This window comes from Myotis nattereri, assembly GCF_964212035.1.
Source record: "Myotis nattereri genome assembly, chromosome: 12".
In the NCBI taxonomy this organism is placed as follows: Eukaryota; Metazoa; Chordata; class Mammalia; order Chiroptera; family Vespertilionidae; genus Myotis; species Myotis nattereri.
Window position 1 is genome coordinate 79,770,116 of NC_138087.1, and position 213,267 is coordinate 79,983,382.

Consider the following 213,267-nt stretch of genomic DNA (forward strand, 5'->3'; position numbering starts at 1 on the left):
GGGGCAGTGGGGCGGGGAGACCGAGGGGGGGGTGTGTGGAGCCCGCCCCCCTCCTACCAGAGCAGCCCTTACAGCAGTGGTTCTCAACCTTCTGGCCCTTTAAATACAATTCCTCATGTTGTGACCCAACCATACAATTATTTTCGTTGCTACTTCATACCTGTCATGTTGCTACTGTTATGAATCGTCATGTAAATATCTGATCTGCAGGATGGTCTTAGGCGACCCCTGTGAAAGGGTCGTTGGACTGCCAAAGGGGTCGTGACCCACAGGTTGAGAACCGCTGCCTTACAGGCTTTGCCGGGGTCCAGCCCCAGCAGGTCCAGGGATCCCCAAAGGCGTAGACGGAGTCGGCGAAGAAGGAAGGACACGGAGACAGCGTTCAGTTGATCAGCAGCCTAGCCAGGATCTCCAGCCAAGTTCTGGTCTCGATCTCCAGAGAGGTTCTGCTGTTTATTGTCTTGTTACATCCTTATTTATCCCAGTTGATTTTAATCCTGTCAATTTCTATTACAAAGGTTAGGGCGTTTCTTATCTCCATTCCAGGGAGTAAAGATTATGTAGCTTAAGCATGATTGTTTGTAGTTAAAATGATTAACTACCCGCCTGGCACTTAGTTAAGGAGTTTCATCCCCTCCCTGACTTCAGGGAAAAATCCCTACCTGGGGAAACAACCTTTCTCGGAGAGGTGACCTTGGTTAAAACACACAGCACTAAGGGGAGCAAACATATTAAGAACAGTATGCTATATACGCCAGGTCCCTTGAAACATATGCTGTGCAGATGTTTCTTTCCTGCAGCGACTGTGTCAAGCAGCAAGGATGGACCGGCTTCCGGCAAGGCTTAGTGCATTTTATTCATTGAAAAAAGAGCTCTGATGCTAAAACGAACCCAGAAGATATTTGGAACACTCGACTAGAGAACTCCCGAGGCCCTGCCTCCTCCTAGATCCTGTCTAATAAAGGGTGATATGCAAATCAACTGAAGGGGGAACTGGTCGCTATGACACACATTGACCACCAGGGGCAGACACTCCCCAGTGGAGAACAGGCCTAAGCCGTCAGTGGGACACCCTCCCCCCCACCCCCCCCAGGCTCCTGGACTGCGAAAGGGCGCAGGCCAGGCTAAGGGACCCCCCCGCCCCCCGCCAGTGCACGAATGTCACGCACTGGGCCTCCAGTATTTTATGAAAACCTTCATTGAACCTGTTCACATCTTTAGCTACTAAGTTCAAACGACCTTTTCCCTCCCGCAGACTTCCTTTTCCCTTGGGCGTTTCAATCTTACGATTTTCTTTCTGGAGTTCCAGGCACCCAGCCTGCCACCAGCTCTGGCCCCAGCTTCGCTCTGGTGTCTCTGTTCTCCCGTTTCTGGCTCCGGCTGGTGACGGCTCCCTCCATAGCCTCCCTCGCTTTCCTCTGTCTGGGTTAGCTTCCTAGTCTTTCCCTCGGGCTCCCGCGCCCGCTGTTCCATCGCCGTTTCCTGCCTCGCTTCCAAGCTTCCCTTCCGAATGCAGAGGTGAACCCGCTGCCTTGGGATACACCCCGCATTTTAAGCAGTTCCCAAGGCGTCTGAGAAAGAAGGAGAGTTTAGGCCCCGCACACCCGAGGCATTTTTAACGCCCCGCCTGCTGGGATAAGGGTGCAGGACGCAGATCCTGCCTGTGGGTGAGCTCTGCCCTGCACCCTCGCGGCCGGCTCCCGGGGGCAGTCTCCCTGTTTCCCGGGGGAACTTTTACGATGTTGCCATCCCCTCAAGGTTGCAGTGCCCTTCACCACCAGTGCCTTTCCCAGCAGAGGAAGGGGATGCGGGTCCGCACCAGCTGCCAATCCACCCAGAAATGCTCACTGTCTGCCTGGCTCAGACCCTGTAGCGTCAGGAGCACTGGGGGCAGGGGGAGGGGAAGAAAACTCAGCTTTGCCCGGCCAGTGTGGCTCAGTGGTTGAGCGTCGACTGATGAACCAGGAGGTCAGGGTTCGATTCCCGGTCAGGGCACATGCCCAGGTTGTGGGCTCGGTCCCCAGTAGGGGGCATGCAGGAGGCAGCTGATCCATGATTCTCTCTGATCATTGATTGATGTGTCTCTCTCCCTCTCTCTTCCTCTCTGCAATCAATAAAATATATTGGGGGGAAAAAACACTACGATTCTTGACACCCCAACACGAATGGCGGCTTGAGAACAATGCGGCCTTGGCTTCGGGAGCTGCTGAGAAAAGCAGCAGGAACGACGAGCGAATGGGTCTGGAGTGAGACCCACATCTTTGCCCTGGCCTCGCGGCCATGCCCCTGCTCCGGGCCTCCCCGATGCCCCTCGCTGCGCCCACTCCCTGGGGAAACGCTGGGGACAAAATGCACAGGCTTGCGGGGGGCAGGAGCGGCCGCCTGGTGGGCCTGGGAGTTGGGTTGGGACTGGCTGCTGGGATATTTTTGGAGGGGGAGGATTCTGAGGTGGGAGGGGCCGGTGGGAAGGAGGCTGTGACCCCCCTAGTGACGGTGGCCTCAAGGAGGGCACCCGGGCTCCCCGTGGCTCAGGACAGCCCTGGCCGGTGGCTGGCATTTCCTATTTCCTTGAGAGCGCTCTGGTGGGAGGTGGGCGGGGAGACCGAGTCCCAGGCCCCTCAGCTCAGGAGATCCTGTAAAATGCAACGCCCCAGGCAGAGCCCTGAAGGCCTAAACCCTTCCTGTTCACTCCGGTCCTGAGAGCAGTCACTGCCCGTAGACTTTTCTAGACTCAGAGGGTCACTGTGTTGATTGTATTATTATATATATATATATATTTTTTTTTTTTTTAAATATATTTTATTGATTTTTTACAGAGAGGAAGGGAGAGAGATAGAGAGTCAGAAACATCGATGAGAGAGAAACATCGATCAGCTGCCTCCTGCACATCTCCCACTGGGGATGTGCCCGCAACCCAGGTACATGCCCTTGACCGGAATCGAACCTGGGACCCCTCAGTCTGCAGGCCGACGCTCTATCCACTGAGCCAAACCGGTCTCGGCTATATATATATATATTTTTAGATCACGATTTGGAGATGTGCGTCTCGGGGGAAAGAAACCCCAGTGAATTACAAACTGGGGACGTCATCTTGAAGAGGGTGTCGCGGGGCAGGAGTTATGAACTACATCGAGGGACCGGGGCAAAGGCAGAGGAGAGGATGTACAGCAAGTGTTTGATTTATCGCATCTTTTAAAATACTAACATTTGTTGCTCTTAAAAAATTGATCACCCGCTTTGTTCCAGACCCTGCGCTGGGTACATGAGCTCCACATGTAATTCTCTCCACGTCCTCCATGCAGGTGTTTTTTATCGAAGGGGAGTCCGGCCCTAGCCGGTTTGGCTCACTGCATAGAGCGTGGGCCTGCAGACCGAAGGGTCCCGGGTTCGATTCCCGTCAAGGGCACGTACTTTGGTTGTGGGCTCCTCCCCAGCCCGGGCCCTGGTCGGGGTGCGTGCAGAAGGCAACCAATGGATGTGCTTCTCTCACGTTGATGTTTCTCTCTGTCTCTTCCTCTCTCTTCCACGCTCTCTAAAAATCAATGGGAAAATATCCTCGGGTGAGGATAAAAAAACAAAAAGAGGGGGGCAGGAAGTGGGGGAGTGGGGATCTGAACCGGTTTGCCAGGCCCGGGAGGCCCATTTTCCCTGTGGGGAGGCGGCCCCGTGGGAACAGACGCTCTTCCCGGGGAGCAGCTCACCTCCCGGGAAACGCAGGTGAGTCTGTCGCCCCTCGTCAGGGACTTGCTTTTTCTGTCCTCACCCGAGGGTGTGTTTGTCCGGTGGGTCCAGCTCCTCCCTTCCGCCTGCAGGGACCCTGCACAAAGGCCTGGAGCCCTCCTGGCCCTGCTGTGCCCCGAGAAAGACCCCCATCGCTGGGGGTCCCCCAGGGTCCTGCCTTTCTCCCCTGCCCTTCTCCGTGGCCAGGAGCCCCCTGGGGGCCGGGGATGGGTGACCCCGGCTGCCTGTGGGAGGGCTGTCCGAGCAAAGGCCCGGCTGGACCACAGGAACAGCAGGCAGCGCGGGCCCAGAGGCGCTCGCAGGGCAGTGGCCCGAGGCCAGCGGGAGTGGCCGTGGGAGGCTCTGTGCCCCTTCTCCACGGGGATGGTGAGGCTGGTGCCGCTGGCTCGGATCCTCGATGGAAACCGGATGGAAACCTGCCCTCTGGGATCTGGGCACAAAAGAGCTCTGCGGCCCGGGCCTGTCCCCCCCGGCCTCTCCCCCCGGCCTGTCCCCTCGGCCTGTCCCACCCAGCCTGTCCCCCCCCAACCCCGGCCTGTCCCCCTCGGCCTGTCCCCCTTGGCCTATTCCCCTCGGCCTGTCCCCCGCCCCGGTCTGTCCCCCCAAGCCTGTCCCCCTTGGCCTGTCCTCTCCCAGGCCTATCCCCCTCGGCCTGTCCCCCTTGGGCCTGCCCCCCTCGGCCTCAGAGAGGAGGAGACTCCTTCCACATCCAGAGTCTGGCTCCACCCGTGCGGCCCTGGAAGAGGCCTTGCCACCTGCCCACCAGCTCGGCTCCTGGCAGCAGGGCCCGCTGAGCCACATGGCTCCCCTGGCAGTCCGCTGGGAGCAGGCGTGGTCCAGGGGTGGCTGGAGACAGGGCCCCGAAGGCACTCACTCCCCAACCCCTGGGCCCTGTGAGGGCAACCTCAGGGCGGAAGGCGAATCTTACATGTGGAAAAGGGTCTTTGCAGGAGTGATTAAGGGAAGGGTCCTCCTTGCCCTCACCCTCTCCTCGTGCTCACCCCCCTCCTCACCCTCACCCCCTCCTCGTGCTCACCCCCTCCCTCTGCTGGAGCAAACGCCTTTTAAGGGGATGGATGCGGCAGAGGGATTTTTCCGAAGGATCACGAGGTTCTTTAATGAAACCCTCCATAAGCTCTTAAATCCAGGCAGCTTTGCTGGCTCATCGGAAAGTTGGGCCTGACAGTGAGACAGGGATGACCTTTGCTCTGGGGCCTGGCGCTGTCTTCCCGCCACCCCCTCCCCTCGTGGTGGGTGGCATGGAGGTCTCTGCCATCCCAGAGCAGCCACGGCCCCCTCCCCACATGAAGCTCCGCCTACGTCCACCCCCTGGTCCTGAAAGGGGCTCCCTGAGCCCGCTGGTGCAGCTCAGTGGCTGAGCGCCAACCTATGAACCAGGAGGTCATAGCTCGATTCCTGGTCAGGGCACAGGCCCAGGTTGTGGGCTTGATCCCCAGCGTGGGGCCTGCAGGAGGCAGCCGATCAGTGATTCTCTCTCATCATTGATGTTTCTCTCTCTCCCTGCCTGTTCCTTCCTCTCTGAAATCAATGTAAATATATATATTTTTTGAAAGGGGGGCTCCCTGTGTGCTGGGCCAGGGAGCAGGCGGTCGTGGCCTCCCAGGGGCTGGGTCAGAGCTGGAAGGGGGGCAGCAGGAGGGGCACAGCTGGTACCGGGCACAGCGTGTGAGCTGACAGGGTCTCTTCCCGGCTCCTCCAGGGAGGGGCTTCCCCAGGCCGGGAGTGAGCCGGCAGACGGTCCGTTAAACCGGCTAACGTGTACCGTTTATTTATTGAGCTCCGACTACACCCTAACACCCGTGGACCCTCTCACCTCATTTAGCCCCACAGCGACGCGGAGAGGGGGGGCCCTGTTGCAGATGAGACACGGGAGCTATGGGGGGCCATGCACTGGCCCAAGGTCACTGGTTCGCGAGAAGCATGTTTGTGGGGGGTGAGAACAAAAAGCCAGGCCCAGGCCCTTCAAGGACCGAGTGGAGGTGCCAGGCCAGCTCTCTCCGCCTGTGCAGGGACGGCAAGTCCGCGGCTCCCCACGGGGAGGGGCTGGCACTGGGCTGTGGGGTGCCGGCCGCTGGGGCTGCAGCCACGGGGTCGGTGCCAGCTCAGTGCCAGCCTCACCGAGGCCGGCCGTGGTGCCCGGCTCCCTGCTGCAGCCCGCAGGCTGCTGGTGCCAGCGCTCCTGTGGGCAGCCACTCGCGGGGATGCCCGGTCCAGGAGGAGAGCGGGGAACACGAGGTCCCTTTTGGAGCACAGCTGTGGCTCCCAGGCTGGGCGCGGCCTGCACACTGTTTTCGAGGTAAGAACGAGTTGCCAATGTTTGAAAACTGGGAAATCTCATCTTAAAACCCTATGCCCGCCTTCCTTTGAAGAGTGGGGAGATCTGACAACAGGAGGCCCAACTCCTCCATCACCAGGGGGCCCAGAGCGCAGTGACAGCTGCCTGTTCAAGACGAGGCCTGTGGTCCCCAGCTCGCCACAGCCGCCACCACTCCCTACGCCCCGGCCCCTCCTGTGTCTTCATTTCGATGACCTGGCTGCTCCCACAAGGGCAGGACCCTGTGGGACAGCTGTCGGGTCACCACAGACAGGCCTCGCCCAGGCGTGTGGCTCCTCCGTGGCCTGAGGCAGTGTGGGACCCCTCCCCCTCCCTCCCCAGGCCTGGCCATTGATCCCTGGCCCAGGAAAACGCACCGAAAAGAAACTGCCTGGGACAGGTGGGCGGGATGCAGTGCAGGATGTGGGACAGGTGGGTGGGACGCAGTGCGGGATGCGGGACAGGTGGGCGGGACGCAGTGCGGGATGCGGGACAGGTGGGCGGGATGCAGTGCGGGGTGCGGGACAGGTGGGCGGCGTGCAGTGCGCAGGTGCGCCTGTGGCCGCTCCCCTGGGAGGGGAACGGAAGTGTGTCCCTTTGAACGCGGATTAGCAGCTCTCTCCCCAGCTCCCTTCCTTAGAAAGAGAACTTGCCAAGGTTTCCATCAATAATAAATAGCGGTGATCGCGGCGGCAGCTCCAGCCGGAGGCTGTTTTGATATTTTCTAGAGAATTTGTCAGCAAGCGTGCCGTCCAGGAAAAGCGGGGCGGCGGGGCGGGGGCGCCTTCATTAATGTCTCCTCATTTGCATTCTCGCTGTTAAATAATGTATCGATCGCCCTCTGCGTCTGTGACCCCCCCTCCTCCCCAGCCGGTCTGGGTCCTCCCGCGATGAGATGAGGTCGGCACAGACCCTGACAGCCAGAGGCGGGGGCAGGCCGGGGCGATGTCTGGGTGAGGCCCCCGGAGCCCCACTGAGCCTGAAGTCCTTACCGGGAGCCGGTCCCAGCTAACCGGTCGCACCGTGAGGTTGGCGCGGTCATTACACCCATTGACAGCCGAGCAAGTGGAGCGCAGGCGGCTCAGGGCCAGGGAGGGGGGGGGGGGGGCCCGGATGCAGCCCAGGTCTGTCTGGCTCAGAAGCCAGGGCTCCCGACCTCTGAACTTCCCAACCTCACGCCCACCCGGGAGACGGGGAAAGGAGCCTTCTCACCCTGGGCCAGCGCCAGGGCAGAGGTGCCGTGGGCGAGGAACGCCGCTGGCTTTGGGGTGGGGACGAGGAGGCCAAGGCTGGGGGGACACCCCGTGTCACCCAGGGCAGAGTTGACACCAAACGGAGGCCTACGCAGCCGGGACAAGGGCCGGGGGCACGGGCATAAAAGCCTGTGACAGTCATGGCCCGTGCACAGCGGGCCGGAAGCCAGGCTGCAGCCGCTCTCATTTCTGTGAAATGGCGCCCATGGGGGCTCATGCGAACCCGAACCTGCGGGGAAGGACACCTAGGGGTGCGTCGCACCGAGGTGGCGTCAGCGGCGGGGTTTGGGGTGATGTTTCTCTCTCCGTGAGCGGCGGGATTTGGGGTGATGTTTCTCTCTCCCGTCAGCGGCGGGGTTTGGGGTGATGTTTCTCTCTCCGTGAGCGGCGGGGTTTGGGGTGATGTTTCTCTCCCGTCAGCGGCGGGGTTTGGGGTGATGTTTCTCTCTCCGTCAGCGGCGGGGTTTGGGGTGATGTTTCTCTCCTGTCAGCGGCGGGGTTTGGGGTGATGTTTCTCTCTCCGTCAGCGGCGGGATTTGGGGTGATGTTTCTCTCTCCCGTCAGCGGCGGGGTTTGGGGTGATGTTTCTCTCTCCGTCAGCGGCGGGATTTGGGGTGATGTTTCTCTCTCCCGTCAGCGGCGGGGTTTGGGGTGATGTTTCTCTCTCCGTCAGCGGCGGGGTTTGGGGTGATGTTTCTCTCTATTTCCCGTGTTGCCTCATTTGCTCTGAACAGGTCCTTCTGTGAGGTTCTTAGGCGGGGGAGCAGGCCTGGTGTGGGGGGGCTTCGGAGAGGATGCGGGAGGGAAGGCCAGTGCCCCCGGGGACTCCGCATGGAGCATCTGGGCCCTTCCTCTTACCCAACGCCCCTCAGCAACCCCTCCGTGCCTCGGTTTCCCCACTCTCCCTGTCAGTGCGGAGCGCGGTCCAGGGGGACTGTCCTTCCTGCTGTGTCATGTCTGTGTCAAGCATCCCGCTGGTGCCGGCCCAGGGAGGGACCTGGGTTCCAAACAGACAGACCCTTCAGAGGTGCTAGTGACTCCGCCCAGGGCACACAGCTGAGTAAGGGGCGAGCCTGGCCAGCAAACCAGGTCCCTGCGCTGTGGGCTGATCACGCCATCAGCCCCTCTGTCCCTCCCGGGGCCAGGAGCGCCTGGGCCGGGCCTGGCTGAGGCCCTGGCACAGTGACGGTGCCTTCAGGCTGTCCCCACGGGGAGAGTGGGGTGAGCTCTGCTGCGGCCAGGGCGCCGCGCCCCCCCTGCCCCCCCGCATTCCCAGGACCGACTGTCACCTGCACGGGGCCATTTCCTTTCCATGTTCCCCTCACCGCCGCCTCTTCTGCAGTCAGCGGGGTTTCTGCATTCTCTCACCTGCTTGCTTGCTTTTTTTTCTGAAATGTAAATCTTTTTTAAAATGTAAATAATTGCCTTTTATGAAGGAATTATGTCCTAACTTTTCTACTAAAATCTTTCCCAGCTTTATCGAGATGTAATTGGTAGATATAAATTGTGTAAATTCAAGGTGTCCAAGTGTTGACTCGATAGACGTATAAACTGCAAAATGATTATCACCGTAGCTTAGTTAGCACCTCTACCTGTCACATAATTACCGTTTCTTCTTTGTGGTGAGAACATTAAAGATGTGCACTTAGCAACTTTCCAGGATATAACAGTATTATTAACTGCAGTTGCCGTGCTGCCCATAGACCCTCAGAGCCTATTCATCTCACAGTGGAAACCTTTTGCCCTTGACCGACATCTCCCCTCACCTGGGGGCTGGGAGACCCACTCAGCTCACAGGACCCTGGAGGTGTGCAGGGCTGCCTGGCTATGCCGTTCCCCACAAGCACCCAGCTCAGGGCATTACAAGCAAAACGTCGCCTGGTCCCCCTGGCAGCCTAAGGAGGCAGGTGCTATTACCCCATTTCACAGATGAGTACACTGAGGCCTGGAGAGAATATGCGACTTGCTCAAGGTCACACAGCGGAGCCAGAAACCAAACCCAACTCAGTCCAGTTCAGAGCCCGACCTCAGGCCCCTGAGCTCCATGCACGGCCTCAAAGCAGGCGGTGGAGAGCAGGCGGCAGGGGCCTTTGGGCGTGGGCAAGCCTGCGGCGAGGCCTGGCAGAGGCTGCTGACCTGTAGGCCCCGGGGACGCTGAGAGCCAGAGCGTTGGCCGGTGCCTACCCCTTCCCGGAGCTCAGGACGATCACAGAGTTAGTGACACGTGCACTGCAAACGGAGTTTATGGATCTGTATGGATTTAACAGATCAGCCTAAATAGGAGGTACACACGTAGTAGACTGTAGCTACAGCCACACGTACGAAGGCGGCAATCATTTCCTGTGTGTCTGCTCAGCCCCCAGGGGCATCGGGGGTGATGCTGGGCCCCTGGGCCGGTGAGAAGGTGCAGCACCACCTGTGTCCACAAGGGGGCGCCCGAGGGCCGGTGCTGAGCTGCGGGACAGGAGGCTCCTGGCAGCAAACGCAGAGATGCTGCCTGGGGGCCTGAAGACGGTGCCCCTGGCTCCGCTGGGAAGTGGGCTGGACACCGGGAAGGGGAGGAGTCCCAGGTGGGGTAAGGCCTGAGGGGCTCTTTACACATGCACACGCATGCACACGCATGCACACGCATGCACATGAATGCATGCAAACGCACAGATGCATACATACACATACAGGTGTCCCCCAAAATTGTATACACACCTTAACAGCTGATAGGTTAATTTTGAAAATGAAATGTATTTTAATAAGCACTGCCTTTGTAATTATTCAAAGTGTGTGTATACATTTTTTGGTTGATTAAGGTACAATCCAGTGCCAGGTCTTACATGCCCACCTCAGCAAGCTTTATGCGCCCACAGGCCCACCTCCCAGGACAAGACGGAGCAGCTCTCCATCGCCCTTTCTGGCCGCCCCCCTCCGCTGAATGTTTTTGTTTTTTTAAAAAAAATATATTTTATTGATTTTTTACAGAGAGGAAGGGAGAGGGATAGAGAGCCAGAAACATCGATGAGAGAGAAACATCGATCAGCTGCCTCCTGCACACCCCCTACCGGTGATGTGCCCGCAACCAAGGTACATGCCCTTGACCGGAACCAAACCTGGGACCTTTCAGTCCGCAGGCTGACGCTCTATCCGTTGAGCCAAACCGGTCAGGGCCACTGAATGGTTTTTAACACCACGGTTCTTGCTGTTCTCGGGTTGCACGGGCACGGACCCCGCACTCACTGGCCTGCCCCCCCGCCATCCCCGCTGTGTGTGAGCTGCGCGCATCCCTCATCCAGAGCGATCGCCCATCATGAGGAGGAACCACGATTTGTTCACCCCCCCTCCCCGTTGGTGGGCATTTGGGGTTGCTCCCCGTCCTGGCCGCTATAAACAACGCTGCCTTGGGCACCCCCAAGCGAGTCTTGCTGTGAACACGCACTGTCGTTTCTCTCGGGTGAGTGCCCAGGCGTGGGGATGGGGCTCCCGGACAGGCGAGCGCTGAACTTTAAAGGAAATGGCCACACCCCGAGGGAGCGCCCCAGTCCCCAGGTGCCCCATCCTCGCCAGCATTTGGGGTTGCTAGCCTTCTGGCTGTTAGCCACTCCAGCGGCAGCGAACGGAGGTGTAAAGCCGGTGTGGTGTTATCCGGGGCTCGGTGGGGCGGGGGCGGCTCTCAGTGGGCACCCTGGGTTCCCCCAGAAGGTCCTGGCTGCAGGTGTCTGAGATCGATGGGGGAGGAGGGGAAGGCGGCGGGGGGGGGGGGACGGGGGGCACCGGAGTGAGGGGATGGTGGCCACGCGGAGGCCCTGGGGATAATGAGCGGAGACGAGAGACACGCGGGGGAGGGGGAAAGGGCAGAGCGGGAAGAAAGGCAGAGATGAGACGGGCTGGAAGCACCGAGTTAATGGAACTACTAAGTGGTTCATATTTCCCCGCTAATGAGGCCCCTCTGCGGGGGGAGGGGCTCGGACGACTCCAGGCACCGGCGCTAATGAAGTCACCGGAGACTCGAATTCCTGGGGCACCTCTGACAGGGCCATGGCGATGCCATTTTAATTCAGTCCGAGGATGATCAAAGGAGGAAAGTCCCTGTAACACGCCGAGAGCGTGGGGAACGGGAATGTGGAGGGAGGTGGCAGGACGGGGTGGGGTGTGTGTGTGTGTGTGTGTGTGTGTGTGTCTAACGGACAAAGGACCCGGGATGGATGCAGGGATCGGAGGGGCCTCCCGGCAGCGCGCCTGACAGGGGACAAGGCCGCAGCCACAGGCTTGGGAGCAGGTGGGACCCCTGTCCTGGGAGGGGCAGGCACACTGCAGGCACGGCCACGGCCGCCGCACTCCCCAAGCACACGCACCACACAGCCCAGCGCCTGACATTTACCCAGAAGCCCCTGCATGCGGAGGGCAGAGACCAGGCTGCAGCTGGAAGCGCCTCGGGCCTCCTCTGCCCACCTCTCCACACGCACCTGGGCCTCCCCGCTCCGGGTCCCTCCCTCAGGCCCTCCTTCCTGGCTCCGGGCCTTTGCACCTGCCACTCCCAAGCTGGGACTCCCTGTGCTGCTAACTCCTGTGCAAACGCCTGGCGTCATCGCCTCCAGGACTGCCCCTGACCTTCTAGACCGGACGGGCCTGGATACCGCCGTGCTTTCTCGGGGCGGCTGCGACAGGCCGACACACACCGGTGGCTGCAACAGCAGAAGCGGATCCCTAGTTCTGAAGGCTAATGTCCGAAACCCAGGCCCCCGCAGGGCTGGCCCCTGGAACTCTGCGGTCACTTGCCCCACGCCTCCTCGCCCAGTTTCTGGCCTCCCGCCTCCCGTGGCCGTGGCTGAGAATCCCACCTCTGCCTCCATGGCCACACCCGCTCCTCTGTGCCGTCTTCTCTTCGTGTCTGATGAGGACGCTGTCACTGATCGAGGGCCGCCCTCATCCAGGACGGTCTCATCTCGGATCCTCACCCTTATTCCAAATAAGGTCACGTTCTGGGGTGCAGGTAAACATGAAATGGGGGACCCTCTTCAACCCACAGCCTGCCTGCTCAGCATTCGTCACAGTGACTGACGGGGTGACGTGTCTGAGGCCTGTCTCTCTGGCTCCCCCCCGCGGCGTCCAGTGGGGCTGGTGCACTGCAGCCGTCTGTAGCGTGGGTGCTGGCTGGCAGGTGCCTGGAAAGGCGGAGAGGAACTGGGGGATCTCGGGCGAGTTCCTTCTCCTCTCCGAGTTTTAACACCCCCTGCTCCCCCCCGCACACCCCCCCGAAGGTCAGAACGACAGTGTCACCTCCTGAAATGCATTGTCAGGATGTGCTGGGAGCACAGCGCTGCCCAGGCACAGAGTAAGGGCTCAATACATGACGATGCTCAACACATGGAGCTGGGGAGACCGCGAACCCGGGAAGCAGTGAACGGTCCAGAAGCCGTGAGCCCGATCGCAGACGGCTGTGCAACTTAGTGCTTGAAGGCGGGATCGGGCCTGTCCAGTCACTATTGCTACAGTCCCTGCCCAGGTTCCGGCAAATGGAGGACCTCCAGGAATACAGATCGACTGACAGAAGGCTGAATGAATGAATGAACGAATGAATGGATGAATGAATGGATGCCAGCCAGCACCCCTCCTTGTCCCCAGCTGCAGAGGCCGACGGGCTATCCGAACATGCCTCTCTCAGCCGGCCTGGCCTGTCCTGCATGCTGCGTCCTCGTCAGGCCTCCCACCGAGTTTGGGCATCGACATTCCCAGAATTACTTCCAGCGTTGGTTGCTGAGATGGGACCCCCCACCCGAACCCCACCATCCTGCTCATCCCTCCCTGGCGCTGGCGACTCTCTGAGCCTCATGATTAATTCCCTCCAGACACGTTCTCAGGAGGCCGTGTGCTCATGCCAGGAGCCTCCAGACCAAGGACCCTTCACGGAACTGCCTTCCCGATGACCCCTGCTCATTAGCCGCCGCTGGGGTCACCGCCTGGCTGGATCAGGGGCCCCGCAGAGCAGGCAGCTCCCGCAGGGGGACGCTCTCCCCAGCTGCCCAGGGCGGGAGGTCGCTGCGGCCAGACCCCGCGGCGGGGAACCTGGAGAAGGGATGCTGGCAAAGGAGAAACTACCAAGACAAGCCGTTTGCTGTTTGTGACACTCAGCCATGGCCGACCTGAGAGGAGCAGCTGAGGCCGGCGCTCTGAGAGGGTCACAGGCAGGCACCTGGGCCCGGCGCTCTGCCGCATGTCGGCTGCGCTGTGGGGGCGTGGCCTCCTCTCTCTGGGCTGCTTGTCGCGTGGATGTCACAGCAACGCTTCCAGGTGGGCCCGCCGATTCCGTGTAACCGCGAGCCTGGGTGCCCGCCTGCGGCCGTTGCAGAGCCAGGCGCACTCGGCAGCCGGGTAACCAGCAGCGCCATGTGTGAGCATCACTGTGGCCGCTCGGGGCGCGGGGAGCCTGCGACTGCCCACCCGGCTTCCCCCGCCTCCGATTCCTTGGAGTTGCTTCTCTGCAGAAGGTGCCGGGGGCTCTGGGGACCCAGGGGATGCAGCCAGCGGATGCCGAGGGCCCTCTGCGCCCACCGCCCTCAGCCTAGACCTGAGGTCCGCGCTGCCTGGCACCGTGGGGACACTCGGGACACTCGGAAACCTTTGGGGAGTGAACGAGGCAGAAGACCCCATGGGAGACGGAGACCAGGCTTTGAGGGCATGAGACACCGAAGGGGAAAAAGCCAGGAGTGGGTCTGAGCGTGGGCACAGCAGAGCCGTGACCAGCTTCCAGAGGGGCCTGTGGGAGACCAGGAATCACTGGCATTTTGAGCCCAAAGGCGTGGCAGGGGGGGCCCGGGCGCTCTCCGTGGTGCTGAACCGACACCCAGGCTGGAGGCCAGCGGTCTCGCCTCTGCCCGGGCCAAGGGCCAAAGAAAGCGGTGATGGCAGGGGCAGAGGACGCGGAGACACCAGACAAGGGCTGCTGGCCAGACACTCCCAGTGCCCGGGAGGGGGACTTTCTTTTCGCATCACTGCATCTCCAAGCAACAGTCCTCCCCTGGGGACCTTGGGCACCGCCCCGACCCCCCGCAGTGCTCCTGACGCCCCCTTGATGGCGACGGCCAAACCCACCCCATGTCTCTGACCAGAGGTCTGTGCTCACACTCCCTCCTCTTGTCTGGAGCTCTTTGCACACTCGGGTCCTTTCAGCCCAGGCCTTCGCCCCCTCGTCCCCTTCAAGGCCCGTCCTCAGTGTCTCCTCCTCCAGGGACCCCCTCTTGGCCACTTCTCCCGCTGTGCCCTCTGGCTCCGCGGACACCGAGAGCCACGCCCAGCAAGCAGCGCTCCCCGGCTGCTCCCACCAGCCTTCTCTGTCCCCACCCCACGGAGGGACCTTGAAGGGCCTGGTCCTTGCTTTCCTGCACCTCCGTCCAGAAGCACCGAGCCCGGACCGTGCGTGAACGCCGGCCCAGCAGCGCCGCCGACCGCCCTGAGCGAGCGCCCAGCCCGGGCTGCGCGGCACCGTCCGTGCTCTGCCTCACGGAAAACACGGCAACGCTCAGAAGCAGGGCCCGTTACAGTCATCCTGACGAGGGAGGCCCGGAGGACTCGAGCAACTCGCCCAAAGCCACGCACACACCAGAGCCAGGCTTCAAACGAAGGTCTCTCTGACCCTCGCGTCCAGCTTATAACTGCCCGCCCGTCTGACTCATAGAAATGACCCACAACCGAAACACAGGCTAAAACCAGCCCAGCTCTGCTGTTCAGCGGCCGGGAAAACAGACCCCCAAAGAAGCGATGCCGGGAGCATCAGGGTGGAGCAGGGAGCAGCGCCACTCCCGCCGCCGCCAATTCCCGTCACCTGGAAGCACACGTGTCTACACGCACTCACTGAGCACCCGCTGCACGAAACACGCTCGCATTCTGCTGAGACTGGCTCAGCCGGCCACGGATCAGCGCGTGCCGACTGCCAGCCCAGGCGCTTTCACAGGGAGACGCAGGGAGGCTCTGGCCTCGCCCGGCCGCTCCCGGGAGCCCAGCCCATGGGTGGGATTCGACTCCTCTGCTTTCAGGAACATGGAGCACCCTGAAAACGCACTGGCTCCTGGGGAGACGAGAGGGACATTGGGGGCTGGAGTGTCCAGCAGCCGGCGAGGCGTAGACACCCCTTATCGGGTGGGTGCTCTGCTTTGTCATCACACCACCCAGGGAGCCACGCCGGCCCATCAGGAGGGGTTTCTGCACGTGCGTGTGCGTGTGCATGTGCGTGTGTGCGTGAGAGAGAGAGAGAGAGAGAGAGAGAGAGAGAGAGAGAGAGAGAGAAAACTACAGCCAACTAGAGAACGTTGCTTCCTCTGCTCTCGGTGATGGCGGAGCAGAGCAGGGCTCCCTGGGGAGCTCCTGGGGCTGCAGGGCTGGGGTGGGCAGGACGCGGTGAAGGGGCCTGGTCAAGCTCCTCTCCCTGCACACTGCTCCCTCCCCCCGAGGTGTCCCTCTGGGTGGCTCCCTGGCCTCAGCTGGTCTCACCGAGGCCTGAACCACCCGGCAGCCTCCCGCTCCCGCCTCCCCTGTCCCCGGCCTCCTCTTCCCCACCTCTTTCCCAAAGGGGCTGTCATCTTATCAAAAGCCCAGAGCTTTTTAAAGAACCCCGCTCCCCTCGTCCTTTGATTCCGGCCCGGTCTCCCCTGGGCCTGCGGGAGAGCAGAGTGCCTGCCTGAGTGGGAATGTGTCCCTGTTGGCCTGGCTTCGGCTCCTGCGATGGGGTTTGACTGCTGGCTCAGAGGCCCCGCTCCCTGCTGGAGGGAGTCAGGCCCATGAGCTTCCCGAGAGCAGGAAGGGCCTCCCGGTCGCTGCCACTCAAAGCGGGAACCTTCCACTCACTCCGCAAACACTGGCACCTGCTCCACCTGCTCTGCACCATCCGGCTGCGGGGAGCGAGCGGCCTTCAGACAGAAGCTGAGGCTCTGGGGGGCCTGTGCTTCAGCGGCGAGTGGATAGGGGCTGACCCAGGCCCTGCCATTTACCAGCAGTGAGACTTTGAGCAAAGTACTTAACAGCTCCTGGCCTCAGCTTTTCCATCTTCAAAATGGACACAATGATGCCCGAGCTGGTTTGGCTCCGTGGATAGAGCATTAGCCCTTGGACTGCACAGTCTCAGGTTTGATCCCGGTCAAAGGGATCAAAGTCTTGGTTGCAGACTTGATCCCCAGCCTGGTCGGGTCATGTGCAGGAGGCAACCAACCGATATGTCTCTCTCACATCAGTGTTTCTGTCTCTCCCCCTTCGTTCCACTCTCTGAAAATCAATAGAAAAATATCCCCAGGTGAGGATCAACAACAACAAAATGGACACAATGAGCACGTACCAAATACACATCGCTTCCAGTGCTGCGTAACGAACAACCCCCAGCCTCAGCGGCACGCACCACGCCCAGGCCTGGGCTGGGCTGACCCCGTGTCTGGGACCAGCTTGCTGTTGGCTGTGCTAACGCGTATTACATGTTTTCCTCTCTCCATCAGGTCAGCCCGTGCACGTTCTCGTGGCAACGACAGGGCAAAAGGGAGCACAACGCCCATCCCATGAGTGACTCTGGGGCTCTGCTGGCATGGCTGGCACCTCCCTTGGCTGAAGGGAGCCCCCAGGGACACCTGAGTGAGTGGGGGAGAGCTGCAGCCGCTGGCAGAGGCAGAGGTGAGGCCTCAGTCCAGAGTCACCACCGACCACAGACTCCTTGCAGGCCGCTGGGAGGCAGGAGAGGAGGGCGCGAAGCCCTTCGCCCAGCGCTCATCCATACAGGAGCTGCGTCGTAGGAAAGGGCAGAGGTGTTTGGGTGAGTGAGCGTCCAGGCAGGTCCTGCTGATGGTCCTGTCCCCACGGCCCCATCGAGCCTGTTGAATGTATGAGCCGCTGCCCGCCTCGAGGCGAGGGCAGCAGAGGCCGTGGCTGGTGTAGCCTCCTGGGCAGGCGAACCTGCTGCAGGCGAATGGCTTCCCGGAGGCGCGCAGAGGGACCCGCCATCCACCTGGGATTCCAGTCCTCCCGGGACTGGCCTGCAAACCAGAGGGGCAGTCCCAGGGTGTGCCGGCAACAGCCCTGCTGCCAACACTTCCAAAGACGGAGGCAGGAGGCCTCCTGTCAGGGTGACCCTAGCATGGACCAGGGGCAGGAGGGAACAGGTGACCCTGAAGGAAGGCCTCTTCCTGCCCATGTTTTGCCTGGACACAGAACTACAGTTCCCAGCACTCCTTGCAGTGGAAGGAGCCTGGTTCCCTGGGTGGCCGCATGGAGCTTGGTCTGCCCTTTCCCAGTAACCTCCACTGGACGGGGACATAAGCAAGAGAGACACGCGCACTGCCTGAGCCCCTGAGGCCTGGGGTCATTTGCTGTAGGGGTCAGCCTGCCCCATATGCAGCCCCGGAGCTGCAGCCCCGCAGGAACACGGCCACCAGTCCGCCTGCCCGCGGGTGCCCTGCGGCCCGGGAGGCTGGCCATCTCCAGGCTGGGGCTCCTGCAGGGCCAGCCGCTCAGACCTGGGGACCCTGGACGGGGACAGGGAGGGGTTACTTTTAGAGCGGCGGGCCCTCTCTCCGCAGGGAGGACAAAGCAATGAGAAGGCAGCGGGGAGAGGGGAGCCGCCTGGTGCCAGCCTGCCGGTCCCCGGGCAGCCTTGCTGTCAGGACGGTCACAGGGAGTCTGACCTTGAGGGTTTGCCAATTACTCCCGTGCGACGCTGGATAACTTCCTTGACTCTCCCTCGCCGGCTGGAGTTTTCTGATTGGAAACGTGATCGAGAGCACCGTGTCCGAGCTGCTGCGAGACAGGCTCTCCCGCGGAGGCACGTCCGCCTGGAGTGGGGCGCAGCTCATCACGCACCCCACCACGCCTCTCACTCATCCTCCCCGCTCCGGCCCTGGGAGCCACATTCCTTCTGAGGAAGCCGCCTGCGCCCCCCGCTCCCCCCGGCCACCCCCCCCCCCCGGGCCCTGTGCTTGCCTGCAGACCCGGCGAGCCAGCCACGGTCTCTCCTGGGTGGGGGCCGGCTGAGAGGGCAGAGGAAGGGCTGCTGGGGCCAGGCTGGGCCACGTGCCAGAGGGTCAAACAGAAGGTCTGGCCGAGAGGGGAGAGAGAAGCAGCCTGGGAGGAAAGCCACGTCCCTGTGGATGGCTGCCTGACGGGGCTTGGGGTCTGGGTTTGTCCATGGCCGGGTGGCGGCTCAGCCTTGGTTTGTCACATGTGGCTCCGGAGCTTGAAATGTGGCTCATGCACTGAGGAGCCGGGTATTAAACTGCAGGGCATTGAAATAAATTTAAATCGGACTCAAAGTGTGTAGTTGATTCACATGTGGCTGGTGGCCGTCGTCCTGGACAGCGCAGCTCCGGGGCTTTGCTGCCATCCCCCAGGCCTAGGTGCCCCGGGCCTTCGGTGCCAGGGGCCCCCCACTCCCATGCAGTCTGTCCTGAGTGGGGTTTCTCCTGCCACCCGCGGCTTTAGGGCTGAGGTCAGCCCAGCGTGGGTGTGGGGCCTGCAGGCTATAGCTGCCCGTGCACGCGTGTGCTCGCGTGTGCATGTGTGCACTTGTGTGTGTGCATGTGTGAGCTCGCGTGTGTGCATGTGTGTTCTCGCGTGTGTGCGCGCTTGCAGGAAGGCAGATCATGACAGATGGAGGGGCAGGCGGTGCAGAAGCCGAGGCCTGTTTGTTTTCCTGGCTGTGGCCCTGCGCCTGTCTTCACCCTCGTCTCCGAGGCGGAGCTCTTAGCGGCAGAGCTGCGGAGCCGAACTGCTCTGGGGATGGGTTCCCAGACCACGGATTCCTTCACCTGCTTCATTTGCCCCCTGCCTCCCAGCCCAGCTTCTCCCTCTGCCCCTGACGTGGCGGCTGTGGGGCGGCGCAGGGCACGGTGGCAGAGGGGCTTTCCCGGGGCAGCGCGCCCGGGCCCTTGTCGGTTTGCTGGGTGACCTGGGCAAGCTGGTGAGCCTCTCGGAGGGGTGAGTGTGGCGCTGGGAAGGTCTCAGAGGGCGTCTGGGTCTGTGCCACACGCTGCCTGCTGAGCCCAGACACAGACTAAGCCCCAAGGGCCAGGAACCCAGGGCCTCACACCGACAGTGAAGGACTTGCACCGTCAGAGTCCTGCCCCCCAAGCTGACCTGCAATGTAGGAGAGCGGTAGCAGGTGCTGGGGGCTGAGGGGTGCAGAGCCAGGGGCAGCCCGGGGCACCTCAGAACACACAGGGGCTGGGGTTCCCGGACCCTGGGCCTGTGTGTCCGGCGGGCCCCCCTGAAGTATTGGCAGACTCCACGATCCTGACTGAGCCTTGGTTTCCTCGCCTGTAAAAGGGGGGAAACCACAGCAACGAGGCTCTCTGGAGGCGCTGAGGGCAGCGTGCTGCTGCATGGAAGCTGGCGCGCAGTAGGTTTGCAATCAGCGGTGCAGGGAGGGCCGGTGAGGGCCAGGACCAGGCACGAGCCGGTCTGCACCTGTCACCAGCAGCCCTCCTGAGCAAGGCGAGAGGAGCAACTCCCTGGGTCTTGCTGACTCGTCTATTGAGGGGATAGTGTGGCCGTGACCTTGGGGGACCCTTCCATCTCTAAAAGGCGGGGTGGGACTAGCTGACCTTGAGGTCCCCCAGTCTGAAGGTTTAACCCCGCCCCCTCCCCACTGCTGAGGGGGAGCGATGGCGGGGGGGGGGGGGGCAGGGGAGGGCGGACGACTTTTGATGCCTCTCCACCCGGGCGTGCCCTGGGGCCCTGGAGAACCTTGATTCATTAGCAGCTGCAGCTGATTGTTGATTAAAAAGATGCTGACCCCCCCCTTTCTCTTGGTTCTTTCCTGAGCCGTGATTTCAATTTGCAGCCGCTCTCTCTGGGGTGGAGGAAGGTGGGCTGGGAGCTCAGCCCCTCCCTTCCTCCTACCCCTCTCCCCCCTCCCTTCCCTCCGCCCTCAGTCCCAGGCCAGAATTGAACACACCTGCCGGTGTGCATCGATTGCCTGATTAAGGGGAGATTGATTGGTCCCTGCTGTCATTAGCATATAGTTAGCTGTGACCCCTCTGCTTGGCCTCGGGCTGCGGGCTGCGCTGGGAAATGGAGCCCAGCGGGAGGAGGGGCTCAGCGGGGAGCCCAGGCTGCCTGGGCCCCGGGCGGGCGGGAGGCCCCTCACTGGCTTGGCCCGGGACCTTCCTCGGGAACCACTGGACCTGTTTTCCTCTCTTCTAAATGGGGAGATCGAACGCCATGCTTCCTAGAAAGGCTTTACCCCACTCAGAAGAGGGGGCTCCTACCTCCCCAAACTGCTCACCATCTCCACTCCCTCCCAGCCCAGGCCCGGCTGGACCGTAAGCTGAGCGCGCCTGGGGGGGCTCCTCCTTTCGCCGCGCGGGCGCGGGCGTGGGGAGCAGGTGGCACCGGGGTCTCCAGAGGACAGCGGGCCTGGAGCGCAGTGCGGGCCTGGCGGACGGCATGCCCAGGCCACATGCTGGGACAGGCGGGAAGTGGTGATACTGGCGGCCTTGCGGGTGGGTAAGGTCATGTGTGAGTTTGCGAGGGGTGCTGGAATCAAGTTCCACCTCCGGGTGGGGGTGCGGGGTGGGCGCTCAGGGAGACATCCCCTCCGGGGGTCAGAAGAGTTGTCTACGCCCCCAGGAGGCAGCACAGACAAGCTTCACAGCCTTTCTCACACTGTCTCTCCAAGGACAGCAGCTGCAAATAGTTCGGACGCCCGCCATGGCAGGCTGAGGCCAGAACGAGGGAGCCCAGTGTCCAGAGGGTGTTTCTGGACCCAGCTCTGGGCTCGATGTCCACTCTGCCACTGACGGGCTTAGCGGTGGCCGTGGGTAAGCCACGGAGCCTCTCCGAGCAGGTGTTCTCGCCTGTCCTTGTACAGGGCGGGGGGGGGGGGCGGTACAGGCAAGGACCCCTCTGCACAGAGCCTGCACGTGGCTCCCAGGCTCTGCCAGCTCTGCAGGCCCGGGGGGGGGGGGGGCGGGAGGGAACTGGATGTCCTAGAGCGGCCCGTCCGCAGCAGCTGCCCCCGCTGGCAGGGTGGCGAGCCTGTGGGGATCTGGCAGGCAGCTGCCGGGCACAGCTGGTGGCAGTGGCTCCGCTCCAGCCCGATGGCCCTGGAGGAGCTGCCATCATGCCCACTGGCCGGTCCTCGTCCACGGCCGGCAGAGCCTCAGGGAGAACCCGGGGCCAGGGCACCAACCCTCCCTGTGCGTGGTCTCCGGGGCGTCCCAAACGCTGCTCTGCTCCCATCAGACCCGGTCACCGGCAGCGCGATCTCCAGAGGCTCACGTGACCACGGAGACTCCGGTCCCTCCTCTGCACATGGAGGTGGCAATCCGTGGTGAACATGGGATGCCCTGGAGAGTGCCCGGCACCAGCTAGGTCCTCCATCGCCGCAGGTCCCTGTCCCTCACCCCTTGCCTGTCACCCCCTGCCCGCCACCCCCCTCCTGAAGCAGAAGCCTGCGCTCCAGTCAGGAAAGGACCCCAACCCTGTGCACCTGCAGTCAGGGCCCAGAATGGCCTCCCCAGCAGGGGGCAGTGCTGAGCAGACAGAGGCCACGGCCAGAGCAAAGGGCGCCCAGAGTCACGCGCTGCTGATCTTACTTCCTTCACCAGGGCCGGCCGTCTGTTCGACAAACGCATAAGCCCCAAACCCCTGGCTCCCCAGCAGCACGGCCGAGGGAGCCTGGCTCGATGCCTGGTGCGTTTCCCCATCCCACCCGCCCGTCTGTGAGAACACACTGAGGTTTGCCTAGGACTGGCTCCCGCGCTCACGGCCGGACTGGCTCCCGCGCTCATGGCCGACTGGCTTGCAGAGGGAGCGAATGCCCAGTGAGGCCAGGGCCCTGCAAGGACGCAGGTCCCAGCCCATGAGCTGGCCCACATCCTTGCCCCAGGGGCATGGCCAGAGAACAAACGTGCGGAAGCGACCAGGCTCGATTAGCGATGTCTGCCAGGGGAGTGGCAGCCTGGCCCCACATGCCACCCGCTCCATCACACCCGCTGCCAGGGCTGGTAGAGCCTCCTGCCCACCAGGTAAGAAGTCCGTTTAATGTCCCCCCGGGTCCGGGAGCTGCAGTAGGGGGGTCCCCTGAGGGGCCCAGGGCACGATGACAGCCTCTGAGGACCTGAGGGGGAGAGTCCACCGGGCATTCGTGGCGACGCCCCGGCTCAAGGCTTCCTGCACGCGGGTGAGCCTGAGCCGCAGCAGGCGGTGCTGGGTTTTGCTAGGCCTCCAGGCACCGTCCTTCGGAGCTGCTCTCTGCCATGCTGGGATCCGGATCCGGGGGTCAGGGGGGCTGTTCGGAGTCAGGAATCACTGCCCCGTTTTCACGAGAGCCAGTGAAATGCAAGCCCCCGCTGCCTCTGGCTCCCAGACCCCAACCTCGGACGGCAGCCCGTGTCCAGGCTGCAGCGGTCACTTCCGGCCGTGCGGCCTGCAGGGCTTCTCGGGGCTGCGCTGGGGGTGCTGGCGGGTGGGAGGCAGCCCGGCCTGCGGCAGGGAGTGTGTGTGCGGAGCGGGAGAGGAAGGCCCGCGGGAGCCCGCCCGCGCTGTGCCTGGCCGGCCGGGGGAGCAGCTGCTGCAGCCAGCGCATCTCAGGGCGGGTGCCCACCTTTGCTGGTGCCCCTCACGTGTCCTGTCCAGAGGGGGAAACCGACACGTGGACAGAAGAGGAAGACGCCGCTGACGGCACCACAGTGACAACGCTCGGCCCACGGCCGGGCTGACCCGGGGCCAGGCGCTGTGCTAAGTGCTTCCAGGTAATTTCTGCGCCGGCCCATCCGGGCCTGCTCCGAGTCCCCGCTGCAGAGGAGGGAAGGGAGGCCCAGAGAGGGAACGGAACGGGCCCGAGGCCACACAGCCAGCAAGAGGCAGCGCTGGGGCTCGCACCTCTGGCTTCTGAAGCCTCTGCTCTGACCCGTCGCGGTGGGTCCGGGCTGCCTCGTCGGAGCCGGAGGCTACCCTGCCAGCGCCGGGCCAGGAGGGACCTGTGGAGTGAGCCGTGTCTGGCCGGACTGTGGCCACTTGGGCTGAGATCCGAAGCACTTAGCCAAAGCGAGCGGCCGTGGGTGGGTGGGTGGCGGTGGGCACGGCTGCCCGGGAGCGGCTGGAAGGTGGGAGATGGGCCTCGGGAGGCAGCGTATGAGTGTCCTGTGGCTGCCACAACCAGTGGCCACACAGAGTGGCCTGAGACCACAGAGATGTCCTCTCACGGCAGGAGGCCCGAGTCTGGGTGCGGCGTGAGGTCCCTCCTGGGGTCTGTGCCTGGGAATGGCTCCAGGCCCCTCTCCTGCGCTCGGAGGGCAGCAACCCTGGTGGCCCTGCCTGTAGCCCGTCCCTCCAGGCTCCGCCTTCCCGTGGCCTTCCCTCCATTGCGCCCCACCTGTCATTGGCTTAGGGCCCTCCCTCGTTCAAGATGATCCCGGTCCTGCCTTAACCACATCTGCAAAGACCCTCATTCCCAGTGAGGTCGGTCTGAGGTTCTGGGTAGACCCTTTTAGGGGCCACGTCTCGCACACGTGTTGGTGGGACTGAGGACCCCGCTGAGCGAGAGCCGTCCCCTGGGAAGAGGTCAGGTGGCCAGCCTGACTCAGCATCACACCCCTGGCCTCGGGCAGAGGTACCATTCTGAGTTGGACGGTCACCCTCAAAGATTCACCCACGTCCAGAGGACAGAGAGGACACTGGAGCTGAGAGAGCAGTTCCCGGAAGCTCTGAAACCTCCCAGGGGTGATGAGACTCCGCTGGGGGCTCTCGCAGAACGGAACCAGGAGGCGGAGAGCCTCGGAGAGCCGGGAGGGGGAGACCTCGGGGAGTCCCACCAAGGAGCCCACCTGACAATGCTGCTCCGCCAGGTTCCGAGACCCTCCCTTCTGCTGGGAAGACGTGATCGCCAACTCCGCCCGCTCCATGGGTCTCAGCACCGGCTCCGCCAGCAGGGCCATCCATCACGGCGCGGGCGGCCTGCCTCCGAAAGGCTGCGCGATGAGATGCCAATAAGCGCGCTCGCCGCGCTCCACCGGGGCCGCCGCGCAGAAGCTTCTGCTGAGTCCGGACTTTCCCCCCCGCGGGCCCGTCCGCTCCTCGATCCCTCCTCATCGATCGCAGTTGCGTCCATCCAGGGTGACCACTCGCCAGTGGGTGGTAGGCATTTTTTTCCTTTTAATTTTCTGTATCGGCTTTAATTAAACCAAGGTGTGCCTGACCCTGTCAAATTGTATCAAAACAGGACTCCCTGCAGCATGAGGGAAAACATCAGCATAAATTATTGATTAATCTTCATTCACACTAATCTATCAACGACTTCCTCTGGCTGAGTGGACCCGGACAGTCCTCGATGCTTCGCTGCAAACGGCACGGGAAAGCTTTGTGTCAAAGAGATGTGAGACTCGTTCGTTAGCGGGCGGTCACTTCAGCGGCCAGCGAGGGCGGCCTCTGTGCCCGAGCGTCAACCATCCACTGTCCCAGGGCGGCGTCCTCCCGGGTGTCCTGTCCGGTCAGTGAGTTCCATCTGGTCTCTGCTCAGTGTGGGGAGGTGACCATGACGGGCACATGCGCAGATGCGGGTATAACCTGCCAAGTGCTACGACACAGGTGTCATGAAGTAACACTGAGAGTCGTACAGAAACCTACGTGGTCCGATGGAGGCTAATGTGTGAACTGAACTGGGGAAGACATCAGGAAGAGCTTTATGCTGATGTGTTTGAAAGTTAAATGACATCTTAAAATATTTTAAAACCACAACTGACCAAAACCCTCATAAGAGAAAAAAATGCTTACCTATTAAAGAAACTGACTCCAAAATGAAAACTATCTGACAAAAAAAAAAAAAAAAGTCCAGATGGCTTCACTGGCAAATTCGACTAACCATTTAAGAAAGAAATAACCCCTCATTTACACAAAATCGCCAACAGAATAGAGAAAGAAGGGACACTTCCCAACTCACTGCGTGAGGCTAGCAGAACCTAATGCTAAATCCCAGCAAGGACATCAGTCATGGACCAACGGTTCTCATGGAAACGCATGCAGACACCCTTAACAAAGTATCAGTGAATCCAATCAAACAGTATCACAGCCAAGGGGGCTTGTTTCAGGAATGCAAGGCTGGCTTCACATTCAGCAGTAAATCGTCATGTAACAAAAAAACATAATCTGATCAACTCCATGGATGCAGATAAATTATTTGATGGAATTCAGTGTCATCCATGAAAAGAGAAAGCTCTTAGAAAACTAGAATGAGAAGCGAACATCCCCGGCTTGAACTGGAAGTCTTTGTCACAATCATAGTTAATTTGGCACAATCACAGGTTAGAGGGCCCTCCACTCCCTACCCCTCCTCTCCCCTCCCCTCCCCTCAGTCCTGAGACAGGAAGTGAAACCAGGTTTCACACCATCATCATTTTTATTCCACATGGTACTGGCACTTCTAACCAATGCAATCGAGCAAGAAAAAAGTGTAAGGCTTGAAGGGAAAAGAGACTCTTTAGTTATAGATATCATCGTAAACATTGGAATTCCAATAGCATCTAAAACAAACTAACGGAATTAATAAGTGAATTTAGCAAGATTGCTGGAAACAAGGCCAGTACACTCAGTTTCCTTATTCCGGAAGCAAAGTAGAAAATAATATTTGCAATAGCATAAGAAAATCAAATCCTGAGGAATTAATCTATGGAAAGATATACAAAACCTACCATCATTCTGGATAAAGCCTGCAGTCCATTTTATATAATTGTACCAATGCCGAGTTCCTGGTTTGGATATTGTGCTATATTCACGTAAGATGTCACCTTTGGGGGAAGCTGGCAGAAGGCTACATGGGACTCTGTACTAATTCTGCAACTTCCTGTGAGTAAATCACCATCTATATATATATAAAAGCCTAAATGAGCATTAAGATGGGAAGATTGGCTGGTAGCTATAACATGCACTGATCACCAGGGGGCAGACGCTCAACGTAGGAGCTGCCCTCTGGTGGTCAGTGCGCTCCCACAGCCAACCTCCCCCAGGGCCGGCCAACCTCCTGCAGTCCCTCCCCCTGGCCGGCTGGCCCAGATTGACCCCGATCGCCAGCCAGGCTGAGAGACCCCACCTGTGCATGAATTCATGCACCAGGTCTCTAATTTCTAAATTAAAATCTTTAAAAAGTGCATACCCTTTGATGAAGCAACCCCTTTTTTTGTGATTCTAGCTTGAGAAAAACTTGAAAATGTACTCAAAGGTTTAGATACAGCTGCCATAATAAATACCACACACCGGGTGGCTTTAACAACAGACATTAATGTTGTCATAGTCCTGGAGGCCAGAAGTCCAAGACCTATCCTTGGCTTGCAGATGGCCGCCTTCTTGCTCTCCTTACACGGCCCTCCTTCAGTCTGTATTGTTTATGTCCCAATCTCCTCCTTATAAGGACACCAGTCATATTGGATTAGGGACCACCCATGTGACCTCACATAAATTTAATCATATTTTTAAAATTAAAGTATGTTTTTATTGATTTTAGAGAGAAGGATGGAGAGAGAGAGAGACAGAGAAACATTGATCCAGCATGCACCCCAACAGGGTCATATTCCCAGCCCTGCAACCTGAGCATGTGCCCTTGACCGGGAATGTGGCTTAGTTGATTGGGCGTCAACCAGTGCTGGTTCTGACTCCCCCACTGGGCCTGCCGAGGCCCCAGAGGTGACGCGGTTTAGCCACCCACTCTGCCCAATCCTGCTTCCTCCTGCTCCCCCTTCACAGGTGTTGATCAATAATAACTATCTCACAGTCCATTTCAGCATCTCCTTCCAGAGAACCCAACCTGCAGCAAGGCTTCGCACAGTGCTGGGCACACAGCAAGCCCCCCATGAGTGTCCTGTTACCCCACCCCCATCATCATCTCCATCACTTCCATCATCATGATCAGCACCATCATCATCATCACTTCCATCATCTCCATTATTTCCATAATCATTATCACCATCTCCATCACTATCATCAACATCATCACAATCATCACCATCACCACTATCATCACCACCACCATTATCATCACCACCTCCATCATCTCCATAATCTTCGTCACCATCTCCATCACTATCATCTCCATTATTTCCATAATCATCATCACCATCTCCATCACTATCATCAACATCATCACAATCATCACCATCACCACTATCATCACCACCTCCATCATCATCACCACCTCCATCATCTCCATCATTTCCATAATCATCATCACCATCTCCATCACCATCATCACAATCATCACCATCACCACCATCATCACCACCTCCATCATCACCACCTCCATCATCTCCATCATTTCCATAGTCATCATCACCATCTCCATCACTATCATCATCATCATCATCATCATCATCATCATCACAATCACCACCATCACCACCATCATCATCATTAAGCCGATCTCAACTCATATATTAGCTGGAAGGCAAGTAGGTGAATTCAAAATTAGGTGGAAATGAAAACCAGAGATCAGAACAAGGTGAGATGTTCAAAGACCAGGTTAAAGAAGTCTGAGAGAGAGGGGCCTTGGGGCATCTGCCCTCAAAATGGCCCAGACTCTCATAGCTCAGGAGCCAGACGGGCAGTTAGAAATACACATAAATTGAGATAAGAAAAAAAATTGTTTTTAAAGTGCTTTAAATGGGAGGTGATGTCATTGGTCACATGTGTGGCTTCTGATGGTTTAACTTGGGCGCTGGCGATGTTTGCAGAGCCAAGTTGTTCTCGAGCTCAAATGCCAGCTTCTGGCCTGATGCTCTCGTCAATGTCACCGCCCATCCAAGTTCACGGTGGCGATGTCTCATACTCCCCGGCATGTGCAGCGGCGTGAATCAGGGCTTGGGGGAGTTGGAACTGGGACCAGAATATCTTGGTATTTAGTGATGGTGAGAAAGCATGTGGATAGGAAATCAAAGAACTTTGCTGCTAAGTGCCTGGTGGAAGCTATTTTAAGTGGAGCTGGGGCTTTAAGTAAATTCCACTCAGCCCTCCCATTAACCCCTTGAACTTGGCCATGAACCTTCCTGCCGGGTGATGGTGGAGATCCAGCAGTGGTTCCTCGGGAGCTGGAGGACAGCTCTGGCCGCACCTGGGCGGGTGGGTGTGAGGGGCACGTGCTCCAGACAGAGGTGCGGTCTGGGGCACATCCACGTGGCTTTGGGGAAACCACCTGAGGGAAGAGATGGTTCCAGCGAGAACCTGGGAACAGCAGCTGACCGTGGGCAAGTCAATGGCATGGCCGCTCCATTCCTGTCTTCCTCTAGGACAGCGGTTCTCAACCTGTGGGCCGCGACCCCTTTGGGGGTCGAACGACCCTTTCACAGGAGTCGCCTAAGACCATCAGAAAACACATATATAATTACATATTGTTTTTGTGATGAATCACTATGCTTTATGTTCAATTTGTAACAATGAAAATACATCCTGCATATCAGATATTTACATGACGATTCATAACAGTAGCAACATTACAGTTATGAAGTAGCAACGAAAATAATGTTATGGTTGGGGTCACCACAACATGAGGAGCTGTATTAAGGGGCTGCGGCATCAGGAAGGTTGAGAACCACTGGGCTAGGACGACGCAGTCCTTGGCATGCGGCCGCCCGGCTGAACATAGCAGCCTGCCGTGAGCCCTCCCTGCCCTCCCTGTGCCTGCACCCCTGGGAGAGGCGCTCGCTCCCCTCCTGCCTCGGATGCGCAGAGGGGCCTCCGGAGGGAAGTGGCCACGTTGCTGGGCCGTCCCTGGGGCTGGGAGCCAGAGAAATCCACCGGGACCCACGCCTCCGGCAGCACAGGTGCCTGCCTTCCGTCCCGAATCTGAACGCAGGCGGAGCTGGTGGCCCCTGTGGGCGCACAGGGCCTCGGACCCGGGTGTTAGATGGAGGCCTGAGAAGCCGTAGGCACATACGGGGACTTGACTGTAGGAAGTGGCCATTGCTGCTACAGGAGCCACCAGACAACGTAGCTCTTCACAGCGGCCTCACGAAAGCAGCCGCACAGAGCAGCCCAGCACCGCGGGTCAGGGGCAACTTACACACACGCTCGAACGGAAGGGGCCTCCGGGCCATCAGCGACGCGCGTGCTACATGAACTCAACAGGTTACGTCTCGCCTGCACGCATGCGCCTGGAGATGGGCCTCGATCATCCGGCGAACTCGGATTAGGGCTCCCACACCCCCGCTGTGCCCTCCAGGGAGCGGGGAAGCACCTGGGGAACAGGTGTGGTCCGCCCACTGGACCCCATCACTCCAGGGCACACTCAGGAGCAAGCGGAGACGGAGGCGGGGGTGAGGATACTCAGTGCGTCCATCTGTGTCCAGAGGGCAGAGCGCGATCATCTGAATACGTCCACCAGGCTCCGGTGTGCCCTTCCCGCGGGGGCCTGACGCCCTCCCCTGGACCTAGTGGCACGTTTCTAACGAAGCGAAGAAGAGGAAGAGCTGGTGTGTGAGCCTCGGCTGTAAAAGGCTCTCGGTCCCCTCACCCTGGGGGGCACAGGGCCGTGCCAGGGACACCCAAGGAGCCCCTGAGGTGCCCATCTGGTGAGGAACTGAAGGCACAGCCTGGCCCAGTCACCTTCTGACAGCATCTGCCACGCGCCCACGACTCCCAACGAGACTCTGAGGTGGGCCCCTCGGGGAAGGAAGCCACTCCCGAGTCTGACCCACGGAAACTGGGGGACAGTAAGACTGTTCCTTCCGTCGCTGAGTGTGGGGTCGTTTGTTACGCAGCACAGGTAACTGACACAGAGGGCGGGTAAACCGGCCCTTGGGAGAGGCGCCCGGGGCTTGATTAAAGAAAAAGCCTCAGGTGTATCAGACGACAGGTGGACTGGCATCTAAGCCAAGGACCTGGTGTCTTGTAAGTTCATCTTCTGATGACCCAGCACCCCCAGATGAGGGCAGGGATGTGGTGGTTGGAGGCGGGTTGGGCCTGGGGAACCCTCTGCCGTCCTCTGTAACATGGGCGGCAGGTGGGGGAAGATGGGAGCGAGGGCCTGGACTTCGAAAATTAAAGGTGTTTGCTGTGACTTGATGGCTCAATCAGCGATCGATGCCGTTTGCAGGGCAGGATTTCGGGAGTGGTGAGTGGAGATGAAAAAGGCATGAGGGGACAGGGAGGCTGGGAGGAGGAGATGAGAAAGCCGCTGGTCTATTTGCACGGGCCAGAAACAGCACGGGGTGTGTGTGTGTGTGTCTGCCTGCAGCTCAGAACACGCGTGCAGCCCTTCTCCTCATGAGGCAGGAACATGCTAATTAAATTCTTTTCTTGACTAGAGATGGATTCAATAACCTTTAGCAGTGTTAAACACCAGCAGAAACCGAAATCGTGTGGGTCGCAATGGAGGCCGGCGGAACGGGGGTGTTAATGATGGTGGGGGAGGCGGCCAGCACTGCCTGGGCCTGGGGTGTAGCTGCCACAAACCCCACATTCGAGAACAGAAAAACAGCAATTAAATGGGATTCTCAATTAACTCCTCGGAAGGTGAGAAAGAGAACCAGGAAAAGAAGCTCGCATTGAGGATTTTGTAAAAACCCAACTTCCACTGGAGATCCTGTGTCAACAAGGGGCCAATTCAGCTAATTTACAGAAAACTCACAACCTGAGTGTCCTATGACACCTGCTAGACCAGGGGTCCTCAAACTACGGCCCGCGGGCCACATGCAAATACAAATATTGTATTTGTTCCCGTTTTGTTTTTTTACTTCAAAATAAGATATGTGCTTAAAATAAGATATTTACTTCAAAATAAGATAGTTTTTTTTTAAACTACAGTCCGGCCCTCCAATGGTCTGAGGGACAGTGAACTGGCCCCCCGTTTAAAAAGTTTGAGGACCCCTGTGCTAAACAGACGGCCTTGTTCTCTTCCCATAAACCCCCGAGGGTGGCACAGCTGCCTGAGAGACAGGCTTTTTCTCGCCACATCAGCTTGTGGCTCTACCTCCTGGCCCCGGAGGGCTGCTCGGAGCCGGCCCTCATGGCCGTGCCTTGGCCGGCAGAACAGACCTCTCTCCTCTCCCTCCACTCAGCTGCCCCCTAAGAACACCGCCAGCAGCTGTACACAACCCGAGGCCGCCCCAACGGCCACCCCTAACCGCAAGGAGCTGGGAGACCACGTCTTCACCCCAGGCTCATGGTGGCGGCTCTCTTAGGGCGAAGCATGCACGTGTGGCCGTTGGAAAGGCAGCTAGCAGACTCTGCCAGGTCCTGGGGTCACAATACACTCAAAACGACGTCTCGGGTCCCCCTTGAGGGCGGCCCCGGGCGGCGGAGCCTGGCAGGGAGGGAGCGCGACAGGAGGGAAGGACGCGGAATGAGTCACTAAACCGTGACATTAAGTCACCACGTACTCATGCGACACCGTGCAAACGGTAAACGTTACCGGACAGAGAACAAAACCTCACCGCGGCCACATCCGTCTCCGCTCCGGCTGGCCCTCCAGTATCTCCGCCACTCGTGCTTCGCCGTGCAAGGTCCGTGTCCGGGCCCTGGGCGCCACGGCTTGGAAAGACGTGTCGAGTGAAACCCTTACTCCCCAGTTAACCAGGGAACAAGCTGTAAAAACCCTTGGTTCCTAATACAGACCTCCTGGTGCTCAAACCCTGCCGGGGACAGACGGTCGGACACTGACCACACAGAGCATTCCCCACGCAGGGCCAGTCCCAGGTGCACGCTGGGACGGACTGGGCTGCAAGGGACGAGACACAAAACAAGCGACCCCCCCCCCACGGCAGTGCCCCCTGTGGGTCTGCTGGGCCTGGAGGGGCGGAGGCTGGGGCGTGGCTGTGGGCCCCAGACCCCGAGCCCGTTCCCCTGGTTCTGCGCGAGTGGCCTGTGTCCCCAGGTCAGAGTTCCTCGTCCCTCAGCGTGAAGGGAGGAGAGGGCTGGTCCGTTCTGTTTTTTGTTTTGTTAATAGTTTCTTTTCTTTTTTTTTTTTAAATATTGATTTCAGAGAGGAAGGGAGAGGGAGAGATAAGAACATCAATGATGAGAATCATTGATCGGCTGCCCCCTGCATGCCCCACACTGGGGACTGAGCCCACAACCCTGGGCATGTGCCCTTGACTGGCATCGAACCCGGGACCCTTTTGTCCGCAGGCCGACGCTCTACCCAATGAGCCACACCAGCCAGGGCTCATTTCTGGTGTAAAACAAGTTCGCACACTCTTGGAAATTCTCTTTTCTGGAGGCGGGGCTGGGGGCCACAGTGAGGCTGGAAGGGGTGGGAAGGTTACAGGAAGGAGGGAGGGGGACCCCTGTTCCGCGGTGGAGGTGGGGCGCCACTCACGAGGAAACGGAGCCAGGAAACCGCCCAGTGGACCGAGGCTTAGGGAGCCCCAGGCTCAGGGCGAGGAAGCGGCCTGCTGCTCCGGGGCTCCGAAGGAAACGTTCCCGTTTCTCAGGGAGGTTTAGAGAGCGTCGCGGAGCCACACGCCTGGGCTTGGGAAGGCTTCCCGTTCAGGCTCTCAGATGGCAAAGCCCCTCCAGTTACAGAGCGGCCTCCGGGCACAGCAAGCCCGGGCGGACGGGGGTCTTCCCTCGGAAACGCCTGACCGTCCAGCCCGCCCCGGCCTTCAGCCCGTCCACCCTCAGGGCCTGGTCCGCAGGGCGTGGCCGCCACACGCGGCAGGCTAAGTGCGCGCAAGACAGCGCTGTGTGTCTTTGGCTGGGTTAGAGCACGTGCCCACCCGACCGGTCAGTGTGTGAGTGTGACTGTGTGTGTGTGTGTGCGTGGCTGTGTGAGTGCATGTCTGTGCGGCTGTGTGACTGTGAGTGTATGTATGAGTGTATGAGTGTGTGCATGTGTCAGTGTGTGTGAATGTGAGTGTATGTATGAGTGTATGAGTGTGTGCATGTGTCAGTGTGTGTGAATGTGAGTGTATGTATGAGTGTATGAGTGTGTGCATGTGTCAGTGTGTGTGAATGTGAGTGTATGACTGTGCAAGTGTGTGTGTCAGTGTGAGTGTGTGTGTCTGTGTGAGTGTGTGTGTCTGTGTGAGTGTGTGTGTCTGTGTGTCTGTGTGTGTCAGTGTGAGTGTGTGTGTCTGTGTGAGTGTGCCATGTGGGCAAGGTCCTGCTTCATCCCAAAAGGGTGACACCACCAGTGTCTGGATTCTTGTGATCACGTGTCCCCAGGGGGCGGGCAGCACTCACGAACACAGCTCACGGTGGGCCGGCGTGGCAGGCTGGGGCGCTGGCCCTCCGCTGGGCTCGAGGCCCCACAACCTTTGTGCAGTGAGGGCCGTTCCACTTATTTCGTGGCTCAGCGGGGAAACGCGCCGGTCCACGTGGCTTAGCGGAAACGCTCAGGCCCACGCGCGAGGTTCACCGAGGCCGCTGCAGCCTGGACAGGGCTTTGCGTTCTGAGACAGGAGCAGCAGGCAGGCCGCTCTGGACCCTCAGCCCTCCCTGTGGCCTGAGAGGGCACCCCCAGGCCGTGGCCCCTCACTCCGGGCTGGAGGCAAGGTGACCAGGACCCCTGCCCCCCGAGGCTGTCCAGGCCTGTGCGTGTCGGCCCACGGCTGCGACTTGCCAGCTATCTCACAGCCACCTGGAGCTGGGGAGCGACCTGCCTGCTTCCTAATTAGAGGCCTGCCCTTCAGGGCGTGACGTCTTCTTGAACTTTGCGGTTTGCAAACGAATGGGAAGGAACGGGAAGGAGAGCAAATTAGCTCTGGCCTTTGGCCACCTGCCCTTTGGGAACGAAAGGCGGCTCCTATTGGCTTTAGGGGGTCGAGTGCAAAGTCAAATATCAAAAGGTCATGACTAGAAAGGGCCGCGTTCTAACCACCGCAATGCAGGTCGGATGGGGGCCAGGACGGCACCTGCGACTGCGGTCCCTTCGGAGCACGGCCGCCCCGAAGACGGGGCTTGAATCCCTGCGCCTGAGATGGTCTGGATGCGCAGCTGAGGCTGCTCGGACGCCTGCCGAGCTCCCACTCAGTGCTCGGAACCTTCTCTTCGGAGCGAACAAGGAGAGGTGGGTGGGTGGCACAGAGGCCACGTGGAAAAGGAACCACGTCCACACTGTGACCACGTCCCCGAGCATCCGTGCGCGTGTGCCTGCAAGGGATGCCACCGAGCCCGCACTGTCGCCCTCTCTCATGTGATCCTGACTGTATGCTGGCACTAGCACCTGCACACAGTAGGTGCACAGGAAGGATTTGTGATGTGAGAATTTGGAGTCATCTCTCACAGGACTTCGCCGCTGGATGCCCAGGCGGAGGCTGCACGCTGAGAGGGATCGAGCGACCAGCCCAGTCACCTGTTTGGGAGCAGAGCAGAGACCTGAGCCTGGCTTCCTTATTCCAGTCAACATTCGGCAAATGTTTATTGAGCACCTACTGTGTGCAAGGGGCAGAGCAACGCCCAAGACAGCCCCAGTTCCTGCCCTCACGGAGCTGGCCCTCTCGTGGCGGGGATGGCCATGACAAGTAAACAAATGACTAACATCCAATGCGATGGGTGGTCTGAAGGGCAGCCAGGGGGCAGCAGGGGCAGGACGTGGACAGCGAGTGGTCAGGGGGGCCTGTCCCACAGGTTGTTCTGCCTGCGAGAACACGTGTGCACACAACAATGTTCATAAGATGAGAATACTGCTTACCTACAACCAACGTTAGGTTCAACACCTAAAGAATGATCGGTAAGTGAAAACATGCTGAGGAGCCCATAAAGAGGATGCAGGGACAGACAAGCCACAGGTGGGCCAAATATGTACAAATCACACGCCTGACAAAGGAATCGTATGCAGAGAACTCCCAAAACTCGGTATTAAAGAAACGATCGAGCCCAGCTGGTGTGGCTCAGTGGTTGAGCATCGACCCATGAACCAAGAGGTCACCAGTTCAATTCCCGGTCAGAGCGCATGCCTGGGTTGTGGGCTTGATCCCCAATGTGGGGCGTGCAGGAGGAGCCGATTGATGTTCCTCTCTCATCAATGTTTCTATCTCTTTATCCCTCTCTCTTCCTTTCTAAAAAAAAAAAAAAAAAAATCAATAAAAACACATTTTAAAAAACAACAAAAAAGATCCAATTAGAAAATGGGCAAAAGACATGCACAGATATTTCACCCGAGACAACATACAGATGGCGCAGAAGCACATGAAGAGATGGGCCACATCGTTAGCCCGCAGAGAAATGGAAATAAAAACCAAAATGAGATGTCACTCCACACCCATCAGGACGGCCGAAATAAAGAGCGACAATACCAAATGCTGGTGAAGACACTGCTGGTGTGAATGTGAAATGCCAGGCTGGTATTTCCTTTTAAAACTAAAAATGGACTTACTCTGTGACCCAGCGCGTGTATGCTGGGCATGTACGCCCCACAGAAACGAAGACTGCCTTTCACGCAACCTGCACATGTGTGCTCACGACGGCTTTGTTGTTCCCCGTTTGCAGGCTCAGAAGGTGCCCGTGACTCAGTCCCACCCTGCAGACCCTGTCCCCGGCCACAGGCGGTGCAACGGGGCGGGAGGACAGGGCCCTGTGTGACTGTGTGGAACCGAGCGGCCATTTGATCTGAACCGCTCCTCTGGGCTCTAAGAGAAGAAGTGAGTGTGCACATAGGATCTTTTTTACAAGTACACACACAAACGTGTCCATATGAAGGTCTGGAAAGCCAGCCACCAAAGTGCCTGGTAATTCTCTCTTGCTGGTGGGGACTATGAATATTATATTTTTTTCTGTGTTTATCCACATTACCTGATTTCCTTTTTAAAAAAATATATTTTTATTGATTTCAGAGAAGAAGGGAAAGGGATAAGGAGACAGAAACATCAGTGATGAGAGAATCACTGATCAGATGCCTGCTGCATGCCCCCTACTGGGGATCAAGCTTGCAACCCAGGCATGTGCCGACGGGGAATTGAACCATGACCTCCTGGTTCAAAGGTTGACGCTCAACTACTGAGCCATGCCGGCCGGGCCACGTTACCTAATTTTCTATAAAAGGAACATACGTATTCCTTTTGTAATTAACACCTTTCCTGCCGCTCACGAGCTTTCTCGTGTTTCACGCACCATCTGTTAAGGACCTTAGATGCCAACACCCTGTCTTGTCCACATCGAATGAAGCGATCTCATTGGTGGAAACCGTGCAGGTCAATCTACGAAAAACTATATAATTGCACGAACCCATAAAGCATTGCAGTTACATTGCATTTTGGTCATTCGAATAGTCTTCGTCTTCAAGTTCCTGGCGCTTTTAGAAAATGTTTTACGCAGTACCATACGTTAAAAAAGTACTAGGAACTTTAATCGTTTAATTGTTTTTGTAAATAAAAATGTTACAATTATTGAAAAACAACACCTAAAGTGCATTATGATCTGTAGTTATGATGATTTAAATAACGTGCAGTTTGCCCAAAAACATGCGGTCCCTGGCGTATGTCTTAGAGATTTCTATGTGGTCCGAAAGGTGTTAAGAAAGCAAGCCTATGGTTGAGGCGAGAGCCAGGCGTTCGATGACAGCGAGCACTGCATTCAGTAACAATCCACTCCGCAGCGGGCTGGTGAAGCCTGCGGGGTCCCAGGCCGGCTCCCCAGCTCCCGCCTCTCCTCGTCCTCCCGCCCCCTTCTCCCCAGGGACGCCTGCCTCCCTGTGGCGTCTCTGTGGACACGGGAAGCAGCTGCAGCCGAGGCCGAGCCCCGCACACCGTCCCCCAGGAGGCCCCTCTCCAGCTGGAGTTTCAGACTCAATTAGCACAGAGACAGGCCGGAGCGGCTCCGGAGCAACTAATCACCCACCGCCGCCGCCGCGTACCTGGGCTGAGCGTGAACTTTCCGGTTTCCCGCTTCACGTCCTAATAACAGGAAGCAGCTGACCTGCAATTTAAAATCCAACTGGAAAGTCACTTTTTGAGGTTCCTTTCCACTAATTTAAGGAGCGGGGGTGGGGATGGGAGGGGAGGGTGGCAGAGATGGGAGAGAGGCCTGCTGTCCTGGAGTGAAACCTCATTATTCCCGAGCAGGCGAGCCGAGGCTGGCGGCAGGCGGCTGTGCACGGCCCGGAAGGGGCAGCTGCACCTCGCGGGGCGGGGGTGGGGGGTATGGGGGTGGCAGGGGGGAGGACCGGCACACCCTCTCCTGTCAAGTGCAGGACAAGGAAGGCCCGAGTTGCCCTCACGCTGGCGGGGACGCGGGAGCTGGGTGAGCGGACTCTTACACTCTGCCCTCCATCCTTAGACCCTGACGCTCCCATGCCTCCCGCCCCTGATGCTGGCGGCTGAAGCTGCCGTCCCTTTAAGGGTGACCTTCAAAGGCTCTGGATTTAGCAGCAGGCCCCCACTCTGACACTCGGAGCGCGGAGCCTGTGTGCGTTCACACGGAAAGATCACCCCTCGGCCGGCGTGCGTCAGCGGGTGAGGTGTGAGCGCCACCCGCCCGCTGAAGGCCGGCTCCCAGTTTAGTGCAGGAGGAAACCTGGGCAGACTTCAGCAGCCCCGCTCGCTGTCTGTCCTGGTGGGTGCCTGCCGACTCGGTCGCCTGGGCGCCCCAGCTTGGGCGGCACAGCGCGGGCAGAGATCTCCGCGCGGCCCAGGGCACCGGTGGGACCTCAGCCGGGCCGCCTGCACGCCCGGGGCAACGCCGGCACCCACCTGGGTGACAGTGAGAGATCCCGGCATGGAGCCGATGCGGAGCTGGCGGGTGATAATGAAGTCACATGCAGTGCCGTGCGGGTCCTTTTATATTCTCGGGCCGCAGCTGACCGCGGGAACTGAAACTGCGGAAAGCGAAACCTCGGGTGAGGGGGAATGGGGACGACGCACTCCCCCAATGTCCTTCCTGCGAGGCCGCACACAAGCGCCTCAGGGGAAAGAAGGGACCATGCCCAGGTCAGGGAGCTGCGTGCGCTGCTGCTGGAACCCTGTGGAGGGACTGCCTGTCACGTGACGGACGGTAAGCCAGGAGACGGGAGAAATCGCCAAGCCCCTTGGAACAGATGAAGGACATTCCCAATTCATGTCCGCTGAGTGCAGGGCCCCTCCTCCCGGAGCCCGTCAGCCCCTGGGGGCTCCTGACCCAGCTGCGGGGCCCACCCAGGGCTTCCGCTCAGCCGCTCCGGGCTCCGCTGGGGCTGGGAGTGTGTTTCCGCTGAGCTCCCAGGACCACGCTGCTGGGCCCCACCGGCCCTCCCTGTTGTCTCCATCATCAAGTCCTTCACCCTCGGCCCGTGGGGGAGTGGGAGTGCCTGGGCACACACACGGGACCGCCCAGTCCCTTGGCCACCTCCGAAGGCGGCGTCTCTGGCATCGTCCGCTGCAGAGAAGGTGACCTGCAGCGGGGCCGGCGCGAAGGCCCGGGAGACGCCGCTCTCCTCGAGAACTCACCCACTCGGGGGACGAGCCCAGCAGACGGGGCTGGAATCTGTTCACAGCAGACACGCCAGGCCCGGCGGGCGCCTCCCTTCGCTCGGGGTGTGTGTTACTGGTTTAGTAAAAAGAAGCACCATGCACTTTTTTCTCAAAAAGGATGAAGGTTCTCCAGTGGCCAAGTGTCCGAAAGGGAGGGCGCCAACACCCTCTCTGAGAGCAGCTAGCAGAGGCGAGTCCTCCCCACGGAGATCCGCTCTCGACGCAGACGCGCCTGGGCTTTCGCCAAAGGCCAGGTCTGCCCACTCCTCTGCCCGATCGTAAAGGGGCGTCAGAGACAGGAAACAGCGTGTGCTGGGACAGGTTTATTGTCATAAAAATAAGTTACAAAACGCAACGCCAGCGTGACTGCATGAACACAGGCTCATGGAAACACTGGGAACGCAACCCCGGGGCGATTCCCCGGGCGGCAGAGCGACCACCGAGCGCGCCGGTACCTCATCCCGGGTCTAAGGTTGCTGTGCCGCCCGCAAGGTGTCCCGTCCACCGGGATGGAGTCTGTCCTTCGGAGGCTCTGCCTCAGGGCCAGGCTGTCCTTGGGGGGGGGGTGGGGGTGGTGGGGGCGCCATGGGCGGTCTGACTCCTGACCCGCTGGGGGGTAGGGGCGGTCACTGCCGGCAGGTGTCGTGGAAGGCTTCGAGGGTGCGGAAGTCCCTCCAGGTGGGGGGCAGGCCGTCCTGCAGGAACCTCCCGCAGCGCTGGCAGGGCGCCTGGAACAGCTTCATGTAACTTCTCAGCCAGGTCTAGAGAGAGCACGGAGAGAACCAAAGACAGGAATCGGTGCCTCCAAGGTCACCCTTCCTCTCAAGCCTAGTAACCTCTCGGCCAGAGGGCCAAGGTGGCCGAGTCGTCACTGGGCTGCAGCGGGACCCACAGGCCCCACTGGCCCCCACTGGGCCCCACAGGTCACACTGGGCCCCACAGGCCACACTGGACCCCACAGGTCACACGGCCCATCTTCATTTCTGTACCGGCCGCCCCTAAACTGAGGGAGCTTTTAAATGGAAGTTCCTCCTCTCAGGCAGGTCACGCTCCGGGGGGACGGGCAGGAACGGCCCACAGCCGGGGGCGGGCGCACGTGGGCACGTTCCCCAGGCGACGGGCAGTGTCTGCTGACACCAGCATGGGCCCCTCCTGTTCCCACCAGTGGTTGAGGACATGTGTGGAGGGAGGACGCATCGCTGATACTTCAGAATTCCCCGAGGCCAACACGCCTCTGCCTAACCGGATTCCGGGTCATCGCTTACGGTCACGGTGCGGCCAGCACACCTGCGGGGAAGGCGAGGGGGGCGGGGACAACCCGGTGCCACCGATAACGTCATAAGCGGCGGAGTCCCGCTCGGGGTTCAGAGGGCAGCCCCCTCGGCATCACGCAGAAGCATGAGACTCACAGAGCTCCATCCCCAGCTCGGGGAGGGCTGCTGCAGACCAACCCCCCCACATCCTCCCACACCCCACCCACCCCTCGCTGTGAGAGCTCCTGCACCCCGCCATTCCCTGTCCTCCGAGTTACGTTGGTAAGGGACGCTGCTTGCTGAAGAGGGCGGCCGACTTACTGATACGGACCGTCTCTCGTCATCACAGCCGCCTTCAGGGCAGCCTGTGCCCGTCACCACCGCCTCCCAAGGCCCCGGGTTGGAGGTGTCGCGTGTGTGCGTGTGTCTGTGTGCGTGCGTGTGTGCGTGTGTCTGTGCGCGTGCGTGCGTGTGTGTGTGTGTTAATTCAGTCTCCATAGAGACTGTCAAAAGGTGCCAAGGTTTCAAGTGGTCATGGCGGAGTATGGGGAGAAGTTTTCAATTAGCAATAATCGCCCCTTAGACAAGCCTCATTGGCTGCGGTACTACCACTGTGCAGAGCCTGCTGGAGGTTTTGGCAATAACCGTGAGGTCAATGGGTCATTCAGTTAAACTATTTATCCTTCGGTGCTGATCAGATTCAAATGCTCCCCGAGCCTCCAGGTAAGCCGCCACAGAAAGCGGGCGTTAGGCCCCTTGGGGTGAACCAAGCCCTTGTGTGCACCCAGAGATGAAGGCCCACGGAGGGCGGGCCCAGAGGGAGCCGTGCATCTGGAACACAGGGCTGATCTGAGGTCCATGCAGGCCTGACGCTCGATGACGCCACACTGCTAATGCCCGCCATCCGCCAGCAAGTTAATAAGTCACATCGGATTTGACGCTTATGTCCACACGAGTGACCCTGGACCCATGAGCGAGCCCCTGCGTGGACGGCGCTGAGCACCGAGGAGCCAGGGTGTGTCCCCTCAGAAACGAACTGCAGGCTCCCAGCAGCTTCACGTGAGGCAAACCCGATCAGAAAAAGGGCACGAGCAACGCCCCACCCGCTGCCAACGCTGTGGACTGTGGACAGGAAAGTCCTCCCGTGGCTCCCTGCCCGGCAGCCTTGCTGGCACGGACTGGAGGGGCCGCAGCCGTGGTGAAGGACAGGCCCGCTGGTGGGAGAGCGTGGAGCAAGGTGCCACCGTGGGTGGTGCTGCCAGGCTGTGCAGAGCCAGCGGCCGGCCCAGCTTAGTGACTGGCAGTCACGTGATAAACGGGGCAGCGGCGTGCGATGACCTGGCTTTGGGGGGGGGGGGCGGGGGCGGGGGCGGAGCGGTCCTGATTTCAGTGCTTGCTGATCTCCGTGGTGCAAACACCCAGCTCCGACCCAACCGGTGAGCAGCAGCTCGCTAAACTGATCGGTGAAGAGGAGCGGCAGGAGCTGAGCCGCTCCCCACGGGGCCCTTCCCCATCCCGGGCCAGCTCCAGTCGGAGGGTGAAATGTCGGGGAGAAGCGCAGGCTTGTCTTAGCCACTGCAACCCACTCAGCGCCAAGCACACCAGGAGCTCAGGGACCTCTGCCTGAGTGAAGCTGGGAACGGCGGGAAGGTCCCTTCCCAAGCACCGGTTGTCCCGCAAGGACAGAAAACACCCTCGCTAATCAGCCGTCGCTCCTCCCGGACCTCTTCCCAGCATAAAGCAAGTATCATTACCCTGGCCACCTCCCGAGAGGCCCTCACTGTGTGCGGATGGAACACCCACCTGCCCCTGAGGTTCCCACCTGCTCCCGAGGTTCCCACCTGTCCCTGCGGTTCCCACCTGCCCCTGCGGTTCCCACCTGTCCCTGCGGTTCCCATCTGCCCCTGCGGTTCCCACCTGCCCCTGCAATTCCCACCTGCCCCTTCTGGTCCCACCTGCCCCTGCGGTTCCCACCTGCCCCTGCAATTCCCACCTGCCCCTAAGGTTCCCACCTGCCTCTGCAATTCCCACCTGCCCCTGCGGTTCCCACCTGCCCCTGCAATTCCCACCTGCCCCTAAGGTTCCCACCTGCCTCTGCAATTCCCACCTGCCCCTGAGGTTCCCACCTGCCCTGCAATTCCCACCTGCCCCTGAGGTTCCCACCTGCCCCTGAGGTTCCCACCTGCCCCTGCAATTCCCACCTGCCCCTGAGGTTCCCACCTGCCCCTGCAATTCCCACCTGCCCTGTAATTCCCACCTGCCCCTGAGGTTCCCACCTGCTCCCGAGGTTCCCACCTGCCCCTGCGGTTCCCACCTGCCCCTGAGGTTCCCACCTGCTCCCGAGGTTCCCACCTTCCCCTGCGAGCTTTACTCAGGGGATTCGGGTTTAAATGAGCCTTAGCTCTTAGCCACTTACCATGAAGGACCGGACCACGACGTCTGGCATCTGGGGCAGCTGGTAGTGCAGCAGGGCCGTGGTGGCGTGGTCTGTCACCTGGGGACCAAGGACAGTGACCGAGTTAGAGGCCATTCCAAATCCGCAGAGAAAACAAGACCCACACACTCCTTTCAGTGCAAACAAGTCTGCTTTTGCCTGCGCTGGAGGGAAGGCGTCGGCAATGAAATCTCAAGTGCCAGGTCAGTCTGCAAAGTGGGGGTGGGGGCAGAAAGGAAGGTGTCCAGGCCTGAAGGTGAGCGCAGCGCGGAACATTCCAGCAACCTTAGGATCAGGAATGTGGCCACTTCTGAGGACCTTTCCCTGGGCCTCACTATAACTATCTTTCTGAGGCACCTTGTCCCGAAAGTATGGTCTCTCGCCAGCCCTCCTACGGGAGTTGTCCGTCTCAGCTCCTGGAGCCGCAGCCACCCCCCACCCCCCACTCCAAGCAGCACCCCCACTCCAAGCAGCTCCCCCACTCCAAGCAGCTCCCCACTCCAAGCAGCCCCCAGTCTAGCCCTGCCCTGTCTCAGTGGTGCTTCTGGAACACAGGGCCGATCTTGCAGGCCTGATGCTTGATGACGCCACCACTGCTAATGCCCGCCATCCGCCAGCAAGTTAATAGGTGACATTGAACTTGACCGTTATGCCCACACATGGTTTATGCGACTGTCCTCATTGGGGGTGCTTGCATTACAGACGCTGCGACACTCGGTGCATAAGAAAGACAATGGTCCCCCTCGTGCCGACTCCCCGGCTCCCCCCACCCGCAGCGCACGTGTGATGCACTGAGGGCCTGAGAGCCGTTATGCACACCAGCCAGGTGGCAGCCAGACAGCTGGCCTGGCCCCACTCGCTGAGTTGCCAACGATCCAGAAAGGAGTCCAGCTGTGGGCCCGCACCCAAGGCCAGAGGCCACGCCCAAAGCGTGAGGACCAGGCTCCCCAGCTCACAGAATGCTCATAGACCCTCTCCAGGCCTCAGTTTCCCTGATACAATGGCCATGCACGCAAAGCCCGCCTCCCGCCCCCCTGCTGCCCTGGACCCGTGACTTGGCCTCTGCCCACTGACCGTCATGGCTGCTTGGAGGCCGGTGAGCCCCACTAGGTGGACACTCCGGGGGCACGGATCACGCCCATCTGGTTTGTGCTGCGTCCCCCAGGCCCAGACATCACCTGGCATCTAGCAGGTGCTCAGTACGTATTTGCTGAATAAGAAATAAGCTTAAAAGTGCCCACTCACCAAAGGCCACGCACCAGAAACACCTGCCTGGCTTTCCTGCAAACGCAGTGACGTCGGGGTAACCGGCGCTGCTTCTTCAAGTGCAAAGACTGATTTTAGTTTAAGCCTCCTGACAGACAGCTTTCTAAAACCTTTTACACAGCAGCGACGGTAACTGTAAAGGGTGGTGGTGAGTGGTGTGGTGGAGGTAATCGCTGCAAAACTGCAAAGCTCACTCACTCGGCCCAGTGGTACCTGAGCCCGAAAGCTCGCTTCCTCCCCATCCCGATGCCTCGCTCTAAACCTCGCAGGTGCCACTTTATAGGCTGAGGAGACAGTCTTCACAACCACAGGATTTCTGGAGAATTCTTTCTCCTGCACCTTCCATTCAGTTCATAAAGCACCCCTAATAAAGCCCCGCCCCCTCACCACCACGGTCACAGCAGGGGACCCGGCCTGCTGTCCCCTAGCCTGGGTGTCCTCCTTCCCGGCCGTGGAAGGTCCCCTCCAGCCCCGGAGCCCCCAGGGGGGAGCCTGGATCTGCACTTCAGCAGCCTGAGCACCTGGCCTGGGCCCAACTCCCAGTCAGACTGCCCCCCAGAGGCCGCGGCCATGGCCATGGCCAGGATGCTTTGTTCAGATGCACAGTATCTTCGCTTTCCTGTTGACAATTTTTAACACAAATGCCAAATTTAAGTTCAGGAAACTTCACCCAACTCAGATCCCCGGCTTCTCCTGCAGTATCAGATCTGGGGGAAGCAACCCGTGCCTGCCCCGAGGATCAGCAGAAGCGAGTCCCGCCATGTGACATGCTGGCCCCCACACAGCCACGTGGCCACCCTCAGTGTGAGTCCAGGTGGGGCGGGCCTTGGGGCGGGGCCCTGTGCCAGCCCCAGGGTGTATACCAGCCTGCTTCACCACGCTGTGCGCCTGGCCCCCGTGGCCTTCGGAATTTAGGGCATTTCCCCAAGATCCTGCCAAGAATCTCTGCCCAGAATCCTCTGCTCATGGAGTGCCTGGCCTGCGCCCACCTCCTCCTCCTTTCCTTGGCTGACCTCCGGACTTGCCCGCTCCTGGCTGTTTGATAACTGCCTTCCGGAAACATCTAAAGCGCTCTCGCCGACCTGCTTCTCCTCCGGCTGCTCAGTGACGGTAACACCACCTGCCCAGGGGTCTAAGCCGACACCTGGGCTTGTCCATGGCACATACTCAAGTCTCTGGGTGCTGGGGTGACACATCCTCTACCTCGATTCTCCCTGCTTCTCCCACACCCGCCTAAGCCCTGCTGTTCCTCCCAGCCCTGCCTCAGCGAGGCACTAGCAGGACCTGCGGCCCCGGGGTGGAGGCTGTGGGCTCTGGAGGGCTGAACGGGCCTCCACCTCCCAGCAGTGCCCCCTGGGGCAGGCATGCAGCTTTTCTGGCTGCAGTCTTTCCCATCTGGAAAATGGGATAACTGACAACACCTGCCACGTGGGCTACCTGTGAGCACTCAATCAAACAGTTCGCGCAGGGCAGGCTGTTTGATCAACATTAGTGGCTATTCAGCCAGATCTAAACATGCCCTCACTGTGAAGACCCTCTCAGGGTATGAGTGCACACAGAACAGAATCCTCCTCTCCTCCCCCCTCTGCTGAAAACGCCGTGGGTCCTCGAGTGCCCCCCCAGCTCCCATCCCCCTTTCGGGCCAGTTCAGATCCATGTGCTCAGGGAAGCCTCCCAGAATCCCGAGGGGACATACCTCAGGCTCAGATCATTTCTGCCACGGCATTCCTCGGGACCGAATGTGTATGATTACTCTTTGCGACTTTTGTTTACTGTTTGCGACTGAATTGACGTGAATTCTGAGAGGCAGAGCCTGTCGCGCCCGACCGGGAGGTTCCTGGCCCGCGTGCCGACTGGATGGTGCACTCCGTGGCTGAGCCATCAGGGAGACTGGCTCATGTGAAGTGTGTGGGGGGCAGAGAGTGAGGCCTCCACAGGCTGGGAAGGATCGGAGCCAAGGACTCTGGGCCCCGGCCCACCGGGCCGCCTGGGAATCCTGCACACTCTCGGCTGGGAGCGCGGGGCTCACCCTTCAGGCTCTGAACTTCCCAGTTCGGTCGGGCCACGGGGCTGGCCCAGCAGACGCACCGGGACAGGGACGGGTGTTACTTCCCTTGGAGCCGGAGAAGGCGAGTGTGGATCCCTGCCCTCCCCCTGCCGGTCGGGGCCACGCTCAGGTGGACTCACAGGTGGTGGTGCCTCGCTGAGCCTGGGTCCCGAGTGATGGAAGCCCAGCTCTCGGGCGACTCGGGGTGTGCAGTGTGAGCAAGCAGTAAAGTGGTTGTTGGAGTGACAGGCTGAGAGGCTCATCTGTCGCAGCAGCACTACCGTCCCCTTCTCCCGGCTCTTCCTCCGGACACTGCTCGCCCACCCGCCAGGGGAGCCAGGCGCCGGTCAGGCCTGCAAGGTTGCCCTGTGCCGAGGACGTTCCCTCCAGGAACGGCTGCCTGAGATGGGGTTCGAGGACCATGCACTGGCCTTGCGAGCTCTGGGCCCTGCCGGAACCGGGACCAGGGTCTCCGGGCTGGGCCCAGCACTCAGCCAGCCTCTGCAGCTATTCTTAGGGATCAAAATGCAGGAGGTGCAAACGGCAACGAGCACAAGTCCCCGGGGCCTGCTCCCTGGCCGATGCTGACTAAGGGCGGGGTGGGGCTCCCCCAGACTGGACTTTCCTACAGACTCTCAATCGCCCCTTGTCAGGGAGGGGCGGGCCTCCAGCAGCCAGGAGGTGGGGTCCAGGCACTGGGGTGGCGGGGGGTGGGGGTGTGCCCTTGGCATTTGAGTCTGTGCACAAAACCAAGGAGGGCAAATCTGAAGGGGAGTGTGTTGTTTTTAAGAATCAAGGTAAACGTGGCTGCTGAAATGTCACAGGGTGCTGTGGAGTGGGGTGCCGTGGAAGGGGGTGCCGTGGAGTGGGTGCTGGCGGCGTGCGGGGTCCTCCTACTCCCAAAGGTGCCTTTTCAGGACCTCGCGGGGTTACTTACTAACCAAGTCACTGCATTCATGGGGCCTGTATGCTCGTGCCCCTCGCACTTTGTCCCCATGGCAACTAGCTGGGTGCTCTCTTTATTTTCATTTTATAGAAGAGGAAACAGACTTACAGCGGGAAGGGCGATGGCTGTCTGAGCCTGTGGCCTCCCTCCCTGCAGATGCCCCTGGCACGTGCCCAGGTGCCCAAGATGCCATCTGCCACCCCTCCCTCCCCCCAGCCCCTGGCGTCTTCGGGCAGCCAGAGTCCCAGCTGAGGCGCAGGTTAGGAGCTCTGTCACGTGGCCACTACTCAAGAGCGGGAGAGAGTTAACTGGGGAGTGTTCTCCAGACTCGGAGTCATGCTCCCAGCTCTGCTCTGGCAGGCGGCTCCCAGGCAGGCGCCTACCTCGTCTTCCCATCACTGGGTCGTTTTCCAACCCAGGTTGCAGGCTCGCTTCCAAAAGGCCCAGCGAGACGTAGTCCTTCAACTGCCAAACGGTCACGGTTTCTCTGTGCGCACAGGAGTATTTAATCTCTCCAGCCTCCCCATCAGCAGTTACAGGAGTAAGTTAATAGAAGGAAGCGAAGCGGACTCTGGCGGTTTCCCCTCCCTTCCTCCCAAACTCCTCCATGGCCGGTTCCTGGTGCTCATGACCGAACTTCAAAGCACCAGGTAAGACAGGGCTGCCGAAAGCTGGAGAAATTCACCGGAAGGAGCGTCCTTCTTGTCAAAGCCGTCCGTCCGCCTGCAATATGTTTTTGTTTTACGCTTTTCAACAACAAAGATTTTTTTTTGCTCAGCATCCAAGACAGAAAAAGGGGGCCTGGGGCAACATCAACAACAAAAACTTGCCATGAAGTAATTTAAATCGACTCCAGCCCAGCGAGGACAGGCGCCAGGTGCATGGAAAGCTAATGAGACTCCCTGGGAGATGAAAGCCGCCGCAGAGGCTGAGGAAGGGCGCCTGCTCCGAGAATGGAGCCATTCACAAGCCAGCGGGCGGGGCTGAAAGGGCGAAAAGACCTGCTGCTCAGCCTGGGTGACGTCCGTCCGTCGCCGCCAGCAGACGCGCTTTGTCTTTTCTCCCTCCGCCACCAGGGCTCACAGATCCCCCCCAGGCGCAGGGAACCCAGCTCAGAGAAGAAATCTTTCAGGAGACCTTGAAACAGCTGCCAGTCAACACACTGGAGGAGCCAGCAGTCAAAACAAGTGTCCCAAAGCGCCGCCACCATACTGTGCGCAAGGAGTGGCGACACCTTCACGCTGGGGATCTGAGCGCTGGAGGGCACCCCGGAGATGACAAGCTATTTTAGCTGCACCCCCAGCGGAGCTGCCTGCTCACTGAGCACCTGCCCCGGGCAAGGGCTGGTCCCCACCCACCGCCCGAGGAGGGGGAGGGCACAGGCTCTGGGGCCGACTGCACCAGCTGGGGTCCGGCCTGTCACTGAAAGCCAGTGACCTTGGGCAGGGTTACATGTACTGGAAGGGAAGGCACTTGAACAGGGTCTGACAAAGAGCAAGCACCCCAGGTGGGAGGGGTCCCACAAGGACCTCGTGATGGCCTGTGAGAATTTCCATTTCCCAGTCACAGGGAGGGGGACTGGCCTGCCCGAGCCCAGCAGCTCCTGAGCAGCTGGCAGGACTGTGCCTCAGGGGGTGCAGGGGGAGGGGCAATGGCCACTCCAGGCTTTCCCTGCGCCAGGGCAGGACTGTGTGTGTGTGTGTGTGTGTCTGTGTGGGTGTGTCCACTCCAGGCCGTCCCTGCACCAGGGCAGGACTGTGCGTGTGCGTGTGTGTGTGTGTGTATGTGTCCACTCCATGACGTCCCCGCACCAGGGCAGGACTGTGTGTGTGTGTGTGTGTGTGTCCACTCCAGGCCGTCCCTGCACCAGGGCAGGACTGTGCGTGTGCGTGTGCGTGTGTGTGTGTGTCCACTCCATGACGTCCCCGCACCAGGGCAGGACTGTGCGTGTGCATGTGTGTGTGTGTGTGTGTGTCCACTCCAGGCCGTCCCTGCACCAGGGCAGGACTGTGCGTGTGCGTGTGTGTGTGTGTATGTGTCCACTCCATGACGTCCCCGCACCAGGGCAGGACTGTGTGTGTGTGTGTGTGTCCACTCCAGGCCGTCCCCGCACCAGGGCAGGACTGTGCATGTGTGTGTGTGTGTGTGTGTGTGTGTGTGTGTGTATGTGTCCATTCCATGACGTCCCCACACCAGGGCAGGACTGTGCCCGCAGTGCCGAGTGGCCCTGAGCCTGACCAGGCTCCAGAGTTCCACATGCTCTCCCTGTGCAGCGGGCCAATGGCATGACTCCATTGTCTGTCCACACACGCCCCACCCCTGCTAAGCTAGGAGAGATGGGGCCTCGGGTTAGAAGTACGTCCTGCAAGATTAGTAAACAGGGAAAGTGAAGCCCCGAGTGTTTAGAAAGTTGCGTATTGAAAAGAGGAGCCTGCTAGAGAGCCGACTGTGGCGTCCCGCCAGCCGACACCTGCTGCTGCCCACTGTGAGGAGCGGCTGGCAGCAACGAGCACAGAGGCAGCAGGCAGGCAGCAGGGACAGAGCTGCCGGAGACGGGCTCCGGCCACATCCTCACTCTCTGCTGACCCGGCTGCATCGCCACTCCCCGCAGAGGCCCTTGGGATGAGAGCGGCTGGGGTCAGGTGGCTGCAGGGCCTGACCGCTCACCCTGAGGTGCCACCTGTGCCACCTGTGCCAGCAACTCCACCCTCGCCAGCCAGTGACATAAAGTCCTTCTCTCCAAAAGAGCAAGCCCATCCCCGCAGGCAGCAGAGGTGCGGGGCCCATTCTAGGAGCCCATTCCCGCAGGCAGCAGAGGTGCGGGGCCCATTCTAGGAGCCCATTCCTGCAGGCAGCAGAGGTGCGGGGACCATTCTAGGAGCTACCTGCCGCGCAGATGAGTCCTCCCCGTCCTGCCCCCACCCTGCCCCTCAGCAGCACCTGTGGACGCCCCGGCTGTGCGTGTCTGGCCGGTGACAGGAGCCCTGGCTCGCCCAGGCCGTGCACTGCGTGGGGAGGAGGCTCAGGGCCTGTGCGGCGAGGCGGGTGCTCAGCAGGGCCCGCACGGCAGCCCTAGCCTTGCTCCAAGGGCGGGCCTGTCCTCTGGGAGCTCCCCTGCTGGGATCTGGAATTAGTGACCAGTCAGGTCTGTCACACACTCTCCGGGGACAACCGATGCTGGTGCCCGGCGCGACCAGTGTCAGAGAAGGCCTCCATAGGGGTGACCCCGTCTCCGACTGACAGCGCCTGGTAGCTACTCGGCAACACCCCGAGAGTCTACCCAGAGGCCATCCCTGCACGGGACCGTGAGTGCATGTGTGAACGTGTGAGTGCGTGAACATGTGTGTGGACGAAGCTGCAGTGCAGCCTGCCCCGGCATCACCCCCACCGGGCCCCACCTGGCACAGCTGGCGGGCGGGCTGGGGGCGCCTCTGCCTCCTGGGCTGCAGCCTTTGTGCTGACACAGCGGGGCAGGCTATGAAGCTGTGCCTGTCGCTGACACTGCCTCTGCGCCACCTGCTACCTGGGCTGCACGCCCCCGTCCTTGCCCTCCCTGCCAAGACTAACGCAGGGAGTAGCTGCGTGCTGCCCTCCCGCATCCTAAGTTACTGGGTGGAAACACAGTTTTGAAACGAGAAGGTTAAAGATCCCACCAGTGACTGCCCCTGCGGAGCTTAAATGCCAGAGAAACATGGACACGCCGAAGCCTTTCTGGCTCTTTGTCCTCCTGCCCTGTGCCCCCCCCCCCCCCCACGCCTTTCTCTGGATCCGCTGCTGGAGGCTGGCTGGCTGGGAAGAGCCTCCTGGCCCCGAGCGAAGTGCAGGGAGCCTCTGATGAGACTGCCGGGGGAGAGACACGGACTAGTGAGGAGGAAGGAAAGGGCTGCCACTGCTTCACGCAGAGGAAACGGGACAGGACCTGGTGTGCGGGGCTTTAGCCAGGAGAGGCTCGGCCCCAGGAGGAATGGACAGGGGTGCGCTCCTCAGCCCCTGGCACTGTTTTCCAGGAAGAAGGTGGCGAGGTGAGCGGACACACTGTTACTTCAGTGGGAATAACATGGGCACAACTTTCAAAATTGCATCCCTCGCCCTAGCTAGTGTGGCTCATCGGCCTGCAGACTGAAAGATCCTGGGTTCGATTCCAGTCAAGGGCACATGTCTGGATTGCGGGCTGGATCCCCAGCTGGGGGGCGTGCAAAAGGCAGTCAACCAATGATCCTCTCTCATCTCTGATGTTTCTATCTCTTCCTCCCTCTCCTTTCCTCTCTGAAATCAATATAAATATATTTAAAAAAACAAAACAAAATCGCATCCCTCCTCCGCTTCCATCCCTTCAGTGTTCCTCACTGGATCGAGAAGGAAATCCAAGTTCCGCACCAGGACCTCGGAAACATGCTGCGCCCCCACCCCCCCTCCACCCTTCCCCGCCCGCCACACGCTCAGCCCGCAGGCTCCCGGCCCTCCAGGCTCCCAGCACCAGGCTCTGGGCTGCTGCTTCCATCCTGGGACCTCTTCCCAGGCCGTCCATGTGGCTGCTCCTTCTCACCTTCCTGCCTCAGGTGAGTGTCTGCCCCGAAAGGCCTCCCTCCTGTGACGGCCCCAAGGTGAAGGGGCCCTCCCTGCTGCTCTTGATAGCAGCCCCCAGTGACACCCTGAGTTATGTCACTGCGCTTCCCTGTCTGTCCCCCCAGATTCCTAGCAGCTGGCACGGTGCCTGGCACATGGCAAAGGAGCCCAATTCATAGCTGTGGCTGAACTGGAAGCAATGAATGAAATGACAACAACTTTGCTGTCTGCATGGCTGGATGGAAGCAGAGGATGGACGAGGACAGAGGAAGCGGCAGTGCCCCGTGGGGGGCGGCCCGAGGGCCGGGGAGGTGGGAGGACCCTCCCACGCCCAGGGGTGGAGCTGGTTCAGACACGGCCCTCCCACCAGCCGGAGCTGGAACGTGGACTTTCCTGTAATATTTCCCAAACAGTACTTCACGGGAAGCCCAGCCTCTGAAAAAGATGGCACCAGGGGAAAGGGAACGAACGGGTAGGTGCGGGCGGGCCGCCTGCCTCCTGGGGCCCCTAAGGGAACCCATGGGCCACAGGCTCGGAGAAGCTGAGCACAGGAACCATGGCTGAGCCCGAGAACTCAAAAGACTTTGACTTTTTTAAAAAGGAATCATTTACAATACGAAGCTCGCCCTTTGCAGGTTCTAGTCCACCAGCTTTGATGCACACATCGTGTCATCACCGCAACGACACAGGATGTTCCCCTCGGGGCCTGGGACCAGCTCCTGCCCTGGGAACGCGGATCTGCTCTCTCCTCAAGGTTTTGTCTTTTCCCGTCACGTAAACGGCACCGCACAGTGGGCAGCGTTTTGCCTCTGGCTTGTGGTTGTTCCGAGAGGCTGGGATGAAAGACCAGCGTTGACACCTCAGAGCACCCATACTCCCCTCAGTCCTCCTGAGCAAGAAGCCGAGAGCACAGCTTACCTTCTGGAACACTTGGTAGTTGGACTTGGACCATATATCCAGCTGTGGGGAAAGGGATAAAAGTATCGTCAGTGTCAATTTTAGAATCCAGACTTCAAAACACGATGCTCTAGCTACTGCTGCTAAGCTTGAAAAAATAAGACATGATTATAGAGTAACGACCCCGGGTTGGAAGGATTTAGGATTTAAACGTCCCGCCTGAGGGTCTGCTTTACAGCGTGCTGGTGACTTGAGGAGCCTGTTGAGTGGATCCCGAGTAACCGTGACGGCTGCTCAGGTCAGAGCCTGTGACTAGGGTGCCCGGCTTCGAACCCGGGGAACGTGGAGGTCCAAGACGAAACGTGGGCAGGGCTCGGCGTGAACCCAGGCCAGTCCTCCTCTGGCCACACTGGGTCCTACACGGGGCACTTCACGGCAGTCTCACCAAACCTCCCTGGTCTTACAGGTTGCGTGAATCAAATTGATGCCCCTCACTATTTCAAGAACAAGTGAAGTCTGGCGAACAGAAGCACCCAGAGCAGACGGGAGCGCTCAGGACGGTGCAGCTTAGCGGCGCCGCCAGTACGTTCCGTGGCACTAAAGAGACAACTTTAATACACAAGGTCAAGAGGTGAGCAAATTGAAACACCTGGTCGATGGGCTCCTGCAACCTGCTTCTGGGGTTGGCCGGTGGTCAAGGGGGACCTGAGACACAGCTGTCTGAGCCTGTGCTGTGGCATTGATTCCGGAGAGGGTGGGAGCAGGAGCAGCAGCCAGCCGGAAGATTGCTCTAAGACAGGAAGTGAAGGGTTGCATTTGACAGTGAACACGCAACACTTGGCCTTCTGAAGGTAGTCCTTGGAAATTAACCGCTGGGCTGTGGCCCTGGCTGGTGTGGCTCAGTTGGTTGGAGCATTGTCCCATGTGCCGAAAGGCTGCGGGTTAGATCCCCAGTCAGGGCACATACCTGGGTTGTGGGCTCAGTCCCCGGGCTGTGTGGCAGGCAAACAATTAATGTTCTCTCTCACGTACGGAAGGCAACTAACTGATGTTCTCGCTCACGTCGATGTTCCTCTTTTCCCCCCTCTCTCTCTCTTTCTCTCTCTCTCTCCCTCCCCCTCTCTCTAAAATCAGTAAGCATGTCCTCGGGTAAGGATTAAAAAGGAAGGTTGGGCTGTGAAGACAGGCACCGCTCTCCTGGCTCCTTCCGGCGCGGTCAGCTTTATGTAACTTTCATGTCGGAACCCTTTTGGGGCAGCGGAAGGTCCAGGACCTCTGACCCCTGCAGGGCTCCTGCTGGGCAGGGTGGAGGTTTCGCTGACCCAAGTCCAGGAAACGTCATGGAAGAATCTGATCGACTGAACATCCGTTCAAACCCCTTTCCCTCGCCCTGCGGTCCCGTCCCTTCCTGGACTCCCACATAACCCGGCACCTCTCCTTCTGTCTGGCTAACCGACTCTCACAAGGGCGCTGACAATTTCCAAACCCCACCCCCAGTTAAACCAGTTGATGGGGCAACACTTTAAAAAGTCTCTTGGCTTCGACTTTTAATTTGACAGGTTTGCAAGTTCTAGGCCAGTGGTCGGCAAACTCATTAGTCAACAGAGCCAAATATCCACAGGACAACAACTGAAATTTCTTTTGAAAGCCAAACTTTTTAAACTTAAACTATATAGGTAGGTACATTGTTATTAACCTAATTAGGGTCCTCCTAAGGCTTAGGAAGAGCCATACTCAAGGGGCCAAAGAGCTGCATGTGGCTCGCGAGCCGCAGTTTGCTGACCACTGTTCTAGGGGAAAGTGACATGCTACTTCCAGGTAAGTCTGAAGGAAACCCTGAAGAAACATGGATTCCCTACATAACCACTCCCGAGGCAGGGCGGCCCGCTGGGCGGCTGGTCGCCTCGGGGGGAGTCGGGTCAGTTCTATTCCTAGGGAAGCAGTGCAGCACAGGTCTTAGAACACGTTAAAGACCATCAGCCGAGTGAACGACGTTTTGTGTCTTTAGTTCTAACAAATCACCGCCAAGATGACAGGAAGATGACAAAGATCCCAAATCTAAATTCCAGGAAGAGTAACCTCCATGTCTGGGCTTGGAGCTGATCGATCCTCCTGCCGTTCTCGCCTGTCCCTCCTGCCTGCCCCCACCGCACAGGGCGCAGCAGGACAGAGACGGGCCAGGGAGAAAAGGAGGAGTCTGCACACAGATGGAAGGGTTGTAGTTTTAATTTAAAAGATGAAATTAAAAAACACACACACACACAAAACTTCAGCAAAATGTTTCAACGGAGAAATCCGAGGGGAACCGGCTGACGGAAGAGCCCACTGGCCGGCCTCATGGGCCTGAGAACACACGTGCTTATGGGCCGGGCGCTGCTCTTCTGAGCGGGGCCTACGCGCATCCAGGCCCCGGGGAGCGCGGGACCATCTGCGGCAGGAGACGCTGGACAATGGCCCCGTTCACCAGGCGCACGGTAAGAAAAGGACGGTAACAATGGGTCCGGTTCTGCCAGGAAGGCCAGCAGGCGGCTGCACTTGATTTTCTGCTAGATTTACGCCAAAGAAAGCATCTCATCAGCGCCTGGGGTCCGTGCGCCTCTCCTCGGGGCCAGAAGATTTCGGAAATTCATTTCCGGGAGCCACGTCTGACCCAAATGAATATTCATTAGCTCCAGCTTCTAGGCTGCAAGGCAGGACTATGGACTTGGCTTGCTATGCATTCAATGGGAGCTTCTGGAGGCTGCAAACTCCTAGCTGATGTCGAGAAACTCCCTCAGTGCCCTGAGAAGGCGCGAAGCCCGCAGCAACGGGGCCCAGAAAGGCCCTGCGGGGAAAGCCAGCCTCCTGCGACCTGAAGGGGCTGGACATGCAGCCTCGAGCAGCCTGTGGCTCTGGGGCTGGATGAGCACTTCAGGGAGGGGTAGCGAGTTCCCAGGGAGATTACACCAGATCCCGGGGGACCACCTGCTTCACACACATCTGCCCCAGGAAGAACTAGTGAAAACAGTGACAGAAACTTACTTACGGAAGAGACATCAGCATCACCCAACATGGGCAGGCCAGGGAGTCTAACTACCGTGATGGCCACCGCCAATGACCTCCGCCACCGCCAATGACCTCCGCCACCGCCAATGACCTCCGCCACCGCCAATGACCTCCGTCACCCCGTGGCAGGTGCCTCTTATGACAGCTCTGCACTCAGCCGCAAGGCACCCTCGCACAAGGATGATAAGACACTGAGGCGCAGGGAGTTGAGCCACTTGCTTAACATCACCAAGCGGATGTGTGATGGAGGATCAGAAACCGGGCCCATCTCCAGAGTCCCAGCTCCGGCCCGCGCAGGAAGACGGCCTGCAGTGGAATTCAGAGGGGGCGGCTCAGAGCCCCGCGCTGTCCCCGGCCTTCAGCGAGCGCCCTTGCGAAGTGCCACCTGACAGATCTGCTTCAGGACCGCAGATGGGACAGTCGTCAGCACAACAACCCACTTAGCAGCCAGGGGGGATGTTGGCAGCTCACCAGAAAGTTATCAATTCTTCATTTCAAAAAATAGTGCAGAGAACTAAAAATTACCTAAAACTGACACTTTCAAATAAAACTGGCAAGCCTCCGGGACTTCAGCTTTTAAAGCTTTTATTTATCAGCAGCTTCATCTCGCGAGGTCAAGAGGTGGGCGTCAGGAGGGGTGGGATGCCACAGACCAGCAATGGTGAGGGTTTCTCCGTGGTTTCCGAAACCAGGAACCTCCCTTTGGTGGTCTCTGTATGCCCGCCCACCGCCCTGGGGAATGAAAGAGGGACCCAGCCTCACCAGACGCGGTGACAGGTCTGCTACTTGAGAACTTCTCACTTCCAATCAGGGCGCACGCACATCTGTTACTAAAGTTGCAGCGAGCACAGTCGCAGGGCCTCCTCTGCACGGATCCGTCCCCGCCCAGCGGTGCCCGCCCCAGCGGTGCCCTTCCCCCACCAGGAACAAGAGGCCCCTGTTCTGAAGGTCGTCTGAACAGTTTCAAAGGCTCTAACAAATCAAAACGTTCCCTGCATCTAATATCAAACGGGGCTGATGCCAACTCTTATTAGAGGAATCAGATTCAGCTTCCCCGGCCCAAACACACACACCTCCCACTTTGAAGTAGGAGAAGGCAGGGATCAGCGTCACCCTGGGGACAGCGCGGGCTGTCTTTGAAGGCTCCCTTTGATACCCCCCTTTCCCTCTTCGCTGGGAGGCTAACGGCAGCCTTAAAAAGTGGCTAAGGGGTAATTCATGAAGCTATAGCACGAACATAACCTCAATCCCCTAATAAGATAGACTCGACCGAGACGTTTGCACTTTCCCAGGTAAGTCTGACGGGTGTAAAACGAGGACAATGCCTGGAACGTGCCGAGTCAGGCTCTGGGCGCCTCCCAGATGACACCGAACTCCAGGTCAGTGAGTCTGAGAGCATTTTCCTATTTTATGGGAGGAATTAGCCACGGTGCTTGGTATCAAAAGTGTGCACTGCAGGTGAGGGGACAGGGTGACTGGGGCAGTGGAGGTGGGTGTTACTGCGAAGTGACAGCCCGGTGGCCCTGTGGTGGGGAAAGCCGCGGGCGTGGCAGTGGGTGGGGCTGGGCCACTGCTGCCTGCAGCTGTGGAGGGAGCAGGGCCTCCTGCATCCCCGTGGTGATAGGGAGCCCGGTACGGTGCTGGTTTCCGGACACACATTCTCTCTGATGAACGGAGAGCCCATGCCAACCACTCATTAGGAAAACCCGTGTGCGCACCTGTGCGTGTCCTTTATTCTCAACCCACACTCCACTCCCTGCTGCTTCCTTTAGTTCCCACCTCTAATTGTTCACTCTCCCCTTTCACTCCAGGGAAAGCACTTTCACACCCCAGGTGGGCTTTCTCATCCCCGTCCTGCCCCCCCTATCCCCCCCCATGTCACTGGGCTGTGCGCCAGGCCCTGGGGTCTATCCTTGGGACACTCAAGGACAGCTTGTGTCCTCAGGAGCCACGGACAGGGGGAGGGCTGAGCTCTGGCTCAATGTGACAGTAGGTCTCAGTTTCCTGATCTGGAAAATGGGTCTAGGATTCAGTAACCACTGTAGGCAAAGCTTGCTTCAGCACAGTGCCTACCAGACCAACATACGGGTACTGTTAGTATTTTTGTTACCTGCAAGATAGACGTGGAAATAAATTACCACGATGTACTAATTCTAGTTAGAGGAAAAGGGGGCTCCCACACTGTGGATGGAGTCGTGATGGCACTGCGCCGTGAGCGAGGCAAACCCAGGCTGCCGTCGCCACAGCTGTGCTCGCGAGAGGCCCCTGGGAAACGGGACAGAGTGAGAAGGAAGATGGCACTGAGCCGGGTACCAGGAAGAGGGGAAGTTCATCAGGTGGACGGGGAGGGCATGCACCCTGGGCTAAGGGCACAGAGGGTGCCAATGAGTGAGAGAGCGCCAATAACACCAAGGCTGAGAGGAGGACAGAAGGCGTGTGGCGAAGGAGGCAGACGAGGTCAGAAAGGATGATGGGCCAGCTCGCTAGATGCCTGGCTGAGGAGTTTGGATTTTATTCCACGCCAGAGTTTTCTGCAAACTGCCGGTGTCACGATGTGCTTTCCGAGTAAAGGGGGAAAGCGCTTGGTGGTCACATAGGTAGAATCCTGCACACTGCACGCCCCTCGGGAGACGCCCGAGCACAGAGCGGCCCAGGCTCTACGAGCTCCTGCAGCGAAGAACCCGCCGAGCCCTCTCAAACTCCCTGACCGCAGGCTGCTCGGTGCCCAGCAGCCACCTCCCTGGTTCCTGCTCTGGGCGATGGGGAGATGGCGAAAAGCAACCGCACTCTGGGAAGACAGCTCTGGGAGCCAGGGAAGACAGACTGGGGAAGGGACCTGGAGACTAGACGTGAGCGGCTAGTGCGGGGACTCAGCTGAGAGGCAACGAGCTGGAAAGGAGTGGAGGCCAGGAGGGGCCCACTGGAGGGACATGTAAGGAGGAGGACCCGCCGACAAACTAGATGGGGGGCGGGAGGCTGAGCAGGTAGACGGTGGCACCACTGACCAAGTGACGGAGCCGCGGACGGAGCCTGAGTTTAGGGGGGATGATGCGCTGAGTTTGGGTCCATTTGGAGAGAAGAGGGGTGACACAAGTCAGTCCAGGAGTGACTGGTGTGGGTGCCACGTGGGACCTCCGGGGGGATGAGAGGCCAAGGCACGAGCAAGGAGAAGAGGCCCGGAACCCGGGCGTGCGGAGTAGAGGCGTGAGCGGTAGCAACTGATGCAGTCAGTTTTTTTTTTTTTTTGCTAATCCTCACCAGAAGGTATTTTTCCCGTTGATTTTTAGAGAGAGTGGAAGGAAGAGAGGGAGAGACACAGAGAGAAACATACATGTGAGAGAGACACATCGATTGGTTGCCTCCTGCACGCCCCCTCGACCAGGGCAGAGGATCGAGCCTGCAACCGAGGTACGGGCCCTTGACTGGAATCAAACCCGGGACCTTCAGTCTGCGGGCCGATGCACTACCCACTGAGTAACCCGCCTAGGGCTGTCACCTCTTTTTAAGAAAAACGTTTTCTCCTCATCATAACATGGCTGTTGGGTGTGAGTGCTGGAGTGACCACACGTAGGTTTACGTGGGACTCATGGAGAGAAAGGGCAGCCCCGAGGGGCCAACGGCCCGGGTGCTGAGGGGCACAGGGTGCATCGGGGTGGTGTCTTGGGCAGAGCACCCATTCCGATCTGGGAGCAGGCACAGTGCAGGCTGCCAGCGCCCATCAGCGTCTCTCACGCTCGCCACAGAGCCATGTGGACAGTGCGGTGACGGGAAACTAGGAGCTCACGAGGGTGAACTTTCCATGAAGCAAGTCACCCACAGAGGAACCCGCCTTGGGTCAGGCGCATGGCTCAATGGAGCCGCTGCGGACAAGCTGCTTCCTGCGCTCCCTGTTAGTGTCCCGGAAAGACGGGTGGCAGCTTGTATGGCGAATTGGATTTTCCTCATGGTTTTGGGAAAAGCTAAATGCTGGGCCACGGGCTACTATGCTGCGAGACGAGGCAAAAAAAAAAAAAAAAAAAAAGGAAGAAAGGAAGAAAAAGGAAAAAATCCCTTTTCTCAGAAGACACATTTAATGAGGCACCTGGGGTCTAAGGCGATAAATCAGAAATTCAACTGAGGGCGTCGGCTGAGAGGAGAGCGGGGCCTGCGGAGACGGGGAGAGGGTGTGCTGCGAGCTCTTCTCCACGCAGACACGGCCATGTCGCCCGTCACCTCGGCCTCATCACGCTGCTTAAGCCGCTCGGCGGGGGCTCCGCCACGGGGGCTCCGGGACACGGACAAGAACGGAAAACCAACGAGAGGCCGCCCGCCTACCTTGCCGTCTTCCGTGTAGACGTTCTCGTTGTAGCCCTTCACGATCGTTCGGTCAATGAACAGGCTCCGCATGACGACAATCACTTTCAGCACCTTCCCCAAGGTCACCTGCCAAAACACGTGTGCAAACATGAGCACCAGCCTGAACATGCAAATCACACACAGCTGGGCAAGATGATGAGGAGGCGACGCTGGGCTCGCCTTCCTGTGTCAGAGGCACCGGGGGCCACGAGGGAGGGTGTGCTGGCTGTCCCGCGCGCTAGCGTCCCAAAGCATTTAGTCCCACACTCCCAGCAACACAAGTTCTTCCTTCACCACTTAAAGATGGTGCGGGCCCCTCATCTCACCACCTGAGTGATTTCTACTGGCTCATAGCTGTCAGGACGAGCCCCAGGTGCTTGCTATCTGCGGGGTAAGGTGACCCCACCCCAACCCTCATTTTCTCTGCCCTGAGGTGGTCCCCTCCCAGGCTGGCCCTGACTCTGGTGCTCTCCACGAGTCAGCGAGCCGGGTTCTCAGGGCCATCGTGGCCCGTGCACCCCCGGAGTCCAGGGAGCACAAGAGAGATGACAGGCAGGCCCGGGTGCCCCCGGGGCAATCTGTGTACAGTGGCTGGTCAGAGTGGACGACGATTCCCAATAAGTTCTGACCGTAAACGGAAAGTGGCTGAATTTTATCTCCAAAAAGGAACAGAATCCTGGAAATATATTTAAGTGCTTTTTCTCTTTTAGAATTTTCAGGAAGTATATGGATTAAAATATACAAAAATAGTGCAGTGTCATATATGCCAGGGAAGAGTGCCCGGCTGTGCCGGCTGGAGCCCCAGCACTCAGAATGGAAACGGCGCCTCCCTTTCCTGGGGCTCCTGTAACTCGTCTGACACCTGGGTGAGACCCTGGAGCGAGTCCCGCAGAGGCCAACCCCACAGAATTGGCCAAAGGTCCCCGTTGGTCTGAGTGAGGACAAGAACCCCGCCCCCCCCAGCAGCGGACCCCCTGCGGCTCCAGGGTGCAGTCAGTTCTGGGGGCCGCCCCCCTTTCCTTATTCCCCAGTCCTAGCGGTGGTCCAACTGCCTGTCTGCGTAACAGCCTTCCTCTTCCCTGAACGTCCCTGATACCCTGTTCCTTCAATAGCTTTCAGTTCTGAGAGGGTGTCTCCGTTCTTGCCCAAAATGGCACAGAATGTAAATCTGGCAAGAAAAAGGTGATGCACATATTTACATTTCAGAGAAAGTTAATAAAAACACCTTATTAAGTGTACAGTACTTCTCGTTACTGCTACACCACGTAACATTTAAAGGGTCATTTCTTACACAATTGGACACCACTGGCTAAGATGCCAATTAACCAGAGGCAGGAACAGCCGCTCTGTCCCCAGTTCAAGGCAGCTCACTGGCAGGAAGGGGGGTGGAGACGGGGGGGGGGGGGGGGGAGAAGGGGGAGGGGAGGAGGAGGCACCAAGTTGAGTTGTAACTTTGTAACTCTAAGCACTGAAATGAGCCTCCCAGAGGGTCCAGTGGCGGAGACGCTGGACCTCCTCCCGCAGGGCTGCTCTCAGCACATGCGAACTCCCCTGCGACGCCCAAGGGTAACCAAGCCACTGTCTCCGTAAAAGCACCTGAGTCAGGCTGACTTTAACTCCCTGGTACACTGCCTTGGAAATGGCTCAAGCTTAAGAGGGAATTCAGGGAAACATACACACCACAGGTACTAGACATTTTACATTTAACTTTTTTTGCTTTGAAGAGTGACCTTTGGTATTTCAAAGTTACGACGACGTGAGCATTGCTCCGTCGCGGTGCAGGCCGCGGAGGCGGCATTCCGCGCGGCCTGGTTCTTCCCGTGGCTACACTGTGACTGCCCAGCCATCCTGCTGGACATTAGCTGCTCCCACGGTTTCCCTAATACAAATACGGCCGCAACACACTTCCATTCACGAAGCCTTCAAGACATTTGGGATTACTTCTTGAGGACAGATTTGCAGAACTATAATTATTGAGGCAAATGGTACAAATATTTTAAGGTTTTTGATACAATCTGCCCATGTGCTAAGCACAGGGTTATGCCAACCAGAAAGGCACAAATACACCCATCTCAGTTTGCTCTCGCTAGCAACAGGTGCTATTAAAATAAAATAACACAAACTCACCCCTCCTGGAAGCACCAACTTAAATGATTTAAGTCTTTTATTATAGAAGATTTAAAATAACATACAAATAAACGAAATGGTATAGAGAACTCTAGGAACCCGTCCCAACATCAACAATTGCAACTCTTCCCCCTCCCCCACCTACTTTCCCCTTTCTTCGTGCTTAGTTAGTTCGTTCCCCTTTCTGTATTATTTTGAAACGAACAGCACAGAATAATTTTCACGTGTAAATATTTCAGTCTGCATCTCCAAAAGATACGGGCTCTGAAACAGCAAAGCCTCACCGTGATGCCATCCCATGTCTACAAACCAGAAATTTCCGTTATCCACGCTCAGTGCAGTGAGCGTCTAATCCCCACAGCCTCCCACAGCACGTTCGTGAGAGTCTGCTGGTCCCAGGACCTGAACCCGGACACACTGTGACTGCCAACGCGTCTCCTAAGCCTCCCCTGAATGAAAGGCATCCTCTCTCTACCTCCCCCCCCCCCCCCCCGCAACCCGATTTGCTGACGAAACCGGTCATTCCCGCCAGTTTCCCCACAGCCTGGATTCTGCTGACGGCCTCCCGGGTGTGCTCGACATGTTCCTCTCACTCTGCACTTGCCGTAAATTGGCGATTAGATGGCATTCAAGGCTGACTCTGTGTGTCCAGGCTGCTTCCCAGGCGTGTTCTACTCCCCCCACAGGAGGCGTGCGCGGTTGGGTCTCAGTGGGGACCCGCTGACCCAGCACTGACCCAGCAGGTTCCACACGGCGGATTCCATGCGATCCCCCCTTCCACTCACTAGCGGGAACACTTTATACGAAAGCGTCCCCTCCCCTCCTGCTTGGCTATGGAGCGGTAGGGCGCACTATACAGGAAGAGCAGGGAAGGGCTCAATCCTTTTTCGTTACTTTCCAGTCTTTAAAACAGTGCCTCGGCTCACTGGTTTCCTTCCACTGCACACGAGTTCATTTTCCTCCCTGACATTACCCTATGCCAGGGGTGGGCAACCTTTGTGTGAGTGCGTGCCAAAACCAGCAAAATCTCTGACTCAAAATTCTTCTGCGTGCCAACCCTAATTTTTTGAGAACATGTTACGCCTACTTGATATCTCTTAAGGTGTACGTATGTGAAGAACCTTGAAGAAATAATAAAATTCATTCGAGTGACAAAAACACAGTATATGATGATGAAAGATACATTTATTTTTTAATGTATACATGTACACTGATAGTCTGACAGAAAACTTTATGACTCCGTTTGATATTATCTGTAGGACTTTTGCTGCTGCATCACTGATGACAGAGATTTGACATCAGGGTTATATTTCGTGACCTTCAGAGATATGCACGAGCTACTGCTTTCATCCGTCAGGCTACTCCTATTACGAGACTTAACAAAATTCATCACTGAGAACAAAGATTCACAAGCGGATGTGGATGAAACCAAAACACTGGTCGGATCTAGGAAGGCAGGAGAGTTAAGGCAGAGGCATAGAAATTGCCCTTCCCCTCTCTAGTCCATCCATGTCTATGGTCTTTAAGATCACTTGTTATGTAAAATTATTTATTTATCTAAGATGCACCTACACTAAATTTATCTGAAAAATAAAAAAGTCGATATTAAGAAAAAAACTGTAAATGGAAGATTATAAGAGAAGGTTTCGCGTGCCAGCAAAAGTTATTGGCGTGCTGTGTTTGGCACGCGTGCCAGGGTTGCCTACCCCTGCCCTACGCGCTCAGATTTAAACGTATCTGCTGTGATTTTGTCTGGTGCGATTATTATTTATGTTGATGCTCAACCTGTCCCGTCTGCGGCTGGAGGGGCACCTGCTCGACGTGGAGTCCCTCACAACCTGGTCCCTGGTGCCTCCTGCCGTGGGGCGCCTGCTGCTCGAGGCTGCCGAGGCCCCGTCCTCAGAGGCCCTGGTTCTCGTCCTGGGAAATGGACTGCAAGACCACAACCGGGGCAAGAGCTGCAAATGACTCTGACGGGTCCAATTCTTGTTAATTTCATGAACCTGCATCAGGGTGCGTGACTCCTTCCCGCCTTTTTCTTGTCCTGGATTCACCTACACATGGAGCACCGCCATGCTGTGCCTGGACTGGGCTGCGCAGGTGGCGGACAACCAGTGCATGAGCCGTGCTCTGGTTCAGCCCCGCAGAGCTCCACGGCACGTGTCAGTTCTCAGGTGTGGGAGCCGGAGAGGACCTGGCGCTCAGCCAGGTGAAAATGCGTAGAACGAGAGCTTCTAAATGTTGAACACGGTCAACATGCAGCTCTGCACACAATTTTGAAGCTGGCGGTTTGAGGCCTTGGAGTCGGAGTCTCCGAGCATCGCTTCCCTCCTGACTAGTGGAGGTGAGGAGAGCTCCGTCGCAGAGTGGCCACCAGGCGTCCACGAGGAGATGCGTTGGTGAGGGTGTGCACAGGGCCTGCACGGAGGATGCCCCTGGTGGCTGCCCACACCCGCCAGCACTTCACAGAGGTGAGGTGACTGGAAGCCAGTTAACCTCAAAGCTGGAGCGAACTTGCCCTGATGTTGTCTTTCTGCCCACACCTGCGGCCAAGGGATGCTGCAGAGCGTGGCTGCAGTGGTGCTGGGCCGCGAGGTGCGGACATGACGCCCCTCGGTCAAGGGCACTGGGCTGCAGTCCTTCCTCTGCCACTTCGGGTGGTGTGACCCAGGGCAAGTCAGACAGCCCTCGTGCCTGTACTCAGCCGGGAACGCATCGGGCCTGCTGGAGGGTCAAGTGAGATGATACAGGAGACGCGGCTGTGGTGGGTGTGACGCACAACTGGGCACACGGCCTCCCGCCTCGTCCCCGCGAGCGCAGTGTGCGGAGGCGGCGCCCTCTCCCGCGCCCTCTGCAGCGCGCACAACCCTCTACCTGCCGCAGACTCTCGTGGGTCTGACTGTGTTAGTTTAACGAATCTGCGTGCACCAGGTTGTAGTGACCTTGAGTTCCAGGAGAAGATGGCAGTGCGTCACACACAGGCCAATGGACGCCACCTGCAAACTAGCCAGCGCCGGCCCGGGTCACAGGCAAGACGCCCAGCGATGGGGTGCAGGTGGGCTCTTGGCAACTGCTCTGGGATACCACAGATAAAGCTAATGCCATCTGCTAATGAAGCAGGCTTGCCGTTGCCACGGTAACCCTTCTTCTATGCTAAGCAGCACATTTCCAAAGAGCTCCCTCCATACCCCTCCTGCGTCTGTCTCCGCGTGTTCGATGGCAAGTTGCGGAGTCAAAGGAAGCCAGGGGGCCTGCCGGCAGGTCAGACCCTCCAGGAAGGTGCAGGAGAAACGCTGTCCCTGCCTCGCTCTGCATCGGCCTGGCTGACGCTGGGCAACTGGGCTGACACCGCTGGTCCTCCGCCTGCTCTCCATGAAGAGCATTCCTAGTTCACTACGGCAAGGCAGGTCCCAGGCAGGAAAGGCAGAGTGGGAGCGAGGCTGAGGATAACAGCAAAAATCCTTACCTCCACTCTGCCACCAAATGCCACCAAATGCCACCCAACACACACTGAGCAAATACAGCACTGGATCCACCCGCAGGCATGAGCGACACCGCGCGCTCAAACCTTCCCTCCGGGGCTTGCGCAGGGGAAAGGCACCGTGAACCTGAGCAGCGTCTGTGTCTAGGACACAGGGGAGGCAAGATGACTGAAAGCACATTTGCATCAGAAACCCAGGACCAGATGCGCATGCGTGACCCGGAACAAAGCCACACGAGGGTGGCGAGGGGGGCACAGCGCCTGTCGTTTGGACAAGGGCAGCACAGTGACCTCGGCTTCGGGGGCAGGGGTCTGTTACAAAAGAGAAGCCAACCATACGGCCACTCACAGCCATACAGCCACTCACAGCCACCAGCCACTCACAGCCACCAGCCACTCACAGCCACCAGCCACTCACAGCCACCAGCCACTCACAACCACCAGCCACTCACAGCCTTACAGCCACTCACAACCACCAGCCACTCACAGCCTTACAGCCACTCACAACCACCAGCCACTCACAGCCTTACAGCCACTCACAACCACCAGCCACTCACAGCCACCAGCCACTCACAGCCATACAGCCACTCACAGCCACCAGCCACACACAGCCATACAGCCACTCACAGCCATACAGCCACTCACAGCCACCAGCCACACACAGCCATACAGCCACTCACAGCCATACAATCACTCACAACCACCAGCCACACACAGCCACCAGCCCTCACAACCACCAGCCACTCACAACCTTACAGCCACTCACAACCACCAGCCACTCACAGCCTTACAGCCACTCACAACCTTACAGCCACTCACAGCCACACAGCCACTCACAGATGTCATTTTCCAGGACGTAAGAGGCCTGCGGTTCTGTAGGTGTTGTTTTTCCAGGTGTAGTTAGGAAGGTGGGGGAAGGGGAGGCAGCCAGGCATAGCTACCCCACAGCACTAAGAACCTACATATTTGTACTAATTCCTGAGAAAGAAAAGATAAAGCGAGTGACCCCAATAAGCACTTATTTATTGAGTAGATAAGTGTTTGTAGCATGGGACACACTGGGCGCCGACACGGATTCAGAGGATCATGTGACGTTAGAGCTGTAAAGAATTACAAAAATCACTTGTCCAAGTGCCCCATCTTAAAGGTGTCAGCAGAAGCCTCGAGAGGTTTAGGAGAGTCCAATACGGCTCCTCCCGGAAGAGGTGATAAAGCAATGTGTGACCGAGTAGCTAGAGGACACCCTCGGGCCCGGTGTCCCCAAGGAACCCCGGGGGGGGGGGGTGCTGCCTCGTCACCCTGCTGCGTGGCACCATCAAAAGGCACTTGGTTCCGCGCCTGTCGGTCATCAGAGGCTCTGAAAGGTGGAGGTGGCTGGACAGGTGAGCCCTCCCACCTGGTGACTCCTCCAAGAGGCGCCCTTAGATGTGGTGAAAATGTTCAGTGCCATCCAGGCTTCCCCTGACTCCTGGGGGCTTCCCCCGAAAAATGCAGACTTGCCCTGGGCTCCAGGACAGGGGCTGGGCATGCCTGTGAGGCCGCATACAGATGTCGAGGTGTCTGGCTTGAGCAGCAGGTAGATGGTCTTGCTGTTGACTGAGAGGAGTTGGAGAGAGGAGGGAAGAGCAGAGGCCGGGCTGGGGGGTCACTTCCCTTTATGGAGTTTGGAGAATGCTGATGCCCACGCGGAGAGACGGTAAATGGGAAGCTTGGAGACGGGACTCATGGATGAGGTCCTGGCCAGACGGTCGAGTTCATGGATGACCTTTCCCAAGGTGGCGGGTGCGAGTTCAGACGAGCTGAGACCTCACCCTGAAGACACCCAAGGAGCAGCATCTGGGCTCGGGGCTCAGGGGCGGGAGGCAGACCCAGCCCAGGCGAGGGTGGTCCCCGCGCTGACGCGCCACCTGCCCAACTCCATTGCAAAGGCTCAGGGTGTCCTCTGTGCAGTCGCCCCCCCCCCCAGCCCCCCCCTCCTGTCGGCAGCGCTTGGCTTTTTACCATCTCGACTGTCGGACGCGCGCCAGCTTGACCTTGATGTAGAAAATTTTCATTCGAATCAATACATAGACAAGGTCACTTTAAAATCCAATTAATATGAACAGGAAGAAGTGCCCCACAGCTCTGTGAGCTGGAAAGGACCAGTTGCGAGTTAGCGACAACAAAGAGGCGGCTTTTTGAGGACGCAGCGGCGGGGCCCCTTACACACGGGCTGTAGTCAGAACACCAAGAACTTTCTGGCTTCTATTTAGGGCACCTTAACATTAATCTAGTTTGTTTGAACAAATGTACTGAAAACTGTGAATTCCTGCAGCCCCATTCAAATAAATTAAACCTGGACTTCGGCTCACCCAGGAGGCCCTAGAGGAATCTAGGTGTTACCGCAGTGTGAGCGGAGCAATCTGCATTGATACAGAACAGTCACAAAAGTGCTGGCAACCATAACCAGAACCTGGGGGAAACTGAGGCACTGGTATTTACGAGGCTTGTTCCCACCAGCTTCCCACCCAGGACTCAGGGCGCGTCCTCCTCGCGTTTGCCACCGCGACCCTCCACTCTGCTCCCTGCGAATGAGAACGTGTGCTGTACCGCAGGGACGGGAGAACCACACAGGTGACAGGGACGTATCGCTATCCTGGGCTCTTTCCTGTCTGCTCATCGCTTTCCCACTGGGAGCTCAGCTCCTCTGCCCTTGAACCAGGTGAGCACAGGCTATAAATGACCAAGCAGCCAGTGGAAGAAGATGAACTTGCTCTGTAACTTCAAGGAACGACGGCAAATTATGTAAAGTTGGAATGCGGTGTTAGGGATGCCACTGAGACATCATGAACCTCTTCCTCAATCTGCTTTACGCTGGGAGCTCCTAAGGGGCTGGGGCTGAGCTGCGCGAGGGAGCCCCCCACCTGCGGCTGGCCCGCCTCTAGGGGACCCTCATGGGTTTGAAGCGCAGAGGCTCTGCAGTGCAGGGCCGTAAAGAAAGCATCCCGCACCCCGACCCAGGCAGCTGTGAGTGCTGCAACTTCGAGGTGACACTGCAGCAGCGAGTTAAAGCAGCCCGACTCTGCAGCAACGGGCAAGCTGCCGCCTGGCATGCTGTCGCCCTGCCGTCTTCATTCGAAAGCGACACAAAGCCAGCAGACTCCCGCCCGCCCCTCCCCCAGCCTCCAGTCCCCCATCGGCGGCAGCAGCAATGCTCCTCACACTCATGATTCCGGAATGACGCCTGTTTGTAAATAGCAAGACGAGATGCAATTAAACCACGAGAGGCTAAATAAACACACATGCTAATTAGGACCTTTCCAAGAGATTTGTTTTCACGTAAAGACTGGAATTTACCTTTCATTAATCTAACTTAATTGCAGTATGCACCAATAAACATTCAACGCGAATTAAGTGCTCTAAATAGCTTCCCCCTATGCAGGGCGGCGAGGGATCCTGGCTTTGGGTAATAAGCCACCTTCTGCGGAAGGCGGGGACTGACTGGGAAGAGCCTGCTGAGCATCAGGGAAGGATTTTGGCAGTAAGACAGGTACCGCACCGTTACCATGACGCCTGAAGTTAATGAGGTCAAGGTCACGGTTCAAACGGCAGCCTGGCCCCTCTTGTGAGTCAGCGAGCTTTGCTCAATCCCATGGTAGCAGACATCACCTGTTTCACGTGCCAGCTTCCTGTCACTGGTTCCAGGGGAGACGGAGTCACGGTCTGGATCAATCAGTTCACATCCAGTCCCAGGCCCAGAATAATAATGCCCGGAACAGCTGCCCGGTGGCTGTGTCTGAGAGAGGACAGCCGGTATTGGCAGGAAGAGAAAAGCTGGCGCTTTAACCTTTGATTCCAGGTGTGAAAGATTACATACATTTGACGATGAAACTGAAACAGAACGTGATGGAGTATCCACATTGGGCATCTTTTGTGCAAAGGCCTCGGAGCACCGAACGGTTTACTCCTTCAGCAAATGAGCCCACGTAGCAGCAGGCGCTGGATGAGGCCAGAAACCACTTCAGGAAACGCTGGTTGTTCTGGACACTTTCCTCCTACAGGTTTGACTGGTCCTCCCCTGCTCGCTGCTGCTCAGTCACCTGCCACCTTCCTCTCCGTCAAGTCCAGGCCGCCGAGGCCCCACCCCCCTCCTGCCCCCGCGGAGCCAGTGGCACCAGTGGCTGGAACCTGAACCTGGAAGAAGCCCGGTCCTGCAGGGCTCAAAGTGGCGCAATGCGATGCGTAGGCAGCCCCCCGAGGAGCTGGGACTCCACGTTACACTGCGCAACTGCATCCATTAGGCTCCTCAGCTCCTAGTTACAGAGTAAGTACTTAGGAAGTTCTCCACGGGAGTGTGTCCCTCAGTGCACTCCACGGAGAGGAAAAGGTGTCCCTGGTCAAGCAAGTCGGGGACACCACATACATAACCCTCCTCTTAAAGAGTCACGGTGCACACTGGCATGTTAAAGGCTCTGAAAAGGACTGCAATAAAGGTGCCTGCTTAGCTGTGTTTAACCACCGAGTGCTTCCTGTGCATATCAATCTCCTTAACAATTAGTGCAGCAGGAATCCCACCCCGGAAACTGATACATTAGTATTAGGAGAGAACTCGCCTGTTCCACCAGTCTCCAGCCTGGATGGTATTTCTCCATCCGACACCTCCCCTCGCTCACTCCACCCCACAGCTGCCGGTAGGAAGAGCCAGCCATGCTGCTGCTCTCCCCTCGCTCCAAGAGCCTGGGACCTGTGCAGGGGCTCGCTGTGAGCGGACCCATAGTGGCTCCAAGATCAGAGAAGGCTCCCTGACACTGGATGAAAACTATCCACTCTGAGATGGGGAACGGCTCCCAGTTCTAGAACTCTCAAGATTCCCTCTTACATTCATTTTTATGGTTACACTGTAAGTCTCTGAGAATCCTAGCCTTGTAACAGCATCACCGCCAGCCCTCACTTCATCACTCTGGTAGATCATATATAACAACAAAACAGCTAAAAAAAATCGCTCCGTGTTAGCGAGCAGATGTCTAGCCCATTTGCAATTAATACGACCCACTTCCATACAGTCAGACTGCTTAAAATTCCTGGAACAAGATGCAAAAGTTAAGATGCAAATGCTCTGATTTTAATGAGAATGAATGGAAACGATAAATCCTCTCTCCCTTTGAGAGGAGGTTACAATCTACATATAAGTCCCAACTGCACCCTAAATTTATCAACAAAACAATCATTTGATAAAGCCCGTGGGAAAGAAGGAAATAGAACGGGGAGAGTCAGAAATACATTCAGAAAGTATTTCCTACCCACATCAAATGCTATCAAAACCATCCTCTTTCAAGAAGCCTTTAAAGAAACCTGATTCACTGCGACAGTCCCCACAGCTCACATACGAGGAGCTTCCTGCATTTGTGTGACCCAGTGACCTTGCCACGGACAGCGCAGAGGGTGACGCCCTGGACCTCACGTCAAACCCCAGCTCCTGTACTCAGTGTGACCTGAATCTCTCTGTTCTCTTCCATGAAGCAGTGCTAACATCTTGCATGGAGGGGCTGGTGTGAAAAATCAAATCGATAAGCATATATTACAGTTCCCACCACACAGCAGGCAGAGTCACAGGGAGCAATTATTAGGATTCTACTCGTGATGGCAGGGGCAGACTTTTCTAGAATCCGGACAAGTCTCACCCTTCGTTTTCATTTCTCCCTGCGTGGAAGGCCTGTCGGCTTCCTGAAATCCCACCCCTTCCGTGAGGGTGTGGTTGTGAGGTCCCTCTTGGATGGCACTGTCACTGTGTGAACTTCCCCCCCCCCCCGCCCTCCCGAACCAGGTCCCCCACCCCTCACTCCGCTCGCTCTGCTCTGGGCTGAGACTGGCCTCGGTAACCAGCCCAGAGTCTAGCAGTCCCTGCACGCTGGCACGGCCCGACCCACCCGGGCAGTGGGCAGCGGGCAGCGGGAGCCGGTCCTTGTTGACTCTAACAACAGGGAACTTGGCTGCCATTGCACTGTTTGTGCCCCGGCTTCATCCACTCAGTGGAGGCCTCCTCTGTGCCAGGCACAGTTCTACGCCCTGCAAACATGACAAGGAACAGGAAGAATTTGGTAAAATTCTATTTTTCTGGGGCTCCCAGTCGTGCAAGACATTGGCTCAAGGCTGAGTAGAAGGGCAGGACCAGGCTCCCGTGATGCCTGGGAAACCAGGCACTCAAAAAGGAGTCAATGACCGCAACCAACAGAAGCCAGACAGCAGGTCTTCACAGGCACAGTGCGTTCTGGAGGTTTGGTGGTGGCTCAGAAACCTCCAGAAGCGGGGGAGGGGGCCAGGAACTGAGAAAGAACATGCACCCTGGCATCAAGCTGACAGAGGTTAGCCCTCAGCCTGGCGACTCACAGGGCCCCCCAGCCTGGCGACTACGGGGCCCCTCAGCCTGGAGGCTCACCGGGCCCAGAGAGTGCATTCTTTTTCAAAGGAAATATATTTGTATTGATTTCAGAGAGGGAGGGAGGGAGAGGGAGAGAGAGAGAAACATCAATGATGAGAGCGAATCACTGATCGGCTGCCTCTTGCACATCTCCTACCAGAGATCGAGCCCACAACCCAGGCATGTGCCCTGACCTGGAATCGAACGGTGATCTCCTGGTTCATAGGTTGACACTCAACCACTGAGCCATGCTGGCCGGGCCAGCGCCTACATTCTCACTAGTTTGCTCCTGAAGGGGGTTGACAGTGATGACAACGATGTAATGCCCACCACCACTCCTGCAGCTACATACAGCCCAATTAGTTCAATTAACTTTAATAAAATTCGTTATAATATAACTTATAAAACTAATAATGCCATGGGTCAGGACAGTGTATACGCATACTCATCTTTTAATTCAGCTGGCGACCGAAATGGATTGTGTGTGTCACTTTTATTAAAACAACAACTGTTTTATCTCAACACATAGGCACAATGAAACGATGAACTGGAGGAAAAATCAACTGTGTGGACCGGGATAAGGGAATAACGTAAAATAAAGAGATAAACTGCTTTTAAAATCAGCCGAAGATTTAATGCAGTCCCGGAAGGTTTCAATTATTTACACGCTTGGTCCATGCAGTGTAAATCCGGGCTAATGAGATTCAATTGCCGGGCATAAATCTGCAGAAGACAGCCGCGTCTACGGAAAACAGCAGCCGGGCTCCGTGTTAGTAACTCTTCAAACAAAGATCATGCCTCGGAAAGAGGAATGACATTCTGCTCCACATCACTGACTGCAGTGGGTGTGGGGAGAATGGCTCCGTTTGGTCAAACACAAACTGAGACAAGTTACAAGGGATTCAAAGGACCTATTGATCAATAGGGTTGTCTTCTAATAACAAGATCAGCGCCGATAATTTACCCGGTCTCTTTGTCCTACGGAAGCTGTGCAGTCCCGGAGAAGCCCTCTCTGTAAAGTGCCCTGTCTCCACCCAGGTGGCGGGAGGCAACGCACGAGGCGGAATGGACGTCACTGGGCAACTGGCCGGGCCACACTCCTTCAGAAGCCTCATCGCGGCTCTGTCTGTGCGTGTGGTATGTGATACTGTAGGAGCTGTCAAATGGCATTTTATTTTAAATAATATCTTTACTGATTTCAGAGAGGAAGGGAAAGAGAGAGATGGAAACATCAATGATGAGAGAATCATTGACCGGCTGCCTCCTGCATGCCCCCTACTGGGGACTGAGCTCGCAACCTGGGCATGTGCCCTTGACCGGAATCGAACCAGGGACCTTTCAGTTCACAGGCTGACGCTCTATCCACTGAGCCAAACCAGCTAGGGCCCAACTGGCATTTTAAAGCGAAGTGACCCCCTTGACATCCACCTGCGGCCCTCCGTGCGCCCCAGACTCTGAGAGACAGGCCTGTGCAGTGCTTTGGGGGCCACGGAAGAGACTCTCCGCCCGAAGAAGCAGGGCTGGGCCTCTCGAAAAGGAGCGCAGACCCAGCCCCGAGAACGCACAGCAGCTTTGCCGGAAGGCAGGAGGGGGACGAGCCGTCCCAGGCAGAGGGGTCAGCAGGCCCAGGCCCAGCAGCGGACACGGAGCGAGCCACGCCCCCTTCCCGGTGCAGTTTTCGCGTGTGGTCCGTTTTCGGTGCCTCCTTCTCTGGGGGATGTTCTCCTTGCTCGCAGGCTTGTTCGCTGATTGACGGCTTTCAGGAAGGTGTAGATTTTGTTCTCGTTCTTACCTCCTGTCCACACTCCTGTCCTCAGACCTCCCTTTTCTTAGATGCCACTTCAGCGTCTCGTGTGTCAATCTGTGATGGTCCTGTTAAGTCTCCTCTATCACACACACTAAAGCCAGCGAGCTCATCCACTGCATCTGCACCTACCTCCTCCCATCCTGGTTGAGATGATTGCTGCTGTGCTAGGACGTCAGCACTTCCCCCTCGTCACACCCTTTGTTTTAGCCTCACACCGACAACGAAATACAGGGATGCCCACTCTCCGTGGGAGGCTGACGTCTCCCGGCCTGTCCCGTGGCTGGGCGAGGCTCGTCCTGAGATTCCGCGAGCTGGGCGAGCGGGCGCCGGCTTGTGTTTGAGATGGTTTTTCTCTGGCCTGGATGCTTGAAAGGCACACGTACCCTTGACTCACGCCTTTGAAAGCGCTGTCCATCACTGCCTTGAGCTTTATGTATTGATTTCGAGACGTCTGATGCCAGTCTGATTCTCTTGCCTTGTAAGCTATTGGCTTCTTTTGCTTGGGAGCTGTGGGGAATTTTTCTTGGTCTTTGATGTCTAATAGCATCACTAGACTACATCTTAGACCTGACCGGCGCTGGCCAATGTCCCAGGCACCAGCGAGGCCTGCCGACGTGCAGATCCAGACCTCCATTAGCTTCCACGTTCCTTCTGCTCCACGCGCTTCGCGGGCTCCCACTGCAGTCACGGCTTTTCTTCCCTGTCTCTCTGCTTCCCTCCCACCACCTGCTCTCTGACCCTTCCTTCTTTCTTTGCTTATTTGCATCCCTTGGTTGTTTCCCGGCATCTCTTCAATGCCCTTATTATATTTCATGTGAGTCTATGTTTTTTCCTTGAGCATGTTGAAATTTAGTCAATTTCTGAGATGATTTTAGCATTTCATCCATTTTTGACTGAGTACAAGTTCTTTTCACTTTTTCACATTTTTACCTGTTTCTGAATTTCTGACTCAAGAGTATTTTTCATCTCTGCACACACCTGAGGGTGTGAAAGTCAGCGGAGGGTGATGTTAAACAGTGCTCTTCTGCTCCGTGGCGTGTGTTTCCTCAGGTGGGAGGTGGGGTGGTTCCTTACGCCCCGGTGTTTAGACCTTCAACATTTTTCCGATGAAAAATTTCAAACATCTAAGAAGTTGAAAGAGTTGTACGGTGAACACCCATATTCCCATGAGCTAGAATCTGTAGTTATCATTTTGTCCCGCCTAATTGTCACATATATCTCCATCTACCCAGCCACCGGGCCATCTTCATTTTTTTCCAGGCATTAGTAGACTTCATCCCTAAACACTTAGGCAAGCACACCATTGGTAGAGTTTAAGGTTTAAACATTTTTTAAGGTTAAACTTGTCTACAGTAAAATGTACACCTTAGTGTACCCTTCTCTGGATGTTGAGAAATGCGCACAGGCACATAAACCACACCTCAAAGGGCTGACATTTCCCCCGCCACCAAAGCTCCCGGCGCTCCCTGTCCACGCCTGCTCCCCCAGGGCAAGCTCGGCCCTGCCTGCCCTCCACGTGGAGAATCCATGCAGGGAGTCACACGGAGGCAGCTCCCGGAGCCAGGCTGGAGGGATGCATGCGGGCTCTTCTTGTCTCCTCACGCACAGTTTGGAGTGTGGGCATTCCTGGTCTTCTAGTCGTGTCTACGGTTTTTTTGTAGTTTTATTTGTTCGTGTTTTTCTGTATTTTTTGAGAAATACTATCTATCTTGGATTTAGATAGTCACCATAATATTTGATTGCCAACATTTTCAAACATAAAGGAACAGATTACTTAACAACCACCCAAGTTAGAAAACGACCAAGATTTAGATTTTGCCACACCTGCTTTATAAAGCCCTCTCTCTCTCTCTTGAAATATTTTAAAGCAAAGCTCATACAACACGTTATTTCCACTTTAGTCTCCTCCTCTAAAGACAGACCTCGGCTTCAGCCCGAGGCCACGGTTACAGCTGACGACCACCAGCAACCGCGGTGCGGGGTGCGGGCGAAAGGCAGCCCCCAGCCCACGCGCACATCCTCCGGCAGCCGCGGTGCGGGTGAAAGGCAGCCCCCAGACCCCGCGCACATCCTCCGGCAGCCGTGGTGCGGGCGAAAGGCAGCCCCCAGACCCCGCGCACATCCTCCGGCAGCTGCGGTGCGGGGTGCGGGCGAAAGGCAGCCCCCAGACCCCGCGCACATCCTCCGGCTGCTGCAGGAATGCTCTTCCGAGGAAGCCGGGAGCTGGTCTGGAGAATGGCCAACATTCTTTTAACTTTTACTCTTTTTTTAGACCTTAAAGTTTTTAATCAATAATAAACTTCCATTCATTTCACTGCCATTGCAACACACATTTCTGGAAGCACTTTTGTGAAATTTAGTTTGATATTTTGTTGGAATATTCGTACGTTAGACACATTCCTCCTTAGAAAGCAGTTCTAACATTTTGGCCTTAGGGTCTCGCTGTGATCCTGTAAGCGACCGAGGCCCTAGGAGCTTTTGTTTCTGTGGGAAGCTATCAATATTTACCACATTAGAAACAAAACAGAAATGTTTAAAGCACAAGACGCAAGCCAACAGGCATTAGGGTGACGACGGCACCTCACGCTAGGCAGCCCCGGACGACACGGCGAGCCTGAACGGAGAGCGAGGAGGAAGGCGATGTCTGCCCGGGAAGCGGCTTTGCTGTGGGAGCCCCCGCAGCAGCCTCTGCGCCCCTCTGGCTGGGCCCTCGTTGGAGAGCTGCTGCCTTAAGGAATGGGTCTGACTTTAGAAAACAAATGTACAATTTTTATGTGTCAAAATGAAGTAAAAAATAAAAGCTGACTTTTCCAGTAAGTCTTACAAAATGGCATTTTCAAAAAAGCATTTAACAAAGAATTCCAATCATAATTGGAGCTGTGACAAAGTGCTGAAATCTGGGTATAGATTCCGCAAGTGGTTGCTGCAGCATCACAGAATTTTATTTTTTTAATTAGGTATTTCTTATTTCTTATTATTTTTCAATCCTCACCTGAGGATATTTTTCCATTGATTTTTAGGGAGAGTGGAAAAGAGAGGGAAAGATAGAGAGAAACATCGATGTGAGAGAAACATATCGATTCGTTGCCTCCTGCATGAGCCCTGACCAGGGCTCGGGCTGGGGAGGAGCCTGCAACCGAGGTACATGCCCTTGACCGGAATCGAACCTGAGACTCTTCGGTCCACAGGCCGATGCTCTGTTGCTCTGTCCACTGAGCCACAATGGCTGGGGCAGCATCACAGAATTTTAGACTGCAGGTCTCCGGAGCGTTCCCAAGGACAGCTGAGGCTGTATCTCGGCCTCGGCACACAGGGACAAGCCTGCGTCCTGCTCCGGCGCTGCCTCCCAGGAAAGCATTCTGGCATTTTTCCGGGAGCCACACATTTGCATGCGCTAAAGCAGGGCTTCTCAACCTTGGCACCGAGATGTGTCCGCGTGGTTTAAAAAAGACATGTCATTCAACAGAAGGCATGAATATGTTAAAGAGATGGAAGGTTAGTTAAAATGTATGTTTAGAAAGATGGACAAATGAGTTTTATCTGTTGTAAATCATGTAATATAAAGATTCAGTTATATAATATCAAGATATCTTTCAAATATCATGGTTGAAGTTTCATCTTTTTCCTACAATTTTATACCTGGTGAATCAGTCACAATTTTTAATATATTTTTAAAAATATATTTGATATGTTTTTATTTATTTCAGAGAGAGGAAGGGAGAGGGAGAGAGATATAAACATCAATGATAAGAGTGAATCATCAATCAGCTGCCTCCTGCATGCCCCACATGGGGGATCGAGCCTGCAACCTGGGTATATGCCCTGACCAGGAATCAAACCATGACCTCCTGGTTCATAGGTTGACACTCAACCACTGAGCCACACCGGCCAGGTAGCACATGAGCATTTTAAATGCCAAAAGAAGCCAGCTGCTTGTTCTCGTCTCTGACTCAATTAAGCGCTTACAATATTTTGACTGCTGGGAGAAAATTAATAATGGGATGTTAGGCGGTAGATGAACTGAAACTAAATATCAACACAGTTAGATTTATTTTTGGATGACTGAGCTCATCTCCTCAAAGAACGATAATAGGATTTATTACATCATGATATTAACATACACAGCATCAAAGAGCCCCCCGCAGGGCAGAGACAGCAGCCACACCGGAGGCCGAAAGCTTAGGGTGCATCATCTGGGGAACGGAGTGGACAGCTATGGCCATTACCTCTGACTCACAAAGACGCCGGAGGAAGTTAAGGCGTAAATGCCCTGACAGTTTTGGGATGGAACCAGTGTGGATGCCTCATTCCTTCCCTCCCAGCAGCAGTCCCCACGCAGCCCATGCGGACACACTCATACACATGGGAGAGGAAGATGCTGTGACCTGTCACTCGCCTGTTCACTCAGCAAATATTTACTGAGCGCCTGTGTGTCCTCCCCTCCTGCGCCCGCCCATCTCCCGTGCGGGAGTGTATCTCCAGGTCAGACACAGGGAAGGGGCTGCCCCTCCATTTCTGAGGGGCTCTGAAGCCCTGATACCTCTGGGTCCACGAGGAAATGCTGGTCAGCTTTAGATGAGCCAAACAGACCCCAACTGTCCAGAGGGAGCCCAGTCTACCCGCCCCTCCTCCTGCCCCTTCTATCTGTGCAGACACTGCAGACGACCCAGGGCTCCCACGACAGGTCACTGACATCTGCTGCCCCTGGTGACTGCTCGGCGATGGCGGAAAACAACGGGGTCACCAGAATCTGCCTGTCACCCTTTACCATGTAATCTCGAGGCCAGTTTTCTTCCATAGAGATGGCCAAGTGGGTCTTACCAGAAGCATCGCTGACGTTCCATTGGGTCTGGATAACTGGATGGACATTTCAGGAAACATCCTGTCAATGCGGCTGATCACGTCATCAACATACCTAAGTGGGAACAGAAACACACCCGCATGAACGAAACCCTCGGCTCAGGAACACAGGCTCACAGTGCACGGAACTCCTTGTTGGTTTCACCTGCATTAATGGAATCCATTTTCAAGAAGGCTAATGCGATAACATGGCTCTTTGTAAAATATACTACTTCCCCGTTCCTCCTCTTGCCTTCCAGTCAACCAGTCTTTAGTTAGGGTTAAGGTACCCTAACCCTAACCCCAACCCCTCCTTTTTCCTGGAGGGACACTAGCTAATTCAAGTTACAGCACAATTTTTGCTTAAATGGGTATTCTATGTTTACATTCTACACTCTATGCATACACACACACACACACACACACACACACATCCTCACCCGAAGATACTAGTATGTTTATTGATTTTAGAGAGAGAGGAAGGGAGAGGGAGAGAGAGAGAAACATCAATGTGAGAAACACTGATTGGTTGCCTCCCGTATGCACCCTGCCTGGGGATGCAGCCGCAACCTGGGTGTGTGCTCTGACCGGAATTGAACCGCAATCCTTTGGTGTATGGGGTGACTCTCCAGCCCTGGGAGCCGCCCAGCCAGGACTATACATATATTTTTAGTAGCAGAGCCACACTGCGCTCAGGAGTACATTTATTCACTTGTACAGCTTCCTGTTCTGCCTGGTTTTCACTTGATTAGCTTTCTATGTACCTTCTACCATGTTGTCCCTGACCTCTCCACACGACTCTAAGCTTCTCACTACAGTCACACGGGTTAGGCGCTCTAGCAGTTCCACTCTTTTTGGAGACATTCCTCCCAAAGAAAGTCCTCTGTTCCTCTGGCCCAAATGGAGCCTGTCTCCTTTAAGGTTTACCATCACTGAGACAACTGGCTGCAAGCACCTGGCATGGCATCTGGCGCAAACGAACACCTTTGGTCCCCGGTGAGCCTGTTCTGCAAAAATGCCCCTCTCGGTGGGTGAACTCTCCCTCCAGCCGAGGCTCACCAAGGAGATGCCCAGCGCAGCCCCGACGGAGCTGGCCTGGCTCCGACCCGCTGAGAAAGAAATCCACCAGTGTTTGTGCTCACCATCCAACCCACTGGCCACAGAGGGCATGTATAATACAACAGCTGAGATGCAAAACTATCCATTAAGGATTCTGCATTGGATTTCGTATCTGTTGGACACGACAAATTAAATTACAGTCCATTAGATCAGGGACATATAAAAGCCGTGTTCTCTGGGCGGGGGAGAGGGAGATTAGCTCTGCGCTCACAACATGAAAGGCGTCAGCCTGCAACCCAGGGCCCCTGAGAGCAGCAGACAACACAATGCCATTTGTTTAAAAAGCGAACACGGGGAATCAGCTCGGAAAGTCAGACAGCAATCGCACTGATTAACTCGCAGGTTCTCCTCAGGGAATGTTATCACAGTTTACACTTCGAGCGAAGAGGGCAGGGAAAAGCTTCGAAGGCAGCGGCCAATGAGGAATCCCCAGCAGGAAGATGCACAGAGATGGCGGGAGGAGGTGGAGGTGCGCTGAGGGCGTGGGCTGCTGGGGAAGAAGGCGGGAGACGGCTGTTCAAGTGCGAAGACTTCTACAACCCAGCACCAGACAGCTGGGGGACCAGAAGAGGAGGCCATGGCATGAAGAAGCAAACTAGCTGAGAAAGAACAAGAGGTAGTTCCTAGAGTTAAGGCCCATTCTGTTGACTTTCAAAAAGGCTAAGAAACAGCCCGGCCGGCGGGACTCAGTGGTTGAGCATCGACCTAGGAATCAGGAGGTCGCAGTTTGATTCCCCGTCGGGGCACATGCCCCGGGGTGTGGGCTCCATCCCCAGTGTGGGGCATGCAGGAGGCATGATTCTCTCATCAATGATTCTCCCATCATTGATGTCTCTCTCTCTCTCTCTCTCTCTCTCTCTCTCTCTCTCTCCCTCCCTCCCTCCCTCCCTCCCTCCCTCTCTGAAATCAATAAAAAAGGCTAAGAAACAGTGACTAAGAAACCACACCTCAGGACCCACCATCCCTTCCAGATGTGCAGCTGCCTGATGTACAGCCTCGGCTCTGAGCTTACACGCTGCGGAAGGTGAAAACATGAAGAAAGGAGGTCAGCTCACTTTCCATCACTCCTGATGTTCCTCGAAACAGTGGAGACACACGGCAAACTCCACGTCCAAGTGTACACCAGGCCATAGGACATTTGCATATTTCTCTCCTAAATCTATGTACGCGGTTTAAACCCAGTTAATTCAGACTCAGCAGGAAGCAAAAATCTGCTGTCCTATGAGAACAGAGGTCGTTTGCTAAGCATATGCTAATGGGGAGAGGGGCATGTTTTCTGAACGATCCTCAATCAATAGCCATCATAATCAATAGCCATCATAGCTCCGACAGCAGGATGCAAATGAACCAGAACCTCAGCTCGAAGGCAGGCTCCCAGTTGCTCCCCACGCGGTCACCTTGAAGGGCCCGCAGCACTTTCTGGAAAGCCCATCTCTGTAGCAGGCGAGGAGGCGGGGCACTGAGGAGGCCGAGCGCTGGTCCGGACACCAAGCTCAGTGCAGATTCCAGAACGCGGGAGGAGGGGCCGGAGTCCTGGCTGCAGACCACGCGGACCACACGTGCTCCTCGCCGCTTCCATCCCCGTGTCCAGGAGTGCTCGCGGGCGGAGAAGGAGGGCAGCGGCGGGAGGAAAGGTTCCCAGGAAAACCGGCGGCCGGCGGGAGGGTGGAGAGGCCTGGGCGGCACGGGTTTGCTTCCCACCCAGCGAGCTCAGCAGCAGCTCAGTAAGCTCCACCCAAGGAGTTCATGAAGCAGAAGTCAATTTCCAGGAGATGTTTTCCATTCCCATGTCCAACATAGCGGAGATGCAGATTTCCTTTTCACAGGTGACATTATGTGTTTGCCAAGAGGAGAAAGAGAGAAAGTCAGCTGCCTGCTTAACTGAGGAAAACAATGTCTGAATCCTCGCAGCAAAAATCAAAACATTCATTTGCAAGCAGACATGACTTTCAAACCGCAAATCCACCGCTAGTGGCCTGACAGAAGGAGGAGGCTGGCGGCAAAGCACACCCTCTCTCTACAGGGGCTGGTGCCCAGGCACCCCTCTGGCAGGCCGTCTCTGAACGGTGCCCCCCACCCCAAGCCACGCCCACTGCCACGCAGGGCTCCGCGTGCAGGGCAGGGACAGGGACAGGTGGGGAAGGCAGGCACAGCGCGCTCCCTGCCACACGGCACCGTCTGTCCTGCTCGCTCTGCGCAGGAGCAAACTGCTGTAATTTCTACCTTTGGCTGCAGGCAAACAAGCAGTAACACAGCAGTGGTGACGAGTCACACTTGAGCAGATGCGACGCGGAAAGATTAATTTCGTGCCAAATTGAGCAGTGAGTCACAATTTGCACGTTCCTGCCAACCTGCTAACAGGGTAAGAACTGGAGAGCTCGCTGCTCCTGTTTACATCGCAGAGGCCTGTCCGCCAGAGCAGCCACTCTCCTCAGGCAGCGCCCAGGAGCTGCGGCCGATGGGCCACGAAGGGCCAAACACAAACCCCTAGAAATCACGGGTCGGATCACGGTGTGACTCATCCCGAGTATTCTCAGGCAGAAGCTAACTCTGAACAACGGGAGAATCCCACCTCCTGTCCTGCTCTCTCCAGCGGACTCTCACTGGGCTCCCCCATTCTCCCAGGACCCTCCAGCGGGTTCTCCTCCGAGCCTCTGAGTCGTCCTTGGGACTCAGCTCAGAATCAACTGCTTCCCCGTCGCTGCGGTCAGAAGCCAGCGGCCGCCCTCAGACTTCCCACCTCGTTCTCCTGTTTTCAAGTGGCTTGGCCTGCTCCTTCAAATGTCCCCAATTTAAAGACCCTGGGACCTCGGAGGTCCTCTCGTCCAGCGTCCCTCTCAGTCTGGGGATCCAGCGGCGTCTCTATGCGGTGGTCTGCACCCCCCTGCCCACCTGGGGCTGCAGTGTCTCCACCCAACCACCCCATCAGCCTGTAGGTGACACACAGATATTTCCTCCCAAACCTACAGGCTTTGCGCAAGCTGGTGACGGACCACTGGCTTCCCTGACTTCTCAACCAGCCTTTGACTCTTTCTTGGGTCACAGGTCCCTTGGAAAATGTGCTGCAAACTAAAACGCACACCTGCACAAACTGTCCAGGCCGCTGTCGGTAGCTCCTAAGCCCTTCAAGTCCATGCAGAGACCCACGTTCAGAAGAGCTGCTCTGGACTGTTCTAGAATTGAGGTATCTGGTTTCTTCTTTGTTCCTCTCTGAATGGGAAATTGTATTTTTCAAAAAAGCTATTTTAATTTTAAAATGTTGCAGGAACACAGAAAGGGGGGGGGTGATGAATCTAAGAGTCGATAATCTTAACATCATGCTTCCATGATGGAGCCCAAGGTAGAGCTCGTTTATAAACAACCGTCTCCCTGTTAATCTTCCCAACAAGGTCTAGGCCAGTGATGGCGAACCTAGGACACACCTGTCAGAGGTGACACGCGAACTCATTTTTTTGGTTGATTTTTCTTTGTTAAATGGCATTTAAATATATAAAATAAATATCAAAAATAGAAGTCTTTGTTTTACTGTGGTTGCAAATATCAAAAAATTTCTGTATGTGACACGGCACCAGAGTTAAGTTAGGGTTTTTCAAAATGCTGACACACCGAGCTCAAAAGGTTCGCCATCACTGGCTTAGGACCTGCTTTCGTGACCGTGGAAGGCGTTGGGTGTGAGGGACCGTTTCTGCCTCCACAGCCCAATTTCCAAGGCTGTGCAGCAGCTCCCTGCTCTCCGCATCCTGTAGGAGGCGCCGCAGCTCAGTGCTGAGCTCAAGTGCAAGTCCTCGGATGGCCTAGGAGGCCCTGCAGTCCAGCAGCCGCCACTGCTCCCCCTGGCCCGGCCTCCGCCTCCGCCTCCGCCTCCTCGGGTGACCTGGGCAGCTTGCACCACTGGCACCGCCTGCACCCCGTGCACTCTGCACCCTCTGCCCGGAGGGCTGTTCACATCCCCCCACGTCCAGGTCAGTCCTGCTCCCGCTCCATGTCTTTGGGTCCCGACTTCAATGACACTTCCTCAGGGAAGTGCCCGACGCTCCCTTCAGCCCCATCCGCGGCGCGTCTCATCTGACCCCTAAGCACTTTCTAATTCTCGTCTGTGTCTCCCGACCCCGTTGTAATTAAGCAGTTTTCCCGGCGATTGTTTGTTTAATGTCTCTCTTCCCAACAGGACTGTCCGCGGGGTCGCAGGTGCCGCCCTCGATGCTGCGCCCCCGCTCCTTGCCAGGGGCCTGTGCCCTCCACGCTCTCCTTCAACCCGCTGAGCTGAGCTGACAGGACGTGGAAGCCAGCCATGTGGACCGGCCAGGCAGGTATGAAACAGCTCAAATGCAGACTTTAGCAGATGTGAGGTGTTGGGAGAGTCCGTTACAGGAGTCATCAAGAGTCAGTGGCAACAGCAACGAGAGAGCCCCACACACAACCTCAACGGAAGCAGAGCCGCCCGGTCTCAGAGCACAGGGTGGGCACGGCCCCCCCTCTTGTCCTGGCAGGAGCTCAGCCACGCGGGGCAGGAGCCGCGATGGGCACCACGCTGTCGCCGTGCCAGCCCTAACGCCGCTTCTAACGAACTAATTAATTCTGCGAAAACATTAGGACAAAGATGCGCACCACCCAACTGGGGTCACCACACCAAAGCGATAGCAACACAGGCTGTGGAAGACATTTCTAAAGAGACCGGTGTCACCAAACATGAACAGTCTACTCCACACATTAAAATATATTGCAAACTACTTGTTATTAAAGCCTTAAAATAATTTGTTGGACAGATGGCTTCGTTCTCTAAAGTCTGACCTTCCCTCAAAAGAAAAAAAACACCAACAAATCTGGACTCCAGCCAGCGATCCCGTGTTAGGGAGATGCTGAGGCGCTCAAACCAGACTTCCGTAGCACTGACCCCACGCCGTGCGGACGCACACGCTGCCCATCGCCCCCACGAACTCCAAGCGCTGGCAGTGCACGTGCTAATCAGCGCATCTGGGGGCGAGGTGATGCCTGGGGATAGCCCTCGGTCTGAGGATGAGTTAAGGCTCTCCCCGACACCTGTCCAGAATGATGGCACCAGAGGCTCTGCCAGCGGGTGGAGACAGAGGGAGGCTGGGTTAATGACTCCAGGAGGATGCGACTGCCCGAAACTACATCACATCGATCTCAGTGTGATGAAGAACGCCTAGAAACTGAGGTCAAACTCCTCCACTTTGTAAAAGACCTTGTCGTGTCCATGAAAGATTTCTTGTTCCTTTGAAAGAAGTAGGTGCTAAACTGCACATCACAAGACGAGATGCATCAGAGACAAGAGCTCCCGCGACCACCTGCTGTTACTCTCATCTAAGGAGAGACAGGCAGAAACTCCACCACCTCGCGAAGGACACTGGCCACCTCAGCAGCGGCTGTCAAGGCGGAGAAGACAGGTGCTGGGGACCCAGCCTGCAGGACTCAGTGAGCCCGGCACACAGGTGCTGGGGACCGGCCTGCGGGGCTCCCACTGCATCTGCACACCCTTTTCCATCAAGACCACAGGCTCATTTCCAGAAAAACACGACAACTAAGATTCCTTCCATCCTCCTGTTGGGTTTTTATTTTATGACTCGCAATTCATGTGCAAAGTTGCTAAGTAACAGGAAGGGGCAAATAGTAAACACCTGCTTTGCATTTTACTAATCACTGCAAGGAAGACATTTTTATAAATCTCTGTTCCTGCACTAAAAATGTATTCAGATATCTGTGGGTCCCCGTTTTCCCTAAAACATTTCAACAATGTGTTAAGCTTGGGAAAGAATTACACTTTTACTAAACATCTCTGTCCTCTGCGAGCTCTCGCATGTTATGGAGAAAAAACCCCCCAAACAAGGACAACACCCATACTGAGCGCCCATAGCTATTCAATCAGTCATCCCGTTGGGCCTGGCGGGGTGACCCCGGGGGCTCAGGCAGGGGCGTGGGGGGTGGAGCAATGTGGGTAGGTCAAGTCACACGGTGAGAAAGGGACCAGACAGATGACAGGCGGCCTCACCCAGGGGGGACAGCTGAGGATGCTGGCTCACCTGCCTGAACCTTTGGAAACAGCTGGAATAAGAAATATGGGAAACTGAAAAATGTTTACATTAATTGAGGGTAACAGTGACATGAATATTCTAAATGGGTAACAAAGTAAACTTTACACACACTCAGTTCATGAAACAAGTGTTTCCTGGAAGCTGACCTGTGGATGTGGCCAGTTTTGACAGTGAAGGCTTCACACAGAACAACGGGATCAAACGGAGAGACCTGCCCCTAGAAGGTTACCCAGAGGCCTCTCGGCTCCCTTCCCTCCCCTTTCTCCCTAAGGGTCCGGCACCTACGCTGCAGGCCCCAGGCATTCCTTCTCAGACACTGTCAAGTGCTAGTTTGCTTTTCCCTCTAAGTTCACGGTCACAGTCATATTTACATTTACCCCAAACTAACAATGTCCAATGTGTGATAGGCACACTCACGGAATGGTGCGGGAGGCGACGCACATATATGGGTGAACATTTTTAATTTAAGTATGTATGTACATAGAAAAATACGTAACTAGCAGCTAAAACCTGAGTTCATAGACATCACTTCCTAGAATGATGCTGTTTAAAACATGAGTTTATTTAAAGAAAAATATTATGCAGATAATAGAACAGCTGATCAAAGATTATGGCAAAACTCCTACAGGTGGTTGTAAATGACTGAGTGGAAAACCCCCTTAAAGTAAGGCAGGTCACAGCTCTGGCTGGTGGCTCAGTCGGTCGGAGCGTTGCCCCGCACACCAAAAGGTGGCGGGTTCCACGCCTAGTTGGGCTGCGTACGGGAGGCAACCTATGGATGTTTTTCTGTCACATCCATGTTTCTCTCTCTCTCTCTCCGCGCCCCCACCCTCCCTCTCTCTTTTTCTCAAATTAATAAAACATATTCTCAGGTGAGGATTGAAAAAAAAGTAAGGCAGGCAATAAAACAGCTTGGTTTCAAAAAGGTTTTGCTTGGCTTGGAAAACTGGTTTTTGTTTTTTTTTCATTCTAAACAGATCTTCACTTTTATACCTTAAAAAAAGAAAGAAGTTTCCGTGCCTACATCTGGAGCTGGCGGGAGGAAGGGGTAAGCGGCCCAGGAGGGCGGGTGTCAGGTCAGCAATCCCGAGGCAAGGCTGCGGGTGATCAATCACGGGAGCTGACTCCACGGGAATAATGGGAAAGTGCAGCCGAGCAGGGGAGGGAGCCTCTTCACACAGAAAAAGGCTTTCACAGGCGGCAGCAGTGGCCACGGGCCCAACCCCTCACCACTTTCAAAGGTGTTCACCTGTTCCAGACTGCTCTTCCCAGGGGAGCAGGTCCAGGACTCCCCTGGAGACAGGTAGAGGGGGTTGGCAGAGCCCTAAAGAAACTCTCAAAGGGCGCCCTCTACAGGTGTACAGTGGCCTCACCAGACCACCACCAACACTGATCCTGTCTCTGCACTGAGAAGTCTATGGCAGTCTTTTAATCCCTTGCAAACCTCTCCTCCACTGCAAGTCAGAGGAGAAATAAAGTGAACTGAGCTGACCCTCTGCTCTTCCCCCACCCCCATCCTCACCCCGTCTCTAGCCCTGTCTACTGGCTCCTCCCCCATGGTACCCACCCAAGGAGACTTTCCTCTGCCAGGAGAGGGGAACCTTCAGGGAACAAAGCCCATCATCTATAAATAAGTCATCACAATGATTTAAAAAGGAAAGAAGCTTGGAAGGGTGACTTCATCCAAAATATGTAATAATCTTCTGTTCCTAAGAAGTCATGAATAGCCTTGTCTCAGGACTTAAGAACAAGCAGAAAATCAGTAATACATCAAAAAAATCCCCTAGATATTTAGCTATTCTAAATAACCCGAGAAGAAATCAGAAGGGAAATTAGAATATATCTTGAAATGAATGATAAAAATATATCAAAATTTGTGGGATGCAGCTCAAGCCATATTGGAGGGAAATTTATAGTTTAAAAAAGCTTACATAAAAAAATTAAATGACTAAAAGATTAAAGATCTATGCTTCCATTTAAAAAAATTTAGCAAAGCAAAGCAAATTAAACCCAAAGTAAGAAGGAAACAATGCTTATAACTAATGAAAGAGAAAACAGATAAAAATTTGAGAAAAACTGAAATCAAGAACAGATAATTTGAAAGAAAATAAATAAAACTGAGAAATCTCTAGCAAGAATGATGGGAAAGAAAAAAGACACAATTCAACAATATCAGGAATGAATGAGGAGACAGCACTCAGATGCCAGAGACAGGCAAAGGCCACTATGAGAACATAACAAGCAACGTTACGCCGATACATTCGAAAACATAGAAGACGTGGGCAGTCCTTGAAAGATCATTAGAGAACTGATATAAGAAATAAAAATACCTAAGTATCTGCTTTTTAAAAACCAAATGTTACCAAAATCCTTCCTGTAAAGGAAACTCCAGTCCTACGTGGATTCTTTGGTTAATTCTATCAAGCACCGAGGAAGCAACAACCTTACAGAAACTCGCAGAAAACAGGAAGGTTTCAATGCATCTCCTGGGCCCACATTACCCTGATTCTGAAACTAGACAAAACGATACATTCCACAAAATAGGAGCCAATGGCACCCGGCAGTACATTAGACTGACAGCATATCATGATCTAGCATATTCTAGAATGCAAAGTCGGATTCACAAGGAAACCAACCCATGCTGTGGTATACACATGTAATGGAATATTATTCAGCATAAAGTGGGTGCATTTTATGTAAACTATACTTCAATAAGGTTGATTTTTTAAAAATATATTTTATTGATTTTTACAGAGAGGAAGGGAGAGGGATAGAGAGTTAGAATCATCGATGAGAGAGAAACATCGATCAGCTGCCTCCTGCACACCCCCTACTGGGGATGTGCCCGTAACCAAGGTACATGCCCTTGACTGGAATTGAACCCGGGACCCTTCAGTCCGCAGGCCAACGCTCTATCCAATGAGCCAAACTTGTCAGGGCAGTAAGGTTGATTTTTTTTAAATGTTTAGAACATGCTGAATTCTTTGCATTGTTCTCAAATATTAATGGGACGAGAGTCCAAGCAAGAGGTTGTCAGTAAGTCTTGGGGAGACGAGGCAGAGCCTGCTTCCCTCCGGGACTCGGGTGCAGAGGACTGGGTGCTTCCTCCAGTGTGGGGAAGGCCAGCGCTGAGCTCCCTGCAGCCCTAAAGCAGGGGAGGGGCAGCCCCGAGTCCAGTGCCTGTGGGGTCCCCGACGGGCTCGGGCCCAGAGCGAGTTTCATCACCCACAGGGCCTCCCCTCCGTGGGCATGTGCTCTGGCTTCCTCTTCCTTGTACCAGATAATCTCTAAGGGTCCTCCTAGCTCTGGTCAATGCGACACACGTTTCCTAAGAGTCTACCATGTGCACAGGAGGCAGGTACACAGCCCTAACGACTCAGCATCTTGAATGGCACATGGTCCTTATCCTAGGAAATCCAACCAGTCCAAGCGCCCCCTTCCTCAGCCCCTGAGTGACTGGAATCTACGGGACCTCGTGCATCTTAGTAAAACCCATCAGCATCTTCACAGCAGAACTATTCCAAGTACTGGCATCAAACACACTGACTTTGTCACTGACTGGCGGGTGGGGGCATTACTAGAAATTTCTGAAGAAACGTATCGCTGGAAAGGACACTGCACTCACATACTGGAACTAAACATGACAAGAAGCCCAGGAAAGAGCAAATCTGTGATCGGGGGAACGGGCAGGAAGGACCTGCCTACTCGAGGTCACAGGAGCACATTGGCGGCGGCTGGGCGGGCTGCCCCGACGCGCTGGGCAGGATGCTCAGAGGGCTCATGCAATTACAGGGCACGCACCTAACATAACAGTCTGTCACTTGAGGATCTCAATAAAATAGACCAAACAGCTATTTACTTAAATGTCAGGGGCTCAGAAACAGGAGCCAGGAGTACAGCATCCAGGTCCTTCGGTTCTTAAATTCCAGACACCCACGCTTGTCAGATCAGCTCAGTGAACAGATCAGCCGTCACTCAGTTATCTATCAGTCACTCTGTAAATGCTCCAAACACCGCCAAGTGCACCACTCATGAAGGCTGTAGCTCCAGCTCGGACCTGTGAAATGGCACGCGTGCGCGCACACACACACACACACACACACACAGGCACACATGCGTGCACACGATATTTAAGTGGGCAGAGCACACTGCTCAGGAGTCAGGGACGCAGCTCAGAATGAAGGAGCAGGATCAGTTTCTCTTGCTCAGACCCACAGCTGTCCAAGGGGGACTGTGGAGAATCACCCCATGAATGAGTCGCTTGGAGCTGTGCTAGTGGGAGGTGACGTGTAGAAGAAGAGATAGATCATCACTCCATTTGACAAAAACAGGCGCAGTACCATGTGAGCAAGGCAGGGATGGCAACCTGCAGGTGGGCACAGACGACACAGGTGCACAAAGACGTGACAACAGGGAGCAAGGGCGTCTTTAACAGAGAGGAGGTGACACCGTTACCCATAAAACATGCAAATGGAAGTTGCCAGCGAAGATGGATCAATTACGCTGGTCGATGAGAGTAATGAGAGAGTTCCAGCAGGGACACTGCGGTTAAACATCAGGCAAAACTTCACAACTGGCTGGAGCTGGCAGCGCAGAGGGGCTGCGGGAGGCAAAGAGGGCGGCCCGGAGCGGCACCTGCCTGGCCACATGGATTATTCCTGCTGCAGTTCAGGACCTGACAGACGTGCGTTCGAGAGGCCTGCTCTGCTCCAGGTGAGAGGAAAGCCAGGAGGCCCCTCTACAAGTGAGGGCTTTGCCTACGGAGCAAAACTCTTGACATTCAGACCCGACACGGGTCGTTACAACGGGCTGCACAGGCGGCAACGGCAGGAAATGCACACGGGGCAATGCGCCTGGGAGGAGGGGCTCTGCCTGCGTGTACGCATCGCAACCCAAGAACAGCCCGTCTTCCTGCCCGAAATGTCCTCGGACATCTTTCCGCCTCAATTCAAAGGCTTCTTTCTTTGTTGAGTTCAAACAGTACATGATTTGCTGTTAAGCAACGGGAAGCATTTGAGCTCGGTTAGGTGGCTCAGAAACTCCTCGCGGTTCCTGCGGGTTGTGAGCGGCTGCCGGAGGCTCTGGCGGACGGACAGACGTCTCCAGATTCTGCTGAGCCAGGCCTGGCCTCCGGCCTCCGCGCTCCAAGGCCTGGGCAGGGAGAGCGCACACAGGGAGCGCTGCCTTCGTTAACCGGCTCAGCAATCTCGAGCAGGAGGAACGCTTTCTGGGGCCCCTTCACACCCAAGATGGCACCGCCCGCCGTGTCCACGGGACCCTAGCCCCCCAGGCTAACGGCCTGCTGGCGCCCTGCAAGATGGCCACGTGAGAGCGCCACTCCAGCACGGTCTTCTCCATGAGGCGGAGGCACTGCAGTGAACCCACTCATGTTCGCAAACACATCGCGAGAACTACAGTAACAGCCCGAAGGAGTCATGTGATCCTGAAGCTGAAGGCAGAGGGTGTCCGGTCCTTCCTCCCCTCCGGAGAGTGGGACAAGCTGCGCGCTGAAGCCTTCCAGCTGCTGTGGGCAAAGCCGGGATTAGAACTCGGACCTCGGAACCTGTTCTGGTCCTTCACACAGACCTTTCACATGTGCTGCACAGTAACACTAAAAAAACACACAGAAAACTCCTCCAAAGGACAGAGTTAGGGGCCTTTTATAGCCGCACGTAACCAAGTTTTCACTGCATATGTCCATTGTAGTGTTTCTAATATTCTTACCCACTCTCGCTTTTCCAACAATAAATTCTGGTCACAGCGTAAATGTAATTGGAATTACGCCACATGGTTGTGAGAAATCGTCTCAATCTGTTTTCAGGCCCAGCCTCTGGAGAAATAATGAGTCTGTGGTTAAATGTATGCGCGCACGCCCTGAAATCAATCCAGGCCGGAGCTGCCCCCGCTCGATACTATCTGTGCTGGTCTTTTCTGAAACACCTTCGGAATAAAGTAACAATCCCGGGAAACCATTTCCGTAGAGATCCCAGCATGCCTCCCTTCCGTGCAGAGGGGTGAAGAGAGAGGTGAGCGGGTTTCATTCTGTGGATTTCAGGTAACTGGCTACTGATTTCCATTCTGCAGACGTGGATGCCATTCCAGCATTGATCCGAACGCTCTTGATTCATCTATTTTGGTGCATGAGAAAGCTTCCAAAAATACAACTGTAAAGGACCGAACATGCATTTCTAAAACCCCGTGCCGTGATGACCAGGAAAACGTCGAAGCACCGTGTCCCGCGAGGCCACTTCCAAGCCAGGCCTCACTTTCAGTGTGGGCCCGCCCAGCTGTCTCAAACTCCATTTCTAGAGTGTTCCGGATGATAGCCCCGTGCCATCCACGGGAGCCACGTCCAGTCAGTTTCCACAGAGCAAATGGAATTTTCCCAAACAGATGCAGAGAACAAAGACCCCCCGAGGTTAGTGTTTCCAAAACAAATGGTCAGAAATTAAGTTTAGGTCATTTTCAAGAGGGCATTTCTCACGTGTGACTGGCTCAAACAGGAGCCCGCTATCGGAAACCTGACATTTTCCAAGCCCCAGAAGCAGCGCGGAAAACGAAGCAGCACAATCAAGGTTCCGACAGTGACTCACACGTTCCTGCCTCCACAGCCGCCATCCCGCCCGTCTTCACAGCCCAGCCCGGGGAGCCTGCGCCTTCCCATCAGCACACGGTTCGCACCCTCACGCCCATCTCTTCGGATGCCTAGCCTTCATTTTATCCATTTTTCTGAGTATCTTCTTAAAACAAAGGTATGTCTAGTCCTCACAAGAAAGCAATTTATTTTATGAACGTCCTGCGCTTTGTAATTAGCTTTCATTTCTTCCCTGGGGCGTCAGCCGGGCCCCCGCTGTGTCTGCTGCGGGTTCCAAACGCGTTGCTCTGGCAGCGGAGGACGTGGCTCTGCCTGAGGTCCCCGGCAGCCTGGGGCGCTCGCAGCACAGCAGCGGCGGGGCCTGTCCTCCTCCTCAGTTCCTGCTGGTGCTCCCAGTTGTTATGGGGTCAGAAATGGGCAGCGAACGAGAATGCCCCGATGGCCCCCCAGCATGAGGGCCTCCGGTCTGACTGAGCGATGGAGAAGGGGCACAGAAGGGGACAGGGCATGGAGACGGGCCCTGGCACCCTGGGCAGGGAGTCAGACCACGCCGAGTCCCACCACCACAGTGTGCACATGGCGGCCGCACCCAGCTCAGAAGGCCGCCGGGGTTACAGAAGGTGTTAGAACAGGGCCTGACCCCAGCGATCACTCGAGAAGGACAAGTGCCTATGACGGCGGGGGTGTGACCTCTGGGAAGCAGTATGCAGACACATGTGCCTTTGCTCACTCCTTCAATGTCACGACCGTCAATGCAGACGGCATCCACGGAAGATCCCTCTGGCCACACATCACACAGGCCACAAGCACAAAACCATGTGTGTGTGTGTGGGGGGCGGGCGGGGGGTAATGACAGAAGAACAGGAGAAAGAAGAAAGGGGCGGGAGGGGGCTTGTATTGTGATATTGTACCCAACCCCTGCCCCAAACACTCCCATCAAACCTTGACCCAAGGACATGTCATCCGGAGAAGAAGGTGGTCTGTTTGAGACGGGCGCACCATGGCCGCTCTGATGTCCTTTGCCACCCAAGGACACGGGGACCACTTCCAGCTCTCCGTGCGCTATGCTCATCGCGCTCAGCACTGTCTACCCCACCCTCCCAGCAAGCCCAGGCCGGTCTTATTCCAAACGCACTGTTTACAGGCTGCACCTTTCAACAAGGTTTCCAACGTGAACGCACGTCTAGTGTGCATGACTTCCATTGGCCTGATCGAGCGCATTCGCAGGTTATTTTCACTCGAGTATAAAAGATCTGGGAAGGGGAGAAGTTCAGGTCCCCTCATCTTCTCTTTGGAAATAAATTATTCATGAAACTCCCTTGTTCCCGAAGGGTTAGGTTTAAACAGCTGCTGAAGTGCTGCTGCTGCAGAACACGACTCGCGGCGCAGCCCAGGAAACGCGCGCTGCTCATGGCGTTTCCCCTGGTCAATGGCCGGCGTGTGGAGACGCGAGCGACCGCCTCTCACACACAAAGTGGGCAGCCAGGGGTCACTATGGTCCGCCGTCTCTGAGGACCCACTCCAGTGTGGCCGAGGCAAGCTCAGGGGGTAGGCGTGGAGGACGAGGCAGAGTGGGAGCCCTCCTGCAGCAGGTCAAGGGGCCCGTTTATTTCAAATTTGTTCTTTTCAAGGTGAAAAACCACCGAAGACTTCCCCAGCCATTGGCTCCACCCACCCAGAGCCGCGACCCAGAGCTGGGCTCTGTCTCAGGGCCACGTGTTGACGAAAGTCTCGGGCTACCTGGTGCTCAGAGGTATTGCTGGGCTCCACTTCTTCTCAAATACAAACCCGAAGTTAAGAAAACAGTTCAAATAACAAAAAACATAGAGAAATCCATTTAAACAACCAAGCCTAGGCCACTCTCCATTGGTCGGTATTGCCTCAAATTTCTCATAAGATAATGTCACTAATTTTAGATGCTGCGCCCCCCCCCCCCCCAACTCATACACACCAAACCTGGGACCCTCTTTTTAAACGAGCGGCTTTCCATGTTAAAGCTCCAGTGCAGAGTGACTGGGCCCCAGCCAGACAGGGGACAGAGTCCTCAGTGCTGTGGCCGCCGAGGGCACCTGGGGGGGACGTCACCTTCGCAATATGGCTCAGACACCAGAGATTAAGGGTGCGTTCCTGCTGACGGTCCCCAGACTCCAGACCTCAGTGGCCGGGCAAGAGGTGGGCTGTTCTTGCTGAATTTCAGGCCACATGCAATAGGGCGAACACTCCATGTCCCTGACGTGGGGGAGTTTGAAAGGTCTCGCTCAGGACCCTCTCGCTCTTCTGCTGTCCCTCCTAAGGGCATGGCTGACAGCAAGGACGCTGTGCCGTTCCGCCGGCCGCCGTGCCGCTGCTGGGAACCTGATACCTAGCTAAGGCCATGGCGGGCTCTGGATGGTGACGGCCAAGGTCAAACGCTCGCTCTGACACTAACTAGTGTAGTGATGCGGCCTTGGCAAGTCACCTCACCTCTGTGCCTCAGTTTCCTTATTTGTGAAAGAAACACAGAAGTGCCAACCCCACGAGATGAAACGGCTTAACGAGCGGAGTGCTGGGGGGCAGCCCGGCGGGGCTCCGGCTCGCCCTCTCCCGGGCTGCAGGGCACTGTTCACCCTCTCGCATCTCAGTTTCTCGTCGGCGAAACTTAGGAAGAACAGTATTTTCCTCATTCGCAGCGCGGCTCAGTAACAGCGGATTCGTGCGCGTGGCTCAGCGTCTGGTCCATAGGAGGTGTTCGATGTGAGGTGGCCAGCATCGTCATGACAGCAACTGAATACTTCCTCACACTGTTTTCTAATCTGGCAAGAACCTTGTGCTTGAATAAACAGTATGCCACAAGCTTATTCAAAATACAAACCCAGGGCCATTCTAATTTGTGGGTGTTAATTCAAAAATTTCAGAAAGGCACAGTACTATTTCCAGAACTGTACTTCGCCAAGAAACCTCTCGTAAATGTATCCCCCATGACACCACACTGCGAATCCACAAAAATGCACAGCGGCTCCTTGCAAAGGGGGAGTGCAAAATGAGACGAAGCGCATGCTTGCTGAAGGGAGTACCTCTGCCTCCATCAGCAGGTTACTCACGGCAGGCTCAACCAGAAACTCCCGACTCCGGGACTGGGAGTCAGAATCCGCGGGAAGCCACCAGATATTCATGCTTCCAGGAATCCTAGTCCTCACAGGCGAAAGGCCCAACCCTTCCTCACTGACGGAAGAAACCCTAATGGCAAGAAGGGGTCATGGCCAGGTCATGGCCAAGGGCACAGATGGCAAGAGTATTGCTCTGCTTCTGGGTCCAAGCCCTTCTTCCTTCCCACTAGATGGGGGGGGGGGGGTGCGGGGTGCTGGAGGAGGGGACTCCCAAATGGAAAACTCTACCTGCGGATCTGGAGTCACACGTCCTAGATGCCAGTAACCATTCTGCAGGCCCCAGGCGGGCCGGGGCAGCGTGGACCTGAGCCGCACTGGTGGTGACAGAGAGGGAAGGACTTGGAATGTAACTGAAAAGCTGTTGCTAATGGACTAGACTGGGGGGCGGGTGTGGAGAAGGGACATTCACTCTTGGCTTTGGTCTTGTCATAATCGTCTGTCTGATCTGAACCTTTCCCCCAGAGAGGAGAAGAAAGCTTCGCAGGTGTCCATGGCTGACCTCCAGCAGGTGCTCCGTGCCACGGAGCCTGCATCTCTGCAGGGAACCATCAGATGTAAGTCACTGTCGGATGTAAGTCACCATCAGAACTCTGACTTACCTGGGCCCCGGCGCAGGCCACTCCCTGGGGGGCAGCAAAGCCGCGCACACAGCCTCCAGGCACCGACAGAGTTTGCGGCAAGGCTAACTACACTCTCACTCTAAACAAAGCCCTGCTGGCAGCGCTGTCTCCCCCGGCCCTCAGCTCCACTGCAGACATCCTCTAGCGCAGCGGTTCTCAACCTGTGGGTCGCGACCCCTTTGGGGGTCGAATGACCCTTTCACAGGGGTCGCCTAAATACATCCTGCATATCAGATATTTACATTACAATTCATAACAGTAGCAAAATGACAGTTATGAAGTAGCCACGAAAATAATTTTATGGTTGGGGGTCACCACAACATGAGGAACTGTATTAAAGGGTCGCGGCATTAGGAAGGTTGAGAACCACTGCTCTAGTGGGACTTGTCCCATCACGAAATGAAAGGCCTCTAGGTGGGAGCTTTGAGCCTCTGCCCGTGGATCTGGGAGCCTCTGGAGGAATGGACCCTGAACAGCTCTGACCTCGCTCCGCCTGGGCAGTGAGGTGAATCCCGAGGGTCTGACTCAGCCCGCGGTAGTTCCTGGCCCCCTGGCAGCGACGGGGACACCACCCGGGGCGTGTGAGCATGACCTTTCACCAAGGAGGCCGGGGAAGTCGGAGGGTCCTGGGACACGGCCCCTTCCTAACAGGAGCCCAGGAGGCAGCCCAGGCCTGTGCTCAGGCTGCGAGGCCAGGACAGCTGCGGTGGGGAGGGCGCTGGCCGAGGACAGGCCCCAGCGCAGAGAAGGGCCTGGAAGGGTGGTATCACCGTATTTCACCCCATTGTGTCTGAAATCAATCAGATGTGTTCATAATCAACAGCCTGTCATAGTTCAACCGACAGATTTCTCTTTCTTAGTGGGACGTAAATAAGGCGCAGCTTAGAATTGGTGACGTCGTAGATTTGATGACACGTGGCACACCCCCAGAGCGGCCCCACCTTGGAACTTCTTGTAATAAGGAGTCAGAATTAAACTGTCCTACTGTTTATGTTAATGATATGGGGGCTTTGAGACGCCTGGAGGAAGGTACCAGTCTGTACGGATACACAAACCAAACAGGAGGAGCACCCCGACCTCCATGCTCACCCCCTGGACAAGCGCCCCCTCTCTGGGTGTGTGCGTGTCTCCCCGCACAGGTAGGGCTTCTATAGAGAGAAGGGGCCTTGGAGATGGAAACCTAATTCTCTCATTAAAAGCAGAGAAAGCGAAGGCCCAGAGGGAAGTGACCTGCCCACACACACAAAGCTGGAGGGCGACAGAGCTCGGGACAGACGGGGGAGTGTGGTCTGGGCCGCCCAGTGCACCCACGGGGGGCCTCCTCTGCCCCCCCCCGCCCCCCACCAGAGGCGCAGCCAGGAGAGAAGGTGGGCTAGCAGAGGGAGATACTCCCCCAAAGTCCCTCCGCGCCCCTTCACTGTGTCCCGTGAGCGCGTCACTGTCCCTTCACTCGTCACCGTGCTGGCACCATGGCCGCCTCCGTTCCCCATCAGTTCAGAAGGCACCCACATGTTTTAAGACCAGCAAACCCCCGGGTGCAGGGAGAACCGTGACTCGGGTGTAGAAAACTCGGGTGGGAATGGGTGTTCCATGGCACCTGAGTGATTTTCCGCCTGGTGCGCTTGGTTCTAAGTTTAACTCCCATCTATTTTCACGCCGACCTTTAAGCCGATGTAAAAGGTTGTAAAAGAAACTTAATTACTTTGCAGTCATTTGTAAAACTTGTTTTGGTTACTTGTTATTTATTTTTTATCCTTTAAATGTGTGATTTGGAGAAGGTTTGCTGAATACGCAAGTAAGTTTTTACACTATCTTGAAGCCAATATTTTTTAAAAGGACTGAATCTCTAATCGTTTTTACCAAAGAAATGGCAGCTTAGCATTACACCTCTGTTCCGAGCAGTTCACCTAATTGATAAGATGTACAGTGGATAGAGCGTCGGCCTGCGGACTGAGAGGTCCCGGGTTCGATTCCGGTCAAGGGCATGTACCTGGGTTGCGGGCACATCCCCAGTGGGAGATGTGCAGGAGGCAGCTGATCGATGTTTCTCTCTCATCGATGTTTCTAGCTTTCTGTCTCTCTCCCTTCCTCTCTGTGAAAGATCAATAAAATATATTAAAAAAAAAAAAAAAAAAAGATGTAGAGCCATCCTCTGTGTTACAAAGAGTGTGTAGGAATGTGGCTGGTTGGCCATCAGACCATGCCACTCTGCTTTAACTTTGCCGGCCAACCCCACTGCTTACCGAGACCTCTGGCGGGCAGAAGCAAAGACAGCGGTTTTGTGACCTGCCAGACACCAAGGAGAGGACTGACAGAGAAGAAAGGACACTAAAATCAATGGCTGTCGGGAAGCGCAGATGGTAAGTCCTGAGTTCTGATCCAGTTTTTACCTCTATATCAGTGGTTCTCAACCTTCTGGCCCTTTAAATACAGTTCCTCATGTTGTGACCCAACCATAAAATTATTTTCGTGGCTACTTCATAACTGTCATGTTGCTACTGTTATGAATCGTAATGTAAATATCTGATATACAGGATGGTCTTAGGCGACTCCTGTGAAAGGGTCGTTTGACTGCCAAAGGGGTCGCGACCCACAGTTTGAGAACCGCTGCTCTATATGAACAAGCTTCATGAAGTCTGAGCAATTATCTTCCAGTTTCAAATTTGAAAAAAGTGGCTGTCATTCATTCTTTAACCAGCATGTACCACATCGTGTACCATCCTCAGTGCAAGATAAGAAAGGAGCCCCCGCCCTCAGCGCACAGCCCAGAGGCAGAGAAACATCAACGCCGGTGTCAGAGAGAGAAGGACAGAGAGGAGACACGTGGGCTGTATGAGGAGGGACGCCTGTGGGGCGGCTGGGGCTAAGGAACAGGATCCGCTGACTAAGTTGAGGGAAGAGGGAAGATCTTGGGCGGGACACCCAGACGCCTCTCACAGACGCCAACGCCAACGCCGAAGCCTCTCACAGAAGCCAACGCCAACGCCAACGCCAACGCCAGGGAGCTGCAGCCTCAGGGAACGGAGGGGCCGTTGGGGAGCAAGGCAGCATCTTCCTATTAATCTGTGTTTCTCTGAGACAACAAATGGTGGCAGCAGTAACTACTAGTATCTTGTCTAGGGGAGAGACGGCTCTGTAAGGACCACAGCGACAGTGTAGAAGGGTTAAACTCAGAACTACACTAGTCCAACTCCTCCGAGTTAAACGTGAGGAAGCAGGTGAACTACAGTCGAGTGAGTCCATGGTTACCTGGCTGAGAGCACCCACAATGCCCCCCCCCCCCCAGTCCCTTGTGTCCCACTTGGTCCAGGAGCTACCCACACTGGTCTACAATGCTGATGCCAGAGAGTCAATGAGCCCCTCCATCACCCTAATCAGGTCATGATGAGTTATGCTCTGAGGATCAAAGGCCAAAAGAACACAAAAGTAGACAAGGGGCAGTCCTGGGAGCGTGAGGTTATTTATTACTGAAATGAGTGACGGGGTTGTTCCCGGCTGGGAAGTGCTCGTCCTGTAACCAGATGTGAACAGATGTTATCACTAGTCCGAGCTCCCTTAACGGATAGGCCTTGCCAATGAATTCAGCCCGACCCGCTGGGACAAGGCAGTCTGGGAAGTGAGCAAAGAAAAGTATTCGAAGTCTCTCTCCTTCCCTGACAGGCTGAACTCAGACCAATTTGCTTCATCACTTGCTTTTTAAAAAAAAATCTGTAAATATCAACTGTTTACAGCGATTATGGAGACAGCTACCAAAGACATCCAACCACAGAACAAAGGAGCCCAGCGCACCACCTAATCAGGGGAGACAGGACACGGACCATTAGGCTTGGAGACGTGGCAATTATGCGAGGGGCCTGCCCCTCTGGGCTCCAAACCAGATCACAGCGCTATCTCAGAGCCAACGTGCGGCGCCCGTTTCACCGGGAAAAGCACTAATTGGGACTCTGGTCGCAGCTGCACGGCTTTGATGTCGGTTACAAGGATGAACTTGAGCGGAATCCTGATGGCCCCGCCAAGCCTGTGAGTCCGGGCGGTTAACCCTGAGGCCGCTCTTATTCCAGCCAGTGTTGCGGCACCTCGTTCCAAGCTGCTTCCTGGGGAACACCCCGCGTGACACATCTTCTGAGGGGCCTCTGCTGTGCCACCACAGAGCAGTCCAGTGCCAACCATGAGCCACGGACGGAGGTGGCAGCGCCAGAGCCCGAGGAGCCAGGCTGTAGCCGGTCTGCGGGCACAGTGCTGCACAGAAAGTCAGAGAGTATGGCTTCCAGGGGCCGTGCCGTCACCACCGCTGCGGCCTCCCCAGCATTCGGAGCCTCCCTGTCCTGTCTGTGAAGGTAAACTGGTCCCGATGGCTGCCGAGGAGTGTTCCCCTCCCTGACAACCAGGTCGGGGCAATCGGATGACCCAACCAGCCCGGGGCCTCAGGCTGCGTGGGCGGGCCTTTCGCTCTGCTGGTGGCCCCGGGGAGCGGTGCACTGTCCTCTTGACAGGTGTCTGGACCCAGTGCGCCCATCAGCTCCCCAAAAGCCTGGGACAGCTCAAGGCCATGGAAAGAATCACCCAAGCCATCTCACAGTGAGGGTTCCTAACCAACAAATGAAAGCTTTCTTTGAAAATACTTAGGGAAACGTCAGTCTTAATTGCAGGATGCTAGGGAACCTACTCTACTTTGAAATCTGGGTAATCAAATAGTCGATGGGGAAGTTGTCTTTCTGGAAGCGTTCCAGCAAGTGGCTGAGCGAGGAAAGCACTAATATATCAGCCTCCGCACGCTAACGAGTCTAGACGCTGAGCGTAGCCGGCTGCAATGTCATCAAGAAGACGGACCCCAGACATTCTGTGCCTCCTGAGAGGGGAGATGCCCTCGATGAGGCAGCCTGGCCAGGCCAAACACACAGATCACACGTTACTCTGGCCCAGCGCCTGGCCCCTGCAGCTCACACAGAGGTCGGAGAGCAGGTTCACCACACGGCGGGGATGGCACCGGCAAAACCCACACATGGAAACTGCTGGGACTAGCCCGGTCCTTCAGCAACACGTGGGAGAGCGGGGAGACGAAGCAGAAGAGGGAGCCGTAGAGGGAAAACTGTCAATTAAAGAAACACAAACCATAGCGACCAATCACAAGATGTGGCCTTTGTTGGGATCCCAGGTCAAACAAACTGAAAAAGAGAGTGAAGAACCTGTGACACTCACAAGACACCTGCAAGTCTGAAGGCTGGACACTTGATGCTACGGAACTACTGTTGGTTTCGTTAGTAAGATCACAGGATTGTGGCCGTGTATTGTATTTGTTTGTTTACATATTTTTATTTTTTTGCACAGAAACTGTTAAAAGCTTTACTTGTGTTTGTCAAAAATTGAAGTGACCAGGATACCCTCCACTCAGTGAATGCATAAACCAACTGTGGTACTTCCATAAATTAGAATATTAATCAGGGATAAAAATAAGTGAGCTAAGCCTTGAAAGGCATGGAGGAAACTTAAACACGTCATGCTAAAAGAAAGGTGTGAGGCTGAAAAGCATAAAGGCTCTATGAGTCCAACCATATGAAATTTTGTAAAATGCAAAGCTAGAGAGAGAGAGAATAAAAAGATCAGTGGTTGCCAGCCGTCTGCAGGGCTGGAGGATGTGTAGGTGGGGCACAGGGACTTGCAGGGCGTGAAACTATTCTTCTTTCTTTTTTAAAAAAATATTTTTATTGATTTCAGAGACAAAGGGAGAGGAAGAGGGAGAGGTAGAAACATCAATGATGAGAGAGAATCGAGCCCGAAACCCAGGCATGTGCCCTGACTGGGAATTGAGCGGTGACTTCCTGGTTCATAAGTCGAAGCTCAACCATTGAGACACGCCAGCCAGGCTATTCTTTTTTTTTTTTTTTTTTTTTCATCTTTATCATTGAAAATATTACATATGTCCCCATTTTCCCCACTGACCCTATCTAGCCCGTCCCTGTCCCCGCCCCAGGCCTTCACTACACTATTGTCTGCGCTCATGGTGTATGCACACATATGCATACAAGTTCTTTGGTTGATCTCTTCCCACCCACCCACCTACTCCCCCTGCCTTCCCTCTGAGATTCAATCATCTGTTCCATGCTTCTATGTGTCTGGATCTAGTGACCCCACTTCTAGGACCATATCCTAAGAAGCCTGGAGCACCAATTAGAAAGCATGTATGCACCCCTATGTTCGTTCATAGCAGCATTATTTACAATAGCTAAGATCTGGAAACAGCCCAAGTACCCATCAGTGGATGAGTAAATTAAAAAGCTGTGGTACACTTACACCATGAAATTCTATGCAGCAGTAAAAAAAAAAAAAAAAAGATCTCTTACCCTTTGAGACAGCATGGAGGGACCTGGAGGGTATTTTGCTAAGCGAAATGTCATGTATTTTACAAGTCCTTAACTCTTTACGTATCTCTCGAACCTTTGAGATACAGACTGAATTACTGTGGATAAAATGGTGTGTCTTAGATTTGCTTCACAATCATGTAAGAGGCTGCTGGCTGTTGGGGTACACATGAGCTCATGACAATATTCTATCTACCTTTGTGTATGTTCAAGATTTTCCACTAAAAAGTTAAAGAACATTGGGGAAGAGGGGGCAGAGCGCAGAGGATTTGGGGGGCATTGAAAGTATTCTGTGTGACAGTCCAACAGTGGGTGCATGTCATGTGACAATGTCAAACCCACAGTGGACACCACCGAGAGCGACCTCCATGCAAGCCGTGGCCGTGGGTGACGGCTGTCAGCATGGGCTCCTCGGCTGTAACTGTGGACCCTCTGGTGCGGCCGCTGACGGTGCCGTGGGGGGGCGGGGCAGGGGCAGGGAGAACATGGAAACTGCACTTTCGCTCAGTTTTATTGTAAACCTAGAACTGCTGTTCAAACAGACTTTATTAGGTTAAAAAATAACAGAAAAAAAGACTGTCCCAGGCCTGGTTCCACTCTCCCCCTGGAGTCCGGACAGGGGGACACACTGCTCTCAGGTCAATCACAGACTCGGATGAACCATCTCCAAGGGGAATTTTATTCTGTTTTTAACTTCATAAATACAGAACTTCCAGCAAAGAATATTTATTGCTGTTTTTCATCTCCATCCTTCTCCCCACAATCCTTGCCTTCATTTATACCACAAAACCCTAAGTAGAACGCCAAAGAGCCCTTCCACACAGAACTGAGTGACCCTGAACTTCACAAGCACTGGACTCTGCAGCTACAACACTTGGTGACAATGCAGTGCGCAGCCTCAGCAGGTGAGTGATGCACGCAGAGGTGATGCTGTCCCCGTATTCCTCAGACCTCGGGCGCCCCGGGTCCTGTGGCTCTGCCGGGGCCGGGGCTGGAGGCTGAGTCAAACCGGCGGCCTAACACCTTCCTTTTTGTCTCCTCAACTTCAAGGACGTTGGGCCAAACAATGAATTAAAACAGGTAAGGTCCAGGGTATCTTTGCTATCCCTTGATCGGATAACAGAGTAGGAAATTTAATCAATACTTGAGCATCTTCCTTTCAATATTAGAAGCGTATGGTAAATATGAGCAAATATTTGTTTTCCAACTAAGTTGCATTACTGACCACTAAATATTTAAAAAAACAAAACCCCTGAAATTCAGTCCTGAAACAAGATCACGCAGAGAGTCCGGGGACCAGTCCTGCCGCCTGCTACTCCCCGGGCGCGGCCTGGAACACAGCAGGTGCTCGAGGAGGTCCCGGCTGAGGGAGGGAGGGAATGGGGCGCTCATGTGTCGGAGGTGGGGAGACATGTGACACCCCCATGGACACACGTCTGCTCAGTAGCAGGACCACTTGCCTGCTACCTCCTGTGGGGTAGCACCTGGCCCCAGGGAGAAGGACGGACGGATGGACAAACGGACCAATAATAAAATGCACCCACGGGACTCTGCAGGATCTCTTTCTCAAAACCTTGGGCTACTTATTCTGCCCAAATTGACATTTAAACTTTTTATTTAAGACAAAACTGCTGTTTCTTTGGGGTGAGGGTGGGGGAATAGATTACATACATACATACATCACACAAGTTCGCGATGTGAAAACAGCCTTTATAAAGGGAGGTGTGTGTGTAGGGGAGTGGGGGTAAGCGAGCTGCCACTGAACAGGAGCAGTAGCTCTGAGCACTGGGCGGCCTTCGAAACAAGCCAGGCCCTAGGTCATTAGGTACCAAAGGCTGGGCCAGGCAGAGACGTCCTCCCTCAGACACACCTGCCCCTGCCCCACCTCCGGCCGGCGCTGCTGTGGCTGCAGCCAGGAGACTCGCACGGGAGAGCTGCAGGCCCGCTCGGAGCAGCCAGCTGCTTCCTGTCTGCACCGTCTTCCCACTAAGCAAGCGGGACCTCGGGACAAAGAGGGAAGGGGCACAAAATACACATCACTCGCCGCGTATCAGATGTGACAGCAGACGGGCGTGCTTCCCAATTAGTTCTGAAAAACCCCAGCCAATGCGCACTCATTTTGTGAATCCTGCTCTTCTTGGAAACTCTCTCTTTAAATGGGTTTTGACTGTTTGGGAGAAAAGCTGTATAGAAGCATCCGCCTGCCTTGTCCCCTTTCTTAAAAAGGCAGAGGAAATGCTGCGCATCAACTGCTTAGTGCGGCGGAGAGGCCGTCCTAGCTCACTGCTCTGACAGTCTCCGTAGACAGCAGGCGGCGAGGAGTTCCACTCCTTGTGGGGGGAGGAATCCGTTCCGTGGAGCCGAGGAGGAAAGAAAACCCCGGAGGAAGAGTCTCAGTCACCCAAAAATTCTGACAGAATCTGCACATTTTAGAAGCAAGAACTAAGCTTCGGGTTTTCATCAGAAACCCGTGCAGCTTTTTTTAAATTTTTTTTATCAGGAGCTAAATCGGGACGAGGGCATCATTTGCAAAGCAGCAGGGCTTCTAATTGCAACAAACAACAGCACGGAAATTGTTACCCGAAATACAAACACGGTTCAGAGCTGCCGGCGAGAGCGAGCGCGCGTTCTGTGACTACACGAAACTTAATCTCACACCTTGTGTGCACATTTGCTCATTCACAGCAATTGTTGCAAGTCTCAAGGAAAACCACTATTTGTTTGGCCTAAATTACAATAAATCCAATGCTTCGCATTTCTGCACAGGGTGACGGCTCAAGGCGCTTCCCCCCGGAACTGGCACCAGACACGCGCCAGCTCCACGGAGTCTGCGCCATGTGCTGAAATGGAGCTAAAGCGCCATCGCTGACAATGAAGTCAAACACACGCGAGCATGCACAGATGATGCAAACTTCTTTTCTCCCCCAGCGCGTTTATTTTAAACCGTGGCCATTTGTGAGAACAGCCCTAACTGAGCAAGCGGCAAGCTCTCCCTTCAGCAGCGACTCCTCCGAGGCAGCTTGGCAGAGGGACTCAGAGAATTCACAACCACTGTGGCTGAGGACACAACACAACCACAGGGCGAAGCCACTGCGCCCCGGAACCCCTCCCCGCCCCCGCAGGAGCAGGGGGAGCTCCGGACAGGGCACACTGCAGCGAGGAATGAGCATGCTTCCTAACAAAAGCAAACGTGACCCTGACCCTTTCTCCCATTTATTCTGAAGCGGTCGGGAAGGTGGGAAAAGGGATTCCTGTGGGGGGGGGGGGGCATCTGGGGAAAGGAGCTTACTAACTTTAGACACCGCCATGTATGTACCTATTAGTAGCAGACAGCATGTAACATGCACATCATAGGTTCTCACACATGTGGTGTCGGCTACATGACAGCCCCCAGGGGAACACTTCCCGGTACCTACATCATGTGTGGTCCCCTCCCCTCAGTCCAGGATGAGCTTGTGACTTAACTATCAGTGTGGCTGCACCTGACGTAACTCACTGAGTCTGCTCCTGTCTCGGGCACCGTACCCGTGCATGCCAACCCGATCAAGAAGAACCACCTGCCAAGCAAGCCCTCACGGCACACACGCCACCCAAGCAGGTCCTGCAAGCCCGGACCGAGCTCCCTCATTCCAGCAGCAGCTGCTTCAAAGGCCCCTGCAGTACCAGGCGAAACGGGCTCGGCCTTGGCTGTGAGATAAATATCGGGAGTTTACTACTACGTGAACCTGCACTTCCCTTCCCATCATTAACGACGCTGATTTTTGGCACCTGAAAGTGTGCATCTCAGACAGACGAGTAAATGTGCAGCCCCGTCCTCTGAGGCTGAGGCGGTGCGGCTTTCACTCTCAATCACACGAGGTATGCAAGCATTTCCATTAAGGCTAATTATATCGTCTGTTTTCATTCCACGCAATATTTTGCTTCTATGTTTGAAATAATTGAATTCATTTGCGCTAATAAATTTTCTAAATGGACACTTTAATAATTGAAATTAGCACACACTGTACCCTCAAAACAATTTCTAAAACAGGCCTATTGTTTATAGTGCGCCAAGGCGGGGCTGCCAGTGACCTGCTTGGCTCAAGGTCACTATCAGTTTACATTCCTCAGGCTGCTCCCTCTGCCTCGGCTGGACATGATCAGGGCCAGTGTCTGAGCTCTAGTCTCAAGAACGGGTCCAAGCACCTCCACGTAGTGTTCAAGGCCCAGCTGGTCCTCATAACCTTCACTGATGTTCCCCACTCTCTCCTACTCCGCCTGGAACTTTCCCCCAGACCTACATGGCTAACTCCCTCCCGCTCCCGTGGCTACATTTCCAGAAAGACCGCTGGCTTCGCCATCATTCGAGGGATGGGAGCTAACGGCGCCACATTCCCAGGCCGAGGCCAGGGCCCAGCACACAGCAGGGCCCAGCACCTATCTGCTGAGGAACAGATGAACTTAGTTTACCCGACTCACTGCACTGTGTCTCTGGGTAGGTTTTTAAAGATAGGCTTATAGGCTTTTCCTTGAGTCTGTGGGTTTGTTGATTCATTTTGTTTTAATTGACTTCAGAGAGAAGGGAGGAGGAGAGGGAGAGAGAAACATCAGTGATGAGAACGAATCATCGATTGGCTGCCTCCTGCATGCCCCGTACTAAGGATCAAGCCCACCACCTGGGCATGTGCCCTGACCAGGAATCAAACCGTGACCTCCTGGTTCCTAGGTTGATGCTCAACTACTGAGCCACACTGGCTGGGCAGTTGGTCCATTGTTAAAGAACGCTGCTGCCTTCCTATGTAACAAAACTTGGCTGACCATAGATTCCTGGGTCACACTCTCCTGGCCCCGGGCCCTGAATGGTGCCGTGTAAGAGCTCTGAGCCACCTGCTTTCCCAGAGGGGAGGCCCCTGCCCTTGCCCGACTGACGCAGGTGCCGCCTTTGCTGGTCGATGTCTTGGTTCTTTCATCAAGTGCACAGTGGGAGGACCTGAGGCCTGGGAAGCTGCCATCCTACACCAAAGCCTCCGGCATCTGTGCTGTTCAACGCTCCGAGGAGCTCCCTGCAGGCAGCACAGAGGACCCGGCCAGCATGCCAGGGGGCTTTGAAACGGAGAACACGCAAAGGCACCGAGGTGAGAAGCAGCGAAAGATGCGGGGATGAGCAGCCAGCAGGCGGATGCCATGTGCTATGTCCCTCAACTGGCCGCGCAGTCATTTACTCAGGGGGGAGCAGAAGGCGGACAGGCAGGACCCCGAGCTCCTCCCACGGCGGCCGGCGTTAAACTCCGAGAAGCTGCAGCTGGAACAGGCTCCGTCTTAAAGAAAGAAATCACCCCTCGTCCAAACATTGCACCTGACAACGCCTGAGATCAAAATCCCTGCCTGACGACATTAAGTCAGTCTTTCAGGTATTCCAAGGCATTCCTATTTTCTTGCAAATTTACTCCATTTCCATCTCCTCTTGCTTTCTGTTTACATTATCCCGACTGTCAGAAGGACAATATTTTGACACAATAGCAAGCAATTAAAATGCTCTGGGCCGTCATGAAGAATTATGTGCGAAATGGGTCCTCTCCCTACTAGAGCAAGTGCCAGCAAACCTCCTCAGTCTGGATTCTGCTGCGGCAGCGGGAAGCACCTGCTGGGCCCGAACACGACCAACCTGGCTCGCATCCTGCTGCGTGAGTGGCGGTCCGGCCGGCCTCAGAGCTCCACCCACACAGGAGCGCGCGCAGGAGTGTGTGCCCAGGGCCTGGGCGGCCGAAACTGTTGGCAACAGTCAGGGTTTGTGTCTATTAAGACATGGACTGAATTAGTTGACTTTTAGGTTTACAATTTTTAAAGAATATGAGCTGAGAAAATTATTCTGTAAAATACAACGAAGTAAAATAAAATCATATTAAAGAAGTAAAACTGAGTTTTTTTGCCCCTTTACAACATTTTCTATAGCATAGTGGTTAGTCACACTTTTTTTAATTAAAAAAGAAAGTGACCAAGTGCCCAGCCAGAGTGCTCAGTGGTTGAGCATCGACCTATGAACCAGGAGGTCAAGGTTCGATTCCCGGTCAGGGCACATGCTAAGTTGCAGGCTCAATCCCCAGTGTGGGGCGGGCAGGAAGCAGCCGATCATTGATGTTTCTACCTCTCTCTCTCCATCCCTCTCCCTTCCTCTCTGAAATCAATAAAGGTATATTTTTAAATGGCCGAGTAAATATTGAGAAAATCCCCTTTGTCAGCCCTTACACAGGAACCGCTGTGAATGTAGCAGCTGCTGTTGACCTGTTGGAGGAACCACTCACTCTGCAGCCTATTTCTGAGGGGGACGTTCAGCCGTGCAGGGAGACAGATATGGTGCTCGAGGTGGCTTTACACTCACTCTCTCACCTAAAGGCAACACAACTACAAGGTGTAACTATTGTATCTCTATTTTGTGGGGGCAGAAACCAAGGTTGATGGCAATTACACTGAGTCAACCTCAGTTCTCCAACGTCTCCCATCTCGAACAACTGGCTTCTCAGCCCGGCAACCCTCTCGTGCTGACCCCTGTAGGGTCGGCCCCGCGCCTCACGGGCGGTAAAGGAGAGGATACGTGAGTATGAGTCAGTTTCCCGCCAAACCTCACATGCACATCTCTGTGCTGCGGACATTTTCATGATTTTTTTTGCTTTTATTGTTGCTTCTTATTAAATTTTCATTTTTTATTGTACATTTCCTTTTTGTTAAATTTTCATTTAAATTTCATGTTTTTTTAAGTGTTTATTTATAAACAGTACTTTAGACATGTACCGTATATAAGAAAGGTTAAAATGGAATCATTTGGGGGTCTGGAATGGATTAATTCAACTTACATGATTTCTAATGGGAAAAAATGCTTCGGTTTTTTGAACAGCCTTCCAGAACGAATTCAGTTCGAGGTTACAGTGTACATAGCCAGTGAGTATTAGAAAAGAACACATTCATAACCCTGCAAATATTCCATTCTTCAGACATCACTAATCATAGTCCGCCCTTCCTTCAGCAAAGCCATGAAGCAAGGCGCTGGCTGGGTCCTGCGTCGCCCTGGGACTCCCTCCCAGGCCAGCGGCAGGAGCTGGGATGTTCTGTCACCGTTCAGCCCATGAAAACGTGGCTTTTTTACTGATTTTAGAGAGAGACAGAGACAGAGATACCAATGTGTTGTTCCACTTGTGCATTCATTGGCTGATTCCTGTCTGTGCCCTGACCGGGGATGGAACCCGCAACCTGGCGTGTAGGGACGATGCTCCCACCAGCTAAGCCACTCGGCCAGGGCTAAAAACATGTCTTAAGAGGCCTCTGAGTAGGTTCTGTGGCCGCCAGTCACAATCTGCTATCATCTCTTTGTGGTAAGATATGTATTACTGTTTTAATGTGGTAAAATATACACAAAAAAATTTGCCATCTTAACCATTTTCTTAAATTGTGGTAAGAAACACATGACATAAAACTCTGCATCTTAACCACTGCAAGTGCACAGTCTGGGTGCACTCACAGGTGGTACAAGCAGCTACACTATTTTCAATTCCACTTTCTTTTATGGAAATGCTGGAACACATCCAAAAGCAGAGAGCCGGATAATAAACCCCCATGTCAGCCAGCTCTAGCAGTCATTTCTACTGTGTCATCCTGTTTTATTTACCCCTAACATAAATGTACTTAAGAAATACCAAATCTAAAACAGGACACATATCCCGGACATCACTATCAACTCACCTCTAATCTGCTTCGGCAGGACCTGGTTCTATTTTAACACCCGCGTGGGAAGCAATATACTCACCTTGAAAGTGAGTGAACTTGCCCCTGACCGCCTAGTTAGTCCAACTTCAGCGCGCCCTCCCGCTGCGGACGCCCTCATGGGCGGTTCCCTATCCTCCCAGTCCCCACAGGACTGCTCACCTCTGTCTCCTCACACTGTCCTTCTCCAGCCCACCCTGCACTTCCCTCCGCACCTTCTGTTCAGAGAAAGGAGTCCAGCCCAGGCCCGACTGCACAGGGCCAGGCCCCAAAGGCGGGCGTGTCTGTGACTCCAATGAGGTGCAGAACCACGGCCCGTCCTTGGGACTCGTGCAGTGTCACCTAGGGTGTGATCTCAATGTCACCCTAAGAGGACGTGACCTCTGGTTCGCCCTGAACTCCAGGCTCTGCAGCCTGAAAGCCAGGGTCTGAGTAGGGCGACTCCCACAAGAGCGGGGATCTGGCGGGGCGGGCCTCCTGAGGGACGTCAGCTCACAAGCTCGTGAGGCTGCTGGACAGCCACCTGGAGCTGACACTCTCTATCCGCCTCTGAACACAGCTGCCCTCTTCCATCGGACTAAGCTCCTCCGAGGCAAGGGCACGTAACGCTGTGCACTGATCAGAGGTGGAGGGGGAAACCCGTAAACACTGCGGTCAGTCCATTAGTCAGGGTCATTCCAGGGCAGAGCGGGGTGAGCCCCGTCTTTGAAATCACAACCCGGAGGCACTACAAGAAGAGCCTATTTTCCCTTCTAAGGCAACTTCTGACAGGTTTTCAGAGCTGCTACTTGTACCCAAATATCTTGAAGGCAGCCATGCAAAACAGCAGCGCTTGCTATGCTCAAGTACAGCTGCCTCTCACACGGCAGGTGCCACCAGGGGCCTGCGCCTGCGCCCATGCCTGCACCTGCCAGGAGACAGTCCCTCAGATACCGCCCTTCGGGACCTACACTGGACAGCAGAGCTGTGATTCCCACATGCCTCCAGCTCAGCCGGAACCCCTGAGAACCGAGAGGGGCAACCTAGCTGCATCAGCTGCGCAGAATCCAAAGCGGTCTGGTTTCTGCGACACTGGTCCCCGCCACACCTCGCAGAGATCTGAACCGCCCAAGCTCTGTGAATGATCTGTCCTCTCCCAAAACTCCCCCTGAGGCGCCACCCTTAATATATACACAAGCCGCTTCCCACGCACGCTGCTCCACACCACCGAGGCACTCGGCGGCTGGGCGTGGGGATAGCGCCCACACAGTGAAGAGAAACTGGCTCATGGCTTCTAGATCACGTATCACCTTACACGGACTTTCTGGGCCAAAATCTGTGGGTTACTAAGAGCCTCCATGGCAGAGAGAAAGAAAGAGACAGACACATCAAAAGACCAACCAAGTTACTTTCCATTCCAGGAAAGAATAGAAAGGTTTCAAGAGAGAGATGCTTCACTTACAAACAGCGTTGGCTGGGAAGGGCTCAGGGTGAAATATTAACAACCCTGAAGCTCTTTGTTATGCAAAAGGGGACTGAAAAAGCCCAGCTCCTGTCTGATGAGCCACACCGCCCACCACACACCTGGTTCCTTCCTTTGCCCAGTAATGGCCCGAGTGATGTCATAACCACACGAGAGGGCTGTCTTCCTGGACATCACCTCGTGGAGAGAAATGCAATTAGAGGGCAATGAACATAATTCCCGGCCGGCCCCGCGGGCGGCCACACTGGACGTCATGCTTAATGGCGGGCTCTTTATCTGCTTCTCTGTTTTATGCACTTGCTCTGTGATTCAGGATCTACAGACGACAGTGATCTTCCATTTTATTTTAGTCCCTGTTCCAGCAGGTCTGCGACAACAGGACAGAGTAGCTGAAGGTGGGCCCCGCCCAGGGCCAGGCTATAAGGGCTGCCGTCCACGTGGGGCCAGCGGGCTCCTGGCCCCCACCTTGCCCTCCGCTGGTCTCCCTCATGATGGCCCCTGGCAGATTCTCCCCACCCCGAGACTTCCCTGGCTCACCCCACACTGATTACCAAAACTGTTTCTTCAATAACAATCCAAGCTCCAAACCCACATTTCTAAAACATTCTACTGTGAAAAATTTCAAATTTACCCAAAAGTAGATAAAACAGTATAATGAGCTCATCAGCAGCATTATGTTCTTGCCGGGCAGTTTCAACAATTAGCAACTGTTTTTATCATAACCTTCCCCCCCCTCCCCCCCACACACATTGGAGAAGGGGAGGTGGAGGGTCTTATAAAGCAAAGTGAGGCCATCCTATTTCAGCCAAGGCCACCAGCACCTGGCGCTAACCTGGCCCGGGACTCACTGCCTTCCTCACCTGCTTATAGGCAGGGCTCTGCACCTTAGACTGCCACCAATGGAGCGCACACCTAGCCTTGGCTGACGGAGCGCACACCTAGCCTTGGCTGACGGAGCGCACACCTAGCCTTGGCTGACGGAGCGCACACCTAGCCTTGGCTGGTGGACCTCACACCTAGCCTTGGCTGACGGAGCGCACACCTAGCCTTGGCTGACGGAGCGCACACCTAGCCTTGGCTGGTGGACCGCACACCTAGCCTTGGCTGACGGAGCGCACACCTAGCCTTGGCTGGTGGACCGCACACCTAGCCTTGGCTGACGGAGCGCACACCTAGCCTTGGCTGATGGAGCGCACACCTAGCCTTGGCTGACGGAGCGCACACCTAGCCTTGGCTGATGGAGCGCACACCTAGCCTTGGCTGACGGAGCGCACACCTAGCCTTGGCTGATGGAGCGCACACCTAGCCTTGGCTGACGGAGCGCACACCTAGCCTTGGCTGGTGGACCTCACACCTAGCCTTGGCTGACGGAGCGCACACCTAGCCTTGGCTGATGGAGCGCACACCTAGCCTTGGCTGACGGACCGCACACCTAGCCTTGGCTGACGGAGCGCACACCTAGCCTTGGCTGGTGGACCTCACACCTAGCCTTGGCTGATGGAGAGCACATCTAGCTTACGGAGCGCCCAATAGGTGCTCTCAGAGCGAAGGTATAAACACACACAGAAACAAAGGTCCAGATGGAAAGACTGGAAAAGAAGCCAGGACCCAGGACTTCCCGCTAGCTTCCTGCCTCGGCCCACACTGGTCAGGGTGAAGCGGGGAGCAGCAGCGTCCTCCTGCCCCTCTGGTATGACAGTCCCCCCAGCGACCGATCCCAGGGCGGCTACTGGCTGCACTAACATGGCTCTCAAGGGGAGACGGGATCTTTTATGGTACAACATCTATGCTAATGAGGCATAAGGCATAGAGCATTTAAAACAAAATGTCCCTCTATTTATTCTCCACAGACAGGTTACTGCATTAATATTGATGAGGCCTCCGCCTTCATGCCTCCCAGTTTCCTCCAGCCCCGAGAGAGGGAGGAGATAAGTAACATGAGCAATGAACTCTCCCAGAGCCCACTCAGTCACCTGCACCTGCCAGCGGACTCATCTTCCTGATCCCGCTGCCACGCACCCTGCTCGCCAGCCCGGGCGGCTGCGCCCACGGCGGCCTGAGCCTCCGGCCCGATCCTACCCTCCTCACTCAGCAGGGCGGTCTGACTGTAAGGCCAACTCCTCACCGCGGGCACTTCTGTCAGGCAAGAGGCACCTGCTCCCAGGCATTGAAACACCCAGTGCTCACTCTTCTACTTTACGACGACGTGAGCAATGCAAACACAGGGCCAGAACCTCCTGTAAAAAGATGTTCACCCCACCAACTCGGGGGTGCACACGCGCGTGTGTGTCAGAGCATAAAGGGGAACTAGCCTGTGGGCCCATTCGCTCAGCCATCAGTACCTGAGCCAAGGCTGTTTGCAAAGGAGTCACAGAGCCCTGGTCCCCCAGGTGGTGCCGTCTAATGGAGGCCCAGGGCGGGCAGTGGCCGTGGCCGTGGCCGTGGAGAGCTGCAGGGAAAACTCACGGGAGGTCTGAGCCACTGACCCACACTTTCCTTCCCAGTCAGTGACGCACACTGCGAGACACGCTCCTTCTTGCCCTGCCAGAAGCGTGAGCACGGACGCACAGAAGAAAGGGCATTTCAGCCCTGGCCCGTGTGGCTCGGCGGATAGAGCGTCGGCCTGTGGACTGAAGGGTCCCAGGTTCGATTCCGGTTGGGGGCACATGCCCAGGTTGTGGGCTCAATTCCCAGTGGGGGCTGTGCAGGAGGCAGCCTATCGATGATTCTCTCTTCACTGATGTTTCTATCTCTCTCTCCCTCTCTCTCCCTCTCTGAAATCAATAAAAATATTTAAAATAAAATAAAAAAGAAAAGAAAGGGCATTTCAGGGGCTTTTCTGAGGCCTGCTCCGGGCCCTGCAAGAGAAACTGAAAAAGTGAAAACAAGGCCGCAGTGAGGCGCGCGGGGAGGAGGACTATTCACTCGGCCGCGCAGTGCCTCCCACTCGGCATCAGCACCCATGGGAACCCACCTCAGTGGACAGCAACCAAAACAGCAGCAGGAAGGGCGACGGGCTGGTCAGTTACCCGGTACAGCCCCATCGGGCAGGGCCCTGGCGGACAGGGCGGCTGCTGCACGCAGCCCTGAGCACCAGGCCTCTGACACAGGCTTTCTTTCTGTCAGTGCAACAAGGTGGTGCGACAACATTTCATAGCGCCTCACCCCTTTCCCGGCCAGTTATAAAGCCTTCCAACAGCCGGCCACCTGTTCCTAAACCCACAACCCTGCACAGAACCAACAGACCAACGACGACGGAACCCTATTCTGTGGACAAGCAGACGAGTCACAGGACGGGTGATCCAGTCATCGGACGCCCCCCCCCCCTTTTTTTTATAATTTCAGAGAGGAAGGGAGGAGATAGAGATAGAAACATCAATGATGAAAGGGAATCATTGATTGGCTGCCTCCTACATGCCCCACACCGGGAATTGAACTGTGACTTCCTGGTTCATAGATTGATACTCAACCACTGAGCCACATGGGGGGGGCTCAGGCGCCTTTTTGGGGCTAAGAATTGTCCCCCTCCCTGGCCGCTCCTGGAGACAGCTCCAGTCTTGCAGGAAAGCAGCAGCCAAGTACTGAGTCCGACACTTAAACACGGGGCTAATAACTGAGCTCCGAGGTGTGTTATTGGGCACTGATCTCTTCCTTATTAATACGGCCCCGCCGGAGAGGTGTCTCGTGTTCCAGAGGCAAACACTGTTTCAATCTTTAATTACATCCTCCATTTCAGCTCTTCTGGGCGTTGCAGCCACCAAGACCAGGGCTTATTTCTTTATTACACAGCCTCTCCGTGGCATTTAATGAATATTGTTACTTAATACTTGCCAATAGGGAAAGAAGGATTTAGCAAACTTCTGCTCAAGTTTTGATGACTTTTTCTAAAACTCGGGAAACTTACAGCTGTGAAGTTCTCTGTGCCTTTCGGGGACACTCCGTCCAGGCCACACACTTGCTCTGCTCCCCGGCCCAAGCCGAGGGGAGTCCACCTGGGTCACTCCATCCTTGGAAAAAGGGACCCAGGAAATGATGCCCTGGTTCCAGAAGCTCATGGCAACGACCAGTGGGCTCCTCACTCACGCTGTATTCACTGGCAGCACCCCACCTCCATGAAAATATTTTCGTCCATGTTCCTGCCACCATCTATGTGGAAGCATTTAATTAGCAGCTTATCAGCATAAACAAATTCTGCCCTCGACAAAACACCAGCATCCTCCGGGGACCGAGCCACCAAGAAGGAAACAGGGCCCCTGACGGAAGCGTCACATTCAAGTGGCACCGCATCAGGGTTCCGTGACAGCCCAGCCACGCGAGACGTGGCGCCCCTGTGCGGCTCAGGAGGAAGTCAGCCACGGAGCAGAGGGTGACGGAATGGCCAGGGCGCTACAGGAAGGGCCTCCGGTCCCGTCGCGTCATCCGGCCACATACCCGCCTTGGTCTAACGTCAGCGCCCACGATAAGCTCCTGCCCTTTCCTCACGGGCCCAGCACAGATGCAGGCCGGGCTCTGCTCCCTGAGGCTGCTGGCCTCATGCTAAGCAGGGCAGACGGGCTCCACCTCCCGGGAGCAGCCGGGGGACCGCCCCGTCCGTGGGAGCCCGCGTGGGACTTCAAGTCGGCGATCTGGGGAAATGGTGCGCAAGGCGGTGGCGGAACATGAGTCCCTTTCAGTTCAACTCCCGGAGCCACACTAGTGGCCGCGCTGAAGGCTCAGGCGAGGCCCTGGGTGTGCGCCGTGTCACCTCCCTGTCACCTCCTGAACCAGTAACACTGCCTCCCAGCCCACTGGGCCTGTGTTGTTACTCACACCCGAGGCTCAGGTCTGGGAGAGCGGGAGGGGGGGAGGGAGACGCCTGTGCTCGCGGGGGCTGGGGGGGTGGGGGCGTTAGCCCCGCAGCAGAGGTCAGGCTCCGCGCACACCCAGGAACGCTAGTCAGCGAGAAGATGGACGGCACTGACACATACAACACAAGTGAGTCTCCAACACCAGGCGGAGCCAAAGAAAACTGTTCTGCGTGAGGCCATTTCTGTGGCGTCTGCAAGAGGCAAACTAGGGTGCAGGGATAGAAAGCAGCCAGTGCTGCCTGGGCGTGAGGAGCACAGCCCAGCAGTCGCCTCCTCCAGGGGGTCCTGCTGGGGAGGGGCCGCCGGAGCCGCGGGTGATGAGCAGGGCGGTCTCCACGGAGGCGGGTTGGGTTGGCGTGCTTGTACTCTGCTAGGATGACCCAGGACGAAGGGGGACACGGATGAGGGGGAGAGAGGAGACCAGTGCGGGGCTGGGCAGGGGGGTGGGCCAGCGGGGGCTGTGCTTGGCTGGGCATGTGGTAGGCACCTCCCAGGGACTAACAGAGGCGCCCATGAAGGCAGATGTGCCCTTGATTTAGCAGCAGGACCTTTTCAAGAAAGAAAACGTGATACAAGAGAAACAGCCTGTCTCCACAACTTCCAGGCGATAAAGCCGTATTTTTTATACTAACCTTTCTGTGAAGCCACTGCCTTTTACTCCCTGGAGCGGGAGTGAGCTCTGTGTGCAGAAGGGCAGAGAGGAGCCTTCAGCTCGCTACTGCCCAAACCCACGTTTACCGCGCCCCAGGGCACACTGCTCCGTCAAGAAAACAATAGTGTCTCCTTCAAAACATTCATGGGCCCTAGTTTTTGGCTGAGAGCGTTGGCCTACAGACTGAAGGGTCGCGGGTTTGATTCTGGTCAAGGGCATGTACCTTGGTTGCAGGCTTGGTCCCCAGCCCCCGTCGGGTGCATGGAGGAGGCAACTAATCGATGAGTCACTCTCACATCGATGTTTCTCTCTCTCTCTCTCTCTCTCTCTCTCTCTCTCTCTCTCTCTCTCTCTCTCCTCCCTTCCATTCTCTCTACAAATCAATGGAAAAAATATCCTTGGGAGAGGATTAACCAAAAAAGACCAAAAAAAACCTCCACGTGAACAACAGGAGCCAGGGGGCGAGCTGCCGTCAGTGCCCTCTGAGAGCTCACGTGATAAAAGATCTCTCAACAAGCACATCTGTGTCTTCTCACAAGCTTCTTTGGAGCAGGAGCCAGCTCTGGGTCACTGATCCCACCAGTCCTATAGGAACACGGGAATCTGAGCGCTGCATTTAAAAACAACACACCGCCCCAGGCGCCTGCACCCCTGCGGGCCTGTGGTCTCGGTGCCGGTTCTAGCGCTGAGGCCTGACTGCCCTCAGGTTGCTGGCAGGAGCCACTGCCCACTCCCAGCAGTCCCTGCCCAAACCCAGGGCCACTGCCCACGCCCAGCAGTCCCTGCCCACTCCCAGCAGTCCCTGTCCAAACCCAGGGCCACTGCCCACTCCCAGCAGTCCCTGCCCAAACCCAGGGCCACTGCCCACTCCCAGCAGTCCCTGTCCAAACCCAGGGCCACTGCCCACTCCCAGCAGTCCCTGTCCAAACCCAGGGCCACTGCCCACTCCCAGCAGTCCCTGCCCAAACCCAGGGCCACTGCCCACTCCCAGCAGTCCTTGTCCAAACCCAGGGCCACTGCCCACTCCCAGCAGTCCCTGTCCAAACCCAGGCCACTGCCCAAACCCAGGGCCACTGCCCACGCCCAGGAGCCTGGCATTAAGTGCCGAGCAAGGCGAGTGAGGGCCCAGCCAGGTCCTTCACTGCCGCTTGCACTAGTTAAAAGCAAACCTGCTCCCTTAATGAAGCAAGGCCTCCCCGCCCCTCCCCTGGCAGACGGGAGCAGGTGGGGGGTGGCGGGCCTCCCTGAGCGGGTCTCTCAGTGCCGGGCCCACGGCCATCTCAGGCACGGCAGGACCATCATTAGACCCGGCACTTTGCTGATTCCCTCCTGCCTGTTAGTGCCTGTTTCCACTCTGCGCTTCCTAAAAGCCAACATTATACCCGCCCATCTCCAAACCCCCAGCACAGCGCAGAGGGCCAGCCACGTGAGGGCCGAGGTGTTTGCTGGAAAGTAGCTGCCTGGGCTCCAGCCCCGCCCGCTCCCCCTGCAGTCTCCGGCCCCCTTCCTTCCCAGGGGTCTCCTCCCTCCCCTGGCGCATCCTCCCTGGATGCCTGGCTCACGGGATCGGGTGGCACTGGCGCTCCGTGTCTCCGAGGCCCCGTCATCAAAAGCAGAGACGCGAGGGCTCTCGTTCTCAGGCTCCTGCGCTGGGAGACGTCACCCGCGAGGCACGTGGATGCTCCAGTCCCTGTGGAGAGGCCTCTGTGGAGTGGAACCAGGTCTCGCATCAACAGCAGCACCAGCTCGCCCGCCAGTGAGTGCGCCACCTTGCAGTGACCTGGGAATCCCAGTCCATCCCGCCGTGGCTGCAGCCCTGGTGCTGTCCGAGCGCAGCCTTCTGAGACACCTGAGCCGGACCACCCAGCGCCATTCCCAGGTTCCAGGCGCACAGAAAAGGTGAGAGGCTGTGCGTGCTGGCGCTAACCACTGCACACTGGGGCAGTTTGTCAGACAGCAACAGGCAACGGACGGAGCAACCTGGGAGGGTTTCGGTGTGTTTCATAAGGGAGTTCCAGGGGTTTTCCTAATGACGAAGTTATTTAATAGTTATGCCGCGCTTACAATAATACAAACTTCAAATTCGTGTTCTACAAATACAACTACGCCACGGGTGATGAATATGCAACTTTAAATATTCTACTTTACCTTGAATCTAACAGCTCCACCAACAAATACTGAGCTGTGATACAGAATGATATCCAATCCTTTGTAGAGGTTGTTTTTTGGTTTTTAAAAATTATACTTACGTGTGCAGAGAAAACAGTCTAGAACAATATCCATCAAAAAAAACCTTAACAATTTTCTCTGGGTGAAAGTCTTATTTCTTTTTCTTTTTTGTTCTCATTTTCCCAAAAACCTAAGATAATGTATATATTACTAGTGTCCTATTTCTAATTAAACATGTTCATAATCCAATCAAGCAGCAGCGAGGTCTTCTTGGTGTTTCTCTCCTGATGTCCGCACACTGAGTGGCACATCGCGGGTGCGCCATGAAAGTGCCTGAACGGCCTTCAGCTACAGACCCTGCCCCGGGCAGCAGCCCACACAGCTTTCCAGGATAATGTGAGCCCAGAAAGCCCCACGATGTGAAAGGTGACAGGCAATTCCACAGGAAACAGGCGCCCAAGTATAGGAAATCATTTCAAAGTCGTATTCTTAGGACACGGCAACCACTTTTCTCTTTGAAACGGGGTATTTGAGTGATTCATTATAAATGTATAATGACAGTTGTGAGCACCTCTTTTTGCTGGCATGAGAACAGAGTCTGTTGATTGCCTTGGTGCTTAAAATAGTTTCCGAGTGTCCTCATAATAGCATGTCACCTGTAAGCAGGTTTCAAGCCAATGCAAATGAACAAATGCTGAACAGATGGACTGAGCACGGACTTTTGTCAAGAGAGAGTTAGCAACACACACGTTTTGGCTCCAGTCTTATGGGACCATTAGAAAGCCTTTCACTCTCGCCAGAGTCTTGCCTCAGTAGACAATCCACGCAGAGAAAATGACAAGTTACAAGGCCCATTAGACTTCTGAGAGCTGGAAGCTGAGATTTAGTTATTTAAGTTATTTATATATTTATTTTTTGTTGCTGTTAATCCTCACCCAAGGATATTTTTCCACTGGTTTTTAGAGAGAGTGGAAAAGAAGGTGAAAGACACAGAGAGAGAAACATCGATGTGAGAGAGACACATCGATTGTTTGCCTCCTGCACGCGGCCGACCAGGGCCGGGGGTCGAGCCTGCAGCCAAGGTTGGAAGTTGAGATTTCCAGAATCACCACCTCAGCACATGAGGACAACAGACAGAGTCACATGCCTAAGAAGCTCTCTGCCCATAGTTAACACTGTCTCGCGTCACTCAAAGAGGTGGCCCCTGTCGTGGGAAAATATGGCACCTGTGCCTGCAGCAGGCGCACACTAGCCTGCGGGAGGCCAGCTGGTTCTGTCACTCTATCCTGGAAGCAAATGTTAATTGTGAAGAAAACCTGAAGATCACCAAGATGTGGTCCACGGTGTCCGCACGAGAGGGAAGGTCCCTGTCATCCTGTCACCCCCCAGCTCCGCACTGGCCTTTCTCCTCCTCACTCTCCAAGCTTCCCCCACGTCCACTCCCACCACCCTCCATGCTCCCTTCCTAAGCGCCAGTCATAACCAGAAATGGCGGCAGCACTGAATTTATTCATGTGTTTAAGGGTGCCCTTTTGTTGGCCTTTTCCCCCAGTAAACAAAAAGCTCCAGGAAGATGGGACCACACCTGTCTTGCTCTGGATTTTATCCCCAGAGCCTAGGACAGTGCCTGGCAGGTAGCAAGCACAATAAGTGTTTGCTAATCAAACAGAAAGTAAATGAAGGCAAACACCTGAGTTTCATCTGCAAACACTCTTCCGGATTGGACATTTTTAAGTCAGTTGGTAACTGAGGATGTAAATGAAATAACTGCAGGGCAGGATGAGCCGGGGAATGTGTTTCAAGTCCAAGTCCAGCCTTGAAGAGGACTGCCCCTCTCGGGAGGGCACGTTCTGACAGGAAAGCTACCAGCAAAGACTTGTGTCCGCATTTCTGATCCCACATCACCGAGTGAGTCTGCGTCCCCACCTAGGGGCTCCTGGTACAACAGGGAAGTGAATGAGCCACCTGTGGCATTTTGGAAGGAATACTACCCCGTTACAAAATGAACCAAAAAAAGCTGATACGAAATATTACATATTGTGTGACCCGTCCACATGAAGTTCAAGACCAGATACGTTCACGAGTGAGGTCGGATAGTTTTCCACTTGGGGAGGGAAGTGGCATGCATACAGACTGGGATCGGGCAGTGGTGGCCACCTGGATTGATCCGGCCAGAGCTACCTGGAGGTGTATATGTGTTAAACAATTACCAAGCTGCACACTTTGTGAGCCTTTTACAGTTCTCTCCTAGTGGAAAAAAGAAGAGCCATATATTCCTATTTAAAAAGAAAGCAGGTGCCCAGCCGGTGTGGCTCAGTGGTTGAGCATCGAACCAGGCGTCACAGTTCAATTCCCAGTCAGGGCACATGCCCAGGTTGCGGGATCAATCCCCAGTGGGGGATGTGGAGGAGGCAGCCAATCAGTGATTCTCTCTCATCATTGATGTTTCTATCTCTCTCTCCCTCTCACTTCCTCTCTGAAATCAATAAAAATATATTTAAGATTAAAGGAAAGAAAAAGAAGAAAACAGGTGAGCCTAGTGCCCATTCTAGCGGCAGCCCCAGCAGGTGGCTAGGCAGCCGTAGCCTTCAAAATGTGCTCCTGGCTGGCTGGCCACTTACCCTGTGCCGACTGTGGAAATGGGACAAGGACACAGAATCAGCTATGAGGAATCTTAAAATCCTACGTGGAAAAGTCACACACAAAACACATGCACTCAGAGCTGTATTTTAACTGCTTCAATTAAGATCTATGCAAAATATGTTAACTGTCTGCTGGGTTTCTAATTTTAACAGATACTATTTTAAGAGAAAAAAACAATCTCGCAAAAATAACTTTCAATTAGCCAAAACCAAGCACACACAGAGCTGGCCCAGGACAAAAGCCCTTGTTCTAGGGGTTACTCACTGAGGCGGCAGGACGAGCGTGGTGGGCTGCGCCTTGGGCCGGCGTTTGGCAGACACTCCCATCTGGTTAGCAGAGCGTTTCAGCGACTGTTGATTCAGAAGGCCGGATGCCAGGCCTGCGTGGTACTGCAACTGCCCAGAAACAGAACAGGGGAAGGAGAATGACCCTGGGAAAGGCAGGGCGGCGGCATTCAACTAGCAACACCATCCCTGTTACCCCTTCCGAACGTTTCAAGTCATTTCAAATACAGTGGCTAACCGTTTGCTTCAAGGAATGCAGTGAGAGGGAGATAATCAGAGAATAGGAAAAGAAACACGAATGAGGTTGCTCAGCACAGCATTACACGATGAAGAACTGGAAACAATCTAAATACCCAACAATACCCAGGGAATTGGCTAGAATATTAAAAGAACTTTCTATCATTTTGCTGAATTGAAAAACAAACCAATAGCTTACATTTTAAACAGAAAGACACTCAAAACGATGCTTTCTAAATATTAATAGTGTGTTTCTAAGTGGTAAAATTAGAGTATTTTTTACTTTATTTTTTACTACTATTCATATATGCTTATGTAAATAGTTTTAAAACCAATGTCATTCTTTATAAGAAGATCCATTCGTTCTTAAAGATTAATTAGTTCTGGGAACTCTTGCTACTGTCATGTCCTGCTGATACTAAAAGCCACATAACTCACAGTGTACTACAGCAAACCAGGGGCAGAAGACCGCTTAGGAACAGATTCAAACATATCCGGAGTCCGGGTTCAGAAGCGCTGGGCAGTGTGCTCAGTGGTTAAGATACAATATCCACCATAATAAGTTCGGGAAGATATGGATACAATGGGCACAGGCTCCCTGGGGAGAGGGGATGAAGAAGTTACTCTCACGCCTCGCACACAAATGGAGACAGCGGGTAAGGAAGCCGCGCACTGTGAACGGGCTCAGGGCCAGCTGCCTTTGCTTTGTTCTGGACAAACTGCTGAGCTGTGAGTTTACTTAGGAGATCATTTTACTTCTCTAGACCTTAATTTCTCTATTGGAAATGAGAAGTAATACTGCCTAATTCTAAACCAAACAGGACTTTAAAAAAATCCACACCGTTGAGTTACAACTTACCTAAAATACAAAGTACATGTTAAGTGTCCAGTTTGATGAGTTTTGATATGTACACATCTGTACAATTGCCACCCAAATCAAGACACAGACGTTTCCATCACTGCAGACACTTCCCTTGTGCTCAGTGCAATCTCCCAGCCCCCAACTCCTACCACCAGGATATTCTGATTTAAATACAACTAATTCTCACTCGTTGACAAATGAAGCTTATATTCAATTTGACATGTGATATTGACTCCTATCTTCCTTTTAAAATCCCATACTTCTGTATTTTAGATCCTAAGAGCTGTCATCAATCTGTCTATAATAAAATTATCCTTGAAAGGTATCCCAATTTTGAACAGATGTAAACAACACATTCAAATGAGAAAATGCCAACCTGAGAATTTGGACTGAGACTATTTATAACATCTAGTATGTTTCCTCCTCCTTTCTCAAATTAAGCAAGGTCTTTCAAACACTTATTTGGAATTAACTGAACGTACAAATAGTAACTCATTCCGAGTCACTGAATCAATTTCTTTTCAAAATGCTCTTCAAAGAATAGATTTCCTTTGCAGAGTCGGCTAGGCGGCATACAGCTCATGGTAATGAAACTGGCGCGCGCCGGCTGAAAGGGGCTGGGCCCCGGATGCAAAGGGTAATAATGTTCTGAAAAATAAACGGCCTCCCCTAAAGCCGCCGGCTGCACCCAGAGAATGAGAGAAAACCCAACCACACGAAAGGACCTGCTTCTTGCAAGTGGCTACAAAGATGAAGGCAGCCAGGCACCCAGTGAGTCTGAAATGTCTGTTTGGAGCATCCATATTGCTTTTTAACAGCCTCTTGATTTACGTGGTCGATTTGCTGCGGGAGCCTTATGGCTGCACAATACAAGACAAAGATGTATCACATTCATAATAAAAATGGAGCTCCCCTCATGGTGGAAAAGGGGGGCATAATTTGGCTTTAACAACTCATCTTAGACCAATGAATTTTGCTCAAATTTGTTTTTCTCCAACAGAGTTCTTAAATGGGAAATCAATGGCAGCGAGGGACAGTACAAGTTTGAAAGACAATGTTTCAAAATGTCAGCTACTTGGGTTTCGATCCTTCCCACCAGAATCTGCAATGAGTGCAATATGCACGGGGCTTTATGGACTTAAAGGGAAAGACAGCTTGGCAGGGGTCCCCTCCTGGCTCAGGGCGGCGGCTCTCCTTGGCTCTCCTCCGCTCTGTACCTTGTCAGGGTCCGTGCAAGCTCAGCCATTCCGGCCCTGCTGACTCTCTGAGTGGGAGAGGCCTGCTAACTAGGCAGAGTGGCGGGGTGATTTTGCCCACCTGGCATCATTTCGATCATTTGCGCAAACAAACAAACAAAAGAAAAACAAAACAGCAGAAATGCATGCTGGCTGCTGGCTGTCTCTGGAAGGTTCCTTTGAAGCCTCTGCATCTTGGCCAGCCTCAAAGGACCTGGCACCCCGAAGGGCACATGTGGGTGGAAGGACTCCTCTCCCCAGAAAGCTGACTCACGGTGATTAGGCGGCATCTGTTAATCACGTACACTTCTCCCAGTTTCCAGGAACACCGCTCCGATGTCAAGATCTATAAGGGCCCCATTAAATATTTACTGAAGCATCTTTATAATGGGAGAAAGGGTCAAAGTTAATAAAACTGACAGGCAGCTCCTGTCCAACTGGATTTATACATTATTTAAGCCCTAAATACTCCATTCCACGAAACAGTTTAGATCTGCAAAGCTCCTGGAACACGTGCCTTGGCCAAAGGTTTTAAGCAGCAGAAGGAAGTGCAGCTAATCCACAAATAAACATTAAGAACACATCACTCTCCAAAAGTCCTGCCGTAAGTTTTCAATTACAGGTTCTGTAATATTTTCTATAAAAATGCACTTCAATAAACATCCTTTGCTCCAAATGTCCGTGGCATGGAAACAACTGTTTCAAAAGCAACTTATCGAAGTTCTAATGTGATTTTCCTACCCAAGGTCAGCTCTCCACTAACCAGCAAGAATAAAGTGGAAGAGGGAGAAAAATGCACTGATCTATTCTTTTAACTCCCAGATCTTACAGCTGTGAGGAGGAGTGTTTATGCGGCGGGGGTGGGGGGATGGGGGTGGGGGGGCTTGCTAAGTGTAAGTTATCGCTCAGTGCTAAGCGATTTCGGTGTGCCCTGGATTTTGAGAGCAATTCTCTCAGTTCCAACTTGGCTGTCTATTAATGCCCGCCCTCTTTTTCCTCTGACGGACCTGGGATTTTCTGTCAGTTCCCAACCCGAAGCCCTTTCTAATCCATGTCTGCTAGTGACCCCTAGACCTGGGAAAATTTCAACAATTCATAGTGACCTGGGGAAACACCATTCAGAATTAGGAGAACCTCGACTTGGTGAATGGGTTTTAACTAAGGCTGTTTCTGTGATGTTTAACCTGCAAAGGTGCCAAGCGTTGCCAGGCGTCCTGGTAAACCTAAGGGCCAGACAGAGAACAGCGGGAGGAGAAATGAGCCTGGAAGCCCGCCGCCGGGCTCTGCCTCTAACCACAGTGTGTCCACATTTCAGGACCCTCCCTACGGGCACGGCTACACCCTCCCCCTGACCCCCCAGCTCTGGATTTCTAAAGAAGTTACATGGGTGTTTGGTTTCACCATTGTTCTAAAGCAGTGGTTCTCAACCTTCTGGCCCTTTAAATACAGTTCCTCATGTGACCCAACCATACAATTATTTTCGTTGCTACTGCATAACTGTAATGTTGCTACTGTTATGAATCGTCATGTAAATATCTGATATGCAGGATGGTCTTAGGCGACCCCTGTGAAAGGGTCGTTCGAACGCCAAAGGGGTCGCGACCCACAGGTTGAGAACCGCTGTTCTAGAATCTCTTCAGCTTGCAGGCGACGGTTGGTCGGACTCACACCCACGCCCGACCCACAGGTTGAGAATCGCTGCTCTAAAGGCTTCTACCTGCTCCAAAATGGACAAAGGATATGCTTGCAATGGACAGCAGTTTGAGAAGAAACAGGGTTCTAAGATCAGAGAAAGGCCCCAGAGGAGCCCACCCCACCTCCACCCCCCACTGGAGGAGACGCCGGCCTGGGAGGTGACTGGCCCAGGTCACACCTGGCTTAGGAAGGCGGGCCACTAGGCAGTCACCCGCAGGATGAGTGTGCCGCACCTTTCTACCTGGAGGAATGGCTGGCATGTGTCATCTCTGCTCCAGCAACGAGACACAGTGGCTCTTCCTCCATGGGGACCCCGATGCACAGGGACCCCGCTGTGCCCGGAGGCGGTGTGCCCATCACCACACTCGCTAGCTCCTGTCCCTCCCTCGCTCTGACCTCTTTAAGCGCTGACACGCCTGCTTTTCCTCCCTGACTCCAGCCACCACCAAAGTGGGGAGTTTGGGGCAGTCTCTATCCTACCATTTTAAGGTTTTAATATCATTCAAGGTAAAAAAAAAAAAAAAATCATACCTTGGAGAAAGGAAATTATAGAAATGTCAATATTCTCAGAAAATCTAAATTCTAGACTCAGCAGTAACACATCAGCCTTTTCAGCAGCTCTGATCTGTGGTATGATGGGGCCATCATGCTAGTGCCCAGTGGGTTTACAAGTCCCTGTACTGTCTGAGAATCACATGTGCAATCGGTTTCCACGCAGGGTCCTCTCTGGAAGTTTGTGTGACAGCCCAGAAGAGCGATGAGAAAGGACGCCATCCGTGCAGCCTCACCTGCCCTCAAACACGGAACCGAACAGCCAGAGCTGCTGGCCAAGGAACCTGCTCACAGCCCCAACCAAGGACAATGACACCTGCATCAAGTCACCGCGCGTGGCTGGGTGTGGGCCTGTGGCAGGTGGGGGGGTGGGGGGGGCGCTAATCTGAGATTCTCACACAGTCCCATTTCCCCTAAACCATTCAACACCCCATCGCCACTTTGAGTGGCAGACCTTTGCCCTCATTACTGAATCTGTGTTGTTTGCAGCTAATGAGCGAGCACCGTGTGTGATGCTAAAGCGCTGCCTCTTCCTTTGAACGTGACTCTAAGGAGAGAAGCAGGCAGCCAGCCTGGTGCTATCTGTGCCGAGGAAAACAGCCACAGAAAACCCCATCCGTCTAATTGTGTTGCTTGGGTTTCTCTCTAACTATCAGATAATGGTATTAGCTTCTTCCCTCCTTTTATCTCACAAGGCTTCTTTCAAATAGCCAACTTTTTTAAAAGAAAAACAACCCTAGATTTGAGCCTTCGTGGGAAAATGATCTTTCTATTTGGCCAAGCGTCCAATTTATTTGCCTATTTGTTCTCACGGGGAAGCTAGATTCCAGGCCTTTCAATTACTACGCAGGCAAGACACGAACCAGGGCCGAGCCCCTGCTCAGCGGAGTGTCCCGGACATGCTAGTGCCATGTGCTGCTTTCTTCCCACATACAAACCCGCACTGTCCACGCTGCACCAGCTGTCAAAGAAGTAAACAGAGAGGCCGGGTGTGGCGTTCTAACTCCTTGGTGTCCGTGCTCTGGGGGCTGTGTAGACGGCGCTCCTGGAGTACCCGGGACTCACACCTTTATTAATAGGCTGCCGCACAACTGGCCCGTTTACACCACAGCTGCACGCGTGTCACCAGATGTCAAAGATGCCAATCAGCGGGGGAGGTATCACTCATCTCTGAACAGATCCACGAACAAAGCCAACTGTGCGTGTGGCTGCAAAAGGAGGAAACGACCTTCACAGGACCCTGGTAACGCGAGGAAGACAAGCCCGGCCGGCGTGGCTCAGTGGTTGAATGTTGACCTATGAACTAGGAGGTCACGGTTCTATTCTCGGTCAGGGCACATGCCTGGGTTGCAGGCTCGATCCCCAGTGTGGGGTGTGCAGGAGGCAGCCGATCAATGATTCTCTCATCATTGATGTTTCTATCTCTCTCTCTCTCTCTCTCCCTCTCCCTCTCCTTTCCTCTCTGAAGTCAATAAAAATATATTTTAAAAAAATATTCTTAAAAGAAACCAGCAAACATGATTATTTAAAAATCACCATTCTGATAACTATAACATAATTAGATACTAGCAGCTTCTATGAGGCGTGAAAGTGATTGCTATGTGCCTCCTCATGTTAGAATTGGTTGGAGAGTAGAAGTCCCAGGGTCATGAAATGACGATTTCTGCTTTGGCACCATTTCACTGTCACCTTCAGATGCAGCCCTCAGCTCCCTCTCTTCTTTCCCTCAACCTCGGCAGAAGGGGCCACGGGGCCACGTGTCCCTAACTTTGACAGATACAGAACTATGACACCAGACACGGAAACTAACAGGAGTGGAAGCCAGGGGACAGCTGCTTTGCTTGGAGGCCTGTGAGGACAGGAGTCAGGAAACGGGAGGAAGCATTTGGGAAGACACATTTTTTAAAATGGTTTTATTGATTTCAGAGAGAAAGGGAGAGGGGGAGAGAGAGAGAAACATCAATGATAAGAGAGAATCATTGATCACTGCCTCCTGCACACCCCCACTGGGGATGGAGCCCACAACTTGGGCCTGTGCCCTGACCGGGAATCGAACCCTGACCTCTCAGTTCCTGGGTCAATGCTCGACCCCTGAGCCACACTGAGCGGGCAAAAGACACATTTTTTTATTGATCATTTAAAAAAATATATATTTTATTGATTTTTTTACAGAGAGGAAGGGAGAGGGATAGAGAGTTAGACATCGATGAGAGAGAAACATCGATCAGCTGCCTCCTGCACACCTCCTCCCGGGGATGTGCCCACAACCAAGGTACATGCCCATGACCGGAATCGAACCTGGGACCTTTGTCCGCAGGCCGACGCTCTATCCACTGAGCCAAACCGGTTAGGGCATTTATTGATCATTTTTAACCAGTGCCTTTTCGCTTCAAGAACAGGAGGATTAAAGCCTGGTGACTGAGAGGTACTGGCGGGCGATGGGTCGGCAGCGCAGAGGTTAGGGCCCAAGGCAGCAGGGCCAAGCGGAGGCGGAGCTCTGCAGTCAGACAGCTCAGCCCGCGACTCCCCACAGCGCTGGGTGTCCTCTCCCTCCGCCGCGTCCTCAGCGCCCGCAGGAGCAGAATGACCTCACAGCACACAGCTCTTGCTTGTGGCCCGCGCTGAGGCAGGCTTTGCCAGTCAGTGCCTTTCCCGACCTCCCCGCGGCCCGGGAAGGAGGTGCTGCCAGCCTTCTCTCCCAGAAGCAGCAGCACAGCAGTTGTAGGAATTAAGCAAACGCCTGAGCACGCGTCCTGCACGCACACAGACAGGGCCATTCTTGCGATTATCAGTCACTAGCCCAGGAATTCGCCTCCTCCAGCAATGCCAGCGGTGACCGAATGCTCACAAACTGATCAGATGATCATCTGTTAATCAAATACTGTCACCCTCAACACGTCAGGCAAGAAACTGGGAGTGTAAAGGGAGAAAGGGCCCACGAGGCCTCCTGAAGGAGCTGCTGTGTTGAGAAGGGAGCCCAGACGCTGGTCCAGCCGAGGCTCAGCAGGGCGGTGCCTCCTGGGCCGCCCGCCTCGAGCGCTCCAACCAGGCCCGGGGGAGCCGTGGGAAGCGCCTCTGATACGCTGCGGGGATTGTTCTGATCTACACACAACCTAAATGCCTGGAGGTGGCTCAACCTCGGTGCCTTAAACGACCGGGTGAGGAAGACGTCCTTACGCAGCTAAGAAAGTGCTCAGCACCGGAAGATCAAAGTCTCCCTCCAGCCCAGAGCGCTGGTCTCCTTACAGGACCACTGTCTCACTGCGCCTGAAGTCTGACTGTCTACACAGGAAGTGTGAGGAAAGGCAAAGGAGGCGCCAGCCTACGTGGCTGGGTTTTCCTCTGATAAATACGAGGCTGTGATGCCTTTCTTTTGTAAGGAAAAGAGCAACAGTCATCCATCCCAATAGTGGGTATGTTCTTGGTTTGAGATGAGCCACAGATGAGAGTGAATTCTCTACGGATCAGCATGACCGAGGTGAATTCCACTCACCTCCCTCTAATTAGAATGCAGGGACGGAGTCAGCTGTCTGGGGAGAAGTCACAGGGCCCTCACTTAGCCGACAGTGTGACCTTGGGTGCGTTACTCTACATTCAAGAGCTTCCGTTCTCTCCTCTTACTGGGGGGAACACTGCTGTCAATATTACTTAATTACTCTAGAAGGGACCTGGGATTTCACTGAGCAAAACCCACTCAAGTTCTTAGTCAGTGAGGGTTAAGTACGTGAAAGTGCTGAGCAACGTGGCTGGCACGCAGTTCACACTCAATACACGTTAACTATCATCAGTAACAGGCTGAGGTTGCTGAGCCGTGAACAACTAGACTGAGCTCAGGGGTGACGGGGCCAATGACTGGAAGGCCTTGCTTCTGACAAAACCAACCAACCCCCTAGAGGAGGTGACCGGTGGGAAACAGGCCTGTGGGGGATGGGCGTGAGGGAGGGGAGAGTAAGGATGGCTGGACTGACAGGGAGCTGGGCCTCTGCTCCATGTGCAAGTGACTTACTCCCATGATGCTTTGCAGCCCTCCTCATAGTTTCTGAATTCTGTTGTGATGAACAAGCAAACTACCACAATTGGGGACCAGCAGCAGCCAGCGAGGAATGCCTCAAAATACTTGTTGACTCACTGACTGATTTCAGAAGCCTGTCTCTACCTGGCACCCCCAGGAATACGCCTCAGAGGGGACCCTCAGACAAGTCACAATTAGCTCGCTGGCCCAGCACCTGGACTTAGGCTTTCAAACATGGATGCGACATGCTTCCAGCAGCCAGGGCTTCCATCGTCCCAAATCCTGTGCAAAATCTGACTGTCCCGTGCGCGTGCTTTGAAGAGTGGTGCGAGAGCAGGCTGGGGCCCAACATCAGAGACCGAAGAGCTTTTAGAATTCTGATCTCGTCGGGGGCTAACTACAAGTACACGTGATTAAGCAGACACAGACCATGTGTTGCGATGGTCTTCAAATAGTTAAATTTTCAATCTTTACAAAAAAGAAAATCCATCAGATTTGATTGATAAGTGTACTTTTTAAAACTAAGAGTAAAAAAGTGAAGATTGGCAACATTTTTCGCCATATAATTTGCTTTCTTTGCCTTTTTCCACAGCACTGCACATAAATCAAAGAAATGTTAAAGAGACCCATACATCACCAACTGGCATTTCCAAACTATTTACCAAGTCTTTAGCAGACACAGGCCAGGGTACGGAGACCACGACCAGAGAGGCTGAGCTAACTCTCCAACACTGTCAGAGAGTTAATTAAGTTTACAAATAACTCTCCAATGAGCAAATTATGATATTTAATAAGAACAGCCTCCATGAGCAGGGTTACAAAATAGGGAGGGGGTGGGAAGGAAGACAAGCCAACAGTTCTTCACACAAGAATAATGCAGATCTGAACAGGCTGCCTCTCTGAGTAAGCACGGAAAGCTGGGAACAAGGGGGGGGGGGGTAAAAAGTAGGAAACGGGCTTTCTGAGCCACATTTTGCATCGCCTTTGGGGGGAAGAAACCAGACAAAAGGCATGGCCCAAAAGTTGTGTGACCTGCTCCTCAAGGTGGCACAGCGTCAGGAGAGGTGGGTTTAAAGGCTGCATTTCCCACAGAAAATGCAAGGATCCCCACAGGCAAACACAGTGAGTCCTCACTTATCACCAATAGGTTCTGTGACTTAAGCAAGACGTCCAAAGAATACCAATGTTACCAGAGAATAATTAATATAAACAAGAGTGATGTTCCTATGGCATCTCAATGCTATTGGAGTTGTATTGAAATTGGTGGTTTATGTCTGGTTTCCAAGGACAGGACGGGGTGTGAAGAGGCTCAGGTTGCTACACAAAGGACCACAGCCTGGGTGGGTACCAACAGCGCTTGTTTCTCCCATTCTGCAGACTGGAGCGCAGGGGCCAGGGGCCAGCAGGCCCGGTTCTGGGCGCGGGCCCTCTTCCTGGCCTGCACACGGCCGCCAGGTCACTGTCACTTCTTGTAAGGATACGAGTCCCATCATCAGGGACTTACCCTCCTGACCTCATCTAATTACCTCTCCAAGGTCCCAGCTCCTCATTGATCACCTGTGCATTGGGGGAGGGCACAAACATCCACTGGGCGTTTGCACCAGCAGCACAGCCTGGTGAGTGCCCAGCCGTGTGCGCCACTCCTGGCTCCAGAGCCTGGCTTGGTCTCGGGACATCCTCCTCGCCCCCCCAACCCCCGCCTCCAGGGCTCTGCCTGGCTCTCGCCACCCAGCACAAGGGTGGTGGCTCTCATTCTAATGGCGCTGCTGCTTCTTTGAAAAGTTCAGCTTTTACCACCGCCACCACCCACCGGCCTCCTCCACCCACCGGCCTCCTCCACCCGCTGGCACTCCCCCACCCACCCACCGGTACTCCTCTACCCACTGGTACTCCTCCACCCACCGGTACTCCTCTACCCACTGGTACTCCTCCACCCACCGGTACTCCTCCACCCACTGGTACTCCTCCACCCACCGATCCTCCACCCGCCGGTCCTCCCCCACCCGCCGGCACTCCCCCACCCACCCACCGGTACTCCTCCACCCACCGGTACTCCTCCAGGCAGCTGACCTGAGCCCAAAGCAGCAGGAGCGTGCCACTGAGGGGCTCTCAACCAGCTGCCGCCACAGAGGGACAGGGGCCAGTCTCCTCAGGAGCCGGTGTTTCATTCTCTCCCTCCTCCTAAGTGATGAACTATCACGCAGCGGCCTGAGGCCAGGGCCCCAGCGGGGCAGTCCCTTCCAAATCGCCAACCTGCAGACGTCTGCGCGCCTTGCTCAGAGCATGTGGCTAAAGGAGACCCTTGTGGGAAATGAAAGCCCAGCACGAGGAAATGTGCTTTTTAAGAAACAAAGTTAACATGCTGCAAATCTGTGTGTAAAAAAAAGCAACGTGTATTCAAAATACGAGCTCTGCCCTAGCTGGTTTGGCTCAGTGGACAGAGCATCTGCCTGCAGACTGAAGGGGCCCGGGTTCGATTCAGTCAAGGGCACATGCCTGGGTTGCAAGCTCGATCCCCAGTGGGGGGCATGCAGGAGGCAGCCGATCAATGATTCTCTCTCATCACTGATGTTTCCATCTCTCTCCCTCTCCTTCCTCTCTGAAATCAATAAAAATATATTTAAAAAACAACAAACAAATACACAAAACTATTGACTCTTGAAATTGCTGGGCTAAAATGGCCAGAAATAAAATAAACCCACGAGCTCTCCGGGTGCTCTGCCGGAAAGAATAGGTGTGCTCGGCGCACTCCCTCGCACCCCACTAAGATGGTGGAAAGGGACAAACCAGCGCTGCCCAGGGTAAAGGGCAGGAGAGGGATGACACAGGTAGAGGGCAACGCCAGCTTAGGAGACAGGAAGCCAATGGCCGAGCTCCCTCGCAGAGAGAAGCACGTGGAAAGGCCTCCTGCACGGGCTGGGGGGGGGGGGGGGGCGGGGGGGGAGGGGAAGAAGTCCACGAGCAAGCAGAACCGGACTGCAGCCTTCCCTGGACCGGGAAGTGGGCGGCCAGGCGTGGGGTGAGAATAAAACTCCCAGAACGGCCGGCGTGCTCTCGGGAGAGGCCGACCCCAGAGGCTCAGGGCGCGGGGACAGGCCCCCGTCACAAGGAGGAACGGCAGGCACAGTGCCCCACATGGCTCAGCTGTGAGCAGTCTTTATAGCCCTAATAATACAAACACTGGGTATGAACTCAGCAAATCACTGTTCAATCTTTATCTTCCAGAGTGGGGTCAAAGATAACATCTAAAATAGCAGTTTAAGTGAGTTATTTAGAAAAATAGAGGTCCGAATCCAAAAAAGAGCTAAAAGGGTTGAGGGGAGCTCCGTGGGGAGTGGCGTGTGAACAGGCAAGGCCTGGTGCTGCTGTTACCCACCTCGGGACGACTCACTTGCCCTTTCCCACTCCCTGGATGAGCATTAAGATCACGTTCGGAAAACCAGCCTCAACGTGAAGCAGGTCCTGAACATAAGCCCTGTGCACACAGGCGCCATGCCCACCTGGGGACTGTGGGTTACTCCAGCAGCACTTAATTTTATTTCATTTTACTGCAACAGTTAAAGGTTTTACTATAGCAGATGCCTTCCCTCCCACGCATCAATTAATGTGCAAATCCGCTCAGGTTGTGGAAATAATGAGGTGCGGAGAGCTCTGTACTGCTGCCATGGGAGGTGGATGTGGTGGGCGAGGTGCTGCAGGAAGTGCTCACAGCGAGTGCTCCCCCCGCTGGGGCAGGGGTCCCACTGCGCTAGCTCACCAGCCCCACGCCCACCCCAGCTTCAAGCAGCATCAAGATCGGAATGGCGACCACCAAGAACAACTGAAAAACAATGGGAAAATGGTGGAGACGTGCGAGGGAGAGAGACAATCTATGCCTCGTGGCTTGTGGCTCCTTTTTATAGTTTCGCAGTCGGTGTTTACCAGAAAGTAAACTTTTGGGGAAGCAATGATGTGGCATCCGAATTCAACCATGGTCTGTAATTTGGCAAAAGCACCTTAAGCCCACACGTTTGATTTTTCTTCTTCTTTCCCAAAGAGCTGAGCCCGAGTAGCCATGTGGTCTCAAAGCAGAGGTTGAAAATAGTCAATTGTGTGAAAATTACAATAGCTGCCCAAGAACTGTCTCTGGTCTCGTCTTCACTCACTTCTTTATTTAATGACCTAAATGGTAAGATGAACAGACGACAGTTTCCTTTTCACCTGTGGGAGCACATCTCGTGCAGAGCACCCTGTCGACCGCGGTCTTCACGGGGGAGGGACAGGTCTCAGGCGGCAGAGGGACTGGGCGGGGCACCAGGCCAGCTCTCCGGGTTCCACGTGCTCCAATAAAGGGCTCTTCCTCACCCAGCCTCCCTCTAGGTCGCTGTCCGCCCCCCCCCCCGCCCCCCAAAGCCTAGCAGTGAAGCCATTCTCCTCCTGGCAGTGCCCAAGCCTCCTTTCTAGTCGGCGATAAAGCGGCGTGTGAATAGCAGTGCAAAGCCCTCCCGCGTGGGGAGCGCACAGCCGCCTCCGGCAGCCTGGCAGGAGCAGGAACACGCTTTCTTCCTCTCCGCGGTGCAGGCCGGACGCACACGGCACGCTAACCGGCTTCAGCCCCGCAGCCAGAGGCAGCCCCGCAGGTGTCTCTCCACACACCGCTCTCTCAATGCCCATCGGAGCCTCTGGCTTTGAGGACAATCCCTTTCTTTACACCCCATGAATCTGAAGCTCCCCTGACATTCTCTGGCCCGGCATTGTCTGTAAAGGGCACAGGTTAACAATGTTTAAGAAAAGATCACACACAATAGATAAATCAGGAGGGTTCCTGGGATGCCGTCTGGTGCAGGGCTCCAGACTCAATACCACAAAACCAGGAAAAGACACCGCGTTGCTTTCCACTGGCGCACCTCACTGGGCTCAACAAAGAGCCACTAAAATGCCAACTCGGGCATTTGGGGAGCTACAATCATTTGACATTTTTTCTAAGAAAATTTAAATTCGAAAAACTTTGGTAAATTTAGTCTTGTGAAGTACCACCGCCTCCCCTTCCACTCCCCTAAAAAGGGCAAGAAAATTCATCATCAAAGGTTACCCTCCCCCGAATGCCACCGAGCGTGGCATTTCAGCACATGCACTTGTGTATGCGAGTCTCCAACTGTTCTGAGATCTCGGCCACCGCTGCCGTGACGGACGAGTTAACAGCGGAGCGGCTGTCTCCTAAACCCCTCTTCCCCTCTTCACTGTTGTCCGCGTAGCTCTGACCCTGTGTTCCCTCTAGGTCTCTGGATTCTACCTGGCAGAAAAGCAAGCGAACACACCTCCTACCCCTCCCCCACGGCCCCTCCCCTCTCAAGAATCCAAGGACATTCCTAACTTGGTGATTAAAAATCCACTAATTTCATTTCAAAGTTCAACCATAACACATTCTCTCCTTTAAAAATTTTATAGCATCTACACTTTCAATTTGAGATGTTTCACTCATGCTAGGTGAGCCTCTTATGTTCTACATTAAATGCAAGGCGTGTGTGAGCAGGACCATGAATAATATAACAGTGCCAATCTCAGAAGCAGCGACACAGCACACACAGCCCCGCATGAGTAGATGTGGGACCGGGAGTCCAGCACAATCTTTATTAAATACATGGGAACAGAGAGGCGGCTCACTGCTCTGCCCCTCCCAGCTCGAGAATCAGGGATTTTTCCTTTCTTCCCCAAAGGCATAACACATCGTTAGCTCTCATAAATGCCCAGAGATCTGAAACAGAAAACAAGTGATTACCTTTGTTACATTCAAAGGAGAAAGGGAAGACGAGTGTAAAAGTGTCCTGGACAAATGAAGGTTATAAATGCATCGAGCACATCAGACTCGGGATTGAAGATCACTACCGTCACCGATTACGATGGTAAAACAAAGTCTGGTTCTCTCGTCTCCAAGAGCCAGTTTCCCAACAAAGCCTGCCCTTCGCGGTGGCATCACGGAGCTCCAACCAAGGACGCAGCGCAAGCAAAGCTCTCAGCAATGGCTGCAGAGGAGCCAAGCCCCTCGCCTCCGGGTCTGAAAGGTTGAAATGAGCGTGTGATGGAGAACCGGACCTCGAATGGACAGCGTGGGTCTGGACATGCTCCACGTGGGTCAGCATCTTCCGTGCTGTGAGCTCGGAAGCCTTTTGCACCCGGTGGGCTCAGGCAGACAGCCTGACTGCACTGTGGCCTTCACCCTCCTGCTTGGCTATGAGCACAGGTCAGCGAGAAAGACTCAAGGCAGGAGAATGCTACATAGATATGGGTCTTTCTTATAAACATCAAATTGTCATGCGAGATAAGTGGGGACTGTGCTGAGGCTCGGCTCTTAAAGTCACCGGTGACAGTGGCCTGCTGCATTCTGACAACTGGAAGGTGGCAGGGGGTGGGGGGTGAGATACACCCTTGTTCTTGGGAGTAAAGGGCCAGGTCAACTTTACAAACCAAAGGGCTATGGAAATCCGCATAGCGCAAGTCTATTGGTGCCATTTTTCCAACAGGAAACACTGAGCATTTTTTAGCAATAGGTATTAATGAACGTACACTACTTTTAAAAAATATGTATATATTATTAATATCCTACAGAGAGGAAGGGAAAGGTATAGAGAGTTAGAAGCATCAATGAGAGAGAAACATGGATCAGCTGCCTCCTGCACACCCCCGAATGGGGATGTGCCCACAACCAAGGTACATGCCCTTGACCGGAATCGAACCTGGGACCCTTCAGTCCGCAGGCCGACGCTCTATCCACTGAGCCAAACCAGTTAGGGCAAATGTACATTACTTTTAGACAAAATGCTAGTACAGACGACAGTAAAGTGTGAACATAACTTCTATAAGCAGCGGGAAGCCAGAGAACCAGGGTGACTGCTTTATGTGGCGGTCCGGAGCCGGCCCAGCATCTCTGAGAGATGCCTGTACAATCGCACGCACAGTGAGTGACGGGGGAAAGGAAATGCGAAGGTAGGTAAGAGCATACAGAGTTCACAGTGCTATTCTTGTCACTTTCCTAGAAGCTGGAAATCTTTTCAAAGTTTCAGAGAGTGGTGGATGGCGGCCAGTCCTCACGGAGGAGGCTCCCCGACAGCTGGGCCACCGGGTCGTCAAGGCGAGCAGGCGAGCAGGGCCGCAGCAGACCCTCTCGCCCTGGGCACGAGCAAGGCCGGAGCTCCGGTAGCCAGGACTCAGCCAGCCCAGTTCCGGCCCTGTTGGAGGCACGGCAGCAAGTTCCAGCCCCGGCCCTGGTCACAGGCTGCGCCGCCCACACGCCCAGTCAGCCAGGGTGAGCTGCATTCTGGGTGATGGCTCTGAAAAAACTGCCAATTCCTCAACAATAAATTAAAATTAAAAAGAAAAAACAACAGCGAAATTACATTCACGCTGGATGACAGCAGAAAGACGTGTTGGAAACATCTGAAAAAGCTATAGGACAAAAATATTTTCTTGCTGACATTTAATAAATAAGAACACCTCGTTTTCCTACGTGTTCAGATGAGTTAGAACGCGGGTCTTTTGGTTTCTGCACTGTTTTGACTGTATCAGGGCTTGATTATGATCAGTACGCCACGAGGGCCAGCGTCCCCTGCTTGTTACAGAGCAGGAGGAAGTGGTTTAGGTCTGAATCCTGGCTCTGCCACTACTACCTGGTGACCTCGGGCAAGCGACCTACCTCCCTTGCCCCGGGGTCCTGGTCACTAAGACAGGAACGATGACATGCATGCACCCAGTGGACCATCTGCGGAACCTGGAGCACAGCTCTCTGCAGACAGCGATGATTCTGTTCCAGGCACATGATCCTGTTCCAGGCATGGTGCTCGGTGCTCGGGATACAGCTCTGTGCCTCTGTAGCCGACAGCCTGCGCGTATAGAGACATTCCCCCAAACCAAAACTTAGTGCCTTTTGTGACAAATGTCTTGCCATTTGAGGTGCAGGTGCTGGAAGCCGGCACCAGAAGGACATTCCCAGTGGAAGGAACAGCACATAAAAAAGCCGGAGCAAGAGGGGGCTCAGCACATTAAAGACAGCGCGAGAAGAAAGTGGTGTGAACGTTTCATCGCCGCGCTGGGGACAGGCGAAGCGCTCCGCAAGGGCAGGGGAACAGCAGGCACTGCCGGTAACAAGCATGCCCTTTACCGCTCGCTCACCTCTCCTCCCTTTATCCCCGAGACAGGGAAGCGCAGGCACAACGCAAGCGAGCGACTTTGCAAGGAGCGACTTTGCAACGGGAAACAAGCACTCTTAAGGCACGCTCCAGGGTGCGGGGCTGCTCTGTGCAGCACCTCTCCGAAGTGCTTTCCCATTCAGTGTCACCTCCGGCAGGAAAGCCTGAACGGAACAGCTGCGGGAGAAGGTTCGAAAGCCCGCGCTTCCATTCGCTGCCTGGGTGCTGGTTCAGTCCGCCGCCATGGCTGCCTCCAGCGCATACACAACCAGGCCAGGCAAGGCTTTCCACACCGCGGTTCTGGGGACTCTAACCGCTGGGCGAGTTACTGGCTTACACCACCAACAGCGAGCAGTGGCCAGCCATGGAGCGGTTAGGAATTCATCCTTCAAACGCTAAAGCCTGGACGGCAGCGAGCAGATGGCTGTGCAACAGGCAGACAAATCCGCAGCAACGATGGGCTCGGGTCGGGCCCGCTGTCGTGGGCCCGGGAGTGCGCTGGGGCTGCCACACGGGGAGGGGAAATGACAGTAGCGGGTTCCGAGTCTCCGGGGAACGTTACGGAATGAAAACTGGCAAATAGGTAGGGTCCCCCCACCCCCCACCCCGCAAGCAACTGCAGTCTGGGCAGAGCGGAGAGCTTCTCACGCAGCAGCTTTGGCTCACAGAGCTTGTTCTCATCACAAATGGGACGAGAACGCGGGCCTCTGGTCCCAGCACGTCGCGTCACCTGCCTCCTCAACACCAGCTAAGTGCTGCCTGCCCCACAAATACCACATCCTGCGGGGTGGGGACGGATGGGTGACACATCCACGTGACAAGGTGCAAAGAACCCACTGAGCGTACCGTCAGGAGGATATGACATTTCATCTGGTACAAGCAGCTATTTGATTTTTAAAAGGCCCAACAAGAAAGCGGCTTCACCAGGCAACACTCATCCATTCCTTTTTTTAAAATACATTTTTATTGATTTCAGAGAGGAAGGGAGAGGGGGAGAGAGAGAGAGAAACACATCATTGATGAAAGAGAATCATTGATCAGCTGCCTGCTGCACATCCCACATGGGGATCAAGCGCGCAACCCAGGCATGTGCCCTGACCGGGAATCAAACCATGACCCCCCTGGTTCATAGGTTGACACTCAAGCACTGAGCCATGCTGGCCAGGCTACACTCATCCATTTCTTTCGCTTGTTCATTCATTCATTCATTCATTCATTCAAAAAGTATGGGCCAGGTATCTTCTAAGCATTTGGGAAACATCAATAAAACAAAGAACACCCCCTAGTAGAGGAAGACAGACAATAAGCTCTTTATATTTTAAAAGTAAAAATGTGCTGTTTTAGAAGCCAAAATGTGTCCCGGGTTTTAAGATGTGCAGGGAAGGGGGAGTGCGAGTGGGGAATGCTGCAAGGTTCAGTCCGGCGCTTATTCTGAGCAAAGATTCTGGACTATCTGGAGGCAGAGCAGTCAGCACCGAGGCGGGGAAGGTGGAGCTCAGCTTGATGTTTTGGAATCGGCGAGGAGGCTAACGGCTGGGCAGAGAGAGTGAAGGAGAGAGAAGCAAGGAGGTGGGGTGGCGGGCAGATCCCGCGGGTGTGGAAGACCACCGCAAGCACATGGCTTTCCTCTGGGTGAGGCGGGCGCCCTGCAGGGCCTGAGCAGGTGAGTGGAATGACGTGACTTTCCAGCCTCAGGACTCTGGCTGCTGGGCGAGCACAGGCTGTAGGAGCAGGAGAGCCAACCAGTCCCAGGCAGGGCCTGAACAAGAACTTGAACGTCAACCTGGCTTCCCCATGGCTTCCAATGGTATTATTTTAGTCCCTTTGCTTTCAATGGGACTTCTAAACTGCAAGGGATGCCACAGGTTAAAGTAACTCCCCATGGAATGGGGCTGATTCTAGATGGAGACTGTTTCCAGATGGAAGCAGTGAGAATCCAGAACCACTCGGAGAGGTGGCGCTCCGTGCTTTAACTTTCCATCACACCTGCCATCCCCGAGTGAGTGCGATGTGCCAGGTGCTTGGCTGAGAGGCAGGAGAGCTCGGCTGGTGAAGGGCATGGTTCTGGGTTCAACTTCCCCACCGCCAGCCAAGGACTTAAGCTCCCTGCACCCACCCAGTGCCTTGCCTCTGAAACGAGTCATGTAACAGCTGTGCACATGCCGTAAGGCTGCGTGGGAGGAAACACGTTCATTCGTGCAAAGCACCCAGCCCAGTGCCCAGCGCGTGCAAGTGCGCGGTAAGCTTCAGCCCTGTCGCCATCAGCTGCCATCGCGCCGTCCTCCCCTTTGCCGGTGTGAGGGAAGCCATGAGGCAGACTCTTGCAGTGAGGGACACAGAGCTGAGCTCACCCCAGCTGTCGGATGTCCCCTTGGCAGGGGGAGCCCTGCTTCCAGAGAGGCCACAAGGAGAGCGAGTGAAGACCCCGCAGCCAGGGATGAGGCAAGGAACCAGGAGGCGGTATTCACCGGCCCCGGGATCAGAATGAGCAGGAGCCACCAGCCACGTCTGCTGCGGGCCTGGGCCCCCCTCGGGGGCTTTCACAGGGGACAGCTTCACCTCTGTGACCGCGGGTCCCTCCCTCATGGAAGATATTGGCTCTATGGCCGCCCTTCCAGCTCTGAGATTTCATGACTCCATGTTTTGTTCCCTAAGGCCACAGGAGGGGGAACAATATCAATACAAAAGCAGGACGATTTGATAAAGTGAAAATAGACAACATACATTCCCGCTCACACAGACTTTGATATGATAAATCTCACTCATAGCACCACACCAATACCCACTACTCTCACATCACTTTCAAACGCCGTCAGATACAGATTGATTACGTGTGAGATTCCATCGTGTCCCGTGGCCTCCTAGAGCGGCATCAGTCCTCACGCCCCAAGGACACTAACCACACGGGGCCTTCAGGCCGCGGGGCCTCACTGGCTCCCTGCGGCGGGAACCCAATTCTGAACGGCGAAAGCAGTGCCGCACCTTTGCGCTTCAGGTCCCTGTGGGAGGATCGCTTACACCGAGCTCAGCAGAGACCGCGTGGCCGCTACCTAGGAAGAGCCATGTATACAGGTCAGACATCACAGTGGGCACGGGGGGTGGGACCAGGATGAAAGGGGCTCACGCAGAAGGCATCACCTGACGGGGCTGTCCGTGCAAATGTCACAAGAGACTATAAATAGGGTTTCAAACCCAAACATCGGGCAGAAGTGCGATGTGGCAAACAAATACTAAGACAGCACGTTTACTTTCAGCAGAATCGTGCTGGGAGCGCACAGCAGAGCTGAGCTGCACCAGACCCCCCAGCCCATTAGCCTGAACTCTGGGTCAGGACACAAAGGCCGGAAAAGAAGGACTAAAGGAGACGAGTCCTCCACTTACTCGGCAGGTGCTGGTCCCTCTGCTGGCGCCTCCCCTGCAGTGCACGCCCCACAGGTGCACCCCCCACAGGTGTACCCCTCCACTCACACACAGCAGCCCGTGGGATGCTAGCAAGGCCCCAGCTGCAGTGATACCCCCCTTGTTTGGCTGCAGACACCATGGATGCTCACCTCCGTCCTTACCTCCTGCTGACACTAGGCTAGAGCTAAGTTACACCCACAGCCAGGACCAGGACCTGGGCCACCGGGATCGTGGCTCCCAGGTGCCACTCACTGTCTACCCGCGCAGCAGGGAAATGCGGTGGCCGTGCCCACATTAGTCAGGAGGCCACACTGTGGCAGCGGAGAAGAATAAGAGAAAGAGAAAATAAAGTAGGAGGCCAGAGAAGAAAAAGAACAAAGACAGGTCAAAGGGGCACTAACTCTGCGCACCCTCAGCACCTAACCTGGGCGCCAGTGGAGGCAAGAAGGGGTGGAGGGCGGAGATGAGCTGGCGGAGAGGAACACGGCGAGGGGCCGAAAGCAGAAGCCGGACGTGAGTGGGTCTAACTGGGCTCCCAGACGCCTGGGCTAGAGTCTGAGTATTTTCACGGCATCACACCTACTACCCTCACCATCAGCTTGGGGATTTGGGTGCAAGGAGTGAGCCTATGGACAATGGTCTTTGGAAAGATGGAGAGAACAGTCTGGTGGGCAGGGGGAGTGGCACTGAATATACATTTCACTTCTGGGCACTGCACTGTGAGCAGGAGAGTGGCTGTCCGGGGACTGGCCCAGTGCCCGCAGCTCCGCCCTGCCCCAGGGCTGCCGGCACCAGCCCACGTGGCCAGTCGGCCTGCCGTGTTCACAAGCCTTTGGACAAAGCAGTAGTTGAGTGCTAACCTGCCCTGAAAAATGTACGGCCGCAGGATTTGGGGACCAAACCGAGATTAGGTGAAAACACTCTGTTAACATTCAGTGGCTGAAACCTTCGGACCCCAGTCCAAATTAGCGCCGCGTGGCCAAGAGAAGGGGAAATTCATCCCGAAGCAATTAGGTGCCGGCGCGCATGGGGTCTGCGGTGGCGGCAGCTGCCACCGCCTTTCTTCTTCTCAGGAATGCAAATGATGAGGCTAGATCAAATACCTGCTTAGCTTAAATACTCTTGATAATGAGGTTCTTTCCTTCTTTTAAAGATGTTTGATGTTGGCAGTTGATGGATCCCGAGTTAAATTGTTTTAATTCAAAACAGCACCATCTGTTGTCAGGATCTGCTGGCTCGAGAGAGGAGGCGAGCAGCACCACTGAGAGGCAGGGAAGGCGACAAGGTAAATGACTGTGATGTGCGTGGGAGGTGTGGGGGGGGCACTGCAGAGGGGCCGGGTCAGACACCGGATTCTTGTCTCAGCTCAGCCTCTGAGTGGCTGTGAGATCCGGGACTCAGCCTCTTCCTCTACAGAATGGGCGGCTGGCTGGAAGACGGTGCCGACAATGGCGGCTTCGATCACTAGAGCACGCTGTGCCGGGCGCTGCGATAGGGCTGACAGCACTGATCGCATCTACACTCTTTACACCTTGTTCAAACGCCTTACACCCAAGAGCATGTGTGCTTATGTCCCCATTTTACAGGAGAGGAAACCAGACTCAGAGAGGCGAAGTCACGGGCCCACGGTCACACAGCGGGGAGTGGGAAAGCCAAGATCTGTGAGTGACTCCAGAGGCCGCACTGTGACCACGGCGCTGTGCTGCCCAGGCCCCAGGGAGAGAAGGCCCCTCATCCTGTCCCCCAGCGCCCAGGGTGCAGCAGCCAGGCCCTGCCTTTGCCCCGAGCCACCACTGGGACCGGGAGCCACTCCACTGTGCCTGTTACTGCGTGAGGCATCTATTCCTGGGCTCCACCTCCACCTCCGTCTGTGAGCCGAATGCTGTGGGTGCTGTGAAAATTAACAAAAAGTGAACTAATCCAGTGGAAAATCCCCAGGAGTTGATTTTCTGAAAGGCCAGCTAAGTATCTTCCAAAACACGTGTATTCACTGGAACCATTGCATTTACGGTGTAAAGGCAGTGATGGTGTGGCATCACCGGCACCAGCTCCAGACATGTGGACAAAGCAGGAGGCCCACGCGCATCCCAAGCACCACTGGTTCCTTTCTGAGCGCAAGGCAAGTTTTCAGTTTTCTAATAACATCTGAAGTCAACAAGTGTAAACCCTCAGATTTAAATGTGAATAAAAGCACTTCCAAGAAACAACTTGACTTTACTCTGCAGAAATCTATGTAGTGAAAACGAGGAGGGAAATGCCATACTACTAGCCAGTGAGGAGGCAGTCATGTTGAGAGAGAGAGAGAGAGAGAGAGAGAATGAATGAGAATGAACCAGACACTCCAGACGTAGGTGCCAGGACCTCAGCTATTTCTACTGCCAGGCCCTGGGAAACTCACTGAACCTTTTAAAGCATAATTTTCCATCTAAAAAAAAGAAAGGAAATAACTCAAAACTCAAAGCCCAGAACACTGCCTGGGGCAGCAGTGTCCTGGGGGACCTGGGGGGGATTCTCAGGGGAGTGTCCCGAGAGGGTGTCCCAAAGGGGGTGTCCCAAGTGGGGTGTCCTGAGGAGGGGCTCACACGCAACTGGGCCAGAGCTGCTTCCTGCATGTTCTGAAGCCAGGAGTGGGTCCCTGGCGTTCACTTTGCTGCTATGCACACCTTTCATAAATGAGCAGGCTCATATTTTACATAGCAAGTCTTCCCTGATTTAACAAAGGAAAAAATTCCTCTGATTCCCTACTGTGACTGGGAAGAGCAAATGAAAACATATGCTATCAGGAAAGAGTAAGCTGAGCCCTAGCCAGTTTGGCACAGTGGATAGAGCTTCGACCTGCGGACCGAAGGGTCCTGGGTTCGATTCCGGTCAAGGGCATGTACCTTGGGCCCTGATAGGGGGGCTTGCAGGAGGCAACCAATCAATGTGTTTCTCTCACATTGATATATCTCTCTGTCTTTCCCTCTCTCTCCCACTCTCTCTAAAAGATCAATGGAAAAATATCCTCGGGTGAGGATTAACAACAAAAAAAAAGAGTAAGCTGAAAGAAATGGCTCATTAAAATGTAAGTTAACAAATCTGAAAAGGAATTCTAATGGTAACACAATTTATGGTTCAGAAAAGAGTCTTGCGGGGAGAGAACCAACAGTGGACACACAGCATATGGACGGGCCGTGGATCTCAATAAGAAAAGCAACAAACCACCCAAGTGAAGGGGCGAAATCATGAAGCAGCGATGTGCACTGACGGCGTCAGTGCCACGGCCTGCCAGGCAGCGGGAGAGACTGCCTTCTGGTAATTTCCAGCCCTGACAAAGCGAGGGGAACGGCATTCACACACTGGGGACCAGAGTGTAAAAGGGGAGTTACTTTCTTCCTTGGATCTGCTGTGTCTCCAAATTTCCATAATAAACCTGCTACTTTCAAAACCTCAAATGTGATTTTTTAAGTGACTCATACGGTAACAAAGAAAGAAGGAGAAAAGGGAGAGAGAACACAGCGGAGGGAGACAGGAGGGAAGGGGAGCACGAGGTCGGACGGGATAGCACCCTGGCACCTGCACTTGGGGGCCGTGGCCCCGTCCAGGTTCAGTTTTCTCCTCCGCGATCAGGGACCACAGTGCACACATCAGAGTTGCTTCTAGGGTTAGATATGATGTGAAGCACCTTACCCACCATCTGACAGTTTATAAATGCACAGCGAATGCCCTTTTCATTGTGATTCTTGCTTCTAACGGCCACTACTCTCTCAGGGTCTTTCACCAGAAATGAGAGAGGGAGATGGTGCCCAGGAGGCCTGTCCTGAGAGGGAGGCGGCCAGGCCCCGCGCTCCCTGGGGCAGGCGGGCGCGCTACTGGCAGCCGGTCTGCCTGCTGCACCATATTTCAGTCTGCAAACTGTTTCTAATTATCTGCTTTGCAGTTGGATCTGCTGACCTCACATCTGAAGGACAATCCTGTATCTGCTTAAATGATAAAAACAATGCACATTTCACCCACAAATGCCATGGTTGGAAAATTACCTGGAGAACTAACTCAACTGTTTTAATTTCTGGTCAGTTTCCATTTAATGAGAGGCATGCTGTTAACAAGGCAAAAATGAAATTCATTTAATTCAGTGGAAATGCATTAAAAACAGGAAAATGTTAATTGAGTGTTACCTCATGCCATACACCAAAAATAATTTTAAATCGATTAGACCAGTGGTTCTCAACCTGTGGGTCGCAACCCCTTTGGGGGTCAAAAGACCCTTTCACAGGGGTCGCCTAAGACCATCGGAAAACACATATATAACTGCATATTGTTTTTGTGATTAATCACTATGCTTTAATTATGTTCAATTTGTAACAATGAAAATACACCCTGCCTATCAGATATTTACATGATGATTCATAACAGTAGCAAAATTACAGTTATGAAGTAGCAACGAAAATAATTTTATGCCGAAACCGGTTTGGCTCAGTGGATAGAGCGTCGGCCTGCGGACTGGAAGGTCCCAGGTTCGATTCCAGTCAAGGGCATGTACCTGGGTTGCGGGCATATCCCCAGTAGGAGATGTGCAGGAGGCAGCTGATCGATGTTTCTCTCTCATCGATGTTTCTAACTCTCTATCTCTCTCCCTTCCTCTCTGTAAAAAATCAATAAAATATATTACAAAAAAAAAGAAAGAAAATAATTTTATGGTTGGGGGTCACCACAACATGAGGAACTGTATTAACGGGTCGCAGCATTAGGAAGGTTGAGAACCACTGGATTAGACCAATGGCTCCCAACCTCTTTTTGGCCACGCCCCCACCTAATATCTCTAAAATCCTGATACCTCCCCACCCCGTGACATGATTCTTATTCAAAAAGTGAACTCCTACTCATGTGGAGGAAGCCTAAAAGGCCATTAACTTGGTCTAAGCAAGCTTCCAAAGAACATGGCATCCATGAAAGAGAAAAATAAAAGAACAAAAGGACAGTTGAAGTACTGAGGAAGAAATCACTAAGAAATTGTTAAAAAAATAATAATAATATGAAGTGACTAGAGGCCTGACACATGAAATTCATGCAAGAGCAGGCCTTCCTTCACCCGGCTGCCGGCACCAGCTTCCCTCCGGCACCCTGGCCCCAGGCTTCCCTCTGGCCGCCAGCAGGCACCTGGGATCCGGGCTTCCTTTACAGCCCCGGCTTCGTCCTGTAGGTCATCCGGAAGGACATCCGGTCTAATTATCATATTACACTTTTATTATTATAGAAGATATGAAAAAATAGCAAATAGTTTCAAAACATATAACAAAGAACTGGAATGCATAAATGTCACAACATATATTTATATACTGTATAGGAGGCCCCTACAACCATAAAAAATGTAAAAAATTCACTGTTAATAACTCATTCTAGAATTGCCCCCCTTAAAAATCAAACTGCCCCCCTATGGGGCAGGTGCCCGACGCTGTGAACCACTGGATTAGAGTTAAAAGTATGAAATCAAATCACAGAAAAACATGGGAGAAAAACGATGTGAGCATCTCACGACAAACTACTTTGTTAGTTTAAAAGAGACAGAAGACACAAAGAAAAGGACAAGAGATCTGATAAATAAACACTTCAAACATTTTATGTTAAAAAAGAATACAACGCCCTGGCCAGGTGGCTCAGTTGGCTGGAGCATCATCCCATGTACCAACAGGTTGCAGGTTTGATCATTGGTCGGGGCATGCATGGAAGGCAACTGATCAATGTTTCCCCTTCACATCAATGTCTGTCTGTCTGCCTCCCCCACTTCCTCTCTCTAAAAATCAATAAAATTTAAAAGAAGAAGAATACAATGAGGTCTAAGGCAAAAATGAAAAAGCTTAATGTTAATAGTTTTAGAAAAACAATGAAAAATATTTGTACAAAAGTGTGCCAAGCTATGTTTTTAAGAATATCCCCTACAGCATATTTTCAAGTGAAATAACTAGGCAACCCATCTATCAATAGAAGGAAAGTTAAGTAAATCACAGTACAGCCATATAACAGAATAGCGCATGAATGGTGTGCTTACATGTGATGCTAGTGAATGAAAGAAAATTGTAAGAGAATTAGAGGCCTGGTGCACAAAATTCATGCATGGGTAGGGTCCCTAAGCCTGGCTGGTGATCAGGGTTGATCAGGTTCCCCGCCTCCCCACCTCCTCCTTTCCTCGCTCCCTCAGCACCCCGCCACAGCCACTGCTGGTCGCCTGCCGTGTTCCACGCCGCCCCCTGGTGGCAGCGCACATCATAGGGAGCGATCGAACTCCCGGTCAAACTCCCAAGGGGACAATTTGCATATCAGCCTTTTATTATATAGGAGGATATGTTTAGTAAGATCCCACATTTGTTTTTTTGATTGCAGATTCGTGTGCTTGCGCGCGCGCGCGCGCGCGCACACACACACACACACACACACACACACACATATCCTGAAGAACTTTTCATCAAGCTGCTAACAGTGGTTACATCTGAGTGTAAAGGGAAAGGGGTCCAGGGAGGAACCTCTCTCCAGCCATTCACTTTCTCCTTTTCAGACCTCTATGTTTGTTTGCTTGTTTTATTAGAAATGGATATTCTCTTCTAGTTCTGAAAAAAAACACACATAAAAAAACGATACTGTGGTAGCCACTTCCAAATGCCCATCAATATCCAATTTCCTTTACTTTCTTAATAACAGATCCCAAGTTTTTAAAGGCACCCTTTGCTGCTGGGCCAAGGACTCTCTTTCTCAGCAACCTTTACGGCCCGGTATGGTCGGGTGTCTGTGTAAGTTCTGACCAATAAGATGCAAATAAAATGTTCTGGGCAGGTTCTGGAAAGCCGCCTTAAAAGTTACTGCTCCTTCATGCCTTCTTCCGGGTTGTGCTAGGAATGAGAACGTCATGGCTGGAGTTCCAGCAGCCACTGTGGAGAGCTGGGGATAGAAGCTGTGCTTGGCAAAGCAATGAGGCAAGTTGAATTTGGGTTCCTGGAAATATGGAGCTCCCATAGCAGCCCTGGGATACCTTGGGAGGTCTATGTTATTTACAACCAAACCGGTTCCTGACATAAATGTGTATGTCTAAATTTAGCAAATTCATAGGCAATGGACCTGAATTAACAAGTGAAAAGAAGAAAAGAGATCCACCTGGGTAATAAATATAACGGCGAAAGTTTGATCCTAATCACTAATTAAGGAGCCTGACCCAGTAAGCGGCTGTGGCTCACCCTCAGTAAGTAGAGATGGGAGTATTTTGCTTTGTTTTGACAGTCTTTCCCAGCGCTCATGAAGTGAACCGAGACAGGCCAGCTAGCATGCTAGGAGCTGTAAGCTGGTACAGGCTCTGTGGAAAGCAACCTGGTAATATGCACTGCGAGTCTAAAAGCCATTCCTCATTCCAGGTCCAGGTCCAGGTCCAGGTAAGACAGACTGAGCGTCCTCCACGCCTCTCCACCGGATGCAGCCACAAACTGGGCAGAAGGCGTGGAGCAGCTGAGGGTTCTGAGAAGCAAGCAGTAGGGGGGGCGGGGGGAATGAGGAAAGAAGCCCGACTCCAAAGTACCACTGAACCAGAGGTGAGTTAGAAACAAGAGTAACTGAGATTCCTGCAGTTATCCCTCTGCCTCCAGTATCCCCAGCCTCAACTCGATGCTGCCCGGCTGGGGTGCCACAAACACTCCAGGCTACTGGAGCGGGCAACTGGAGTTCCAGACACCCCAGTTCTGGCTCAAGGAGTGGAAAGGTCCCCCAGATCAGACCAAGTGGGCAATTCCTCTGTTGGTTCTTTCTTCTCTCCGTTCCCCAGGCCCCGCCCTCGGCATCCTAGCAGTCTCGCTGACTCAGCACTAGCAGCTGCGATGGGAGCGCAGAAGAGCATCAGATTCGGAGGCAGGAAATGTCCCTTCCCATCAGGAGCTGCCATCCCAAGAGTGAAGGGGCACTCCCTGCCCCGCTTTTCTTCTCTCTGCCGCCCACTGCTCTGTCCCCCGTGCCACAGTGAGAAGTGCCCGGCGGAGCAGGGCAGATAAAGCCCAGCTTCTGGCCAGGGACCAGAAAGGAGAGGCCCAGACGACCAGGAAGGACGAGAGAGACGACAGAAAAGCAGCGCCTGGAGAAGCGACCTCGTGAGGTAGTTTATGAACTCCGGGCTCCATCCGAGCTAGACAAGCATCGATGAGACCTTCCAGAGAAGGAACAGGCTAGCGACTGGACTACAGGACAGATGGCCACCGAGTCGCAGGCACTGAGTGGAATGCCTCTGAGACGGGTTGGAAAAAACATGCAGAGTCTTTGAAAACAAAGCTAACATTGAAACCTGAACCCACAGAAGGCTGACCTGAACTCGCAGCCTAAACCAGCAGGGTTGCCTACCTGCTAAACCAAGAACATCCATGTTCTCTGTAGAACTTACACATCTCCTAGCGTAACATCAAAAATGTCTAGGATACAAGCCAACATTACCTGGCCTATCAATGATAAGGAAAATCTCAATTCTCGTAGGTAACGATGTCACTACAAGAGGTCAAAGGCGTTGGAATTTTCTGACAGAGACATCAAATGGCTACTATAGAAATCCTCCAACGAGTAAAGGGCAAACACTTGAAATGAATAGAAAAAGTTTCAGCAAAGAAGCAGAAGATACAAAGAGGAGACAAATGGCATTTTTACAAGTGAAGAATAGATAGACACACACACACACACACACACACACACACACACCCTAGTCCACTGGCACCTCTGCAGTGGCGCAACTGGTGAGCGATGGTTTTATGTATCAGAAAGCTTACCCAAGTCCTGAAAATAAAACAGCCCAGACCTCTGACACAGTAACTCTACTTCTGGGACCCTGTCCTTAGAAAGCACTCCTGAACAAAGGAAAAACTGCACGGAGATATTTACCCCACCAACATTGGTAACACTGGTAAGCTAAATAAATGTCTGACCTAACAGGGAAACAGTATAGGAAACTATGAGAATGTTACACAGTTTTTAAATGTGAAATTTTTGAGTACAATATACTAGTAATATCACAGCATCATAGCAGCACAGAAAGTCTTTGGATATAATTGGAAACAGAGTGGGAGTGGTTTTCCTTGCATATGAAGAATGACTACAACACATCTAAACACAAATATTTATGTAGAAAAAAGACAATATGAAGCTGCTGACCGTGCTACACTTAAGTGGAGGGTTATAGATGCCCTCTTTTCTTCTTTATGCCTCTCTGTTTTTCAGCTGGGATAATGAGCACTCATTACTTTGAACACGATAATTAACTACTTCCTGCCAAAACCAATGTTTCCTATCTTGTGAACGTTCACAGCGTTATCTCTCAGGATACTAAGTCATATTAACGAGAAATTTTCCAACCAAAACTTTTCTCTCAAGAATGAAAATCATGTTTGTTGACTGCAGGAATCTCAATTACTCGTTTCTAATCCTCTGGCCAACCATGATGGCAAGAAAAAATATTCCTACTGCTGATGGTTAATAAATAATGTGAAGTTATTCAGAACTATCCAAATCAGACCAGCCCTCCTTATTAGGAAAAACATGTCAGGTGGCACATTTGCAAGAACACCGTTGCAAAGCAGCGTGGTCTCTGTGGACAATTACCGAGTGTCAAGCTGTCACACACATGCCACTAATAACTAAACTGCTCTTTTGATTCCTCTGACTTAAAGGTCCCCACCCTCCCAGACTGTCAAGGAGGCCCCTTCCCCTCCATCTGTTCTTCAGCACAGGCTCAACATGAAAGGCCAACGGCAGGACGCCCTGGACCTGTCAGCCTGGCCTGGCAGCCGCACAGATGAGCCGGCCCACTCTGTGGCCGCGGTCCGTCCTGCACCCCACACCCTGGTAACGGGGGTGGAGCAGGGCTTCGCAGCATCCTGGGGTGTCATCCATTCACATTAGGATTCCCGTGAGCCAAACAGACCATGTGTGAACTGCAGCAGACGAGCCGGGGCTCAATTTCAGGATAAAAATGCACAGCAGGCCCTGCCCTTTAAGCACCGGTATAACTGCCTAGTAAATGAGAGAAGGCGGCTAAGAGCAAACAGCAGCGAAGGAGAGCACGGGGCCGACCAGGGCACCTTCCTCAATCTTCCCAAAATGTCATTAAGCGTGACCTTTAAGAGCAGTGGACCAACCGATCAATTCTGGTGAACAACCCTGCATGTGACACAAGAGTGTGCCCTGCAGAGGGAGGGACCCCCGGTGGCAGCAGGGCCCACCGCCTCATCATGCAGGAAAAGTTAGCGAGATTTATCTCCATTGATTTTACTTGCAAGAAAAACACATCATAAAACTGCAACCTCAGCAGGACACTAAAGGTCGGGCTCGGCTTCTTGAGGGATGAACTTGACATCAATAGTTATTAGGACACATCATACAAGATACACAAGAGAGATGGAGAGAAGCTGCTGGTAATCTCACTTAATCCTGATGCGGCCCTAAATCAGGCTCCGCAGACTGTGGGAAAATCAAGGAAAAGCTCCAAGATTCTGCGATGAGATCTGCATGCCTGGGCTCACGTTTGGAGCCAGAAGAGCAACAGTGAGGCTGAGTCCACAGCCCCGCGAGGCGTGGCACCGTGCAAGGAGCCAGGTCGCCGGAGTGGACGCGGCCCTGATCCTGACAATTCTGTGACCAGCCGGTGAGAGCTGGTTGAATGTCAGCAGAGTGCCAGGTCGGCCCAACTAGGAAAACATTCAGGATCACGGAAGGTTGGATGTGGGCGCGGCTCACACTCGCAAAGGGAGAGGAAGGAAAGACACAATGCGAGCAGTCGCATCAACAGGGCTAGTTCCCAGAGCCCCCATTAGCCTAACCACAACCACACACTCAGTTCTCAGGAAAAGTGGGAACTGAACACACCGCCAGGAAGAAATGGAGGCAATCAGAAGAGAAAAGGGAAAATTTCTTCAAAAGAATCCAGAATTGGGAGATGTTGTGTATACATACATACATATATACATACACTTATAGGTTGTGCATGATTTCAAAATAAAGTTATCATTTTTTCCCAAACCTAACAACACAGAGTCTTTGAGTCCAAGCCCAAGAAATCGGAAGACATGTTTCTTACATATTTAATTACCAACTCAACAAATATGGGGGCATTACCTGTGATGTGATACAAACAGGACGTAACTAGGAATCAGGAACTATGGGTTCCAGTCGCATTCAGATGACAGGGATAGCGTCCTAGAAGAGGGGAGGCAGGGTCCTGGGGGTGGGGCGAGCTGGAAGGAGTGAGGAGGGAAGGGCTTTGGGAAGAGGTACAGTGTCAGCAAAAGGGAAATGTGGGAAGTACTGCTATGGCCCAAGGATAGAGAGTGAACTGTTTGGCTAAAGGAGGGTGTGTGCCGGGCACTCGGCGGGCGAGGGGAGGCAGCAGGGTGGTCTGCAGTGCCAGGCCGGGAGGGCTGCGGATGGGGCCACTACTGAGGACATGGGCAGGCCAGCGGGAGGAGCAGGCCGCAGGTGGTGGCCACGGACAACCTGACTCCGGCTTAAGATGTGCAACAAGGGAAGTCCTGTAAGAGCCAGGCCAGGCCCCCCTGCATTCACGGGAAAGGAGCGCCAGGAAGTCAATGTGAGCTGTAGACGGAGGGTGTCTGCTGACATAAAGGTGCCCACAGCAACAACTGCAGCAAAATGCCTTCCACAGCCTCTGAGGCTGGGTTTGCTGTTTCCCGACAGCTGCACGCGGGCTGCTCCTCACACAGGACACACACACACACACACACACACACACACACACACACGCACCCAGTGCCCCAGCGGAGAGAGATCCACCCCAGTTTCCCTCCAGCCCTTCCTGCACCATTCTGTCTTTAAAGCACGCATTACTACATGATGTCATCTATATTTTTTGTGTGTCTCCCACCAGAATGTAAGCGCCACAAGGGCAAGGACTTGGGGAGGTTTTCATCTTGCTAACACCTGGCATATGCTGAGCACTCGGTAAATCCTGGATGGATGCCTGAAGACTCAGTCATGGCTCCATCAGTGTTTCTCACTCATAATTCACCCCGGAAACCCCTTGGCTCAATACATACAAACACACGTGTGTAAACACATGCACCTGCCCGCACACTGCTGCACAGGCTCTGATCAATCCATCTTTTCAACTGAGGTGTCAAGACAGTAGTCTTTGTAATCAGTTGGGAGGTGCGCCCCAAACAAGGTGTTGACAGTAACAAAGCGCCTGAGGCTGTCAGCTGCCCACTGAGAACTCAGGACTCCAGGCCCCCCGTAACGCATCTGCACTCATCCTGGTGCAGCCAGTGTCCCCGAGTGGGAACGGAAGGAGCGGAATCACAGCCAGCTGCTACATGGGCCTCTGGAAAGATGAGCCCAAAGGCCACATGCACTTGGCTCTAAAATCTGACAGTGTTGGGGAAAGAGGGCTTGTCTTACCATAGTCTGATTCCCCCTAGCTGAGGTCTGTGCTCTTTCTCATCCCTCATTACAGTCATGACAGCCAATGCCTTTCAAAGACCTACGCCGGCCCTGCCCATCTACCCCCCCCCCCCCCCCCCCCGCAAGCTGGAAACCAGGAACTACTCCCAGTGAAATGATAAGGGGGTTAGTACCGGTCTATGTGGCCCGGGGTCCCTTCCAGCCTCGATCTATGTCATCCCACATAATGGCTACTGGCCACGTGTGGCTATTTAACTTAAATCTAATTAAAATTAAATAAAATTTAATCGCGCAGTTACACTAACTACGTTTCAAGTGCTCACTAGTTACGTGTGAATGATAGCTATTAGATCGAATAACCAGCTGAGCACATCTCCGTCATCCCACAGAGTTCTGCGGGCGGCACTGCTCTGCATCCCAGAAAGTGAGCATGTCACACGCCACACGCGAACAGAACGCCAGTGGAGGAGGAGAAGGTGCCTTGTCATCTTAACTATAAAGGGGCGTTCAGCTTAGGGTCGATTGTACAAAAGATGAGCAACAAAATAAGACAAACTGCCCAGCCAGCGTGGCTCAGTGGTTGAGCATCAACCTGTGAACCAGGAGGTCATGGTTCGATTCCCAGTCAGGGCACATGCTCAGGTTGTGAGCTCCATCCCCAGTCTGGGGAGTGCAGGAGGCAGCCGACCCATCTCTCCCTCTCACTGATGTTTCCATCTCTCTCTCCCTCTCCCTCTGAAATCAATAAACACATATTAAAACAAAACAAAACAAAACAACCTGTGCTCCAGGAGAGGGGCACCAGGAGGAAACAGCAGGGCCACCGTTCAGGCTCATTTCCTCCAGCCCAGCCCTCACAGGCAGCGGTGGGTGGCCGCTCAGAGGGGACTGTGAAAGAAGAAAGCAGCAGCAAGTAGTCGGATGTCTTGGCCCTGAGAGGCAGTCACCTTAAGACAACTTTATCCTTTTACATTTCATTTAAAAGGGGTCAGCTATTTGTCTACAAACTTCTGCTTCACAAGCAAAAAAACCAAAACATCTTGGCGAAGAGCTGACATTTCATCTGCAAACAGTCCCTATGCTGAGGTTTAATAACAAAAGATTAATTCACAGAGTGGCGATGTGGTGGCTGCGCAGGAGGCATGTTTTTGAAGTGCATAATGGCCCCGGGATGACGCCTAATAACCCTCTGCAGAAGGAGCATTTCAAAGGAAGACTGAAATGCAACCGAGAAACAAAGCTCTCACAAAGCCCAGCCACTCAGGCCCGTGCGGCTCCCAGATGCACAGGTCAGCTGCAGTGCCGGCTCCTCTGCTCTTCCGGGCACGGCCTCGGGACGCCATGCAGGGGCTGCTCGGAAAATGAGCATGTCACACGCCACAATGCGAACAGAACTCCATGGAGGAGAAGGTGCCTGGCCATCTTAACTATAAAGGGGCGTTCATCTGCAAACAGTCCCTATGCTTGCAGTCCCTTTATAGCTGAGCTAACCCTGGTGGTTAGCTCAGCTATAAAGAAAAACACGCAAGGGGAAAGCAATGCAGCGGGAGGTGCTCATTTCCTTAGGTAAGCACCAAAGGTGGGACACACTGGGAGGGAGGGAGGGAGGGAGGGAGGGAGGGAGGGAGGGAGGGGTTAATTAGGGGAAGCCACTTAAAAACAGAAACAAGGGCACTAGTGAGAGCTTGCTATGTGTCAAACCCTGCAGGGTGTAATTTACAGATACACTATTGTTAACCCCATTTTACATCTGAGCACTGAGGCAGAGACATTAAGCCACATGCCTAAAGCCGCACAGCTGGGAAAGGGTCTGTAACTCCTGTGCCGCACCCATCTTCCAGCTCTGCTCCGCCGGCTGTTCCTCTTCACATGCCTCCCGTTCCAGGCAACAACCGAGTCTCCTTATAGACACAGAGTCACCGGAACGTGTCAGATGTGCCACTGGTGTCTACCCGGTGACTCCTGGGCACTTCCCAGGTGAGCACTGTTTTTCATTTTAGTAGCTATGTATTATAACATCTGTTAAGAACACATAGAGCCCTGGCTGGTGTACTCAGTGGTTAGAGCATCGGCCGGTGCACCAAGGGGTTGAGAGTTCGATTCCCAGCCCCAGTGGGCACATGTGGGAGGCAGCCAATCCATGTGTCTCACTCATATCAATGTTTCTCAATGTTTCTCTCTGTCTTTCCCTTCCTCTTTCAATCAACAGAAAGGATATACTCAAGTGAGAACTAACAAGACCAAAAACACACACATATAATTAATAATTAAATGTCATAAAGTTTCCTTGTTAAAGCAAATGTATTAAGAAAAATAGTTAATCTATTTAAAAGTTATCAAGTAACCAAAGTAAAAGTGATATGGGAATTATGAGCCCCCCCCCCCTCAAAAAAATCAAGAAGGTGGCATGGGAAGCGCATGGTTGAGCTCATGGTTGGGACCCTGCTGTGCACCGCGGGCCTGGAGGCACTGTGAAGGCAGGGCCTGTCTTCTCTAGGACCCTCCCCCAGCCGCACACACAGCTTTGCACACAGTAGGCCCTCAAGAAGCACTTCCTAAATGCCCTGTTGGCAATCCCCCCATCCTTCCCAGAAGATGAGATTCGGGATTCCTCACATCTGTCAACACACAAGAAAAGGCAGAGAACAGTCATGCCACAAATATAGGGTGTCCCAAAATTCACGCAAGATTTGCAATTCAATTCAATTGCAAATCTTGCGTGAATTTTGGGACACCCTATAGTTCTTGAAACAAAGGACTCCAGCAGGAATGCGCCAGCCAATCTAGATGGACCGCAATCCCTCTCCCTGCTGCTCACCAAGCTTTCCTAGTAGCGCAGGTCTGCAGGCTACCCTGGGACCAGGCCCTGAGCCTCCGCGATGGGCCCCCGACCTCTGCGAGTACTTTATAAACAAAACACGGTAATTAACCCTGGGACCACTGAAAACCACATGCACAACCAGGCGAAATTAGTATTTACAAGATCAAACAGGACAGCCAAGACAATTAAGTCAAGGAGGATTTAGATGTGGGTCAACTGGAACTCCAAACCACAGATGCAATCTGCCATCAGATGCCTGACACTCCCGCACATGAGCTGCTTCCACGCAGCCTGTTCGGAAGGCAAGCACCTGGTGAGCAGCAACGCAGGAAGGACTCCCCAGAGGAGCAAACCTCAATTGACCAGGCGGACGGCGCCCTGGTAGGTGAGCAGACGGTCCCAAGCCTCCCACCCAACAATGCGAGCACTGCTGGGTGACAATACCCCCAACTTCCAGGCGGGTCTGAGCCATTCTGAAAAGCAACTCCCCAACTTTCTGAGCAGAAAGAGGGAGGAACAGACTCACGACTTGCAGGGAAGCCTCTGGGTGGTGCAGCATGACCCCTCTTCTCTAAGAACTGCCCACCCCCCCGCCCCCGACTCCAGCTTCCGTGGTGGAAAGTGGAGCTGAAAGATGCGTTTTTCATCGACCACCCGTTCACGTAAGCTGAATAACGTAACGCCAGGGCCAGAGGCCATCCTGTTCTACCCAGTGCACCTGCTGGAGACGCATGAAGAAGCAGGACAAGGGCCATGGGCCGTTGAGTGCCAAGCCTGGCAAAGGGACAGCTCTGGTCCCCGACATCTTTCTGGCTCTATTTCCTGCCCACTGGTCCCACAAAATACCCAATAAATGCCCCCTTTTTGCTTCCATGAACTCAAGTGAATCTTTTCCTTGCAAACAAGAGCCCAGACTAAGGCAGATGGAAACACTGGCCCGCGTCCCCTGAGGTGCCCTCAGCACTCCACTGAGCAAGGTCACCGAGTGGCGTCTGTCCGAGGCTCCTCAACCTCTACGGCAGCGGTTCTCAGCCAGGGGGTCGCGACCCCTTTGGGGGTCGAACGACCCTTTCACAGGGGTCGCCTAAGACCATCGGAAAACACATATATAATTACATAGTTTTTTGTGATTAATCACTATGCTTTAATGATGTTCAATTTGTAACCATGAAATTGGGGGTCACCACAACATGAGGAACTGTATTACAGGGTCGCGGCATTAGGAAGGTTGAGAACCATTGCTCTAAGCGGAGAGAGATGGGGGCGCGCTCAGCAAAGCATTTGAACACTCCCCTGCATCTGTAGCCAGCTGCCTCCTGCCTGAAATAATCGGAATAACGTGGGGAGAGTGCAGGAAACTTCATTTACCCGAGGAAAAGTAGAAACACATATCAAAGCGGGTGGGAGGCCAGAATTTCAATTTCCCAGATACTAAACCAGCTGGCGACCGGGAGGTCCTGCCTATCCCAGGGGCTTCCTAGCAGGTGGGCCCAAGCATTACCGGCCAAAGTGGGAAGACTCCCCGACTCTAGCACTATGAGCCCCTGGAAGCGGAAGACGGAGCTCATTTTCTTCCAGATGCCCGAACCATCCGTGTCCCCTCCACCTCCCTCAGCCCTTCTTTGTTGACAATGATGATGCCACGACTGTGACTCCCAGTGAGTGCAGCAAGTACAAGGGAATGTTCTGTGTGCAAGGGGGAAAACCATCAAAAGTGACAATGCTATTTTTATTAAGAATTATATGACACTTGGCCACCAGTTTTATTTATCTTTATCTATGTATTTAATCCTCACCGAGGTTATATTTTTATTGATTTTAGAGAGGGAGAGGGAGAGAAACATCCATCAGTTGCCTCCCATACACACACACAGACTGGATATCGAACCCACAACCTGAGTATATGTCCTCATGGGAATTGAACCTGTGACCTTTCAGTGCACGGCATGATGCTCCAACTAACCAAGTCAGGCTGGCCAGGGCTTGGCCACCAATTTTTTAAAAATCTTTATATTAGGCTGAGTGAAAAAATATGACGTGATCATTTGAAAGTCATACATAAAAAGCATGACATAACATGTGTAATAGAGGGATTCTGGCTCCCTCACCTAACTGCACAGACAGGCAGAGTACATTACATTTTTCAGCAAATGGAAGGTCATGTGAAGGACACTGTATGACAAAAATGTCTGCGCCCTCCAAATCCAGACCTCCACAACTTTGGTGAAAATGTATCAAAACTAAGCTTTTTTATTAACCAACCCCATTATCGATCTATCACATTTCACTTATTCTAAAACCTGCTGAAATCACACTGCACCTTGCAATCATGGCGTCTGGAAGTTTCTTGGTGGGGCTGTCTGTCTCGGTGGTACACGAAACAACCAGGCACCGACAACCAATGGCATCTCACAGTCACTCCAGCAGAGGGACTGGTGATGGGCCCCCTCCATCACCTTCCCAGCCCCGCAGAGCGCTCCTAACTCCCCCAGCCCCATGCGGAGCCCACTTTATTGAAAGAAGGAAGCGGCGGCAATGGGCCGTGTGTCCTCACACATCGGAGAAAAAGAATGGAACGCACGTGCAAGGACAAAAGAGAAGGTTCTCCCGAGTGAGCTGCGGCCTCCAGGATGGGAATGCAAACAGTGCTTCCTTCTTAGAAGCTCCTACCCGACCCCAGCACTCACGGGGCAGGGGTGGGGCCTCAGGGAGGGCAGGAGGAAGGAGGGAGGGAGCATGGGCTTGGTTACAGCGAGACAAGCTTGAAGTTTCAACAGTCATTTGTGCATGATTATCCTCTCAGAGCGATACAAGATAGTTAGATTAAATAAATTAATCAGAGCAGGAACTGTGCTGGCGAGCTCCAGTGCCCAGCTCCAAGACCAGCCTGCCAAGCTCCGAGGCTGTCACAGCTCCGACCAGAGCCGCAGGTGACGGGCAGCCAGATGCAGCCATGCGCTGAGCCGAGGCGGAGGGCACGCCCTGCTGAGCCAGCCCTGACAATGGAAACCTTAAGCACAAGATCCATTACAGCCTGAACACCCACAGCCACTGACACATCACGGCGACAAATAAATCCTCGGGAAGCGAAGGCCAAGGGGAGGCGAACATTAATATGCTTTGCCCGAAACACAGCTCAGATCTGTCTGCCACGTGTGGCTGGGACGCACATCTTCCCTCCCCGCCCTCCTCACCTGGAATCGCTATTAGGAATCAGGTCAGTGTCAGTGACTTAGTGCCAGGCCTCACTCATCTATCTCAGTCGTGTGCTCCTATCACTTACCGAGCCCTGGGCCAAGTTCCTCTCCAGCATCAGCTCTCCGAATCATCACAAAAACACACACAAAACAACACAAGAAGGTAAGAACTATTACCCCCTTTTAAGATGTGAAAACTGACCCTCAGACAGGCCACGGTCAGGGAGTGAATAAACAGGGAGCCTGGATTCAATCTAGATACCCACACGGCCAGGGAAGGAGCGGGGCTCAAGGTAGGAAAAAACGTTAATCAATTAACAAAAGTTCCGTTTCCGCCTCTTTTGTAAAAGAGTAACTGATCAGCATAAGCTGGACCCCACGTGTGGAGACCCCGGCGGCAGAGTGAGGAGTGCCTGCGGAGAGGTGAAGGAGCCACGGCTCCGTCCTGCAGAAACGCAGGCAGCCTCCACCCAGACCAGAGGTCACTCCACGTCCCTGCGGTCGGCAGAGCTAACTTCTGCTCGAGTCTAGCCGCTCAGGCTTAAAGGCAACGCCACCACGTAACCACGCCGGAACAGGTACGCCTGCAGGTGAGTCAGGGAATCAGTCCACAGAGATGCCCCCTTGTGATTTATACAAATGCTAACAACACAGGCCTCACAATAAAGTGAGTCACTTCGGAAGTTTCTACCCAAGGATTTTTCCTGCAAGAACAGCCATTTCCTAACAAGGCCCTCGCCATAAGGACACCCCCGTGTTCCCCGGAAAGCAGGGCCAGCCGCCTGCTGCTGAGACGGCGGAGACCCAGCACAGCAGAGGACTGGTGGCAGGTGACCTGACTCTCCTGGGCCCCTGACAACCGGGAGCTGGGCAGGTGGCTTGACTTTGAGGAGCCGGAGTGACCTCTTCGGGAAAACCAGGCGAGTGGTTCCTAGAGAACTGACGGTGGTGATGCCAGCTACGTGGACCAGCCATCTTCTGAGACCTCACGACGCCCCTGAGACCCAGTGCAACCCCTCACCTTACAGAGCAGGAACCAGGACAGCTCCCAGGCCACAAGAGCAGCGGGGGAAGCGGGACTTGAACCCAGGCAGTGGGCCCAGAGCTCACACTATCCACGCCGCCCTCCGCGGCCTATGGTGGGACGAGACGATGCCACTTCGTGCATGAGAACCAGTGAAGCGCTGAAGGCGCTGAAGGGCTCTTCCGTGACCTACGCGGTACCCTTTCTCTGCCTTTCCAGAGTTACCTCAGAATAATCAAGATAATCTGCCTTCTGTTTGTCTCCCCAAACTAGTTTAAGAACCAAAAACGCTCAACTTAATGTGATTACCCTCCAGCAGGAAGCGTGAGTGGAATACACGCACCGAGTAGACACCCACAGCTGCGGGCTCAGGACACGCAGCGGTCAAGTGTCACTCCACCCAAACCAGCGAGTCGTGGGCCTGGAACCCCACCTGTGCCCCTGCCCCTCAAAGCCACGGCTAATCAGCACTGCAATAGTGACTGCAGACAAGGAAGCCACTCATTTAACTCAAGTGTTTTGTGAGTTTGTTTTGTTGGTGGGCCTCGCTGGGCACTGTGACCAGGCAGACAGGGTCCCTGCCCCTGTCCAGACAGTCGGCACTTACAGTCCAACGTGAACCCTGCCCTGACGGGGTGGGCAGGGCTGCTGAGCACAGAGGGAGCTGGGAGAGACTGAGCCACGTCTGTGACTACAAACAAAACTGGAAAGATAAAGTGAGAGGTATTAGCCAAACAAGGGGGGGTGGAGGGGGAGGGACTGAAACAGCCTCAGGGAGGGCAGGAGGCACGCAGGCTGAGTGTGGCGCTCCAGGGGCCAGGGGCCAGGGCACTGCAGGGTCAGCAGGACAGCTACATTCAGCTGACTCCTGAGCACGAGAAGGGAATCATCTACACAGTTTCAGCAGGAAACGTAGGCGACCAAACGTGCATGGTCAAGGGCACCTGACCTGCGTGGGGAAAGACAGAGGCCAGGGAGGAGACAGCTGCAAGTGCCCTGGCTCTGAGAGAAGGGCCGAAGCGGGACAGGAGGGAGGATCTGCGCGTCCATTAGCACCGACACTAAGCACCGCAGCGCCAGCTCCGGCCGCCCTGGACACCAGCGCCAACCACGCTGGACACGCCGGGTTGAGGCTGCTGGTCCTCCTCACTCGCCCGAGCCTGGCGTTCCCGGCTCCCCACGGAGCATCAGCTCTCAGCTGTCACCTCCCTCCCAAGGCTGCGTGGGAGTGGTAGTCACCGGGAACTGCCCTCCAGCCACCCAGGGTGCAGATGTTGTCAATGTTCCTGCAGGACCCAAAGCAGACTCGAGGCGGACGCGAGGCCTGGCCCGTTCTGTGACTCATCAGCACAAAGCGACTCCCTCGGGGCGCCTCTGCTCACCAGAAGCCTCGGAAACCTTCCTCGAAAGCTCTGCACGCCCAGCACCGGGCCTCAGGGGCAACGCTCCACCACTCGGGGAGCCTCGGAGCAGCAGCACCCCCACAGCGGCCTGCTAGGAGCTGACGGTCCAGCTTCAAAAGCCGAGGTCCCCAGCACAGCATCTGGGCCAAGGACCCAATGAACTGCCGGCAGGATCAAGTGGTTACACTGGCTGAGCTCCCGTGAAAATGCATTAAAATCTCCATGTCATAGCTCATCTGAGCAATTAAAGTTAACTTGGACTGCTCTGTTTTAATATATTTTTATTTTCTTTCTTTTTAGAGAGAGAGGAAGGGAGAGAAAGAGAGAGAAACATCAATGCGAGAGAGGAACATCGATTGTTGCCTCGCATAAGCACCCCAACCGGGGATCGGACCCGAAACCGGGGCATGTGCCCTGACTGGGAACTGAACCAACAACCTTCTGGTGCATGGGAGGCTGCTCCAACCAACGGAGCCACACCGGCCAGGGCTGGGCTGCCCTGTTTAGACTGGGGAAAGCAAGGGGTAGGAGCATGTTGGCCTCCAGAATTCTGTTACTTCTTTTAACACTTTAAAGGTATTTAACACTAGCATTTTTGCTCTCCAAGCCACCTAGTGAACCAGGAAGTCTCCCTGGCTGGAGTTCGGTGCGTGGGTGGAGGGCACAGCAGACGGGAACCTGCAGTGATGAAAGAAAAACTAATACCCAGCAAGTGCCTACCTACTATGTGCGGGCCCTGTGCCAAGTGCCTGCAAACTCATCTTGCAGGTGAAGAGGGTGAAGCGTGGTGAGGAACTGCAGCAGACTGAAACGATCTCAGTAATTTTACAAGGAAAGCGTGCTCCCACCCATCCCTTAAACAAAACGCTTCAACAATCGCTGAGTCAGTTTCTGCTCCCTGAGCAGCAGAGGTCGAGAAGTCATTCCATCTTGAGACTCAGGGTGATTCTAATTCTCATCACAAACCCAAGGATGATGTAGGATTTGAATCAATGCATTCAACTCCGGGAGACGAACTGAACTATAAAGTGTAAGTTGAAATGGTGAGAGAGATGATAGGATAGACAGCGGGGCGGCAGCCAGGCCATCGGAGGGAGCAGTGCCCCAGCGGCGCCCCGCCTGGCCTGCTCCTGCCCCTGGGTGAGGGACTAAAGCTGGTGCATAAGGCCAATCCCACCACATGCAAAATCATCCTTCATGGCTCCAGGCACCGAAACGAAATTTAAACAGACCCCGTCATATACAGGGAATAACACACGTGTAGTGCCCTCTGCCACAGAGTCACCAAACCACGTGACAAAGAACATGCAGAGTTCTCTTAAGACAGAGACAGCCAAAACCGGTTTGGCTCAGTGGATAGAGCGTCGGCCTGCGGACTGAAAGGTCCCAGGTTCGATTCCGGTCAAGGGCATGTACCTGGGTTGCGGGCACATCCCCAGTGGGAAATGTGCAGGAGGCAGCTGATCGATGTTTCTCTCTCATTGATGTTTCTAACTCTCTATCTCTCTCCCTTCCTCTCTGTGAAAAATCAATAAAATATATTTAAAAATTAAAAAAAAAAAAAAGACAGACAGACTGACTGGCCTGGGATGAAACCCAAGGTGTCAAGGAAGGCAGTGCCCTGAAGCCGACCGAACGACTGCTTTTTCCCTCTGGACACAAATGTAAGATATGTCCTTACTGTTCTCCCAAAACCAATGAGAACCCCTTAAAACAAACACAGCTTCGGCTGAGTAAGATAAGGGCAAACTGGTGCCATGCAAACAAACCAGAAAAGTGTGTATTACTAACAAAAAATTTGCATTTGCATTCAGCATGGGACAGAATTAAGATGCACCGAGCTATAAACAGGATGCTGTTTAAGCTATCAGGACTACAAGACAAAATTCCCTTTATGTTCAGACATGAAGTTACATCCGCCAACTAAGTCAGCCAGGACTCCACGAGTTATGCTCCTTTCTGACAGTGAAGACTGGTAACTGCCTTGGCCGGTGGGCTCAGTTAGTTGAGTGGCATCCCATGCATCAAGAGGTGGCCAGTTTAATGCCCAGGTCGCAGGCTCAATCCCCAGTAGGGAGTATGAGGGAGGCAGCCGATCCACGTTTCTCTCTCACCGATGTTTCTCTCTCTCTCTCTCTCTCTCTCTCTCCCCCCCCCCCCACTCCTCTCCTTTCCTCTCTCTCTAATATCAACAAAGAGATATTTTTTTAAAAAGACTGGTAAACTGAAGCATATAAAGGTCACTGACTAAAGAAGAAAAAGGATCAGCAACAGAGCCAGGAATTATTATTAAAATCAGGTGGCATGGCACTTCTATGATCAAGTCAGAGAATTGGATATAGTCTAAGTTCCAAGAAGATGGGAATTGATCAGTTTCATTCATTGTGCCAGGAACATAATAGGTGCTCAGCAAACACGTACTGGCTACATGGATTAGATATTTTCCTAGCGAGAAAAGCACACTACTCAAACGCAGTTTGGAAATGAATAAGATGGAGCATTTACAACAAGTGAATTTTCTGGCACGTGAAGGTATGCACACACCCCGAACCTGCCCTCTCCCTGCAAAATGCACCACGTGCCATCAGGAGACAGCCGAGCCCAGAACGCTTAGTGGCGGCAACTACTGACAAGCTATCCATAATCAGAGTAGCCTACTGACGGAGAATAACAATGGTACAGAGTCACTCTTCAACCTGAGACACACAGACGCATGCAAATGAGGAAAAGGTAAGAGCAACCGGCATCTGGAGGACTCGGTACAATTCCTGTTAAAAAGGAAAAAGGGCCCTAGCCAGTTTGGCTCAATGGATAGAGCGTCGGCCTACGGAGCAAAGGATCCCAGGTTCGATTCTGCTCAAGGGCGCATGCCTGGGTTGCAGGCTCAGTCCAACGTGCAGGAGGCAGCCAATCAATGATTCCCTCACTGATGTTTCTATCTCTCTCTTCCTCTCCCTTCCTCTCTGAAATAAAAATAAAAATATATTTAAAAAAGGAAAAGCGGGGGAGTGGTCTGATCCTTACACAGCCACCCTTAGTGTCCCCACCCCTGTCAGTAAGGGATCAAGGCAGTCCCTTTCTCTCCATGAACCGCCCAGCAAAGATGCCAGTGAGTTGCTATGATCCCAATTTACCGTATTCAGAGCTCAAAGCAGCTGAGGGCGCCTGCCTCTAGAAACTAAGGGGCTGGGCTGCTGGCTCTGGAGGTCAAGGTAAGGCCTGAGCCACGTTCCCGCGGGGCTGGGCCTGCACAGCTTGCTCTGCACAGACGGCAGCGGTCACTGGATCGCACCGATCCCTGCCGGTCCCCTCATGTACCATGTGGACTGCCCACTGCGCCTGCTACACTGCCGGGATCGGCAGCCACCACACCACAGGGAAAGGCAGCGCTGTAACGGCCTCAGCGGTGGGAGAAACCTCTGCTTTTCTGGCCACCCAGTCTGTCCAAGCCACCCGGCACTGCAGGGCTCAGGCAGAGGGTGGCAGGGCGCCTGGGACGGTCACTCTCTCTATAAAATGAGGGTGATGACCTACGTGATCACTGAGGTTCCCTGGGATCTGACACAAAGGAGGCACAGTTCCGAGAGTCTGTTTGGAAATACGGCAGGGGGACCTCAATTACTAAATCCTTCTATGTACTAGACTCGAGGTGCTGGGAGGTGATGCCGAACCCCAGCCCTGGAGAAGAGGGATCAGACCTGAAGCGCGAGCAGCCACAGCACAGTGTGACAGGGCAGCCGCTAGAGGCCGTGGGCAAAGCCAGAGATCGGCCCTGCCCGGTCCCATGGAAGCTTCTCTCAGCAACATTCGATGTGGCTGGAGGAGGAAGCGAGAGAGCACACTCGGGAAGGTACACTGTGCTCCTGGCAGAGGGACGGCGCCTCGCAGAGCAGCCACAAATAGAGCTGCAGGCTCTGAAGGCGCCTGCATCCACAGGGCTGAGGGCACGCTGACGCTGCTCCAAAGGGGGAGGCACACGGCACTGCCTTGCCAGAACCTACTGGATGAGTAAGCTGTCCCGGGAGAGGGGGCTCTCGGGGAGTTCAAGGAAAAGCAGAGGCTGAGCCGAAGCGCTGGCCCAGGGAATGGCCCCGCCAAGCCCAGGAGGCTGCAGTGAGCTGGAGCCTCCAGGAACAAGTGATGCAGCAAAGCCCACGGGGCGAGGGGGAGGGCAGGCGGAGCTCCAGAAGCCAAGGGCAGCATGCTGGGCTGGGCCAGGACACACCGCTCCCTCCCTCACAGGGCAGAAGCCTGACCCAGCCCAGGACCCTGAGATTAGGGTACAGAGGCCAGAGAGTTCAGGATGGAGCCTCACTTCCCCTTCCGTTCTCCTGTGGCCAACAACCATCTGAACAAAGTCAAGGTGAAATACACAGAAGCAGATTCTACAGGGAAAAAACACAAAGACTCTAAAAAGGAAAGAGAAGAGATTTAGAGGCTTCCACTGAGCCATGCAATACTGTTTTCGGACACATGGGAAATAGCTACTACCAACAGCTGCTACTTAAATGCCACTAAGGAGCCTGCCCCAAACTAGAAGCTTTACACACATTTTCCCATTGGCCTCTCAGACCAACCCTAGATCGGTATTATGCCCATTTCACAGTCCCGCAGACTGAGGCTCTAAGGTGTTAGATAACCTTCCAAAGTTATCTAAGTCCTAACATAGGACAAGGCTTAACCTTGTGAGGATGACCAACAGGCAGAGTGGGATAAAAGCAATGACAGGTGCGAACACAGGGGCACCTGATTTGGGTACATCTCAGAAGACTTCCCAGAGGAGGTAGCAGCTAAGCTGAGACCTAAGGGACTAAGAGTAACAGGAAGCTGCTGGGCTCGGCGCTTAACACTCCAGTGCAGCGCTCACGCCGTCCTCACAAGTTCCCGAGAGGCAGGACCGCTCATCCATGTGACAGCTGAGGAGGCGGAGGCCAGGGAATCTGGCCCGGGGTTGTCTGCTCTGGACTCGGGGCTCAGAGCACGATGACCACATGCCTCCAATGCCAGCCCGGGCGCTGCCAGCCTGGGCGCTGCCAGGACGGCAGAGGAGAGCACTGGGAGCGGGTGTCTACACAGACCCGGGGCGAGGCAGGTGGGAAACAGACGAGACGGGAGCTCAGCATCGCCCGCACCAGCGGGGCCTGCTCAGGCAGCAGCGCTGGAGATGGAGAGGCTGGAGATGGAGGTTAAAGAGAGGGAATCGCAGATCCTAGTCAGAAGGTGTGAGGTCTGGGCACCTGGCTGAGAAGGTGCCCACCACGAGCAGCAGGCGGTGGGCGCAGGATTTATCTCTGGACCCACTCGGAGAGGCCTGGAAGTCGCCGAGTGCAGATGCCCTCAGCCACTTGGACCCACGGTCTGGGTGTCAGGGGAGCAGTCAGGCTGGTGACAGTGAGGTGTCATTAGCGTATGGCTGGCAAGTGACGCTGCTGCCAAAGTGACAGCTGCCACAGGACCCCTGACATCAGGTGATCGGCTCACAAGCCTGACTCAGTCAACTCCAGGATTCCACCAAGTCCCATCCCCTCCAGAGCACTGGCTGCCAACCGGCTCTCAGAAAGGGCACACTGGGCGGCAAAGACACAGAGAAAATGCCAACCTCAGCCCTCGGAGCTTATCCCCGGCTCATCGGCTGACCTCATCCCGTCCTTCCCAATTCCCCTCTGGAACCCAGCCACGCCTGCTGCGCGGGCCTCAGGCCTTTCTCCACAAGTGACACGGCCAGGTTCTCAGGACTGGCCGGAAATAAAAATGCCCCTATCCACCTCATCAAAAATGCCAGCAAGCAGACCACAGAAGGGGTCGTAAATTAAAAATGCAACAGTAGGAGCTCTTACTCATCCTCTCATTCATTCAAGGCATTTCAGCTGAATGCTTACTGTACACCAGGCACCGGGGTCGGCGCAGCAACTCCCACAGGACCCGCAGACACAGCCTCTCCGGGGCTTAAAGGACCGGTCCCTAAAGGAGAGGCTGTGTCGCAACTTAAACAATGCCACCCTGTTCGCTCCCCGGTGCCGAAGCATGGCAGATGGGAAGGAGATGAGCGTCCTGGTCACGGAAAGCCATTAAGGAACTAGATTCTGTAAGAACAGTTGGGCGGGCAGAGCAGGGGAAATGTGTGGGACTTTCCAAGTGGACACTCTCGGAATAAAAGGGGTTTTTCTCTAACAAACATGTAAAATTAAGCGTGTAGAAACGTAAGAGGCACCGGCAGCAGCTCCCGCTACTCTCCCCCACCTCCTCCCCCGCCCTGCCACCCCCCCACACACAGGGGAGAGTGGCTGCTGGGTCTTGGCTGCTCCAGAGAAAGGCTGAAGTCTCAACCTGCTGGGCAGGCCTTAAACCAGCAGACTTCTGCCCCCAATAAAGGAAAGAAGTCCAGCCCCAAACAGAAGCCTGTGCCCAGGACGCTGAGGCCTTCGGAGAGGGACCTCGGGATGAGCCTGTCTCGGCCTCGCGTTTCTGAGCAGAACGAGCGATAGAAAGTGCGCCGACGACTCTGCAGCGAGCAGTGCTGCCGCCAATTATTCTTGTCCTCCACCGGAGCTTGTCATCCCACAGAACCGTCAGCTACAGGAGCCCGAGAGTTAAAAGCAAGCTCTCTCCCCATTCAGCATGGGAAAGTGCTGCTCACAGCAACTTGACATCATTTCATTAGATGAGATTAATTTTTAAATGTGTTATCCTAACAATCATGCCAACTACCACGTAATTAATATTCCAACTGACTCTACAAAAATCACAAAATCCCCTAAAGAAAATAATTTGTTATTAGGCATGAACGAGACTTTTCTACGGCCACTAGCGCTTAAGACGGAGAGTTCATCACATAATGGGTGGCATCGCTTCCGCGCTTCCTCCCCTCAGCCAGTGTGAGAGCTGCCAGCGGCAGGCTCTCCCCAGCTTCCCCTCACACAGGAACGCACTTGCTGGTTGAAGCTGTGAGGCTGACATGATGAGCGCTGAAAGCCCAGCAATTAAAAAGCCCTTTCACTTGCAGGAGAGGCGAAATTAACACATGATGAACATACGTAGTCATTTACTGCTTCCATAGCCCCAGCTGAGAATTAGCACACTGGCTGGCTTATTCCTTGGGGTCACTTCTCCCGTTTTTAAAGAAATGCACATAAGAAACCCTCACCCTTGTACTCTCTTCTCGTTCATGAGGCAATCTCATCGATGTCTCCATCTATTTCAACCTGCAGCATCACCAGAACAAGAGCTTCCATACACATATTTCTTCCCCTAATACGACCTCCTTTCCACCCTGGGGAAGGGTAGGGGGCAGGGCAGGCACGTCTATTTTCATACTCCAACTATTAAATTCGTTGAGCAATTAAGCTACCTTCATTCAAAAGTTAAGCATCATCATTTCCATTTAAAACCAGTCACTAGAGTCCCAGTCACTGGTGGTTTCAGGATCAGCTAAGTGTTCCCACTGCTGGCAAGTCTCCATTGCTCTAGCAAGTTCCAAGAACAACTTTACCCACGTGATACCTCGCCCCGGCTCCCACGTCCAAACACCAAGAAGCAGACGAGGAGTCCGCCCAGAAGTCAGCCCTGCCATGCGCTGACTGGCCCCACCCCGCCCACCCCCCAGGTGAACTCCTGTGGATGCCCGAGAGAAGCCCTGGGAAACAAGGAGGCGCCACAGGACAGCGAGGGGCAGTGCTGTGGTAAAGGGCTGGACAGTCTCGGGTCTGGCCTTGGCAACTGCAACAGACACAGAGTATTTTTTTGTCGGCCTGCACACCGCCTTTTGGGAACTGCCTCTCTCCAACTCCAAGGAGCCCCACTTCCTGTGCTTCCTGTGCTCCCGTGAGCTGTGTTGGCCAATCAGAGAATCCCACCGCCTGGATTTAATGAACTGTCTTGGGGGACACTTACCAAGCAGGGCCAAACCCTCTGCCAGGGTCTGATGTGGACACCAGGTCACCTACTTTAAGGACCATGCAAACCTACAATTGCAGAGCTATCTCTTCTACCACGTGGAGATCAGGCCAACCCAGGAGAGTGGGCCTAGAGGGCAAGAGAGTGACAGATCCCCACAGCACCTGGGCACCCCGATCCTCAAAACCAAACTGAGTGTGCCACCAGCAGCCCAGAGTTTGCGGGACAAGCCTTAGAGGCTAAATGTACGCATCCGAGACGCAAGCTCCTTCTTTAGTACCCCACGATCAATCACTTCTAAAACCAAAGGATACCAAATGCCCCCAGAGAGAGGAGAAGCTCAAAGAAGAAACTCTGCACAAGGAAAAAACTATCCAAGCTCATCTGTCAGCCAAGACCTGAGGGGCACGGCCGATAGGAAAGAGGAGAAACACAATGGGTAACGGGCAGGGGGGTGGGGGAGTGGGGGGTGGGCAGAGCAGCTGTCTCCAGGGAGGTGGCGCAGACTAAAGAGAAATGCTTCCAAAATCATTCCAAACATATATTCTCACCTTTTATCAGCAAGGAAAAAAAAAATACACAGCACCCAAACAAAAGGAACTTGTCAATAAACAAACTGCTCCCAGGCTATGAACCTAACTGTTCCTGTTACCTTTATTTTTTCTTAATATTTTTTATTGATTTCAGAGAGGAAGGGAGAGGAGAGGGAGATAGAAACATCAATAATGAGAGAATCATGGATTGGCTGCCTCCTACTGGGGATCGAGCCCACAACCCAGGCATGTGCCCTGAAGGGGAATCGAACCGTGACCTCCTGGTTCACAGGTCGATGCTCAACCACTGAGCCATGCCGGCCGGGCACCTGTTATCTTTAGACTACAGTTCAGTTTTCCTTTCTCAGCTGCCCTGGGGGGGTCTCTGCCCCGGCCTGCCAGCTGAGGAAACCATAAGTAGCAAATTCTGTGACGCATGTACAGGACAGTCTTCCTCAGATGGAGCCTAACGTGATTAGAGAGAAGTAGAGAGAAATCTACCGAACAGCACTCTAGATGCTCCTCACCGAGGACAGGGAACGACAGTACAAGCAGCACCAACGCTGAAGGCTGAACATGTTGACCACCAAGCCTTCACCTTGCGGGGGCCAGGGCTCCTCTGAGAAGCTGACGAAGCCAGAACATCTTCCCCAGGAAAAGGGTCCACAATATTATTTTGTACACTAGTGCCCTGGTGCACGAATTCGTGCACATTGAAAGGAAATGAGTTAGAAGGTGACCAGTGGGGCAGGACTGGGCGAGAGGGGCCAGACACGCCCTGGAGCCCACGTCCAGTGGTCCCTCCCCAGCCAGCTGCACCTGGGGTGGTGCTGCAGCTCGAAGGGCGTCAGCCTGGCCTGTGGGGATCAGGCTGAAACCAGCTCTCCAACATCCCGCAAGGGGTCCCGGAGTGCGAGAGGGCACTCTGCAAAGTTGCTGTCCTACAGGGTGTGGAACGCAAACACAAGTGTGCAGTAACCAGATTCAGGGCTGAGAGTGCCCCAGCAACAACATGACCCACGGCCAAAGGTGGAATCGTGAGGCCCCACAAGGAATCAGGCTCCCTCCTCTCTAGTTTCGGGGTGTGTCACCCAAGAATCACCGCTGCCAAGTCATTGCAGCTCAGCAGCTCCTGCGTTGAGTGTCTGCACCCTGGTGGTCAGTGCATGTCTTATCTACCGGTCAGACGGACACTTGGCATATTAGCCATATATATATATATATATATATATATATATATATAATTTTTTTTTCAAGGGGTTCATAAAAGCTGCTTCCTACAGCCCAGGTCGGTGGCTCATGTGGCTGGAGCATTGTCCCATACACCAAAGGGTTGTGGTTTCAATTCGCAGTCAGGGCACATACCTAGGTTGTGGGTTCAAATCCTAGTCGGGGCACCTATGGAAGGCAACCCATCGATGTTTCTCTCTTTCCCTCTCTAAAATCAATAAAAATCATATCCTCAGGTAAGGATTGAAAACAAAACAAAACAAAGCTGCTTCCTTAGCAAGCCTCCAGGTTAATTACACCTTAGATTTTTTTTTTTATATATATATATTTTATTGATTTTTTACAGAGAGGAAGGTAGAGGGATAGAGAGTTAGAAACATCGATGAGAGAGAAACATCGATCAGCTGCCTCCTGCACATCTCCCACTGGGGATGTGCCCGCAACCCAGGTACATGCCCTTGACCGGAATCGAACCTGGGACCCTTCAGTCCGCAGGCCGATGCTCTAGCCACTGAGCCAAACCGGTTTCAGCTACACCTTAGATTTTTTAATTTAATTACCTGAGCATCATGACTAAGCCTCAAAAACCTCCAAGGACTTCAAAGGACACGAGCTCACAGGGAAACTCTAAAACTTCCAACTCTGTAACCCCAGGCTGAATCAAGAACAAAAAAGAAATAAAAACGTACCCTCACCTCCGCACTCATGAGCCTGAGAAACCTGGCTCTCCCTACATTCGCCGCCTTACCTTGTTTGACCACTTGTAGGCTTGGAGGAGCTGGCTGTAGAGGGGAGTTTTGTCCTGCACGGGGTCCAGGCTCAGCAGGCCGCTGTTATGGAGCGGGTGGTTCTCCGACGGCTTGCCGACCAGGTTGCTCAGACGTTCCAGCTCGCTGAAAAGGAGCAGGGAGAGCAAACCTGAGTCCCCGGAAAGGCCAGCGCTCGCCACCACAGTGGTCAAGGGCTGCTCTTCAACGCCCGTCAGAAGCTCCCCAAAAAGAAGAGCTTTTGGGGGGGGGGTGAAAAAGATTGGGAACCATCAAGAAAACCCCTACCTGGGCGCTTATCTCATTTTAAAACCCGGCTCTCAGGTGCCATCCCAAAGGAGGCGGAAAGTTAAGAGCACCTGAGTCAGTAAGACGCCTGAAACTGGGCGTTTACAACTGGCATCATTCTCTGCGCGGCGCCCCGGCACTTTGAAAGATGGTAAATGAAACATTGCTCCTCACTGAGGCTCCGGCCCCAAACAGATCGTCACATTTGGCAGAACAGCAAGTACCTGAATAAATGATGATTACCTGCCATTCACGCAGGGATAGATTTGTACCTGGTGCCTCACAGATGGCAAACTTTACAAAACAAAGGAGAGAGAAAATAAACAAATGGACCAGGAATGCCCTACAGAGGGGCTGCGTCAGTCTCGCAGGAAAACTCCCGAGAAACTGGGACAGTGAGCCAAGGGAAAGGACGTTCCAGGAGCACCGTCCCAGGGCCCGGGGCCCGAGGGGCCGACCCAAACCGTCCCCAGGAGCCGCTGCTCGTGCCACGTTCCTTCAGAAGCTCCCGTCACCTTCTCCTCATAGAAAGATCTAAGAAGGCAAAGGGGCAATGCAGACCTTCCTAAGCTCTAAGGCGGTGAAGGGCTGCAGCCTCCTGAACACTGCAAAGGGAAGCGAACCGGGAGGACAGGGAAGCGAGGAAAGGAAGGGTGACCCACGCGGCCCCTCGAGCGAGCGGGAGAGTAGTGACGGGCAGTGCCAGAGAACAGCACGCGATGTGTGAGCTGAGGAGGGGGTGCGATTCCCTGGCTTCCCCCCAAAAGGGAAGGCACCTACTTCGGGGGGATGGAAGAGGCACCATCACTTGGCCACCACCTCCTCCTCGGTTCTACCTCCCTCTTCCATCTGCTTCCTCGGGAGACAAGTTGAGAAAAAAGAATCTAACCACCCCAGGATTCAAAGGAGGGCCTTTCCCTGCTCGGCTCAGTTCTGAGAAATAAAATGCGGAAATCCGGAAAGGCGAACAAGACCGTCGGCGGGCAGGGCCGGCTCTCTCACGGAAGGGAAGACAACCTGAGGGCCTAGCCAGTTAAAGCTGCCTCCGATGTGCGTTTTACACACGTCCTCCTGCTTCATTCTCACACCGCCACTTATAATGTGGGAGGAGTGAAGGCTAACCTGCACGAAAGAGAAAGAAATGCACATTCCTTCGCCTTCAAAGGACCACAAGCTAATAAGCCAGTGGTTCTCAACCTGGGCTGCACCTTAGAATCACCTGGGAATCTTTTTAAAATCCTGATTTCCGGGCCCCATCCTCCGGAAATTCTGTGTCTTTGTTATGGGGCGGGGCCACAACATGAGTAACAAAGAAACAGAATTTCCCGAGGATGAGGCCCAGAAATCAGGATTTTAAAAAGATTCCCAGGTGGTTCTAATGTGCAGCCAAGGTTGAGAACCACTGTAATAAGTGAAGGGAGGTGAAGTGATTCCGCTGTTACACCTGAGCCTGGCTCTCCCCTGGGGAGGGAACTGGGCCGGACCAGGGAGGGGAGGGGAGGGGAGAGGAGGGGGAGGGGAGGGGGAGGGGAGGGGGAGGGGAGGGGGAGGGGAGGGGGAGAGGTGGGGGAGAGGCGGGTGCTGGAGGGGGAGGGGGGGAGGGGAGGGGGAGGGGAGGGTGCTGGAGGGGGAGGGGAGGGTGCTGGAGGGGGAGGGAAAGGCTGACGGTGGCCTTTCTGTGGTGTGGGGGGCGGGACAGGGGGCCCCGATGAATCCAGGTCCACGGCGAGGAATGAGGGCTCCTCAGGTGGGTGCCCGGGCTTGGGGCAGGGCCAGCCGCAGGTGGGTGCGGCCTCCGGGGCACAGAGGGCTGCGGGTGAGGGCCTGCCCGGCTGCAGTGCGAGCGGTTCACGGGGGGCGTGTCTCCTCGGGAGGCACCCCACGACCCCGAAGGGGCCCGGGCGGCGGCGGCGGCCAGGACACCGAGGCCCGGGGCAGGGAGACGAGCACGCGGAGGCGGGGACGCGGTGCCGCCGAGGGGCCGGCAGAGGCGTGGAGGGGGAAACGGGGAGCAGTCCCCGAGGAGGGAGACTCGCGCGGGGGCGGGACGGTGCGCGCCGGGCCGGGCCCCGGCCCCCTCGGCCGGTACCTACTTGAGGTCCCGGTTGACCGAGTGCAGGTTGTCCTGGAAGTGCGCGATGAAGGCCTTCTCCCGGCCCTCCAGCGTCTCCTTGTTGCGCATGCCATCCTTCAGGCAGTCGAACACCCTGCTCACGCTGGAGCGCAGCGCCTGGATGGCACTGATGGCCTGGGAGAAGGCCTCCAGGTTCACGCCGACGCTCAGCGGGTCCGCCATATCGCCGCCGCCGTCACCACAGCCGCTCCATTGCCGGCTTCGCGAGCGAAAGCCGCGCTCGCTGATGACGCGGCGCGCGGAGGCTTCTGGGAAATGTAGTTTCCGCGGGGCGGGGCTGCTCAGGTGGTCTGTGCGGGAGAGGTATCCAAAAGAGGGGTTCCAGTTTAACTACAGGAATAGATGGGCAGGAAAGTGATCTCCATTTAGGGAAGTAAGGCTGCACGCTGGGATTTCTTGGTGGTGACAAGGCACTACAGAACGTCCCCGCATTTCCCCAAACTGGCGCTCTGGAGAGTTATATGGGAGAGTATTGCTCAGAGCAATGGTGTCCATGGAGTAAAGAACTATAAGCCCATGAATAAAATGAGTCCATACCCATAAATAAGTGGGAGATATGGGAAAGTTATTTCCCACGGTGGAATGCCAACCAATCAATGTAGAGGGAATGATGCAAAGGAAATTTCCATTTGGCAACATTGGAGTAATACTTGATTCAGATAAGATCAAGGGATGCTAAAACTAGTGAGTGAACGTGTGAGGAGTAACAGGATATTTATATAGTCTCAGAGTATCACTCCCAAGGAACTTATTAATTAAGAAGGGAAAAACAAGGATCTAGTGATTTCACTTCTGGGCACAGATCCAAAAAGAAGGGAAAACAAACTGGAGCAGATATGTGCACACGTGTGTTCATAGCAGCTTTACTCACAATAGCTAAGAGGCAGAAGCAACCCAGCGTCCATCCTCCGATGAACACTTAAGCAACCTGTGGTGTTTACATACAAAGGAATAGTTCAGCCTTTAAAAGGCAGGGAATGTTGACACCTGCTACAATATGGATGAACCTTGAAGACATTATGTTAAATCAGCGGTTCTCAACCTGTGGGTCGCGACCCCTTTGGGGGTCGAACAACCCTTTCACAGGGGTCGCCTAAGACCATAGGAAAACACATATATAATTACATGTTGTTTTGTGATTAATCACTATGCTTTAATTATGTCCAACTTGTAACAATGAAAATACATCCTGCATATCAGATATTTACATGACGATTCATAACAGCAGCAAAATTACAGTGATGAAGTAGCAACAAAAATAATTTTATGGTTGGGGGTCACCACAACATGAGGAACTGTATTAAAGGGTCGCGGCATTAGGAAGGTTGAGAACCACTGTGTTAAATGAAATAAGTCAGTCACAAAAGGACAACTACTGTATGATTCCACTTATGTGAGGTACCAGGCGTGGGCAAATTCACAGAAACAGAAGTAGAACGGTGGGTGCCAGGGGCTGGGGGAGGGGAGATGGGGAGTTAGCGATTAATGGGGACTGAGTTTCAGTTGTAGAAGATGAAAAAGTTCCTCAGATGGCGGTGTAGGTTGCACAACAATGAATGCACTCGACGCTACAGAGCTAGACACTTAACACTGGTTAAAATGGTCAATGTTATGTTACATATATTTTACCATATATTTTTAGCTGCAGTAACTTAAAAGGGAGGGGAGGTACTGGTGACTTCAAAGCAGAGAAACCTGGCACACCTTACCCTAACCAAGAGATCAAAGGTCAACACCACTTCCTGAAATGATGCCCTGAGGAGAGGGTAGCATGGCCTCTGTGACAGTCCTGCCCAAAATGCAAAACCTGAACCTGGTCAGGACATCAGGCAACTCAAACGGAAGGACATTCGACTAGACCACTGACCTGCACTTTCCCACAGAGCATGTGTCATGAAAGACAAAAAAGGCCTGGGGAACAGTCCCAAAGTCAGAGAGACAGAAGAAACAGGACAACTGAATGACGTGGGATTTCCTTTTGCTGACAAGCCCCAGCCCATCGGTGAAATCTGAGTCAGGCTGTAGATGAGTTCATGGTATTTTATCGGTGGTGGCTTTATGATTTCGATCATCGTATTGGGGTTCTGGACGAGGATATCCTCATTTAGGAGAAATGTACCCTGGAAGATAAAGGAGCATCGTTATGTCTGCATGAGGAAGAAGATGGGGTGGATATGTTTATTTAGAGAAAGATAAAGCAGATGCAGTGAGATAGTAACAGTGGTAGAATCTGGATGGAAGATATATAGAAATTATACTATTCTTGCAAGGGTAAGATTGAAATTATGTCTAAATAAATTGTTTTCAATGGCCATCAAAAGTAAGCATGGACAGTGCAGGCACAGTCTAGGTCAGTGGTCGGCAAACTGCGGCTCGCGAGCCACATGCAGCTCTTTGGCCCCTTGAGTGTGGCTCTTCCACAACATACCACGTGCGGGCACACACGTACAGTGCGATTGAAACTTCATGGCCCATGCGAAGAAGTTGGTATTTTGTGGAAGAGCCACACCCAAGGGGCCAAAGAGCCGCATGTGGCTCTTGAGCCACAGTTTGCTGAGCTGCAGTTTGCCGACCACTGGTCTAAATGGTAAGAAAAATCTTGTTTGCCAGGCTTTGTGGTCCAGGATCTTCAAAATTATATAACTTCCCTTAAACCCACTTCCTTAATAGTCCCCTTTCTTCTCCAAACTCACTCCCCCGCCCCCAACCCTGGGCCACCTCCATTCCCCTCCTGTCGTTCTGGAACCGTGAGGATGAGGTCTGCTGTTGCTCCCTATGAGACAAACAGCTCATAAACACTATTCAATTCATCTATAGTCCCGTGAGGATGGAAGGTGGGTTTATATAGTTGCTTTCATTTCCTGACATCTGCCTCACCTTGAGAAGTATTGCCATTTGTAGGTTTTTATTTGTCTGTCTGTTTTAGGGAAAGGGGTAGAGATAGCAGGAGACTTCTAGCTGTGAATTTTGAACAAGTTACGGAACCTTCCTGAGCCTCCGTTTCCTCATCTGTAAGAAGACTGATGATGATACCTGTTCTTACAAAATAAGTGTGCCATAACCCCTTGCAGGCACAGCTGAAATGATGCTTCACAAATAGTAAACACTCAGAAGATGGTAGTGGGGAGGAGAACGCGCCGAGAAAGTTCCTCTCCAGCCCAGGACCCTGAGCAGAGTCAAGCGAGAGTTAGCGACGGGTCTATTCCTCCAGTGACTGCTAACGACATGACCGGCAAAGGGCGACTCAAGAGATACAGGAGCTTGTCAGGGAACTGTGTCCTGGCAGTCACGATTTTGGGTGGCCTCTCTCTCTCTCTCTCTCTCTCTCTCTCTCTCTCTCTCAGTGCATGGTTTTTCTTTCCTGAAGGTTTTTTTTCCAATTTGGATTTTTAAAATTATTTTTATTGAGGTGTAAGTAGCACACAACCATTATATTAGTCTCAGGGGGGCAACTAATGACTTGATAGTTGTGTGTATTGGGAAATGGTCACCATGACATCTGCAGCCACCCAGAGTGACAGGACTTTTTTTCTTAGGATGAGAAGTTTTAAGATGTACTCTCAGCCTGGATGGTGTGGTTCAGTGGCTGAGTGTCAGCCTGTGAACCAGGAGGTCATGGTTAGATTTGAGGTCAGGGCACATGCCCGGGTTGCAGGCTCAATTCCCAGTGAGGGGCGTATAAGAGGCAGTCGATCCATGATTCTCTCTCATCATTGATGTTTGTATCTCACTCCCTCTCTCCCTTCCTCTTTCTGAAATCAATTTTTTAAAAAAGAAACATATAAAAAAAAAGTTGTACTGTCTTAGCAACGTTCAAATATGCAATGCGGTGTTATTCACAGAGTTGCTGTGCTGTTTTTAAGGTTTTTGCAGAAAATATTTTTCTTTACCTTCACAAAGTGAAATGTCTGCGCTCCCTGGCTTGTTTGGGTTTTGGCTTCCGTTGGTTCATCCTTTTCAGGGGAAGGTTAGAGAAAGCAAACTCCACTTTCGAGCTGATTCGCCGTCTGGGGGACCCCGAAGGCTTAGAGAAAGTGGCCCAAGCCGTAGACCTTCTCAGCAGAAAAGAAGTGCCCATCTGTTTCTGCCCATTCCGATACCTACCTATAAACTGAGGATTTACATACAATTTCAGGGTGATCCTACTCCCCCTAAAGCCCACACATGGCCCCTGGTTAAGAGTCATGCTCTGGGCAAGCCGTGGGGTCTCCCACGCCTGGGGACACAATCCGTGCTCCGTGTGAGCTGAAGCGGAGAGTTAACACACTGTGTTATACTCGCCTTCTGGACCCTCGCTCCAAATTATTTCATCTCTTTGTCTACTCAGACATCATCTCTCCTGCCTCCTGCTCCGTCCCCCCCCCCCGCCATACCCCCCACCACACACACACACACACACACACACACACACGCACAATAAGATTTTCCTTTGTCTCCGTCTGTTTCAGTGGTTTAGACGCTGGTTGGCGCAATAAAGTCCAAATGCACTCTGCTCCCGCCGCCATTCGTTTCCAGGATTTCTCCGTGGCTCTGTCTTCGGGGAGACTCGGAAATTGATCCGTGGAAACACACATTTCCCCTGAACCCAGTAAGGAGCCTTTCATCACCTGGACAGAGAGGTTTCATTTTGGAAAGGAGCGGACAGAGTTTCTCCGAGGTGCCGTAAATTCTCGAGGTCGTTGGCACATATATTGCATCTGTGTGTGTTTGTGGGATATAAATTACTTTAAAGGAGTTCATTTCGAACAATATCAGGTTTTAATTATGATGATCTCATGTTTGGGTAAAAGGCAGCACCCTGCTGCTAATATCTTCCGAAATGAGCAAGCCATTAGCCTGGTGCTCTCGGCCCGAGAGTATTAGAGGGAGCAGTCGAATTAACATCGTCAGTATTTAATTAAAATATGCCGCAGCTCGCGCCGTATTCAGAGGGCACGTGGTTTAAGCATTCAGGCTGCGAAAGCACCTCATCAATTAATAATTATTAAGGATTCACTCGATGCGGATCGCGCATTGGATGGCTGGCCAGAATGTCACCAGAAGGATTTAAAAGCAATCTGCCTGGGATAAGCCGCCACGCAAGGAAGTCACCTGTCGCAGTCAGCGTGGCATAATGCTTAAGACCACGCTTGCTCAGGATTAAAATGAGGCGGCATCCAGTCCTGGGCCATGGCAAGCATTCGAGTCAGTCATTCAATAAACATAGATGTTTAATGTGCTCGACAGTTTGCTGAGCAGCTGGGAAGCCCATGATCAAACCAGGCCCGGTGTCGCCCCGGTCAAGGCCACCAAGAATACCTGACGCGGATTAGGCGTCCTCCCCGTCTACCTGTCTAAGACTCGGTACATCGATCACTTTTAAATGCTTAGAAGCCGATTTATCATCATCCACCTAGAGCTAGAGGGCGAGCACGCCCCTCCCCCGCCCCGGGTTGCCTCTCTTTTCCTGCCTGGCGTGGTTTTGGTGTGACGATGACGGTGATGACCAACTCGATCCCAAGGACGAAGCCGACTCAGGCCGTGGGCTCAGATGGGGCCTCCGCCCCTGACCCTGTCCCCAGGCACATGAGTTCACTCTTCTGGATCTCAGGCTTGGCCTCTAGTCGGTAAGGAGGTGGCGGTCCCTCCAGAGGTGACCATCCCAGAGCATGGGATTAGGGGGGGCTGCTCTTCGTTCAAGAAGGAGGACGGAGAACCATTCACCATGAGCTCAGATCGCAGCTCCCGCCCCAGGACCCCTGCACTCCCAAACAAAAGGGTGACGTGAGGATCCAAATAGAATGAGGTCCTGCTCCCAGGGCTCGCTCGAGGCCTAGCAGGGAGGCAGCCACAGGTGGAACATGAAACGTGAAGAGGTTTAAGCGCAGAGAATTTGGGGTCTCTAGAGAGAGTGATCGTGTCCTGGGCAGAGGGGAGGCCTGGGTCCGCCTGCCCCCTGACAGAGGGCTAACGAGGGCGGTGGGGGCGCAGAAAGTCCCGCTCTGGCTGTGGGGAAGGTGGGCAGAGGCCAGAAAGGCAGGCAGCTCTCCACCTGCAGAGCCACCGCCCAGGGACCACACACGAGCCATATCCTGCCCATCCCAGGAAGCCGGGAGGCGTTGTAAATATTTCAGTCCATGATTAATCGCCCATTTGCAGGCTCACTTCATCAGCCGCCCCGCATGCTATTAGGGGCCTCCACTCACTGCCACGCTCATATGGAATTAAGTGCAAAGCGTCTCAGGAAGGGACCCTTTTACCCACACATTAGCCACGTCACAGCGGAGGCAAACGCAAGCGGCCTGCAGCCGCGACCGCAGCCCAGGTGAGGAGTCTCCTTCTTGTTCACTGCGGGCCTGTGTGGACGTGGGCGGTGTGTTTCGATCAAGAGGACGATGGACCCCCAGCCGGGAGCTACTGAACCCGGAACCGTCACCCGGCAGCTGTGGGCACAGGGCAGATGGCCGCTTGCAGCTCCCAGGGGACGGCCAGGCGTGTGGGGGGCCTCAGGGGCGCAGAGGGCTCTGTCCCAGGGCCTCGGGTGGGGCAGCAGCCCCTGCGCCTCGCAGCGCCCCCTCCAGCCCCGCACCCTCTCCTCCCGCCTCAGGAGAGGCAAAAAGGAATGTAAACATTTTGTTTACCTTGAACAATTGGTAGTCACCCCTAGCCGGTTTGCTCATTGGGTAGAGCCTCGGCCTGCGGATCGAAGGGTCGGGGGTTCGATTCCGATCAAGGGCACGTGCCCAGGTAGTGGGCTCCATCTCCAGGAGGCAGCTGATCAATGATTCTCATCATTGATGTTTCTATCTCTCTTCCCCCTCTCACTTCCTCTCTGAAATCAATAAAATGAAATAAAGCAATTGGTGGACATGTGGGTTTTCTCCACTTTTTTGGCTGTTACCGAGAATGCCGCTCTGACATATATGCGTGAGCAGTGGTGTGGGCGTCTGGGGCCGGTCCTCCTGGACACTCACCCAGGAGTGGAATTGCTGGGTCACATGGTGATGCTGTTTAAATTTTTGAGAAACTGCCAGAGTTTTCCACAGTGGCTACGTCATTTTACATCCCCACCCGCAATGTAATTTCTTCACATCCTTGCCAACACTTCCTTGCCTGCCTTCTTTATTACAGCCATCTATAATGTGTTGTGTAGGGAGAGGTGTTAAGGAGGAAAATAAAGCAGGATGAGTGGACAGAGCGATGGGGAGGTGGCCGTTCTGGGGGGGCTGGTCTGACAAGGAGATCTCTGAGTGGGAACCTGGGTGAGGCCAGGGACGGAGTGGGTGGGCGGCGGGGAGAGCGGCCCCGCAGAAGGGAAGGGAGAAGAGAGGCCACGGGAGGTGAGGTCACACGGGACCTCCCACGCAGACAGCGCCTGCGGGCCACACGCAACGATGCGCGGATGATGGATGCATTCCATCAAGTCTTGGTCGGAGGCCTTTCGAGTCAGTTCTGACACGTGTGTTGGCGTGTCTTCTTCTTGTGGCAGAAGAGAGAGCCGGTGGGAGCAGGCCTGAGGGGCTATGGACTGGGTGGTGTGGTCTCAGGCCAGCGCATTTGAGAACCTCTGTACCAGTCAGATCTGGTTTCCGGGGAGGTCCGCACCTCCGGAGAGCACATACTCAGGGGCGGTGGGAGGCATGGAAGGGTTAGGGTTCAAGCAAATCTGGCTTCACGGAGGTCCGATGCCTCTTTGTCTCCTGTCCCGTCCACCGTGAGCAGGCCGCAGAACCTGGCTCTCTGGTACTTCCAGTGCCTGTCCAAGCCGTCACGCTCCTTCCTTGGAGGAGCTGGTGTGCTCAGCTGGGAGAGAGAAAGGTCGTGAGGGTGACCTTCAGCTCACCTTCATGTCAACCCCCCGGAAGGGTCCTTGCGTTATCCGCCGGCGATCACCGGACCAGCTGCAGGGACGCTGTCGGAGGAAGGCTGCAGCCTAACATTGCGAAGGACCGTCGACAACAGGAAGGGCAGCGAGCTCCATGGCTGGTTCCAAGTAGAAGGCGGATGGGCATTTATCTGGGATCGACGCACGGGATTCCGGCACCGGTTGGGAGCTTGGACCAGAGCCCCTTCGGAGCTCAGATTCTATAATCCTATTGCACTGTCTCCCTCCGAGGTGAAAGCCAAGTCCATGCGTGAGTGGAGCCCTGGGGGACACGTGAAGGTCGCTTCCAGCGCACCCCGAGTCTTTTTCCTCGAGCTGCGAGCCGCTGAGGGGCTTGAGCGAAACCCTCCCCTCCAGGCGCACCCAGCCTGTTGGGGGTGAGTGCAATCTGCCGTCCCAGAACATGTCAAACTTCATTTGCAAAATATCAGACTGCTGTTTGCCTCCCAGAGCCAATCTGCAGGGTAATACGTTCAATAACTTTTGCTCTTTTTGCTCTCAAAGCTCGGGCTCTTTTTGGAGTCGATGGCGCAATAAATGCGGAATCTGGTGCAGATTCCAATGGAAAGAAAAGATATTGTTATTTAAAGGCCAAATAACGGCTTAAAATTAGAGTCGCGAAGGCATTGAAAAACACCAGACTTCCCAGATGGCTGGGAGATAATTCACTTTGCACTCAGTCCGTTCCACGCTAAAAAAAATCCTCTTGACTCTGTTTCTCCTCAGAGTGAAAGTTGGTGCCTGCTTTAAACATATGTGCTTCTCTCTTTAAATTTAGCTCTGAGTCATGTTGTATTACATTAGGGATGCAGCAGGCAGGCACTTGGAAAATGTACATCAATGCGTTTTATTTTTAAAATTACATAAAAATAAAAATATATGTTTAAATATATTAGGCTGTATTTTTGCCCAATTTCAAAATGGTTGCTCTGCAGAGCAGATTAGATAAAAACAATAATAAGGAGGATGACACTGTGATTCTGGAACCCTGCCCGGAGCAACTCGACAATCCCTGCAGCGCCGTGCCCTGAGCCCAGCCAAGTGCGGATCGGGATTCGTCACTGGAGCCTCCTCCCCCGGGCAGGCGGCTCCCTGAGCAGCTGCAGGGCGGCCTAATTGAGACACACCGTCCTCCAGTGTCAGGTCCGGGTGGCAGCCAGCCAGAGGCAGGGCCCAGGCAGTCCAGAGGGACGCCTTTAGTTTAGTGGCTAAACGCGTGGGATTGGAGGCTCAGACAGACAATGCCGGGCGCAGATCCTGGCCCTGCCCCTCTAATCCACGCCTCCTTGGGAAAGTGAGGGGCCTTGCGTGTGTCCCGGGTTCCGGGCCTGTGAAACGAGGCTGCTGTGAGGACGACTGGTGATAACATTTGATTCATTTAGTCCTTCACGCGGCACAAATTCATTACTATCGATGAGACAAAAGTGGCAAATAAATTGAGCAGACCCACCGTCCGAGCCCTCGGGGTCCAGCGGAAGGGAGACACTTAAGGGAGAATCTCAGCCATCATGATTTAACCAGAATTCCATGAATGCAAGGAGGGGGAGCTTGCACCGCGGGGCCCCTCCTGATCTGAAGGCTCAGAGAGTTCCAGCAAAGTTAGCCAATGTAAGCTGTTGGGCAGAGCCAGGCACGTAGTAGGCACTTGTTCGGCCCTGCACTGGTTTTGGGGGGCTGCCATAACTGACGGCCACAATCCTCGTGACCTAAAACAACACACACATCTCCTCTTATGGTTCTGGAGGCCATGGACCCGAAACAGCTCTCACTCAGCTAAAAGCCTGGTCAGCGGGGCTGTGCTCCGTCTGCAGACTCCAGGCGAGAATCCAGGCGCCGGCCTCTCCCAGCTCCAGAGGCCACCTGCGCCCCTTGGCTCGCGGCCCCTTCCTCCGCCTGCAAAGCGCAGCACTGTGGCCTCGCTTCCCTGCCTCGCCTCCCGGTCCTGCCTCTGACCTCCCTGCCTCCCTCTTATAGGGGTCCAGGTGATGACCCTGGACCCTTCTCAGTAACCCAGGCTGTTCTCCCTGGCTCACGGCCCTTAACTTCATCGCCTCTGCAAAGTCCCTTTTGCCACGTCAGTGAACGTGCAGGTTTCAGGGATCGGGGTGCAGACATCTTTGGGGGGCAATACTCTGTCTACCACACTGAGGTACACCAATATCCAAAAATAGGATTTGCAGGCAAAAAGAACAGAGATTAGAGGGGAGGAAGTTATTAAAAAAAAAAAAAATCTGGCAATTTCCCAACACTGTCGGGCATATGTTTCAAGATTAAGGAGCCTTCAGAGTGCCCGGCACGGAAGTGGGCCTCAGAGCCGACGTGTGTTTACAAAACGAATAGGTTCCTGAGGTTTTTATTATATTAACAAGAACGTTATAGTTATGAAGGAGAGCTTAGAGATAAACTATAGCTAGAAAACTAAGCGACCAAAAAATTACTAGCTCTGAGAAACATAAAATTGCACAAAAAAATGCCATCACAGTGCATTGTGGGAAACAATATTTACATAAATCACAGGACAGTAAACACTGACTATTGATTTAACTAGAACCGATGCTATTGGGAGGATGAGAAGAGGGATAGTCTGTGTGCACACAAGTGTGTGCGCGCACGCGCGCGTGTGTGTGTGCATGTGTGTGTGTGCGTGTGTGTGTGCAAGAGCACAAGCCTCGTTTTCTCTAGCAGAAAGTCAAGGAGATGGTGCCTACAACTGAAAAAGTCAAGATCAAGCTAGAAGAGCTGAAGGAAGCTACCTCTGGGGCAATACATTAGGGTCAGCAGGTGGGGCTCTTTCAAAATATAAGCCTTGTGAGGCTGGTTGACTTTTTAAATTACGGGCATGCGTTACTTTAAGGAAAAACGTTTGATTTAAAGAGAAGGAAGGACGTTCATGCTTTCTGGAAGGGCAGCAGGCGGGGTCTCTGGGAGGGCAGCCCCTCGGAGGTTCCAGGTTTGCTCTGACTCAGCCTCAGACCACAGGAGGGAGATGACCTCAGCGGAGGACCGCAAACCTGCGGGCGGTCCTGCGGGGCCACCTTGCCCTCTGCCGTCCGCCGTCCGCCGTCCGCCCTTCCCAGGGATCATGGCAGCTGCTGCTATGACAGCAGAGGCTGGAGGACAGGGTCCCGGGAGCTGCAGGCACCTGTCGCTGCCCGGAATCCTCCCAGCAAGCCTGGTGGCCGCGGTGCAGGGGTCGACTTGGGGGTGACTAGGCTTCCTGGGACAGACCTGGGTGGGGAGGTGGAGAGGGAGACCTGAGGGCGTGGGAGCTCGGCCTGGATTCCACCCTGACACTCGCTGGGGATGTGAATCCAATTCCGCCTCCTCTGCAGCCAGAGACCCCGTGCCTTCCGCTGTCCGCTGTCCGCTGTCCGGGGTCTCTGCTCCAGTCTCCAAGTCAGAGATCTCAGGGGAGGGGGCTTGGGGAGCCAGAGGAAGTGCTGGCCTCCATCAGCAGTGAGGTGCCTGGCTGCTGAGAGGTTTCCCTGGGATTCAAGACCCCAGGCAGAGCTGGCGCCACGGAGCTCAGCACAGTCAATCCGGAAAGGGGTGAAGAGTTTGAAGAGCATGGTCACTTCCGGCCGGGAATGGGCGCATGGGCGTGGGGATCCCAAGCCTCTGCTTGTCATGTGCTCGGTCAGAACACACAGCTGAGTTCTTTGCTCCCAGCCCCCGCCCGGCCAGGTCACCCCCAAATACGTGCGGGGTGGACTCTGTCTTTATCTCCGGCACCGGCCATGTGGGTTCCGGTTTCCACACAAGGTGTGTTTGTTTTGAGTCGATTTCCTTAGGCATGGAGACGGGCCTTGGGAAAGAGACTGTAAGGAACCTTATTCTTCTGGTTCTTTCTTAATTTCTTTTCCACCCCCCACCAAAACAAAACAAAAACTACACCACCACCACCGACAAAAAACAACATGAGATGTTTTTAGGCCAAACCATCCTAGAATCAGAATTGTTCAGTCCCACGCCTTACTGGTAGCTCTCAAGAGCCAAGACTTAGGTATTTGCTAAGAGCCCCTCTGCCTTCTGCAAAGGCAGAATAACACAAGGCCCCTGGCAACAGAGGCTGCTCGTGCAGCGGTCACGCCCTCGAGGTCCTGGAAAGTTGCAGATGACAAAGGCAACCTCACGAGTGTCCCCAAGGCCATCGACTGTGCACGTCTGAGCCTGGTGACTCCTCAACTCCCTCGATTCATCCATCTGTGCAACATGTACTTAGTGAAACACCAGCGCGGAGCCGGGCCCTGAGCTAGGTGCTTGAACACAGTAGAGAACGAGAGTTGAGTTTCCTCCTGGGTGGAGCTGCCCATCCAACTTCATAACTGGCCTAAATGACCACTCCCTGCGGCTCCGCCATGTGCGGCCGTGCAGGGTGGTCACTGCACATTGGCTCCAGGCCAAGGGGACAAGTGGGAGCTGAAAGCCACCCTGTGGCCCGTTCACCAAGTCAACGTGGTGTGCAGCTGCCTCTACCTGGAGGCGCACCTTTGTCTACCTCGCACCAAGGTGCTGCCATGTGGGCTACAGTAACTCCGACCGCTTGTAAGGTGATAGGGTGTAGAGACTGGTGGGTAGCCCCAAGCCCATGATTTCTGGGTTATTGTTAGAGTCTTCCAGCCCCAATGTTGAGCTGAGTGGTTGTTAGACCCACACAAAGGGCAGCCGGCCTGCATCAGCTCACTGGGAAGTAAGAAAGGGAGAATTAAAGTTCCACCAATTATATTAGAACCAGTGCCAGTTATGTCCTAAAACAGGCTCATGTCCTCTGGCCTCCCTCTGAGGCATTGGGGCACTCGGCCTTAGGCACCCAGCTTTGCAAATAAAATCGCCCCCTCCCCCCGTACACTCGCCACCCCCCCCCCCATCCCTGATCCGTCCTGAGTAGCTCGGAGGACACACCCGCTGTCCACAATGGCCACTGGCAAGTTTTACCACTTGGCTTCCATGTCTTCTCACTCTAGGGGGGGGGGGGGAGGTACTTGTTAAAAGCTGCGTCACAGCATCTAAGAAACTGTTGAAGGCAGACGGCGGAAACGAACGAACGTCTTGTATTTCCAAAGTGTGCTCTGTGCTTGGAGTGAGAGAGTGTGCGTGCGTTCCCTGGCCCAGTGCCGCTCACATTTTCATGTGTAAATGAATCACCTCGGTGCTTTATTAAAATGAGTCATGATTCACCAGGAGCCTTTCTAACAAGTGCCCAGTGAGCACCGAGGCGGCCAGGCAGGTCGGGTGCCAGGCTGCGGGCACGGGCTCCGCCTCAGTCCCCTGAGTGAGCGTCCCTCTGCCAGTCACTCCTGTGGGACCGCAGCGAGTGGTGGGCCTTCGCCGCGCCTTAGCTTCTCCCCTGAAAAGAGACAGCGGAGTACCCGCCTTACACTCTGCAGGATTCCACGAGCGGATGCCTAGCAGTCTGGCACCTTGGAGTCACTCAATCCATGGGGGCATTAACATTTCCTAACGCCCCGCCTTTTAAAAAGGAATATCAGCCTGGCTGGTGTTGCTCAATGGTTGAGCATCGACCTCTGAACCAGGAGGTCACAGTTTGATGTCCAGTCAGGGCACATGCCCAGGTTGTGGGCTCGATCCCCTGTAGAGGGCATGCAGGAGGCAGCTGATCAATGATTCTCTCTCATCATTGATGTTTCTATCTCTCCCTCTCCCTTCCTTTCTGAAATCAATAAAAATATATTAAACAAATAAGTAGATACATAAAAACAAAAAGGAATATCAGAGAAAGGGAGACAATGAAGCAAATCCTCAGTTGTCACACTTACCTGGTCTTTGTCACAGTCTAAAACTCAGGGCTCACCACCTCTTTGTCTAATCCCAGTCCCGGCACGTGGTAACTGCTCGGCTAATGGTTGCTGATTGAGGGACTACCGCTTCCGGCAGTAGCAGTAGCCGTAGCTGGCAGGGGCTCCCCCTTCTCCCTGCGCAGTAAAATTAGAAACTTCCAGAAAACTTAATTTTGCCTCCTTCTCTAAAATCATCCATTGTTCTGTACTGTCCTCTCACGTGAGCCCCAGAGAGGAAAGAATTTCTGGGGCCGCTCAGGAGCCACCGTCAGCTGCGCTGGGAAGAAGGGTCGCCTCCCTGGATCCCCAGCCTGGGAGGCCTCGCAGTTTCTTGACCTCCCCACCTGGGGCCGAGGGCAGCACTCTCTGCAGGCTTGGCAGGTCTTTGGGTAAAGACTCAGGCATTGCCACCTTTGCAACCTGCTGTCACCAGCATCTCCGGGCGCCCTGCCCCACCCGCCCAGCCGGAGAGGTAGGGTGTCTGTCCCGCTAGGCAGGACGGGGCCACTCCTTTGCCCCGCTCTCCGAGCCAGACTGAGCTGTCTCGCATTCATGCTCTCCCTGTGGGTATAATCGTGTTGACAGCTGCGAGAAACCAAATGTTTCCCTAGTCGTTCAGAATCCTGTGGCCCATGAGGTTCCTTCTCATGTTGTTTTCCCCACGACTGCAGTGAGCTCAGTAGTCAGGAGGAAAACCTCAGAACATTGTGAGGAAACAGCGAACTCAGCGTCCCAGCAACGTGTTCCCATGAGACAAATGCCTCGCTCAGGCAGCCTCGGTACCGCGACCGCCTGGCAGGGTGTGCCCGGCTCTGTGCGGGCCCAGTGCGGGCGCCCGAGCAGGGTCCTGTCCCCGCAGCCCAGGGCAGCTGCAGCCCAAACCCAGGTGAGAGCCGGGAGGAGGGCGGTGGCACCCAGGACAGTGCACGTGGCAGCTGACCAGTCGGTAAGTCATCAAAAGCTGCAGCTCAGAGCTGAGCACTGGGAACAAAAAAGACAGCCAGGGTGGCGGCCTCCCTGAACCCATCAAGCCACACCTCTCTACTGGACAACTGCATTCAATTTATTTTTTGTCCTAAAGGGATTTTTTTTTCTCATTATGAGTCATAACTCCCTATTTAAAACAACTTAGAAAACAGAGAAGTGCAGGGAAAAGCAAACTGCTCGCAATCCCACCTTTGGCTGTCGGTCCTCTCTGTCTGTATCCTGCTGATATGTTTACGTCTGTGCTCGCTGACCCATCCGTGTGGTGAAGAACCTTGAACAACTGTTAAATAAATACGGCCCTGCTACTCTTCACCCCACGGCAGGCTCCCGGACGTTGCCACGTGAGGAGCAGCCCAATTGCAGACCGGCATCTGTAATTCTGAACATCATGCTCACGACCTTTAAGGCTCATATTAGAATTTGCTCTTTGTTTTCTGCGTCCACAGTCACTTGGTATGTGTGGCAGGCCACCCAATCAGTCATCGGGCTCTGATTGTCCTACCTCCGAAATAGTTGGAACCCAACCATCCCTCACCACCCGCTCTGGCGTCTCCCTGGCCCATGTCACCGTCAACCCTCATCTGGAATGCTACTTCAGCTCTCTCTCTGGTCTCTTTGCTTCCCATGCCAAAAGCATCTTTCAGAACTGTAGCTCAGGTCCCGTCATTCCCTGCCTAGCGCTCTCCTGTGACTTCTCATGGCACTTAGAGTGAAACCCAGGCTCAGCGCCCGCCCCGGAGGACAGAGCGCTCCTCGGCACCTCGCCTCCACCATGCTCCCCTTTGCTGAGCCATTCCCGCCCGGCTGGCCTGCTGGCTGTTCCTTGAATATGCTCCGCTCATTCCCCAACACAGGACCTTTACATATGCTGATCCTTCTCCCAAGAATGCTTTTTCCACAGATTTTTGTATAACTCAAGCTTTTTCTCCATGGAGACAGTCTCTAATCACTCTTTCTAAAAAAAAAAAAAAAAAAGTAACTCTTCAAGCATGTTTTCTTTTTTAAAAAGCGAAACAAAACTCGTTACTATAAAATTATTGTTAAAGTGCACAGTACTCTCAGGGAATCTTAAGTTATAGACTTCCAGAATTTGAGAATCATAAAATTGTGTGATCCAAATCTTATAGTCATGGGATCTTCATTACGTCAGAGAAGAGAGTCCAGGATTTCAGAAACCACCCAGTCTAATAGATTCAGGCCCACGGGGAGTGAATGACTCCCTCAAGGTCAACAGCTAAGGGCAGAGTTAGGAAAGAACCAGGTCGTCCAACCTCAAGGCCCTGCGATGCCTCTGTACCAGTTGTTTTCTTTTTCTTTGCATTAATCCTCACCAGAGGGTATTTTTCCATTGATTTTTAGAGAGAGTGGAAGAGAGAGGGAGAGACAGAGAGAAACATCTACGTGAGAGACATCGATTGCTTGCCTCCTGCACGAGCCCCAACCAGGCCCAAGCCGGGGAGGAACCTGCAACCCAGGTACGTGCCCTTGACCAGAATTGAACCCGGGACCCTTTGGTCCACAGGCCGAGGCTCTATCCCGTGAGCCAATCCGGCGAGGGCTGTACCAGTGGTTTTCAAAGTGGGTTCCCCAAGGCACCAACATTCCTCAGAAGTACCATGAAGGTTCTGTCTCAGGGTAGAGGTCGAGAAGGGGTGGTTGGGGGACCGGTTCTCAGGCCTCTTCAACCAAAGCAGTTCTACTTTTCTCCCGTTTATATCCAGACCTGAGTAGTTGTCTTTTTAGAAAAGGGCCTTTTTACCCCCAACTTTCAAACACTTCTGTTCTAAATACCATTCAAGAAATAATCATGAAATACAACAAGCAAATAAATAAGTCAAAACCCCAAAAAAACAAAACTGCACACACAACCACTCTGGTAATAAAATGACACCTCTTCAGTTTCCGGAGTACAGTAGTTATGATGTTCCCCTCACAAATGACGCCTGTAGATGTATTAATTAGCAAAACTCACGGACACAGTCCACCTTGCTTCCTGCAGGTAGTGCTGGTGGTGAAGGGGGTGGTTAGGACAAGAACTGTCTACGACAAAACAGAAATCTGCCTCTGAGCTCCCTCCTCGTATATCCCAGCGATTTCAGGGTCTGGGCACAGAGGGGTGGGGCGGGGGGAGAAGGGGGGGAAGGGAGAGCATGTCCTAAAATGTGCTTCTGGCACCCTATCGGGAACCACACGCATTTACAAAGAAAGTATACATGCCTTAGGAACCATACTTGATAATAATATGCCTGGAGGGCTGGATCTGAACCCTGTTTAAGACTTTCAAATGAAAGTCTTAATGAAAAGACTTTCATTTGCACAAATGAAATCTCTTCTTGATCAAGACTGAATCTTCCAGTTACCACGCCCCCTAGAATGCATGTTTCCCATCCTGGCGATGCAACACCCTCCCCCCCCAATTCAAATGAAGTTACCAGATTGGGATTCAGACAGTAGCAATCAACAAGAAGAAATGGATTAACAGCCGGTTGTGAGAAGACCCTTGTCCAGGTCTGCAACGTCAACTTGTAAAAGTGAGAGCATCTTCATACGTGAGCTGCTTCCACTCAGGCACACTTTGTGTGTGGGGGGGGGGGGCGGGGGGGGGGGGACTGGGACACCAGGGGAGCGCATGCTTTTAGCTCACTAACTTTCTCCTTGCGAACGATCTAATCAATAGGTTGGTTAGAGAGACGGACCTAGAAAATGTTTCGTAAAACACTGGGCCCCGAGATGGGAAATATCACTCCCACTTTGCTGGGGTCGAGATTTTCTTTCACCGAAGTCCATGCCCCTGTGGTTGCCAAGAGACTGAAGAGGTGGCACCTACAAGCGCGACACGGAGCAGAAGCAATTCTCAAGAGGAGCAGGCCCTGCTTTTAGAAGCCTCTTCTTTCTAGTGGGTTTTAAGGCAACTCCTTTCCTTTCCTTTGTTTTTCTGTTCGTGGTGGCTTGTGTTTCACACACATTCAACAAAGGCCATGAAAACCCTCGCCCCACAGGGCAGTGACAAAGCACTTTCTTCTTTTTAATACATTTTTGTTGGTTTCAGAGAGGAAAGGAGAGGGAGAGAGAGAGAGAGAGAAATCAATGATGAGAGAGAATCATTGATCAGCTGCTTCCCGCACGCCCCATGCTGGGGATCAAACCCACAACACGGGCATGTGCCCTGACTGGGAATCGAACCGTGACCTGCTGGTTCCTTGGTTGATGCTCAACCGCTGAGCCATGCCAGCCGGGCAAGGCACTCTTTGGGGGGGGGCGGGGGGGTTCATTTTATTTTCTTCATAGCTGGCATGGCTGTATAACTTGTATTCCAAAGGGCACTGTCAGAGTTAAAGGGGGCACTGTGAGTGCATAGCCTGCTTCCATTTGCTCCCTTGTGGATGTTCCGTTCCCATCATATGGCATCTGAGCTCCATGAGGACCGCTACCCTATTCGCCAGGGTTTTCTCAGCACCACGGACAGCGGCCTGCATGGCGGACCGGGTGGAGAGGGCGGGCAGCTCTGTAGTCAACACAACTGGAGGCAGCTAACCGGGTGGGTCAGACCTTCCTAACAGGGAGACCTGGGTGATGCGCAGGGACTGCCTCCACAAACGTTTGGCGAGACACCATTCCGCGTGGAAGAATAGCTTGTGTGAAAACCCAGAGGAGAGAGAAGGCTGTGGCGAGCTCGAACAGTGCAGGAAGGCCACAGGGGCTGCCCCAGGGAAGACCAGCGGAAGCCAAAAGAGGGAGGAGGTGGGTCTTTCCGGGCCTCATGGGGGTCTAGACGTTATCCCACAGGACGTGGAAATTCACTGAAATATTTAAGGGGAGCAGTGACTCAGTAATAGTCACTTTTTAGTTCATCCACATTAAATGATATCTATATACTTTGGGGTATTTTTATTCTACTTTTTAAAAAAATATACTTTTATTGATTTCAGAGATGAAGGGAGAGGGAGAGAGAGATAGAAAACATCAATGATGAGAGAGAATCACTGATCAGCTGCCTCCTGCACACCGCCCACTGGGGGTCGAGCCCGCAGCCCAGCATGTGCCCCGACTGGCAATTGAACTGTGACCTCCTGCTTCATAGGTCAGTGCTCAACCCCTGAGCCACGCCGGCCGGGCAGATTACTGCTTTCTTAGTCAGTCTGGATGATATGCCCTGGCCCCTCAATTAGATCTGAGTGTTTCTAAGTCAGCAAGGCATTCACGGGCTCTTTGTCAGAGGGAGCAAACGTCTAGCTGTATCTGTTCTGTGCTGACTCGAACTAGATCTGCATTGAGATCCACCTGGGGCACCTTGCCCAGCTCCCTGATGACTGGCTGCAGACCAGAGGGCTTTGGGTTCTGCCTCCAGTGCTCTCTCCTGCCCCCCAGTCTCCCGGCCCTGCTCCCATACTCGATAGAAGAGGACATTTTACTGGGCACCAGTCTCCTCTCCAGCATAATTGCCAAGTCCTTCAAGTCAGGAACTTTATTTTCTTCTTCTTTGAATGCTCTATACCAAGCGCTGACCGTGCCAGGCACACTAGAGCTGATTAATATTTGATTACCTTTGGCCATAACTTGATGGGGGAGGGACGGTGTCTATGCATCGCTCAGCGGCAGTTCTGCAAACTTGTGCTCCCGTGACCAGCATGCTGCAGGGACTCAGCGAACGCTGTGGACAGTCTGCCCAGCTATTAGGATATTCGCAGAGTCAGCCATGATCAAGGCCGGGGGTTTACAGGGGTCACTGAGCCTGCCAAAGAGGGCCGTGGTTTGCCCAAATTCACACAGGGCCTGACACTCGGGCCCAGGTCTGCTGCCCTGCCCTGGCTCCCTGTCACTGGCAATGTTGCCTCTTTGGCGAATGGGTTGACGATGCCCACCTCATGGGCTACTGGGAGGCCCATCCAGCTGAGAGGGTGCGTGTGGAGTTCTTAGTGCAATGCCTGCTCTGCTACCACTCAATGTATGGCTGTGATTATGGCTAAGCCAACGTCCTCCCACCCCAATGCCTTCGAGCTTGAAAGAGTGAGGCTGGTTTCTCACATTTCTAAGGACTTGCACCTCATAGGGCCCCGCAAGCCCCGGAGGCCGATCCCAGCAATCTGATGGCTCCTGTAACTCCCATCGGAAGCCCCAAATGCACTGGCTCCGTCCAATCGTCTCATGGGCCATAGGGTTGAATCTGGGGACACTGAGTTCCTGTGTGACTTTCATTAGACAAGACTCTAAACGTCCCCCTGCCTCCATGTCCCCATTTGGCTCCCTGAGCTTGGCCGGAGGAAGATGACGCAGCAAGCCTTGACCAAGGGATTCATCCGGCTGGGAAAGGGCCTCCGAGGCCAGCACTGTTATTTAAAGAACACTGATGGGAGCATGGAGTCAGGGATGCACTTCGTCCTCGGAGGAACGGCAAGCGGCCAGTCACGGCAGGGCATTTAGAGAGCTGACTCCCTGCATCAGTATTTAAGGCCTTCGCAAAAGCCGCATCCATCTTCCACCAGAAAAAAATGTGCTTGCGTCTCCCTGCTACCCAGAGAGTATTTAGTGCTCGGATATTGACACGCTTCTGTAGGAAGACTCACAGATGAAAACGCGATGTATTCAAGTGCTGATCATTTTTCATTGTCGCTTAGTGACAGAGCAGCCCGGAGTCAATCGCTGCAGATTTATGCTTTGTGATATCGATTGTGTGTGTGTGTGTGTGTGTGTGTGTGTGTGTGTGCTTAAGCAGTTTGCAAATACCTGGCCCCATCAACGAGGGGGCAATGCAAGGGGCGGGGCCCAGCAGGAAGCCCGCTTCCAGTTTTCTGCTGGACCAGCGTCTGGGTGGGCGCTGCCAAGAAGGTCCTGGACCAGGAGGCCCAGACACGCCAACCTCGCATGCCTGGCGGGTGAGCTGCCGTTTAATCATCGCCCACAGCCCCTGCGGTTCAAGGGACAAAAAGGAATGGCTTGATACAGTCAGCAAACTTTGGGAGACAGGAGGGACCTTCGAGGTTACCGAGCATCCAGCCCTCCTATTTGACAGGTGGGGAAACTGAGGCTCCGAGAAAGGATGGCCTCAACCAAGTGGCAAGATGAATGTTTTCAGGACAGCTTGGCCTTTTGAATAGAAGTGAAGATAAAACTAATCATAATGAAATAAGGCCCTGGATTTTGTTGGATGAAATCATGCATTTTCCTGTCCCAGTCAAGGTCATTTAACTAGAGCTGCTAGCTTCCTGCGTGCTGTTCACTGAGTACTTCCGGCCGGTCAGGAGAGGGACTTCCACGGCAGGTGAGGTAACTCATTCAATCCTCACAGCCATCCCGGGAAGAGGGCCTGTAACCCCCATTTCCCAGCTGAAAAGACTGAGGCTCAGAAAGGTTACGTAATTTCCCCACCATCACACCCGAGAGCAGCGGTTCTCAACCTGTGGGTCGTGACCCCTTTGGTGGTCCAACGACCCTTTCACAGGGGTCGCCTAAGACCATCCTGCAGATCAGATATTTACATGACAATTCATAACAGTAGCAACATGACAGTTATGAAGTAGCAACGAAAATAATTTTATGGTTGGGTCACAACATGAGGAACTGTATTGAAAGGGCCAGAAGGCTGAGAACCACTGCCCTAGAGGCAGAGCTGGGTTTCAAATGCAGGGCTTCCTAACTCGAAGCCCATCCCTTCAGTCTAGATGACATTGGGGACAGAAGTCGGGAGGGTGGCAAGGAAGCACGAGGAAGCTCGCATTTGAAAGATGGAGGAAGAGAAGGCAAGTGCTGTCTTTTTTTTTTAAATATATTTTATTGATTTTTTACAGAGAGGAAGGGAGAGCGATAGAGAGTTAGAAACATCGATGAGAGAGAAGCATTGATCAGTCGCCTCCTGCACACTCCCCACTGGGGATGTGCCCACAACCAAGGTACTTGCCCTTGACCGGAATCGAACCTGGGGCCTTTCAGTCCGCAGGCCGGCGCTCTATCCACTGAGCCAAACCAGTTCCGGCGCAAGTGCTGTCTTTGGGAGGCCCCGGTCCCCAGGATCTAGAGAGCACGGCAGTTTGGGGAGTCCTTTCTTCCGCACCGGGAATGTCCTGGGCACAGGGACGGGTCCTACTCGTCTGTCTCCACAGAGCTTGGTGCAGAGAAGGCGCTCGATGCATGCTCACAGATTAATAAACGAAGAGCCCGGGGAATGACCTCACCCACGGGGAGAGCGGGAAGCCCACGTGCCTGCCACGCAGAAAGCACGCACAGCCCAGGCCCCGCAACATCACACGCCTGGGGGAGTGCGAGTGCGGCAACATCCCCGGAACGGACAGCGAGTAGAAACACGGGCGAGGTCCTCCCTCCAGACGCCCAGGAAACGTGGGTGTGGCCAGCTGTCTCGCCGAGTGAGGAGGTCCCGAGAGTCACGTCACTGAATGGCTCCCGACCCAGACACGGCAGGAAGTGCTCTCAATGCATTGCTTCACCTAGTCTCACACCAGCTCCCGGGAAGTGGGTGCTGTGGCGGGTCCCACTTCCCAGAGGAGAAAGCTGCGTGTCAGAGAGGTTCGGTGCTTGGCCCGAGGCCACACGGCTAGTGAGAGGTGCAGCTTGAACTTGACACTCAGTCTGCTACCTCCAAAGGTCTCTTGACTCAAAGTCATGGGCCGGTCCTCCTTCCCACTGGATTGCAGACTTGAGACCCAAGGAGTCACCTACCTACGGAAAACCACTGTTAGCATCGGCGTATCAGAACCTGCCAGCGATCCACATCCTGCTGCCTTGTTCTTGACCTTCGTCTTTCCAGGTCCGCCTCCCCTCTTCTTTGGTGCTGCTGTCACCTGATGGTCTCCTGGAGCTTTGGGGGGTGAGGGGCAGGGAAGCTTCGTGCAGTTATCTCAGGGATGGTCTCTTCCTAGAAAAGATCACCGCCTCGCTGCCTCTTCTTCATCCCTTTGGGGGGCGGGGGGCCCTCAAAGCCTCAGTGTAACGTTCAGCCGAGTCTAAGCTCAGGGGGCAGAGGCCGAGTCTGCTTGGATGCCTGGCATTGAAGTGGGAACTCACAAAATATTAGCTGAGTGCATGAGTTTTATCTGAGCAGAAACGGGACTGGCATCTGAGCGGGGTAAGGTGCCTCCACAGGGCACAGCAGCCCAACCCCTGCCTCCCAGTCTGGGGAGCATTTCCAGAAGCCACACTCCCTCTTCCTTTGGTCCAGAAAACCTCAAAGGGTCGCCTCACTAGCCCGAGGCCACTGGCCGTCCAGGGGCCAACCTTCCCTGGCCCAGAGGGTGCAGCTTCTGGGAAAAGTGCATCTTGCTTCATGCAGCCGGGATGACCTCATGGTGGAAATTCCCTGCAGCCGTGTGAGGACACTTCCCCCGCAGAGGGGTGGGGCCCTGGGGGCCTGTGTGGCCCAGGATGGAGTCTGGGGCCCAGGACGCTCCGGTAGGGCCGGGAGGGGGGGGGGGCGGGGGGGAGGGGCACGGGGAGCCCACCATCAGCATGTGTAGCTATCTCCTTTCTGAATGTCCTTCACCATCTTGACCATGTCCCCCCTGGCCCTTCCTGCGAAGGCTGCTCTCTGCCTGAGCCACTTTCAGCATTATTTCTGCATCGTCCTCTCCAGGGAATTTCCTGCTTTAGACTTTCCTCCCGATTGAATTTGCCTTTCTCCCTCGGAGCCAAATCTCATTTTGTTCTTTTCCATCTGCCTCGCCAACCCCCTGTGAGGCATCAGCGTTGCTCCTCGGCCCTCCCTGGCAAGAGCGACACCTCCAGCGAAGGCCTGAACGCAGATTTCATTCTCGTGCTGTTTGCTCCGTCCTGCAGAGCCTCAGTAAGGACGTTACACGAGAGCACCAGGTCCCCACCCCTTCGGCAAGATGGCACCCTGTCATGTATCTTTGCTGTGTGTGTTCTGTTCCGTTTGCTAGGTAAGGCTTTCCTCCACCATGGTTCGAACTTGCTTCATAAGGAGCACTGCATTAGGAATGATGGCAACTGCTCTCATAAGACCTGCTCTGGGCGCTCCCCACAGGCCCCTGCGTCTGTGGGCCCACGGGAGGAGCAGCCCCGGCACCTCTCACTTGCCTGAACCTCCCATTGCCAGGAGTCCAGGGCCTCTGGGATGTTGGCTGAGTTTCCGTGACTGCCCTTGGCCGACCAGCCCAGAACAGGCGTAAAATTCCTCCCAGAGTCAGGTTTCCACCTGTGCTGGGGAAAGGCAGCAACGTGGGAACGGGGGCCCGGTCCTCAGAACCTCACCACCCCGCCAGGCAGAGGGAGCGCTCCCACACATGCGCCCCACGCGGACAGAGGGGAGCAGGTCAGGATTCTGACAGAAGCAGCATCCCTTCAGGTAAAGGTTGCGTTTTGAGAAATTCGAATGGGGCACGTGCTTGAAAACTAACTTTTTTACTGTGGCAAATGCCAAACGTACACAAAAGGCAGAAGGAATATGAGCCTCCATGAAGCCATTGACCAGTTTCAACGATTGAAACCGTTTGCTATTCTTATGCCATGTCCTTGCTCTTCTCTCTCTCTCTCTCTCTCTCTCTCTCTCTCTCTCTCTCGAACACTTTAAAGCCAATTTCAGACATCATATCTTGCATCAGTAATTGCTTGGAAAGGCACCTCCAACAGATAAGGAGTTTTTGAAACACAACCATGACACCATTATCGCATCTCACACAATTAAAGGTAATTCCTTGTGCCGTACCCTCTGCCACCTGGTTCCCGTTCAGTTTTGTCCCCGATGGTCTCAAAGCACATCTTTCTACAGCTGGTTCACTTGACTCAGGACCCAAATAAGGATGACATTGTACTTGCCTCTACCCTCCTAACCGACAGCATTTAGTGGTGGAAGAACCGAAGTCATTCATCTTGTAGAATTCCAAATGTAGTCTGTCTCAAAGGACGTTCGTTATGTAAAATAGAAACAGAGAGAAAGATAAACTAGGAGATAATCTAAGATAAACTCGGGATAAACCCAAAATGCCCAGCGAGGTGAAGCAGGACCCTGAGTTAGAAGGAAGCCCAAGGCTGCTCACGGTAACACACCCTCCCACCCCCCACCCCCCACCCCACCCCCCCAAGGCTTCGGCGGCCTTGTGGGCAATGACCCTGAAGGCTGCCTGCCCTCTGCACTTGGCAGGAAAACTCACCTTGGGATTCTTTTGTATGGAAAATCATTCCTTGGTAGATTAAAAAAAATATATTATTCGGCTTAGCAATGATTACAACATATATTTATACGAATCCATAGTAAAATCTATTGGCCCAGCCGGGCCAGCGTGGCTCAGTGGTTGAGCGTCAACCTATGAACCAGGAGGTCACGGTTCTGCTCCTGGTCAGGGCACCTGCCCAGGTTGTGGGCTCTGGTCCCCAGTGTGGGGCGTGCAGGAGGCAGCCGATCCATGACTCTCTCTCATCATTGATGTTTCTATCTCTCTCTCCCTCTTCCTTCCTCTCAATGGAAATATATTTTTTTAAAAAAATCTATTGGCCCTACGGCGCTATGCCTGGAAGGGCCCTGAGAGAAGGGAAGAGGGAGGAAAGGGAAGGGAAGGCAAAAAATGAAAGAAAGCAGGTGTCAGGGATACGAGGACATTCCAGCCAGAATTAGAGAGGTTTAGGAGGCCAAGGGTGGGTGGTGGCTAAAAGATGATGAAGTTTGTTGAACTTGAATGTGACCCTGCTACCCCTCGACTCTTCTGAGACTCCGGGTCACTGGGGTGAGAGGAGGCTAGGCCACGTGTGCACTGCCAGCCTCGATGGCTCAACGCCCAGCTGTCTGGGACTCCCGCCTCCGTCTGAGCAGCGCCGTCCACTTCCCGAGCCCCAGTCTTCTCCCCGTGACCTGGGCTGACAACTCTCATCTCAGGGGTCGCTGTCCATGTGAAGCGAAGGGCGCAGGAGGGCGGCCGGGCTCCGGGAAGCTGTGTGCGTGCTGGCTGAGCTCACAGCAGGTCGGTCGTTGCCTGGGGAGAATCTATCAAATTGATTGGCTCTTGTAACAATCTATCAGGTTGATGGACGGCAGGTGGGGGGCGGCAGGAGGTACTGAGGGGGTGTAAAACATTCGCCTAAGGGGGAAAAGGGTGTCGTTTGTTCCACGTGTCCTTGGGGCCGTGGCCCGCGTTTCAAGCCTGGGGCGCGGGTGGGGGGGACGCCTTGAGAACAGCCCCTCCGGCTTTTCTGCAGATCACCTTGCACTTCCGTCCGGCTTTAGCCTGTATCGTTTTCCCAAAATACTAAGTAGGTTAGGCAATTCCTCCAGGGCCCTCGATGCTCACGCTCACGTCCCTGCCATGCTGATGCTGCATTTGTTTACCCAGAGGGATCCAGGTGAGGAGAGCCTGGCCCCGCCTTCCTCAGCGTCCTCTCCCCACACGGGGATGCGGCTGCCAGTAGCGCCTTGAGGCAGGGAAGGACCTCAGCCTGCCCCCTCGCCCCTCCGGCCCCTGCACAAAGGACTTGGAGGGGAAAGCCGAGCGCCTGCTCAAGGATGCCGGCCGCACCAGAGAAAGACAGGCTGCTGTTGGCATCATGTGCATGGATCAGGGCTCAGAAAGCCCAGGTCCGGGTCTTTATGCGGCTTCTTTCACTCCCGGCGGCCCGTCAGTCCTTGTTAGTTTCAGCTTTCTGCTGAAACCCGGGCAGGGGCGGCGGGCACCAGGGGTGGGGGGTCCCCTCCTCCGTTATTAGCAGACTCTGCCCCTCTGGTCTCCCCTCCTTAGCAGCCAGCCCCCAGCAGATGGCTTGGTTTCCAGAGGCCACCGGAGGGACAACAAAGCTTTTCCGTGCCCATTGGAAACGTTATTTACAGGGACCGCGCCTACTTCCTCCCCAGTCCCCCTCTGGTGACCCCTAAGATCCCCTCTCAGGAACCGCTCGTGTGGTGTCCGAAAGGGAAAAGGGCCATGGGCACCAAGCCTCGTCCCAGCCCTAACTCGCCTGCCGGCTCAGGAGGCTCTCCAGCCCTGGCCGGGAGAGGGCCAGGAGGAAGCGATGCTGCGACTTCCACGCCAGCCATTCAGACAGAACTCTTTACTGCCATCGATCGCCCGTAATCAATAACTTCTTCTCAATAAGCAAGTCTCACAGTCCCCCCGCCCTCCGCGAGCCTCCTGTGCCACGCACTGCCCGCCCGGAGTTCCTCCTTTAACGTGGGAACCTCCTCCGCCCTCTGCCAGCGACCCCTGTGACTGGAAATCTGAAAGAGCTGTGTTTGCCACGAATAAAAGCAGGGCCGGCCCGCCAGGCCCGCCGCCTCGCCAGAGATTTGCAAGTGCACACGCTCTCCCTCGCACCGCAAGGCCATGGGGGCCCCATTCCAGCTCCCCCACCTCATGCCCCTTTAGTATTAGCTCAGCCCCCGAGGGGGTTGTCTCCGCTGGCGAGTGGCCTCGGGGCCTCAAGTTATCAAAATACTAATGCGACCGATTTATCAGTCCCGGCGAATGGAGTGTCAGAGGTTGTGGGGGAGGGGCACCTGGCCTGTGCCCCTGGCCTTCCTGGGACCCTCCACAGGAGACTGGCTCAGGCCTGGTGTCAGTTAGACACCTCCCCCCCCCCCCCACCTCAGGGACCAAGGGCAAAGGAGGGCTGGATGGTGTAGTAAACCTGGTGGTTCTTAGGATTCCTGAAATCTGGCACAGGGACCCCCGTGGAGTCTCCTTATGGATCATCTCACCGCCTGCCAACGCGGGGCCGCCGGCCCTGGTGGCGCGGGGAAGGGCTCCAGCGGAACCGGGCACGACGCTGAGTAACGTTAAGTCAGAGTGAGCACGACTCCCTTCCAAGTCTCTTTCAACCTTCACAGGCGCCAAGGGGGTTTCTGACTCAGGTGCTCCCGTGCCTCCCGCACACCTGCTGACCGCCCTCCTCGCCAGAGAGCGGGCCCCGGGCCCAGCCGCCGTGGGAGCGGAACCTCCAGCAGCTGGCAGCGGCGTTTGGCTTTGGTGATATTTGTTTTTAGAGTGACCTTACGTTTGCAGCAAGTTGTACTGCCTTTCCATTTGCTTTCATGATACCGAGGTTCCCTTTAAAGCACATATAATTAAGGTAAACATCAGAGGATTCAAATTTACAAATTAAATCAGTAATAGCCTGGGTGGTATATGGATATAACAGTACAGGGCGCGGTGAAAGGGGGTTTACAGCTGAGTACGTGGAACGCAGTGTTTATTCTTGTGTTATTATTTATTAATTATTCTACTCTTTTCCATACGAACAACTATAAACCTGCCTTTGCCCCACCCGGTACCTGGGAAGGAGAAGTGGGGAGTGAGGAAACCTGGGTCTGCTCGAGTTGTCACAGGAGACAAGGCCCTTGAAAACCACCCCCAGAGTGGTGCTGGGAGAAGGTGGGGAGACTATTCAGGGAAACTGAAAATGTCCCCTTCACCTCCTGATATAGGTGGGGTGTCGTGCTGGACAAACAATATATACTTCTTGTCCACCCGGCGCCCGCCTTCCATTCTCCTGGCATCAAACTCACTTTCCTTCAGGGAGCAGCAATGATTGGTCCATAGTGGATGTGTGACTCACGCCAGACCAATAGAGCTCTTCCCTGAAAGTTTTCATACTGAATCTGGGGAGAGGGGGGAGTCCTCTTTTTCCCTTGGTAAGAGAATGGGGCTCCCCACAGAGAAGAGTTAAGATGAGAGAGAGGCAGAAAGAAAAATCCCTGATCCCATCCAAGTCCCTGGACCTGGGGCACCCCTCCACCTGCCTCTCTGTGATCTACTCCCGGAAACCCGTCTGCCAGCTGATGGTCCTTGACCGAGAGGAGACTCGAGGGCTTCAGAGGCCATGGCTGCAGGGATGGGACTTGGTTACCTTTTGGACCTGGGCCTTTTGTTTTGCATAGAATTTAAATATGCAGATCAACTGCTCATGTTGCAGAAGTGACAGGCGGTTGAGTTTGGAGTGAGGGGTCAATGGGTGGGGAAGGAGGAGCTCCCCCAGGGCAGAGGGGTGCCTTTTCTGAGCTCCCCCATGGCATTCATCTCATGACAGTCCTCAGTAACAACTCATTGACGGGTCGTCCCTCAGCAGTAACTTCTCGTAACTCCTACCAAGACTGGACTTTTACCCAGTTGTCTCATTACCTCTTCTGTGTGCACACAGGAAGCGGGACTGAGCCTCCCAGGCTATGCCTATCAGATGCCAACAGGTGGGCCGACGTGATCGGCTGCCCATTAACTAACAATAATAATAGCCGACCTCTGATGGTTCCTCCTGAGGTGCCGGGCCCTGTGCCTCACACCTGCGTGCCCAGCTCATGGCATCCGACACCCACCCAGGAGGTGGGGATCATTCCCATTACAGATGAGGGAACCGAGACACAGAGAATTTCAATACGTCGATTAGTCACGTATTAATTAATAATTCATTCCAAACCATCTGCTTGGTGATCCCTTGCAGGAGCTTAAATGAAACGCGGCTATACCGTGTCTCACTTCCTGTGGGACACAGATGATAGTCAGAGGAAGTCATCACAGCTTACCACGTGCTGAGTGGCAGGCATGGTGGGAGCGTCCTATGCATGACCTGGGGAGTCCTTTCGGGGGGCTGCGGATGGGAAACACAATGGAAGCAAGTTCAGTGAGTTCAGTGACTGGCCTGAGGTCACTAGTAAGTGGCAGGATGGGGACCCAACCCCGAGGCCGTGTGACGGCAAGTCCCGCCTCCCAGCCTGATCAGTGTGAGCCTCCTTGAGCATGTGGCACAGGGCATTGCCTGCTGCTGAGTTTTAGCCCCAAGTCCGGCGGCCCTTGCACCAGCCAGGTGCCCTGCCACGGCCGAGTCTTTCCTGGACCCCCACCCCTTCCCCGGCTTCTCCTTCCAGCTCTCCTCGGCCCCCAGCTCTGCAGCCCCCTCTCCCCTCTGACCGTGGGGCACGGGCTTGTATGGAACCGGCTTTGTGGAGAGGCTTTTAAACCTTCCTGGTTGCAGCCCGTATTGATCCGCCTTGTTCCTTAATGGGATTCTTCTGCTTCCGCCACCTCCCCTCCGCCCACCTCCCCTCAGCCAGCCCATTACCCTGGGCCTTTGCTCAGTCCCGACTCTGATCGATGCTCCTCAAGGGGAGCGGGGAGATGGGGGAACCGGGGAGACAAACGAGCCGACTGTGGCCCAGGCCTGGCCTCTGCCTGCGGCCTGGGGGCTGGGCCCCGAGCCGCTCCGTCACAGGGAGGGCTGTTTCTAGGCCCCTGTTCCTGTCACTGAGGCTGCTGGCTGTTGGGTGGCTGCCCATTAGGACCAGCCCTCTCCTGTGCCCGCTGAGCCCCAGCCCCCCTCCTCCCCTCCGGGTCCTGGCAAATGGGGACCCCATAGGTGAGTGGCTTCGACACAGCACCAGAGCCTTCTTTCCTTTGTTGTCACCAAAGAAGTGCCCCAAAGTGCCATTTGTGGGCGTTCGCCGCCTCCTTTCTGGGCTCCTCGCCTGTGGGCAATGATGGCAGTTTGGGGGCCGTCTGTTGCTATGGAATTCAAACTCACGGCAACTCGTACCGTTTCCTTGGCCGCCTGCCTTTGATTCCCCGACTTCCTTTACAATCAAGTCAATAACAAACGTGCCCTCGCCTTCCTCCCGTTGGCGATGGTATTTCAGATCAATGTGAGGCCGGAGCCGGCCCTCCGATGGGCTGCAAACAGGCGCAGCACCAAACAGGACTCGCGTGACATGGGCCCGGGAAGCGAGCCACGTCTCCACACACAGCGATCTCTGATTTATACGACTGCACCGTCGGCCTCTGCTCGAGCCCATTACCTTCCCTCTGACCGCAGGGGCTGCGTTTCCAGGCCTGGTGCTCAGTTTGTACCCGTTTGTCACAAGCAGCCTCCGGTCTTTGCCAGGACACTAGCCCCGGAGAGCAGTGACTGTGTGCAGAGCACCTTCCGTAACTGCCCAGAGGGGGCATCTTCGCAGAAGAGCTGGCCCCAGGCAGGCACCCACCCCATGGCACACAGAGGAAGCGGCCAGGCGTGCTCCTGGTCGGTCTGGGTGAGAGCATGCTTTGCTGGGGACATGTCGTACTCCGATGGCCCATCAATACGCTGGTAGCAAGTTACAATGCCAATTGCACTCGCTGTCCATTCTTCCACAGCCCCGTCTCCGGCCATCAATAGAGTGGCAACGAGGGTCATCTCCAACTTGTTGCTGGCCTCAGGGCTGCTTCCAGGCTGTGGACACATCTCCCTGGCCAGGAGGGAACACAGCTGTGTGCACCCACACAGGTCACGGCCACAGGCCATGAACACACGCACGCACCCCGGAGCCCTGTCACTGCTCTTGTCCGCGTCCTCTGGATGGTGTTACAATGGGAATAAAAGAGATGACCGTCCAGGCTTTCGGAGCAGAGAGCCAGGCAGGGTGGGGGCAGGAAGGAGTCAGGGCTTTTCAAATAGCTGATCATTTAGGAAGCGACAGAGCACAATGGTTAAGAGCATTGGAGCTGGACAAGCCCGAATCCAGGCCCGGGTCTGCCACTTCTCAGCTGTGTGATTTTGGGCAAGTGACTTAACCTCTCTGAGCTGTTGGGGTGTTTTTTTAATCAGTAAATTGGGGTTCATCATAGTGCCAGGTTGACGGGGCTGCTGGGAGGTTAGAGGGAATAATACAGGCAGAGTCTGGCCTGCATGTCTGGGCCAAAGAAAGCTCTCGATCCCTTATAGCTGGTGTTATTATCACGGTGCACGCATCTGCCCCTCGCTCTGTGCCAGGCACGGTTCAGCACTTCTCTCTAATTCACTCCCTGGATCCTCTATAACAGTGGTTCTCAACCTTGGCTGCACATTAGAATCACCTGGGAATCTTTTTACAATCCTGATTTCTGGGCCTCATCCTCCAGAAATTCTGTGTCTTTGTTATGGGGTGGGGCCACAACATTAGTAACAAAGAAACATAATTTCCGGAGGATGAGGCCCAGAAATCAGGATTTTTAAGATTCCCAGGTGATTCTAATGTGCAGCCAAGGTTGAGAACCGCTGCTCTATAATGAGATCGCTAGCCAGCCATCACCACAGTTCCCAGGAAACTCCTCGCACCTGTGAGCCTGATGGCAGCCATGCTGGGTGAGGCTTCTCTTGGCGGGCGGGCGGGTGGGCTTTCTGCAGGTGAGGACTCGCGGCTGGGCCCACACACAGCCTGCGTCTTCTTGCCTGGCTTCTCAAACACTCTTTTCTCACCTTTTTTATTTTTTTGAGGTGACGTTCACGTAACGTAAATTAACCATCCTAAAGTGAGCGAATCAGTGGCATTTAGCACATTCACAGTGTTGTGCAACCACCACTTCTATCCAGTTCCAAAACATTGGCACCGCCAGGCAAAGCCCGTGAGCGGTAGCAGCCATTCCCGACCTCCCCTGCCCGCCCCCACCCCCCCCCCCCCCCGCAACCCCCATCTGCTCGGTTCGTATGGATTCGCCTCTTCTGGACATTTCATAAGTGGAATCATGTAACACGTGACCGTGCCTGGCTTCTTGCACTTAGCACAGTGCTTTTGAAGTGCATCCATGTGGTAGCATGGAACAAGCTTTGCTCCTTGTCATGGCCGGGTAACATGTCCTCGCACGGAGCTGACATGTTTTATGGGTCTAGCACGCGTTGAGGGACACGGGTTGCTTCCGCTCCGGCGGCTGTGAATCGCTGCTGTGACCGTGGCTGTGCAGCTCACGCTCTTGCTCCGCACTGAGCTGTACTCAAACCTGTGGCTTCGCAATTCCTGCCTGTGTACCCCTGGCGCCCCCTCTTCCCCCTGGCGACCCCGCCCCCCACTTCAGGGCCCAGCTTCCTGCCACTTTCTCCAGGGAGCCTTCCTGCTGTGCTCCTTCCCGGGAGGCTCCCATCACACCCCCTGCAGGGGGGGTTGCAATGGCTCCTGCGTCTGTCTTCGCTGACAAGGGGGGCTGTGATTGCTCCGACCACGGCTGCCTCCTCGGGGCCTCCCGACAGCCTGGGTGCACGGTAGCGCTTTCTAAAATGTCGTCGAGCGAATGCGTGACCGTCATCTCTGCAATGACCAGGTCTGGGTGGCAGCCTCCGGGGAATTCTCACAGATTCCCACGGATTGGGCTCCTTTCGGGGAGGGAGCAGACGCCCACCGTTCATATTCTGTGGCGAAAGGCCCCTCGGGAGATTTGTTGATTAAAAATACAGTATAGAAACGGGAGCAAAGCTGCCATTAGAAAGGATTCATTACAGCCCTGCCCATTATTCTATTTTAATATTAATGACCCTTAAACATGCTTCCCATATAGGCTCTGACGCTTTCTGCTCCCCCTACCACGCCTCATCCCTCCCCCACCCCTTCCCCACCCCTTCCCCAGCCCTTCCCCACCCCTTCCCCACCTCTGCAGCGTTTGCATTCTTCCCTCACGTTGTCCCTCTGCAGGCCCCAGGCCGGAGCTTGGAGCTTTGCCACTCATGGCTGGGGTCTGTCGCCACTGTTTCCCCACCCCCAGCCACCGCACTGGGCAGCTCAGAACGTGCCACCCCCTCCTCAGCCGCCCACTGGGCCTGGAGGCTGGGTGTGCTGGGTAGTGCAGCCATGCGGGTTCAGGGAAGAGGGACAATGCCTGACCCTGGGGGGGAGCAAAGCTTCCCTAATGAGATGGCAGCAGAGAGATGACAGGAAGGAAAGGCCCTTCAACAGGGAGATGAAAGGCCATCACCCAAGGAGGCCGGGTGAGCCGCCTGGGCAGCCTCCTCCACGCGCTCAGCGCCCCCCTCTCCCCCCCCAGCACAGAAAGCTCCAATTAAGAACATTAACTGGCGCCAGGGCACGGGAGGGACACGGCCTGGTCGGCCTGGTCACAGTGGGGGGCAGCTCTGCTCTTTGAGGAAGGTTTGCAGGGAGACCCTGCAAGCAACTGGGGGAGGAAGTGGCCGGAACCCGGTCTCGCTCAGGGACTTGCCTGATCTGTGGGAGCAAGAAATCACTGCCTTCACTTTGTGCCTGTTTTGGGGCCCTTACCTGCCACTTAGGGTGTCCTACCCCCAAGACCAAAGGCAATGGCATGGCCTGGACCCTACAGATGTGTCCGGGGGTGGGGACCCTGCCCGCCTTGCCCACTGGTGCCCAGCACAGAGCCCGCTCACTGCCGTTGCCCTGTAAAAACGCGCGGAGTGGTACTGATACGTCATTGGCTGACGTCTCCCTAATTCGTTAGAAGCAACCCTCGAGTGTCTTTGCAAATGGGCGGAGACCACTGAAACGTCTCTATTTGTCCAGGGAGCGTGTCTCTTGAGCTGACGTTTTATAATAAATGTATATACGCCGGGAATCTAGCAGGCAATTTCTGTGTTAATTACTTTTCTTCCTTTAACGATAACTGACATCCACTGGACGCTGGGCCGCACCCGGGCCTGCTCTGAGGGCTTCCACATGTGAGTTCACTGAGCCTCACACACGCTGGGAGGCAGGCACGGCGGCCTCACTCCACAGCCAGCAGAGCACAACTCAACCGGTATGTCCCAAAGGGAAACCACCCCCCTCCCTCACCTGCACATGCACACGCACACGCACACGCACACGCACATGCATACACACACTGCTTCATGGCCACATTGAGTAGTTAGCTGATATAAAAAGGGTTACAAAGCATCACATGTTGAAAGAATCCCTCACCTCCCTGATAGGCACAGTCCTTGCCTGTGACTATGAGCAGAAAACCGGGGCTCAGAGAGGTTTAGCAGCTTCTTGAGGTCACACAGCTGGGAGCTGGCAGACTATAGGATACCAAACACAAAATACCACGTGCGGGCGTGCACGTACAGTGCGATTGAAACTTCGTGGCCCATGCGCAGACGTCGGTATTTTGTGGAAGAGCCACACTCAAGGGGCCAAAGAGCCGCATATGGCTCCCGAGCCGCAGTTTGCCGACCACCGGGATAGGGTGTTTATTCTTAAATGCAAATTTATTTAAAATCTAGGCTAACGGATGGCCTTCTGATTGGCTGTGATGTGAGCCGCTCCCGGGCTTTCCAGGGAAGCAAGCTGGTGTTCTTCCTGCCACCTCGCTCAGGGCAGCCAGGAGCAGCTGCCGGTGGCGGTGCCCGCCCTCAGCGCCGCGCTCCTCACCTTGTCAGATCGCTGCAATCCCTCCTGATGCTCAGGCAGGTCCTCCCCGGCCGGCCTCCTCGTTCTGCCTTCAGTCCTCTTTAATTAAACAGCAGCTCTCCCTGGAAAGCAATTGAATTATCCAATTATGTGCTCCTAACCTGATTGCTATCATTATCGCCAGGAACTCGGTGACTCAGGTGTTGATGGGGCTCAAATAGGAACCAGCATGAATGAGCAGCAGTGATGGATGTGAGCTGAACACCCACTGCCCTCCCCACTCACTCCACCTGCTTCCCAGTCCAGAACCCCCATCCACCTGCGTCCCAGTCCAGAACCCCCTTCCACCTGCTTCCCAGTCCAGAACCCCCTTCCACCTGCTTCCCAGTCCAGAACCCCCAACTCCACCCTGTGTCCTAGTCCAGAACCTCCATCCACCTGCTTCCCAGTTCAGAACCCCCATCCACCTGCGCCCCAGTCCAGAACCTCCATCCACCTGCTTCCCAGTTCAGAACCCCCATCCACCTGCTTCCCAGTCCAGAACCCCCATCCACCTGCGTCCCAGTCCAGAACCCCCTTCCACCTGCTTCCCAGTCCAGAACCCCCTTCCACCTGCTTCCCAGTCCAGAACCCCCAACTCCACCCTGTGTCCTAGTCCAGAACCTCCATCAACCTGCTTCCCAGTTCAGAACCCCATCCACCTGCGTCCCAGTCCAGAACCCCCATCCACCTGCGTCCCAGTCCAGAACCCCCATCCACCTGCTTCCCAGTCCAGAACCCCCGTGGCTGCGCGCCGCCCCCCCCCCACCCCCCCCACACACACATGCGCGCACGCACACACACCCACACACACGCACGCACACACACCGCCCTAGGCCTCGCTGCCATGGGACTCTCCAGAGTGGCTGCTTCCCCACTTGTCCACGTCTGCAGAGGATGGGCGGGTAGCACAGGCCTCCTGGAGCCCCGTCACGCAGGCTGGGCTCCCTGCATTCTCTGTGGCACCTTTGTCCTACAGCTCCTACAGGCACACGACCAGGACTGGGCCTGGGAGAGGAAGCCTGCTGTCACCTGGCCTCAGTCTCCCGGGACGGCCCTCAGCCTGAGGCCTGGGTGTGGGCGCGTCTGATTCCCCACCGCCTCCGCCAGGGCTCAGCCCCGCTCTCCACTCGGAGGGTGGCTCAAGGCAAAGTCTGCACCCCTCACCCAGTTTCCCTGGTTGTTACCCTCCCATAGGACCACGGCACCCACAGCAAAACGAAGAAATTAACATGAACTCACACTGTTCACTGGAGTTCAGACTCTGGATTCCACGTGTTTTTCTACGAATGCCCCTTTCTGTTCTAGGATCCCACTTGGCACTTGGCTACGGCCATGTTCAGTCCTTCGCGAGGCCCACCCAGGTCAGGTGACCCTACGCACGTGCCACTTTAACTCCCTCAATAACGCTGCGATGCGAAGAGGGTGAGTGACTTGGCCAAGATCACAGCGTAAATGAGGAGGCGGGACTCCAGCCATCAATCAGGCTCCCGAGCGCCCCCTCCCTGCTCAGCAAGGAGTGTCTCACGCACACATTCTCTCTCACACACACATCACACTTACACTCAGACACACAGCTCTATGGCAATATTTAGCAACTGACTAGTCTAAAAATTTGCACAAAGCGCACAACGTTAAAAAAAACTCTCACTTTTCCCACCAGGTGTGTTCCTGAAAAGTTGGCTGTGGAAGAACTCACCAGAAAGTTGGCATGGATCAACTGATTGCTATGTGCTGAGGCGCTTTGCGTATATTTCTTCACTGGTTCATGCACAGCCCTTGGTGGGAATGTGCTGTTGTACCCGTTTCACAGATGAGAAAATCAAGTCACAGGGAGGAGAAGTGACTCATTCCAGGTCAAATAGCCAGGTAGTCGCAGAGCTGGGATTCAAGCTCAGCTCTTTCTGCCTCCACTACCCTGGTCCTTACTCACCAGGCTCTTCTCACTTCCGGCTCCTGTGGTCCCTGGTCCGGTGGCGGTCAAGGACGCCGGTGAGCGGCCCAAGAGGCTCTGGGGTCTGGCGGTACCAGGCTGCTCCCTATTCTGTCTCAGGGGCCCCTTTGCCTCCAGAAGCCGGTGCCACTGTGTCGCTCACATGGAATATGCTAATCCTCGGGCTCCACTGTACTAGGGCCCAGCTGGTAGGAGCTTTTATTTCCACGAAGTGAGAATGCTGTTGCCATGGAATGCAGCCTGGTACCCAGGGAGCAGGATTGCGGCGGGAGAAGCCACTCCAGGCTGTTCCTGCCTTTCTCCAAATTTCACTGTCCTCTGTACCTCACCACGGATTTTCATTCTCCTGTTCACGGAAAACTGGCAGACCCCCGCCACCCCTCCTGGGGCGGGAGGTGGGAAATCGTCATTTTCCGTCATTTGCCCAGCGGGCATAAAAACAGCACCTGCGTAGAGAGCGGGGCAGGATTGGTCTAAGTCGCCAAACACCGGCGCCTCTTTTTCAATAGGGTGGCGCCCCCCAAACTGCTCCTCCCCACCCTCGGCTGCTGTTAAACCTGTTTTAAAGTCTTTTCCATGAGAGAGAGGTTGGGGGCCCGGGTCGGATTGGCTTGGCGTGCACACAGGGGGCTGCCCTTCTCCGACCATGTGCGCCGTGACCTCGAGCCCCAGCTCAGGGTCAGCGGTCCTGGGTTCGCTTCTCACTCGCTGGGTGACCTCGGGCCAGTTACTCAACTACTCTGAGCCCCAGTTTTCTCATTTGTGAACAAGGGGGAACCAACAGGGACCGCACGGAGCAGCGGGGGCCAGGGTGATGGCTGCAAAGCACAGGGCCTGCGGGAGCCAGCTGCTGGTGATGGTTGTAACAGCATCTCCCTTTCTCTCTCTTACCACCTCCTCCCCGCCCTCCCTCCCTCCCTGCCCTCCCTCCTACCTTCTCTCCTCTTCTCCTTCCTTCCCTCCCGCTTTA

The 213,267-nt window shown here is 54.6% G+C and overlaps 2 protein-coding genes across 3 annotated transcripts in view; both read right to left on the minus strand.

Annotated features, from left to right (window-relative positions):
* RAPGEF1 (Rap guanine nucleotide exchange factor 1) overlaps window positions 1–24,227 on the minus strand; it is a gene marked incomplete at its 5' end in the record, with an annotated part of 143,593 nt that extends 119,366 nt beyond the window's left edge. The window contains one exon of the mRNA XM_081103177.1: window positions 23,928–24,227. Within this exon, the coding sequence (XP_080959303.1) occupies window positions 23,928–24,227 (300 nt within the window). The remainder of the gene's footprint in view (window positions 1–23,927) is intronic.
* Window positions 24,228–38,962: 14,735 nt separating this feature from the next.
* Window positions 38,963–212,394, minus strand: MED27 (mediator complex subunit 27). Of its 2 annotated transcripts, XM_081103981.1 has the most exons (9): window positions 212,043–212,394; window positions 210,326–210,426; window positions 173,192–173,336; window positions 121,758–121,888; window positions 78,077–78,170; window positions 59,423–59,530; window positions 52,085–52,126; window positions 42,324–42,401; window positions 38,963–39,415 (listed from the first exon to the last, which is right to left on the minus strand). In XM_081103981.1, exons 4-9 carry the CDS (start codon window positions 121,817–121,819, stop codon window positions 39,281–39,283), a joined length of 519 nt encoding a protein of 172 aa, XP_080960107.1. In that variant the 5' UTR covers window positions 121,820–121,888; window positions 173,192–173,336; window positions 210,326–210,426; window positions 212,043–212,394; the 3' UTR covers window positions 38,963–39,280. The 2 variants fall into 2 exon arrangements, with proteins under 2 accessions (XP_080960107.1, XP_080960106.1); XM_081103980.1 differs by lacking the exons at window positions 210,326–210,426; window positions 212,043–212,394 and adding an exon at window positions 175,592–175,916.
* Window positions 212,395–213,267: the final 873 nt, after the last annotated feature.

What these genes read in the sequence shown, in the direction of transcription:
- MED27 (XM_081103980.1), bottom strand. Translation starts at nt 175,794, where the DNA reads ATGGCGGACCCGCTGAGCGTCGGCGTGAACCTGGAGGCCTTCTCCCAG. An exon ending in ACGCTCGTCCTGCCGCCTCA is followed by an intron (nt 78,171 to 121,757) that starts GTGAGTAACCCC and finishes GTTCCCACTTAG; the next exon opens with GTATGTTGATGACGTGATCA. An exon ending in TCGTGGTCCGGTCCTTCATG is followed by an intron (nt 39,416 to 42,323) that starts GTAAGTGGCTAA and finishes TGCTCTCTCTAG; the next exon opens with ACCTGGCTGAGAAGTTACAT.